At 43.0% G+C, this 288,358-nt stretch overlaps 3 protein-coding genes, 1 non-coding gene and 3 pseudogenes across 16 annotated transcripts; 4 read left to right on the plus strand and 3 right to left on the minus strand.

Moving 5' to 3' along the window:
* The first annotated feature begins 67,897 nt into the window (after positions 1–67,897).
* On the plus strand, positions 67,898–133,500 carry ERICH6B (glutamate rich 6B). The gene is made up of 10 exons (XM_059680858.1): positions 67,898–68,295; positions 74,070–74,254; positions 100,535–100,653; positions 102,538–102,674; positions 104,844–104,905; positions 107,254–107,408; positions 122,585–122,667; positions 122,823–122,975; positions 130,754–130,979; positions 133,297–133,500. The coding sequence occupies exons 1-10, from the start codon at positions 67,898–67,900 to the stop codon at positions 133,498–133,500; spliced, it is 1,722 nt and encodes a 573-aa protein (XP_059536841.1).
* Positions 133,501–141,225: 7,725 nt separating this feature from the next.
* Positions 141,226–227,940, minus strand: COG3 (component of oligomeric golgi complex 3). Of its 7 annotated transcripts, XM_059684636.1 has the most exons (23): positions 227,555–227,932; positions 210,722–210,868; positions 206,335–206,396; positions 204,794–204,959; positions 204,061–204,135; positions 196,682–196,774; positions 195,718–195,843; positions 193,519–193,599; positions 191,775–191,818; positions 190,261–190,387; positions 189,567–189,658; positions 187,890–188,029; positions 186,006–186,166; positions 175,852–175,957; positions 172,381–172,505; positions 168,665–168,754; positions 160,418–160,538; positions 157,924–158,012; positions 157,686–157,820; positions 152,886–152,961; positions 145,261–145,388; positions 144,380–144,478; positions 141,226–142,219 (listed from the first exon to the last, which is right to left on the minus strand). In XM_059684636.1, the coding sequence occupies exons 1-23, from the start codon at positions 227,726–227,728 to the stop codon at positions 142,190–142,192; spliced, it is 2,487 nt and encodes an 828-aa protein (XP_059540619.1). In that variant the 5' UTR covers positions 227,729–227,932; the 3' UTR covers positions 141,226–142,189. The 7 variants fall into 7 exon arrangements, with proteins under 7 accessions (XP_059540619.1, XP_059540620.1, XP_059540622.1 ...); XM_059684637.1 differs by lacking the exon at positions 168,665–168,754 and having other exon boundaries at positions 227,555–227,936; XM_059684639.1 differs by lacking the exon at positions 157,686–157,820 and having other exon boundaries at positions 227,555–227,936.
* Positions 207,940–208,520, plus strand: LOC132228366 (large ribosomal subunit protein uL22-like; annotated as a pseudogene).
* LOC132225902 (60 kDa heat shock protein, mitochondrial-like) lies at positions 224,160–226,324 on the plus strand (annotated as a pseudogene).
* A 15,112-nt stretch (positions 227,941–243,052) lies between the features above and the next one.
* Positions 243,053–248,486, minus strand: LOC132228367 (large ribosomal subunit protein eL42-like; annotated as a pseudogene).
* Positions 248,487–250,796: 2,310 nt separating this feature from the next.
* On the minus strand, positions 250,797–272,990 carry SLC25A30 (solute carrier family 25 member 30). 7 transcript variants are annotated; one of them, XM_059684660.1, is made up of 10 exons: positions 272,891–272,990; positions 266,251–266,371; positions 264,280–264,427; positions 260,414–260,508; positions 259,500–259,585; positions 257,776–257,871; positions 256,803–256,927; positions 253,985–254,123; positions 252,928–253,008; positions 250,797–251,763 (listed from the first exon to the last, which is right to left on the minus strand). In XM_059684660.1, exons 2-10 carry the CDS (start codon positions 266,312–266,314, stop codon positions 251,722–251,724), a joined length of 876 nt encoding a protein of 291 aa, XP_059540643.1. In that variant the 5' UTR covers positions 266,315–266,371; positions 272,891–272,990; the 3' UTR covers positions 250,797–251,721. The 7 variants fall into 7 exon arrangements, with proteins under 7 accessions (XP_059540643.1, XP_059540642.1, XP_059540644.1 ...); XM_059684659.1 differs by lacking the exon at positions 272,891–272,990 and adding an exon at positions 272,419–272,554; XM_059684661.1 differs by lacking the exon at positions 272,891–272,990 and adding an exon at positions 272,384–272,405.
* LOC132228965 (U7 small nuclear RNA) lies at positions 265,375–265,439 on the plus strand. The gene has a single exon (XR_009451555.1). It is a non-coding gene; the product is annotated as a U7 small nuclear RNA (small nuclear RNA).
* Positions 272,991–288,358: the final 15,368 nt, after the last annotated feature.

Genomic DNA, 288,358 nt, shown 5'->3' on the forward strand with positions numbered 1-288,358 from the left:
TTTTTTAGTTATGGTGATTTTTTTTCTTTAAAAGCAAACACTAAAACAAAACAAATAACAACAAAAGATAGATAAATCTCAGGGAGATTAGTGTTCCATGTCCGTAAAAATGCGATTGGGTTCAATAGCTCTAACTCCCTCTGTGTGTTTTTCTTCCTGAGTCTTACCTTCAGTTCACAGAGGGCAGAAGAGGGGAGATGGTGCCCTCCCTCCCACCACTGTGGCTGCCACGCTGGCATTTGCAAAACCAGCACCTTTGTTGTACCTGGACAGCCTGGAGCCTGGGCAAATGTGTCTTCTCTGTCCTTTTTTGCCATGCCACTAAGAAATCTATAGGAATCAGAGATGAGCTTAACTTCTTCAAAATGTATTACTATATCAACATGATGACATCATTATTCTATACAATTATTTTTACATATAAACTGAAACTAAACCAAAGTTTGACTTAAGTACTTATCAATAAGTCTATATGCTTATTTGAATGAGATAATAGATATCAAACTGCTTTGAAAAAGCTAAAACATTTTGCAGGATAAGTATAAGTTGTTCATGCGTGTGTTATGAGATATACATGTGACACCTCGGCATACATATGTGTGTGTATATATGCCTACATGTAACATATGTTTAGGTGAAGTAGTTCTATTAGAATCGGTCAGTCTTTTAAATCCCCCTTTTAGGAGGGAAAAGGGAAGATATCTGTAATACTTTCAATAATAAAATGTTTATTTAAAATAAATAAATCCCCCATTTAAAACAAAACAAAACACCTCCAGCCTTGGCCAGTGTGGTCGGTTGGTTGGGCATCATCTCAGACACCAAAAGGTTGCTGGTTCGATTCCCGGTAGGGGGGCGTGCAGGAAACAACCAATTATGTTTCGCTCTCACATCAATGTTTGTCTCTCTCCCTCTCCCTCTCCCTTTTTCGCTCTCTAAAAATCAATTGGAAAAAAACAACTCCTCCAACCAGTAGTATTGATCATGCTTTCCATATATGTTCAAATCCTCAGTCGTCTGGGCTGAGAGCAGCTTCTTTCAAATTGGCTCCATTGGCTTATTTGTGAAGGACTGGCTGGGCGTGAAAGGGCCAGAGGACTCACCAGAACATTCCACTTGGGCTCATCCCACATTCACTGCCCACACTCACTGACAGGCAGGGAATTGCTGGCAGAGACTGTTGAGTACTTTTTCTTAATTGCTATGCTATTCAGTGATCCTTCTTGTAAATGATTTCCTTTTCGCAGTAACTGGAATGATCAATCAAGAGAGGTTTTTCTGCAGAGAAAAGAAGAAATTTCACATTCCATTGGGGAGCGTTTCTCACAAATTGTAGCAGAGGCTCCCGCAGCTCATGGATGATGATGGCAAGAGCCCCTCCAGAGGCGTGGCTGTTGCAGTGGGTGTTCCTGGTAATGCCCTTAAAACAGCCTCGGCCAAGAGCACAGCTCAGCCCGAAGAGGTTTAGTCAGAGGAATCTGAGCTGACAGCCTCTGTAAATTCTGAGATGTTCAGACCATGACTTTCAGGCCTCTGTTCTGCCTTCAGAAAATCCAAGACTGGAAAAATGACTCCAACAGAAAACTCACCCATCTTCCTCCACATGCACATTCCTCTTTCGTCCAAGGACCATCTCACTCCTGACACCTGGCAAATGCCTAGCGCCCTCTAGTGATGAATGAGGATGGAGCCAATATTACTAACTTTATGTGGTCTTCAGCCATACTGAACAGAAATTCCAAGGTATTTAATTTTTTTAGTATTTAATTATTTTCAAAGTTCAAAAATCACATGCTCATTGTAATACAAGAAATAGCATAAAACAGTATGGACAAATAGTTATTCATCTCCGCCTGTCTCTCCTGCACCACACCTACATCCCATAATCTACTTCTCAGGAACTCAGAGTCAAAAAGACTGGCTTGCATTCTCCCCACCTCTCTCCTCATTCATGCACACGTAGCCAGGCAGACATGTACAATAGGTTTGGGGGTTTTTATTGGAGTTTTTGCCAAAAAAAATTTTTAAATCAGTCTGCATTATTTTGCAACCTGACTTTTTCACTTGAAAATATCAAGTGAAATCCCTCAGTACCAGTTAGCGATTGCCACACCCATTCATTTCCATTGTATGTGGTTGCTCTTACCCCACCACACAAGAGGTGAGTGGTTTTAATACAGATGACACAGGCCACAAGCCTAAAATATGTACTACCCGACCCTTTAAGAAAAATTTAGCCAACTCCTACCTTAAAACAGCAACCATTTATTTCCTCATAATTCTCTCAGGGTTCAGGCTGACAACTGTCAGTTGGTATTGGCTATCAGCTGGGCAACATGTGTCCAGCAGATTTGTTCACATGGGGGCAACAAGCCCAATGCACTGATAAAGTCTCTGCTTGCTTCATATTTGTCCCATTGGCCAGAGCCAGTTACATGACCAAGCCCAGGGTCAAGGTGAGAGGGTCTATACAAGGCCATGGATATAGGGAGGCCTGACTCCTCAATTGGAAGCCACTGCTATAGCAATCTATTCCATCCTCCAAGTCAGTAGATATAGATATAATCATGAGATGTAGATTTAATACTAGTTTTTATTCTAATTTCTTCAGTCATAGTCACATATATGCACATCCTATCTAATAATAGACAAACATGGTAATTGACCTTACCTTCACTATGCTTCCCATTGGCTAATCAGGGCGATATGAAAATTAACTGCCAACAAAGATGGCGGCTAATTTGCATACATAGGCGCAATGCTGGGAGGGGAGAGGGGAAGGACGGAAGAAGCCGCCTGCCACTGAGGGTGATCAGAAACCCAGGCAGCAGGCAAGAGCCAGGTGGCAGGGCAAAGGCGGCCTTTTCCCACCCCCCAGCTGGTGATCAGAGAAGCTGGGCGGGGCAGGGAAGAGGCGGCCGCCAGCAGCCACCTCTTCCCTGCCCCCGCCGGCCAGTGTTCAGAGAAGTACCTGTATTTTTTTTTCCAAAGTACCTGTATTTTTAATAATTTCTTGACATGGTAAAAGAATTTTACATTACGATCCAAGGGTGGTGGGGTGAGGAGAAGGAGCAGCAGAACAATCCAACAAACAAAAAGGGAAACAGAAATGCATGGTGGAAGGGATTTGAAGGGTAGGTAGGGGCATTGCCCAACTAAAATGCAATTGGTTTGTTACTGAGTACTATTCATGGGAAGACAGCATCCTGACTCCTTCTCTATACAGCATATTGGGAGTAAAAATGATGCATCCAGGTGGAAATATGATTAGGGGTTGGAAGACAGACAGGGAAAGAAGTCAGAAATAGACACTGAGAGAGTCACTGGCTGGCTGGCTGCAAATACTGACTCTCCAGTAGTGATAAAATAAAAAAGTGGGGGATATCTCTGGAAGATTCAAGAGATAGGGGCAACTCTTCTATGGTTTTGACTTGCCCAGAAGATTTCCACATACACACGTGTACACGCCTATGTTTGCATGCACACACATATACACATAACTGACTGCCCTCCCTGGAAGCACAGAAGAAGAAGAAGCTGCCAAAAGAAGAAGCCGCCCACCTTTGGTCCAGGCGCCAGCGCCTGTGGCTGGCTGCAGCCCAGGAGACCAACAAGCCACCCTCCCGAGGTCCCAGGCTATAGCCACCCGGAGAAGCTGCCAGCCCTGTGGTCCAGGATGCCAGTGCCTGTGGGCAGGGAAATAGGTTCCCTCTTCTCCTACTGCAGTCATTACTTCAATATTCCCCTTCTGAATTTCTCTCCTGTGCTGCAACCCAACTCCACTTTTCATCGGAAGGATACGGAACAGAGAGAGCAGTGTTAAAAGCTTCCATTTTTAAGCCTGTAAGGTTGGTACTTAAACATATAAATGGAAAACTAGAGTCCTTAAGGTAACAAAGGCTACAAAGGACAGAGACAGCGCATGACCTATTATATCCAGCATTCCATATGGGGACTGAAAACTTTGCAATGATGACAATTACTGAAGATATGACTCAAATAAAATAGTTGACAGGGACAATTCTTCCATCTTTGAAAATATCTACATCAAATGTGTTTAAATAGGTTTTCATCTGCATAATATAACACATTCTGACAAGACCACCACCACCACCAATGTGGTCAGTGTTGTGCCAATAAATGTTTAATAACTGAGGGACCCCCGCCCCGAGTGCACAAACTTTTGTGCACCGGGCTACTAGTCTATAATAATAAAAGTGTAATATGCTAATTAGACCAAACGACCTTCCGGACGACCTTCCAGACAATCATCCGGGACCATGCTATGACACCCACTGGTGTCAGGCTAGCCAAGGCAGGTGCAATGCGATTGGTCATGGGCCGGGCCATCGCCCCATGATCGCCCCACAGAGGGAGGCCCAGACCACCAACCAGTGGGCTATGGCAGGTGGGCAAGGCCTCCCTCTGCAAGGGAAACCCATGTCCCAGGTACCAGGGGGAAGACGATGCTGGCAGCCAGAGGAAGGAAGGCCTACTCTTGCATGAATTTCATGCATTGGGCCTCTAGTAAATATATAATTTTACATGAATGGGATCTTATATGTGCTTGAGTTTTTAAGAGTATTTTCTCTCTCTTTGCTTGCCTCCTCCATCTTCCTCTCCTCTCCTCACATCTCCCCCAACACACATAATTAGCAAGTTTTAACAACCTACTGTATATCTCCCCATACTTTTCTTCCTCTTCATAAAATCATCTACACGCTATTTTACATAAGTTGATCATGTGATACATGCTGAGTTTTTTTTAATAATACAGTAAGACTTTTTTCTTCTTTATCTTTCTCTCTCTCTTTTTCTTCTCTTTTTTCTTCTCTTCTGCTCCTCATCTTCATCATCTTATACACACAGACACACACATACACACACCCCTTAGGAAGGGGTGGGATTTCACACACACTTCTTTGCATCTTATTTTTCTTAATACTCAAAATATCTCTCAGAAATAATTCCCAACCAAACAGTGTAGTTTTAATTCATTCCACCCTCTTTCTAGTAAGAGAAACTGAGAAGCAAAAATTATATTTCCCAGACTTTCCTTATGCCAGGATTCTTGAGACAAAAGGATGCTACCAATTAGATGGCATCACATAAAGTTACGAAGGTAGAGGTAAGATGAAGAACTCTCTGCTACTTCTGTTAGATTTTGTTTTCCACAGTGGCTGCACCAGTCTGCATTCCCATCAGCAGTGCATGAGAGTTCCTTTTTCTCTGCATATAAATGTTGGTACTCATCTCAGAGGGCACCACTTTCCATTCTCCAGCCTCCTGGATGTCAGGAAGTATCTGTGGGGTAACAGCAGGGGTCACTTTGTGGGTAACAACTGTTAGTGGTCTCTAGCTTCTTGGTGTCCAAAAGGGCACTGCAATGACAACAGTGGAGGATTCTTGACAACCGCAGCATAGCCTCAGGGGAGGCTGCAAGGGCTTGTAGCTCTCTTTATGGGTCATTTCTGTGATTTTCTAAAAGTCGCAGCTCTTCCAATGATTGTGTAAGCCCCTAATTCCTTGTATGAAATCTCTTTCTTCTTAAAATAGAGAGTAGTTTCTATATCCGGCATTAATTCTGAATGATATACTGATACAATTTAACCATTCCTTTATTGATGGACATTCATTTTGTTTCCAGTTTTTTACACTATAAGCAATGCATAGATAAATATCCTTAACTTAAACCTTTTATTTCTACTGAGTACATTCCCATGAGATTACATTCAGATGAGGGCAGGTAAGAAGGGTACATGCATTTTTATTGTAATAAATATTTTCAGAACATTTTCCAAAAATGCAATAACAATTCTGTTCCTAAAAGCAATTCATATTTCTCTGCATACCTGCCAGTAATAACTGTTATCATAGTTTTTAATTTTTGTCCGTCTAAAGAAGTATTAAAGTAGGATCTAAAATAATCTCATATAGTAGCAATTTATTTTCCTATAAGTGAATTTGAGCAATTTTAAAAATTCTTTATTGTTTAAAGTATTACATATAGTATTACATATGTCTTCTTTTTTCCCCATTGACCTCTCCCCGGCCACCCCTACCCCTCAGCACATGCCCTGACCCTCCTAGTGTCTGTGTCCATTGGTTATGCGTATATGCATGCATACAAGTCCTTTGGTTGATCTCTTAACCCCCACTCCCAACCTTCCCTGCCTTCCCTCTGAAGTTTGATGGTCTGTTCGATGCTTCTCTGTCATCTGGCTCTATCTTTCTTTATGTTGTTCATTAAATTCCACAAATGAGTGAGATCATGTGATATTTATCTTTCTCTGACTGGCTTATTTTGCTTAGCATAATGCTCTCCAGTTCCATCCATGCTGTTGCAAATGGTAAGAGTTCTTTCTTTTTTAAAGCAGTGTAGTATTCCATTGTGTAGATGTACCACCGTTGTTGTTGTTTTTATTTTTTTATCCCGCTCCCCCCCTCGTATATATTTTATTTTTTTTATTTTTTTATTGTCTAAAGTTTTACATAAGTCTCCTTTTTCTCCAATTGACACCCCCTAGCCATTCCCACCCCAGGCAAACCCCCACCACCCCAGTGTCTCTGTCCATTGGTTATGCTAATATGCATGCGTACAAGTCCTTTGGTGGCTCTCTAACACCTCCCCCTCCCCTGCCATTTGTCCCTGGATCTATTCTTGTTCATCAAATTATGTTGCTCATTATATCCTACATATGAGTGAGATCATGTGATACTTATCTTTCTCCGACTGGCTTATTTCGCTTAGCATAATGCTCTCCAATTCCATCCATGCTGTTGCAAATGGTAAAAGTTCCTTCTTTTTTACAGCAGCATAGTATTCCATTGTGTAGATGTACCACAGTTTTCTAATCCACTCATCTGCTGATGGGCACTTAGGCTGTTTCCAAATCTTAGCTATGGTAAATTGTGCCGCTATGAACATAAGGTTGCATATATCCTTTCTGATTGGTGTTTCTGGTTTCTTGGGATATATTCCTAGAAGTAGGATCACTGGGTCAAATGGGAGTTCCATTTTTAATTTTTTGAGGAAACTCCATACTGTTTTCCACAGTGGCTGCACCAGTCTGCATTCCCATCAGCAGTGCATGAGGGTTCCTTTTTCTCCGCATCCTCGCCGGCACTTGTCATTTGTTGATTTGTTGATGTTAGCCATTCTGACAGGTGTGAGATGGTATCTCATTGTTGCTTTGATTTGCATCTCTCAGATGATTAGTGACTTTGAACATGTTTTCATATGACTCTCGGCCTTCTGTTTGTCCCCTTTCAAAAAGTGTCTACTTAAGTCCTTTGCCCATTTTTTGATTATCTTCTTTTTGTTAAGAACTATGAGTTCCCTATAAATTTTGGAGATTAGGCCCTTATGGGATATAACATTGGCAAATATTTTCTCCCATGCAGTGGGCTGTCTTGTTGATTTGTTGATGGTTTCTTTTGCTGTGCAAAAGCTTTTTATTTTGATGTAGTCCCATTTGTTTATTTTCTCCTTAGTTTCCATTGCCCTAGGAGCTGTATCGGAAAAGATATTGCTACGAAATATGTCTGCTTTTTGCTGCCTATGGATTCTTTTAAATTTTTATGATTTCCCATCTTATGTTTGAGTCCTTTAACCATTTTGAGTTTATTTTTGTGTATGGTGGAAGTTGGTGGTCTAGTTTCATTTTTTTTTTTTTGCTTGTATCTGTCCATTTTTCCCAACACCATTTATTGAAAAGACTGTCTTGACTCCATTGTATGCTCTTGCCTCCTTTGTCAAATATTAATTGAGCATAATGGCTTGGGTCAATTTCTGGGTTCTCTGTTCTGTTTCATTGATCTATATGTCTGTTCTTGTGCCAATACCAGGAAGTTTTAAGAACAGTGGCTTTGTAATGTAGCTTGATATCTGGTATTGTGATCCCTCCAACTTTGTTCTTCTTTCTCAGGATTGCTGCAGTTATCCAGGGTCTTTTTTTATTCCAGATGAATTTTTGGAGAGTTTGTTCTAGGTCTGTGAAATATGTCATTGGTATTTTAATGGGGATTGCATTAAATCTATTGATTGCTTTGGGTAGTATGAGCATTTTTTGTTTTCCTGGCCATTAGAATTTGCTATTTTCATAATGCCTACTCATATCATTGTATCCATTGCTCTTTCATTCAGAAACATCTGACTGGCAGATGGAGGAGACACAGTCCAGGCCTCAGAGTAGCTTATATCCCTTCTACTACATTCCATTGGCCAAAAGTAAGCATTTGACTACACCAAACTTCAGGGGAAGATAGGGAAATGTAGCTTTGCTATGACCACAGAAAGAAATGGAAATGGATTTTGGTCAACAGCTTCTAGTCATTAAGCGTCCATTTAATCCAGGGACACCACCTCTCTTCAGGAAACGCAACCCAAAGTCATTAAGCGATTGCATCCAGCTCAAATTCCAGAAACTCCCCAGAAGGTGCCAAAACAAGTTAACTTCCCCACCACACAGATCCTATCTGAAGTGAAAGAGCAGGTTCAGAATAACCCCAATAAAAATTCCTTTTTGGAAAAAGAGACCTGAGAGATACGTAGTGATCACTGGTCCACAGAGGTTGTGAAGGCCTGCTTCTCAGGGATGGTGAAGGCCCCGCCCAAGGTTTGAGACGTTCCTTTCCAAGGTCCTAATTCTGCTCTCTGGGGTGAACTCTGTTATTCTTCACAGCTCTTGGCCCCATGACTCTCAACTTCTCTGAAATAGTAGAAAGAAAAGGCACTTCTTTAATCTGATCTTTCGCATACGTCTAAATTTTAATGGGAATTAGTGGTTCAAGATAGCCTTTGGTGTATCTAGAAGTCTGGAAGCAGATAACTTTTCCAAACTTGCAGGCCTCAAATTTCTGGACTTTCTTCTCCATCTGCTGTTTGGACACCCTGGGCAATCTCAGGAGACATGAATTGAAGGCCACAGAGCCTCCACAGCCCAGGCCCTGAGTGGAGCAGAGTTTCCCACCTGCCGCTGCCACCACCACAGTGATGGGGCTTTATGAGAGCAAGAAAAGAGCCTCCATCATATGCCTCTGATGGTTTATAACAGGTGGTACTAGCCCCTTAACTACATAATGGAGTGTTCACTGCTACTTTTTTCTCTCCTCATTATTGTCTATCTTGCTATCCTGATTTTTCTTTTTTTGTTGTTTTGTTTTCTGTTGTTTTTTTAATTTAAATAGTCTTTTCAAATGTGGGTTGTGTATTCCCTCAATTATTGGATGCTTATAAATATCTTTCCATCTACATGCAATATGTACTGTATTTCCTGGGATGCCAGATTTCAGCTGTTGTAGGATGCATCATTATTTTATGTACTGCTAAGAAAGAAAGAAAGAAAGAAAGAAAGAAAGAAAGAAAGAAAGAAAGAAAGAAAGAAAGAAAGAAAGAAAGAAAAATGCTTCTATTTAAATTATAACATAACGCTTTCTTATAACTTAAATTTTTCTTTTACATTTGTAAAAGCTCTTTAAACCTTACTTAGGCATAAATTTTGTCATGTTTTACTCTTGTGCATTAATAAGAAGAAAAATATAAACACAATAAATTGGGTAGGCACTTCTAAAGCTTCTTCATATACAGAGTTCAGATATCCTAAACTACTCAGCAACTCAGAGTTGTCACCACACAATATTATCTTCTCTACCATCAAGAAAGTATTTTAATGAGCACTCCATTATTATCTCCAATACTTTCATCCAAGCTACTAACTCCCATTCTGCAAACTTTCATGCCAGCATTTTCTTAATCTTTTCAAAAGATGTCAACATATCTTTGAACACCAGTCCCAGGACTCATACTTCTTCCTGGTCATTTAATGGTTTGTTCTGAGATGCCACCCTATCTATAAGTGAGCTGTGAAAGCTCTGCCGGCCCCAGCAGAGCCTCACTCACACACAGCTGAAAACCTGTCTCATCAGAAAGGAAGGAAGAGACAGAGTTGGAAATGTAATGTAGGGGGAATGCAGTCAAGTCACCACCTTCCCAGGAAGTCCTCAGCTCTTTACTGTTATGGTGGCTCTAAAAGAGGAGGAATACCTGAGTGGAACATAAAGAAATGCTCAGCTACATGTACCATTTCATTTATTCCCATCACGGGAAGGCCTCCATGGAAACCATTATCACACGCCATTGGAGCCATTATCCTACACCACAAGAAGTAGTTCTGCATTTTAGCAATGTTCTGCCTATGAGAACCCATAGGAATTGATGGTATGAAACAAGGTTGGAAGCTAAAGCCTAGCAATGAATTTAGCACAGGCTCCACCTCACCAGAGCAGAAATGTACATAAGACCAGCAAAAAGACAATACCAGCTTCTCAGAAAATTCATTCATTCAGAATGAGGACTGGCCAGCCTGGTTTGGGTGGTAGCATCAGGTCAAATGTAATCACAACTTAGCCATGTGCAACCTTAGTTTCAGGTTTTCAACAGTCAAAATGAAGAAATATCACATACCTTAATTGTGCTGTGAAGATTAAATGAGATCACATAAAAGAAAACATCTCTTCCAGGGATAGGCACAAAAGTGATTCTCAAGTGTGTATTTCTTTCCTAATGTTCAACATAGTATTGTGCCAGCTGGGGTGCTGGGGCACGATGTGGCTAATGAAACAAGTTATTGGCCATGCCTGCATCATTTCACTCCCTAATGTGTAGCCTCAAAGGCTCCAGATTCCCTGTTGAATGCAAGGTTGGTGATCGCTTCTGCTCATCAAATTTTAGTGACAAACTGTCTAAAGTGTTTACCATAGTGCCATCCACCTAAAAGTACCCAGCAAACAGGAGCTATTATTCTTTCCATCCCTCCCTCTACCTCTCCATGCCCTTGCCTATTACTACTATGTAGGAAAGGAGGATAAAGTGCTCAAAAGAATCATGAAGCCAGTGAAGGAGAGCAAGGGGACAAGAAAAAGAAAGAGGTGGGGTGAGGGGTGGGCTATAAAGAAGAAATAGAGAAATTTCTCTGATGTGGAGGAGAAAAAAATCCCATATATTCCTAGAATACAATGTGGGCAACAACATGGAAGGTGTTACTTTGATTTAAAGGCTTTAGATCACACTGAACCTGCAAACCTTAACAGCAGACTCTGAAAATCATAGTCTACCGTGTTGCTGAATGGCATGCCCTGGTGCACATTACTCCACTCTGGGACACTTAAGTACAAAATCTCACATTTCATGAACACATGCACAGACTGGTGGGCGTTGCCCGCTCAGAGACCTACAAATAAAGGTTCTCTAAGGTGTGGCAGTACCTGATCCTACAAGCTTAGAGCAGAGAACAGTGCTGATAGGCCTCTGCCGTGGTTTCTCTCTAACGGGATATGAAGAACCAGCCTCTGCAGCTTCCAAATAAAGTCCCAGCTTCCCCAGGGCCCCAGCGCTCAGAGTGTGTATGTTTAGCATCAAATACAAAAGTGCAAAAATGACGACTTGGCTACTGGGGCTTCCTTGGGTGTGTCAGAAGCAGCTCCAGTCAAAGCTTCAGAGCCTCCGTCCACCTGCAGCAGGGGATGCGGGTTAGTAAATGCAGGAGGTCAGTTGTCTCAGGCTGCTATGCAGCTTCAAGTTTTCCTTCATTGGATTAGCTCGACTGGGCAAAAGCTGAGTTGTTCAGTTTTCTTTCTTACCCTGTAATGAAAAAGCAAACCAATTATATCCAAAATACTTAGAAGACAAAATCATCAGCCAGGAGTCTCAAAGTTAAATTTTGTATTGAAATAAAATATAGGATATTATTACTCTTAGGAAAAGTCAGCTTCCCAGCTGCATCCTTAAAAAGCTCCAATTTTATGGACAGATATATGCAAGAAAATGAAACTAGACCACCAACTTACACCATACACAAAAATAAACTCAAAATGGATAAAGGACTTAAATGTACGACAGGAAACCATAAAAATTCTAGAAGAATCCAAAGGCAAGAAAATCTCAGACATATGCCGAAGCAATTTCTTCACTGATACAGCTCCTAGGGCACTTGAAACTAAAGAAAAAATGGACAAATGGGACTACATCAAAATAAAAATCTTCTGCACAGCAAAAGAAACCATCAACAAAACAACAAGAAAACCCACTGTGTGGGAAAACATATTTGCCAATGTCATATCTGATAAGGGCCTAATCTCCAAAATTTATAGGGAACTCATACAACTTAACAAAAGGAAGATAAACAATCCAATCAAAAAATGGGCAAAGGACCTAAATAGACACCTTTCAAAAGAGGACATTCAGAAAGCCAAGAGACATATGAAAACATGCTCAAAGTCACTAATCACCTGAATGATGCAAATCAAAACAACAATGAGGTACCATCTCACACCTGTCAGACTGGCTATCATCAACAAATCAAAAAACGACAAGTGCTGGAGAGGATGTGGAGAAAAAGGAACACTCGTGCACTGCTGGTGGGAATGCAGACTGGTGCAGCCACTATGGAAGACAGTATGGAGTTTCCTTAAAAAACTGAAAATGGAACTCCCATTTGACCCTGTGATCCCACTTCTAGGAATATATCCCAAGAAACCGGAAACACCAATCAGAAAGGATATATGCACCCCTATGTTCATAGCAGCACAATTCACCATAGCTAAGATCTGGAAACGGCCTAAGTGCCCATCAGTAGATGAATGGCTTAGAAAACTGTGGTACATCTACACGATGGAGTACTATGCTGCTGTAAAAAGGAAGGAACTCTTACCATTTGCAACGTCATGGATGGAACTGGAGAGCATTATGCTAAGTGAAATAAGCCAGTCAATAAAGGAAAAATACCACATGATCTCACTCATTCATGGATAATAGAGACCATTATAAACTTTTGAACAATAATATATACAGAGGCAGAGCTGCCTCAAACAGATTGTCAAACTGCAGCAGGAAGGCTGGGGAGGGTTGGGGGGCAGGAGGTAGGGGGGTAAGAGATCAACTAAAGGACTTGTATGCATGCATATAAGCATAACCAATGGACATAAGACACCGGGGGATAGGGGAGGCTAGGGGACTGTCTAGGGCGGGGGGATAAAATGGACACATATGTAATACCCTTTGTAATACTTTAAGCAATAAAAAAATTTAAAAAAAAAGCTCCAATTCTAACGGTGCCATAAACATGTTTCATGCTGTACTCAGAGACAAGATCTCATGATTCCATTGTGAACTATAAAAGAAATCTATCATTGAGGCCTTGTGGGCAAGAACACAGATTTAGTCAAAACACCAAGCGTTTCCACTCATGACCTCACCACTTGAAGCTCTAATTAATTATGGGTATCCTAATTGTGAAAAATACTTTCCTAACTGAAGCGTGCCCTATCCCCATCCATAAGCAGACCATAAATCAGTCATAACTCCCCAAACACCATGAAGGAGCTGCTCAATTTGTATCTGTATTGAACTTCAAGTATTGCATAATTTATATCCAAAATCCACTCCCATACATCTACTAAAAGACCCACTCTGACCTTCGCTCCCAATCCCAACTGCATTAAAAGGAACTATAAATCACTGGAACACAGGCACCCAATCACAGCCCCGCTCTCTCAAAGCCAGACAACTTTCTTCCCTTGAGGAGTTCATCATCCCCTAGAACGGGTTATAAAAATTGTTCACGTTTTGGGACAATAATTCAAAGGCTCTTTATTTTGCACTGTGGCTCACTATTCACCCAGGTGAACCAAGTGTGCCTATAAACAAATGGAGCAGCCAGGTTTCACAGAGCCTTCCCTTTATTCCTGCCTCAAGAAGACAACCTCGGTCCATGCTCACTCCCAGCAATGGAACTGTCCTCAGCTTAACAGAGCTCTGCCCATCAGACCTGATATCCAAGGGTGGCGCAAGATACAAGGGTGTGATCCTTATGTCTCAGGATCCCTTGGCTGTGGATCAAAAATGAGAATACATTTTTACCGGAAGCCCACACCATCCTTTCATTACAGCAAAGTTTTGCCTTGAAATACAAGCATTCCTTGATTTCTAAAAGACAATATTTTGTTTCCACAGTTTTGCCAAGAAAGAAAATAGAAATTTCAAACTTTCTCTCGATCCCCGGATGCAGTTAAATCAGTTGTGCTGATGATGCAGGTGATGTGAAGTCCAGCCCTGCCCCAAATCACCACACACGCAGAGAACCAAAGCCCTGCAGCAAACAGGTGCAACAGAAAAAGGCTTCTTCCAGCAGTTTCCAGAGAGATTTCCGAAAAGACCCAGGAAGAAATGTGAGGAACATAGCTCATTTTCCTCCCATTTGTTAAGAAATTTGATGTTTCTCAGGCAGGCTATGACTCAACGGGAAGGAAAAAGTGCCAAATGGGCCACCATATACAGCAGCATTAGACCTGCTGTACAACACGTCCTAGCGAGAGATTCTTACATGGTGTTTGATTTCATTCTTTGTTTTTCCCTTTTTTTAAAAAAATCTATTCTTCGGCATTTACTTCTTTCTTGTGATGTCCTCAGCTGTGGTTAAGGACTCAGTACAGCCAAGTTAGCAATGTGCCAATTTGTTTCTTCTTCCTTATTCTGGGCCTGGAGAGCTGCCCTGACCTCTGTTCCCTGCGGTGCAATCACTGCCAGCTGGAATGCAGAAGAGGATGCATGAGCGAGCCAGTCAGCTCCACGATGCTCTGCATTCTTCAGTTAGAGAAGGAACAAGGGAAGCGTCACTCTGGGGGAAGAAAGCTCGTTGTGAAAAGGCAGGATTTTCAGAATGTCATTTCGCCCATCATCCTGTAGAAAATAAAAATCCAAATTTCAACTGTCAGAGCCAGTTACCCTTGGAATGAGAAGGTAGAAACCCAGAGGAGAATAAGAATCAAGAATTACTACTAGACAGGATGATGAACAGAACCAGTAACAAGTGAGACCCTGGTGAGGATTAAGCTAAGCCCTCAGTGCCTGGATTCTAACAGAGGGTAAAGGTGGTGCCCAGCTTTATAAGGAGAAATGGCACCCTTGGCAACAGCAGAGTGTTCCATGGCGCTGTAATAACTGGAGAGACAGTGAATGGATTCTCTGTGCATCCATTTGCAGTCTTGGAACAATATAAGGTACAGATGAGTCGCTGGCATGGTTTTGTGAAAAGCTAATTGCTATCAGCTAAACTTCTTTTGGCTCCAAGGTAAAGTCACGGGGTTGTAGAAAGCAATAGATATTATCTCCTAAAACTTCAGTTAGGCGCTGGGTTCTCATGGCCACCAGCAATCTAAGGAACTGGCCTTTGAATGAGTAATTTTGGGAGCCCTGGCTGGAGAGGACAGAAAGCCCATCTTTGAGAATAAAGAGGGGACAGAGGGCAGGAGCCTCTCCATTAGGTGGGAGAGAGATCAGGTTACCCCCATCTTGCCTCAGGGGTAGGCAAACAGCAGACCCTACTCTGAGAGCACCCAGGAATTCCCGTTTTAAAACTACTCTGCCAAAGTCAATGTTGAGAAGTAATAACAAAAGCCAACCTAATACTTACCTCTTGTGAATGAATAGGGATGCGTCTTCATTTGGTGCTGGCACCTCCAGTGGCCTTTGTTGATCCCACCAAAGGATTCAATGTTACTTGTGCTTACTTTACTGAACTTGACCTTAATTAAATATTTACTATTTAATAACTATTAACCATTGCTAAAGTGACCATTTGTCCTAGTTTGCCAACACTGTCCCAGTTTATGCCTCTTGTGCCAGCAAAATGACCCCCATCTCCCCTCTCACTCACATAGAGTCCCAGTCCGTGTGATAATCCTGTGCCCAGCCCGGCCATGGACACGCCCCATCCCATCCCCCAGCCTCTCCTCTCCTAATAGCCACTTGTTTCTCTCCAGCCCATTACTTCTCAGTCCTACTAAAGAGCATTAATAATTTATTATTCATATCCCACTTACTTCCAACAAGGATTAAAAATGGTATACAATGCATTCACTTGGCAAATATTTACTAAGCCTAAAGTTCCATGAATCGTACCTAAAAATATAGATATGCTCAAAGTTGTTCAAATAAAAGTTAAAAGTGAAGGCAATGCAAAACCATACAGAGGAAGGAGACTACTGAGAGGAGACGATGGTGAAAGGGCTAGCTAGCTAGCTTCATTAGGAAGGTCCAGGGAATAAAGAGGGCCCATGGGAGAGGAATGCGTGGACAGGGACTTGAAGAAGCCAACATGCTTACCTTATTTGTGCAAAAGTTAGAGAAATGCCACAGGAAAATGTTTCCAAATGCCCAGGCAGATGGAAACATTTCTGGCCTGAGCAATTAAAACAGCCATTACCCAAGGACAGAGGTATCTCTGGCTGAGCAGCTGGGAGATCAAAGGCAACTCCAACCAGCAAGGTAAGGGGGAGAGAAAAAGGGAAGCACCATGTGGGCTTTGACCTTTGAAACTGATACTATGTAACAAAATAACCAATAAGGAAAGCATGGGGGCTCTCAAATTAAGGAAAGGGACCAATGAGGAAGGGTCAGGTGCAGACAAAGAACTGAAGCATATATAACCCAGAAATAAAAGGATATGACACACAATTTTTTAGATTGATTTTCTCATTAGAGAGAGAGCAGGCTTTTCCCATTGGGGGCTCCTCCCCATGGGGTCCCCTTTGGGAATACCCCTGCCCAGATGGAGTTTGTATCTGCTTCCAAAAAACGTCTACATTTTTTATTTAAGAAGTCTTTTTGTCTGCAAGTTTATTCTTCAAACTTCGTGAGGACAAGAACCCATGGAAAGAAAAGTCTGCACCCCAAACCCCACATTTCAATGGCTCAAACAGTAATTGTAATTCCTTCTATCTTTGACTTTCAGCTTCCTGGTAGCAGAACCAAAAAGTACATTGCAATGAATAACATCATTATATTGCCTAAGGAAATACAACATTGACTCAAAAGCTACTTTTTCTCCTGATACTAATTCTAATAGAATTCCATGATTCATTGAATAAATATTTATGAGTACCTACTATGTCCCAGGCAATGTGCTAGGTGGTAGGATACAGAAGTGAACACAAGAAAACAAGCAGACAAAAATCTTTGCCCTTGCCCTAGCTGGTTTGGCTTAGTGGATAGAGTGTCAGCCTACAGCCTGAAAGGTCCCAGGTTCGATTCCGGTCAAGGGCACATGCCTGGGTTGCTGGCTCAGTCCCCAGTAGGGGGCATGCAGGAGGCAGCCGATCAATGATTCCCTCTCATCATTGATATTTCTATCTTTCTCTCACTCTCTGTTCCTCTCTGAAATAAATAAAAATATGTATATTTTTTAATATATTTTATTGATTTTTTTTTTTTACAGAGAGGAAGGGAGAGGGATAGAGAGTTAGAAACATCAATGAGAGAGAAACATCAATCAGCTGCCTCCTGCACACCTCCTACCGAGGATGTGCCCACAACAAAAGTACATGCCCTTGACCAGAATCGAACCTGGGACCTTTCAGTCCACAGGCTGACGCTCTATACCCACTGAGCCAAACCGGTTAGGGCTAAACATATATATGTATTTTTTTAAAAAAAACCCTGTCCTCATGGAATTCACATTCCAGTAGGGTGAGACAGACAAGAAATAAAATATACCATATATTGGGTCAGATAGTGATTAGTGCTATGGAGAAAAATGAAGCCAGAACAGAGAGCTCAGAGAGGGGCTTGCAAATTTAATAGGGTGGTTAGGAAACCCCTCACTTAGGTGACATTTTTAAGGAGACATATGAAGGGGAACAAGGAGTGGTCATGTGCAGATATAGGCAAGAGTATTCCCAACAAATGCCTTGAGATGGGGGCACATGAGACCAGTGTGGCTCTTATGATGTGAATCAGGAATAGATTATGAGGACATCAAGTCAGCAATGGAAAGAGAGAGACAGAAAGTGGATGTCTTGAGTTTTTTCCTTCCCATAAGACAGAAGGTCATGGGAAAATTTTGAACACAACACTGAGAAGTGTCATGACCTGACAAATTCTAAAGAACCCTCTGGATACTATGTCAAGTGTAAGTGTAGGGGAAAGCATAGAAGTAGAGAGATCAGTGAAAAAGCTTGTGAACTTACCAGACAAGAGAAGGTAGTGAGAAATGATCAGATTCTAAGAGACAGCAGGATTTGATGCCAGGTTACATGTAAGGTAAGACAGAGAGTGTTCAATATGGTTCTGAGATGTTTGGCTGAGCAATGACTTGCTGTTTACTGAGATGACAAAGACTGAGGAAGGTACAGATGGTGGAGGTGATCAGGAATTTGTTTTTGGCCATGTTAATGGGATATGCCTACTGGACACTCAAGTAGAAATAAGTGTCAAGTCAAGCAGGTAGTTAGATGAGTCTGGGTTCTCATGAATCCTTATATAAAAACATGGAATGGTGAAGTGAGCAAGGTCTTTAAGTTATTTTTACCAAAAATACAGAAACATTTGTTTTATAATCTTTTCTGAAAGAAAGAAAGAAAGAAAGAAAAAATGAAAGAAAGAAAGAACGAAAGAAAGAAAGAAAGAAACAACAGGTGAGTGATCCAGGTAATTGTGAATGAAGGGATGCCACAGGAGACCTTGGAAGTCTTTGAATTATAGTTCCCACCATTGCTCTTTTCTCTTCTTTTCTTTCTTTTGAAGTCCTCACCCAAGCACATGCTGAAAGAGAGGGAGAGAGAGAAACATCAATCTGAGAGAGAAGGATCAATTCATTGCCTTCTGTATGTGCCCCAACTGGGGAACTAACCTGAAACCCAGGTATGTGCCCTGACTGGGACTGAACCAGCAACCTTTCAGTGCACAGGATGACACTCAAACAACTGAGCCACTCCAGCCAGGCTGTTTTATGATCATTTTATATAAGTCTGCAATAAAAATCAAGGGCATGCTCTTTAATCATAGCTAAGTGCAGGCATTTCTGGAAGCATCCAAGTTAGTGTAGTAAATGTCCTAGAAGGTGCTGCCTTTGGGAATCTAGAACAAGGAAAGAGCTTACTGAAGCTGGAGGAATGGGTAGCTCACACAGACCTCTGCCTGTCTCTTTCAACTGTAATTTCAGGTTTATCTTTGGCAAGAGCGAGCCCCTTATTCTCTGGGGAAGATGGTCAGGTCTCAGAGTTGGGATTTTGTCATGAAAAGCAAAAGAGTTGGATAAATTCTCACTCAGAACAAGATCCATCTCACCTTTACTTGGAGGCAAGTCACTGGGATATCTGAAAGGCCGGCCAGAATTTTTCTTGAAAAGGAGCTATGTAGCCGAAACTGGTTTGGCTCAGTGGATAGAGCGTCGGCCTGCGGACTGAAAGGTCCCAGGTTCAATTCCGGTCAAGGGCATGTACCTGGGTTGCGGGCACATCCCCAGTAGGGAATGTGCAGGAGACAGCTGATCGATGTTTCTAACTCTCTATCTCTCTCCCTTCCTCTCTGTAAAAAATCAATTAAAAAAATATATTAAAAGGAGCTGTGGCCATGGCTGGTGTTGCTAAGTGGTTAGAGCATTGGCCCTTGCACCAAAGGGTCGTGGATTTGATTCCCAGTGAAGAACAACTACCTGAGTTGCAGCTAGTACCCATCTAGTTGGGGCTAGTGTGAGAGACAACCAATCAACATGTTTCTCTCACCTCTCTCTCTCTCTCTCTCTCTCTCTCTCTCTCTCTCTCTCTCTCCCCACCCCCTTCCCTTCCACTCTCTCTAAAAATCAATGAAAAAAATATCCTCAGGTAAGGATTAACAAAAAAACAAACATGAGCTGTGAATTTACTCAAATGGCAGAGAAATCCCAACCTGAGACCTCAGAATGATAAGCTGGTGCTCAGCAACAATTTGGAATTATCCAAGTTCAGATGTCATGTTTTCCTGGCCAAAGGGTGGATCTCAAACAGCGGCTTACACAGGCAGATACAAATTAATCCTTCCCCAGCCAAATAACAAAAATGTCTATAGTTCCTCCAGGCCATACCAGCCTGGAGGCTGGGGAAATGTGTAACCCTCAGAAACGTAGAACAACTATCAAAAGTATATGCCAGCAACATTAATAGGAAAACTTACATTCCAGTTGAATTTGCCTCTGAAAATGTAAAAAATCATAACCTTTTAAAATTCTTTGAAACCAGGGACTTTGTCTTGTTCAGCCTGTATCCTCAGCATCTCCCAGAACAGTACTAGCCCAGAGTAACATTCAATGAAATACTGACAAAGGAATAATCAATTGACTTTTTTAAAAAAATGAAAATACAACCCATAAGTACCATTTTGTGGAAAGCCTTACCATAATGCATGCAAGCTTCTAGTCACCAAGCTTGGGAAGGACACTGAAATTTCTATGTGGCAGGGCCATAGGACACATGGAGTCTTGGGAGTGGTGGTCTAGGAAACTTTGAAGCTGTGTTTGCAAAAAACCAAGTATGACTTAGATTCAGATGGAGATGATAGGGGACTACAGAATTCCCCCAAACCAGCCTTTGGCACTGAGGAAAGCTGAGAGGTGTGAATCTCAGAGTGGTCTTTGACCAGTCCCACCCAGCAAAAATGGTTGTAACAAACTAGCCTCAAAGTCTTCCTTTGTGCTTCAAGAGATCCTTGCGAACCGAAGGTCCAAAGAGCTCTTTTGGCACCTGGTAGCATTCTCTGTTTTTCTGTTTTTCCTCCCCAACTCAGGCGCCTGCTGTTGCCCTATAATACTGATATAAACTTGGCTTCATTTGTGCTTTTCTTCAACTTTCTTCATATTGAGGGAAGGAAGGGAGATAGGCAGAAATGGTGACCAGGTCACCTGCCACTTGCTTATGTCCTATGCAACTACCAAGCAAAGCTGGAAGCACCGAGAACCACATGCCTCTCCCAGTGGAGTTCCCTTTTCTGTCAACCACTCCCTTCCCAAGAGCCTGGCACAGGCTGCTGAGAGACAGTATGAAGAATCCCAGACCACACATTCCTGGTATGCATGGGACATGATTCTTCAAGTTTTGTGGATACCTGAGCATATACAATTTGGTGGATCCTCTTTAAAAAATAAAAAATAAAAATTATATATGAATTTAGGTGCAAAAGTGAATGTTTATTTAGAATGGTAAAAGAAATCTCAGAAAATTACTGGCACCTCAAAGATCCAGGTCCTTTACTTCTGTCTGTGACAGTTGACCAGAAATGCTTCCACAGATGGCAACCTAGCCTCCTGCATCACCTGGGCCACTCTGCAACTCCCGGCAAGTCCACTCGGAGCAGCCAGAGCTATGAACTTCACTGGCTTCCTCCAATCCTTGATCCCAGATCAAATCCCTCTACCTGGACTCTGTCCCCCGAGGTAGCTCCTTGCCACACCCCCACCCCAACAATAGTACTTAGAAAAAGCAAAGGAGCGGGTCTTCCAGGATTTAGGAAAGCTAACGCTGCATGATTTTGTAATCAGAAACACAAAGTTACCCATAAAAATTACAGACCATTAAATAAATAACAAAACTATCCAGGCTTTGCCTCTCCTACTCTGTCCAGGAGCCCAGCACGGGTTGGCTGTATGGCCTGGCTGGCGTCAGCCGTCTCCAAATACTGACGCTCTGTGGTCCACAGTCCCCATTCCAGGAACACCTGGCACAGGCGGTCATGAGGCAAATGGTGAGGAAACTATTTAAACCAGGATGGAGGCTGAGAAAGGGAAGCCCATGTGAGGTCCAGAGGCTTGGAACCTTAGATGGGTCCTGGGCAGGAGGACGCCGTTGCCATGGTAACCAGGAGCTGAAACAAACACTGGCGCCCAGCACAGCACCTTGTATCCGCGCGCCACGGTTGGGCTGGGGTAAGGCTTTGGTCATTAACCCCTGTATTCAAAGAGATGGACCTCCTCCTCCAGCCTCCGCCAGGCAGGAGGGAGTGGGAACCGCATCGAAGGTCTGAGGAACAAAGAAGCCTCAACAGCCAGACTTCTTTGTTTCTCTCTCCCTTTCTCTGTCCCTCCCAGTTGGCCTTCCTGCTCCCAGCTTTGTCTGTGCTTCTACTCTTCGTGAAGAGGATATTGGGTCATATACTTCTGCAAATAAGACTTGGTCCCTTTCACACCAGGGAGCCCTGAGTTTAAAGAAAAACTGTGGGTGTGGACAGCACTACTTTCTTTTCAGCCCCATAGACCAGTCAACTAAGCCGTGGGGGCGGGATCCGCACCTCCAAACCAGCCCATGTACCTCTGTTTTCCCCTCACCTCAAAGTGGGAGAGAAACAGAGGTCCTAACCTTCCCAGCAGACGGTGAGTAGCACCAATGGCTGATGCCCCCCAGCAGGTGTTCTGTGATCGCTCAAGGTCACCCTCCTTGGAAGTTCAAACCTGAATACATTTGAAATTCTATTGATAAAAAAGGCCTTAGGAAAGTGTGTTTTAATGAGTGCACAGAGGTATTTACACTGCTAAAAACTGCACAGATTGGCGAGGGAGATAACAGAACTTTTGACTTTGGTGTTTGCCCGTGGCATTTTGCCATGTGGATGGATCCCAGTCTGTGTGGGCATGGCACCATGGAACTCACCAAAGTAGGCCATCCACTTCCCCAGAGGGAAGGCAACCGCCTTCAGCCAAGAATCCTGCCAGCTAGAGAGGTTAGAAACAGCTACTGAGGACAACAGAAACAAGGCCTTGCATTTGCGGAGCACTACAGAACACCCCAGATCTTTACAGAAATAAAACTTCTCCCCTTGCTCCAGCTAGTGTTTCCAAACCAGGGCTGGCAGCACCCATTCTCTCCATTGGCTGCATCTTTCCTGTCTGAGCCCTCAAGTCTATGCTGGGCTGTCCCCCCATAGCAGAGAAAGTTAAGTGGATGGGGGCCTGCAAAGTCCAAACCAGAAACTTGATTTGCAATCAGTCTCCTGTGTGCCTTTCCTCCTATGGATCATCCATTCAGTCCTCAAGCTTCTGTTGAAATCCTGCTGTTATGCTAGACTACTGTCCTATGGGTAAGGCATGCATACAGCGGGTGAAGGAGTTGTAGGAAAAAGAGAACAGACTCTTTCCAGAGGAGCCTGCACAGAGGAGGTGACTTTGAAGAATAAACAGACTTGATTTAAAGTGAGAAGGAAATTCAAAGCAATGCTGGGCTCCAAAAAGAAATCCGCCCCCCCCCCCCTGGAATGTATACTACATTCTCCAGAAAATAAAGCAGGACTGCCAATTTGTTGGAGTAGAGGACCAAGAGGAGACGGGGAAACACGGGCCAGGAGGATGCTAGGCAGGAGGACTGCTCAGTAGATGGAGCTTTGGGTCCTAGCTCCAACCTGACAAGAGCTAATCCCGGACTAGCCCAAAGCCTAGCTTATTTCTAAGTTGATTTTTCATGTTAAGTAATGTACCGGGGTTGACAGGAAAGACCTGATTCCTACAGGCAAAGTTTTGGAAAAGCTGGCCTATTCTAGAACAAAATTTCTCTCCAGTCTCCTATTGGAAAGAACACATACAATTACCTACCAAATCTTGAGGCATCTCTTACAACATGAGACAATGGAGCCCTCCTGTCCCATCACTGCTGGTGTCATTGGAGCTGACCTATCTGTTAAGTAGGCCCCAGCAGCACACTCCTCCCGCCTCACATCCTCAGCTGATGATTGCATATACTGGTCCTCAACCCAGAACCTGCTAGTCACCTTCTGTATCTTAGGGGTTTACCTGGCCTCTTGGCTTTGGGTTTGTAGCTCAAAATCTCTTACACTAGAAATGTTCACCTATATTCTTCCTATCCTGCCAAAATAGGAGGTGCTAGTTTAATAACAAAGCCTATTCTCTTTTTTTTTTTTCAGGTTTTCTTTTTATTTCAAGAAAAACGATTTTAAATATACTAGTAATAATGTTACATGCAATAAATATTAATATCTTAAGAAAAACTATTTTAAATATGATGTTACATGCAATAAATACCAATTATTCAAGAAAAATGTAATAATATTACATGCAATAAACATTAATATTTCAAGAAAAAAGGGATTTTAAGTATAATAATATTACCAAAACTGTACTAACATAGTATGATATCACAAAAGTTGTATGAAATATTAAAATAACAGGATTATTTATATTATACTAGGGGCCCGGTGCACGAAATTCGTGCACTGGGTGTGTGTGGGGGGGAGTGTCCCTCAGCCCAGCCTGCCCCCTCTCACATACTGGGAGCCCTCAGGCATTGACCCCCATCACCCTCCGATCGCAGGATCGGCCCCTTGCCCAGGCCTGATGCCTCGGCCAGAGGCATAGACCCCCATCACCCTCCGACCGCCTTATCGGCCCCTTGCCCAGGCCTGACGCCTCTGACAGAGGTGTCAGGCTTGGACAGGGGACCCCCATCTCCCCCCGATCACTGGCTCTGGCCCCCGCCCAGGCCTGAGGCCTCTGGCCCAGGAATCATGCCTGGGCAGGGGACCCCCATCTCCCTCTGATCGCTTGCTCCACCCCCCGCCCAAGCCTGACGCCTCTGACCCAGGCTTCAGGCCTGGGCAAGGGGACCATCATATCCCCCCAATCCCCGGCTCCGCCCCCCACCCAGGCCTGATGCCTTGGCCAGAGGAGTTGACCCTCATCACCCTCCGATCACCAATCACCGGATCGGCCCCTTGACCAAGCCTGAGGCCTCTGGCCTAGGTGTCTGGCCCGGGCAGCGGGGACCCACAGCTACAGCGGCCCCGCGATCGTGGGCTCCACTTTAGGCCCAGGCAAGGGACCCCTAGCTCCCGGGACTGCCAGCTTTGACCGTGTCCAGCTCCCATCACTGGCTCCACCCCTACTTCCTGCTATCACTGGCCAGGGCGGAAAAGGCGCCTGATTCTCCGATCGTGACTGGGGGGCAGGGCAAAGGCGGCCCCAGGGCCGCCTTTGCCCTGCCCCCCAGCTCTTAGCTCCCCCCTGGGTTTCCGATCACTGTCAGTGGCAGGGGGCTTCTTCCTGCTTTCCCTTTCGCCTCCCTGCATTGTGCCTACATATGCAAATTAACCACCATCTTGTTGGCAGTTAACTGTCAATCATAGTTGGCAGTTAACTGCCAATCATAGTTGGCAGTTAATTTGCATATAGCCCTGATTAGCCAATGAAAAGGGTATCGTCGTACGCCAATTACCATTTTTCTCTTTTATTAGATAGGATTCTAGAATAATTTCCCACTCTGGCTCTACTTTTGTTCATTAGTTTATGTTGTTCATTATATTCCACAAATGACTGAGATCATGTGATATTTATCTTTCTCCAACTGGCTTATTTCAATTACCATGATGATCTACAGGTCCATCCATGCTGTTGCAAATGGTAAGAGTTCCTTCCTTTTTACAGCAGCATCGTATTTCATTGTGTAGATGTACCACAGTTTTCTAATCCACTCATCTGATGATGGGCACTTAGGCTGTTTCCAAATCTTAGCTATTGTAAATTGTGCTGCTAGGAACATAGGAGTGCATATATCCTTTCTGATTGGTGTTTCTGATTTCTTGGGATATATTCCTAGAAGTGGGATCACTGGGTCAAACGGGAGTTCCATTTTTAGTTTTTTGAGGAAACTCCATATTGTTTTCCACAGTGGTTACACCAGTCTGCAGTACCACAAGCAGTGCAAGAGGGTTCCTTTTTCTCCGCATCCTCAACAGCACTTGTCATTTGTTGATTTGTTGATGATAGCCATTCTGACAGGTGTGAGATGGTACCTCATTGTCATTTTGATTTGCATCTCTCAGATAATTAGTGACTTTGAGCATGCTTTCATATGTCTCTTGGCCTTCATTCTGTCTTCTTTTGAAAAGTGTCTATTTAGGTCCTTTGCCCATTTTTTGATTGGATTGTTTATCTTCCTTTTGTTAAGTAGTATGAGTTCCCTGTAAATTTTGGATATTAAACCCTTATCAGAGATAATGGTGGCAAATTTGTTTTCCCATGCAGTGGGCTTTCTTGTTGTTTTGTTGATGGTTTCTTTTTCTGTGAAGAAGCTTTTTATTTTGATGTAGTCCCATTTGTTTATTTTCTCCTTAGTTTCCATTGCCCTAAGAGCTATATCAGTAAAGATATTGCTATGACATATGTCTGCTGTTTTGTTGCCTATAGATTCTTCTAAGATTTTTATGATTTCCCATCTTACATTTAAGTCCTTTATCCATTTTGAGTTTATTTTCGTGTATGGTATAAGTTGGTGGTCTAGTTTCATTTTTTGCATTTATCTGTTCAATTTTCTCAGCACCATTTATTGAAAAGACTATCTTGACTCCATTGTATGCTCTTGCCTCCTTTGTCAAATATTAATTGAGCATAGTGGGTTGGGTCGATTTCTGGGTTGTCTGTTTTGTTTCATTGGTCTATATGTCTGTTCTTGTGCCAAAACCAGGAAGCTTTGAAAACAGTGAATATAGCTTGATATCTGGTATTGAGATTCCTTCTACTTTGTTCTTTTTTCTCAGGATTACTGCAGCTATTTGGGATCTTTTTTTATTCCAGATGAATTTTTGGAGAGTTGTACCCTGCTACATTGCTGAATTCATTTATTAAGTGTAATAATTTTTCAATGGAGTCTTTAGGGTTTTCTATATACAGTATCATGTCATCTGTGAATAATGACAATTTTACTTCTTTTCCAATTTGGATGCCTTTTATTTCTTCTTCTTGTCTGATTGCTATGGCTAGTACTTCCAGTACTATGTCGAACAGGAGTGGTGAGAGTGGGCATCCCTGTCTTGTTCCTGTTCTTAGGGGAAATGGTTTTAGTTTTTGCCCATTGAGTATGATGTTGGCTGTAGGTTTGTCATATGTGGCCTTTATCATGTTGAGATATGCTCCCTCTATTCCAATTTTGTTGAGAGTTTTTATAAAAAATGGGTGTTGGATTTTGTCAAATGCTTTTCCTGCATCTATTGATATGATCATGTGATTTTTGTCTTTCAATTTGTTTATTGATTTGTGAATATTGTACCAGCCTTGCATCCATGGAATAAATCCCACTTGATCATGATGTTTTATCTTTTTAATATATTGCTGGATGTGATTTGCTAAATATTTTGTTGAGGATTTTAGCATCTATGTTCATCAGGGATATTGGCCTATAATTCTCTTTCTTTGTGGTGTCTTTATCTGGTTTTGGATTTAGGATAATGCCGGCCTCATAAAAAAAAAAAAAAGTTTGGAAGTGTTCCTTCCTCTTGAATTTTCTGAAATAGTTTGAGGAGTATAGGTGTTAGTTCTTCTTTGAATGTTTAGAAAAACTCTCCTGTGAAGCCATCTGGACCTGAGCTTTTTATTGGTGGGAGTTTTTTGTTTACTGCTTCTATTTCATTTGTTGTTATCAGTCTACTCGGGTTTTTTTATTCTTTCTAATTCAGTTTGGGGAGATTGTATTTTTGTAGGAATTTGTCTATTTCATCCACATTGTCCAGCTCGTTAGCATATAGTTGTTCTTAGTATTTTCTTACAATCCTTTGTATTTTTGTGGTGTCCGTGATTACTTCTCCACTTTTATTTCTGATTTCATTTATTTTGGTCCTCTCTCTTTGTTTCTTGTTGACCTGGCTAATGGTTTATCAATTTTGTTTATCCTTTCAAAGAACCAGCTCTTGGTTTCATTGATTTTTTGTATTATTTTTTTAGTCTCTATGTTATTTATTTCTGCTCTAATCTTTATTATTTCCTTCCTTCTACTTATTCTGGGGTTTTCTTGTTGTTCTCTTTCTAATTCTTTAAGTTGTAGGATTAAATAGTTTATTACTGATTTTTCTTGATTTTTTTAAGGTATGCCTGTAGTGCTATGAACTTCCCTCTCAGGACTGCTTTTTCTGTGTTCCAGAGATTTTGGGTTGTTGTGTGTTCATTTTCATTTGTTTCCGAGAATTTTTTTATTTCATTTTTATCTCACTGGTAACTCATTCATTATTTAATAACATGCTATTTAGCCTCCAAGTATTTGAATGTTTTTAGGTGTTTTTACTGTAGTTGATTTCAAATTTCATTCCACTGTGCTCTGAGAAAATGCTTGATATGATTTCAATCTTCTTGAACTTGTAGAGACTTGCTTTGTGTCATAACATGTGGTCTATCTTTGTGAATGATCCATGGGCACTTGAGAAGAATGTACATTCTGCTGCGTTGGTTTGAAATGTTCTATAAATGTCTACTAAATCCATCTGGTCCAGTGTGTCCTTTCGAGTCTCTCTTTCCTTGTTAAGTTTTTGTCTGGAAAATCTGTCAAGGGAAATCAGAGGGATGTTAAAGTCCCCTACTATGACTGTATTGTTGTCAATCTCTCTGTTAAAGTCCTCTAGAAGATATATATATATATATATATATGATGCATAGATGTTTACCAGGGTTATATCCTCTTGTTGGATCGGTCCCTTTAGTATTATGTAGTGACCTTTGTTGTCTCTTGTGATGACCTTCATTTTAAAGTCTATTTTGTCAGATATGAGTATTGCTACCCTAGCTTTTTTTTCTTTCCCATTTACATGGAAATGTTTTTCCCATCCCTTCACTTTTATCCTGTGTGTGTCTTTTGTTTTGAGGTGGGTCTCTTGTAGGCAGCATATAGTTTGGTCATGTTTTTGCATCCATTCAGCTACCCTACACCTTTTGATTGGTGCATTTAATCCATCTACATTTAGGGTTATTATTGAGAGGTACCTATATATAGCCATTTTAATTCTATATGGCTAGGTTTCTCTCTCTGTTTCTTCTTCTCAGAAATCCCTTACAGCAATCCCTTTAGCATTTCTTGTAATGCTGGTTTGGTGGTGATGAACTCCTTTAGCCTTTTTTAGTCTGGGAAGCTTTTTATTTGACCGTCTATTTTGAATGATGGCCTTGCTGGTATAATAATCTTGGTCTCAGATCCTTACTTTCCATTACCTTGAGTACTTCATGCCATTCCCTTCTGGCCTATAAAGTTTCTGATGAGAAATTAGGTGTCAGCCTTATAGGAACTCCTCTATAGGAAACAGTTTTCTTTTCTCTTGCTGCCTTTAAGATTCTCTCTTTGTCTTTAATTTTTGGCATTTAATTATGATTATCTGAGCATGGGTCTGTTTGGGCTCTTCTTGTTTGGGGCTCTCTGTGCCTCCTGAACTGTTGTGACTTTTTCCTTTACCAGGTTAGGGAATTTTTCTACCATTATTTCTTCAAGCACCTTCTTTATTCCTTTCTCCCTTTCTGCCTCTTCTGGCATACCTTCTATTCTAATATTGTTACGTTTCTCATTTTCCCACAGCTACCTTAAGATGTCCTCCTGTTTTTAAAAGGTTTTTCCTTTTTGGTTCTCTAATTCAATTATATTTTCAGTCTTCTCATTCACCAATTTGATCCTCAGCTTCCCCTAATCTTCTGTGTATTCCTTCCAATGTGTTCTTTATTTCTGTTATGTCATTCTTTTTTAAAATTTCTTTATTGATTAAGGTATTACATATGTATCTTCATCCTCCCATTACCCTCCCAATCCTCCCCCACTCATGCCCTCACAACCCTGATGTCTGTGTCCATTGGTTATGCTTATATGCATGCCTACAAGTCCTTTGGTTGATCTCTCCCCCTTACCCCCACCCTCCCCTACCTTCCCTCTGAGGTTTGACAGTCTGATCAATGCTTCTCTGTCTCTGGATCTGTTTTTGTTTAGCAGTTTATGTTGTTCATTATATTCCATAAATAAGTGAAATCATGGGATATTTATCTTTCTCTGACTGGCTTATTTCACATAACATAATGCTCTCCAGTTCCATCCATGCTGTTGCAAATGGTAAGAATTCCTTCTTTTCTACAGCAGCATAGTATCCCATCGTGTAAATGTACCACCGTTTTTTAATCCACTCATCTGCTGATGGGCACTTAGGCTGTTTACAAATTTTAGCTATGGTGAATTGTGCTGCTGTGAACATAGGGGTGCATATATCCTTTCTGATTGGTGTTTCTGGCTTCTTGGGATATAGTCCTAGAAGTGGGATCACTGGGTCAAACGGGAGTTCCATTTTTAGTTTTTTGAGGCAACTCCATATTGTTTTCCAAAGTGGCTGCAGCAGTCTGCATTCCCACCAGCAGTGCAAGAGGGTTCCTTTTGCTCCGCATCCTCACCAACACTTCTCATTTGTTGATTTGTTGATGATAGCCATTCTGACATGTGTGAGATGTTACCTCATTGTCATTTTGATTTGCATCTCTCAGATAATTAGTGACTTTGAGCATGCTTTCATATGTCTCTTGGCCTTCATTCTGTCTTCTTTTGAAAAGTGTCTATTTAGGTCCTTTGCCCATTTTTTGATTGGATTGTTTATCTTCCTTTTGTTAAGTTGTATGAGTTCCCCATAAATTTTGGAGATTAAATGCTTATCAGTGATAACAATGGCAAATATGTTCTCCCATGCAGTGGGCTTTCTTGTTGTTTTGTTGATGGTTTCTCTAGCTGTGCAAAAGCTTTTTATTTTGTTGTAGTCCCATTTGTTTATTTCTCTTTAGTTTCCATTGCCCTTGGAGCAGTATCAGTGAACAAATTCCTTCAGCATATGTCTGAGATTTTGCTGCCTGTGGATTCCTCCAGTATTTGTATGGTTTCCCATCTTATGTTTAAGTCCTTTGTCCATTTTGAGTTTATTTTTGTGTATGGTGTGAGTTGATGGTCTAGTTTCATTTTTTGCTTATATCTGTCCAATTTTCCATACACCATTTAATGAAGAGACTGTCTTGACTCCTTTGTATGTTCATGCCTCCTTTGTCAAATATTAATTGAGCATAGTGCTTTGGGTCGATCTCTGGGTTCTCTATTCTATTCCATTGATCTATATGTCTGTTCTTGTGCCAGTACCAGGCAGTTTTGAGAACAGTGGCTTTGTAATACAGCTTGATATCTGGTATTGAGATCCCACCTACTTTGTTTTTCTTTCTCAGGATTGCTGCTGCTATTTGGGGTCTTTTTTATTACAGATGAATTTTTGTAAATTCGTTCTAGGTCTGTGAGATATGCTGTTGGTATTTTAATGGGGAGTGCATTGAATCTATAGATTGCTTTGAATAGTATGGACATTTTGATGATGTTGATTCTACCAATCCATGAAAATGGTATGTTCTTCCATCTGTTTATGTCTTCCTCTTCTCCTTTTTCAGTGTCGTGTAGTTTTTCACATATAGGTCTCTTATCGCCTTAGTTAAGTTTATTCCTAGGTATCTTAATTTTTTGGTGCGATGGTAAATGGGATTGCTTTTTTAGTCTCTCTTTCTGTAAGTTCACTATTGGTGTATAGAAATGCCATAGATTTCTTGGGGTAATTTTGTATCCTGCTACATTGCCAAATTCATTTATTAAGTCTAATAATTGTTTGATGAAGTCTTTACGGCTTTCTATGTACAGTATCATGTCATCTGCAAATAAGGACAGTTTTACTTCTTTTTTTCCAATTTGGATGCCTTTTATTTCTTCTTCTGTCTGGTCGCAATGGCTAGTACTTCCAGTACTATGCTGAACAGGAGTGGTGAGAGTGGGCATCCCTGCCTTGTTCATGTTCTTAGGGGAAATGGTTTTACTTTTTGTCCATTGAGTATGATGTTGGCTGTAGGTTTGTCATATATGGCTTTTATTATGTTGAGGTATGATACTTCTACTCCCACCTTGCTGAGAGTTTTTATCAAAAATGGATGTTGGATTTTGTCAAATGCTTTTCTGCATCTATTGATATGACTATGTGATTTTTATCTCTCAGTTTGTTTATATGATGTATCACTTTTATTGATTTGTGGATAATGTACCATCCTTGCATCTCTGGGATAAATCCTACTTGGGCATGGTGTATATTCTATCTGATGTGCTGCTCTATCGAATTTGCTAGAATTTTGTTCAGTATTTTTGCCTCTATGTTCATGAGGGATATTGGCCTATAATTCTCTTTCATTGTGTTGTCTTCATCTGGTTTTGGTATTAGGGTGATGCTGGCTTCATAGAATGAGCTTGGAAGTGTCCCTTCCTCTTGAATTTTTTTAATAGTCTGAGGGGGATAGGATTTAGTTCTTCCTTGAATGTTTGGTAAAACTCCCCTGTGAAGCCGTCTGGTACCCAGCTTTTGTTTGCTGGAAGCTTTTTGATGACTGCTTCAATTTCTTCCATAGTTATTGGCCTATTGAGATTTTTAGAATCTTCCTGATTGAGTTTTGGAAGCTTGTATTATTCTAGGAATATGTCCATTTCCTCCAGATTGTCTGGTTTGTTGGAATAGAGTTGTTCATAGTATTTTTTAAACAATCATTTGTATGTCTATGAAGTCTGTTGTTATTTCGCCTCTTTCATTTCTGATTTTGTTTATTTGGGTCCTCTCTCTTTGCTTCTTGGTGACCCTGGCTAGAGGTTCATCAATCTTGTTTATCCTTTCAAAGAACCAGCTCTTGGTTTCATTAATCTTTTGTATTGTTTTCTTGGTCTCTATGTCATTTATTTCTGTTTTGATCTTTATTATCTCCTTCCGTTCACTCTGAGCTTTTCTTGTTGCTCTCTTTCTAATTCTTTGAGTTGTAGAGTTAGATGATTTACTACCATTTTTTCTTGTTTTTTTGAGGTAGGCCTGTATAGCTAGAAACTTCCCTCTAAGGACTGCTTTCATTGTGTCCCAAAGATTTTGGATTGTTGTGTTTTTATTGTCATTAGTTTCCAGGATGTTTTTAGTTTCTTCTTTGATCTCATTTGCAACTCAATCATTGTTTAATAGCATACTATTCAGCTTCTAAGTGTTTGAGTTTTTTAGATTGTTTTTAGTGTAGTTTATTTCTAATATTATGCCATTGTGGTCTGAGAAGATGCTTGGTGTGATTTCAATCTTCATTTTTTGTTGTTGTTGTTGTTGTTGGTAGCACAATCTAAATGTTTGCTTTATTTCCTGAAAACATTTTCATTAATTAAAACTTTAAAGTCAAGTTCAGCATATATTTAATGATAATAGCTACAACTTCCTGAATATCAGTGGCATATCAAACTGAATTTTAGGTATTTCATATGCAAAGCTCAATTATATCTTACTATTATCAAGAGTTTATATATTTATGTTCATTTTCAGATAGGAAAACTTAAGTCCAAAAGTGTTTACTATCTTGTCACACTTTATATTCTGACACAAAATTCCATAATCTCACTCACCACGTACATTATATTTCTTCTAATCAATACATAATAGAACATGGAGAAGTATTATTATATAATAAAACCTATTACTAAATGCCTAACTATATTACAACATGGAATTATATATTTTTAAGGATGTGAAGCAAAATTTAGGAGTGAAAAACAGTTTGATACAATCAACTTTAAATAAAAACAGTAAGGATATATTTAAAATGAATTGCATATATTCTTTAGATATTATATCTGTCCTAGTTTAGCATTATTGACAGATAATATTGTAAATATTAAATTAATTAATATTTGTCAAAAATGGAGGACCAAAAAAACAATTTGATGAATCTAGAATTATCAGGGAAAAGCTGCATGGTCATTTTTTTTTTTAATTTATTTTTTATTTTTATTTTTTTATTGCTAAAAGTATTACAAAGGGTATTACATATGTGTCCATTTTATCCCCCCGCCGTAGGCAGTCCCCTAGCCTCCCCTATTCCCCAGTGTCTTATGTCCATTGGTTATGCTTATATGCATGCATACAAGTCCTTTAGTTGATCTCTTACCCCCCTACCTCCTGCCCCCCAACCCTCCCCAGCCTTCCCGCTGCAGTTTGACAATCTGTTTGAGGCAGCTCTGCCTCTGTATCTATTATTGTTCAAAAGTTTATAATGGTCTCTATTGTCCATGAATGAGTGAGATCATGTGGTATTTTTCCTTTATTGACTGGCTTATTTCACTTAGCATAATGCTCTCCAGTTCCATCCATGACGTTGCAAATGGTAAGAGTTCCTTCCTTTTTACAGCAGCATAGTATTCCATCGTGTAGATGTACCACAGTTTTCTAATCCATTCATCTACTGATGGGCACTTAGGCTGTTTCCAGATCTTAGCTATGGTGAATTGTGCTGCTATGAACATAGGGGTGCATATATCCTTTCTGATTGGTGTTTCTGGTTTCTTGGGATATATTCCTAGAAGTGGGATCACAGGGTCAAATGGGAGTTCCATTTTCAGTTTTTTGAGGAAACTCCATACTGTCTTCCATAGTGGCTGCACCAGTCTGCATTCCCACCAGCAGTGCACAAGTGTTCCTTTTTCTCCACATCCTCTCCAGCACTTGTCGTTTGTTGATTTGTTGATGATAGCCAGTCTGACAGGTGTGAGATGGTACCTCATTGTTGTTTTGATTTGCATCTCTCAGATGATTAGTTACTTTGAGCATGTTTTCATATGTCTCTTGGCTTTCTGAATGTCCTCTTTTGAGAGGTGTCTATTTAGGTCCTTTGCCCATTTTTTGATTGGATTGTTTATCTTCCTTTTGTTAAGTTGTATGAGCTCCCTATAAATTTTGGAGATTAGGCCCTTATCAGATATGACATTGGCAAATATGTTTTCCCACACAGTGGGTTTTCTCGTGGTTTTGTTGATGGTTTCTTTTGCTGTGCAGAAGCTTTTTATTTTGATGTAGTCCCATTTGTTCATTTTTTCTTTAGTTTCAAGTGCCCTAGAAGCTGTATCAGTGAAGAAATTGCTTCGGCATATGTCTGAGATTTTGTTGCCTTTGGATTCTTCTAGAATTTTTATGGTTTCCTGTCGTACATTTAAGTCCTTTATCCATTTTGAGTTTATTTTTGTGTATGGTGTAAGTTGGTGGTCTAGTTTCATTTTCTTGCATATATCTGTCCAATTTTCCCAACACCATTTATTGAAGAGACTATCTTGGCTCCATTGTATGTTCTTGCCTCCTTTGTCAAATATTAATTGAGCATATTGGTTCGGGCCGATTTCTGGGCTCTCTATTCTATTCCATTGATCTATATGCCTATTCTTGTGCCAGTACCAGGCAGTTTTGAGAACAGTGGCTTTGTAATAGAACTTGATATCTGGTATTGAGATCCCACCTACTTTGTTCTTTTTCAGGATTGCTGCAGCTATTCGGGGTCTTTTTTTATTTCAGATGAATTTTTGGAAAGTTCGTTCTAGATCTCTGAACTATGCTGTTGGTATTTTAATGGGAAGTGCGTTGAATTTATAGATTTCTTTTGGTAACATGGACATTTTTATGATGTTGATTCTACCAATCCATGAACACGGTATGTTCTTCCATCTGTTTATATCTCCCTCTATATCTTTTTTCAGCGTCCTGTAGTTTTCTGAGTAGAGGTCTTTTACCTCTTTAGTTAAGTTTATTCCTAGGTAGCTTAATTTTTTTGGTGCAATGGTAAATGGGATTGCTTTTTTAGTCTCTCTTTCTGAAAGTTTATTATTGGTGTATAGAAATGCCTCAGATTTCTTGGGGTAATTTTGTATCCTGCTACATTGCCAAATTCATTTATTAAGTCTAATAATTGTTTGAGGAAGTCTTTACGGCTTTCTATGTACATATCATGTCATCTGCAAGTAAGGATAGTTTTACTTCTTCTTTTCCAATTTGGATGCCTTTTATTTCTTCTTCTTGCCGAATTGCAATGGCTAATACTTCCAGTACTATGTTGAACAGGAGTGGTGAGAGTGGGCATCCCTGTCTTGCTCCTGTTCTTAGGGGAAATGGTGTTAGTTTTTGTCCATTGAGTATGATGTTGGCTGTGGGCCTGTCATATATGGCTTTTATTATGTTGAGGTATGATCCTTCTACTCCCACCTTGCTGAGAGTTTTTATCAAAAATGGGTGTTGAATTTTGTCAAATGCTTTTTCTGCATCAATTGATATGACCATGTGGTTTTTTTCTTTCAATTTGTTTATGTGATGTATCACGTTTATTGATTTGCGGATATTGTACCATCCTTGCATCCCTGGGATAAATCCTACTTGGTCATGGTGTATGATCTTTCTGATGTACTGCTGGATCCGATTTGCTAAGATTTTGTTGAGGATTTTGGCATCTATGTTCATGAGGGATATTGGCCTGTAATTCTCTTTCATTGTGTTGTCTTTACCAGGTTTTGGTATTAGGGTGATGCTGGCTTCATAGAATGAGCTTGGAAGTGTTCCTTCCTCTTGAATTTTTTGTAGTAGTCTGAGGAGGATAGGTTTTAGTTCTTCCTTGAATGTTTGGTAAAACTCCCCTGTGAAGCCGTCTGGTCCTGGGCTTTTGTTTGCTGGAAGCTTTTTGATGACTGCTTCAATTTCTTCCATGGTTATTGGCCTGTTGAGATCTTTAGATTCTTCCTGATTGAGTTTTGGAATGTTGTATTTTTCTAGGAATTTGTCCATTTCCTCCAGGTTGTCTAGTTTGTTGGAGTAGAGCTGTCCATAGTATTTTTTTAACAATCCTTTGTATTTCTGTGGGGTCTGTTGTTATTTCGCCTCTATCGTTTCTGATTTTATTTATTTGGGTCCTCTCTCTCTGCTTCTTGGTGAGTCTGGCTAGAGGTTTGTCAATCTTGTTTATCCTTTCAAAGAACCAGCTCTTGGTTTCATTGATTTTCTGTATTGTTTTTTTGGTCTCTATGTCATTTATTTCTGCTCTAATCTTTATTATCTCCTTCCTTCTGCTCACTCTGAGGTTTTCTTGTTGCTCTCTTTCTAATTCTTTGAGTTGTAGAGTTAGATGATTTACTACCATTTTTTCTTGTTTTTTGAGATAGGCCTGTAGCGCTATAAACTTCCCTCTCAGGACTGCTTTCAATGTGTCCCATAGGTTTTGGATTGTTGTGTTTTCATTGTCATTAGTTTCCAGGATGTTTTTAATTTCTTCTTTGATCTCATTGGTAACCCAATCAATTTTTAATAGCATGCTATTCAGCTTCCAGGTGTTTGAGTATTTTGGGTTGTTTTTAGTGTAGTTTATTTCTAATATTATGCCATCGTGGTCTGCGAAGACGCTTTTTATGATTTCAATCTTCTTGAAATTGGGGATACTTTGCTTGTGACCCAATATGTGGTCTATTTTTGAATATGTCCCATGAGCACCTGAGAAGAACGTATATTCTCTGGCTTTGGGGTGAAGTGTTCTGAAGATGTCTATTAAGTCCATCTGATCTAGTGAGTCATTTAGGATTGCTGTATCTTTGCTGATTGTTTGTCTATAGGACTTATCCAGTGCTGTCAATGGTGTATTAAAGTCCCCTACTATGATTGTATTGTTGTCGATCTCTCCTTTGATATTTTCCAGGAGTTTTTTTATGAATTTGGGTGCTCCTACATTGGGTGCATATATGTTTACCAGGGTTATATCTTCTTGTTGTATTGATCCCTTTAGTATTATGAAGTGGCCTTCCTTATCTCTTGTTAAGGCCTTCACTTTGAGGTTTATTTTGTCCGATATAAGTATTGCTACCCCAGCTTTCTTTTCCTTTCCATTTGCCTGAAAGATATTTTTCCATCCTTTCACTTTCAGTCTGTGTGAGTCCCTTCTAATGAGGTGGGTTTCTTGTAGACAGCAGATGTATGGGTCATGTTTTTTTATCCATTCAGCCACTCGATGTCTTTTGGTTGGAGCATTTAGTCCATTTATGTTTAAAGTTATTATTGAAAGGTACTTGTTTGTAGCCATTTCTTTTTGTGTGTGTGTGTGGCTGTTTTCTTTCTGAGCTTTTTATTTCTTCTTTTTATACCAGTCCCTTTAGCATTGCTGGCTTGGTGGTGATAAACTCCCTTAGCCTTTTTTTGTCTGTGAAGCTTCTTATTTCCCCTTCAAGTTTGAATGATAGCCTTGCTGGATAGAGTATTCTTGGATTCAGTCCTTTGCTTTGCATCACTTTGTAAATTTCAGTCCATTTTTTTCTGGCCTGATGTGTTTCTGTTGAGAAATCATTTGACAGTCTAATGGGAGATCCCTTGTATGTAACTTTCCGTCTCTCTCTTGTAGCCTGTAAGATTCTCTCTTTGTCCTGAACATTTGCCATGGTAATTATGATGTGTCTTGGTGTGGGTCTTTTCGGGTTCACCTTGTTTGGGACTCTCTGTGCTTGTGTGACTTTTTTCTTCCCCACCTCAGGGAAGTTTTCTGATATTATTTCTTCAAGTAGGTTTTCTAATCCTTGTTCATCCTTCTGTTGTTCTGGTACTCCTATTATGTTGTTTCGTTTCATGTTGTCCCAAAGCTCCCTTAGGCTCTCCTCCTGTCTTTTAATTTTTTTCTCCAATTGCCGTACATTTTGGGTGTGTTTTGCTTCCTTGTCTTCTAATTCACTAATTCGGTCCTCCGCTTCTCCTAGTTTACTGTTGATACTTTCAATGGAGTTTTTCATTGCAGCTATATCACTCTTCATTTCTCCTTGGGTCTTACTTAAGTTGTTGATTTTTTCATCTGTTTCTTCTAGCTTCTTCCATATGTTATCGATTTTTTCATCTGTTTCTTCTTGCTTCTTGCAGAGGTTGTCGATTTTTTCATCTGTTTCTTCTTGCTTCTTGCAGAGGTTGTCGATTTTTTCCTCCATCCGGTTTATGCACTCTAGGACCCTTATTCTGAATTCTTTTTCTGTCATGTTGCATGCCTCTGTATTACTTAGCTGCTTTTCTGGAGAGTCCTCCTTCTCTTTCCTTTGGGGGTTTCTTTGTCTACCCATGTTTGATCTCACTGACATATCTAGACGTTGAGTTGTTCAGTGGTTGCTCCCTTGGTGGCAGTGACTGCTTGGTCTGTGGTTGCTCTTCAGGCGGTTGCGGTAGCAGCTGCTCTTCAGTTGGCAGCAGCTCCTCTGGTGGGTGCTGTTCACAGCTGTGGTGGCTCTTCTGGCTGGTGGGGCGAGGTTTCACGTAAAGCTGCTGTTCCTCAGCAGAGGATGTGGTGCTCAGGAGGTTGCTGTTGCTTGGATCTGCTGCGTTGATTTAAAGGCACAAAATACAACACAACAAGGCACCACATACCAGGCACTATACACAAATATATTCACGATATTAATAACCCCCAATAAAGGTGACCACCCTAATTAAGAGAATTAGGGGATAAGGAAGAAGGAAGAGAAAAAGATAAAAGAGAAAAAAGAAAAGAAAAGTAGGGACCAAAAAAAGGAGTGCAAAAATAAAATTGGGAAAAAGGAGGGGGGAAAATAAAAGTGAGAAAAGAAAAGAAAAGAAAAAAAAATAGGGCGAAAAGAGAGAATGAAGTGGAAGAGGGGAAGAGACTTTTTATATGAGGAGAATACTCCTATAGAACAGCCATTGATCCCAACAAATTCCAGCAACAGTTCCCTGGAGATGAATGCAAACTAGAAACAACCAATAATATAACGATGAAAATAGAATGGAGAACACTAATCCCAAAATAAAATAAAGAGAAAATAAAATGGCACTTTAAAAAATGGTAAAATGGTAGCAGTAATAATACTGGTTAAAAATAAGAAGGTAGTAATTATAAGGGTAAAATCAGTTGATGGAAAAAGAAGAAAAAAAAAGAAAAGAAAAAAAAAGAAAAAAATTGGTTTCTTAGTTAAAAGGTGAAAAAAGAAAAAAAAAATTGCAGTAGTGAAAGTCCTTCGGTTCTTTTATTCTTCAGTGTGGCTCGCCTTAGACCTGCCAGGTATTCAGGAGAGTGTTGAGTTTCCCTGCGATATACTGTTCCTTTGTGTTGTAAACCACAGTCCTTATTGTAAAGCAGGCCACATTTATTTCCCAGACTGCCTTATTTTGTGTTTAGCAAAGAGTCAGTTTGTGGGTCAGCCTCTGGGTGGCAGTGTTCTGGGGTTGGCCTCTGAGGCTATAGGGCCTCTCTGTCCAGTGGAAGTTCACTGCCCAGAGCTGACTGCGTAATAGTTAGTTACCGGCGCTATGTTGTTGCTGGGATTGAAAATCCCTCTATAGGCCAGACCCTGTTAACTCCCAGGGACTGATCAGGGTATTTTAATCCTTGATCTCCTACAGGGTGGAATCTGGGTGTGGCTGTGCTCCTTGCCTGGGGCCCCGGGGGGAGGAGTCTCACTCTCTGGAGAGAATGGCTGCCCCAGTCCTGGGCTCAGGGGTGTCTCAGCACTCAATTCGCTGCTACCTCTCCCGGCTCCCCCTCTCTCCCCAGTCTCTCCCCAGATTCCACTCCTCCGCACACTCTCCCTCTCTTCAGCACAGGTGAGTGTCTGTATCCGAAATGTCCCATGAACAGGATTCAGTGAAAACAAACAAACAAACGCCGGCCACGGAAACGGGGAAGGCTTGGTTTCTGTAAGCTTCTTCTCTTACCGGGACTGCATGGTCAGGTCAGCTCTTCAGGCTGCCCCCTTTAGGCTCAGTCCTCCGTGATCACAGAACCCAGCTCTCAATTCCCCCGGTGGCGCCAGGAATCCCGCGGTTCTCCTTTCTGCCGTCAGGGGCTGTGCCTGTCCCAAGGGACGCGGCTGTCTGCCACGCGGTCTCCCTCCGACCCTCTGGGCTCAGAGGTCTGGCAAACTTTCCTGCCCAAATCCCTGGTTTTTTTACCTTTCCAGGGGAGTTCTGCTCTTCCCAGCTGCAAACCGTCTCACCAGCTGAGCAATTTCGCCAATTCGGTGTGGGTGTTACTAGTTTCAGCTGCTCATTCCATTTGCTCCCGGACACGACCTGGGACGCATCTGCCTATATCGCCGCCATCTCCCCCCAAATCTCTCAATCTTCTTAAATTTGGAAAGGCTTTGCTTGCGACCCATTTCTGGTCTATTTTTGAAAATGTCCCATGTGCACTTGAGAAGAACGTATATTCCGTGGCTTTGGGGTTAAGTGTTCTGAAGATGTCAATTAAGTCCATCTGATCTAGTGAGTCATTTAGTATTCCTATTTCTTTGCTGATTTTTCGTCTAAGGGATTTATCCAATGATGTCAGTGGGGTATTAAAGTCCCCTACTGTGATTGTATTGTTATCAATCTCTCCCTTGATATCTTCCAGGAGTTTGTTTTGTTGTTTTTTTTTTTATGAATTTGGATGCTCCTGAATTTGGTGCATATATGTTTATCAGGGTTTTATCCTCTTGTTGTATCGATCCCATTAGTATTATGAAGTGGCCTTTCTTATCTCTTGTTATGACCTTCACTTTGAGGTTTATTTTGTCCGATATAAGTATTGCTACCCCAGCTTTTTTTTCATTTCCATTTGCCTGAAAGATATTTTTCCATCCCTTCACTTTCAGTCTGTGTGAGTCCCTTGTTCTGAGGTGGGTCTCTTATAGACAGCATATATATGGGTCATGTTTTTTTATCCATTCAACTACTAGATGTCTTTTGATTGGAGCATTTAGTCTGTTTACATTTAAAGTTATTATTGAAAGGTACTTGTTTGTAGCCATTTCTATTTTTTGTGCCTGTGTTCCTGCTTACCTTTTATTTCTTCTTTTTAAAGCATTCCTTTAGCATTTCTTTTATTGCTAGCTTGGTAGTGATAAACTCCTTTAGCCTTTTTTTGTCTGCGAAGCTCCTGATTTCCCTTTCAATTTGATTGATAGTCTTTCTAGATAAAGTATTCTTGGATTCAGCAATGTAGCAGGATACAAAATTAACGCCAAAAAATCTATGGCATTTCTATACACCAATAGTGAACTTATAGAAAGAGAGACTAAAATAACAATCCCATTTACCATCGCACCAAAAAAATTAAGATACCTAGGAATAAACTTAACTAAAGAAGTAAAAGACCTCTACTCAGAAAACTACAGGACGTTGAAAAAAGAGATAGAGGAAGACATAAACAGATAGAAGAATATACCATGTTCTTGGATTGGTAGAATCAACATCATTAAAATGTCCATACTATTCAAAGCAATCTATAATGAACTCTCCAAAAATTCATCTGGAATTAAAAAAAGACCCTGAATAGCTGCAGCGATCCTGAGAAAGAACAAAGTAGGTGGGATCTCAATACCAGATATCAAGGTGTATTACAAAGCCACTGTTCTCAAAACTGCCTGGTACTGGCAGAAGAACAGACATATAGATCAATGGAATAGAATAGAGAGCCCAGAAATCGGCCCGAACCAATATGCTCAATTAATATTTGACAAAGGAGGCAAGAACATACAATGGAGTCAAGATAGTCTCTTCAATAAACAGTGTTGGGAAAATTGGACAGATATATGCAATACAATGAAACTAGACCACCAACTCACACCATACACAAAAATAAACTCAAAATGGATAAAGGACTTAAATATACAATGGGAAACCATGAAAATACTAGAAGAATCCAAAGGCAACAAAATCTCAGACATATGCCGAAGCAATTTCTTCACTGATACAGCTCCTAGGGCATTGGAAATTAAAGAGAAAATAAACAAATGGACTACATCAAAATAAAAAGCTTCTTCACAGCAAAAGAAACCATCAACAAAACAACAAGAAATCCCACTGCATGGGAGAACATATTTGCCAATGTTATCACCAATAAGGTTTTAGTCTCCAACATTTTAGGGAACTCATACAACTTAACAAAAGGAAGATAAACAATCCAATCAAAAAAATGGGCAAAAGACCAAAATAAACACCTTTAAAAGAGGACATTCAGAAAGCCAAGAGGCATATGAAAACATGCTCAAAGTCACTAATCATCGGAGTGATGCAAATCAAAACAACAATGAGGTACCATCTCACACCTGTCAGAATGACTATCATCAACAAATCAACAATCAACAAGTGCTGGAGAGGGTGTGGAGAAAAAGGAACACTTGTGGGAATGCAGACTGGTGCAGCCACTATGGAAGACAGTATGGAGTTTCCTCAAAAAACTAAAAATGGAACTCCCATTTGACCCTGTGATCCCACTTCTAGGAATATATCCCAAGAAACCAGAAACACCAATCAGAAAGGATATATGCACCCCTATGTTCACAGCAGCACAATTCACCATAGCTAAGATCTGGAATCAGCCAAAGTGCCCATCAGTAGATGAATGGATTAGAAAACTGTGGTACATCTACACGATGGAATACTATGCTGCTGTAAAAAAGAAGGAACTCTTACCATTTGCAACAGCATGGATGGAACTGGAGAGCATTATGCTAAGTGAAATAAGCCAGTCAATGAAGGAAAAATACCACATGATCTCACTCATTTATGGATAATAAAGACCATTATAAACTTATGAACAAAAATAGATACAGAGGCAGAGCTGCCTTGAACAAACTGTCAAACTACAACGGGAAGGCCTGGGAGGGCTGGGGGACATGAGGGGTGGTAAGAGATCAACTAAAGGACTTGTATGCATGCATATAAGCATAACCAATGGACATAAGACACTGGGGGGTAGGGGAGGCCAGGGGATTGTCAAGGGCGGGGGAAAAAGGAGACATATGTAATACTCAATACTTTAAGCAATAAAACAATAAAAAATAAATTTAAAAAAAGTATTCTTGGATTCAGTCCTCTGCTTTGCAGTCCTTTGTATACTTCCTTCCATTCCCTTCTAGCTTGATGTGTTTCTGTTGAGAAATCATTTGATAATCTGATGGGCGATCCTTTGTAGGTAACCCTCTGTCTCTCTCTTGCAGCCTTTAAGATTCTCTCTTTGTCGTTAACATTTGCCATTGTAATTATGACATTTCTTGGTGTGTGTCTTTTGGGATTAATCTTGCTTTGGACTCTGTACTTGTGTAACTTTTTTCTTCCCCATATCAGGGAAGTTTTCTGTCATTATTTCTTCAAATAGATTTTCTAAGCCTTGCTGCTTTTCTTGTCCTTCTGGCAACCCTATTATACGTATGCTACTTCATTTCATGTTGTCCCAAAGCTCCCTTAGGCTCTCCTCCTGCTTTTAAATTTTTTCTCCAGTTGCTGTTCAGATTGGGCTTGTTTCTGTACTTTATCTTCTAACTCACTAATTCGGTCCTCTGCTTCTTCTAGTCTACTGCTGAAACCTTCCATGGTGTTTCTGATTGTAGCTATATCACTTTTGATTTCTTCCTGGTTTTTGCATAGGTTGTCGATTTTTCTCATCCATCTGGTATGTGAACTATATGATCATTCCTCACATGCTTCTGTTTCATGCATGCTTCTGTTTCACTTATGTGGCATGCTTCTGTTTCACTTATTTCCTTTCTTGGTAATTCCTCTTTTTCTTTTCTCTGGGGATTGTTTTGTTGTCTCCCCATTCTGACTAACACCAGAAGGTTCAAATGTTGAGTTGCGGGGGCCTGGGCCATGCAGTGGGAGCTTCACACCCCTCGAGTGTCACTGAAGAGCTCTGACACCAAGATGTGTGGCTGCCGTGGTTTGGTGGGAGCCACGCTCGCCCAGGATCAGAGTCACAAGCGCTTAGTGTGGCTTCATGTGTGCTCCTAGAATCAGGGACCCTGCCTGCGCCATGCTGAAACAGAGACCCTGTTGGTGTGTGCCAAAAATCAGAGCCCCCTAGCACATGTCAGGAGTCAGAGATCCCCTGTGTCCACACCAAGAATCGAGTATCAGAGTCTCTGTTGCTTGGTGTGGTTTCGCGCTGAGAATCAGGGTCCCTGAGTGCACATGTGCCAAGAATTGGAGTCACTGGCTCTTAGTGTGAATGCACTGGGAATCGGGGATCCCAGGCACTCATGATGAGAAACAGAGTCGAGTCACTGGTCCTCAGTGCTGCCTCTTTCATGGAGACTCAGGGTCCCCAGTCTGTATGGAGGACTGGGTTGCACATTCGCACTGTGTCAGCTGGAGGCCCACTCCTGCCCTGCAGAAAACAGCCTTCCGTGTGCACTTGCCCTGAATCAAAGTTAGGTGGCACTGCCGCCTAGTGTGGGCATGGGGTCTGGTCACACAGGTGTGCACTGTGGGAAACAAACTCCCCGTGTCCGTGCACCCAGGCTCAAATTCAGCCTGCCCCTCTGTGTGGGCATGGGGTCTGGTCGCAGGCAACAAACTCCCTGAGTTCATGCCCCCAGGCTCAAGTTCAGCACAGCCTCTCTTACAGGAATTCAAAAATAAATCTTTCCCCAGCAGCTGAGAGAGTGGACGATGTTCCCAGCACCCCTCACACACCCTCCCACCTGAAACTCTCCTCGCAAACTTCTGTTATGTCATTCTTTATCTCAGACTGTTCTTTTTTCATAGTTAATGATATCTTTTGTCATACTGTTGAGATTTTTACCATCATTACTCTGAACTCTATTTCAGATAAATTTCTTTTTTTTTCAGATTTACATCTATATTTATTTCTATATCAATATATGCAAATCGTGATTTCAGACCAATACTTCCCATTCCAACCCAACACCACAGGGTCATTCTCACTCTCCCCTTTCCAGGTTGTACCTCCTTTCCAACAGTGAGAAACCTGGTTCCCATTGCCCTCAACATGTTTGCTTATGTTCTCGTTGTTCCCTCTACAACCACTTTCCCAACCCCTTCTCCCATGAGCCCCTGATACTCAGGGCACCTTACCCCATTCAAAACCCCTAACCCCAGGCCAACGACCTCATGTGCACCTGCCTGTGGCTTTTTGACCATAGAAGGAAGAATGGCAATAATTAATACTTAATAAAAGAAAAGAAGATGAGGTTATTTTATTCTTTTGTTTTTGTTTTGTTTATTTAAATTAAATCTTTATTGTTCAGATTATTACATTTGTTCCTCTTTTTTTTCCCCCCCCCATATCTCCCCTCCTCCCAGTTCCCGCCCCACCCTCCGCCCTCACTCCCCACCCACTGTCCTCATCCATAGGTGCACGATTTTTGTCCAGTCCTTCCCGCATCCCCCACACCCCTTTCCCCCCCAAGAATAGTCAGTCCATTCCCTTTCTATGTCCCTGATTCTATTATAATAACCAGTTCATTCTGTTCATCAGATTATTTATTCACTTGATTCTTAGATTCACTTGTTGATAGATGCATATTTGTTGTTCATAATTTGTATCTTTACCTTTTTCTTCCTCTTCCTCTTCTTAAAGGATACCTTTCAGCATTTCATATAATCCTGGTTTGGTGGTGATGAGCTCCTTTAGCTTTTCCTTATCTGTGAAGCTCTTTATCTGACCTTCAATTCTGAATGATAGCTTTGCTGGATAAAGTAATCTTGGTTGTAGGTTCTTGGTATTCATCACTTTGAATATTTCTTGCCACTCCCTTCTGGCCTGCAAAGTTTCTGTTGAGAAATCAGCTGACAGTCATATGGGTATTCCCTTGTAGGTAACTGAGTTTCTTTCTCTTGCTGTTTTTAAGATTCTCTCTTTATCTTTTGCTCTTGGCATTTTAATTATGATGTGTCTTGGTGTGGTCCTCTTTGGATTCCTTTTGTTTGGGGTTCTCCGCGCTTCTTGGACCTGTAAGTCTATTTCTTTCACCAGGTGGGGGAAGTTTTCTGTCATTATTTCTTCAAATAGGTTTTCAATATCTTGCTCTCTCTCTTCTTCTGGCACCCCTATAATTCTGATGTTGGTACGCTTGAAGCTGTCCCAGAGGCTCCTTACACTATCTTCGCATTTTTGGATTCTTTTTTCATTTTGCTTTTCCCGTTGGATGTTTTTTGCTTCCTCGCATTTCAAATCATTGACTTGATTCTTGCGCTCCTCTGGTCTGCTGTCGGGCGTCTGTATAATATTTGTTATTTCAGTCCGTGTATGCTTAATTTCTAGTTGGTTCCCCAATATAACATCGAGGGTCTCATTAGTTTTCTTGTAGATCTCATTAAGTTTATCGGCGGCTTCTAAACAGTTCTTGAGAGACCTTAAAAGTGTGGTTCTGAACTCTATATCTTCCATTGACAATTTTGTCCTGTTTCTTTGTCTCCGCATTTTGTTATGCTTCTTTGGTGCACCCCCTAGTGGTCTTTGTTCAAAATCTTATAGTTAAACCTTGATTGTTGTAGCTAATCCCAGGGAGGGTTTGACCTCCAGGCCAAGTGGCTATGAGAATCAGCTGTGTCAGCAGTGAGAGAACTTCTGTCCTCTAGGGAGGTGCTAATCTAGCCTTTGCCTGAGGCTATCCGACAAATACCTCTGTGCAGGGCTTGGGCAGGGCGGGTCGAACAGGATCAACAGGGTGGGCCGGAGAGAGCAGTTATGGCGGCTCTCAGTCCTGTCCCCAGGGGCTCTGCCTCTCTGAGTCCCAGCACCCACTGCAAAGCTGGGAGAGAAAGCTGCCCTCGCTCTGACTGAAGCCAGACAGTCCCGCTTCTCCCGTTTGAGTCTGGGTCCCTAAAGACTCGCCTGTATCTGGAGCTCAGAGTCTGCGACTCCCTCCCGATTGAAAACGCCAACCGGGCCCTCCGCCACCAGCCCGCTCTGCGCATTCTGCACCTCAGAATTTGACTTCAGCACTGCGCCTCCTCTGAGTGTCCGTATGCGTTTCTCTTTCCTCCTAGTTGTAGGACTTCCACTCAGCCAGCGTTCCTGTGGTTCTGCGTGATGTCCGTTCCGTCTTTTAGTTTCACTTTTGAAGTAGTTGTTCAAAGCAGCAAACTCCGGCGTTAACCTATGCCGCCATCTTGGTTCCTTCAGATAAATTTCTTATCTCTGCTTCATTTATCTCTTCTTCTGAAGACTTCTCTAGTTTTTTCATTTGGGGGTGGTGTCTTTGTTTCCTCATTTTAGTTGTCTGTTTGGGTTTGTGGCTATGTATTGGGTAGATCCTCTACACCTCTCAATCTCTAGTGCAGGACAGTGTTAAAGACTGTTTCTTACTAATTGGATCAGGCAAAGACTCAAAGCCTCCAGAGACCACTTCTGTCTATAGACTAATAGGATTCTGATTTGAATTGCCCCCAGGCAGTCATCCTCAGGTGTAGTGAGAATTTTTTTCAATAGGATGGGGTATTTGCTTCTGCCTGGAGGCTAATTATTACTTTTAATCTCTTAAGTGACCTCAGGGATAGGTGTTTTTCCAGTAGGGTGTGTCCACTATCTTCCCCCCAGGCAAGGTAAATGTCTATGTGGGAAAGATGTCCTCCACTGCGTGAGGGAATGACTCAGCCCAGGAAACTTGGGGTGTCTGCTTTCTGAGCTCTATCCTCTGAGTCCCCAATCCTGGGTTCTGCTCTCACAGCTCCAGTCCACTTCACTCTCCCTCTACAAGAGCACAAGGTGGGTGGCTTCACAGGGAATTTTTGTGTGTTGGCCCTTCAAGAGGATGCCAGGACATTCAGCTGCCACTCCCTGGCAGATAGCACCCCACTGCTTTTCACAGCTGGATGTTATATGCGTACCCTCCTCAGTTTGTTGCTCTCTGCTGGGAAGCCCAGCTTTTGGGGTTATATCCCAGAGTTCTCAGTGGCACCCCACCCCCACAGCTGAGATATCTCTCCAGGATTTAAGTTGCTGTCTGTGGGTGCCTGGCCAGCCCTTTAGTGCCTCCACCCCTCCTGTCAGTCTCTATGTGGTCTTGTCTCCACCTGGTCCTTGGGTATCAGGGTTCTTTCCTGTGAGCTTTCCATTGATTATTCAGGAAGACTTTCTGTATTTCAGCTCGTTCCTGGGAGCATGTTTGTGCAGCATCCACCTACTTTGCTACCATTTTTTAAAATAAATCTTTATTGTTCAGATTATTACAGTTGTTCCCCTTTTTACCCCCATAGCTCCCCTCCACCCAGTTCCCACCCCACCCTCTGCCCTTACCCCCCACACACACACCCACAGTCCTCATCCATAGGTGTACGCTTTTTGTTGCCGGGTCATACACATGGAAAATGTAGCTATTTCCATCCATGATGTGTCCCTGTGTTCGGCCACACAGGGACTGTCTCAGCCTCACTGGGACCTTCTCAGCCTCTCAGGGATCATCGCAGCCTCTCACGGACCGTCTCAGCCTCACAGGGACCGTCAGCCTCCCAGGGGCCGTCTCATCCTCACAGGGGCCATCTCAGCCTCACAGGGGTCGTCTCAGCCACACAGGGACCGTCTCAGCCACACAGGGACCATCTCAGCCTCACCGGGACCTTTTCAGCCTCTCAGGGATCATCGCAACCTGACAGAGACCATCTCAGCCTCACAGGGACCATCTCAGCCTCTCACAGGTTGTCGCAGCCTCACAGGGACCATCTCAGCCTCACAGGAACTGTCTCAGCCTCCCAGGGGCTGTCTCATCCTCACATGGGCTATCTCAGCCTCACAGGGGCCGTCTCAGCCTCACAGGGACCGTCTCAGCCTCACAGGGGCCATCTCAGCATCACAGGGGCTGTCTCAGCCTCACAGGGACCGTCTCAGCCTCTCACAGGTTGTCGCAGCCTCACAGGGACCGTCTCAGCCTCACAGGAACCGTCTCAGCCTCCCAGGGGCCATCTCATCCTCACATGGGCTATCTCAGCCTCACAGGGGCTGTCTCAGCCTCACAGGGGCCATCTCAGCATCACAGGGGCTGTCTCAGCCTCACAGGGGCCATCTCAGCCACACAGGGACTGTCTCAGCCTCACAGGGACCATCTCAGCCACACAAGGACTGTCTCAGCCTCACTGGGACCGTCTCAGCATCACAGGGGCCGTCTCAGCCTCACAGGGATCGTCTCAGCCTCACTGGGGCCTTCTCAGCCTCACAGGGACCGTCTCAGCCTCTCAGGGGCCGCTGAAGCCTCACAGGGGCCGTCTCAGCCACACAGGGACTGTCTCAGCCTCTCAGGGACCATCGCAGCCTCACAGGGACTGTCTCAGCCTCACAGGGACCGTCTCAGCCTCTCACGGGTTGTCACAGCCTCACAGGGACCGTCTCAGCCTCCCAGGGGCCGTCTCATCCTCACAGGGGCCATCTCAGCCTCACAGGGGCCGTCTCAGCCACACAGGGACCGTCTCAGCCTCACCGGGACCTTCTCAGCCTCCCAGGGGCCGTCTCAGCTTCGCAGGGGCCGTCTCAGCCTCATAGGTGCCATCGCAGCCTCACAGGGGGCGCCGCATCCCACGTTGGGGGTGAAGGTGCAATACAGAAGCTCCTCTCACTATCTCTCCTGCTGTTCCCTTGCATAGCACCGATGTTGGAAGTTTCTGAGAGCAGTCTGCAGGTGCTGGGAATCATACTTTAACTGGTCAACACGAAGTTTGGTATTTTGTCTTTTGTTGGGTGGCTCCTTGCTGGACAAAATCTCCAGGTGTTCTTTCTAGCTGAATATCTGGTATGGTTGCTTGAATTTCATTTTCTACTAAGTGCACAGACTGCTTGTCTGCCATCTCCCGACGTCCCATGTGAGACTGGATCTGGTGGACCTGTTTGTGTGTTTGCTGGTACAGTGGTTCCATGTTGCCAGCCCAGCCAGGTCTGGTTCCAGCTTTCTCCAAACCTGATTCTGCTTCTTGAGTGTGTCCCTTATGGGTGTGAGGAGTTGAAATCTGCAGTTTGTTGGGTTATGCTGCAAAAGTGCAGGTGGTTCCTTTTGTGCCTCTGGCACAGCTTGGGTGGGGATGTAAATTGAGTAGGGCGGGGTCTCAGGGAGTCACCAGGGCAGAGCAAACAGCAATGGGATCTCTGCGACTCCTCACCTCTCCGTGACTCCGCGTCTCCACATCCCTAAGTGCTGGTGAGCAACTCCACGAGAAAACCGCCCTCGCTTTCCGACCCACTGCAAGGCCATCCCGCCTCACCCCGTAGGGGTCTGGGACCTCAGAATCCCGCCCCAAACAAGCTCAGTGGATTCTAGAGTTTGTAACCCCTTTCGATTGAAAAAAAACCGCGCATCAAGTTGCAGCCCGCCTGGCACACAGACTCCATACCTCTGTTCTTGGCACCTCTGCATACCCTACTCAGTCTCAAGGCTCTTCTTTCTTTCCTTCCAGTTGTAGAACTTTCACTGGGCCAGCTTTCCCATGGTTCTGAATGATAGCTGTTTTGTCTTATAGTTGGTATTTTCAATGTTGTTGTGGGAGGCAGCATGCACAGGTCTGTACCTTACACCACCATCTTGGTTCTCTGTGCTACCATTTTTAATCTCATGATCAGAGTCTATTCTTTTTCATATTTAATCACTCCAAACTCCTAATGTAAACATCTGTGCCTTTTGAAATTGCTTCCTCAGTCTTTTAGAAGAAAGGGGTGCTTAGGCAGCACTCCCCAAGTCCTGAGCCTGCCTTTCAGCTTCAAATCATCAAAATTCACAAGCCCTGTTCTCACCAGTGGTTATGGTAAACTTTAGCTTTATGTTGGTTCACAGCTCAGAGCCATGCTTTGGGAGCTGAGTTGTGTGTGTAGTTCATACCCACCAATAGCCATGTGCTGCAGCCTTTTCACAGCAAGGGTTCAGGAATATGGAGAAGGGGCTGATGCATAAATGGATAGAGACTATACAAGAAATATAAATTTGGAAGGCATTGGGGGAGCCAGACAGAAACCCTTCTCTAGTGGAATGGGCTCCCTGAATGTCCGGACCCACAGCTTTTTATTCACACATTTTGCCCTTTAGGAAAGCAGATATACATATCAAAGGTAAGGTTTGGTAAACAGTAAAGGATTATCAGGTTAGGGGAATTGCCCTCAGCTGTTTGGCAGCAGGTAATAATATGTAGATCTTCAGCCCTGCTGAAGATGTCCATCAGCCTTCTAACTTCTCACATTTACTATGCTAACTCCTGTTCTTAGCATCCAGCAGCCATGTACTCAGGGACTGGGGAGCTACATCTACATGTGCACAGACACACTCTCTAAGGAAGGAAGCACTAGGAACACTTTCACTCAGGTCTTAATTTTCTAAACTCCTTAATTTTCTGGCAACAGGTGTGGCTCAGCCCCAACCAAATCAGTGTGTACAGTGAGCTTTCTACAGGGTTTCAGGGATTCTAGGAAGCACTGAGGAGACCTTCAGCGACAGCTCTCAGTGGGAACCTGACACTGGCCCAGAACCCACTAATTCCCTGGTCTCTGTAGCCTCTTCACGGCAGAGGTGTTTCTTTCCTTAGGAGGGGCTCACTGCTTCACTGGCACCCTTCTTTGAACAAGGACATGTGTCCAACATGGGATAGTGGCTCTACCAAGGTCACCTATTCTCTGTCCTACAAAATTCCAAAATTTACTGTTAACTATCCTCTAACCATCCTGGGCTCTGCAATGTGATCAAAGGAGCATTTCTGCCTCTACTACTGAGGACTCCAGTCTCCACACTGGGGACGGCCCCTAAATGACTGCGTAATCAGGCTTGGAAGAAGTCGCAACAGTCATAACAAAAAGTCCCTGTGCTCTTGATCTCATCAGCCTTCCCAGGCACTATCTGGGAAGCTTCAGGCCACAAGTAACCCCCTTCCTCAAATTCTGTCCCTGCCTGGTTTCTAATTTAGAATCTCAAATGCTTTCTGCTGATTCAGTCCACCATGTGAACCCTAGACCTAGTAACCCTTTCCATAAATAAGCTCTTCTCACCCTCATTCTCTACACTTAATTCTCTTTCTACTTCCTTATGGTATTTAAAGCCTTCTCCTCCCTGCCACACACCCTGTGGCATCCTCTGGCTAGCTTTTAATTAATTGGGGACTATTCATTTCCCTCACACTCCAAAGCCAGAGGTAACTATTTCCCCACTAGCTCTAATCCCCCCACCCATTACAGATAATTACTCTTACAACTCATATCAAAATTCTCCACCCTCTTTTTAATTCATGATACCATCACTCTGTACTGTATTTCAATTTATTTTTCTGTCTCCATGGAAACCCTGTGCTTGACAGTGTCTGTGAAAAATTGGCAAATGGGAAGTCCTCAATAAATGTTCACAGGAAAAAAAAAAAGAGCAAAAAGAGGAAGGAACAAAGGACAGGAAGAAGGCTTGGCAGCTTATCATTTTCAGTAACACATTTTATAAGGTCTGGTTAATACACTGAAAGATGGAGCCAGGTTAACAAATATTTGAGCAGCCTGGAAAGGTGATACAAAGCCAACGAGATGAAGTTTAATTCTAATCCATATAAATATCTACAGCTGGTTCAGAAAATAAACTACACACACACACACACACACACACACACACACACACACACACACACACACAAAAGAAAACTGCAGATAAAAAATAAAAAAAGCTACCCTGAAATATTTTCGGCTGGCTGTGGAGCAAGTCTGTTGTGGGTAGCTCCAGAGAGCAGATCTGGGAAGGCTGATTGAAAGCCCAAGGGAGCAAGATCTAGCAGCAGAAGTTGAATTTGTTCCATGCTAAATAGAAATGGTGGCTGTGATCTTTCTTATTGTTATCATTACCAGGATCATCGTCATTATTTATTATTTCTAAGAGCTGTCACATCATCGCCTCAGGAAACACTGAGCTCCCCTCCCTGAAAATCCAAAGTTATCTCTGAGTAACCCTGGCCTCCCTTCCTCCAGGATTCTGTGTGGATGAAAAGGGGCCACATGCTAACCTGACTAGCTCAAGGAAGGCCTGTGTGGCGGCCTTATATACTCAGTCACTGAAAGTAACCACAAAGGATGGTCTGAATTTAAAATTTTTAACTAAAAGCAGCTTATGGCAGATAGTCATGTCCTAGGGTTGGCATCTTTCCTGACAAAGGTCAATCTTTACCCTAACTGAGCCTATTGTCCTTTTGCATCTACAGTAACATCACTGGAATGTCAAAGTAATTTTCTTTTTTCCAGACACCTCAAAGCACAGGCACTGTTCCACAGAAACCACAAATCCCCTCACTGTTATTGAGTTTATTGTTGACTGTTAACTATCATGCACCCACCTATGTAAAAGGTGTATGTCTATCATTTTACTTTTCATCCAATCCCAGAAGTTTCCCCACTTTGCTTTCTCCCACCTCCCTAACCTATCACTAATGGATTTCATGTAACCCACTTGTATCTGTATTGTAGTGTATAAAATAATGTTCAAAACTGCCATTCTCTGGCGCATTATTTCAATCCGTCGAGATTTTTCTTCCTGGCAGTTGGCAACAGTTTGGTTCGAATAAACTCACAAAAATTCTCTATAGGTTTAAATGTTTATGACTCAAAGAACAATCATTTATATGTCCTGGGTAGCGAAAGTGACAGATACAACTCCTGGCTAAGCAAACTGTCTTTTATATAATGAAGCTCTTGTATTCCCTGTGTTTGTTGCAGTGTGCCTCCTTCAAGTAACCCCTCCAAAGCATCTCTTTGATGTTGAAAAATAAATTTGCTTTATGGGAAAGCTCCTTTAAATTTTCTACAGATACATATGGCTTGTATCTTTGGGAATTGCCAAACCAATCATAGTATTTCAGAATTAATCTTATGTGAAAGTTCTGTTTAATCCCTGCTGCTGTTTGCCAGAGACATTGAACAATTCCACACTGATTCCCATTGTTGCTGTCCTGTGCCAGGGGTGTCCTTCCTGGATTTAGTGTTGTCCAAGAAAATGCATCAGCAAGCTTAGGCTGGACAATGGCATTCGCAGCTGGTTTAATGCTGTAGTTCTAGAAATGTTTCTTTATATATCCTTATCTCAATTTCCTAAAGAAATAAACGGAAGGGGTAGGAGGAACTTGACTGTTATGAAGAATAGCAAATGAAATGATGAAGTTGCTTCATTAATTATCCAATTCAATAGAATTACTTACGATAAACCATCAGTATTGCTAAGAAAAATGGAGTTCATATAAGATAACTGAATGTCTCTATATTGTCTCTTCCCAGAGAATATGGAAACCCTTGATTGATTACCTAGTTTGTAAAATATATTTTGTATATAAATGTATTCTTTACATACATATATATTAGTATATATATCAAATGAAATTACTGACTTCCTCCCTCCCAACATACTTCTGTATCTTCTCCATTAGGAACCATCAGTAAACAATCCAAAATGCAACCATATGAAATAACCATTTATTTATTTCTTGTGACAAATATTAATTGACCTCTTACTATGTGCCAGGCATTATTCTAAGTAGCAGGACTACATTGGCAACAGAGAAAGCAAAGTTCCTTTTTCCCATACAGATCAATGAACATGGTACAAGTTTTATGAAGAAAATAAAACAACATGATAAAATATATTGGGAGTAAGGGTGAAGGCAATTTGCTGGGCAGGTGATATTTGAGCTCAAACTTGAGGAGGAAGAAGAGGAGGAGGAGGAGGAGGAGGAGGAGGAGGAGGAGGAGGAGGAGGCAGTATGAAGATCTGGATGAAGAACGTCCCAGACAATGGGGAGAACTACTGGAAGAGCCTTGTGGTGGGATCAGACTGTAGCATGGTGAGCAGAGAGAGAAGTGAGATTCCAGGAGGTCCATAAAGGAAGCAGCAGCCAACATGGACTAGTTGTGGAGGCCTTAGTGAAGTGGAAGTCATTGGAGAGTTTAATACAAGAGAGTGACATGATCTAATGTGTGTGTTTAAAAAATCACCTCTGGCCAACCAGCATGGCTCATAGGTTGAGCATCAACCTATGAACCAGGAAGTCATGGCTCCATTCCCTGTCAGATCATGTGCCTAGGTTGTGGGCTCAATCCCTGGTGGTAATGGTGAGAGTGGTTACTATCTCGCTCTCCCTTCCTTCCTCTCTGAAATCAATATAAATAAATAAATATCTATATAATAAAAGCCCAGGACCATTATGGTGGAATGACCAGAACGACCAGTCACTATGATGCACACTGACCACCAGGGGGCAGATGCTCAATGCAGGAGCTGCCCCGTGGTGGTAAGTGCACTCCCACAGCTGGAGTGCCACTCAGCCAAAAGCTGGGCTCACAGCTGGAGAGCGCAGTGGTGGTGGCAGGAGCCTCTCCCACCTCCATGGCAGCGCTAAGAAGCGGTGAGCCCAGCTTGCGAGAGGGATGTCCAACTACTGATTTAGGCCTGATAGGGCCTTAACCTGCAGTCAAACATCCCCTGAGAGGTCCCGGATTGCAAGAGGGCACCCCTTGTCACCCCCGGCACAAATTTCATGCATCGGCCCTCTGGGGTGTGTGTGTGTGTGTGTGTGTGTGTGTGTGTGTGTGTGTGTGTGTGTGTATTAAAAAATAAAAGTTCACCACTGCATATGTAATACTCTTTGTAACACTTTAAGCAATAAAATTAAAAAAAAGTTCACCACTGAAAAATGAATTATTAGAACTCAAGAACCAAAGCAAGGAGGTGTTGTAGAGATGGGGGGTTAGACAAAGGTAATCACAGTGGTGGTAGAGAAAAAAATGGATTCAGGACATTTTTGGAAGATAGTGCCAAGAGGACTTAACTGATTGTTTAGATTTGGGAGGATAAAAGAGAGAAGAATCAAGGATGATTCTAAGTTTCTATGTCTAAGCAACTGTGTAAATTACACCAGAGGTTCCCAAATTTTCTCAGTTCGTGGCACCCTTAGTGTCTGAATTTTTCACAGTGTTCCCCAAGGCCAAAGGAAATCTGTACATTTCACTTATTGGATACATTGAAGTAACTTAATAAATATTTGTGTCACACTCCTATGTCACAACCTAATACACAGAAATTGAAAAAAAATAATACTTTTATTTCATTCTTAAATAGCCATGATGACTTGCTAATGGGATGTGTGTCCATTGAGCATTTCACAGCTTCTCCAATCGGGGAACCATATTGCACATGGCCACCCTCATTTCCTATCCGCACTGTTTTCTGCATGGTACTTGCTTTCTTATCTCAACAACTGCCAAAAACGCAGTTTTGCAAAATGTGCTGTCATTGAAGGAATACAGTATTCTAAAGTTAGTAGTTCATACAATATCCAGCATATGTTGAATATTGTCGTTTTTCATAAAAAATTAAAATCTACTCCAGCATCCTTATGAGCTCTCTGCGGTGTTCAGGGAGGCGTGGTGCTCAGGTTGGTCAGACCATTTAGTGATGGGGGTGGGGATGGCAGGGGAAGCACTATAAGTGAGGGCTGCTGAGGTTTGATTTCCATGGTGCACAGTCAGCTTGACTGACTAAGGGAGGTTAAGAAAGACAGATGTATGTGTTACAAAAATAAATTCTATTAAATATTAGCATATGAAAAATATCCATTATTTAGTGTTCTTAGGGAATGAGGTGTTCTCTGGCTAATTTTCTGGGTAATCAAGAGCTAATCAGAAAACGTTTTTCTTTCAGCTGTTATTGTTGAAAAATCTGCTGGCTTGGACTCAGTTCACTCCTGAGATTGTAAGTACAGAGCCATGAGGATAACGGGGCATAACTGCGCTGCCTTCTTCCAGATCTGAAGGCTGCACAGTCATGATTGCAAATAATTCTATTGTCCTCCCTATCAGCCACACTGATCCCAGAAATACCAATGCCAAAATAAATCTCCACCAAGAGGATTTTATTCCGCTACAGTAACTGCATTTTAAATGCATTACATTCCCATCAAGAGAATGGCATTAGATAAATCCTAGATGTGACCACCCTAGGCTATTCAGAGGCATGTAGATGCAGCATTAAAATCCCTTACCCACAAATTCTCCAATCCAAAAAGTTCTGAAAACCAAGTCTTCATGGTAAGTTTGTGGCAAATTCATTTGGGCTCAAAACCTGACTTGCAAGAACTCAGTTGGAAGCAAAATCTAACCTAAACTAAAGCAGGGCTGAAGTTCCTCTTTATTGTGAGCATTCACATTTTGCTACAGAAATACTGATAAGATTAACTACCAAGTGCTGCCCCAGACCCCAGTAGGGTTGTTATATTCTATTAGAGATTCACCCTAAGGCCAGTCTGCACCAGAAAAAAAAACCTGAATTTCACAACACATTGGCCTCAAGTGTTTTTTAATAAGGGCCAGTTAGTCTTTATAAACTGGGCAGGAAGGACTTTACAGATCTTCTAAATCCATTAATATTATAAATGAAAAAAGAGCCTAGACACGTGTGGGAGGAACAGGGAACATGTTCAAAACCACATACTCAGTTTGGAGCTCAGCCAAGACAGCGCTGTTTCTCAGGCCACCTGCTTGCTCACAGCCTCACAAGATGGCCAATACATGTACTCATACATGTTGAGAACACATGTACTCAGCACACAGTGTCAACAGGGCACACCCAAAATATGCTTTGACTGAGCTCCTAAGTTGAGCTATCCAAAAATTAGTATGCCATCTGTTATAAGAATTATTAATAATCCCACTTTGTTTCCAATAATTTAGTATATTTGAGAGAGGTCAATTCAAAGGCTCTCCATATGATTCTTGAAAATTAGTCTGGTAAACATTTAACTGATGATGTCTTCTCCTCTAAATGAATTTCCTTTCAGCAAGTGGAAACTAAGGGGTTTTTTGGTCTTTTGAATAATTGCCATTCAGAATCTCTAAATAATTGAAGGAATTGCTAAGAACTTGAGTTGTAAAGATGGGAAACATGACATACCTGCTCATTTCCTCCATTGCAGTTTGGCTCAGACCTGGAATTGGGCAGACCTAGTGTGGAATTCCACATGTTATGTTCAGTAGCTAAAGCCTAAGGCTGGTTACCTATCCTCTGTGAGCCCTGGCTCTCCTAGCTGAAAAATAGGATACCAATACCTTAGCAGATTCTTGTGACTCTTTAAATTAAAATATATATTTAATATACTTTATTTACTCTAGGCACATAGTAAATGCTCAGTAAATGACAGAAAACCAAGTTCTCCCTTCTTCCCTCTTCTCACCCTCTTCACTTTGCCATGGAGAATGATTGTTTAACTGGCATGTCAGGGGGCAGAACTAAAGCTAGAGCCCAGGAAGTGCGCTCTCCAAAGAGCACCAGTTTCTCAGCCCACATAATAGTCAGTGTGGGGAAAGGATACTCCATGATGGCAGACTGGGTCCAGTTCCTAGTTCAGCTACTTATTGGTTGTCCGACCTTAACCAAGTCATTTGTTTTCTCTGACTCTTAGTGTTATCTGCAAAACTGAGATAAAAGCATTTGCTGCATAAGGCTGCCATGATGAATAAATTCAATAGGGCACATTTGTTTTACAACCCAAAATATTACCACAACCCTAACCGGTTTGGCTCAGTGGATAGAGCATCGGCCTGCGGACTCAAAGGTCCCAGGTTCGATTCCGGTCAAGTGCATGTACCTTGGTTGCAGACACATCCCCAGTAGGGAGTGTGCAGGAGGCAGCTGATCGATGTTTCTCTCGCATCGATGTTTCTAACTCTCTATCCCTCTCCCTTCCTCTCTGTAAAAAATCAATTAAAAACTATTTTTTTAAAAAAATAAAATAAAATAAAAAATATTACCCCAAGAATAGAAACGTAGAGAAGAATGAGAGTAGTACTCCAAATCTGGAAAAAGGAGAACGTTTTCCTGATTGAAATAAAGGGAGAAGAAAAGGCCGATGTGGCAAATTGTAACCCAGTGTGACTGATGTTGATGCTGGCAGAATTCTAGGATATTTGTTGTGCTGGTTTGGAGCATTTGGGAGAGGTGCCAGGCAGCATAGAGTCCCACAGAGTAAGTTGTATGGAACTGGAACCCTTTGCCCAACCCTTATTAAAGGGGGAAAACCTCCAGGGGGCTGGAGTCTCAGGGAGCTAGAGAGGAGGGGCCTCAGAAAGTTGAGGGAGTGAGGCTTTAGACAGTCAAGAAGGAGGGGCCTCATGAGTCAGGGGCAGGGCTCAGGGAGCCAAGGGGGAGGGCCTTCAAAGGCTTGGCCTGCCAGCTACCCAGAAAAAGAACTGCATTCCTCAAGGCCTTCTCATTTTTTTTTTCAGCAAAAAATGTTTGTAGTAGATCCTCTTTCTCCCCACTCTGGTTCATTTCTGATGCTCAGGAAAATGACATTTTTAAAAATATATATTTTATTGATTTTTTTACAGAGAGGAAGGGAGAGGAATAGAGAGTTAGAAACATCAATGAGAAACATCGATCAGCTGCCTCCTGCACACCCCCTACTGGGGATGTGCCCACAACCAAGGTACATGCCCTTGACCGGAATCGAACCTGGGACCCTTGAGTCAGCAGGCAACTGAGCCAAACCGGTTAGGGTGAAAATGACATTTTTTATCGCAAACTACTTTTTGTCACTGTGACCCTCCTAATAAACGTTATAAACCCTTCTGTTCCCCTTAAAAACTGAAACCCATTTCCTCATTTATACTGTGGGGTAATTATGCCTACATGGAGGTTGCTGAAGGCTAAGGGACCCAGCACAGTAGCTGACATAAAAATGCTAGTTCCCTTTCTGACTAATGGATGAAGATCAGCCAGATGGGGGTCTTAGCCTCTGTCCTGAGAGCTCTCTGGTTTGATGTTTGTACTGATGATTTGGATGAGGACAAAGGTGATAGGAAATGGTTGGAACTCCACTTTAAAAAAACTATCAGAACAAGCTGGAGAAAATGCTAAGTCCCAGTTGGTGAGAAAAGAAATTCACTCGCCCTTTGGAGTGGGTATCTGAACATATTAACAGCACTGACAGAATGAAGTGTTCTCAGACACACAACACGGTGTCCCGGAGATGGCTATGCCATCAGGCTGGGCCATGGGCTCTGGGTTCTGTTCTAGGCCATGCATGTTAGAGCTCTTGACCCACTACAGCCCATCCAGAGGGCAGCTAAACAGTGAAGAAGGACCTAGAAACCACACCATCTACTGAGTGGTCAAATTAAATGTGAACGGGAGGGATCATAATTCACACATTCATTCAATAAATATTTGTTATTAACTACTATATGCTGGGCACTGTTTTAGGCATTTAGGAAAATCAGTGAATACAAACAAAGATACCGGCCCTCAGGGAACTTACTCGTGAGAGGAGACAGACAATACACATAATGAATGACTGAAGCACTTACTATGTTAGAAGGTGATAAATGCTCTCGAGAAAATGGGGGGAAGTAGAGTAGGCTAAGGGAAATCAGAAGTGCCATGATTGGGCAGGTGGCCGTATATAAGATAGTAGGGGTTGGCCTCATTGACATGGTGGCAGGAAGGAGATGAGGGAGTGAGCCAGGCAGATACCTGAGGAACAGGTAGAGCAAGGCCTCAGGTGGGCCAGAGCCGGACATGTTGGGAGCAGCACTGATATCAGTGTTACAGGAACCAAGGGAGGAAGGGAGAGAGCAGTGAGAAGGAGGTTGAAGAGGTGATGGGGGCCAATCAAGAAGGACCTGCAGGCCCTGGAAGGGCTTTGGCTTTTAATATCTGAAATGGGGGCCTTTGCAGGGTTTTGCACAGGGAAGTGAGGTTATTTGACTTATGTTTTCAAAGCTGGCTATCGTGTGAAGAATAGATCTGCTAGGTGGTGACTGCAATAGTCCAGGCAAGATGTGATGGTGGCTGAGACCAGTGTGGGAACATGGAGGGGGTAAGCAGTGGTGAGATCCTCTGGAGGAGGAGCCACCCTGATTTGCTGGTAGAGTTGATGTAGGGTGAGGAAGAAAGAGAAGAGCTGATGATTACTCCAAGGGCTTTGCCATCAGCTGAGTGGGAAGAAGAGCAGGGCTCAGTGTGGGCACAGTGAGTTTGACATACCTGTCAGATGGTGGAGCGGAGACACTACGAAGGCAGCTGGAGGGCGGAGCCTGGAGTCAGGAGAAAGGTCAGGTTGCTATCTTCAACCCCGTAAAAGGTTGTCAAGTGGGAAAGGAGTGAGAACTCTTCCTTGAGGTTCCCCCAGGGATGGAAAGGGCTGGTGAAGGAGTGGAAGTGAAGGTGAGGAGGCTCGATCTGAAACATGAATGAGTAGCCTCAGGAGTGCTGTTATGTTCATACCTATCAACTTCCTGCAATCAGGACAGAGAGTCAGAAAACAGACTGACCCATTATGAGGGAGTTCTGTTCTGTCCCAGCAAACCAAACATCACTACACAATTCCTTTGGACCAGGCAGCCTTCCCAAGGGCAGGTTCTGGAAAATAAGCAAGCTCGCCTCTGGCACTACCTTTTTCCTGGCCATCATTTTCCCTGGGGTCCAATCACCAGGACCCACTGAAAGACAAATGGGCCCAAATCTCTAAATGCAGTCAGGACCAGGGAGCAGGTCATGGAAAGCAGTCTTTTTTTCCCTCTCCCCATGCCCTGGACTAATGAAGACTCAGAAAGATACACTCAGGCACATGCATACTCACACACAGATACACTGGTGCACATGCACACACCTTGAGTGCTGATTAAGAATGAGTGTGCAATAATAACATAGCTCGCTACTTATGTGAACACATATTGCCTCATTGAATCCTCATGGGAGGTTGTTACTATTGCTCTACCCATTTTACAGATGAGGAAATTAAGTCAACGGAGAATTAAGAAACTCATTCAAAATCATACAGCTCATAAATGGCCACTCTGGGATTTCACCCAGGAAACCTGGTCCCAGAATCTAACCACCCTGCCATTCTGCTCCTGCTCCTTTCACGTCATATTCCTGCTTCAACTCCCCCTTTCCTTTTGCACACAGGCCCCTCCCTCCTCTGCTGATTATCTGAAGTGGCTGCATCAAGTTATTGACAGGGGACTCGGCCAATCTGTAAAGCTGCGCCCCTGCTGGAGGGCGGGAAAGTTGGCAGGGCTGGGAAGGCCCATCACCTGTGTGTACAGGACGTTGGTGAGGCGAGCTGTACACTGTGGTGGGGAGCTGTACGCTGGAGCCAAGGCCCCTTAGGGACCCTGAATGGGGGCCAGAGGGCACTCAGGGTTCTTGGTTCAGGGCCCTGCCCTCCTTGTCAGGAAGAAGCCAGAGCTTGCCTTTCTTTTGAGAATGGAAAGGTGAGAATGGTGATGACAAAAGACACTGGGTCAAATGAGGTCCTTGGGAAAACACGCCAGTTCTGATGGTCCAGAGGGCAGGGGAGGGCAGGAGAAAGCATGAGGGATTGGATAGGTGTTTGGCCAGGCCGCCAATCATGTCTTTGTATTTCTTTCTGCCCAGGGCCAGCAACTGGGGCCACATGAGTTGTACAAAGCAAAGCTGGTTTCATGCCCCATGGACTTTGTTCCCACCCAAGTGGTAAGTCCCTTTGTGTGCATTGATTTGGTTTCCAAAGCACAAGCCGTTCAGCACGTGCCAAACGCCATGCTGGGTGCTGGTATTCAGTGCTGAACTGTGTAAACAGGGTACCTGGGGCCACCAAATAGCCTGGAGCAAAGGCCCCACCTCTCTGCGCCTGGAAAGATAAAGCCAAGGCCTGAGCAGGCAAAGTATGAGGAAGGTCAGACCTCCCCACGGTTCACAGAGACATGGCTCCATTTTTTTTTTTTTAATAGAGACAGAAAACTATGGCTCTGCTATAAGAAAAATAACCCAACATGTGATGATTGAGAACTGAGCAGGAGGTAGGGACAGAAGCAGAAATGGAAAGTGCGGTCCCTCTCAAAGAGGGCGGTATCACCGGTTCCACGTGGGAAAGCCAGCCAGCAGTTGCCCTAGACTCCTATTTCCAAGAGAAGCCAGAAGCCTTGATTTTTTTGTGTGAATTCTGCCAATCCTAAATATTCACTCTAATTTTTTTTTAATTATTTAAGCTGAATAAAATGTCTGCCGGCTGCTTTGATTGAAGCAGCCATTTTGTGAAGCTAGTCTAGAGGTTAATGTGATGCAATCAGCTGGTTATAATCAGCTCCTATGAAGTTGATGTTTCCCGTTGTGGCTGCCAAAATTAGTCTTCGATCTGTCAGGAATGAGGGTCAGAATGAGTCAAGATCTGAGTCACCAGTCAACACGAGGACATTGGCTCAGATACTGGGTATCCGGTTGCCATTACTACTTATTTCTGCTTAACGGCTTTTTAAAATAAATGTCTAGGATAATTAAAGGGAGGGTATCTACAGTACAGTTTCTTTTCTAATCTTTGACATGAGAATGCAACTGACTGGAGACTTTCTACAAGGCCTGATGAGAAAATAAAAAGAAAAGATTCTTAACCTTGAGTGACAGCATGCTGTTGACAAAGGCACGCTGGGCTGTCCAGGGGACCGGCTGATTTTTATTTTTTATCTGGGATCCCTGAAGGGTGAGCACCTGTCTGATGGGGTGGCTGGTGCCTGACTGTGCTCCTTCCCTGCTTCCAGACTCAGGCTGGACAGACGATTTCTCAACTGCTCTCTCCATCCCAGCCCCTTCCTCCTTGCTCTGCTTATAAGGACGACATTAGAAGCAAGTGGGATCAGAAGAGGACCGCTTTAGTTGTGTGTTTAGGTTTTAAGTCAAAATAAGGTTGGAGGGCTTCCTTACAACAGAAGAGGCTCCGGTAGACATATGTATGGGTGAAAGGGCGAGTCATCGCGGCGCCTACGTGGGCCGGCTGCCGGGCCCCATGAGGCACAGCCTGACCACACTGCTGGCGGCCTTGGGCACCGACTCCCCAGCCCACAGCGGGAGCCCGGCGCAGGCCACCCACCCGCCGCCCCCGGACCGGACCCATGCGGCAGCGGTAGCGGCGGCGGCGGGGAGGGGCGTGTGCCCTTGCCAGAGGAGATGGAGGAGGCGATCACCAGCGCCCCCAGGGACGAGATGGAGGATGTGGACTTCCTGTCTGGGCTGGGACTGGTCAATCTGCTGGACCCCCGGCAACCGGACTGGCCCCTGAGCCCGGGCTCAGCTCGCCCTTGGGGGGGCAAGGACTGTGCCCTCCATCTTGCCCTGGGTCCTCCATTTTTGGGCAGAGCCATGTGCTCAGCGGGGGCTTCTTCCTGGAGGCCCAGGCCCCTGCTGGCCACACCCAGGATTTCTCTGGACTAACCAATGACAATCAAGGGAAGTGCACGCCATCAATATGACCACATCCTGTGTAACAAGACCCGACTCGCACCTGGCCAATCGGCGGGGCCCACAGTCCCCTCCCCTGCCCTTACTATAAAACCCACAATCCCATCAGGCCTCGCTCTCTCTCGGCCACTGGGCTTACGGTTGCATCGGTGACTGTGGTTGGGGAGCCGAACAAGTTCGAAATGAAGGACTCTTTGCTTTTGCATCGGACTGACGGGCTCCCTGGGGGTCCTGGGAACCTTGAAATCTGGGCACAACATGGGCACCATATGTATGTTTTCTCAAAGCTCACCCTTTGCTGCAAAGACACTACCCTCCAACCTCATCTCATGTTCCTCACCTCCTCCAAAAACCATTTGAGGTAGCCTGCAGGCGAAGATGTGATGGACCACAGAGTGGTGAGGTGACTGAGAAGAGTGAGTCAACTGCAGACAGAGACCCCAGTCTCTGCTAGTTTCTAACTACTTGGTGAATGGCCCAAGGATCCTCTTGCTCCAGAGTTGCTTTAATCCTAATACTTTCCCAATCACCACCCAACACAAGATGCTTAATACTGGTTTCTTAAGTTCTCTGTCATGCCTCTGCCTTTACTTCTCTGCCTTGTCATCTCTTTGCCAGGTCTGACTACTCCTCACCCTCCCAACCTTTCAGCGGGGGTGGGGAACCTCTTTTCTGCCCAGGGCCATTTGGATATTTATAACATCATTTGAGAGCCATACAAAATTACTAACTTAAAAATTAGGCTGCTACTGCTATATTTGGTCAAACATTTAATTAACTCACCCTAATGCCTAGGCAGGGCCAGATCAAATGATTTTGTGGGCCTTATACAGCCCACGGGCCGGACACTCCCCACCCCTGGAAAGTATCAAACTATCCATGAGGCCTTTACCCTTCTCTTTCCCCAAACTTGCAATCAATTCTTTTCCAGATTTGCATTTCATGAAGCTGCCTGTCATAGGATGGGTTCTCTGAAAATAGACTCAAAAGTACAAACTATTGTGATGTAGCCTGTTGAGATGAGAAACGTTCATTCGGTACCAACACCTGAGAAAGGAAGGGCAAGTACACAAGCCTGAGAGGGAGACTGTGCTGTGGAAGAGTTAGCTAGCTCGGCTAGCCTGGTGCACATCTCTGGGGTGAACATCACCTCTGAGGTGTCCCACCTGGGGTTGGCTGGATTTGTTTGTTTGTTTTGTTAAGCCTCGCCTGAGGATATTTTTCCATTGATTTTTAGGGAGAGTGGAAGAGAGAGGAGAAGACAGAAAGAATGTGAGAAAAACACATTGATTGGTTGCCTCCCACGCGTACCCTGATCAGGGTCTGGGCCAGGGAGGAATCTGCAACCGAAGCACATGCCCTTGACCAGAATTGAACCCGGTACCCTTTATTCCACAGGCCGATACTCTATCCACTGAGCCAAAACGGCCAGGGCTCAGCTGGAGTTTTATACCCTCACCTTGCTTAGTCTTAGATACAGACTGCCCTGAGAAGGGCATGACTTCTGCGGCTGAAGCAGATCCTAGCAAAGCGGGTGGGTGTGGCCGTCTGTTGGCCACATTCCCTAGTCCTGCTTGGAAAAGAGTTCTGAGCAGCACACCCCTATGTTCACCACACTGCCCCAGGCTAATCCTATTAAAATCCAAGAGTCCAGGGGCTCTAGCAACCCTGTAGGTGGACAAAATAAGCAATTGGTCCATTATGAATGTCTTCACACATCACTTCTCTCATCTCGAGCATCATGTTGCATATATGCTAGAAAGTGATCCTAATTACTTTATCTGCCTGGGTCTCTAGAACAAAGTTCCCAATCAGAGATCCAGAAAAAGTTAGGCTAGGATTTCTTAAGTCCTCAGAGCAAACAGAAGGATTCTGGGAAGGTGGCCTCCACAATGAGCAGCCTCTTCAACTTATCCTATTGTGCAGAATAAGTATTATGATATTTAAAACTTTGGAGTGCAATGCTTTAGAATCATTCATCTTGGACTTTCATTCAGTCACTGATCATGTATTTATTGGATATCTATTCTGCATCGGACACTAAGCTAACCATTGGTGATAGAGTGGGAAATGGGTCACATAAGGTCACTGTCATTGACACTCAGGCTAGTGGAAAAGAAAGATTGAACAAGTACACACAGAAACATAATGAGAAACAGTAGGCCCTGGAAGGAGTGGCTTAAATGGTTGAGCAACATCCCATGCACCGAGAGGTCACCAGTTTGATTCTGGGTCAGGGCACACGCCAGGGTTGTGGGCTCCATCCACAGTAGTGAGAGGCGCACCCAATCAATGTTATGCTTTCACATCAATGTTTCCTTCTCTCTCTCCTTTCCCTTCCTCTCTTTCTAAAATCAATTTTTTAAAAAGAAATAGTGGTGTTATAGGAGACAATAACAGGGTAAGAGAATAGGGAAGGAATGGCAAGAAAAGCCAGGGAAACGCAGGCAGCAGATTTCGCCAGGTCCTGGAAGGTGTGGAATGGTGTTTACATTTTGTTCTAAGTGCACAGGAAAGCCACTGGAATATTTTTAAGCAATGCATATCATGATTTGATTTCTATTTTCACAAGGACACTAGCAGGGTGGCAGCAATGGTGGCAGGAAAGCCATTGAAGAGTGCACTGCAGCAATCCAGACTAGAAATGACATAGTTCACTGTGGATACTCACAGTGGAGATCAAGAAGAGTGAAAGGATTCAAAAAATATTTTTAAACAAGACTCAATCCTTTCTGCCCTCAAGAAGTTCACACTCTGTTGGGAAGACAGACATGCAAATAAATAATATAGCAAATAGTAACTTGGATGAAAATGAAAAATGGAACAGATGGAGCATAGCACGGAGCATGGAAGACTTCCTGGGGAGCCAAGGTGCTCACAGTTGCATTGAAGCTGGGGAGTCAAACATTAGTAAAGTGCTGGTGGTCCTTCCAGCAGAGGTGGCCGTGGGTGTGGCAGCCATGATTATGTGCTACACAGACCTCCACCTGCAGAGGCCTTCGCTGACCAAGGACCAAACAGGACATCTATACCATCCTGTCTGTACCTCTTCCATTGTGTTCATCACTTCTTATATAGAAATATGTTTGCATGACTCCCTGGATTTCAATCTCCTGGAAGACAGTTTCTGTATTGCTTACTATGGCAATAAATATTTTTTATAAGTAAAAGTTTTCTCTAATAATAGCACTACTGATCATGTCTTCATTTTCCAGCCCTTTTCATTTCCTTCACATTGTGCCATAATTTCGAAGGTGTTGCCTTCAGGTGTACTCTCTCCACTATGGTCTTGAGGGTAAATCTCCTGTTCCCTCCTTTTGTGCCTTTTCATGGGTCATGTATTGATCTACATACTCAAAGGGTCACCCAAGAATACTGACTGAAATGAGTATTTTAATCACATGCAGTAGTCAATTACTAGTGAACTTTTATTCCTTTGTTGGTTACCAGGATGAAGTGACTGTACCTGCTGCTGAAGGGTTTCATCTGCTTACTGCCTCCCAGCATGTCTACTAAAAGTAGTCAGTCATCAGGAGAGTCATCACCTCTCCTTCCCACCACTTTCCAACAACCCACACAGATCTTCTCTTCAGAGGAAGAGTATACCAAGGGGGAGGAGAAGAGTTCAAAGGAAGACTCTCCATTTCTTGAAGAAAATAAGTATCTGGAAGAGAATGAGTATCTGGAGAAGAATGAGTATCTGGAGAAGAATGAGTATCTGGAGAAGGAAAAGCATCCACAGGAAGATGACTATCTGGAGAAGGAAAAGCATCAGAAAGGAAAGAAGGATCTGAATGAACGGGAGTCTCAGAAGGGGAAAAAGCATCTACAGAAGGAAAAAAATTATTGGTATGAAGAAAGCTATCTAGAAAAGGGTGAGTATCTGGAGGAGGTTCTCCCAAAGTGCTAAGGAAAAAAAAGAAGAAATTTGAAATCTAGCCAAAGTTCAAATTATCAACCTACCCATGGAATGAACAGGTAAGAAGACTCATTACTAAGTTCTATTCACAGCTTCACTAGCCATGCCCCAAAGCACCATGTCAACAGAGCAGGCAGGGAGACTTGATGAATGTAAAGCACCTGTTCATAAAAAAAAAAAAAAAAAAAAAAAAAAGAACCCATGATTTTTACCTTATTTTTTCCTTATTGCTCAAGTAATACATGTTCATTGTGGATGTTTGAGAAATTATATATAAGCAAAAAATAGCAAAGATCTCTACCATCCAGAGATGATCACTTCTTTCACACTTTGGTTACATCCTCCCCAGACTTTATATAGTGTTTGTAACCTGCCTTTTAAGGTACATTTTTAATATACTTATAACTAGAGGCCCAGTGCACAAAAATATGTGCGCTCGCGGGGGGGGTGGGGGGGATGTCCCTCAGCCCCACTTGTGCCCTCTCACAGTCTGGGACCCCTCGGGAGATAACAACCTGCTGGCTTAGGCCTGCTCCCAGGTGGCAGAGGGCAGGCCCAATCCCTAGGTGCAGCCCCTGGTCGGGCTCAGAGCAGGGCTGATTGGGGAGTTGGGGCACCACCCCCTGTCATGCACAGAGCAGGGTGGATTGGGAGGTTGCAATGCCACCCCCAGTTACGCTCAGGGTAGAGCCAATTAGGGGGGTTGGGGCGCCGCCCCCTGTCACACTCAAGGCAGGGTTGATGGGGAGGTTGTGGCACCACCCCCTGTCACACACAGAGCAGGGCCGATCAGGGGGTTGGGGCGCCTTCCCCTGTCACAAACAGAGCAGGGCATATAGGGAGGTTGTGGCCCCTACCCCTATCACACACAGAGCCGCAGGGCGATCAGGGGGTTTGGGCGCTGCCCCCTGTCATGCTGCTCCAGGGGCCAGGAGGCCTCGTGGCTCCGCTGATCCCAGTGCTGGGAGGCCTCGCTACTCCGCTGATCCTGGTTCGGGAGGCCTCGTGGCTCTGCTGATCCCAGTGCTGGGAGGCATATTACCCTTTTACTATATAGGATAGAGGCCTGGTGCACAGGTGGGGGCCAGATGGTTTGCCCTGAAGGGTGTCCTGGATCAGGGTGGGGGTCCCACTTGGGTGCCTGGCCAGCCTGGATGAGGGGATGATGGCTGTTTGCAGCTGGTCACACCCCCTTCAGGGTGGGGGTCCCCAATGGGGTGCCTGGCCAGTCTGGATGAGGGGCTGAGGGCCGTTTTCAGGCTTGTGGGTGACTGAAGCTCCCAGCCTCTCCTTTTTTTCTTTTTTTTTTATTCTGGGATTTATTTACCTTCTATGGCTGTCACTGGAGCTGAGAGCCAGCTTTAGCACTGAGGCTCGGCTCCAGCTCTGAGACCTCGGCTGCTGAAAGCAGGTATCTGGTTTGTTTGGGTTCTATAATTGAAACACTGTTGCAACTCTGGCTCGGCCGGCTGGATGAAAGCATGGAATTTGTTTAGCTTCTATAATTGCAACATTGTTTCTTAGAGTGCAGCTCAGAGGCCGGCAGCGGCAGGTGGGGAACCTTGGCTTCCTCCATCACTGGAGCAAGCAAGCCTCCTGTTCGCTTCAGCTGCATGGCTGCCGGCCGCCATCTTGGTTGGCAGTTAATTTGCATATCGCCCTGATTAGCCAATGGGAAGCGTGTCGGAGGTACAGTTAATTACCATGTTTGTCTATTATTAGATAGGATTATAAATAAATATTACATACTTATATGAATATCATTTCATTTATTATCTAAAAATTGTTGTAATTGCCTCATTGCATTGTATTATATAATACAACTGTATAATATAAACCATACTTTTTAAAAAATCTTTTATTGATCTTTAGAGAGAGAAGAAGGGAGAGGGAGAGAAAGAGAAACATTAATATGAGAGTGAAACATCAATCTGTTTCCCCACATGTGCCCTGACTGGGGATTGAACCCACAACCTGGGTATGTGCTCTGGCCGGAATTGAACCTGTGATCTTTCGGGACAACGCTCCAACCAAATGAGCCACACCAATCAGGGAAAACCATAATATTTTTAATTTTCCCCTATTATTGATTATTCATTGCTTCTGACTTTTTGCTACTTTTTTAAACAGCACTTTGATAGCCTAATTTTATCAATGACCTCTAATTATTTCCTAGAATGCATTCCAAGGCAAACAGGTGGTTAAATGAAAAACAGGTTCTTCAAAGTCAAAAAATAATGTTTACAATATTTATATTCTCTGAACTTCAGTCACCTTTTCTGCACAGTTATCCTCCATCCCCTGACAGAGGGAGCCCCTGTGATAACCCAAAAGATTAACACAGCAAACCTGAATTTCCAAAACCATGGTTTCATGAAAATTACTTTATTGAGTTTTCTTTGATCATATAAAATTTCAACCCCAGAATTTCTAAAGGAAACCATTTAGAGAGACAGTAAAGATAAAATAGGAAAAGTAAAAATAAAATAAAACTTATAAATTGGGGCCCCTCCGCCCCAACCCCGGCGTCACACACTTAGCAACACATTTTTAAACAGAAAGAAAGATGGTTTCTTTTTTTCCAATAGTGTCTTTCTCTTCTTTTTCCCAATAGAACTCCAGGTGATTTATCCATCGCACACCCCGCCTAATCTTAATGAAAGGTAATAGTTTTCTTTTTGGGTAAATCAGGTGGAAATCCATGCTCAGGGGTGCTTCCGGAGCCCTTAGCTTTCAGGAGGGAGGGAGGAGAAGCGGGATGCAGGGAGCAGGTCCCCTGAGGAGGGAGGGGTTCAATCAGGGTGAGGGCTCTTGGAAATCACACACAAAGGACCTCCCAGTGCTGCTCCCCTCTGTCACTCAGTCACTCACAAGGCCCTGGCAGCCAGAACCACAGAGATGGAAGGGCAGGGGGCTGAGTCTGAGCTGGAGAGAGAGAGCAAAGGCCCACGGGCAGTGCCCATGGTGAGTAGATGAATGAATGCCCAAAAGGAAGTTGCAATCTTCCTTGCCCAGGCATACTTCCAAAGTCTAAATGGTCATTCAATGAGTAGTCATTAAACTGCCACACGGCTTGGCACACACTAGACCAGGGGTGGGCAAACTTTTTGACTCGAGGGCCACAATGGGTTCTTAAACTGGACTGGAGGGCAGGAACAAAAGCATGGGTGGAGTGTTTGTGTGAACTAATATAAATTCAAAGTAAACATCATTACATAAAAGGGTACGGTCTTTTTTTTCAATAGTTTTATTCATTTCAAACGGGCCGGAGTTTGCCCACGGCTGCACTAGACAGTCAATAACATACCTATGGGATCAATGATTAAAATGCCTTAAATGTGCTCAGCCCTGTGGAAACCTGTAGGGGGGGAGGTACATAAGACTTCTGATTCACAGTCTTGGTCCTTGAGTCTGGGCCTCTACAATCCCTTCCCAAAGCATGATTATTTATCTCCACTGGAAAATGGGTTGACACTAGATACAAAGAAAGCACAGGCCAGTTGGTTACGGTGAGAGGCAGGAGTAAAATCCCAGCGCTGCGGCATTGGGAAGCAACAGATAACAACTTGAGGGCCCAGGGCTCCACACAGGGGTACCCCTCGGCCTGACAAGGCTGGCCTCCCTTCCTGCTCTCACTGGCCCTTCCATTCCATGCTTCACAATTCCGGAGGCACAAACACATGGATCTGACAGGATCACCCCACCAGGGCAATGTGTAAGAGGGAGTGGCTTTTCAAAGGCCCCCCGTCGCCTCAGTTACTGACACTCACAGGCCATTAAGCAATGTGGCAGCGAAGGGCCCGACAGTGCAGTGACGGTGGGGAAGGCTCTGCTTGAGAACGGGAACTCCAGAGCCTGGGTTTGAATCGCAGCTCCTCCGCGCAGCCAGCTGTGGGCCGCAGGGCAGCCACTTAATATCCCTATGCCTAGGTTTTCTTATCTGAAATATGGCGACGGTGGGTTTAGGCCTCACGGGCTGTGGTGAGAATAGATGAGTGTGAACTCGTGGGGCCACTGAGAACAGCGGTCAGCGCGCAGGGCAGGCCAGTGAGTGCTGAGGCCCTTTGTTGTTCTCTGTTCTGCGCCCACGAGCCCACGTGGGAACTTAGCATGCCCAGGATGAGGATCGTGGTTCCTGGCCAGCTTTATGCCAAGCACACCCACCCGTCCTGTCCTTTCTCCATAGGCTAGCTGAGTGGGTTTTCTGTTCCCGGGGTCCTGCGGAACACGTGGCGATCAGAGAGGTCTGTCCGTGTGCTCTGCGGCTTGGGTCCACAGAGTCCAGGTCTGAACCTTGGGTGCTCAGACAGGCCCTGGATTTTCCTCACACGAGGTTGCTGAGAGGATGAACCCTCCACAAACCCCTTTAGGCAAGAGGCATTACACTCATGTTGGTTAAGGTAGGGAGTGTGAAAAGAGAGCAGATTCAAGTCAAGTGTTTCCTGGGTCCCTTATAAATAGGAAGGCTCCCTCTCCCACTCCACAACCACCCCCTAAAAGTCCCCAAGCACATGCCAGGCCCCTTCCCCTCTCTAAGACGGCCTGGAACCACCCATGCTCCCTGGGACCCAGGATCCAGTGGGTCCCCCTTTGTACTCTCCCCATTGCTGATGGGCCAGGGAGCAAGTGTTTGTCCCAGGTTGGTGGGTGCTGAGGCTACAGCGAGCCCTGGCAGGTGCCCCAGAAGGCCCTGCAATGTCCCAGACTGGGGCAGTCATGGCAGAGAGGGTGCTAAGCAAATGTACACAGAGATGGAGATGACCAGCGCAGTCCACCATTGCCTAAGTATAGTCCCTCTGTTGTTGGCAGCTGTGACTTCTCAAGGTCCTTTCAGGAGGGTTTGCATGATCTCCTTGCCTCTCAGTGGGCACCTGGGGAGTGAGGCAGGACAGACATTATCCCACTAGTACAGTGATGGGGAACCTATGACACGCGTGTCAGAGGTGACATGCAAACTCATTTTTTTGGTTGATTTTTCTTTGTTAAATGGCATTTAAATATATAAAATAAATATCAAAAATATAAGTCTTTGTTTTACTATGGTTGCAAAGATCAAAAAATTTCTATATGTGACATGACACTAGAGTTAAGTTAGGGTTTTTCAAAATGCTGAGCTCAAAAGGTTCGCCATCACTGCACTAGAAGGACAGAGCCCAGAAGAGACTCCTGACCTTGTCTTGAGGCCTGGAGCAGGGCAAGAGTTGACACTGTGTCCACTAATTCTTAAGCCCTGCGGTCACCTGGCTAGGACCCAAGCATCTTGCCAGGTGACCCGGAGGCCCCTTTCAATGGTACATCCTGGGAACAGCCGCTCTGCCCCAGCCCACTGGCCAGCACAGACCCAGCCCCACCCACGGAGTGGCACAAGACCTGCCTGGAACGCCCACAGATGCTGAAAGAGAACAGCTTTCTGGTGGTGTCTCCTGGATGGAAAGAGCCTCCTCCTCTCTCTCTCAGCCTCTTCACCAGCAGCCCCTTCCCTGCTGCTCCTGCCTCAGGAACCCTGACCCAGGCCTGTCTCAGGAAGGGCTGCTGAACTCTGTACTTCCCCTAAGAGAATGACAGCAGCCAGCATTGTCCCCACCCTCATTTGCCCTCACCTGGTCCCTTCTACCCTGTGAGTCCCCCATTAGGGATGGGCAGAAGTCTGTAAGCTGGAGAGCAGCCACCACCACCCCAACTTCCCAGCAGGCCGTGCATGGGTGCCTACCTGGCCCATGCTGGGGAGTTGACTGAACCCTGTGCTCCCCTCTGACAGAAGCCCAGCTGATGCCGTCTCTCAGGTGAACACCCTCCTCACCGTCATTCCTCCCACCTTTGAACATGCCAGGAAGTCTTCTCACTCTGCCAAGAAGACTTTTAAAGCCTTCAAGGAGAATGCTAGAGGATCTCTGCCCTGGCAAGACCAGGGCACGCAGACAGACGGCGCCTATGAGACTCAGGGTAAGGGAACTGGCACCTGCTGCCCAGCAGGGCTCTCTGGGGGCGGGGTGGGGGGAAGGAGGGTACGAGTGCATTCCATACCTATGAAACATCAGAGCTAAGGACTCTCTCATGCTGATGATATATACTGCTTCCTGCGCCACTTGAAGTTGTATTTTGGGTAAGAAGTCAAATTCTTCTGCTAGTCCTGTTACAACCTTCCTCCATGCCAGGCCTTCCTCAGAGAAAGAGCATCAGCAAAGTACCGAGGCAGTTTCCTTCTTCGGGCTTTCCCTGTCTCTTCGTTCATCTTCCCGTTCTTATTCTGCATGAACACAGAGCCTGTTTCCCTCAGGGACCATTTCCTTCCTGGATCACAGACCGGTCCCCAAGGTAATGGGGTCCCCCAGACTCCCTGTGCCATTGAGCAGAAAGAGCCAGCCCTGACTCAGGACCAGCCAAGCCAGCCCAGTGAACTCTTGTGGCCACAACTGGGAGATACTCAGAAGAAAGTTCGGCAAGGCTGCAGTGGGCAACAGAAAGGCCTCTCACTCTAGGATCCTTGGATGGGATGCTCAACAGCATTTGTCACCATTATTAATAATTACATCCAGCCTTGGTGAGATTGATCCATCACGGATTCACGGATCCATTTCACATCTGTAGTCATGGCAACAATAAGTTAAATTTCCCCATCACCTCAACTCCATGCCCCCCTCTGTGCCTGCTAAATTTTATAGCTCAAATGTGATTAGGTGCAATTAGGAGCCAGAAACTCCATAAGAAGTATGGAGAGATAAGGGACAGCCCACACAGCCGGAGGTCGGGTGTGCAGGCAGCACTTGATGAGGAGTGTTTTACAGGCCAAATTGGGTCGTGTCGGGCCTTTGTCAGCATGTGTGTTCCGATGGAGCCCCAAGAACTGGAACCATTTCAAAGTCAGTAAGCATGACAGCTGGGGAAAATCTGAGCATTTCTCTAAATATTCATAGGCAGGATTCTGAAAGTCATTTACTGGGTAATCACCTGTAAAGTGCCAATGCTAAGCTTGGAAGGATGTGGGAGAGGAGAAAGAAGATAGGACAAGGCTGGGGTGTGGAAAGGGGACACCAGGTCCTGTCCATACCTCTATGGACCCACCTCCAGAAAGAGGCCCTCTGGAAGTTATTGCTTTATTTAACCAGTTCATTCATGATCCTTGTGGTTTCTAAGCTTAATTTACAGAACTAGTCATGCCTATATCTAACTTAAGTTTGAAGCACTCTACATAATTTTGGTCTGTAGGGGCATGTTTTACAATTGTCTTTTCAGTACTGAGTTCCTTAATGCCAACATAAATTTTGTGTTTAGTGAAAGTCTAGCCACCACCATAAATGTTTACTGGTCAAATACTATGATGTGGGCGGCCTGAACCAAAGGAGTGGACTGTATTGGACCTCTAAATAGGATTGATGGCACACGCCAGGTTCCTGCAGCTATGTGAGGGGCTTTCTTTTTCCTTCTGCCTATGGTTTACAACATAACTTTCTTGAAAGCATTGGTAATAATTGGGGAAATTTTGCCAGTAATAGGTATACATGATTATATCTGGCCAATGAAATGGAGCAAAAATATAGCAAAAAGGCTTCTCTGAGAAATGACTAGTTACACAGAAAGTGATAGAAGTGTGAAGGCAGAAACCAGGAAATGTGGAGGTCCAGGAAGGTAGAAGAGATCAAAACCATCCGAGAGGAGGAAGGGAAAGTGACACAGGGCAAACGATCTGTGAGTAATGAAGGTGTGGCCCGTGCCAAGAAGGAAAGCCAACCCTCTTCAGCTGGAGTACAGAACACGAAGGATTCCCCAGTGTGGCAGATGCAAGAAAGACTCCACTGTCAGCCCATGGCAAAAGCCATCAGCCACCTGTCAGAGAAACATGGACAATCAAGACTAAAGCAATCCAGTGAGCTGCTAGTTTGAGGCCAAGGGCCAACAGAAGCATGCAGAGATGATAGCAGGTGTCGGCACTGCTGATCCACGATGTCCAAGACTGTGCGTCCCACTGCTGGGAGCTGGTACAGAGGCACGTTCCCAGCCTTTTTTATCAGGATCCCCTCCTGCATCCTTAACAAGATCCCCAGAGGATTCACAGGTACAGGGATGTTGGAGAGCCACGCACCTCAAGGGGTTAATATAATGGGTGCAAGGTTCCTACTTTTAAAACTTTTTTTATGAGATTGTTCAAACCCCGTGGGCCAGAAACAGCATTTTATGTGGCAAAGCCCTGTAAAAGTTAGGTTGTAAAGTTAGTCATGTCCTTCAATTGCTAGTTAATTCTAACTTCACTGTCAAGGAAACTGAAATTAGACTTTGAACAGAATGTGGAGGAAAAACAGGTAAATTCTTGAAACCTTACTACAGAGAGTGGAAGGAATGCTAAAGGTACCAGAAATGCCTTGCGACCCACGTGAGGAGTGTTCTGAAGGAGGACCGGAAAGGCTATTGATGGCCTTAGGTGTCCACCTATCCAGGCACACAGCAGGGTCAGAAACAAAGTACACCCAAAGCTCTGACACAGAGCAGTACCTCCTTGCTGGTAGCAATCCTCAAGACTTGGTGGCTGGCACAGAGTGAGCACCTATACTTCTTTGTAAAATACTTATGAAATTGTTGTTGACGCCTTATCTGATTCAGAGCAGATATGGTAATTACAGGGTATATCCTACTCCCAAAACACAGTATTGCTAGGAAGGGAGCTGGGTCTAAAAAACAATGTGTGGGGGGACAAACAGAAAGAAGGGAAGTGCCATCAGTGAAGTAATTTACTTCACACCACCTGGCCAGATGGAGAAGACAGTTGGAAAGCTCCCAAAAGTATAAACTAGCGTTTGCACACAGTTCCCCTCAGTGGACTCACATTTTGAAAAATCACAGGCAGAGATTTGAAAAAATAAGCATGTTACCTACAATAAATGCAGAAAAATGACTCCAACTTTAAGAAGAATGTCAGGAGATCTGATTGCCCAGGATAAATTTTTTATTACCAAAAAGTAGTAGTAGTAATAATAACAACAATACTGCAGGCTGCATCTAAAGAAGAGGCCCTTTTAAAACAGGATCTGGGCAAAAAGAAGATCAAGATAAGGCCACTGTTTAGTGCAATGTTGAGGAATGGTTCAAAGTTGTGTCCTTCAATTGTTATTTAATTTTGACTTCACTGTCAAGAAAACTGTTCTCCATATTGAAAAGGGTGCAACAAAATTAGGCAGGAAATAGCAGAAAGCAAAACTTGGTGAAAAGATCAGCAGACACTGCTGTGTCCTGACCTAGATAAAATGCACCCCAGAATATAGACAGAGAGAGAATAGCTTCATCATGTTTGTGGTTTTTAAGGAATTGTGAAAATTTGGGGAAATGAGTCTGTAACCAATCGGGGGCAAATATTAAGAGCAAAGTGACCACAAGAAGCCAGCATGGAATCAATAAGAACAAAGCAAGTAATACTGGCTTTTAGGTCACTTTTTTTTTCTTTTAAGTCCTCACTCAAGGACATTTTTCCATTGATTTTTAGAGAGAATGGAATAGAGAGGGAAAAACACAGGGAAATATCAATATAAAAGAAACACATTGATTGGTTGCCTCCTGCACGAGCCCCTACCAGGGCCTGGGCCAGGGAGGAGCCTGCAACCAAGGTACGTGCCCTTGACCAGAATCGAACCTTGGGACCCTTCGGTCCACAGACTGATGCTCTATCCACTGAGCCAAACTGGTTAGGGCTTAGGTCACTTTTTGACAGTAGCTCAGGGAATGATGGTAATCCAGTAGACCCAAATTATACAATGTGTTTCATTTTCAAAGCCTTCCTGATGTTCCTGTGGACAAGATAGAGAAATATCAGGTGGCTGCCAATGTAAGATGATGCAGTGATAACTGTTGAATAACCACTGGAGATACTATTTAAGGATCAGAGTCAACCTAGTTTCCAGCAGAGAGCCACACATATTTTATCATAGACTTGAGTAGAGATATAGGAGGAAAATTTGTGTTTGTAGATGATCTGAAGCTGCTGAGTGATGGGAATAATGTAATCAGATTCTAAAAGATCTTGACAAACAGGAACGTGGGACCAGAACTAGTTAGATAAAAGATAATGGTAATTTATATTAGACACTGCTCTTAGGTCCACAAAAACAACGGGGTGAAGTGCAAGGTAGGGAAGCCCTGTTTGTTGTAGATGTTAGTCAACTATAAGCGCAATAAGTCAATGACATGACTGATGTTAGTGCCAGAAAAGTTAATATAGCCAAATATAATTAAAAGATTCCATAAAGAGGGAGTAATCCTACTCTAGCCTGCACAGCTGTTCTCTCCAAGAGCTGTCACACTGTGTGAGGTCTAGAAGCAGACCGGTGGGACTTGGAGGAGAGGGTGGTGTTAGGCAGACCAGGAGACTATACCATACAAAGACCTGTTGAAGCAAAGGAGATGTTAAGTCTGGAAGGCACACATCTCTGGGACAGTGTAATTGTCTTACAAGTACCTGATGATCAGCCATACAAAACCGAGACCTGACTTCTCCATCTGCATTGAAGGCCTAGCGTAGGACTGGCTTTGGGAAATACATTAAGAAATTCTTCCTAACAGTGAGAGCCATGCCACAGGGGAATGAGTTGGAGAGTTCTTGGTCTTTAGAGGCAATGACTTGGTCTTTAGAGGCAAGTTCTGGGTCCATCTCAGGCTATGACTTGCACATGTGTAGAGGCGTCCAAGCACCACAGACCAGGTCAAAGCCTGAGACTCCTGCAAGCAGATGGTGCAGTTAGCCTTTCCTTTTTCTTCATGGGCCTGCTCCCCTCCACTATTAAGCATGGAACCTAGGCTGTGTGCATGCACATGGGTGCACACATATGTTTAGGAGTAGGAAGAGGGGGAGATGAGGATGGGGAGGCAAAAGGATTGAGAATTACAAAATTCCAGAAGACATAAAGTCAGCATCACCAAGAACTTACAAAAGTTCTCAAAAACCTACAGCAGCCTCCTGTGTTTCCCAGCCAGCCCCCATTGTGCACCCTTGGGGAGCAAGAAGACAAGAAACACCCACTTCCTTCCGTGACAGCCATACCCCGTTATTTATCTACATGGTCATGGAACCACTTGGCTCTATTGTTCCAAAGCTACAAGGTGCATGCTCAACCCGTCATGCTATCTATCCTGGAACCCTAAATGGCTCCCTGGCGACCAGAGGAGAAGGCCACAGAGGGGCTACTTTTCCTAACCATTGGTTCATTGCAGTCCTAGAAAAGTGGAGGAGGAGAGAGGGAAAATCCAGTATATACCAGCAGTCCCCTCCAACCCATTTCTCCCTTCTCTTGATCAGCCTTGGGTCAAGAAAGAACCTTAGACCCTAAATGTCCAATATGAACCCACTGGGAAGTGCGAAGTTAAAATTATTAATGACAACCCTTTTCTGTCTTTTTTTAAAAAATATATTGATTTCTATGAGAGGAAGGGAGAGAGAAAGAGCAATAGACACATCACTAATGAGGGAGAATCACTGATTGGCTGCCTCCTACACGTCCCCAACTAGGGATCGGACCTGCAACCCAGGCATATGCCCTGATGGGGAATTGAACCATGACCACTGAGCAACACCATCCCAGCCACCTTCTTCTGTCTTTTTTTTTATTTTATTGCTTAAAGCATTACAAAGGGTATTACATATGTGTCCTTTTATTTTCCCCGCCCTTGACAATCCCCTGGCCTCCCCTACCCCCCAGTGTCTTATGTCCATTGGTTATGCTTATATGCATGCATACAAGTCCTTCGGTTGATCTCTTACCCCTCTCCCTCCTGCCCCTTAACCCTCCCCGACCTTCCCGCTGCAGTTTGACAATCTGTTTGAGGCAGCTCTGCCTCTGTATCTATTATTGTTCAAAAGTTTATAATGGTCTCTATTATCCATGAATGAGTGAGATCATGTGGTATTTTTCCTTCATTGATTGGCTTATTTCACTTAGCATAATGCTCTCCAGTTCCATCCATGCTGTTGCAAATGGTAAGAGTTCCTTCTTTTTTACAGCAGCATAGTATTCCATCGTGTAGATGTACCACAGTTTTCTAAGCCATTCATCTACTGATGGGCACTTAGGCTGTTTCCAGATCTTAGCTATGGTGAATTGTGCTGCTATGAACATAGGGGTGCATATATCCTTTCTGATTGGTGTTTCTGGTTTCTTTGGATATATTCCTAGAAGAGGGATCACAGGGTCAAATGGGAGTTCCATTTTTAGTTTTTTGAGGAAACTCCATACTGTCTTCCATAGTGGCTGCACCAGTCTGCATTCCCACCAGCAGTGCACAAGTGTTCCTTTTTCTCCACATCCTCTCCAGCACTTGTCGTTTATTGATTTGTTGATGATAGCCAGACTGACAGGTGTGAGATGGTACCTCATTGTTTTGATTTGCATCTCTCAGATGATTAGTGACTTTGAGCATCTTTTCATATGTCTCTTGGCTTTCTGAATGTCCTCTTTTGAAAGGTGTCTATTAAGGTCCTTTGCCCATTTTTTGATTGGATTGTTTATCTTCCTTTTGTTAAGTTGTGTGAGTTCCCCATAAATTTTGGAGATTAGGCCTTATCAGATATGACATCGGCAAATATGTTTTCCCACGCAGTGGGTTTTCTTGTTTTGTTGATGGTTTCTTTTGCTGTGAAGAAGCTTTTTATTTTGATGTAGTCCCATTTGTTCATTTTCTCTTTAATTTCAAGTGCCCTAGGAGCTGTATCAGTGAAGAAATTGCTGCGGCATATGTCTGAGATTTTGTTGCCTTTGGATTCTTCTAGAATTTTTATGGTTTCCCGTCGTACATTTAAGTCCTTTATCCATTGTGAGTTTTTTGTTTTGTTTTGTTTTGTTTTATAATCCATCAAACCACTATATTTTTCAACTCTCAACTTAGATTGGTTTGCTTTGATGAAATTTATCCGATTGGCCTCCATTTTTTTTTCTTTTATTTGTTTTTTATAGCTTAAAGTATTACAAAGGGTATTACATATGTGTCCATTCCCCCCCCCCCCGCCCTAGACAGTCCCCTAGCCTCCCCTATCCCCCAGTGTCCTATGTCCATTGGTTATGCTTATATGCATGCATACAAGTCCTTTGGTTGATCTCTTACCCCCTACCTCCTGCCCCCCAACCCTCCCCGGCCTTCCCGCTGCAGTTTGACAATTCGTTTGAGGCAGCTCTGCCTCTGTATCTATTATTGTTCAAAAGTTTATAATAGTCTCTATTATCCACGAATGAGTGAGATCATGTGGTATTTTTCCTTCATTGACTGGCTTATTTCACTTAGCATAATGCTCTCCAGTTCCATCCATGCTGTTGCAAATGGTAAGAGTTCCTTTCTTTTTACAGCAGCATAGTATTCCATCGTGTAGATGTACCACAGTTTTCTAAGCCATTCATCTACTGATGGGCACTTAGGCTGTTTCCAGATCTTAGCTATGGTGAATTGTGCTGCTATGAACATAGGGGTGCATATATCCTTTCTGATTGGTGTTTCTGGTTTCTTCGGATATATTCCTAGAAGTGGGATCACAGGGTCAAATGGGAGTTCCATTTTCAGTTTTTTAAGGAAACTCCATACTGTCTTCCATAGTGGCTGCACCAGTCTGCATTCCCACCAGCAGTGCACAAGTGTTCCTTTTTCTCCACATCCTCTCCAGCACTTGTCGTTTGTTGATTTGTTTATGATAGCCAGGCTGACAGGTGTAAGATGGTACCTCATTGGTGTTTTGATTTGCATCTCTCTGATGATTAGTGACTTTGAGCATGTTTTCATATGTCTCTTGGCTTTCTGAATGTCCTCTTTTGAGAGGTGTCTATTTAGGTCCTTTGCCCATTTTTTGATTGGATTGTTTATCTTCCTTTTGTTAAGTTGTATGAGTTCCCTATAAATTTTGGAGATTAGGCCCTTATCAGATATGACATTGGCAAATATGTTTTCCCACACAGTGGGTTTTCTCATGGTTTTGTTGATGGTTTCTTTTGCTGTGCAGAAGCTTTTTATTTTGATGTAGTCCCATTTGTTCATTTTCTCTTTAGTTTCAAGTGCCCTAGGAGCTGTATCAGTGAAGAAATTGCTTCGGCATATGTCTGAGATTTTGTTGCCTTTGGATTCTTCTAGAATTTTTATGGTTTCCTGTCGTACATTTAAGTCCTTTATCCATTTTGAGTTTATTTTTGTGTATGGTGTAAGTTGGTGGTCTAGTTTCATTTTCTTGCATATATCTGTCCAATTTTCCCAACACCATTTATTGAAGAGACTATCTTGGCTCCATTGTATGTTCTTGCCTCCTTTGTCAAATATTAATTGAGCATATTGGTTCGGGCCGATTTCTGGGCTCTCTATTCTATTCCATTGATCTATATGTCTGTTCTTCTGCCAGTACCAGGCAGTTTTGAGAACAGTGGCTTTGTAATACAGCTTGATATCTGGTATTGAGATCCCATCTACTTTGTTCTTTCTCAGGATCACTGCAGCTATTCGTGGTCTTTTTTTATTCCAGATGAATTTTTGGAGAGTTCGTTCTAAATATCGAAGTATGCCGTTGGTATTTTAATGGGAAGTGTGTTGAATTTATAGATTGCTTTGGGTAGTATGGACATTTTAATGATGTTGATTCTACCAATCCATGAACACGGTATGTTCTTCCATCTGTTTATGTCTTCCTCTATATCTTTTTTCAACATCCTGTAGTTTTCTGAGTAGAGGTCTTTTACCTCTTTAGTTAAGTTTATTCCTAGGTAGCTTAATTTTTTTTGGTGCAATGGTAAATGGGATTGTTTTTATAACCTCTCTTTCTGTAAGTTCACTATTGGTGTATAGAAATTCCTCAGATTTCTTGGGGTTAATTTTTTATCCTGCTACATTGCCAAATTCATGTATTAAGTCTAGTAGCTTTTTGATGGAGTCTCTAGGATTTTGTATGTATAATATCATGTCATCTGCAAATAAGGACAGTTTTACTTCCTCTTTTCCAATTTGGATGCCTTTTATTTCTTCTTCTTGTCTAATTGCAATGGCTAATACTTCCAGTACTATGTTGAACAGGAGTGGTGAGAGTGGGCATCCCTGTCTTGCTCCTGTTCTTAGGGGAAATGGTGTTAGTTTTTGTCCATTGAGTATGATGTTGGCTGTGAGCCTGTCATATATGGCTTTTATTATGTTGAGGTATGATCTTTCTACTCCTACCTTGCTGAGAGTTTTTATCAAAAATTGGTGTTGGATTTTGTCAAATGCTTTTTCTGCATCAATTTTTATGACCATGTGGTTTTTTTCTTTCAATTTGTTTATGTGATATATCACGTTAATTGATTTGCGGATATTGTACTATCCTTGCATCCCTGGGATAAATCCTACTTGGTCGTGGTGTATGATCTTTCTGATGCACTGCTGGATCCGATTTGCTAAGATTTTGTTGAGGATTTCGGCATCTATGTTCATGAGGGATATTGGCCTGTAATTCTCTTTCATTGTGTTGTCTTTACCTGGTTTTGGTATTAGGGTGATGCTGGCTTCATAGAATGAGCTTGGAAGTGTTCCTTCCTCTTGAATTTTCTGGAATAGTCTGAGGAGGATAGGTTTTAGTTCTTCCTTGGATGTTTGGTAAAACTCCCCTGTGAAGCCGTCTGGTCCTGGGCTTTTGTTTGCTGGAAGCTTTTTGATGACTGCTTCAATTTCTTCCATAGTTATTGGCCTGTTGAGATTTTTAGATTCTTCCTGATTGAGATTTGGAATGTTGTATTTTTCTAGGAATTTGTCCATTTCCTCCAGGTTGTCTAGTTTATTGGAGTAGAGCTGTCCATAGTATTTTTTTTAACAATCCTTTGTATTTCTGTGGGGTCTGTTGTTATTTCACCTCTATCATTTCTGATTTTGTTTATTTGGGTCCTCTCTCTTTGCTTCTTGGTGAGCCTGGCTAGAGGTTTGTCAATCTTGTTTATCCTTTCAAAGAACCAGCTCTTGGTTTCATTGATTTTCTGTATTGTTTTTTTGGTCTCTATGTCATTTATTTCTGCTCTAATCTTTATTATCTCCTTCCTTCTGCTCACTCTGGGGTTTTCTTGTTGCTCTCTTTCTAATTCTTTGAGTTGTAGAGTTAGATGATTTACTACCATTTTTTCTTGTTTTTTGAGATAGGCCTGTAGAGCTATAAACTTCCCTCTCAGGACTGCTTTCATTGCATCCCATAGGTTTTGGATTGTTGTGTTTTCATTAGTTTCCAGGATGTTTTTAATTTCTTCTTTGATCTCATTGGTAACCCAATCAATATTTAATAACATGCTATTCAGCTTCCAGGTGTTTGAGTATTTGGGGTTGTTTTTATTGTAGTTTATTTCTAATATTATGCCATTGTGGTCTGAGAAGATGCTTGGTATGCTTTCAATCTTCTTGAATTTGGGGAGACTTTGTTTGTGATCCAATATGTGTTCTATTTTTGAATCTGTCCCATGAGCCCTTGAGTAGAATGTATATTCTATGGCTTTGGGGTGAAGTGTTCTGAAGATGTCAATTAAGTCCATCTGATCTAGTGAGTCATTTAGGATTGCTGTTTCTTTGCTAATTGTTTGTCTAGAGCAGGGGTCAGCAAACTTTTTGACTCGAGGGCCACAATGGGTTCTTAAACTGGACCGGAGGGCCGGAACAAAAGCATGGATGGAGTGTTTCTGTGAAGTAATATAAATTCAAATTAACATCATTACATAAAAGGGTACGGTCTTTTTGTTCAATAGTTTTACCATTTCAAACGGGCCGAATCCGGCCGGCGGGCCATAGTTTGCCCACGGCTGGTCTAGAGGATTTATCCTGTGATGTCAGTGGTGTATTCAAGTCCCCTACTATGATTGTATTGTTGTCAATCTCTCCTTTGATATCTTCCAGGAGTTTTGTTATGTATTTCGGTGCTCCTGCATTGGGTGCATATATGTTTACCAGGGTTATATCTTCTTGCTGTATTGATCCCTTTAGTATTATGAAGTGGCCTTCCTTATCTCTTGTTATGGCCTTCACTTTGAGGTCTATTTTGTCTGATATAAGTATTGCTACCCCATCTTTCTTTTCCTTTCCATTTGCCTGAAAGATATTTTTCCATCCCTTCACTTTCAGTATGTGTGAGTCCCTTCTAATGAGGTGGGTCTCTTGTAGACAGCAGATGTATGGGTCATGTTTTTGTATCCATTCAGCCACTCAATGTCTTTTGGTTGGAGCATTTAGTCCATTTACGTTTAAAGTTATTATTGAAAGGTACTTGTTTGTAGCCATTTCTTTTTTTTGTGTGGCTGTTTTCTTTCTGAGCTTTTTATTTCTTCTTTTTACACTAGTCCCTTTAGCATTTCTTGCATTGCTGGCTTGGTGGTGATAAACTCCCTTAGCCTTTTTTTGTCTGTGAAGCTTCTTATTTCCCCTTCAAGTTTGAATGATAGCCTTGCTGGATAGAGTATTCTTGGATTCAGTCCTTTGCTTTGCATCACTTTGTAAATTTCAGTCCATTCTTTTCTGGCCTGATGTGTTTCTGTTGAGAAATCATTTGACAGTCTAATGGGAGATCCCTTGTATGTAACTTTCCGTCTCTCTCTTGCAGCCTGTAAGATTCTCTCTTTGTCCTGAACATTTGCCATGGTGATTATGATGTGTCTTGGTGTGGGTCTTTTCGGGTTCACCTTGTTTGGGACTCTCTGGGCTTGTGTGACTTTTTTCTTCCCCACCTCAGGAAAGTTTTCTGATATTATTTCTTCAAGTAGGTTTTCTAATCCTTGTTCATCCTTCTGTTGTTCTGGTACTCCTATTATTCGTATGTTGTTTCGTTTCATGTTGTCCCAAAGCTCCCTTAGGCTCTCCTCCTGTCTTTTCATTTTTTTCTCCAATTGCAGTACATTTTGGGTGTGTTTTGCTTCCTTGTCTTCTAATTCACTAATTCAGCCCTCCGCTTCTCCTAGTCTACTGTTGATACTTTCAATGGAGTTTTTCATTGCAGCTATATCATTCTTCATTTCTTCTTGGGTCTTACTTAAGTTGTTGATTTTTTCATCTGTTTCTTCTAGCTTCTTCCATATGTTATCGATTTTTTCATCTGTTTCTTCTAGCTTCTTCCATATGTTATCGATTTTTTCATCTGTTTCTTCTTGCTTCTTGAAGAGGTTGTCGATTTTTTCCTCCATCTGGTTTATGCACTCTAGGACCCTTATTCTGAATTCTTTTTCTGTCATGTCGCATGCCTCTGTATCACTTAGCTGCTTTTCTGGCGAGTCCTCCCTTTCTTTCCTTTGGGGGTTTCTTTGTCTACCCATGTTTGATCTCACTGACATATCTAGACGTTGAATCGTTCAGTGGCTGCTCCCTGGGTGGCAGTGGCTCCTTGGGCTGTGTTTGCTCTTCGGGCGGTTACGGTAGCAGCTGCTCCTCAGTTGGTAGCAGCTCCTCTGGTGGGTGCTGTTCACAGCAGTGGTGGCTCTTCTGGCTGGTGGGGGGAGGCTTCACGTACAGCTGCTGTTCCTCAGACAGAGGTTGTGGTGCTCACGAGGCTGCTGTTGCTTGGATCTGCTTTCCAGGGGCGTTTGGCCCTTCCCGGCTGCAAACTGTCTCACCAGCTGAGTAATTTTGCCAATTTGGTGTGGGTGTTATTAGTTTCAGCTGCTTACTCCATTTGCTCTGTGACATGACCTGGAACGCGTCTGCCTATATCGCTGCCATCTTGTCTTCACCAACTTCCGTATTTCTCTTCTGTCTTTTAACAGAACCTTCAACATCAAAAGTAAAAACAGAGCAAGAAGCCTCAACAATAGCACACACCTCAAAGTTGGATTCAGAAGGTATCATTTTAATTTTATAATTTGATGATTTTAAATAACTTGCAGAAGTTACAAATCCATCCACAAGAACGTAAGAAGCACAGAATTATCAGGCCCCCAACCAGAAAATCATCTTTTGACCTTTTTAGACTAGGACTAGGTCACTGGCTAGTTAAAGTCAGTGACCAAGGCATTATTTCTAGGGCTTGGTGTCAAGGCTCATGGGTCATGTAAGAAACTGAGCCAAAGGGTAAAGTGCTTTTAAATTTGAGTTAAAATTGAATTTTGAAAGGGGAGGAAACAATATTTTCCAGTGGGGTTAGGAAGCAGCAAAATTGGGTATTCATACTCAGTTCATTCCATGACATTTACTGTATGCCTACTGGCACTTATTATACACCTACTGTACATTGGGCAGGATATAAAGATGAATAACTCCATTATACCATCTCAGAACTTAAATTTTAGTGGGTAAAATAAAATATAAATAATGGGAAAGGAATCAATATTTATTGAGCATAAGCTACAGTCCTCAAACTGCTAAAGATCATGTAAGCTTCTTATCCCAAAATATGTGATCTCCATCTTGGTCTTCCCAGCCATTTAGGAGGTGATTTTAAATCGATTCCTTCAAGGTCTGGACTAATTCACCATACCACATTCTATTAATAATTTTTCCTATTCTTTTTTAGCACATGAAGTGCCACAACAGGAAGGAAATGGTGAGAGTCCACGTGATATACCCAAAGCTCCCTGCTCCCCACAGAGTCCCAGGCTGGGGATGGTGCCCCAGGTGGTGGGTATCCTGTGGGTCCAGGCTGGACCAATTCTTAGAGAGGACCTAGGGACATGCTGGGTACACAGCCTGGAACCTGGATGTACTGCTTCCCTATCCCTTCCTGAAGAAGGGAGATAGATAGGGAAACAGAGAGAGAGTCTCTGGAGCAACACAGAATGACCTGGCATAGAACCAAAAGTCCATCTCTCTACTCAACCTTTGGTATAGGGACTCTCACATTTAAAGAGTGTCTAGTTGGTGGCTGGGTTCCCTAATCTCTGGGAAGCAGGACTTAGCCAGAATGCAAGAGATCACTAATGACACCTGGGTAAGGAATAAGTTAGCCCCTACACCTGGAGCCCTTAAAGACATTGCATTTTTATTAAGGAGGGATTCGTTGAATCTTATGAGGGGAAAGGACAAGGGAGAATCCTTATGGTAGTAGAATCCCAACTTGCATACATCACTTCACAAAACAAAAGCCCTGCAATTAACCAGGCCATCCTATTAGATAATAATCTAGGCACTGTGTTCTGTTATCTCACAGTATGGTGAGCGTGAGGGGAGGCGGGGTAGATCAGAGCTTTGATCCTGATACACAAGTGGCTTACCAAACAAACTCTTTCAGACTCACTCTGCATTCCAGCCACCCCACCACCACCCCCAGAAGGGTACAGATTAATTGAATTTATTTTACTCCATTTCCGGTAAGGCAGTGGTTCTCAACCTTGTGGCCCTTTAAATACAGTTCCTCATGTTGTGACCCAACCATAAAATTATTTTCATTGCTACTTCATAACTGTAATGTTGCTACTGTTATGAATCATAATGTAAATATCTGATATGCAGGATGGTGAAAGGGTCGTTCGACCGCCAAAGGGGTCGCGACCCACAGGATGAGAACCGCAGAGGAAAGGGCAAGTGTTAGGAGCTGTACTGCTCGGACTTTAATGTGTAGAGAAAGAACCAGGGATCTTGTTAAAATGCAGATTCTGACTCAGTAGGTCTGAGATCCTGCATTTCTCACAAACACCAGCAGCAGCTATTGCTGCTGCTCCATGGACCACACCAGGTTTTAGAACAGCTTATGGATTTGTGCCTTTGGGAATCACCAGCCCAGCCCAGCCCAACCCAGCTGTCTAAGGTAGAAAGGAATCCACTAGGAGGTGAAAAGAGCACTGAGTTGCAGAGCTGGGCTGCTCACTTCTTGGAGTGGGCACCCGGCTGGTTATTCACTGCCATTCCCCACCCGCATCTCATCTCTAACAGGGGATCTGTCCTGCAAGGCAAACACGCATGGCTCCAACAGCTCTCCCAGGCTCAGGGACTGCAGTTCTGTCAAGAAAAACATTACAGGACAAGAATTGATTGGATGGGGGGATATTAAGATTTGTTCTTTTCTTTCTTTCTTTCTTTATTGATTAAGGTATTACATATGTGTCCTTATCCTCCCCTATTGTCCCTCCACCCACCCCCCACTCATGACCTCAACCCCCTGGTGTCTGTGTCCATTGGATAGGCTTATATGCATGCATACAAGTCCTTTGATTGATTTCTCCCCCTTACCCCCACCCTCCCCTACCTTCCCTCTGAGGTTTGATGGTCTGACTGATGCTTCTCTGTCTCTGGATTTGTTTTTGTTCAGCAGTTTATGTTGTTCATTATATTCCATAAATGAGTGAGAGCATGGGATATTTATCTTTCTCTGACTGACATTTTGCTTAGCATAATGCTCTCCAGATCCATCCATGCTGTTGCAAAAGGTAGGAGTTCTTTCCTTTTTACAGCAGAGTAGTATCCCATTGCATAGATGTACCACAGTTTTTTAATCCACTCATCTGCTGATGGGCACTTAGGCTGTTTCCAAATCTTAGCTATGGTAAATTGTGCTGCTATGAACATAGGGGTGCATATATCCTTTCTGATTGGTGTTTCTGATTTCTTGGGATATATTCCTAGAAGTGGGATCACTGGGTCAAATGGGAGTTCTATTTTTAGTTTTTTGAAGAAATTCCATACTGTTCACAGTGGCTGCACCAGTCTGCGTTCCCACCAGCAGTGCAAGAGGGTTCCTTTTTCTCTGCATCTTCACCAGCACTTGTCATTTGTTGATTTGTTGATGATAGCCATTCTGACAGGTGTGAGATGGTAATTCATTGTCATTTTGATTTGCATCTCTAAGATGATTAGTGACTTTGAGCATCTATACTAATAAAAGGGTAATACGCTAATTAGACCAGACGTCTTCCGGATGTCCTTCCAGACAAAGCCGCAGTGGTGGAGGCCTAGGCAGAGATGGTTAGAGGTGATCAGGCTGGCAGGGGAGGGCAGTTAGGGGCGATCAGTCTGGCAGGGGAGGGAAGTTAGGGGTAATCAGGTTGGCAGGGAGAGGCACTTAGGGGCAACCAGGCAGGCGAGCATTTTGGAGCCAGCAGTCCCAGATTGCAAGAGGAATGTCCAACTGCCAGTTTAGGCCCGATCCCAAAGGGGTCCCAGATTAGAGAGGGTGCAGGCTGGGCTGAGGAACCCCTCCTCGTGCATGAATTCCGTGCACTGGGCCTCTAGTGTTTACATATGTCTCTTGGCCCTCCTTATGTCCTCTTTTGAAAAGTATCTATTAGGTCCGTTGCCCATTTTTTGATTGGGTCATTTATCTTTTGTTAAGTTGTATGAGTTCCCTATAAATGTTGGAGATTAAACCCTTATCAGTGATAACGATGGCAAATATATTCTCCCATGCAGTGGGCTTTCTTGTTGTTTTGTTTATGGTTTCTTTAGCTGTGCGAAAGATTTTTATTTTGATGTAGTCCCATTTGTTTCTTTTCTCTTTAGTTTCCATTGCCCTAGGACAGTGATGGTGAACCTTTTGAGCTCGGCGTGTCAACATTTTGAAAAACCCTAACTTAACTCTGGTGCCATGTCACATATAGAAATTTTTTGATATTTGCAACCATAGTAAAACAAAGACTTATATTTTTGATATTTATTTTATATATTTAAATGCCATTTAACAAAGAAAAATCAACCAAAAAAATGAGTTCGCATGTCACCTCTGACACGCCTGTCATAGGTTCGCCATCACCGCCCCAGGAGCTGTATCAGTGAAGATATTGCTTCAGCATATGTCAGAGATTTTGCTGCCTGTGGATTCCTCTAAGATTTTTATGGTTTCCCATCTTATGTTTAAGTCCTTTATCCATTTTGAGTTTATTTTTGTGTATGGTGTAACTTGGTGGTCTAGTATCATTTTTTTGCATGTATCTGTCCAATTTTCCCAACACCATTTATTGAAGAGACTGTCTTGACTCCATTGTATGTTCTTGCCTCTTTTGTCAAATATTAATTGGGCATAGTGGTTTGGGTCAATTTCTGGGTTCTCTATTCTATCCCATTAGTCTGTATGTCTGTTCTTTTGCCACTACCAGGAAGTTTTGAGAACAGTGGCTTTGTAATACAGCTTGATATCTGGTATTGAGATCCCTCCTACTTTGTTCTTCTTTCTCAGGATCGCTGCACCTATTCGGGGTCTTTTTTTATTCCAGATGAATTTTTGGAGAGTTTGTTCGAGGTCTGTGAAATTTGCCATTAGCATTTTAATGGGGAGTTCATTGAATCTATAGATTGCTTGGGGTAGTATGGACATTTTAATGATGTTGATTCTACCAATCCATGAACACGGTATATTTCTTCCATCTGTTTATGTCTTCTTCTATCTCTTTTCTCAGTGTCCTGTAGTTTTCCGAGTACAGTTCTTTTACCTCCTTAGTTAAGTTTATTCCAAGGTATCTTAATTTTTTTTGCTGCAATGGTAAATGGGATTGTTTTTTTAGTCTCTCTTTCTGTAAGTTCACTATTGGTGTATAAAAATGCCATAGATTTCTTGGCGTTAATTTTGTATCCTGCTACATTGCTGAATTAATTTATTAAGTCTAATAATTTTTTGATGGAGTCTTTAGGTTTTTCTATGTACAGTGTCATGTCACCTGCGAATAATGACAGTTTTATATCTTCTTTTCCAATTTGGATGCCTTTTACTTCTTCCTCTTGTCTAATTGCTATGGCTAGCACTTCCAGAACTCTGTTGAAGAGGAGTGGTGAACGTGGGCATCCCTGTCTCATTCCTGTTCTTATGTGAAATGGTTTTAGTTTTTGCCCATTGAGTATGATGGTGGCTGTAGGTTTGTCATATAAGGCTTTTATTATGTTGAGGTATGATCCTTCTACTCCCACCTTGCTGAGGGTTTTTATCAAGAAAGGGTGTTGGATTTTGTCAAATAATTTTTCTGCATCAATCGATATGACTATGTGATTTTTATCTCTCAATTTGTTTATGTGATGTATCACGTTTATTGATTTGTGGATATTACACCATCCCTGCATCCCCAGGATAAATCCTACTTGATCCTGGTGTATGATCTTTCTGATGTAATGCTGGATCCTATTTGCTAGAATTTTTTTGAGTATTTTGGCATCTATGTTCATGAGGGATTTTGGCCTATAATTCTCTTTCATTGTGTTGTCTTTATCTGGTTTTGGTATTAGGGTGATGCTAGCTTCATAGAATGAGCTTGGAAGTGTTCCTTCCTCTTGAATTTTTTGGAATAGTCTGAGGAGGATAGGTTTTAGTTCTTCCTTGAATCTTTGTTAAAACTCCCCTGTGAAGCAGTCTGGCCCCGGGCTTTTGTTTGCTGGAAACTTTTTGATTACTGCTTCAATTTCTTCCATAGTTATTGTCCTATTGAGATTTTTAGATTCTTCCTTATTGAGTGTGCCACGCCAGCACGACCAAGGGTGATCCCGAGTGAGGGGGTAAAAGGATTAAGGAAAGAAAGACAAGAGAATAATAGCTGGGTCTCGGTGGGACACTGCCTCCCTGATGAGGAAACAATGACCCCGCCCACAAGCCATGTCTTTATTTTATAGCAGATGCCGCGAGACAAAGTAGGGGCGTGATCACGTTGTTTACAGCATGCTCATGAGTGTCAGCCTCACTCAACTACATGCACCCGAACTCTATCACAAGGCACGTGGGGCTACGTGTTTGGACCATAGGTTCAAGCTTACAACCACAGCCATTGGCTATAATTGTGTTGGGAGGGCCCTGCTTTCCAGCTGGGACTTGCACGTGGCAATGAGAGGACCCTGTCTTTTCATTAGTCTGAGGCTTGAACCTGGCCAAAACACCATAACTGTGCTCCACAATTGAGTTTTGAAAGGTTGTATTTTTCTAGGAAAATGTCCATTTCCTCCAGGTTGTCTAGTTTGTTGAAATAGAGGTATTCATAGTATTTTTTAACAAACCTTTGTATTTCTGTGGGGTCTGTTGTTATTTCTCCTCTTTCATTTATGATTTTGTTTATTTGGGTCCTCTCTCTTTGCTTCTTGGTGAGCCTGGCTTGAGGTTCATCAATCTTGTTTATCCTTTCAAATAACCAGTTCTTGGTTTCATTGATCTTTTGTATTGGTTTTTGTTTGTTTGTTTGCTTGCTTGTTTTTGGTCTCTATGTCATTTATTTCTATTCTGATCTTTATTATCTCCTTCCTTCTGCTTATTCTGGGCTTTTCTTGTTGCTCTCTTTCTAATTCTTTAAGTTATAGAGTTAGATGATTTATTACCATTTTTTCTTGTTTTTTGAGGTAGGCCTGTAGAGCTATAAACTTCCCTCTCAGGACTGCTTTCATTGTGTCCCATAGATTTTGGATTGTTGTTTTTTCATTGTCATTTGTTTCCAGGATGTTTTTAATTTCTTCTTTGATCTCTTTGGTAACCCACTCATTGTTTAATAGCATGCTATTCAGCTTCCAAGTGTTTGGATTTTTGTTGTTGTTTTTAGTGTAGTTTATTTCTAATATTATGCCATTGTGGTCTGAGAAGATGCTTGATATAATTTCAGTATTCTTGAATTTGGAGAGAGTTTGCCTGTGACCCAATATGTGGTCTATCTTTGAAAATGACCCATGTGCACTTGAGAAGAATGTATATTCCATGCCTTTCAGGTGAAATGTCCTGAAGATGTCAATTAAGTTCATCTTATCTAGTGAAACATTTAGGATTGCTGTTTCTTTGTTGATTTTTTTGTCTAGAGAGTTTATCCAGTAATGTCAGTGGAGTATCATAGTCCCCTACTCTGACTGTATTGTTGTTAATCTCCCTCTTAATATCTTTCAGGAGTTTTTTTATGTAGTTGACTGTATTGGGTGCATATATGTTTATGCACCAGGGTTATATCCTCTTGTTGTAATGATCCCTTTAGTATTATGAAGTAGCCTTCCTTATCTCTTGTTATGGTCTTCACTTTGAGGTCTAATTTGTCAGATATAAGTACTGTTACTCCAGCATTTTTTCCATTTCCATTTGCCTGGAAGATATTTTTCCATCCCTTCACTTTTAGTCTGTGTGAGTTCCTTGTTCTCAGGTGGGTCTCGTAAATAGCATATATATGGGTCATGTTTTCTTATCCATTCAGCAACTAGATGTCTTTTGATTGGAACATTTAGTCCGTTTAAACTTATTATTGATAAGTACTTGTTTGTAGCCATTTTTATTTTTTGTGCCTGTGTTCCTTCTTCCCTTTTTATTTCTTCTTTTTGCACCAGTCCCTTTAGTGTTTCTTGCCTTGCTGGCTTGGTGGTGATGACTCTCTTAGCCTTTTTTTGTCTGTGAAGCTCATTTCCCCTTCAATTTTGAATGATACCCTTGCTGGGTATAGTATTCTTTGATTCAGTCTCTTGCTTTGCATCACTTTGTGAACTTCCTTCCATTACTTTCTGGTCTGATGTGTTTCTGTTGAAAAATCATTTGATAATCTCATTGGATATCCTTTGTACATAACTTTTTGTCTCTCTCTTGCAGCCTTTAAGATTCTCTCTTTGTCCTGAACATTTGCCATTGTAATTACAACGTGTCTTGGTGTGAGTCTTTTCAGATTCATCTTGTTTGGGACACTCTGTGCTTGTGTGACTCTTTTCTTCCCCGCATCAGGGAAGTTTTCTGACATTATTTCTTCAAATAAGTTTTCTAACCCTTGTTCCTCTTCCTGTCGTTCTAGTACCCCTATTATTCATATGTTGCTTTGTTTCATGTTGTCCCAAAGCTTCGTTAGGCTTTCCTCTTGTCTTTTAATATTTTTCTCCAATTGCAGTTCAGTTTGGGTGTGTTTTGCTTCCCTGTCTTCTAATTTGCTAATTCAGTTCTCTGCTTTTCCTAGTCTACTGTTGAAACTTTCCATAGTGTTTCTTATTGCAGCTATATTACTCTTTATTTCTTCTTGAGTCTTACATAAGTTGTTAGTTTTTTCATCTATCCGGTTTATGAACTGTATGGCCCTTATTCTGAATTCTTTTTCTGACATATTGCATGCCTCAATTTCACTTAGCGCCTTTTGTGGCAATTCCTCCTTTTCTTTCCTTTGGGGGTGTCTTTGTCTCCCTATTTTTGCTCTCACCAAAGGAACTAGGTGTCAAGTCATGTGGGGGCTGCTCCTCGGGTGGCCGTGGCAGTGGCTGCTCCTCAGTTGGCCACAGCTCCTCTGGTTCATGTTGCTTGCATGGCTGCTTGCAGCAGTGGTGGCTGCTCTGGCTGGGGGGAGGGGAGGTGTGCTGCTTGTGCGGCTGCTGCTCCTCAGATAGGGACAGGCTGCATGAGGCTCCTGCTCCTTAGACAGAGGTGGGCTGCTCAAGCAGCTGCTGCTTGTAGGGTCATGGCACCCTAGGCTAAAGCATTGGGCCAGCCAGAGGGTAGCGTGCTTCTGAACTCACAGGAGCCTGTGGCCAGGGTGGCTGAGTCTCAGTGACCGTGGGACTACAGCCAAGGCAGCAGGTCCCTGGCAGAGGTGGCTGTAGAGTCCTGGGTGGTGTCTGAGAGCATCCTGGGTGGAGGTGAGGCTGCTCTCTCAGTCACAGCAGCTCTCCCCTTCAAGAAGGCATGGCCTCTGCAGTAGAGCCTGCCACCCCAGGATTGTTTGTAATGGTAGCAGAGGCTGCCTGGTTAGGCGAGCCTAGTCTTGCCTGCCCCTAAAAGTCCTGCAGGATCTAACTGTCCCTCACTCGTGTGCACACGCACACACCCCACACCTCCACACACTCCCCTTTCACTCCCTCATTCACTCATGCTCTCTCTCTCTCACTGCAGCCATTTTCCTGCCTCTGTAGTTGTGTCTGGAGTGTTACTGACCCATTTGTGGGTGGAGTCTCCTCTCCGGGTGTCTGGTTATGTCCATATTGGCCACAAAGGTACCCAGCAAACTGCCCAACCTGGGCCCCTCAAAGGACTCAGCCAGGGCTGGCCCAGTACACAGGTCAGGGGAGCTAGTGGGCTGCGTTGACCTCGCATGGGCACACGCCACCAGTTACCCCAAGATTTGTTTTTAATCATATGTGGGGCAGACACACTCCACTTTAGGGAATTCTATATGCCAGGCACCTACCTACATTGGCACTGCTCCTCTGAGCCACCCTGAAGAGGAGGCTTCTTGTCCCCATCACATAGGTGAGGGGGGTAGAGGGAAAGGGCTGCATGCCATGTGGAAGTGACCAGGTCTTGTGTGACAGGCTGACACTCCCCTCCCCCACCTCACCAAGCCTCCCATAAAGCAATTTCAGGAGAAAATAATGATCTCACTCCAACAAAGACAGGGGTTGATGGAAATCCTCAAAGGGAAAGTTGATGAAGAATAAGCTTTTCCTTCTCATTCAGGCCCAGATATGCCTGTTATTGTGTATTTACTGTGCTTGTCTTGACAGGTCAACAGTGCCATTGATGTTAGTAAGGTTAATTATGTCAAGTCAGACACTTGTGAATACTGCTGTTCAGTATTCAGGACTGCCAAGTCACCTTCTTCCCCTGATAAACACCTTCTTTCCCCCTCAACTTAACTGTGTATTATTTCATAAAGCCTGTTCAAATAGGGCAACCGCAAACGATGGGGATTGGCTACACTCTCAGGCCAGCGCCAGACTCTTATTCTCAGTCTAGGGCAGCAATGCTCAAAGTCTTCCCTGGAGGCACTGCCACTCTGGCCCTGCTGCTCCGCACGTCTCCTCTCCCGTGACAACCCAAAGGAGCTCCCTGACTTGCATTCCCTTGGGTTCTTGCTGGGTTTTCCTGGATGGCTTTTTCAAACTTCTCTTAGCTGTGTCCAGTTCGGGGACATCCAGTGTTTTGGGGACCGAGCTGAAAGAGGCCCTAGCTTTTGCCAGTTTGTCAGTACCACAGTGAGATGATATGTTCCTGTGGGAACTCCAGAAAAGAACTGTCGCGGCGGAGGAGGGGTGTGGCAGCGGGGCGGGGGGGCGGGGGGGAGCGGCGCTGTCTAGCCCAGGATCCACCACAGATGGGCAGGTTTCTGCCAGGAAAAAACCAAAGCTGGTGCAGGAGGTTTGTAGGCAGAAAGGGCCCTGAGCCTGGTGTGCGTACAGGCAGTCCCAACTGGGTGGAATTCTCCATCCACCAGGAACCCGACAGAGTCAGAGCTTTTATTCTGAACCAAAATTGGGAAGAAGTACAAAAATAACATGTGTGGAGATCACAAAGGACATCCCTTCTCCATCCCCAAAGGCACAATAGGGACACAAAATCAGACAACATGAGTCATCCCTGTGCCAGCCGGGAGGGTGCTCAGGCCTCTCTGGATGGCCCAGCTCGAAGGGGTGGGTGCCACTCTGAAGCTCAGCTACAGGCCCAGTAAACTCCCCGGAGGCCCAATTATCAGAGAGAGCCCTTCCTGCCAGTTCTGCCTCAGGGTGCACACCTTCCCAGGAGCAGGAAAGCAAGACCTAAGCTGTAATTATCAATTCCTTGATTCAGTTTGCACCCCTTCGACACTGGAAACTTGAAGCCTCTTTCCTGGCCAGAGAGTCACCAAGCTGTGGCTGACCTTGAGAACAAAGGCATTCGTTATCTCCAATAGACCTTTTTTACAGTTCACTGGCTTGGGGATTCACCTCATGCTTTAATTTGCAATTATGAACCATATGCAATTCCAGAAATTGGCAATTTTTAATAAAACTGGCAGGAGGTAGGAATATTTTTCAGGATTTCCAAGAGAAAATCACACTCAGAAGATAACTCTCTCAGAATGAAATCTAAAGTGCTTCCCTCAGCCTACTGGGTGAGCTGGCCCTGCCCCCTCTCTCCCCTCCAGCCACCCTCCTTCACGCTCACTCCTCTCCAGGCATACTGTGTCTCTTGCAGGTTTGTGAAATAGGCCAACCACGCTCCCACTCACTCTCACCTCAGGGCCTTTGCACCTGCTGGCCTCCTGGCAGAAATGCTCTTCCCCAGCTTTCTGCCTGCTTCATTCAGGACTCACTCAATTGTCCTTTGGTCAGATAAACCTCCACCAGACACCAGAAGCACACACTCACTTTCCTAAGTCAGCCACTGAAGCTTATCCTTTTGTTCCTATTGTATTAATATCTTCAAGTTGAATGTTAGGAAATTTGACAAATTCATATAAAGCCTTTTTGATGGTGTGTGCATTTTTATTTAAAGGGGCAAGAGTAAATGCTGTAAATCTGTTTTATTTTGGTTTTGGTTTTCGTTCCTCTTCCAAATGTCTTTCCTTTGCTTTGCCTTCCAATTGAAAGCCAGGAAGTCGGTCCCTCGAAGTAGCTTCTATGAGGCTATATTAAAAGAGCGCCCTGACATACTGGATGGCGTGGACCTCGATGACAGTGTAAGTTGGATAAAAACTTGAGACCACCTTGCTTCCAGGTCAGCTGGCACTGCCTCATGAGCCCTGATATTCTTCGCTTTACTCTGTTGTTAGCACAGCCCAAATGAGCTTTCCTTATAACAGACCTACATGTCAATGACCACATTCAACCAAAGAGGATCGTAGAATGCCTGAGGTGTTGCTCCAGGGCCTGAGTTTCAGAGGGCCCTGCTGGTGACCTAAACAAATATCCTCAAGATTGCTTTGAGTCCTGGCCAGGTGGCTCAGTTTATTGGAGCATCGTCCCATACACCAAAAGGTTGTGGGTTTCATTCCCAGTCAGGGCACATATCTGGGTAACAGAGGCAACCGATTGATGTTTCTCTCTCATCTCTCTAACTACCTACCTACCTATCTACCTATCTCCCCCACCCCCTTCTTCACTCTCTGAAATCAGTAAAAATATATATTTGGGTGAGAATTTTAAAAAAAGATTGCTTTTGAAATCAGGAAAGTTCAAACAAAACATAAATCATCTAGATCTCAAGGCAAATCGTTCTGTGTAGAAACCCTTTGTAAAAATGAAGTTAGATTCTGGGAAGAATACGTAGATGTACTTTTCCCACTAAGTACAGCATAAAACCCTAGACATTACATATAAGAGAAGCATAAGAAACTTCTGAAAGGCAGAGAGAAGGCCGACTGGCTAGGGACCTGGGGACTTCATGAATGACATGGCAGCGAGTTTCCTGAGTTTTCTTTTTACTTCACGTGTCCCAGGCTGGGTGCCAGCAAAGACAGCAACCAACAACCAAACAAGCACAGACAGCAAAACGCCTAACGAAAGCCTGGTGTTTCTAACCAGAGGGTAGGAGTGGGGCAGCCTAGCAAGCTAAACCTTAAACGGCCCCCTCTGCAAGCAAACACCACAACCAACAGTAGTGAACCACCTAAGGGGTCTGCAGTGCTGCTAACACAGCCTTCGGCGGGGCACAGAACCAGCCCTGGAGGGTCAGCAGGCTTCCTTTCCCCAAGGGTGCCCAGTAACCAAGATGAGATGGACGCCATGACAGCATGAGCAAGCCTTACCTCTGTAGTACGTGGTGGTGTCTTTATTGCATCAATTTCTTCCCTGCTGGCACAGCCTAGTGGCTCTAATTCCGTGTCAGACCTCCAAGACTGACCACACATGTGGACTCAGGTGGAAGCGTTATGATGCATCCTCTCCACTATGGCTAAGAAACCTCTCAGGACTGTAGGTACTAGCTACAATCACAAGACTGAAATCGTGTATCCCTGGAAATCAGGACATCAATATTAAGCAGATGTATTTTTCTAAACTTACAAAAGAAAAGGCAATAAAAGAGAAACAACTAAGTTGTTTGTTTTAATTGGGAAATGTTCTGGTCTCAATTCATATTTAGCCTTAAATTTCATACTTGCCTCTATATATATTACAGGGTAGGGCAAAAGTAGGTTTATAGTTGTTCATATGAAAAATAATACAATAATTAATAGTCATACAGGAATAAAGTCTGTGTTTTGCATACTCACAACTGTAAATCTACTTTTACCCACCCTGTGTATTAATAAGAATTGCTTTTCAAGTACTGAAATACCACACCCAAGGGAGAAAAAAGATTGCACAAGAGCTTAGATTCACGGCATAGCATTTACTAAGACAGGAAAGTAACTCTGGCATTTTAGAAACATTTTTCAGCAAGAGTGAAAATCTAAAGAAATTGTTTGATTTAGGAACTGGAATCATTCAGAAACCGTCAGCATGCCTGCCCATTGAGGATTTGCTGTATGGGCGGAGCTGCGGTCACAGGCAGAGGGGAGTCTCCTTGGTCACTGTGCGAGCTCCTGCATGAGCATGGCACTTTGGGAGGGTTCCGTGTGACAGGTGAGCTGTGCAGGCTAGCTCCAATCACAAGCACCTCGCCTCGTCATCTCAGGGGCTTTGCCCTGGTGACAAAGTATGGCATAGAGTTGGGAGATACATCCCCCCTGCTGTCTATACCACTCTGTCCCCAAGGATCAGAAGCTTACGAGGATGCTGAGACAACAGATACTGACACTCTCGTGATAGGCAGCTATACAGCGAGGCTAAGCAGTATGTCTCCAAGCCCTTTCGTCAGCAGCAGATGGGAACAGGTAGGACCAGAGCAGGACAGGAAGGATGGAATGAATATCACAGGAGACCTACAGCTGAAAGACTTTTGAGGCCCCTATGGGGGGATACCAGAAGCCACTGGGGTACAAACTAGGGAGGAGTTGAAGTCCTCTCATTTGGATCGGGGTTATCAATCAATATTTTGGTTATTCTGACAGTTCAATTACTTTGCTATTCTTGATTCACTTTGTTTGTTTTATTTCTATGACATGTCCATGAATCACAAACCCTGCTATGCAAACTCTTTTGGTTGCAAGAACCAGAGATTCACCCAGGAGTTATCTCTGGGCATGAGAGAACTCATCACTGGAGTGCCCAACACACCTACCGTGATGATGAGGATAGTTCTACTAGGCTGGGGAAGCAAATGGGTCAACCTCACAAGGTGTCCGTGCTGGCTAAATCGAATGGGGTGGCACAGCCTAGGTGGGATGAGAACTTCAACTAGGCCCACCCAGTGGGTCTGTTGTGTAGTGGATACAGTGAGCACTGTATTTTCTGGTGAATAAAACATAGAATCCAAAAAAGATGCTGAGAGATCACCGGCCTAATAGGAAATTGCTCCACCCAAGAGCAAGATTGTCAATAATGAGGAATTTAGAGGCAAGACACCACGGGCCTTAACCTCAACCTGGCCTGAAACACCGATTCCAGTGTTAAAAGGTAAACTGAGGTATATTTAAACATGTTAAGAGTTTATTTGAGCATACATCAACTGGAATTGTCATCATCAAACCAGAAGTGGTTGCAAATGCTTCACTGATAGGAGCTGGGAAGAGGTTTTTAGAGAGAAAAGCAGAAACAAGCAAGGAAATTATTGATTGGCCATAGCTTAAATCTAGCTAGTTGCTTGTGTTTGGTTGTCCTTGGGTTTTGATTTTGTAACCTTGGGGCATTGACAGGCTTAGATTCTGGTTGTTTATGTAGGACACCACAGCCTTAGCTAATGACCTCCTTGTTTAATTAATTTAATACCAGCAATGGACAAAGGCTGGGAATCAGGCAAGCTAGATCTGAGGCATCTGGCCAAACACAGTTTTATCTTAAATCTGTCCCAGATCACATGCAGCTCTAAGTCCATTGGTCTTCCGCTTATTATTAAAAACCAATAAGTTAATGGCATGCTATACATTATCAGATGTTGAACAACAATAATGACAACTTCAGTTGCTAGGTGTGCAGGGCAACATGACAGATCCATGGATTTCTTCAACAGCAAGCCAACTTCCATCTTCTGGCAAAAGGGACCCAAAAAAGGAAACGCTTGTGAAGACCCACCTATGGGTCAGTCCTAGTTAACAGCATGGACTTGGGAGAGAACAATCAAGTTTACAAAATAAAAAGGCAGCTTGCAATGTCATTACTTCGGGAGAATCTTTAAACACAGGATTGTCCACTGTAGTAACATGCCAGGTACCACACTGCTTTCTGAAGACAGTCATTGTTCACATTGAATAAATAACCAACCGCTGGGAAGTTGGTCATTCCTAGAACTCAGAAAGCCTGTTAAGCTCTTAAAGCATGAAAGCATTCTTACTTTCTATAGCCATCTCCACATTTGGAAAAAGAGCAAAATTTTGCCCTTGGCCAGGTAGCTCAGTTGGTTAGAGCATCACCCAGTATGCTAAAGTTGCAGTTTTGGCAAATCGGATGTTTCTCTACCTACCTACCTACCTACCTATCTCTCCTTTTCTCTTTCTAAAAATCAATAATTTTTTAAAATGAGCATAGTTTTCTTCTCTCAAAAGATTGCTAGAAAAAATCTTGAGGGAGTTGGGAAGTGAGTAGAGGGTATGATAATAATGGAAATATTCTTTAAAACAAATCTTGCTAGCCAGATATCTTATTCTCTGATCCTTTTGTAGCTTTTTAAGAGCTCCTATCACACAGTATTTAAGACTGTGCTCAAAGATCAGGCTGCTCACAGTGAACTGGAAGAGGATACTGACATTCCCCTGACTGGCCAACTGGAAAGTGAAACCAGAAGGAAACTGAGAATTCTGTAAGTGGCTGGAGAGATGAGGTATTGGTCAGTGGGTTTAGGTAGGTTAAAGGTAGCAGTAGGGCAATGTAAATTGGGCCACCAGAGGAAAGAGCAAGGCCAGTGCCAGAAGGCCCCCTGAGTCAAAAAGCAGGCACAAGACAGGCACAAGGGCAAGGAAATTGACAAGCATGGGAGATACAGGATAGGATCAAAGATAGGCAATGACAAAGGTTGGAAATCCAGGGCAAGAAAGTCTTGAAGAGACTATGAACTTGTACAACAGTCTGGGGAGCAAGGCTCAGGACTCTGGGCCTTTTAAGAGAGGGGAGTCAGGGAATTGAGATCCCAGGCATCTGCCCAAGAAATTCCCTGGCCTTATCCTGGGCTAAGCCAATGCTCTTTTCTGCTTCCTGGAGAGGGAAAGCCATGAGGTTCACTGACCTGGGAGCAATGGCCAGACCCTCTATTCAGAGTGGAGAATGACGAAGATGTGGCTGGCACCAAGCCTTTCTAGTTGGCATGACCCCAGGCACAAAATGTTCCAGATCCCCACTTGCACATCCACCCGGTGCTGCATTTCCACTCATCCAGCTGTCAAACACCTTGGTGAGCAAGTTGTTCTTAGGCCTCCCGTGAGTCTATCACAAACGCTCTGGCAGTGGCGCCAAGGAGCAGGCTGTGAGGGATGGGGTGTCCTGTATAATCTCCCTCGTTAGTCAAAGCTTTTACAAAAGTCAGGAAGAGAGATTGCCAGCAACTTCAGCTTTGGACTCATAGTGTCTTGGGGCCAGAGACCTCTGAGGTTTCTCTAGGAAAGGGGAAAGCAAACATCCAAGCTTTCAGAACCTTATACAACTGTACAAACAAATGCCAGAAAACATCCCAAAAGTTATTCTACCTCATGAATGACATTCTACCCCCATTCCTTCCCATTTAAGCTTATTACCGGTGCTCATTCTAATCTGATTGCACTCAACAAATATTTCCTGAGCACCTACTCTGTGCTGATCTGTGTTGATCTTTACAGTAGTGTGTGCCCGAGAGCCGCTGCCATTGAGGAGCTGCCTAGTAAGATTCCACTAGCTTGCAAACGTGGACAAAGAAGGGCATTGGGTGCCTCTATCTGGACCCTTCACTGGCGTTTTAACTCTTGCATATACTAGTATTTGGCATCCTCTCTTGGCCTGTGGAATAGGCCTCACCCCACCCACTCCTCGGTCCTCACCCTCTCACAGGTAATAGTAGGCTAGATAACTGCTTCCATCCATTCAAAGTGCTAGCAAATAAAATGAAAACATTTCGTATACAAGGCCCACGAAGAACTCATTCTCGAGTTCCGTTATTGCTTTTAAAGCACAAGTAGTAAACCTTAGCTCTCTGCCAAGTGAATTCATTCAGCCCTTCCCAGCAATTTGTTTCCTGGGTTGAATTATCATGCACTCTTTCAGGAATCTTAACTGAAAACTTAAAATCTGTCATGTTAAAGGCCTTCCTCCAGATCTAATTAAGCTGGGATGCTCACTCCTGACACATTCCCTTTCAAAAATATTCTGATCTGAGAACCAGGAAACACAGCTACCCCTGGAGGTCCCTTTAGTTGGGAGGACAACAGCCCAAGCCATTGACATGCCAGGATGACTTGCTTTGTGTATTGACATGAGAGGGCCTTAGGGCTTGAGTATTTTGAAAAGCTGTGCCTTGGTGTGGCTTTCATGGTGAGTTATTCTGAATGGGATTACTGAAAATCTTCCTGCTAAATGCAAAGGGGTTTCCAATGGCACAAACAATGCTGTTTTTTCACGTTGTTTCCAAATGTCACCTTCACTGGGATACGCACAAGGCATAGAAAAATCAAGCTTAACTCATAGACCCAGCCTGGCATTTCTGCCTTGTTCCTGCCCTCAAGCTGGTCCTCACTAAATTTATTTTAAAAGTTTGGGGGTCAGCCCAGGTGCCCAGGTTGAAGGCCAATTAGAGGCAAGGAAAGAAGCACCAAGCCCATGCCATGTGCTGTTCCTTTACTCCTCAGCTCTGATTGGAAGAATAGCTGGGTCTGAAAGAGCTGTCAGCCCAACATTCCACCTATGAAAAGGACTTGGAAGGTTCTAGCACTGGCTACACTGTGTAGTGTGACATATAAACAGGAATTTAGTCTCAGTTTTTAAAGATAACTCACATTCCTTTCAGGTTGAAGACAAACATTGAAAAGTACAAGGAAGTAATTCACTGGATTATGGAGAAACGTGGAAGTAAGGACTTCTCTACCATTTTCCATCCGTGACTGGCTCTCCTGTGTGCATTTCACTGCCTCTCACCTTCTGCCATGTCCGCAAAGGAGGCAGAAGTGCTCATTCCCTCATTTGAGCCCCTACTGGTCTATTTAGGTCCTAGCTGCCAGGGATAAAATATGGAGAAAGATGGACGCAGTCTGGGATCTCAACGGGATTACGCTTTGGTGGTGGGGTGCAGGTTGGTGGGGGTGGTGAAAATAGACAAGCAAGCAGGAAATTCACATATAATATGGTTAAGGGATACGGTGGGAAGGGGATGCTATGAGACCACACAGAAATAGATAATTCCTATATCTGGGGAGGTCCAATAAGTCATTATTAACATAAACTTTGGGAAAGAAAGAGCCCTTTTTACCACATACTGAAAGCATTTGTGGTCCAGCTTTTAAGACTTGCCAATCATGGAGCTTGCCAGTTTCTGGAGTCTAATCATGGAAAGCTTGAACCAAGAGCTTAAGCTTCAAGGCTACCTAATTTAGAAACTCAAAACCACCATATGGAATATCTTTCAAATTACCAGATCCAACTAACATAGAAATGGCAATGATAACAATGGCAAACATAAGGAATCAAGCATAGTATTTTTCTCACTGAGCCAGGACACAGCTCACATTCTCTCTCACGGAAGTGCTTCCGTTCCCAAATACCAATTTAGCCCCTGTCCTAACTCGTACAAAATAATCGCTATGGGCTAGGTACTTTCACATATGTTATCTGTTCAAATTAATTTTCATAACCATGTGAAGTAGCATAAAGAAAGTAACACTCAGAGAGTCATTGGGTGAACATGAGCCACACTCATGTCCAAAAGCTCTTAGGCCATATCCAAGGCTCATCCTTTTGGCATGTTCAATGTGTCTAGAGAAGAAAAGTGGGGGCCTTCTAAGTCTAGGTTTCATGTTCTCAGTGGAGTTACCGAACCCTGGCATGGGAAATCTGGGGCAGGGAGAAGAAGGAATTGCCACCTTCAGTCTCTATAGTGGAAGGGCCCTGTCTCCCACCAAACTTACACAATGGGTTAGCCCCAAGCAGGGCAGGTTTAATATGCAAGTCTTGTATTAGTCGGTAGTAAGACAATTCGATCTCCATATCCAAAGATTGAATTGTGTAAAGAGGCCTTACCTGTGTCACTCACGTATTCAGCCCAAATGGTCTCACAACACATTATTCTCTCAAGGCTGGATCCTTGAGATGCAGCTCCAGCTGTGGGAACGGTGGGCAGAGATCTCATTCTAAGGACAGGAGATGGGGGTGAGAAGCCTCTGGTGGTCCAGGTCCAGCTCCCAGGTCAATCAGCAGTAACAGCCTCCCAATGACCTCCTCCAACACTGTGCTGATGACAAGGGATAACTACGCTCTCTTAACCAACCACTCCTAACCTAGTTGTGGAGGGTACCAAGGTGCCCCTTCCAGTGAAGAGCTTCCCCGCTGATAGGGTGCTAGAAGCTCCTCCCCTCTGCTCTGGCCACTGTTGTGCCCACGGGTTGTCAGACATCCACCCAGAGTCACTTGGAGCAGGGATTGTTTTTCAACTGTCCTTACTAGTTTAGTTCCATTTTTTCAGTTGGGAAAAAAATTGGACAAAAATGAAAATAAAAAGAAACTTCTTGTTGCTAAGAAAACTAATGCTTTAAGAATTTAAATTGTGCTTTGAATGCTTTAAGAGGACCCAATAAAAAAATAGCTTTTTTTAAAAAAAGTGCTTGGAACTATATATGCACCATATCTAAAAGATTGGAGAATATATAGAAATGTTTTTAAAACTTTATAATTCTATGCTCAGACTATTTAGAATTTTCCGAAATTGAAAATTAGATATAATAAATCATGAGTGTGGTTTGAGCAAAAATGATCACAGAATCCATCATCAGACCCACACACCAAGAAAAGACCTTGCCCTACATTAGAGTGTTAATATAGATTTATGTTTTAAGTTCAAATAATATGTTTAAGGTATGTTTCCTTTTGTAATGACTCCCCACTTTAGCCTATTTTTTAATTAATTGAGTTAGCAGCCACGCTTGTTATTGTCTTGGGGCTAGTGTGTCACCCCTCACATCCCAAGTCTGGACTAGGTGGTCTTCACATGGTACCCGGCATCTAGCACTGGGCTGGCATATTGCAGGCCTTTAATAAGCAGGTGTTAAATGAATAAGTAAATAAATAAGAGTTTGAAATTCAACCCAGCTCTCTCTTCTTGCTCTTTCCTGGCAGCTTTCCTTACTTGGGAGAATATGGCCCATGTCCCAAACCCCCAAATTCTCTTGAGAAATAGATCTATGTTTTCTTTCTCTTTTCTACCAAAGCCATATTCAGAGATTCAGATATGGTTACTCGCACATTTAATTTATTGAGCCAAACTCAGAAGCCCACGACAGAAGGAAAAAAACCTCATAGTACTCGTCGTAAAAAGAAATTAGATACAGAAATAGATACAGAGTGGATGAAGAGCAGCATTGAGGTAAGTGTGGCAGTGGTATTTTTTATTTTGTGCAGGTTTTCAGGCTCAGGTGGGATGCTCAGACCATCCAGGAGCTGTCAAAGCCAATACACAATGTTAATACAAGAAAATGTGTTCAATAATGGAGGCACATCGTGGGTTATCACAAATTGACTAGGACTTTTACTAGGACTCACTGAGACTCTTCTCCCTAGAGGGCCTATATTTGGCGGTTAGGTGAGGTTGGGGGAGGGGTAAAGAAAATATATGTTATAATATATAGGTCCTTCTCCTAATAAATGTTAAACCCATGTTAAAAAAGTAATTACATAGTGAGTGGATAAATAAACTGTGGTACATCCAAACAATGGAATATTATTCAGTGATAAAAGAAATGAACTATCAAGCCATAGAAAGACATGGAGGAGCCCTAAATTCATATTACCGTGTTAAGGAAGCCAATCTGAAAACGCTACATACTGTATAATTTCAACTACATACCGTATAATTTTATCTTTGAACATGGTGGGGATTAGGGGCACCAATGTGCTGTGCATTTGAAAATCAAGTATAACTTAAGTCAGCCCTCCGCATACATGATTCCCAACTGAAAATCAAAAATACAGCTGACCATTGAACAACCTGAGTTTGTACTGCACGGGTCTACTTATATATAGATCAGTGGGCCTGCACAGTTCAAAGCCATGTTGTTCAAGGGTCAACTGTATGACATCTGGAAAAGGCACAACTATGGGGACAATGAAAAGGTCAGTGGTTGCCAGGGGCTAGGGAGGAGGCAGGAATGAACAGGTGCAGCACAGAAGAACTTCAGGGCGTGAAAATACTCTGTATGATACTATAAGTGAATGCATGTCATTAGACATTTGTCAAAATCCATAGAAGGTACAACACCAAGAGTAAACCCCAATGTAAACTATAGACTTTGCATGATAATGATGTATCGATGTAGGTTCATTGACTATATGAATATACACTAAGGTGCAGGATGGTAACAGTGGTGGAGTGTGTGTGTGTGTGTGTGTGTGTGTGTGTGTGTGTGTGTGTGTGATAGGGCGGGAGATATAGGGAATCTCTGTACTTTCTGCTCAATTTTGCTGTGATCTGCTCTAAAAATAAAGCTTTTTTTAAAAAAATCAATCACATACTAATATTTATGAAGATGGATACTATGAAGTTATAAGTAAAAACTAGTCTCAAAATATTGGTCATTTAGAGTGAGTTAATAATCAGGTCTGAAGCTCAAGAAGGAGACATTGATGTGGGAATTAGAAAGATGTGATAGACTTATGTCTTCTGTAAATATCTATTGAGAATCTACTATGTCAGGCCCTCTTCTGGGTGCTGAGATACAGGGGTAAACATCACAATGCTCTTGTGTCCATAGAACTTCTGTTTCAGTTGAGGAGACAGCCAATATAAAAAATAATAATAATACTATTCAGTGCTATGCCAGGTGTTGGTAGGTGCCATGGGGGGGCAGCATAAGGAGCTCTTGAGTTGTTGAGCGAGAGAGGAGTTGCTCTAAAACCTGCAGGGCAATCTCAGAAATGCCCTTTGAGCCTAGGCATGCATGAAATGAGGGAGTGAGTATGCAAATACCGGGTGGAAGGGCATGCTAACCAGAGCAAGCAAGGACAGCTGCGAGAGGAATAGGCAATGAGCCTCAGTGCCCTGATCAGGTAGAGCCATGTGGGCACAGCAAGACTCTGGATTTTATCCTGGAATGAGGTGAAACATTGGAAAGTCCAGAGCAGGAGACAAACATCACCTGGCTTAGTCCCTAGAAGAGTCTTTCTGGCTGTTGTGTGGAAAATACATTTAAGGGACAAGAATAAAGGCAGGAAGTCCAGTTGGGAGGCACGGCGTAAACTCAGGTGAGAGGTGATGGGCGTCTCTACTAAGTGGTGGCAGGAAAGATGGTGAAAGGAGTCTGATTTGGGATATTTTTTGAAGGGAGAACCAGGAATTGGTTTCCTGTTGAATTGGAAGTGGGGTGTGAGAGAGAAAGAAGACCAAGAGTGAATCTAAGAATTCTGGCATGGGCAACTCAGCAAATGTTATTTTATCATTTACTAAATTGGAGAACACAAGGAAACTAACAGAAACTAACATTTATGTAACACCCATGCAGGCTACAAAGCACTTCCACATATAATGTAAGTGTAGCTTTTCCCAACAATTCCTGTGTGATGTGTGCTATTATTATCCTCACTTTACAGTTGAAGAAAGGGAGGCCCAGAAGAACATACATGACTATCTCAGGACACTGAGCCTGTGTTGGCCAAGGCAATGCTCATTCGCTGCTGAAACATATAAGTCCCAAAGCTAAGTGGCTTAACAACCAGATGCAAGGTTCTTGCTCATGTCACATCTCATCTGAGTCCCACAGCTCTCTGAGCATCCCTCCTAGAGGCTAGCTCTGAGGAATCTGGGTCCTTTTACCATGGGTCTCCACCATACTGGAGTTCTTTGTGTCCAGCATGCACAAGAAGTGAGCCAAGATCCAGGCTTAAATTTCATTAACCACAATGAGTCACATGACCTCACCTAGATGCAAGAAGGCTGGGAAAAGTACTCCTGCTGTGTGTCCAGCAGAAAATGAAAACACTTTTCACTAAGAGGCAAAACAATCAAACATCTTCGAGTAATGAGGGTAAAAATGTAAGAGCTAGAAACGGATACTGTCAGCCCAGGTGTGGACACTCTTGGCCTCCCTTCATCTCTTGGGCCTGCATGTAGAAAGGAAGTCAGTGGGACCAGTCAGAACCTCTACAGACAGAAATTAAGGGAGAGCGGGGGTCTCTTCAGGTTGGAAGCCCCAAGAGAAGCCTTCAGTTTTCACATCTCCCTGGCCTCACCTCCAATCCATAATGAAACCTTCCTTGGTGTCTTGCTCCAACCAGCTAGTGAACTCCTGCCCTGTCCTGCCTCGGACCTTTCGGTCCTGTAGTGTCTGTCCCTCAAGTAAACTTAACTGTGTTCCCTGTAGCCAAGAGGAAGGTTCCCACCAAGATCTCTAAGCAGAGGATCCTTCCTAATTTATCATTCACATCAGACTGCCCGAAAAGGCTGTGAGTACTGGGACATTTGGTTGTTTTTGTTTTTACAAATGGCAGTAAGTTTGGAGTCAGGCAGAGCACTGCTTGTGTGTGCACCCGGCCAGCCCGGAGCCAGTGGCTCCACAGCGGTCAGGGAGAGTTCACGGACAGAGAGCAGCAGAGCAAGCTCACGGACAGCAGCTGCCTCACAGCGCAGGGCCTGCCTGTGAGGCACCGCTTTTTCTCTCGAAGAATTAAAGGAAGGTCCAGAGATATAGTACCTTACCTTTCAGCTCTTAGCCTCATACTCTGTTCCCAAGAAAACAGTGATGGGAGTCAGGCTTTTAGATATGCCACTTATTATGCAGTCATGTGCTGTACAACAATGCAACATGTCTGTGGTGATGCTGAGGTAAACAAACAGCCAGTCATATAAAAGCACAGCGCATTCAGTTATGGTAGTAGACTACACCATCTATGGCTGTGTGTGTGCACTCTGAGATGTTTCCACAATGATGCAATTGCCAAGAGATGCTATTTCTCAGAACGTGTGCCTGTCGTTCAGTGGCACATGATGATGATCTCCTAGTGAGAGAAAAATGGAAGGACTTTCTTTACCTCTGTGTCAGAGATTTTGCTTTTCCCATGGGGTCATTATATGACAAGTGAGTTTGACAAGGAAAAAGCATCTTGAGAAATCTGGCTTTCAGGTGGCTTTTGAAAATAAGGCCTACAATACAAATATCCTCTTCCATGAGCAAGATCTAGAAGCTTTTTACAGGCCATCAGCAGCAAACCAACCACAGATATTCTTACAAGGCACTTTTTTAGGTTAAAAAAAAAAGAAGAAGAGGAGCATTAATTTGTAAACTAAATATGAGCGGTGGCTGAGAGCTTAAAGGTCAGAGGCAGCCTGTTTGCACTAGCGAGCCTGCAGGTTAACGGGAGGGGCTCTCCTCTCGCTGGTAACTTTGTGTAAGTCCTTAGCCTCTCTTAAATGGGGACAGTGATAGTGCCAGTCTTGTGGGGTCACTGTGTTGTGGAAGTAAAGTGTTACCACAGTGCCAGGTGTGGGGATAGAGTCTGTTACAGGACCTTCCCTCCCATAGTGGTTTTCACCCAGATGCCCAGGTTCCTGAGCACTTACAGGCTGTGCCATAGAGAGAACACCCACAGTGACTCCCCAGATAGCTGCCTTTCTTTCTTCTATTGTATTAGATGTTGGCATTCTGCTGCAAGCTTTCTTTATTTTCCTTCTTTATTTTATTTTTATCACCATTTATCCCTCTTCCATCTCCACCCATCCCTCTCACCCCCACAATCGCCACACTGTTGTCCTTGTCTAGGGGTTCTTTCTCTATTTTTTTTCTTTTTTGCCTCAATCCCTCTACCACCAGCCCCAACACCACCCCCACCGGTGCTGTCTGCCTGCTCTCTATCTATGAGTCTGTCTCTATTTTGTTTGGTAGTTCAGTTTGTTCATTAAATTTCACATTATGAGTGAAACCATATGATACTTGTCCTTCTCTGATTGGCTTATTTCACTTAGCATGATGTTCTCCAGGTCCATCAATGCTGTCGCAAAGAGTAAAATTTTCTTCCTTTATATGCCCAAGTAGTGTTCCATTGTGTGCGGTAAATGTACTATAGCTGTTTTACCCAGTCATCTACTGTTGGACACTTGGGCTGCATCCAAATCTTGGCTATTATAAATAGCACTGCAATGAACATAGAGGTACATCTATTCTTTCAAATTAGTGTTTCAGGTTTCTTTGGATAAATTCCCAGAAGTGGAATTTCTGATTCATAAGGCAGTTCCATTTTTAATTTTTTGAGGTATCTCTATACTGCTTTCCACAGTTCTTCTTTGAAGGTTTACAAAACTCCCCAGTGAAACCATCCAGACTATAGCTTTTTGTTGTTGTTGGGATTTTTTTATTGCTGCTTCAATTTCATCAGTTATTATTGGCCTGTTTTCTGATTCTTCCCTGTTCCATTTTGGAAGATTATATTTTTCTAGGAATATTTCCATTTCATCCACATTGTGGGCATATAATTGTTCATAGTATTTTCTTACAATCCTTTGTATTTCTGTGGTGTCAGTTATTACTTCACCTCTTTCATTTCTGATTTTGTTTATTTGGGTCCTCTCTCTTTGTTTCTTGATGAATCTGGCTAGGGGTTCATCAATCTTGTTTATCTTTTCAAAGAATCAGCTCTTGGTTTCATTGATCTTTTGTATTGTTTTTTAGTCTCTATGTCATTTATTTCTGCTCTAATTCTTATTATTTCCTTCCTTCTACTTACTCTGGACTTATCTTATTGTGCTTTCTTTTTTAAAAAAAAAATACTTTATTGATTTTTTTACAGAGAGAAAGGGAGAGGGATAGAGAGTTAGAAACATCAATGAGAGAGAAACATCAATCAGTTGCCTCCTGCACACCCCCAACTGGGGATGTGCCTGCAACCAAGGTACATGCCCTTGACCATAATCGAACCTGGGACCTTCCAGTCCACAGGCCGGCGCTTTATCCACTGAGCCAAACCTGCCAGGGCTTATTGTTCTTTCTAAATCTTTAAGTTATAGGGTTAAATAGTTTATTAATAATTTTTCTTATTTTTTGAAATAGGCCCGTGGTGCTATGAACTTCCTTCTCAGGACTGCTTTTATTGTATCCCATAGATTTAGGGTTGTTGTATGTTCATTTTCATTTGTTTCCAGGAAGTTTTTTTTTATTTCTTTTTCAATCTCATTGGTAACCCATTCATTGTCTAGTAACATGCTATTTAACCTCCATGTATTTGAATGTTTCGAGTGTTTTTAATGTGGTTGATTTCTAGTTTCATGCCATTGTGATTCAAAAAGAGGCTTAATATGATTTCAATCCTCTTAAACTTGTAGAGACTTATTTTGTGTCTTAACATGTAGTCTATCTTTGAGAAGTTCCATGTGCACTTGAGAATAATGTGTATTCTGCAGCTTTAGGGTGAAATGTTCTGTAAATATCAGTTAAATCCATCTGATCTAGTATGTCTTTTAAGGTCTCTGTTTCATAGTTGATTTTTTGTCTGGAAGATCTATCCAGTGATGTCAGTGGTATGTTAAAGTTCCCTACTATGACTGTATTGCTGTTGATCTCTCCCTTAAAGCCCTCCAGAAGTTTTTTATATATATTTAGGTACTCCTATATTGGGTGCATATATGTTTACCAGGGTTATATCCTCTTGTTGGATCAATCTTTTTCTTGTCTCTTTTTATGGCCTTCATTTTAAAATCTATTTTGTCAGGCCCAAACTGGTTTGGCTCAGTGGATAGAGCATCGGCCTGTGGACTCAAGGGTCCCAGGTTCGATTCCAGTCAAGGGCATGTACCTTGGTTGCAGGCACATCTCCAGTAGGGGATGTGCAGGAGGCAGCTGATAGATGTTTCTAACTCTCTATCCCTCTCCCTTCCTCTCTGTAAAAAATCAATAAAATATATTTTTAAAAAATGAAATCTATTTTGTCAGATATGAATATTGCTACCCCAGCTTTTTTCTTTTCCATTTGCATAGAAAATTTTTTCCTAGCCCTTCACTTTCATCCTGTGTGAGTCTTTTGGTTTCTTGTAGATAGCATATATTTTGGTCATTTTTTTTATCCATTAAGTGACCCTATGTCTTTTCATTGGAGCATTTAAGCCATTTACATTTAAGGTTAATATTGATAGGTACTTATTTATTTCCACCTTAATTCTTTTTGCCTATATTTCTCTCTCTCTCTCTCTCTCTCTCTCTCTCTCTCTCTCTCTCTCTCTCTATATATATATATATATATATATATATATATAATCTTATTAGTAGTACAGCAGTCCCTTTAACATTTCTTATAATGCTGGTTTGGTAGTTATAAACTCTTTTAGCCTTATTTTACCTGGGAAGCTCTTTCTTTCACCATTTGTTTTGAATGATAGCCTTGCTAGATAAAGTAGCCTTGGGTTCAGAACCTTGCCGTCCGTTACCTTGAATACTTCATGCCCTTCCCTTCTGGCCTGTGGAATTTCTGATGAAAAGTCATCTGAGAGCTTTATGGGAGCCTGTTTTTCTTTTGCTGCCTTTAAGATTCTCTTTGTCTTTAATTTTTGGCACTTTAATTATGATGTGTGGAATGGGCCTCTTTGGTTTCTTCTTGCTTGGGACTCTCTGTGCCTCCTGAACTTATGTGACTTTTTCCTTCACCAGGTTAGGGACATTTTCTGCCATTATTTCTTCCAACAAATTCAGTTGATTATCCAGGATTTTTTTTTTTATATTTTAGTTGTAATTCCAGCTTGGTCCTGGGAGAGTGTCAGTGTAGCATCCACTTACTCCTTTGCTCACTTTCTTTATTTTCTGGCCTGCCGATGACATGGATATTATTACACTTTGTGTTGTCCCACAAGTCCCTTAAACTGTCCTCCTGTTTTTTTATTAGTTTTTTTTTTTTCATTTTAGTTCTCGGAGTGATTTTTTTCTACCCTGTCTTCTAATTCACTGATCTAATCCTTGGCTTCCAGTAATTTACTGTTTATTCCTTCCAATGTATTCTTTATTTCTGCTATGTCATTCTTCATTTCTGACTGGTCTTTTTTCATAATTGCTATATCTGATAAATTGCTTATCTCCATTTCATTTCTCTCTTCTTCTGGAGAATTCTCTTGTTCTTTCATTTGGGGCTTATTTTCTGGCTCCCATTTTGGCTGCCTGTTTGGGTTTGTTTCTATATGTTCGGTAGATCTGCCATGACTCCCAGTCTTTTGGGAGGGTCTCTGGTGGAGAATAAGATCAGACATTGTGACTGGCCCTGAGTTCTGTGTTTGGAGCTATCAGCAGCCTGCAGCTTGTGGCTCCCTCTGCTGGGGCTGGTTGTTTGGACAGGACCAGGATGCACACCATGGGGTTTTTCTCAGCCCTGTGACCAGAAGCAGATCAGGTAAAGACTCAAAGCACCCAGAGGTCCACCTCTGTCTGCAGCCTGATTGTTATTCCCAGTCTCTTAATAAGCCTCAGGTCCATGCCACAGTGAGGCATAAACTCCACAGGGTGGGGTAAGAGGTTTTCCAAACAGGGTGGGGCGATGCTTCCCCCACCCCCTAGACCAGTGATGGCGAACCTTTTGAGCTCGGCGTGTCAGCATTTTGAAAAACCCTAACTTAACTCTGGAGCCGTGTCACATATAGAAATTTTTTGATATTTGCAACCATAGTAAAACAAAGACTTATATTTTTGATATTTATTTTATATATTTAAATACCATTTAACAAAGAAAAATCAACCAAAAAAATGAGTCCGTGTGTCACCTCTGACACGCGTGTCATAGGTTCGCCATCACTGTCCTAGGCAAAAGCTGCCTGGGTGGTAATAGTCGGCCTGAGAAAGGTGTCCTGTGCAGTATCGGGGAAAAACTCAGCACAGTTTCTGCTCTCCAGGTCCTATCCCCAGAGCCCTCTACCCTAGATTCTCCTCACACAGCTCTAGTCCACTCTGCCCTCCCTCTGCTGGAGCCCAAAGTGAGTGGCTACACACGAAATTTTGTGCATTGGCCCTTTAAGAGGGTGTTTGCATTTCTAGCCATCTCTCTCTGCCAGACAGAAAACCTGCTGCTTTTCACAGCCAGATATTATGTGGGCACCTTTCTCTGTTCTGGTGTTCTGGACTTGGGAACCTAGTTTGGGGTTTGGCCCGAGTTTTTAGTGGGGAACCACCCTCCCACCCACACACACAGCTGAGATATCCCTCCAGAAATTCAACTGCTGTCTGTGGGAGCCTGGCCAGCCCTCTCGCACGTCCACACTTCCTCCCAGTCTCTATGTGGTCTCCACTTTACATCCTTGGTTATCAGGCAGCCGATCAATGATTGACCTATGAACTATGAGGTCATGGTTCATTCCCAGGCAGGTCATATGCGTGAGTTGATTCCCCTGTAAGGGGCGTGCAGGAGGCAGCCAATCAATGATTCTCTCTCATCATTGATGTTTCTATCTCTCTCTCCCTCTCCCTTCCTCTCTGAAATCAATAAAAATATATCTTTTTTCTTTAAATTTGCTTTACATATTTAGGTGCTCCTATGTTGGGTGCATAAGAGATTAGAAGGGTTATGTCCTCTTGTTGGGTTGCTCTCTTTATCATTATGTATTATTTAAAAAATAATATATGATTATTGATAGGTGTGTTTTTAATGTTATTTTCTTATTTTAGATATATTCCTATTTTTTTCTTTTTCTCCTCCTCCTTTTCTTCCTCCTCTTACTTCTTCTTCTTAGAGTAAGCCCTTTAACATTTCTTGTTATTCTATACTGGTTTAGTGGTTACAAACTCCTTTAGCTTTTCCTTGTCTGTAAAGCTATTTCTCCTTCAATTGTAAATGACAGCTTTTCTGGGTAAAATAGTCTTGGTTGTAGGTCCTTGAATATTTCATGTCAATCCCTTCTGGCCTGAAAGTTTCTGTTGAGAAATCAGCTGACAGTCTTAGGGGAGCTCCTTTGTAGGTAACAAATCACTATTTCTTCAATACATCCTCGATTTTTTGCTCTCTCTTCTTCTTCTGGAACCCCTATGACATGGATTTTATTATGCACCATATTGTCTTAAAAGTTCCTTAAACTATCCTCATTTTTTTTAAATTCTTTTTTTTTTCTGCTCTGATTGGGTGTTTATTTCTAGCTTGTCTAAATTGCTGATTCAATTCTCTGCTTCATTGAGCCTACTGTTTATTCCTTTCAGTGTATTCTTTATTTCACATATGGCATTCTTCATTTCTGACTGGTCTTTTTTATGCTTTCTATGTCCTTTTCCATGCTGTTGAGCATCCTTATGATCATTACTCTGAACTCTATATCTGACATATTGCTTACCTCCACTCATTTAGCTCTTCTGGAGAATTCTCTTGTTCTTTCACTTCGGGCCTGTTTGTTTTTTTTTTACTACCTCTTTGTAGTTTTTTTCCTATGTATTAGGTAGATTTTCCACAACTCCCAGTCTTGATAGGGTGACCTTATATAGTAGGTGACCTGTGGGACCCAATGGCACAGTCTCCCTGATCACCTGAGCTGAGTGCTCAAAGAAAGTTCCTTATGCACATATGTGGGCCTTCCTGTTGTCATTGGGTCTTGATTGCTATTGGCTCATTTGTGCAAGGACTTGACCCTCAGGTTGGCTGACAATGAGGCTCAACCCCCAACACAGCATGCAAGTTTCTGTGCAGGTGCTTTTCACACAAAGCAGAATTTGCCTCAGCAGGTTTTGGTGCCTCCTGAGATCTCCCTGTGGATATGCTGCTTATGAAGCTTATTGGATCCTACTCTGTTATTCTCTGAAACTGGCCACTGGGTGTACTGGTTCTGAGCCTCTTTGGAGGGACTCTGGTGCAGGCTAATGTCAGACATTGTCTGTGACTGGCCCTAGACAACCTGTTAGAGCTATCAGTAATCCTGCTGCAAGCTTTCCTGAATAAAGGATTTTTCAACTCTTTTAAACAATAGTTTGAAGATCACTGATTTGGCTTCTAGTTAAAGTAATGTGGAAGGCTAGATGACCTAAAAAGCTGGCTCTAAACACCTGGGAAATTTAGAGAAAATGTAAAAAGCGTTCCTTTAAACACAGAGTAGCGTGTGTAAGAAAGTAAGAGAAATAATACCAGAAATAGAGAAAACCCAAAAAAGCAGAAGAGTGAGAGTGTGAACGAGTGTGGTTGAGGTGGGGGTGTATGATGGGAAAGGGAGGGGAAAGATCAGGTGACCAATGTGTTCTGATAATCCAGGAGCATGAAACAATTGGAGGGCATGCATCTTTTTCAAGCAGACATGAAATAGCTACAATGATTGATCACACACTAAGCCACAAAGCAAACCCCAGCAAACACTAAACACTTGATATATAGCCTATGCCTCTTACCCGAATGCATTTCAATTAGTGATAATAATAACATAACCAAAAGCAACTGGTATGTTGTAAATTTTAAAACACATTTGTAAATAACATTTTTTAAATGTGTTTTTATTGATTTTAGAGAGGGAGGAAGAGATAGGGAGAGAGAGATAGAAATATCAATGAGAGAGAAACATTGATCAATTGCCTCCCCTGGATGCCTCCTTCTTGAGATCAAGACCACAACATGCAAGTTGTGCTTTGACTAGGAGTCAAACCGGTGCAATAACCTCTTGGTTCAAGGGTCAACACTCAACCACTGATCCACACCCGCTGGGCAATAACTTTTGTGTTAAGGAAGAAATCATATTGGTAATTTGAAAATATCTAGAATGGAATTGGAGGTAAGTATCTATACTCGTGTGAAACAGCTAAAACTGTATTTTGAGAGAAACATTATAGCTTTAAATGTTTATATTAAAGAAAGAGGAGGAAGAAGAAGACAGAGAAGAAGAAAAATGAAAACCAATGAGTTCAACATTCAATTCAAGGAATTAGAAAAATTAAATAAAGTAATATAGAAAACCCACAGAAAGTAGATGCATACAAATAATCATGATAAGAGCATAAATTGATACCACAGAAACCAAAGAATTAATAAAATACACAAACTAAAAGCTGATTCTCTGAACAGACTAGTAAAATGGGCAAATGTTAGGTCAAGGTTGGTCTGAAAAAAAAGAGAGAGAGAGAAGATATTAATAATATAAAGAAGGAAGACAAGGACATAACTACAGAGGCAGTAGAAGTTTTTTAAAACAGTATAACAGTATATGAAAAATTTTTATAATAATACATTTGAGAAATCAAAATGGCGGCATAGGTAAACAACGGAAATTGCTGCCTCGCACAACTACTTCAAAAATACAACTAAAAGACAAAATGGGCATCATCCAGAACCGCAGGAAGGCTGGCTGAGTGGAAATTCTACAACTAGAAGGAAAGAGAAAAGCACACTGAGACTCAGAGGAGGTACAGAAGGAAAGTGCAGAGGTACAGAGGCACATGTAGAAAGGGCTGGCAACTGAGGACAAAGCTGTCTTTTTGAATCTGGAGGGAATCATGAGCCCCCGACTGCTCAGAACTCCAGTTCTGGGTGAGTCTCTGGGGACCCAGACTCATACAGGAGAAACTGGACTGTCTGGCATCGGTTGGAACTGGAAGGCAGCTTTCTCTCAGAGGTGCTTGCAGCGATTACCGGGACACTCTTAGGGTAGGACTGAGGAGCAGCCATAGCTGCTTGCTCCACCCTGTTGATCCCCTGAGACCCTGCCCCACCCAAGCTGTGAGCAGAGGCTTTTGCATATGAAAGGCCTGGCCCTTTGCAATCTGAAAATTACTGAACAAACTGCAGCTGGGTCAGAGAGACCCAGAACTTCCAAAAGAAGGCCCAAGGCCTCACAGCAGCTTGCATTGCTTCACAGCAGGGCCTCATCTGGGCACCTTCAGACCCCAAAGAAGAGGAATCTGCAGATCTCTCCATAGCTCCTGCTGGGTAGCCTCAGGCAGAGGCTAGATTAGCACCTCCTTAGATCCAAGAGCCAGTGTACCCAGTGATCAGAGTGGGACCATCCAGATTACAACTCCTCAGATCCATAAGGGACACATTCAGGGGGGCAGACTCAGTGAGCACCAAAGCCCCATTGAAGCAAGTCTTGCCCCAGAAGGGTGTCTCCAGCACAGAAGTTCTCCCACTGCAGACACAGCTGATTCTCACAGTCAATTGGCCTGGAGGTCAATTCCTCCCAGTGATACCTACAACAATCAAGGCTTAACTACAACAAGACTGTGCACAAAGCCCACAAAGGGGTGCACCAAGAGTGTCCACCACAAATAATTGGGGAGGCTGAGCCACTGGGCCCTATAGGACACCTAGCACAGAAAGCCACTCTATCAACACAGGGAAGTAGCCAAAATGCGGAGACAAAGAAACAGGTCACAAATGACAGAAATGGAGGAAAGCAAACTACAGGATATAGAGTTCAAAACCACACTTTTAAGGTTTTTCAAGAATTTTCTAGAAACCGCCAATAAATTGAGTGAGACCCTCAAGAAATCTAGTGAGACCCTCAAGGATATGAAAAAGGACCAACTAGAAATTAAGCACACACTGACTGAAATAAAGAATATTATACAGACTCCCAACAGCAGACTAGAGGATCACAAGAATCAAGTCAAAGATTTGAAACACGAAGAAGCAAAAAACAGAATCCAAAAATATGAAGATAGTGTAAGGAGCCTCTGGGACAGCTTTGAGCATACCAACATCCGAATTGTGGGGGTGCCAGAAGAAGAGAGAGAGCAAGATATTGAAAACCTATTTGAAGAAATAATGACAGAAAACTTCCCCTACCTGGTGAAAGAAAGAGACTTACAAGTCCAGGAAGCTCAGAGAACCCCAAACAAAAGGAATCCAAAGAGGACCACACCAAGACACATCATAATTAAAATGCCAAGAGCAAAAGACAAAGAGAGAATCTTAAAAGCAGCAAGAGAAAAAAAGTTAGTTACCTATAAGGGAGTACCCATACGACTATCAGCTGATGTCTCAACAGAAACTATGCAGACCAGAAGGGAGTGGCAAGAAATATTCAAAGTGATGAATAGCAAGAACCTACAACCAAGATTACTTTACCCAGCAAAGCTATCATTCAGAATTGAAGGTCAGATAAAGAGCTTCACAGATAAGAAAAAGCTAAAGGAGTTTACCACCACCAAACCACTATTATATGAAATGCTGAAAGGTATCCTTAATAAGAGGAATAAGAAAAAGGTAAAGATACAAATTATGAACAACAAATACACATCTATCAACCAGTGAATCTGAAAATCAAGGGAATAAATAATCTGATGAACAGAATAAACTGGTGAATGTAATAGAATCAGGGGCGTAGAAAGGGAATGGACTGACTATTCTAAGGGGGGAAAGGGGTGGGGGGTGCGGGAAGAGACTGGACAAAAATCGTGCAGCTATGGATGAGGATAGTGGGGGGGGGAGTAAGGGCAGAGGGTGGGGTTCGAACCGGATGGAGGGGAGCTATGGGGGGGGGGGGGGAGAGGAACAACTGTATAATCTGAACAATAAAGATTTTTTTAAAAAGGGAAAAATCGGAAAAAAATAATACATTTAAAAATTTACATAAAATGAACAATTTCCCAGAAAAATATAATTCACTCAGATTCAAGAAAAAAATAAGCCCTGATCGGTTTGGCTCAGTGGATAGAGCGTCGTCCTGGGGACTGAAGGGTCCCGGGTTCGATTCCAGTCAAGGGCATGTACCTTGCTTGCGGGCACATCCCCAGTAGGGGGTATGCAGGAAGCAGCTAATCGATGTTTCTCTCTCATCGATGTTTCTGGCTCTCTATCCCTCTCCCTTCCTCTCTGTAAAAAATCAATAAAATATATATTTAAAAAAAAGAAAACCCTGAATATTCCCCCCAAAAAAGATACATTTAACCCCTAACTCCCAGTGCCTCAGAGTATGACCTTATTTGGAAAATTGGTCTTTGAGGATGTAATTACTTAAGATGAGGTCATATAGGAGTAGGGTGGGCCCCTACTCCAATATGACTGGTGTCCTTACAAGAAAACAGCCACGTGAAGACACAGAGACACAGGGGGAGAAGGCCACATGAAGGTGGAGGCAGAGATTTGAGCGATGCAGTACAAGTCAAGAAAAAAAGGAATCTCTCCATCACCAGAAGCCTGGAGTGCGGCATGGAACAAATTCTTCCTCAGAGCCGGCAGGAGGAACCAACCCTGCTGACACCTTGATTTCAGGCTTCTGATCTCCACAGCTGTGAGAGAATACATTTCTGTAGATTCAAACTGCCCAGATTATAGTTCTTTGTTATGGCAGCCCTAGGAAACAAACAACCAATAACTACTGCAGTGATTGAAATGATAGTTTAAAATCTGCATGTGCGGCTGAACTTCCCCCCACCCCCCACCCCCCACACGCACACATACACACACATGCACACAGAGTGATCCCTTTCAGCCTCCTCATCATATGGACAAGTAATCTGAGGCCCTGCGAGAGCTCCCGTACAGATTACCTCGCAGGTTGATGGCAATGATGGACCCAGTAGTGATGGGTCGGATAGGTCCCAAGCACTCTAGTGACAACCCTGTACTCTAAATTGGGACAATCAACCCCTGAACACTTTTCACAGGCTTGTTTTTTCTTTCCAGGTGTTTGAAGATGTAAAAGTAATTCTCTACCCCAATGAGAATATCTTCCGAATTCTCTTTTCTGATCAATCAGGCCAGATATAGTATCCACTGGAGCACAAGGACACCTATGTTGACATATATGGCACCTAAAAAGTCTAGGATTTGGGCTGGGACATGGTTTTACCAAGGCCTGCACTCTCTGCAGGGCTCTGCAAGGGGATCCCAAGGGACTGCTTGTGCCTTAACCATCTTCCAGTTACCCATCGGGAAACCTGGCTGTGCTCTCCTTCTGTACGCAAGAGAGCCAGTTCACATATATCATTTTGGAAGACAGTAAAGAAGGGTGTGTTCGAGCCCTTATCAACAACACTGGCCATGCCACCATCTATGATGAATACAGAGAAATCTGGTAAGCTTAGGTCATGAGTCCCAAACACTTATCCTCATGAAGAAGCAGTGTGGTTAAGGCTTGACTCACTCATTTCTCTCTGTCTCTGTCTCTCTCTGTCTCTCTCTCTCTGTCTCTTTCTCCCGCTCTCATTCTTACCCTCTCTCCCTCCCTCCCTCCCTCTTACTTTTGCTTGTGAATTCATTCATTGGACTCACACATGTTGGAATGGGGAGATGGGTACCATTATGGACCAGTAATACAGGTCCCTGACCTCAGACAAGGCATATTGTCCTTGTCCCACCAATGTTTTCCCCATGAGTGAAATAGCAGTCACAGACTTGGGGCAACCACTTCTATTGCTTCATCTCCTTTACTCCCCTTGAGAGTCAAACCTCATGAGAATTAACTTAGAAAGACCCAGGACCCCTCTATTCTGGGGGCCTCAGAGAGGAGGGTGCGGTGAGAGCTCTGGAAACCCATGTATTATATTCAAAAATATAACTTCTAAATATTTCATTGTAACTGAACTTAGTTCTTAAGTTCCCTTTCTGGTAATGGTGGAAAACTTCACCTTACCAATTCAAGGTGGTTTAGTCACTTCAAAATTTTTGCCCATCTCTTTGGGGTATGGACTATCTTTTCAGGTTTCCTGTTCCTGCTGTGTTCTAAGTGGACATGTAGTGGGAAGTGCATATTATCTTGGATCAGTGTTATATTTTCTTTCTTTATTTTTGTTGTTGTTGTTATTTTGTTAATCTTTGTCCAAAGAGATTTTTCCTTTTTTTTTTTTTTTTAGAAAGAGAGAGAAAATGGAAGGGAGAGGGAGAGACAGAAAGAAACATTATGTGAGAGAGAGACATTGATTGATTGCCTCCTGCATGCACCCAACCAGGGCTCAGGGACCTGCAACCAAGGTAGGTGCCCTTGACTGGAATTGAACCCAGCATCCTTCAGTCCACAACTTGATGCTCTATCTACTAAGCCAAACCAGCTAGGGCTTACACTTTCTTTCTTATTGATATTAACTTTTTTCTTATTAATTCTGCCCGCCCCCCTGCCGCCCCGCCCACAGCCAAAAAAAAAAAGACACAAGGATTTTCATATTCCAAGCCTTGGTTTTTAAGAATATTTTCTCTGTAAGGGTTTTTTCCACATTAGCTGTCTACTTTGTTCTCAGAGGTGTCTGCCCTCCCTGAAGGTCCCTTAGTATAAAAATGATATCTGAAAGGTGGAAGAAGGTACTAGATACAAGAAGCACCAAGTAGTGGGGGCAAGAAGCTTGGTTAAATTATCCCAAATGGCATCTGGCTGCATATAGGTGGGCCTCTTCTCTCTAATGACACTTATTTTTAGGGACAAAATAGACTTTGGGGGAGTCTACTTTCATTTTCTTGATGAGAAAACTGAGCTTCAGAGAAGCTAATAAGTCACTTGCCCTAAACCATACATAAAATTATAGGCAAGAAATTTTATGGCATTTTGACTCAGCCTGAAATTAAGCATTTTTTAAAATTATCAAATAAGGTTTGCAAGAGAACCTACATCTTTTTTTAAATTATTTTTATCTTTATTGTTGATATTATCACAGATATCCCTCTTTTTCCTCCCATTGCTTCCCTCCACCCAGTTCCCCCACTGCCCCAGGCCTTCACCACCCCATTGTCTGTGTCCATAGGTAATGCATATATTCATATAAGATCTTTGTTTAATCTCTTCCCACCTCCCTCACCCCCCTTTCCCTCTGAGAATCATCAGTTTGTTCCATTTCCATGCTTCTGATTCTATTTTATTCACCAGTTTATTCTGTTCACTAGATTTCTTATTCATTTATTTTGATTTTTAGATTCAGTTGTTGATAGGTATGTATTTATTGCCATTTTGTTGTTCATATTTTTTTATCTTTTTCTTCTTCCTCCTCTTCTTAAAGAATACCCTTCAATGCTTCATAGAATACTGGTTTGGTGGTGATGAACTCCTTTAGCTTTTTCTTATCTGTGAAGCTCTTTATCTGATCTTCAATTCTAAATTATTGCTTTGCTGGGTAATCTTGGTTGTAATCTTTGCTAGTCATCACTTTGAATATTTGAATATTTCTTGCCACTCCCTTCTGGTCTGCATAGTTTCTGTTGAGAAATCAGCTGACAGTCAGATGAGCATTCCATTGTAGGTAACTAACTGCTTTTAAGATTCTCTCTTTGTCTTTAGCCCTTGGCGTTTTAATTATGATGTATCTTGGTGTGGCCTCTTTGGGTTCCTCTTGTTTGGGACTCTCTGTACTTCCTGGACTTGTAAGTCTATTTCTTCCACCATATACGGGAAGTTTTCTGTCATTATTCCTTCAAATAAGTTTTTAATATCTTGCTCTCTCTCTCCTTCTGGCACCCCCATAATGCCAATGTTGGTATGCTTGAAGTTGTCCCAGAGGCTCCTTACACTATCTTCATATTTTTGGATTCTTTTTCCTTTTTGCTCTTCTGGTTGGGAGTTTTTTGCTTCCTCATATTTCAAATCATTGATTTGATTCTCAGAATCCTCTACTCTTCTGTTGAATCCCTGTATATTATTCTTTATTTCAGTCAGTGCATGCTTAATTTATGACTCATCCTTTTCCATTATTTTTTTTTTGGAGGTTTCTAGAAGATTCTTGAGTAACGTAACCTTATAACCATTGTTTTGAACTCTACACCTAGTACTTTGCTTTCTTTCATTTCTTTCATTTGTGACATGTTTCTTTGTCTCCAGATTTTAGCTGCTTCCCTGTGTTTTTTTCTATGTATTGGATAGGGGTGCTGTGTCTCCTTGCATTGGTAGAGTGGCCTTGTGTAGTAGGTGTTCTGTGGTTCAGCCTTCTCAGTCACCTGAGCTGGGAGCTTAGGTGCACCCTTTTGTGGGCTGTGAGCACAGTCTTGTTGCAGTTGAGACTTAATTGCAGTTGGTGTCACTCCAGGACAATTGGCTGTGAGGGACAGCTGCAACTACAGTGGAAGAACTGCTGTGCAGGAGACACCCTTATGGAGCAGGACTTGCTTCAGTGGGGCTTTGGTGTTCATTTAGTCTGCCCCTTGTGTGTGTTGTTTATGGATGTGTAGAGTTGTAATCTGGTATGGTCTGACACTGCCCACTGGGTGCACTGGCTCTTGAGTCTCCAGGGAAGTGCAAAGTCAGCCACTGCCTGGGGCCACCCAGGAGGAGCTACAGAGAGATCTGCAGATTCCTCCTCTTTGAATCAGGTTTGGAAGTACCCAGATGAGGCCCAACTATGAAGCAAGGCAGGCTGGTGCTGATGCCCAGTCTTGGGCTTTTTATTGATAGGTTTGGGGCTCCCTGACCCAGCTGCAGCTTGTTTGAGAGATTTTAGACTGAGCAAGGACATATGCAACAGCCGCTGCACCCAGCTTGGGAGGGGTTGTAAATTGGATGAGGCAGGGTCTTAGGGAATCACCAGGGCATAGCAAACAGAAATGGCTTCCAGTCAGCCCTGTGACTGGGGAGATCCCAGCATAGAAACAATGATCCCTGTGAGCACCTCTGTCTGGGAGAAAGCTGCCCCTGAATCCCTACCCTGATGCTGGACAATCAGTTCCTCCTCATATGTGATTGTGTTCCCCTGAGTCTCTCCCTGGTGCTGGAGCAGAAAAGAAAACAGGACCTTGCAAGCTTAGTTCATACTGCCAGCCTTTTAAGAGGAACAGATGGGTCTCCAGCAGCCTCTCTGTCACTGAGCCCCAATCCACACTGGTTTATACAGCCTGTAGTTCTTACTGCCCGTAAGAACTTCTTTTACCAGTTCTGGAAGGAACCCTGGGCTGGGGGTGTGCTCTGGGGCTGGGACCCATTGCCCCTCCAGGCGGCCTCTGCAGAGACAATCTCCCTCCCAATTAAAAAAGTGGCCCACATGGGTGCCGGACCAGCCTATTCCACACCTCCGCACCTCCTACTGGTCTCAGTGTGCTTTCCTCTTTACCTCTCTAGTTGTAGGACTTCCATTCAGCCAGCTTTCCAAAAGTTCTGGATGATGGTTGTTTTGTATTTTAGTTGTAATTTTGATGTGGTTTTGGGAGGCAGTGAGTACAGGCATTTACCTACACCACCATCTTCAAATCCAAGAAACTACATCTTATCCCTGAATCTCAGCCCATCAAAACCCAGGGGGAAGGATGGTGCTCGGATTCAGATTCTGTCAGTCTGGGTAGGGCTGGAGGCCTGCACTCTGTAAGAGATTCCCAGGAGGTTGTGCAGGTCTCCGGGGTGTGGGGACCAGGCCAGCATGCCTCCACTAGCCTTCAGAAATCAGCCAAGGCCCATAAGCTGGCAGCAGCTGCCTCATCTATCAGGCATGACGCCCCTCTAAAGACCGTAAGACAAAGACAGGAGACCCCGAAGGAAATACTTCCATCTCCTCATCAAAATCAACAACAGTGGATAGCCAAGCCATGGTGCTGACACAAGACCTTTGCTGGGACCCCAGGAAAAACTCAACCTCACAAGGGAATGATCCCAATGTCCCGTCTGCGGGACAGCAGTGACTAGTGGCTCAATTTCTCTCCCCCCGAGAAATTGCTTCCAGGCCTCAGGCACTAGCCTCGGAGCCATTTCCGGATTCAGGGACCCCGAACTTCCATCTCCCATCTCTCTCTGTGGGCCTTGCTGTCTTCTAGTCTTGAAGCTTTTTTCTGAAACTGCTAACCACTTCACCATTCATGGTTCTCAAGAGGGGAGATACACTGGCAGCTTCCACTTCTAATGCTGAGCTCCTTGTCACTGGAGAAAAGGGAGGCTGCCCCACGTTGAAAGCTGCTCGTTAGGTTCGGAGTGGGCCTCGTGAACCTCTGCAAAAGGCCTCCACTCTTACCCACCCTGGGCTGGCCCCTCTGTCCACCCAAAGGCAGCCCCTGCCTTTCCCTCCTTGCTCTCCAGCTGCCCCCACAGCCGAGCACACACCCCCATAGGATCACTGTCATTTTTCTTGTCCTTCCATTGTGGTGCTGAAGGAGCAGGCCAATAAGGAAAGGGAAGGGGTCCCCTCCGCAGGTCCTGGCCCCTCTGCACGCAGGCCTGGTGGGCCGCTTGTCTCCCCCCAGCAGCCCCTCCTCACTCAGCTGTCTGCAGTTGCCCAACATTTCTGTCCTGCCTCCCCTGAGGGCAAATGCATGTTATCTGAGTCGTGCTCTAGTTTGGCTTAAACCAAAGCGAAGCGGCAGCATTTCAGGCCTCAGAGACTTGGATGAGAGAGGAACTGTCTCTGTGTATCCTACACACACACTCAAACCCCAAAATGTCATTGCACAGGGCAGAATGGGCTCCCCGTCCCAAGCTGCTTCCCTCCCTAGGGGCAGCAGCACCAAAGGAAAATTCGATCCTGTGAGGAAAGGTCCCTGAGAGAATTCATCGTTAGAACTGCAGTCCCTTTGTCACAGGGAGATCGATTTTGTGGCAAAGACCCGCCGAGTCATTTGGGAACACAAAGCTGCTCGACCGGGGCCGTCCAAGCCTAATCATTACTAGAAATGTCCACAGCTGCTCCCCAGGTCCCAGCCCCACCCCCTCACCCTCAGTGTGTGCCGAGCTCCTCCATGGCACCCCAGGCGCTGGAAGGGATTTAGTGCTAAGCTGTTTAAGGACTGAATATTTCTTGGGTCGTTTTTCATTTCCGTCTCCTCAGGAAAGGTGATGGCATAGTTGTAGTTTGCCGGTGTTTGGAAACTAAACCCCAGCATCGCCCACAACCTCCAGGCCCTGGACTTGAGGAATCTCAGACCGGACCTCCTGCCAGGCTTCAGGGTCCCCCACAGCAAGGGGCCCGGGCCTGCCTGAACTCAGGGTTCCTGGTGGGTGGGTCTACACACTCCACAGCTTGGGGTCTTTACACCCCCTGAGGAGGAACCTCCAGATTTAGATATCTGGGGGTTCTAGACCCATTTTCCTGAGGAAGCCTCAGCCCAGAGCTGGGTGCCCAGGGCAGGGACAGACCTCTGACCCCTGGGAAGGCCTTGTGAGAGAACTGTGATAGGGGCCATCACAGGGTAGAGCTAGCAGGATCTGCTCCCCATGGGGTGGAAGAAAAGTCCCTCTCTACCCTTTTTTCCATCGATGGTAATAAGGATATTCTAATGATGACCGAGTTATTGCTATGTAGAGGCACTTAATCCTCCCAGCAACCCTCTGAGTGAAGTAGTAGTATCATCGGCAGTTGAAATTGAGGCATTGGGAGTAACTGGCCCTAATGGCAGATCTAGGCTTTGAACTTGGAGATTCTGACTCCAGAGCCCAGATTTTTAACTCCTCACGTGCAAACAGCCTCTTGTCTACGTAAAGAGAAATGAGGTAGGCCAGACCGGGCCCGAAGATGAGAGACTTAGGACTTTTGCACTTTGTTTGCTGGGTAATGGGAAGCAACAGGAGGATCTTAGATTGGGAGTGACAAGGAGTTCTCCTGTTGGAGGTGAACAAGGCTGCCCTTAGCCGGCCTCCTGCTCTGAGCTGACCTGTGAGGCCACCAGACAGCCCGGAGGAAACCTGGCAGGCGTCTGAGTGACCCTGGCTGCCCCACACGCACCTCCTCTGCTTCCCCGGCTCTCAGATCCTCTGCCCTCTGCATTCAGTCCTTAAGAGAAGTTGCTGCCCCAACAGCACAGATTCCAGGGACAGCCGTGGTGGGACTCCAAAAGCAGAAGCAGGGGAAGAGGGATACGGTTGGCTTCAAACGCCAAGAAAGGATGGCTCATCGACAAGAGGGCCTGGGCTGGTGAGGGAGAAGCGCATGCACCCTCACTCATCCAACACCTGTTTGCGTGGGTCCCAGGCACAGTGCTGGGGCAGGAACTCACTGGGGAACCAAACGGACGTGGACCTTGCCCTGCAGGACCACGTTTTACATTTACATTTTAGTAAAGAAAACACAGACGACAGGCAAGTGCAGGTGTTCTCATTATTCAGGATGGTTCTGTTCTATGAAGTCTCCGTGAACACTGAGCAGTGAGCACTGGACTCGGTGCTTGTGGGGGAGTGTGTGTGTGTGTTTCACGTAGACAGAATCACACACACGGGAAGAGCAGTGACACATCTGAGTCCTCTGATGCGCACGTTCCCCGCGGAGGCTGCGTGAGGTGCTGCCTCCCCGAGGACGGAGACAGGAGGCAGGGCTCGGTGGCTCAGAAGCCCCAGCTCTGGGGCAGGGTGGACTCCACCAGGATGGGTTGCTTTGAGGATTGAAGATTACCTTCACGAGAGATAGATACGCAGTTCTCCTGGAACAACGGGCTCAGTATTCACTAAGTGTTCAAGGCGACTTCACAGAACCTAACACACAAATAACAAGAACCAACTATACGTATTAGTAAATTATATGGAGGAAACCAGCAAGGAGCGAAGATGGAGAGTGACATAGGGAGCCAGAGGGGCTGGTCAGGAAGGGCCTCTGAGAAAATGGTGCTTACGCAGGAGCCAGCTGTGCCAAGCAGGGTGGGAGGGCGGTTCCAGGCAGAGGAAGCAGCATGGCAAGGCCCTGAGGAGGAAAAGAGCACACAGCCCCTGGGACTGAAAGGAGCGCGCGGGAGTGGGGGGCGCAGGCACAAAACAAGGCTAGAGTCTGCACGGGAGGCTGAAGGGCTGCACCTCGTCTTGGGCTTGCCTTCCTGGTTGGAACTTCTCCCACCTGCCAAGACCCATGGGGGCCTGTGGGCTGTTTGTGGGCAAAGGTTGAAGCAAGAAAGGGGGGAGAGAGGGAGGGAGCAGGCCTGCATCGCCCCTCGCCCATGGCCAAGTGCCCAGCTGCCTGATGGGACTTCTCAATCTAGGTTGAGCCTGAGCCAAAACCTGGGCTACTACTTTGACAAAGACAAACCCCAGAAGGCCTGGAACTGGTGGAACCTGAACCTGCACGTCCACGCGCCCCCTGTCCGGTCTATCTCCTTAAACATCAACCAGTATATCAAGGTACAAGTCAAGAGCCAAAATGAGATCATCTTCGGCTTCATCCACCAAACAAACCGCATTTCCTTAAACCTGGGCACCAAGTACAAGGTAAGGTCTCAGGTCCCCACACCTCTGCCCACCTGCACGCAGGCCTCGGCTGGCTCTTACTGGCCGTGCCATGGGCCCCGGGCCATGTTCTGCATGACTCCAACCCATAGGAAAACAAGGCCACGATATCAACATGCCTCATCTGGTCTGACACTCACTACAACCCTGTCATCTGGCAGGGCCAGAAACAAAGGGGAAATGGGTGTCCCCAGCCCTACTCTCCTTCTCACACATGCTCATTTCCAACGAAATGACTGCCTGGAAGTTCAAGGCCTCTGCCCAGTCCAGGCAGGAAGTCCCAAAGGAGAGTTAGTTTCCTCGGCTGCTATAACAAATGACCACAAGCTACGGGATTCAAATCAACAGAAATTAATTTTCTCACAGTTCTGGAGGCTAGAAGGTTAAAATCGAGGTGTCAGCTACCTCCAAAGGCTCTAAGGGAGAATCCTTCCTTGTCTCTCCCAGCTTCTTGCTTCCCAGCATTCCTTGGCCTGTGGCAGCCTCACTCCAATCTCTGCATCTGTCTTCACGTGGCTGCTCCTCCACGTCTCTCTGCACATCAACCTCCCTCTCCTTTCTCTTATAAGGACACCAGACATTGGAGTTAGGGCGCACCCCAAGTCCTCATCCACGGTCCTTAACTTGATTACATCGGCAAAGATCCTATTTCCAAATACGGTTACATTCACAGGTTACTGGCCATGTCTTTTGGGGGCCACTGCTGTGCCCACTACGAGGGGAGAGTCTGGACCCTCCTGACAGGGCAAGAGGCGGGCTATTGAGATCCTTCCTGACCACCAGAGTGAAGGCGGGGAACTGGGAAAACTCAGGGGCCTGGAGCTGCTGGGATCTGAACCTCTACGTCCGCACGGCCCCTGGCCAGTCTATCTCCTTAACTGCCCCCTGAGACACACACAAGATCCTGTTCCTGCTCCAGCTCCCCCGCCCCCGCCACCCACCCACTCCACAGAGGGCTCTGTTTACAGACCCACCAGAGAGGCATTCCAGGCCGCTGACAGCATGACTGCCTGGGGAGACAGATGGACATGTCTTGTGGGAAGTGGGCCAGGCGGAGAAGCAGGCTGATGAAAGGGAAGAAGCAGGCTCAAGCACAATTAAGCTGTGTAACTAATATTTGAAAGGAGAGGAGAGAATGTGGCAGGTTAGGGTGACCACCACCCCAGTTTGCCCAGGACGGAGGCGTTTGCCAGGACAGGAGACTTCGAGAGCTAAAGCTGGGACCGTTCATGCAGATCCAGACAGCTGGTCACCCTGCTCCCCTTGCCCAGGAAGGCTGCTGGTTTACAAGCTAAAGAATGAAGTCCCAACCTTCTCACCTACCTGGGCCCCCCAGAGCAGCCACCTCAGTAAAGAGATGAGGCATACTTACGGTCTCCCCGAGTTTTCCATTTGCCCCTGCACATGGAGATGAGCTAGGAAGGAGCAGCTAGAATGGAGAGGGCACGAGGACCTGGGGTTCCACTGAGGGAGGGTCAGCAAAGGAAGCCAATGCCCCAAAGGGCAGGTGAATGGCTGACACGGTCAGAGTCCTGTGCCAGTGGAAGGGGCAGGAGGCCAAAGGAAACGAGTCAGCACAGATGTCCTCCCAGGCCAGGCAGCAGGGCGTCCTGAGAACACGCCAGCCCCTCCGCTTCCCGTGGGGCACGGGCAGGCCTCCTGCTCCTTCTGAGACTGTTGTCGTTTATAAAGTGACAGTGACGTTGTACGGCTTCAACACGACGCTTTGTGTGAAAACATTTCATAAGTTGGATACGCCATAGAAATAGAACATCTTGGTTTTCTTCAGCATTCTTCTGGGAGGCCCTTTGCCCGGCCTTCTGTAGCTAAAACCAAGGCCGAATTGCAGTGGAGGTGGCCTCGCTGGGCAGTCCTCATCCCAGTGAAACCCAGACACACTCCGGCGAGCCCGCAGTGGGAGTGCGGCTCTCGGCAGACCCTTCGGACAGTCTCCCAACTGTGGCAGGGCCTCCGTGGCAGGGGATCCATGGGGAAAAGCGGATGTCCCCAGAGGGCACAGCCTTTGGATGGCAGCCCACACCAGGTCTCAGGAGCTGGCACCCTTTGGCTTGGGTTCAGGCTGGGGGGTGGCCAGGGGCACAGGCCCAGCACGTGTCCTCGGGAAGCAGCAGAAAGGTTGCTGGTGGCTGGGCTGGGAGCGGAGATTTGCCCTGGAGAGTGGCGTTTCCGGGGAAGACTCGGTCCTGGCCACAGGGGTCTGATCCTGGGGGCGGAAGGGTGGGGGGGGGGGGTCTGGGGCAGCATATATCCTCACCTAGCCTTCCGTGAATTCCCACAGTTCATCAACCCGGAGAGGCTGAAAGAAATGAAGGTGAAAGCAATCCTGGAGGTGGACTTTGGTTCAACAGCTCGGAAGATTCAGGTCCTTCTGGGCAAAATGAGTAGGCTCCTACATTTCCTGACCATGTGTGATTTGGAAAACTTCATAGAGAGCGCCATGGACTTGCTGCGGGACAGCAGTCGGAAAAGGAAGAAGTTTTAGGTCCAGACGAGCGCTGTCACCACACTGCCCCGGGCTTGCCAGCACCTGCTGGATGTCTCTGGAAGCTTATGGTCAGGAGCACCAAGGAAAACCCAAAGTCTCGTTTTTGTCTCTTGAGAGTTGTTTTGTAATGTGGGGCCTGTCACGGTAGCTTGGTTTGACAGGAAAAGCCTTAGGGGTTCTGACAGACTCCGTGGCGGGGGACAGAAAGGACCCAGGAGCCGGCCCTGGCCCGACAGCGTTACAGGCAGGCTGTCTCAGGGGCAGGACAGTCCACAGCTGTCCTGCTTGCTCCCGCTGGTCACTGCCACCTTCCTGCACCTGGTTGACTCAGGACATAGACCGTCTCGAAGGCTAGCTCTGCCAAGTGTTGGCTGTGTGGCAAGTAGCTTTACGCCTCAGTTTCCTCGTCTATGAAATGGGTCTAGAAATAGTAGCTCTCACTAACCCTGAACTCATCTCAAACACCTCCTCTCCCATTCCCACCAGGGCAGAGGGAAACCCAGACAGCAAACCACAGCCTCCTGCAGGGGGTCCCCCAAACCAGGAGCCAACTAAGCCCCAAAGGACCCACACTAACCCCACCCCTCCAGTAGCTGGGGCCCTTCTGGTCACTGGTAATAGCTACCAACTGGAGTAGGTAAAGCAAAACAGGAAGCGAATGATCTGGATGGGAGATGCAACAGCTCTCAGAAAGGACAGGAGCGTGGAAGGCCGCTAGAAGCCAGGACATTCATCCTCTTCTCTGCGACACTCATCTTGTTCTGAAGACATTTTCTATGCATCTCAGTTCACGTGACTTTGTTTCCTGATCTCTCGCAGAACACCCAGTGGTCTCGGATTGGCCGGCTCGTCTGGTGCAATCCAGGGTGATAAGGGAGGGCGGGTTATGTCTCGTAGACATGGTTCCTAGTTGACGCCTGAGCATGGGAAGGGGTGGGAGTTTCTAGAACAGGGGACTCGGGAGCTGGGCAGTGTGGCTTTTAAATCCCTGGGACACAGCAAATTCCCCAGGGTGATCTCAACTGCCGCCTAAACCAAGACGGGAAACCCCTTCCAGCAATTAGCCCCTCCCTGCCATGAGCCGGTGCCTGCCCTCCTGCTCTCACACTGCCCGCCTCCACCTCTAGCCATCACCCAGGCGTGAAGCTGTGCAGCTGGGCTGGGACTAGGGTGCTGAGGCCAGCGGAGCGTCACAGCCACCTCCACTGTTTGACTCAGACTTGTTGGTGAACAGTATCATCAGCTAAAACTACAGTTACTGCCATACCTGGCCTGGATGGTAGACGTGGAGCTTTGCAGGCCACCATGCCCGTGGGCTTGTTGGTTGGGCACCTCCACTCGGGAGGCGGAGAAGCCCCTTTCCTCACGGGCACTAGAGACAAAGCTCCCGAGTCGCACTTGGCAATGAGCAGGTCCTTCCAAGCTCCCAGACGTTTCTCCCGGGACTGAAGGCCTCGGACCTGAAGGCGGGTGCGCCCTGGAGTCAGACAGGCCTGGGTGGCCGTCTTGGCAGCACCGTTTGCCAGCTGTGGGGCCTGGGGCAGGGCAGTGATCCCCGCTAGACTCCGCTCCTCACCTGAAATAGGAAGAGTCACCGTGAAGACGAAAGGAGGTGGCGTCGGTAAGGCACTGGTGCTCAGTAGGTGCGGCTCTTACTGTTTTCAGCCACTTCCTCTCCTCGGTCTTCCTCCTTTCACCGAACCTGAACACAGGCTTCCGTTAGTGCAGAGGCTGTCCGCAGGGAGCCTTGCAGAGGCATTTTGTCTCGTCAGTCCCGTTTTAAACTATGTTGTTGCCAGCATTTAATAGATGGGAGGTTTCCAGCCGCTCCTGTGACGCCTGCTCTGCGCCAGTGTGTCAGAGCCTGGGCAGAATGCCGAACTCTGAGTTATTTCCATCAGGAAAAGCGAATCACCTCACAGGCTGGGCAGTAAATACTGACAGCAGCCAACCAGCTGGCCAGGCTGTAAAAGCCCGATGCCACCCGTCAGTCTGCTCAGGCTGCTGGAGCCAAGGGCCACACTGAGCAGCTGGAACCACAGAGCCTGATGGTCTCGGCTCTGGAAGCTGGAAGCCCACAGTGCAGGGCTTCCCTGAGCAGGTGCTGGGGAGGGTGTGTCGTCCGGGCCTTTCTCCAGCTTCGGGTAGCTCCTTGGCTTGTGGCAGCATCACCCCAGTCTTCACAGGGAGTTCTCCCCGTGTGTCTGGGTCAAATTTCCCCCTTTTATGTGGACACCACTCACAATGGCTCAGGGGCCACCCTACTGCAGTCCGGATCCCACCCCGGGTCAGTGTGCTCCCGTGCGCCTCACCTCACCAGTAATTACATCTGCAACAGCCGTTTCCAAATCAGGGCTGTGGTACTGGGCATCAGGACTTCAACACATGAATGTGGGGGACACAGTTCAACCCTAACACATGTCTGCCTCACACCCCAGCCCCGCTCAGGCCCTGCATTTCCTGAGGGGACGAGCCCTCTTGCTCATTATCATTTCATCTTCAGTGACTTGGCCAGAAATGGTGCTTCTCCAAAAACAAAAATGGACTCAGTTGGGCTGTTTATCAATACTAACTGTTCAGTGACACACAAAGGTTTCCTGATGGGTATCCTCATCAGCGAATGCCCCAAGGCGCATGGAGTCTCATCCAGTGCCTACAGAAATTACTAACAAATTCAGTAATAATTACACTATGTAATAGGTATGCACTGGGCGCCTACCCTGTGCCAAAGGTCCAAAGAGAACAGGTTGTCTGCCCTCAGGGATTAGAGTGGGGATCAGACACAAGCAACAGCAAAAGGATGAAAGTATTGCTTTGTGAAGGAGCACAGTGGAAGCAAAGGGGTCACCTGGGGAGGCAGGAGGGGTCGCAGGAAGCCTCTCTGAGCCAGGGCTGAGGAAGGACCAGGAGCGGGTGGGGCGCGCTGGGAGTCCCCAGGAGTGGCAAGCGTTCATGCAGAGACAGTGAGCATGTAGGGCAGACAAAAGGCACCGGATAGGGAGACTGTTGGAGAGTATCTTCTAGCTGCACAACCCCCCAGCCCCGTGGTCGGCAAACTGCAGCTCGCCAGCCACATGCGGCTCTTTGGCCCCTTGAGTGTGGCTCTTCCACAAACTACCACGTGCGGGCGCACACATACAGTGTGATTGAAACTTCGTGGCCCATGTGCAGAAGTCGGTTTTCGGCCTGGGCGAGTCTATTTTGAAGAAGTACTGTTGATATTTGGCTCTGTTGACTAATGAGTTTGCCGACCACTGCCCCAACCCCTTCCTTTATGGGGAAAACACTCGCCTGAGTATTTATTTGTGGGCAGCCATGCCCTGCTCGCCAGGAAGAAACTAAAAAGGTCGTATCAATCAGGGGCCAGTGAGGACCCAGTAATTCCAGCAGGGAAAATGTAACAAAGGCTAGCACGCTAATACTAAAAGGGACCTGAAAGAGAACTCTAGAAGCCCAAGAACAGCAAATGAAAGGCACAGTGTTCTCCCTCCCTCCCTCTCTCCCCGTCTCCTCTCTTTAGAATGCACCCAGGAAGGGAACTAAGAACTTACAGGGAGGATGTGACTGCAGCCCTGGCTGGTGGGGAGGGTCGGGGCCAGGGAGCTGAAGCTGGTGCACAGGGTGCGGCCCCAGGTTGCGGAAGCTGCTGCACAAAAAGCTTTCTGCCGGGTGCCAGGAAAGCTGGCGGGGGAGTGGGTGCGCCAGACCTCCCATGCAGTGCTGACAGCCCCAACAGAGGGAACAGACAGCCCCGCCCAGGCCTCGCGGGCACCTCCAGCACCAGCAAAGCCTAATACTGCACCAGCTGGCAGCGGAGGCATGTTCTCAGGGCCCGGCTCAGAGTCTCAAAGCTGGGCAAAAAGGGTGGATTTGGAGCTGATAGGAATAAACCAGTAACTAGCACAGAGGTCGTTTTCTCTATGCTCCAACACTGTATTGAAGTATGGACTAACACACACACACACACACACACACACACATGGGTGCCTCACGGGGAGTGATCTTGGCCAAGATGAAAGCAGTGGAGTGATGCCCACCCAATCCGGGACTCACACGGAAGTGGAGACCTGACCAGCTCTTTCTGCTTTGAAAAAAAAATGCATCTGTGATGCTCCCTGTTCTTATCCCTTTGCTCCTCCAGCACCAGTCTGTCCCCAAGCCCCCGCTTCCTTCCAGTAAAGCCATTCCTGCTCATTAGACTATGATGTCCTCTGTCGCTTGCACTCAAGAACCCTGACAGACACAGAGGACGAACAGTGAGGGCATGAGGCTGGGTAGATGGGCAGGGGCTGATTGAGACAGCCTCGTGTGCCGTAGGAGATAAAGTTTTACATTCTGGAGCAAGGGGAGGGAAGATGTTAATAAGACTGGGCTCTTGTAGTAAAGATATTTCAATATTCCCAACAAGGATATTGAAAACGAGGGCCTTGACGTGGGCAACAGCATTAGAAATACAGAGAAGGGGAGGAGATAAAGAGCTACATAAGATAGGAAATAGGCAGGACTAGGTAGCAATGGGAAGGGGAGGGGGGGCTACGTGATTTTGGCAACAGAGTGGATTCTTTCATTCATTCACCTACTGCAGGCACTGTCCTAGGGGCCAGGTATACAGCAATAAACAAAACCACGCTCCCTTCCATGCAGTTTACAATCTGGGTTGGGGAAGACAGGAAAAAACACACACAAATAAGCCAAATATCTCATGTGCCGTATTAAGACAAGTAAGCCAGGTGGGGGAAATAAAGTCTAGGGATTGGGGGTCCCCACAGTAAGTGTACAGCAGGGTTTGTACTGGCAAAGTCCTTGTTGTGAGAGGCTGTCCTGTGCATCGTAGGATATTTAGCAGTTCCAGTTGACTTCTACCAACTAGGAAACAGTAATATCCCCGGACACACACCAGTCATGACAACCAAAAACGTCTTCCATCATTGCCAAGTGTCCCAGGGCAGGGGCGAGGGAAGGTCACCCCTTGAGAAACACTGCTGTAGATGAGCTTGGGGTTTGTTTTATGGTGCAGCATATGTCTCTCTTGGCAAATGTTTCACGTACTTGAAAAGAATGTGTTCTGCTATGTTAGGTATTCTGAATTTCATGAGGAAACACAGGCACATCATTCTATAACTAGGCTACACTTTTTAAAAAATGCCATGAAAACAAGCAAAACCTACAGAGGCGTTGTATAAATTAAAAAGGACTAAAGAGACACAACCACCAAATAAAATCTAAGAGCATGGATAAAAAGCTATGACACATTTGGGGGGACAATTGAAACTAAAATATGGACTCTTACATATTACTGAATACTTTTTGGGAAAGTGCTGGTATTAAAGTTACGTAGGAGAATGTCTTTCGTGTTTGGAGATGCTGATGTATTTTAGGATAAAATGTCTTGTCTTCAACCTACTTTCAGATCATTTCCATGTGCATGTGTATACACTGATAACTAAAACCCACTGGGTTAAAATGTGTCAAAGAATTCAATCTTGTAAGAAAATTTTTTTAGAATATACAGACAAACCCAGATGCTATATGTCAAACATTTCATTGCAATTTGCCTCTCAGGGTTCATTTATTAAAGACTTTCACAGTTTATGTTAAAATTCAAACACTATAGAAGTGTCTAATACTGAACATTTTTAAAATCAGAAATACTTTTAAAAACTATTTCAAAAAAGAAAAAAATATTCATCAGGTCACTATTTAACGGGAGCCACTGTTTCAAGTTCCCAGCAGCTGCCGGGGCTGGCTGCTGAGGGCGAGCAGACAGATGAGCTGGTTAGTGGAAGAAGCGCCGAGAAGAGCGCCCAGGAAGGAGGCAATGAAGCTAGTGCCCGAGTAACGTCTCTCACCAGCATCCCAGCTGCCTTTAATGAACAGACTCTGTAACAAACTACGGTGACACTATTCTTTCTCACTTATAATGTAGTAAAAGAGGAGAACTTAAAGATATGGAGTTGTTAAACCAGGGGAAAATACAAATTTGTTTTTATTGCTATTTCAATAATGCTAAATTTCAACACAACCATTTGTGCTGACAGTATTCAGGAAATTGGCAGCTTTGTAAACAAACAAAAATTTAAAATCCTTCAACTAATGAAGCATTAAGATGCTTCAGAAATGTCTTTCCACAATATTCATCTTGCCAAAAGAATCCACACAATGCAAGTAAAACTGGGGAAGTCGGAGTAAGATTGGCGGAGCGCACTAATGTCAATATCCTACTTGTGATATAATGTGTTATAGTATTGCAAGATGTTACCATTGGGGTCTGTCTGTATTATTTCTTACAATTGCACATGAATCCACAAATTAGTGCAATAAAAACTTCAATTTAAAAAAATTTTAAAGAATCCACACACAACAGAAATGTTAGGAAGCAAAAGTCTTTATTTTTAAAAAAAATTTACATTTCTTAAAAACAGCAATTTCTAGCCAAATAATATAAAGCCTTTTAAATTAATTATTTGAAAGTATGTACACCCTTTGTATAAGTAAATACTTGAAACTGTACAGATTTAAACAAATATTCATTTAGCAAACCAGTTGGACCACTATTACCTACTCAGCACTTTATAAGGTGTTTGTCTCAGAATAAAAGATTCAACGCAAGAACAAGTGCTGTGAAATATTTTGATCCTTAAGAACACACACTGCTCTGTACATCAAATTACATCAATCAGAGTATAGTACATTAATCATGCCCTTATTTCTTTGGAAAGGCTTTTTAAAAATCAAATATACAACATAATACACAAAACTGGGTTTTTACAGTTTATTTCATTAAACATGTATTTTAAATAGTAAATGGAAGTAAATTCAACCTTCCTATTTCATTCATGTCAAAGAATGAATATGGATCTTCTTTACCTTCCCAAAATACAGCCCTATCAAGCAACATCCATCACTAACTTAAACTGAGTTGAAAAACAAGTGGCCTGTTTAAAATGACAGGCATGTAACCTACCTACACACTGTGGGCGCCTGCTTTAAGGGGATGAGAAAGTCTGCTAGTCACGCAGAATGAGGTCTGCAGGCCACATTCCAGAACACCCATCAGTGCTCCATCTCTAGGCTAGTGTGTGAATGCTCAAAATTCCTTCCAATCCAAAAAGCAGGCTGCATTGACTGTCAGAAGCAAAACCAACCCACTCAGGAAATAGGTATTCGTAGGAAAATTCATAGACGTGCATAATGTATTTGATGATCCCTGATATATAGTGTGGTAGATGCTAAGGGTGGGCCATCTTCATCCTCCTTGTCTTTGTTAGTAAAGTGTATTTGCTACCGGTACAACCACCGAATATAAAGAACTTCTAAACCTGAAGGCAGTGTACAGAAGGCTGGTAACCCTGACCTGCATGCATGAGATATGCTATTCATCAGGTTTCCTTCTCTCCTGTGTGTACAGAGTTCACACACCTGATGGTACTTCCCAGGCACAAACACTGGCTGTTGTGCCATGAAAATTCTCACTAGATACTGCACATGAGCAGGCTGCAACCCCTGCAGTTCAAGAATACAGACACTGGGACCTTCCCCGAGGTCCCTGACTCTTGAAACTAACACATCAAAAACACAGGAAAAAGGGTGGAAGGAGGTAGAAGAGGGCAAAGGGAGGGCAAAGGGTGGCAGAAAGAGACGTGATTTTGGGTGGTGAGCACGCGATGCAGTGTGCAGATGTAATAGAGTTGTACACTTGAAACCTGTATGATTTTGTTAATCAATGTCAACCCAATAAATTCAATAATAATAATAATAATGATATTTTACCTTCCCAAAATATAGCCCTACTGGTGTGGCTCAGTAGCAGAGCATCGGCCGCACACCAAAGGGTCATGCATTCAATTCCTGGTCAAAGGCATGTACCTGGGTTGCAGATTTGTTTCCCAGCCCCATTTCAGGAGCATGCAGGAGGCAAACCAATAATGTATCTTTCTCACACCAATGTCTGTCTGTCTTTCTCTCTCTCTCTCTCTTTCTCTCTTCCCCCCCTCCCTTCCACTCTCCCTAAAAAAAAAAAAAAAAAAAAAAAAAATTCAATGGAAAAAATATCCTCTGGTGAGGATTAACAAAACAACAATATATTTTTTTAGACACAGGAGATAACACCCTGAATTCCCAGAAAAGCAGCATGTGTTCTCAGGAGCATCCAACTGACTCCAAACTAAATTTCAAAGTGACCGGAGAAACATTATATAGAATGTAGAAACAACATTTCTAGAAGTAAAAAAATAATAATAATCACTGTGGAATGCTCAATGGTTAAAAGTGTTGCAGTGTTTCATGCTTTAAAAATCTTACTCTTAGAAGCTTCCTAATTAGCAGTATTTCCATAAAGTTCTTCTCTGCACTATCTATGCAACCTATTTTCATTGCACATCTTTTGCTAAGAACCATTTCACTGCGTGCCCACCATGGTTACCTCTTAAAAACTTACATTTCTTGAGACCATTTAAATGAGGCAGGTACTGCTGCTCATAGATTAATCTTTGGCATTTGATGTTTTTACAAGGGAACACCAATTTTTTAACCCTCTGCTTGTATTTCATCCTGCAGTCAGTGACAAGTAGCACGCTGTGTGGTTCTCGGAGACATTCCCACGTACAGTTCCTCAAGTGTCCTGCAGCCACATGACTCTCAGCCGCTCCTGGACAGACCATTTACAAGCACATCCGGACTCATCTGGTTATTTAGAAACTGATAGTAAGAGGTTCAGCTGAAAAGCAAAGTGAAAGGCAGCATTAGCTCTGCTGTGGAATACCACAGAAAAGTTGCTTAGAGCCTCAAAAACAGAACGAGAGGAAAAGTCTAAGATTTTTAAGAGACCAGAAGACATGGCTGTAAAGTATGAACTGGACCTGCGATGCTGGTCTGACTGCTGAAGCTGCCACTGGGCACTGAGTTTGTTGGAGGCCTGTGGGGAGTTACACAACGTCACCTAATCCAGACCCTCAACTCATTCAGAATCCAACGAGGACGACAGAAAAAACTACAGACCAACACTGACAAGGGACAGAAATACATCTAAATAACCAACTCCACCTTTTTCTATGCAGAGTATGCTTTCAGAGGAGTTGTATGTCAGATAAAGTCTTTAAATGACTCTTAAAAGCATAAGAACAGGCATGACAAGTGAATTTCAGCTCAAACTCTCATTCTTACTGAACCCAGGAGCGCCCTGACCACTCTGTACGGGAGGTTGTGACACAGCCTGCCAGAACGCCAAAGAAATCTGCGTGGCGACCAAGGGGAAATGACAACCTGCACACCGCAAGTTGTCACCCAGGCCCTAGCAAGATTTGCAGTTAAATGAACAGAGCAGTGAACCCTTCTATAAAGTATAAACTATTTTGATAATCAAAATAATCATGCATACCTGGCCAGTATGGCTCAATTGGTTGGAGTGTTGTCCTGTGCACTGAAGGTCACAGGTTGGATTCCTGGTCAGAACACATACCTAGGTTGCCGGTTTAATCCCCAGTCGGGTGCGTACAGGAGGCAACCAATCCATGTTTCTCTCACATTGATGTTTCTCTCTCTCCCTCTTCCTTCCTTTCTCTAAAATCAATATATTTTTTAAAAAAATAACCCCATAACCTCTTTATCAATTTGTACTTCCAATGCAAGGAACACAACATCACCTCTGTGTTTTTCCTGACCAACGTATAAAACCTGGATCTAATCATAAGAAAAAAGACAACTTCAAACGGAGGAACATTCTACAAAACAACTGGCCTATCAAGGCAAAGAAAGCCAAAAAGGCTGCAGAACTGCTCTCGGTTAAGAGAAACCAAAGAGCTGTGACAAGCAGCAGCACCTGGGCTGGACCCCTGACTGTGGACTTTGGATTAGATAATAGCATCAACGTTACATTTCCTGTTTTGAGCATTGTGGGAGGGCAGAGTAAGAGAATTCCTCATTCTTAGGAAATACACTGAAATAGTTCCAAATACAGAAGCACAGTGTCTCCCAACTTCCTCTCAAATGTCTTAAAAAGAGGGGCAAGGAGGAAGAGGGAAGGAGAAAGCAACAATGATAAAGCAAACGGGGCACACTAAACAGCTGAGTAAAGTTCCTTATTACCATTCTTGCATTTTTCTGTAGGTTTGAAATTATAAAATAAAGTTGCAAAAAATATTTGTACAGATGCTCCTCGACTTACAATGGGGTATGTCCTGATAAACCCACTGTAAGTTGAAAATATCATTAAGTTGAAAACGCATTTGATTAGCCTAATCTACCAAACATCATAGCTTAGCCTCGCCTAAATGCTCAGAACACTTCCATTAGCACCCCCCCCCCCCCCCGCCCATTAGAAGCTGCCCATTATCATGGGAAGATTAACAACTTCGTTGCAGAAACCAGAATCACCAGCCCTTTGAAGATCCCTTTGAAGATCCCAGATCTTTTTGCACACCTGCAGACCTTTGGAAATCTCCAGCCTAACTGCCCATTTGGCCCACCCTTTGGCTATTTCCCCATGTAACCCCAGCCCTTGCATATCACTAAACCCTTTGAAGAGCCCCAGTCCTTTTGCGTATCTGTAAGCTGCCCATTTACCCTTTTGCCTACTTTCCTTTATACTTCTACCAATATAAGCAGCTGGCTTATGGTGGGCTGCAGAGCTCATTTTTGTGGATGACCTGTTACTCTCCCATGCTGCCGGCAATACTGGAATAAACGCTATATATGACTCAACCCTGTCTCGGCTTAATTGGCTCGAGTAGTGACAGGCAGCACGGACCCATTGTTTGTCCAGTTACAAGACCATCATCAAAAATCTGACAAAGTTTGAACCTCTTGCTCATCAGAATAAAATATTGTACAGTATTTACTCAAACAACTAAATAACAAGAATCTTCGGACTATGGATTACCTGTTCCATAGTAGGACAAGCAATGATGTGGATATCTTCAGGACTGAACTCTTCCTTTAACAAAACATGGAGCTTCTGGAAGACTTGTTGAACATTATTCTTAGAAAGAGAAAAGGCAATCATATTAAGTGAGTCTCTAAAAACATCTACAGCCATTTAAACATGAAGCACCAAGAATATTAAATTGTAATTAATTGCCAAAATGAATGGAGGAAATGTATCTTTCATGGGATTACCAAAGACATAGTTTGCACTTAATATTTCACATGCTAGCACGACCCAAGTAAGACTTATCATAGAATGCTTCCTGGAAAAACCAAACCATAGCAAGTCCTGTCCCCCAGAGAACCTTCAGCAGCAATTTCTTAACAAAAGGCAATCAGGTTCCCAGACACAAACTGTACTTTAAAAACCAACCAACGCCTTGGGTAAGGATGTGAGCCCAAAGCAGAGCTGGAGTTATGAGTTCTAAATTTGCTGACATTTAATCCCTTAGTGGCTGCTACAGCCATTTATTTCCATTACTCACCAGTAACACAGGCATAATCCCTTAAAGGCTGCTCTTTCCAGTGTTGGGCCACACATCCAATGCGAAGTTCTAATTATTTATTTATGTATTTATTTACTAATTTCTACTTTCAGGGAGAAAGTACTTCAGTGACGAAGTGAGGATGGGGGAACGGGGAGAGGTATAATCAGAAAAATGCTGCTTGTAAACCTTCCAAGAATCACAGTGATTATTAGTTAACTTTACCAGAATAGTATGCTAACAGGAAGAGTTATACTATTTTTAAGTATCTACAGGAAGAGGAAAATGGTAGACAGGGCCAGAACACTTGAAGAGACTGGCCAACATTCAAATAAAGTATCATGATACTCACCCTAACAGGTTTAAACAAGATGAACTCGGTATCTTTATTGGATAGGTACAATGACATACTTCTCAAGGTCAGAGGCAGCTTTGCTTTTATGGTTTTGTAGACGCTTGCCACAAGGTCACTAACCTTTGCTGGAAAGAAATTAACCTCATTTGTGTCACAAAGAAAAAGAGAAGAAACATTTCCATTTTAATTCAAAGGGGAATAAAGGGAGAGAAAAATAACAAAATAAAAAAAGACTATTTCTCCAAAGAATTCTTTCCCTTTTCTTGTTTATTTATCAAATTTAATCACAAACTCCATAAACATTAATAATCTTCTAAATACAAAATCCTAATCCCCAGGGCTAAGGTAGCAAAAAGAATTTCTTGGCATGCTTCAGTACATTTACTGGGGCTGTAATGTGGTTGGTGCCTTTGGAACTTGGAGATTAAGTGCTAAGGAAAATGAGTTTATTCATTTGCAGAACTGACTCGCAGTAAGATATGCTCTCTGCCTTACAAGATCATTCAGAAAATATCCACATACATTGAATAGGAACTAAAAATTCATTTGTTACATTCTTATACTGTATTATCAAAAAGGGAATAGAATTCCAGAAAATTCTAACTGAAATAATTATGTAGCCAAAGTGTAGTGTCTGAAAAAAAGTTAAAATGGAAGAGTAGCAATCTGTACAAAAGTATTTAAAAGAGGAAATTAACCTAGAAAGCTACAAAGGAAAAGACTGATTAATAATTTCAAAGATGCTCAACTTCACTCATAACTAAAGAAATGCATATTAAGATATTTTCAGATTAGCAAAAATTAAGATTGTGAATATCCACATTTGACAGGGGTATGGGGAAACAGACACCCTCATCCACTGATGATGGGAGTACAAATTGGTTCGACCTCTTTGGAGGGATATTGAGCAATGTCTAGCAAAATAAACAATACACATACTCTCTCACTTAACCTTTCTACTGCTAGAAATTTACCTTGGAGGTACTCACAAAATAAAATATGTGTGTACAGGGACATTTCTTAAAGACTGTATGGAAAAACAAAAACACTAAAGATAACTTAAGTACCATTAATAAAAGTATTAAAAATAATTGTGCTACAGGGATATATTCTGTGCATCCATTAATCTGAATGGATGGAGCTGGATAGGTTGGTACAGAAAGGCCCCAAGCTACAGAGTAAGTTAAATATGCAAAGAATAAATATAATCTTATTTATGCAACATGTTTTAAGTCCATATAAGTTAGTATATACATAAATAATATGGGGAGGCCCAGCTGGCATGGCTCAGTGGTTGAGCATCAACCTATGAACCAGGCGGTCATGGTTCGATACCCGATCAGGGCACATGCCCAGGTTGCAGGCTCAATCCCCAGTATGAGGCCTGCAGGAGGCAGCCAATCAATGATTCTCTTATCATTGACTAGAGGCCCAGTGCACAAAATCAGTATACAGATAGGGTCCTTAGGCCTGGCAGCGATCAGGGCTGATCTGTGGGCAACCAGCGGGGCGATCGGGGCAACCTTGGCCGGCCTGGCGCTGCCTGCTTGCCAGCCCCACCCCCCACTGGCACCCATCTTGGCTGGCCTGGGCCTGCGGGCTGGGGGCAGATCCTGCATTGAGTGCCTGCCCCCTGGTGGTCAGTGCGTGTCAGAGCAACTGGTTGTTCCACTGGTTGTTCCGCCATTGAGTCAATTTGCATATTAGGCTTTTATTATATAAGATGTTTCTATCTCTCACTCTCCCTTCCTCTCTGAAATCAATAAATATATTTAAATAATAATAAAAATAATAATAATTGTAGGAAATCATTACTCATGGTTACCTGTGAGAGGATTAGTTTGGAGGTGGAGAACAGAATTATTTTTCATTTTATACTTTCTCACAATTCAAATTTTATATCATGCTAAAAAAAACTTTTTTTTAAATTGAGGACACGGTTGTGGTAGAGCAGGATAGGAAAGTGCCAATCCTCTCAAGGAGAACAAATAATCCAGAAAGTGGTTATTTTTCATAAAATACATGAAAGCTCCCTTAAGACCATTAATTCCACAGGCTCTGGTTCTGTCATTACTAACACACTTCAAGGTACATTAAGATAGTTTCAGAGCCCTTGATCACCAAAAGGTGTGTTTGGAGCCTAATAAATAAAGTACAGTAATCCTCCCTTATCTGAGGTTTTACTTTCCACATTTCAGTACTCTCAGTCCACCATGGTCCAAAAATATTAAATGAAAAATTCCAGAAATAAATAATTCATAAGTCTTAAATTGCACATCGTTTTGAGTAGGGTGATGAACTCTCGCCATCCTAGCCAGGACATGAATCATCCCTTTGTCCAATGTAAAGGGTGTCCCAAAATTCACGCAAGAAGTAATTTTGATAGAAAACACAGGTTTATAATTAAAAATTGTAAATTTTTTATTGATTCATAAAGTATACAGTATAGGGTTATGTATGGAATAGCATACATAAAAACTGGATTATCATGTCGCGATAGTGAGCACCATTAGCTGTTACTGCCTGAGCAGCCGCATTTTCGAAGAAGAACGGTCCGATGATGCCTCCAACCCAAAATCCGCACCAAACAGTGACACGTTGTGGATGCATTTGTTTCTCAACAATCACTCGTGGATTTTCTGAACCCCAAATGCGACAATTTTGTCGATTAACCAAGCCATCAAGATGAAAATGAGCCTCATCGAAATTCAGCCACATTTATGCAAAACGGTCATGGAAAATTTCAACAAAAGAGTGCGTATGTGCCAGCAAAGCCGTGGAGGCCATTTACCCGATATGCTATTCCATACATAACCTTATACTGTATACTTTATGAATCAATAAAAAATTCACAATTTTTAATTATAAACCTGTGTTTTCTATCAAAATTACTTCTTGCATGATTTTGAGACACCCTTTATCTACGCTGTATTTGCTTGTGAGTCACTTAGTAGCCGTCTCCATTATCAGACTGCCTTTTGCAGTATGGCAATGCTTGTGTTCAAGTAACCCTTATTCTACCTGCAGTGATGCTGCCAATTTGGATATGCCAAAAAGAAGCCATAAAGTGCATGTATGTGGAAGAAAAAGCATAGAATTTACAGGATTCTGTACTATCCTTGGTTTCAGGTATCTACTGGGGGGTCTTGGACTGTATCATCAGTGGATAAAGGAGACTACTGTATCCTCCAATTACAAAAAGATATATTTCCCAGAGTAAATTAACAAAATGACATCCTAATTTATAACTGAATCTCCTGTGAGTTTATCATGAAATGAACCCTGTAACCTGATCAAATCTGCATGAACCAGTAATGCTAGGTTTCTAGAGGCCTAAGACAACTCCCTCAATTGTTTTTGATGCTCCCATCTCAAAAGCTACAAAACCTGTCTTTGACATTTAAGTCTGGGCTTCTTGTATTACAGAGCAAGAAAAAGCAACTCCACAGCCAGCCCCAGTGGCTAGACCAGTGGTGGCGAACCTTTTGAGCTTAGCATGTCAGCATTTTGAAAAACCCTAACTTAACTCTGGTGCCATGTCACATAGAGAAATTTTTTGATATTTGCAACCACAGTAAAACAAATATTTATATTTTTGATATTTATTTTATATATTTAAATGCCATTTAACAAAGAAAAATCAACCAAAAAAATGAGTTCATGTTTCAGAGGTTCGCCATCACTGGGCTAGACAGAAAATACAAGTAGGTAAACTCAAGTCCTATCATTTTATTTGCCAAGATATCCTCACTTAGAAAAAAACAAAATGGGTTAAATAACAAAGCAGCAAGCCCTATTTTAATGTTTTTCTGTCAGCTCCCTTTCATCTTTACTAGTGACAACTCTAGTGATGCTTAAGAGCACAACACACCAACACTGGGGGTTCTATACAGATTCCACTTGAGGAAAGGACCTTTCCAAAGGACACTATGCATCAAGCCTCTGGGCGTGGCTGCACTAAATATAAATATGCCTGGGCCTATTTGTTGGTTTCTATCTGTCTGAAGAAAGATTACACCCAAGAGTTTCATTTACTTAAACACTCAAAATAAAATCAGCTCCTATTTCGAGATAAGCTCTGTAAGTGACTGAACCTTGAGACCAAGGCCCAATTAACCCAAAGATGATTAGAATTCTTTCTAGAATCATGCTGAATAATGCACTAATGAGTCTGCTCCCGACTGTGAGGGGTCAAACAGGTGGTCGCCACCAGGTCAACCATGGTTAGAATTTCCAGTATTGTCAGTAAGACAATCTGGCTTTGTGTCTTCTGACAGAATGCACTGTAGCCTTGAGTACACTCTGTCCTTCAGTAAGGTGGCAAAGACCCCAAGCTCATACAATGAATGGAAGGCCTTAGGCATGTCACGAAGTTCACTTGCAATAAAGCAAATCAATGCAAACTTATGTTGACATCAACAAAGTTCACATGGCAAATTTTTTAAATAATACCCTGTCTTCCTTTCAGTGCAATTGATAATTCTCTGCATTTACAAATCTTCCTAAGAGATACAGAGCTGCTCTTTCAACTTCTTAGTTCTAATTCAACTTTAAATTAACATGAGGCAGCGCAACTGGCATAGCTCAGTGGTTGAGCATAGACCTATGAACCAGAAGGTCATGGTTCGATTCCCAAATGGGACACATGCCCCAGGGTTATGGGCTAGATCCCCAGTGTGGGGGCATGCAGGAGGCAACTGATCAATGACTCTCGCTCTTCACTGATGTTTCTATCTCTCTCTCCCTCTTCCTTCCTGAAATTAATAAAAATATATTTTAACTAGTGGCCCAGTGCATGAAATTTGTGCGGGGGGGGGGGGGGTGGTCCCTCAACCCAGTCTGCACTCTCTCCAATCAGGGACCCCTTGGGGGATGTCTGGCTGCCGGCAGTCGGACATCCCTCTCACAATCTGGGACCATTGGCTCCTTACCACTCGCCTGCTTGCTTGATTGTCCCTAACTGCCTCTGCCTGACTGCCTGGTTGCCCCTAACTGCTCTCCCCTGCCGGCCTGATCTCACCCCCAACTGCCCTCCCCTGCCGGCCTGATCTCGCCCCCAATTGCCCTCCCCTGCTGGCCTGATCGCCCCTAACTGCCTCTGCCTGCCTGATCACCTCTAACTGCCCTCCCCTGCTGGCCTGATCTCGCCCCCAACTGCCCTCCCCTGCCGGCCTGATCTCGCCCCCAATTGCCCACCCCTGCCGGCCTGATTGCCCCTAACTGCCTCTGCCTTGGCCCCACCACCATGGCTTTGTCCGGAAGGAAGTCAGACATCCAGAATATGGCCAGTCAACTGGTCTAATTAGCATATTTCCCTTTTATTAGTATAGATAGATTATATAGGATAGGATTGCTTAAATGGGGGGGGGGGAGTCTTTTTCAGCAGGAGGAGATGCTCTTGGCAGACAAAAATACATAATCCCTATATCTGGACTGATAGCCAGCCATATGCACTACACTGCCAAACTGGTCATTAAAAAATTGAACCACTTTCTTACACCTTACACTAAACAGCTGTTGCCCTTAAAACTCCTCCTCAGTCCCCACCTTAGGTTCTGCCTTCACAGTTCACTCAGATTAGGTTCTGATTGGTCGATTTCTATGCCAGTCAGTCAATAGCTCCGCCTCCTAGGCAACCATTGGCTCCTCGCAGTTCACCCAGATTTGGTTCTGATTGGTCGGTTTCTATGCCAGTCAGCATCTCCAGACCTATCTCTGGGCCTGATCAGCAGCTGCCCCAGGCTGCTGACGAGCGGGCTGAACTGCTGACCTCTCAGAGAGAGAGAGAGAGGGAGGCATGGCTACTGGTGAGGCCCAGAGAGAGAGGCAAGGGCTGATCAACAGCTGCCACAGAGGCTGGGGATCAGACCCTGCTCTCTCTGGGCCTTGCCAGCAGCCGCGGCAGCTGCTGATTAGCCCCACCTCTCTCTCTCTCTCTCCCCGAGAGGTCAGCAGTTCAGCCCACTCGCCAGTGCCCGCCCACCTGAGCCTGCTGCGCACGCAGCCTGGCATTCAGTTGTCCCTTCAGTCATTTTGGACCTTACAGACCCTGGCTCTCTATATATAAATTAGTTAATTAACATGAGGCATCCATATATATAAAAGCCTAAGCAACCAAAAGACTAAACGACTGGTCAACCAGTCGCTATGACACACACTGACCACCAGGGAGCAGACGCTCAATGCAGGAGCTGCTCCCTGGTGGTCAGTGCACTCCCACAGTGGGAGCGCCGCTCAGCTGACCAACGCATGCCAGATGCCAGGCTCAGGACTGGCAAGCATAGCTGTGGCGGCGCAAGCCTCTCCCGCCTCTGCAGCAGCACTACCGAGTGGCACTGGTGGCAGGTGCAGCGGGGCCAGGATGAACGGGAGCGGTGTGGGGCCTGGCCTGGACTCAGGCTCCTCCCTGGACGCCTGCAGCTTCGCGCATTACTACATCTCTCGAAGGGTGTCGGACTGCCAGTTTCAGCCTGATCCCCACAGGCCAGGCCCTAGATCGGGCCAAAACCACCAGTCCAACATCCCCCAAGGGGTCCTGTATTGCGAGAGGGCACAGGCCAGGCTGAGGGACCACACTGGTGACAAATCCATGCACCAGGCCTCTAGTTAAATAATAATAACTAAAAATTTTAGAATGGCCTCAATTCTTTTTTCCCAAAAGAAAGACCTGACAGGCATAACATTCATTTATGTGGAAAACCAATAATACTAAAAACCTAATTCTAGATTATATGCTTATCAACAGTCAATTCTTTGTAGATGCTAAACCAGAATCATTCTTTGGATCTCCCTCACAATGAGCAAAAAGCTTCCCTACCAACTTGGACACAGATTATCCCAAATTTAAACACTGCTTTTTTCGCCATTTTGCCCTTTTTAGTTTCAGAGAATCACTATCACGGTAAGGGCCAGGAGAAGGACGGCCAAATATACCATCTAACAAAATTATTTATTCTGGTTTAATGGCAACTTAAAATATCACAAAATGTACCTAAAATAATGCACAAAGTTAGTCATGATTTTAAATGAGTAATGTCTAATGCTAAAGATAAACAACAACAACAACAAAAATAATCTTCTAAAAAATGTACATTTAAGAAAGAGTAAGATTGGGAACATTTCAAGCATATCTGCCCACTTCCAACTGACACTACAATTTTTATTATTTTTCTCAAACACTCTAAAACTCTGAACAGAGGGTGCAACTTGTATAAAATGATGAACAAAATAATGTACCACATTCCTTTATAATACTTGAAAATAGTAGCATTCATGCTATAATTTCATACTATCATCTATAGTATTTTCATCAAAGCTGTATAACACAATGAAAAATGGTTGTACAGAAACCAGCAGCCTCAGTGCCTCCATGTAAGTCACATTTTATTTTTAACTGTGTGTGTGTGTGTGTGTGTGTGTGTGTAACATTCTTCCTTCCTTGAAATGCAGGTAGTAGTGGCCAATAAAAAAGACCTGTCAGCTAAAAACTGCATCTTGTATTAAACTAAACCACAGTAAGAGTAGGAAACCTACTCCAAGCTGTCAGAGCAAGGACTATATAAATGGAAATTAATCAATATCCTAAAAAAAAAAAGAAATCCCAGATAGCAAAATGTGAATACCTGGTTGTGCCCATGGCTGCTGTGAGAGAGTGTACTTGGGTCCTCCCTGACTGGCCATTGTTTTTAATGCTGAAACCTAGTAAAAGAGACAAAAAAAAGTTTCATTTCATTGATGACAAATTAAACTAGTACTTCTCTCAAAAGATATTTACCACTACTTAAACCTACCTATATATAGTCTATATATATAAAAGCCTAAGAGACCATTATGACCGAACGACCAGAATGACCAGTCAACCAGCCGGTAGCTGTGACACACACTGACCCAGACCTTGCTGCTGGGGCCCTGACAGCCTCAAATCTGGTTCACCTACTCCCTGGATGCAGACAGGAGGAAGGAGGAAGCCCGATTCCTCATGGAATCAGCCGTTGGCTAGCTTGCTGCTGGGGCCCTGATAGCCCCAAATCCGGTTTACCGACAACCTGGACTCAGACAGGAGGGAGCGGGGAGCCCGATTCCTCACAGAATCAGCCGTTAGACAGCGTGCTGCTGGGGCCCTGACAGCCCTGAATCTGGTTCACCCGCACCCCAGACCCAGACAGGGCGAGATGGCCCCATTCAGCCCTGATCACTGGTCAGGCCTAGGAACTCCACCCGTGCATGAATTCGTGCACCGGGCCTCTAGTTAAAACGTAATGAGTCTGGCCGATGTTACTCATGGTTGAGTGTTGACCTATGAACCAGGAGGCCATAGTTTGATTCCAGGTCAGGGCACATGCTTAGGTGGCAGGCTTCATCCCCAGTGGAGGCAAATGCAGGAGGCAGTCAATCAATGATTCTCTCTCATCATTGATGTTTGTATCCCTCTCTCCCTCTCCCTTCCTCTCTAGAATCAATAAAAATATTTTTTAACAAATAAAAATTAAAAAATAAGTCTTCTAACAACCTAAGAATGTTCTCTACACACTCACACATTTTATTTTACTATGCAAGCCCATATCCTATGTAATAAAAGCCTAATATGCTAAGTGTCCGGTCGTCCAGTCATCAGTTCAACCAATCAAAGCGTAATATGCTAATGATATGCTAAGGCCACTCAACCACTAACTATGATGTGCACTGACCACCAGGGGGCAGATAGTCGCCCGGTTGACCAGTCGCTATGACATACACTGACCACCAGGGGGCAGACACTCCAACCGGTAGGTTAGCTTGCTGCTGGGGTCCAGCTAATCAGGACAGAGCAAGATAGGCCAGACACACCCTGGAGCCCTCCCGCAATCCCTCCTCAGCTGGCCAACCTCTCACATCTCTCCCCAGCCCTGATCATGCACCGGTGAGGTCCCTTGGCCTGGCCTGCACCCTCTCGCAATCCGGGACACCTTGGGGGATATCGGAGAGCCAGTTTCAACCTGATCCCGCAGGCCAGGCCGAGGGACCCCACTAGTGCATGAATTCATGCACCAGGCCTCTAGTATATTTGTAAAATCAGTCCAAGCTTAAAACAAGCTGAGGACATTTTGTTGATGAGACTTACATCCAAATGGTAAGTACTGACACCTAAAAGCATACATCCAAATGAAAGATCAAATACTGTTTCCTTTCTGTACCTATGGATGCTGTTTTTCTTACAATCATTTATCAAGGTGCAAGCAGTGGTTGCCTTATAAAATGCCAACTATAATAAAAGAGGCACAAAAAACTTCACTTACAGATTTGCTTTTAAAAAATCATTTTAGCCCGGCCAGCGTGGCTGGAGTGGTTGAGCATCGACCTACGAACCAGGAGGGCACGGTTCAATTCCCAGTCAGTGCACATGCCTGAGTTGTGGGCTCAATCTCCAATGTGGGTGTACAGGAAGAAGTCAATCAATGATTCTCTTTAATCACTGATATTTCTATCTCTCTCTCCCTCTCCCTTCCTCTCTGAAATCAATAAAAATATATTTATTATAAAAAATTAAAAATCATTTTGAAGTTTTTCAATACAATACTCACTAGGAAAAAGGGAAAATTTGCTCCACAAATTGTAAGAAGCCATGTCTTAAATGATCACATATATCTGTGAACTCTAGTGCTTACATTTCATGCTTGTGTGTGTGTGTGTATGCATGTTTGGGATATATATCATATGCACATATGTATATGGTATATATCTTTACCTCTGACTCACTCTATGCCAACAGGGCAGGGGAAGACCTAAATTTGGAGTAAGATAACATAAAAGGGATGCTCAGTCCTCTACTAAATATGCTGACTGGAAACTCAATGAGGAGCAGTGAAGGGCCAGAGTTGGAAAAGGAAAAATGAGGCACCATAGAATGAGAAGAGGGGATGGAATTGTCTTCTCAATGACGATTAGAGGAGGGTCTTTCCTTCACAAATCCCACAGTGAGGAGAGTATGAAAGAGATGCATGAAAAGAGAGAGAGAGAGAGAGAGAGAGATGCATGAGCCCTTACTGGTCTGGCTCAGTTGGTTGTGTGTCTGGTCAGGGCACATGCCAGGGTTTAGGACTTGATCCCCAACAGGGGGCGTGTAGGCAGTTGGTCGATGTTTCGCTCTCATATCAATGTTTCTCTCCCCCTGCTTCCTTCCTCTCTCTCTTAAAATCAATAAAAAATTTTTTTTAAAAAGATGCATGACTGCCCTACCCGGTTTGGCTCAGTGGATAGAGTCGGCCTGCGAACTGAAAGGTTCCAGGTTCGATTCCAGTCAAGGGCACATGCCTGGGTTGTGGGCTTGATCCCTAGTGGGGGACTTGCAGGAGGCAGCCTATCCATGATTCTCTCTCATTGTGGATGTTTCTATCTCTTTCTCTCCCTCTTCCTTCCTCTCTGAAATCAATAAAAATATATTTTTTTAAAAAAAGATGCATGACCAGCTTAGCTATATTTAGGTCCCCACTATAGACACGCAGTATGTTCATGGAGAACCATTATATAATTCAGACTTGGAATACATATTTCTACATAAGCCTCTAATTTTTAAAAAATGTTCATCATGTCCAGAGTCTTTTAAAATACACAACTGTATAGTACTACCAGATTTATCAAACTTATACTAATGTCAGCTTGGAGAATCACATCAGTCAATTTTCATTCTCTTGATTTCAAGGAAACTGTACTTTTCTAGAAAAACCCTTTAATCCTAGATTTCATCATAATCAACTTGTTTCTATGGGAAGTTTCACTCTGCTGATGTTATTACAAAATATTCATCTACAATATTTCCCACCAGTATTAATGCGGAATCTTCTCCCAAAAATACAGGGTGGGGCGAAAGTAGGTTTATAGCTCTGAGTACACAAAACAGGTTATTTTTATATTATTATTTGTTAATTATTGTATTATTTTCCATACAAACAACTATAAACCTACTTTCGCCCCACCTTGTACAAACTATAATCTACAAGCTGGTTGTACATTAGTAAAAACTATGATGACTTATGAATAAATTACAAAGTATCAATATCTGTTCCATTTTTTAAAAGTTGAAACCTAGGAGGAAAACATTCCACCATCTCTTTTTAAATTTACATGGTAGAGAACGATCTCTCTCTCTCTCTCTCTCTCTCTCTCTCTCTCTCTCTCTCTCTCTCTCTCTCTCTCCCCCCAAATACTTGATATGTGTAGACTTACAGCCACTAAACAGTAACATGCCCCAACAATAAATAAAGAGTAGTTTGACTGGTTTAACATTTCTATATTTGCTTTTGTGGTAATTATTGTTTTTTAAAACTAATCTATTCTGTTTTTATCTCAGGCTCAGGTATTAGTGTTGATGCCTGCAACAAGTCACTAATGAACAATTTGCTTAGCTATCTCCTGGTCATTTCATAGATACATCTTGTCTCCCAGTTAAGACTTAGTTAAGAAAATTTGAGAGAAAAGTCTGTGATACTTCTATTCTTTTTATGACGTTTTCTAATACAAGTCTGGACAAGCAGTAAAGGCTCAATAAAGTAAAGTTAATTTCAAGACTTTTTAAACATCTTTATGAGGAAAGTCCTTAGTAAAAACACTTAAATTTTTTTTAATGATTAGATTGTAACAGGAAAGTCAAAATAGTCATGATCTGAATTTTTCAGTGGCTGGCATTAGATAGTTAATGGATTTTAGCTAGGAGACAGAGAAAAACAGATGATTATAAACTCATATATCTGGTGATTAACAATGCAATGAGCCCTGACCAATGTTGCTAAATGGTTAGAGCATCTGCCTGTACACTGTAGGGTCTTTGGTTCGATTCTTGATCAAGGGCACATCCCTGGGTTGCAGATATGATCCCCAACCCTCAACCCCAGTCAGGACTCGCGAGGGAGGCAACCAATCAATGTGTCTCCTTCACACTGATCTTTCTCTCTTCCTCTCTCTCTCTCTCCCACTTCTCTTCCACTCTCTAAAAATCAATGGAAAAAATATCCTCCAGTGAGGATTAACAACAACAACAAAAAAACACAATGCAATGATACAAAATCAATTTTCAATTATCTGTGCAAAGGGAAGGGAGAAATAGCATGTAAAACAAAGAGGAAAATAGTTCACCCACTTAACAGGAAGCCCTGATAAGCAGGACTGCCATGCAGGTGCTAATCTAGGAAAAGTGAGAGTCCCATACCACATGCAGATACTCTCAATGTAACACAGGTAACCAGAGGTCTGCTATAAGCAGTTTTTATATAAAAATTCAAAACAAAAAGCTTCTATAAAAAGAAACAAGGTGATGTCCTAGACGAAATCATTAAGACTTAGGCTCACTATCTCTTTCTGCCAGAGTTTCACAAGAGAGTAATTAATTGAAAAAGAAATCTAGGGAAGAATTCAAAATTACTTTACCAAATATGCATCAAGGGCTATACCTTTGTCATGAACTCCTCCAGCTGCTCTACAAACTGCTTGGTCTGCTGTTGAATGAACTGTTCACAGGCCGATTTCAGATGACGGTCTACATCTTTTTTAGAGTCAAGATAATGTTCTCTTATCTCAGGAGTGCCCTAAAAAAGACAATTTCCTCCTGCTTTTGCGTGCTTAAAAATTACCAGATATGTAAAGAATGCCACTTATCTCCCACCACAAACGAAACAGATTCCTTCTTACCTCCAACAAGAACTCTATTAAGGCGTTGTTGCTATTCAGCCTAAAAAATCTTGGAACAGTCATAGGGTTCAAGATTTTAAATGCTGCATCTGTGAAACAAAATTACTCATCCAGTGAATATGTACAATTTCAAAAGAAAAACTGAGTTACTGTTTCAGAGTGTTAATAACATACACTAGTTCTCTATTATCACAAAGCAAGAACAGTTCGGTTTCACCAACTCATCTCCACAATGACATTGAGATTAGTGCCAAGATGGCTACGGTACCCACATATCGTTATTTTCTAGAAGTCAGAAATGCAAAATGACTATTAAACTTAACTATTCACTTATAGAAAAAAGGAAAAATGATAAATGATTACCTGACAATTTCACTGCTTTACTCTTATAATGCTTAATAGTTTGTTTTTTGAAATATTCACATACTTACCCAGCTTCTTTTGCTAAGATCCTGGCTGGCACAGAAATTTATTCATTTGAAGTAGAGTGAATAAACCAATGTGTCAGCCAGAAAGAAAACACCAAAAGGACATATTTACCCCTTAACCTCCAGACCAACTAGATCTATATGAAGTATTAATCGAGGTCTCATTGATGTTCAAATGCAATAAGATATAACATTAGTCATGAAAGGTTAGAGGCTTAAAAGTAAAGATAGCAGGTATTATTAAGGGATAATCAGAAAAGACCATTTTTTTTTGCTTTGCTTTGCTTTGCCAGAGAGACTGGAGAAAGCAAAGCATGCAATGCTTCCAACTGTAGTTTTACCACAATTGCACTTACTGCCCTGAACCTGATCTTACTGAAAAAGAACTTGCTATCAGATCCAGTGTTCAGAGTAAGGCTTTAGTAAATGCCTCTTTGTGTCTGCTCTCTTTCCTACAAGATAACTGACAAAGTGTCTGCAATAAACAGAATCAAATCAGCATATGGCAGAATTACATATACTTTCGAGAAAACATACTTTAAACCAATACTTGCCAAAATTTTAGGATATTTCATTTTCTCACACCTCAGTGGATCTATACTAGAACCCAACAGCAACAAATTATGAACTTTAAAAAGTGAAAGGAAGTAGATCAGGCCACCAATACAATAAAGTAAGGACTCTCAGTGCCTGGCATTCTTCAAGGTAAAGAGCACTATTCCCACATCTCACATTGAAAAGAAAGAAGAAAATCCACTAGAATGGTTGAGAGACAGAAGCTTCTGATGAGAATAAGCTCTAGAAAAACTATGCATTCTCTGAGGATAAAAGCCAGAAAATTGGGCTGCTGTTTAAAAAAAAAAAAAAAATCACCAAGAATATGAATAACACACAAGTTTACTATCCAAATTCCAACAGAACCAAAGAGCATTCTTTGTGGTGGAAAGACAAGAGCATTAAGGAAAAAAAAGAACGAACTGTTTTAATATGACTCATGATGAGACCACGTTGGTTCTCAGGTGAGTTAAATAAAGTCTACTAATTTATAGACACAGTCATTAGGGAACGACCTACTACTACCCTTGGAAATCCTATATTTGGAGTTCCACTGAACCACAGAATACAGAAAATAATTTGAGTGACTGAATTTTCTCAATTCCCCCAAGACATAAGAGAGAAGTTCATTCATCACATAAATGAATGGCTTAAGTTATTAGAGCTGAATTCTCTTGAAAATGATTAAGAAAAGATAACGTTTAGGTAATTTTGTAAGTAATTAAGAAAAATGAAGGATATGTGTGGTATACTCTTCACTGCTTAAAGTCAACATCTTAAAAAATAACTACTTTGATCTTTTAGAAATCATCGCTTATTAATTCAGAGACAAATGATTAGGATAGATGAGGCATCTTTCCCAAAATGATCCTATATTACCAACTCAAGATCCTATCTACATTACTTAACAACCAACTGATTTAATAATAACACCACTTATATTAAACACCTTAAGTTTACATATATTTTCATTCTTAATGATCTTAATTGATTTGATAACCTGGTAAAGGTATCATGATATGTTGATTCTGCTCATTTTACCTGGCATAGGAAAGCTAAGACACCTATTCAAGATCACGCAAGAGCCAGGAAATATTGAGCCAGAAACAGAACCCGACTTTTTCAGACTCAGATAAATATTCTTCCCTTTACCCAGGGAATGTTAATGGACTGACAAACTCAATGTTTAAAGCCATCCCAATTAGCTGACACTGTAGGTAGCTGTTATACTGATCTTTCATTTTTTAACTGGTTATGGTAGTACATGGCAGAGTCTAAGAGAGGTAATGATATATTACAAACTGAAATGCTCAGATATAGTTCCCTTCATAAAGGAAATACAGCAAGTTAGATGTAATTAGGATGCTCAGTTTAGTATAAACAAGTGACATGCTTAGCAAGCACAGCATGCAAAAAAATTGCAGATGAACATAAAATAAACCTATACCCTGTGCTGATACATTTGGACAGGTCGAACACACCCAACTGTGCCAGCCAGGACAATAAAGTACCTCTAGTTTTCTTGAGGTCCAGGGAAATTTCCTTAATGGTGAATTCAGTGTGAAATGGAGCAATTTGTTCACGAAGAATCAACAGATGCTTTATTAAAAAAAGTTGTCCATCAATCTGAGTCTAAATAAGACAGAAAATGTATGTTATCAGATTAAATAAAAATATGAACATATAAAAAACATATGTTATTAATCAATATTAACCTAAGTTTATGAGCCCTAACCTAACTTTTTTACCCTTAGCATAACTTTATGGCACCAACACTCCTTTGTTGTGCAACGAATTCTCCCCATATTATACAGATTAGAATTATCTGGAAAAATCTTGCTGCAAACTGTTACTAACACTGTTACCAGCTCTACTTAGCATATTCTAGAAAGTAAATCTGACAGAAGGTTGTAAAGCAACACAGAAAGAGAAGTCAAACGTATTTTAACTTGGTGCAAAAGCAGAAGAGAACACCAGCACAGAGCAGGAAGTAAAATAAAAGTTTAAAGTGTGAGCACAATTCTGTCCTCCCATGCCTTTCTAGCTTCTCTTCAGTAATGCAGCGTTCACTATTTGATCAAAGTGGTTTCAAAATCCAGAACATCAGAAATACTCATATTTATACAAAAGTACAAAAGGAGCCTCCAAATGTACAATGATTTGGGCTTGCCATTTTGGATTATCCTGCCACCAACAGAGCACTGGCTACCTATACCCTGAAAGTCTCTGCATCTCCTTTTGTCCTCTCAGGACCCATCCACAAGAGTCTGTGTTTCAGCCTTAGTTCTCAAAGCCCTGACCCAAAGAGTGAATAATCATAGCTCTCACTTCAGAAAAGAGCCTCTACAAAACAAGAGCAAGGCTGGTTGCTCCTCCTCAAAATAGAATCCTACCTTGAAAATATTTCAATGAAATTATACTACACTAGAGGCCTGGTGCACAAAATTCACGCACTTGGGGCGGGGGGGAATCCCTCAGCCTGGCCTGCACCCTCTCACAGTCTGGAGCCCTCAGGGATGTCCAACACGTGGCATAGGCCCACTCCCCCCAACCTCTGCAGGAAGCAGGCCTAAGCCATCAGTCAGACATCCTTAGCGAGGTCATGGAGACAGGAGAGGCTCCAACCACCACTGCTGCACTCGCCAGCCATAAGCACAGATTCTGGCTGAGCGGCGCTCCCCCTATGGGAGCGCACTGACCACCAGGGGGCAGCTCCTGGGTTGAGCGTCTGCCCCCTGGTGGTCAGTGCACATCATAGCAACCAGTCGTTCTGCCGTTTGGTCAATTTGCATATTAGCCTTTTATTATATAGGACATTATATATTATACAGGGAAAGAATAAAGGGGCTGTGAAACAAAGTGACTCCTTTATGGTCTCTCCCCACCTTCTAAGTACACACATAAGTATGACTGATGGAAACTACCTTTGCATTTGGAACAGAGCATTAGCTAAGTGGGGAATGCTGCACATTTTGAATATTTGCTCTCCTTTCAAAAGAACTAGCAACTCCAGCCCTGGCCAGGTGGCTCAGTTGGTTGGAGCGTCGTCCTGTACACCAAAAAAAGGTTGCAGGTTCAATTCCAGTCAGGTCTCATACCTAGGTTGTGGGTTCAATCCCCAGTGGGAGTGAGTTCGGGAAGGCAAGCAATTGATATTTCTCTCTCAAATTGAAGTTGCTCTCTCTCTCTCCCTCCCTCCCTCCTTCTGAAATCAATAAATATATCCTTGGGTGAAATTTAAAAAAGAATAATAAAAATAAAATAAAAAAGAACTAACAACTACAATGGACAAAATAATACAGTATAGATTCAATTTACTTTACTGATCCAGAACAGTATCATTTTAATTTAATGATATAGTAGATGCTCAATTTAAGTATACAAGAACAATTTCTTGTCTTAAAAAACTCTCTTAGACATTAAGTGATTATTTCCACTGATGACTTTTTAAAAAGTTGAGGAGGAGTTGGGATCTGGTTCTCCAGCATATTTGTCAGTTCGGTTCAAATGAACTCTTATAAAAATTCTCTACAGATTTAGATGTTTTCTTTTCATCAACATTTACTTGACATAGTCAGCAGGATTCCAAAGAAGCCCACCCAGGAGCACCCTGCAGATTTGGAATTGGTGCAAAGCAAGGTACAAGCAAGGACCCATTGTGCCCCACCAGCTCTCCACTTGGCATCGGATGAACTTGGGTGAGTTTCTCTCAGAATTCTGGGCCTCCTTGCTTCAAGTAGCAGGCCATGACTTTATTTGAACTGCTCTTAGAAAACCCTCAATGTGGTAAGGGTTGAGATAACTAAAGCAAAAGGGGAAAATGGGGTGCTGCTTTTACTCTCAGCTTTTTAGGTGGATTGCTTACTGAGGATGTGAACAAAATCTTCCCTGGTTAAATGAGAGACTGAACTCTCTTTCGCTCCAACAGAGAAAGGACACTTGCTTCCCCAACCCAAACAGCCATTGGGGTGATGATAGTTGTTCAGACCCTGAAACCAGAGTAGCGGAGATGGGCGCCGGGAGTCGCCCAGTGCAGTAGTGTAGTTGACCCCAGAGAAGCCTGGGAAGAAGGGCAGGGTGTCAGTAATTTCACCTCGAGAAAAGGGATAGAGAAGGGCCTGTGCCTTGGAAAGCATCTGTTAACCTCTCTCTGGCTCTTGCTTGGGTATTCTTAGGCGACTAGTAAACTTTGTGGGGTTGCCTGAGAAAAATTTCCTCTAGGGTGTAAAGTAGTCCCTATAGGGATATTCCCTGCATCTGACTCATGCACATAAGGGCTAGTTTTTCCTAGAAGATTGTTCAGACTTTACAGATCTCAAAATTAACAGGGGAGCCCTGGCTGGGTGGGTCAGTTGGTTGGAGCATCATCCTGTACACCAAAAGGTTACAGGTTCGATTCCCAGTCAGGGCACATACCTGGGTTGCAGGTTCGATCCCCAGTAAGAACGTATACAGGATGCAACTGATTGGTGTTTCTCTCTCACATTGATGTTTTTCTCTCTCTCTCTCTCTCTCTCTCTCTCTCTCCCCCCCCCCCTTACTACCTCCATCCCTTCTTATAGTTCTAAAAATTAATAAAAACATATCCTCGGGTGAAGATAAAAAAAAAAAATTTTAAATCCCAGTTGGTGTGGCTCAGTGGTTGAGGGTCAACCCATGAACCAAGAGGTCACTGGTTCAATTCCCACTCAGGGCATATGCCTGGGTTGCAGGCTCGATCCCCAGTAGGAAGCATGCAGGATGCAGCCAACTGATGTTTCTCTCCCATCAATGTTTCTATCTCTAGCCTTTGCCCTTCCTCTCTCTCTAAAAATCAATAAAAACATATTGTTGAAAAAAGAAAAAAACAAAACAGCCCTGGGGTGTTTCTAAGTGGTTAGAGCATCGGCCCACATGTCATCGGTTCCATTCCCAGTCAAGCTGGGTTACAGGCTCAATCTGTTTAGGAGGCAACCAATCCATGTGGCAATACATGAATGTCTCTCTCTCCCCATCTCCCTCCCTCCCTCTCTAAGAATCAATGGAAAAATATCCTCGGGTGAGGATTAACAAAAACAAAACAAACAAACCACAAAACACAACAAAAAATTAACAGGGGAAATCATGCCTCTGAGACCAACAAGTCCTACAACAGTCAGCCTCCTGTTAATACTAAGATAGCCAAGATGAGGATCCTTTGATACTTCTAATCTTTTGCACTCACAATTAGAAAAAGCGGGCTATAAAATTAGGCAGAAAGAATAGAAAGCATACTTAATTGGTCTCTCAAAGCTTCAAAAAGAGGATTTACATAAATGGATCAACCTATGATGTCATTTAGGTGTCCACCCATTCCTTTGAGGTATTAAAATGCCTGTCCTATTTTAAAAGGGGAGCCAGCCAGTGTAGCTCAGTGATTGAGCATCGACCCATGAACCAAGAGGTCCCTGGTTCAATTTCCTATCAGGCCACATACCAGTTGCAGGCTCAATCCCCATGGGGGCCATGCAGGAGGCAGCTAATAGATGTTGATATTTCTTTCTCATCAATGTTTCTATCTCTCTCTCCCTCTCCCTTTCTCTCTAAGTCAATAAAAACATATTTTTTAAAAGGGGGGAAAGGTCATTTGGAACTTGACTTGTCAAGGACAGATAGAAATTATAAGTTTCTCCAAAACAAAACTTGGATCCAACTGTTCTCTGTCTGTGTCCGTCTATGTATGTCTATATATGTAGTAAATGTGAAATAATTTTCTACCTCTGGATGGTATTGTTAAAATTGACTTAAAAGCAAGTGCTTGTAGGGATTGGGTATTCTAAAATTCTCAGACATACAGAAAATAACTCAAATGCTTTTCATGTTCACATATCTAAAATTAATCCTTAGTAAATAAAAGCTAGTTTAAGTTTGTTGGTTTAAGTAAAACAGACATGTCTTTATTTTACCTGGGCTTTACAAAACTATGAAATATGTTTCTAGAGGTTATAAAATGTCCTCATAAATCTGCTAAGCTAAAGAATGCAAATTGTTTACTTCTTAATTTTCATTCAAAATTGAGGTTTTAAGGGTTAAAATCTCAATATACATAGGAATAACTTTGCAGTGTACCAGAACGGCCCCTGGAACACCTCAAAGGATTTGTTTTTTATGTTAAATTGCATGAGAAACATTGTAAAATAATTGATGAAAAACTTCTAGGGTATAATATATGGGTAAACAATGATCATAAATTATATACTAGCAGTCGAGGCTACAGGAAACCCACAACGGCTGGTTGATTCTTTTCCTAGCTCCCTGGCAAACCCCATTTTTTGTTTTTTATAATCCTTTATGCATCATTGTGCATTTAAGCTGAACTCAGATGAAGGAACCTATGAGCTGACATTATTGAGAGACATCTTACGCTATTGCCAAGGTTTGATAGAGTCACTTAAAGAAAATACCAAGTTGATAACGGCTTCCTTTCACAGTGAGCTCCCAGGAGACAAAGATTTAGATATTGTTTTTTAGAAAGAACATCAAATAAAGACGCTCCCCAATCTCGCTGGAAGAGAATTAGAATTTATCAGGAACATAACCACAAATGGACAGCTACCGACCTCTGACACTCGCCTCCACCTACAATGGACATCAAAGACTCCTCAAGGATGAGAAGCTGCTAACATCAGAGATAGACAGCTATTGCAAAACATCAACAAGACTGATTGATGTTGAACTCAGGATCCATTTTGCTTGATTGTCTCTACTTGTATGCTAATGATATTAGGCATAATAATAATTACTGGTATATTTGCCCTAGCCGGTTTGGCTCAGTGGATAGAGTGTCGGCCTGTGGACCAAAGGATCCCGGGTTTGATTCCAGTCAAGGGCACGTACCTCAGTTGCAGGTTCCTCCTCAGCCTGGGACCCTGGTCAGGGCTTGTGCAGGAGGCAACCAATCGATGAGCTTCTCTCACCTCAATACTTCTCTCTATCTTTCCCTCTCTCTTCTACTCTCTCTAAAATTCAATGGAAAAATATCCTTGGGTGAGAACTTTAAAAAGTAATAATAATAATAATTATACTTGTTCTTTATGTTTTTGTATATAGTTCAACTGTTATGATGACTAAACATGTATAAGAACACTGTTAAGCCCAGCCAGTATGGCTCAGTGGTTGAGCATCAACCTATGAACCAGGAGGTCACAGTTCAATTCCCAGTCAGGGCATATGCCTGGGTTGCAGGCTCAATCTCCAGTAAAGGGCGTGTAGGAGGTAGCCGATTGATGATTCTCTCTTATCATTAATGCTTCTATCTCTCTCTCCCTCTCCCTTCCTCTCTCTGAAATCAACTAAAAATATATAGAGATATTAAAGTACTTTTTAAAAAATCACTGTTATACTCTTTTCATGGCTTATGTAAATGTTATACTAGATGCCAAATATAGAAAAATAGACAGAACTTGGCAATTAGGCAAAACTCAAACATGAGAGTTCACAGAATAGAAATGATCCAGTGTTTTATTCACAATGAAGCCCATATGACCTAACTACCTTCCATTTAACTGTTCTTTCCTTTTTTGCGAAAAATTCAGCCTCAACTCAGATCCCATGATTATGGTATTGCCTCATCCCCAATAGTCAATAAGAGAACATCGACACTGAGCTTTCTTAGGAATGAGCCTTCTTGCGCTGTGAGACTACACTGTCCAACCAAAAGGTTGGTCATCAATGCATCCTTTGGATTAATTTATAACCAAAAGGGGGAACTGTGGACAAAAAAAAAGGGGTTCAATGAAAAGTAACCTCAGGATCCTCTGATCATAAAATCCTAACCAGGAAGGTCATAATGGGTAGTTATGCCCCAGGAATACAACTTCTTTACTAAAAGGCTTATTTTTGTCTTAAAGTCCTGTCCCTTGTTTCTGTGAATCTAGATGAACATACTTTAAAATGCCTCTTTCTAGACTCCTCTTTCTAAGATGTAACCACCCTCAAGAGAGCAAATAATCTTCTGTCCAATAATCCAATCCTCATCTTGCTTTCTCCCACCTCCATGTAATCTTCCCTTACATACCTTTCTTAATTTCGAATGCATAAAAGAAACTGCAAAACTGTTCTTTTTCAGAGCATCTGAGAACTTACTCCCTGACACATGTCATCAGTTTGGCTCAAATAAACTCTTTTTTTTTTTTTTTTTAAAGCTGAAAGGCAAAAGTATACAAACTCAGCCATGAAAATAAATTTGCTAACGAAACTGAGGGCTCCCTCATACATACTTACACCCCTTATAATATGTAGAAAACAGAATGAGATAAAAGAGGCAATGAGGGCAAAGACTGACTAATCAAAAGGCTCTTAGCTCCTCCCTTAAAAAAAGAGGTACAAGAGGACATAAGCATATGAACTTTTTTCCTTCTGATCCAATAAATGCATGCTCATTGTAGAAAATTTGAAAAGTTAAATAAAAGTGTAGGGGAAAGGAGGAAAAATCCAGTCACTCAAAAACTTTCAATGCTATATTTTTCTAATGTATGTTTTCATTACATATTTATGTATATTTCACCTATTATAAAAAATATGGCCCTGGCCAGTGCTGCTAAGTGTTTAGAGCGTTGGCCAGCATACCAAAGGGTTGCAGGTTCAATTCCCGGTCAAGGGCACATCCCTGGGTTGCAGGTTTAATCCCTGACTGTGGTTGGGATATGTGCAGGAGGCAACCAATCAATGTGTCTCTCTCACATCAATGTTCCTCTCTTTCTATCTCTCTCTCTCCCCCTCTCCCCCTGTCCCTTCCACTCTCTCTAAAATCAATGGAAAAAATATCCTCTGGGGAGGATTATCAAAATCAGACTTGGAAATACTTTTAAAAACTTAAACCTGCCTGTCTATAACTTAACTTTCCATCCTCTTGTAGTACCCGTACCGTATCAACATGTCATTTCCTTCCCCATTCCATAAATGGGAGAATAGTGGTCACAAACAAAGGGAGAACTTTCCTAGCAACTGAGTCCCAATCTCTTTTGTGAGAAGATTTTTTTTAAATTTGTCTAAAGCCTTGAAGTTAGAAATCAAGTTTATAAATCTGGAAGACCAGAAAGGTTAACAAGGTTTGAATACTCCAAGCAGCAAAGAAATCTTAGCTGGAAACAGCCTCACAGCTCCCTCCCTGTAGACAGCGATATTTTAAGTGAAGAGTTAGCACAGCAACACTTTCAACCATGCTGTACTTCTGGGAAAAATCTCAGGGGCCGTGGAAGAAGCACATGGCAGCTGTTTTCAGCCCTGGATCCCTTACTAATTAAAAACTGTAAGTCACAAAGTCATGGCAACGAATTCTATCATATAGCCCATGAGCCACAATTGCCTGTCTTCCAAACTAACTGGCTTATTTCCTCCAAGTGAGGCCATTTAAACTATTTAAAACACCAATGTAAAATAAAACATCATTGTAGGTATGATTATAATTTGCTATGTTTCCTTGAAAACCCTGTTTTGGTATTCTAAGGAAAACAGCAATCTAGCACCTCTCCACTTGCTAAGGCTATAACAAGAAACTTTTATCCTATAGAATTTATAACCTAATTATTATTTTTGGTGCTTTAGCAAACTTAGAGTTCTCTTACACAGTATCATCTTTACTTAGCACTACAATGAAATTCTAGCTTCTCTCAAAATTAAGTCATTAATCAAAGAAATCCTCCTGCCAAAATGCCTTTATATGTATGTGCCTATACATAAATGCTGTATTCCCCAATGTTATTATAGGTAACAAGGTTTCACCTAACACTTCATCAAACCTTGTTTTTGCTGATAGATTCTGATGCTCCAAGTAACGACTGAATGCAGGCAGACAAGGCTTCCTGTGATAATCCTTGGAACACTGCCCTCTGGTGAAATAAAAGAGAAACATCACCCTGTAGCACTTGACAAACAAAAAAAGATCGTAAGTTGAGTACAGGGAGGGATTGGAATCATTTATATTACTGGCAACATTCCTCCTGCAATTTCCTATTCTAGATAAACCTTTCTAGACCAACACAAAGTTTCGTAATTTGCATTTCTCGAAACACTCATGCGGCCCTTTACTGATATTTCCAGAGCACCTATTTCATGCCAAACTTTGTGCAGGTGCTAGAAACACAACCAGTGGTGGGGAGACAAGGCTGACGTAGTTCTGACCTTATAGAGCTCTCACTCCAATATGATCTCATGTTGCAGGTTGTTTTTTAAAAATTATAAAGCCAAGCCAGCCAGAGTGGTTCAGTGGTTGAGCATCAACCTGTGAACCAGGAGGTTACGGTTCGATTTCCGAACAGGGCACATGCCTGGGTTGCAAGCTTGATCCCCAGTGAGGGGCATGCAGGAGGCAGCCAATCAATGATTCTCTCTCATCATTGATGTTTCTAATCTCTCTCTCTCCATCTCCCTTCCTCTCTGAAATCAATAAAATAAAAATTTAAAAAAAATACATATATATAAAGCCAATTTTAAAACAAACCCTCAATAAATCTACTTCTAAAAATTTATCCCAAGTAATTAATGGGTAGTGTATTGTAAGAGTCATGTATGTAGCTCTTCATCACAGTATTATTTAAAAGAACAAAAAACTGAAATAACTTAAATGTTCAATAATGAAGGGGCTGACAAATAAAATACTAGTAAATCTAAATTATAGAACACTGTGCATGAAATCAAAAAAAATGCTAAAGGAGGTCATATAATCTTATAAAATACAATTAAGTTTTAAAAATCAGGTTACAAAATAGAATGTTAAACATGATTCCTTTTTTTAATCTTTATTGTTGAAAGTATTACATGTCCCCTTCTTTCCCTCATTGACCCCCTCCAGCCTGCCCTCCCCCCACCCCAGGCCCTCACTGCCCTGTTGTCTGTGTCCTTGGGCCATGCATATATGCACCCACCCATCACCATTAATTTATGATTCTTAAATTAATTCTGTCATTTCTCTATCTTCCCAGAGGTGTGACATGCTGGTCTGGGCAGGGACTCCTATCAGTCCCTTCGCTTCCCTCCCAGTATTCATTCCACCCAAGATGGGCTTGAGATAGGTGAGTATGAGAAAAATATTTATTAGGCCACAGTCCTGGGCCCTGGTCTCATTCTTTATGCTATGGTCTTTCTGGTCCCTCTCTTCTGTATCCATGTTGCTGTAGTAAGAAGAGATGAGGGCTCCCTTTGCTAGGTCACTGACCCTACTTTAAGGAAGACTGAAGACCCTCTCTTTCCCCTGCTCAGCCTTCATGGGGTTTTCACTGGATTTTTCTTTCCTCGCCTTTGATGGGTAAGATAGAGAGGGATAAGATTGAATGTAGCCAGGTGAAAAAACAATAGGCAGGCCTAGGGCATAAAGTAAATGCAGGCAAGGTGGCGTCCTCGGGCCTACCTGCTGTTTGACTAAAATCCCTGTTAAGGACTTAGGAGGCTTCACTAGGGCCTGTGATGACAATGGGCTCTATGTGGAATATACCCCCTGCACATTTCCCTTGGGAGCCTGGCTCCACTGTAGAAAGTTTCAGAAGCCCAGCATAACACCATCATTCAATACGCCTACTGGGGAACCTGGGGAAAAGTCATGCCAGTGTCCAAACCTCCCTCTGGAAGAGACCTCATCAGCTGGGCAAAAAGGCTGAGACATCTAACTCTGTACTCTGCAGAGGAGGCCTGGCCTCACCTCTAAAAGTCCCGAAACTGGGCAAAAGGCACTTCATGGTTGAATTTCAAAATCTCCAAGCAAAAAATCCAGTAACTGAGCAGTTACAATAGATATTGAGTAGCGTGCACTACACTGAGCCAATGAAACAGCTGTGCACTTTGTCAGGCCTACGCTGAGATGGAGCATCTTCATAGTGAGGGGAAGGCACATATCCCTTTACCCATACGCTTAAGAAACAGAGACATCTGGACAACAATTACATGACTTGTATTTAGTAACTTCTCTATATATATGCTATTTGGGTTATAACAATCAAATTAATTTTTTTTTTAATGAATTAAAACCACTGAATTTTGACCTAGTTGGTATGGCTCAGTTGGTCCTATCCACCAAAAGGTGGTGGGTTCAATTCCCGGTCAGGGCACATACCCAGATTGCGGGTTCAATCCCTAATCTGGATACGTGTGGGAGGCAACCAATGTTTTTCTCTCACATCTCTCTCTCTCTCTCTCTCTCTCTCTCTCTCTCTCTCTCTCTCTCTCTCTTCCCCCCACCCCTCCCTGGCCTTCTCCCACTCTCTAAAATCAATAAAAATTAAAAACACTGAATTTTACAAACTATTTTGGTTCAGCAACAAACACTAGCCATAAATAACTGTAGACAAATCTGATCTTTCAGGGACTGATAATCAGAAACTGAAATGCTTAAAATAACTGTTACCTGAAATGAATGCACAGTATAAGTTGGTGCTGAAAAAAAAAAATTGGGGGGAGAGGGTACTGCTAATTTCAGCAAATAACTAAAATCAGTCCATGATTAGAAAAAATATGTAGTCTTAATACTACTTGTTAAGGAAAGTGATTTAAACTGAGTGCAAAACTAAATTAAAGTAGTTTCATTTAATACTTAATCTAAATACTAAATGTATATTATACCTATGTAACATTGGACATATCACTTAACTTTCTACATCTCTTTTTCTTCATCTACAAACTAAGACAAATGAATTAAGTTGTAGTTCTGAATTTGTGATTATAGACTCCTATGAGAATCAATACAAGCTATAGCCCTTCTCCTCAGAAAGACACAAATACAAGCATACATACACAATTTTACCCACAACATCAAGGTGTTCACAGACTGCCCAGAGCCCAATAGTGGAGTCTAAGGGTCTACAGAATGCTCAGGTTAAGAATTCTTAAATTAGATTGATCTTAAATTTTACCTAAAAAAAACCCATATGATTCTAATACCAAACAAAATACTGTATCAAGATCTTAAAATAAACTTTAAAAATATTTCTAATGAGCCCAGCTGGCATAGCTCAGTGGTTGAGTGATGACCTATAAACCACAAGGTTCAATTCCCGGTCAGGGCACATGCCTGCATCCTCAGTGTGGGGTGTGTGGGAGGCAGCTGATCCATGATTCTCTCTCATCATTGATGTTTCTGTCTCTATCTCCCTCTCCCTTCCTGCCTGAAATCAATAAAAATAGATTTTTAAAAAATATTTCTAGCCCTAGCCAGTTTGGCTCAGTGGATAGAGTATTAGCCTGCGGAGCAAAGTGTCCCAGATTTGATTCCAGTCAAGGGCACGTACCTTGGTTGCAGGCTCCTCCCTGGCCTGGGCTCTGGTAAGGGCTTGTGCAGGAGGCAACCAATCGATGTGTTTCTCTCACATCGATGTTTTTTTCTGTCTTTCCCTCTCTCTTCCACTCTCCCTAAAAATCAATGAAAAAATATCCTCGGGTGAGGATTAACCAAAAAATAATAATATATACATATATATATGTGAAAGCAATTTATAGTACAGATAAGGATAAAGCAATTTACACGTACATCTATGCATCTGTACAATTTAGAGAGACAGACAAGAGTTCGTCGAACTGTAGGATACCACATTCCATGAAGATCTGCTGGAGAAATTGTGGTCTGTGGTCTAGGAGTGAGAGATTCTGTTGAACCTAAAAACCCAAATGGAAAAGAAATTGCATTACACTCACATGTAGATTTGTCTTATTTACACAGCAACTATAAACTGTTCTCATTAGCTACCATTAGCTGGAGGCATCCACTTTCTCTAACCTCATCTTCCATCAAGAATGCCATAAGAAACCTAAAACAGTGACAGATAAGATTTAACACAGTATGTACATACTAGAGGACTGGTACATGGATTTGTGCACCAGTGAGGTCCCTCAGCCTGGCCAAAACCAGCCGGGTGCACAGATTCGTCCAGGGTGTGTCTGGCCCATCTCGCCCAGTCCTGATTGGGGCCAATCAGGGCCAGGGAGGGACCACAGGAGGGCTCCAGGCTTATCTAGCCTGTCTCACCCAGTCCCGATTGGCTGGACCCCAGCAGCAAGCTAACCTACCAGTCAGAGCATCTGCCCCCTGGTGGTCAGTGCGCATCATAGCAACTGGTCGAACAGTTGAACGAATGGTCGGACACTTAGCATATTAGGCTTTTATTATATAGGATGTATGTATTCATGTGTACTCTCACATACTCAACCTAATTGCTTTTCCCAAACTATGATCAATAATCTTTATGGAGTAGGTGAACAGTATACACATTACAGAATACAGTGCAGTCATTAAAAAGGAGGCAGATCTATATATAGTCACATGGGAGCAAGTGGGAATTCATGGAGGTCAGGGAGTGACAAACAAACAAAGCAATGTTAAACAGGAATATTAGTCAAAGCTAGTCTGTCTGACCGCTTGCCTTCCATGCTTTAAGCGGTATCATTTATAGACCTTCCCAACTCCAAAGATCTTCACTTCCATCCCTCATGACCTACCGCGCAGATTTTCTTGACTTTGTTTCAAAATTACTTTCTACAGACTTTCTTATTATATTCCAAACTACCTCACCTCTTAATTGTTAAATCTTAGAATCCTACTCTCTGACCACAACATCTTCGTGATTTTTCTATTTTTCACCTGTTTACTCAAAATACACTGTCAACTCCTCCTCCTTTGGCTTCAATCACACCCTAGACCAGTGATGGCGAACCTATGACACACGGGTCAGAGCTGACACGCGAACTCATTTTTTTGGTTGATTTTTCTTTGTTAAATGGCATTTAAATATATAAAATAAATATCAAAAATATAAGTCTTTGTTTTACTATGGTTGCAAATATCAAAAAATTTCTATATGTGACACAGCACCAGAGTTAAGTTAGGGTTTTTCAAAATGCTGACACACTGAGCTCAAAAGGTTCGCCATCACTGCCCTAGACCTTTGCCTGCTTCTGACCGCTCTGGCTACTCTTTCTCAGTGAGCCCATAACATTCCTCTACCTCCATTTGCTCCTTAATGTCAGCATCTGCTGAGACACCCTCCCCAGACCTGCTATTATTACTCTACTCTCTGTCCCGGGGTGATCAACTACCTCAATCTTTATCTCTAAACCAGTCACCCTCTTTATAGCTCTAGAGTAGCCTTTCCAACAGAAATATAATGTGAGCCATAAATGTGGCATTAAAATGCTAGGGGGAAAAAAGGAAAAAGAAACAAGAGCAATTAATTTTAATACATTTTACTTAATCCAATATATCTAAAATATAATCACTGTAACATGTAATCATTGTAGAAATTACTAATAAGATATTTTCCATTCTTCATTTTATATTAAGTCTTTGAAATCTGGTGTGTATTTTATGCACTTGTCCGCATTCAGACTAGCCATATTTCACATATTCCATGCCAGGTGGCTACCATACTGGACAACACAGTCCTAGATCCACATAGCACAGATGCTCTGTGTTGTTCCATATGGCCCTTACTCAATCTTCCTCAGCCCCACACCTAGAGTGTCGTCAAATTCTATTGGTTCAAACCTCAACCATATCTTTTATCTATACACTTCTCTTCATCCCCCTGTCACACCCTGGTTCAAACCACCTTTCTTTCAAAAGAAACAACCTCCTAACCAGTCTCTACAGTTCTGCCAACAATACCTTATTATAAAGCCAGGTATCAGTTAAAGAATAGGCTTTTGGGGGGAAGGGAAAACGTACAAGGCCAGTGTTGGTAAGACAAAATGTATTCTAGTCTCTCCAATAACTCTTGAGATTTACTAGGATTAAGGTGTACACTAGGACTAAGATATACACTAGCACCAAGATAGATACTGGCACCAAGAGGTACACCAGGACGTGGCATAGATTCTATTTCAGAGGACAAAATTCCAACCCCCTGTGGGTCTCTCCTCCTAGCAAGCATAATAAAATAGTTTGGGGACCACCTCGCCGGTGGTCTGTGAGGTCCGAAAGGTTGGCGACCGCTGGTTTGGGGAATACCCAAGCTGCTCAGCAATCTGGATTTGGGGTGCCAACTGTTTATAGAGTTGACTCAGAATACTTAACACATTGCAAGCCAGTAGTTTTATTGCTAGCTTTACCCAGTGGCCAGATAAGTTTCTATTGAACGAGTACAAAAAAACATTTTACATAAATGTTAAAGGCACGCTTTAAAATTAAATACCCATTGCATTTTGAAGTTATTTATTACATGTTCTTACAAGCTAATATCTTTTTAAAGTATGATACTTTGTAAAACACTGTGTAATATGAAGCAAGAATTCTCATGATCCATCCAAAATGTGTTCATAATGCCCTAAACCTGGGGATTTGGGAGCAGCTGGGGGTCTTTAAAGTCCATGAAGTTTCAGTGTCCCCCACTCACAGCCAGTATTATGGAGAGCTGAGCTTTAGTGTTACCTTTACATCTAGGGGTGGGGAGAAAGGATGTCTTACTTCCTGTCTAGCTTGTTGTCTAGGTAACTCATGAGTACCCAGGACTATTGGACAAGTTTGCTCCTTGCATAACCCAAGTCCGAGTTATCCCCTACATTTCCGTTACTTTTTTCTAACCCAGTCCTAGGCACTGACTTTCCAGAGCAGCTACAGTCTTCCAATCCCACATGCCACCCTCCATCCCATTCTATCTTAACCTTACTTCACCTGGCTTTCTCACACTCATCTTTATAAACACTACAGCTTTTAGACACCACACCTCTCACTGAACCAACCTTCCTGCACTCAAATTTCATCTCCCCTCATAATTTTTTCCCCTTCATAATTTTGATGGTCCTCTTCCATGGTCCAAGAGGAGTGCCCTGTGCATACCTTTAGCCTGTCACCACTGAATTACTAGTATGTCTGTGGGTTGTCCATATCTCCCCACTAAAGAGTGGCTCCACAAAAGCACAAGCTGTTTTTCATGCCTGGGATGTGACAAGTCCTCAAAGTTTTTCAAATGAATACATAAAAGTTGGAAGTTAAAATATTATAACATACCAGATTTTTTCAGATTATTAGACTCTGTTTCTTCTAACCGAACATCTGAAAATGAAGCTTCTGAAGGTACCTTCTTCTGTTCATCTTTTAAACTCTGTGCAATTTCCTACATAGAGAAATCGGAAGAAACATTAAAGTGTAGTTTTCAGCTGCTTGGCAATATGAACATAACTATTTCTATAAAGTAAGAAATACTAACAAATAAATGGACTAGTTAAGAGAACTATACCAAAACAAAACATGGAAAAAATTAAATTAGTATATAGAGTGTCTCTGTTCTCAAAAGCACATACATAGCCTTTTCTGAACCACTAATTTCAGAACTCTACAAGATACCCAGTAAGAGCTCAAAGATTCATATAAGAAACATAATTTTCAACTTTAAGTTCAGAAACAAAGTATTCAAATTTAAAATATCATAAAGAAAACAAGGGAGGGAGGAATGGGAGAGAGCACAGATCAGGCTGAGAAACATGCATAGTCCTCACCATATCCACTTTGTGGCCTTAAGAATCAAGGTAACTCCTGCAAACGGACTATCCATCTGCTCCCTGGAGTTACTATTAGCAATCCCCAGACACCAAAAGATAATTTCTACTACAAGCCTGCAGAATAATAAAAGCTGGAAAAAAACAAACAATCCCAATACCATATGCCCTAACCTACCATATACCTGACCCCTATAGGGCTGATTTTACATACTATTTTTTAAAGTAGTGTATAAATAATTAATATAACTACCCAAAATATTATAAATTTAAATAGAAGTCAGGAGAAAGAAAGTTTAGGAAACCATTATTAAACAATAAGTAACTGCATTAAACTAAATAGGCTGGCATGTTTCAAGCCTATTAGCTTTAAGACAAACATACCTATCACCACACACTTGTCAGGCTAAGCACTAAAACAGTTTAAGTTAAAATGCTGGTGAAAATTTGGAGCAACAAGAATGGGCTGGTATATACATACATATATTTCTTTGCTATGTCAGCTGAGAAATCCCAGAACCACCAACACCCTATAGCACAGTGATGGCGAACCTTTTGAGCTCGGCGTGTCAGCATTTTGAAAAACCCAAACTTAGCTCTGGTGCCGTGTCACATATAGAAATTTTTTGATATTTGCAACCATAATAAAACAAAGACTTATATTTTTGATATTTATTTTATATATTTAAATGCCATTTAACAAAGAAAAATCAACCAAAAAAATGAGTTCGCGTGTCACCTCTGACCCGTGTGTCATAGGTTCGCCATCACTGCTATAGCAACTACTACACTAAGCACCCAGATCATAGTTTCCAATACCATTCTCCAATAAAGGAAGTCGGGACTTTTTGAAGAAATGGCTGATTCTAGGGCTGAAGCAGGAAACAGTAAAGATGATCCTGGAGCACCTTGTAAAGGGTGTCCCAAAACTCAACGCAATAAGTAATTTTGATAGAAAACACAGGTTTATAATTAAAAATTGTAAATTTTTTATTGATTCATAAAGTATACAGTATAGGGTTATGTATGGAATAGCAAACTGGATTATCATGTCGCGATAGCGAGCACCATTAACTGTTATTGCCTGAGCAGTCGCATTGAAGCAGTTCGTGAGAGTGTTGCTGAGAGTCCAGGTACATCAATTTGGCACTGTGGTCAAGAATTGGACATTTCGCCCTGACCAGTTTGGCTCAGTGGATAGAGCATCAGCCTGCAGACTGAAGGTTCCCGGGTTCGATTCCAGTCAAGGGCATGTACCTTGGTTGCAGGCACATCCCCAGTAGGGGGTGTGCAGGAGGCAGCTGATCGAGGTTTCTCTCTCATCGATGTTTCTAACTCTCTATCCCTCTCCCTTCCTCTCTGTAAAAAAATCAATAAAATATATTTTTTTTAAAAAAAGAATTGGACATTTCAAGAAGCTCTCTACAGCGCATTCTAACGAAAGATTTGCATCTTCATGCTTACAAAGTTCAACTGACTCAAGAACTGAAGCCTACTGACCGCACAGCGAACAGAGTTCGTTGAATGGATTATGGAACAACAACAAGTGGATGCTGATTTTTCGAACAAAATCATCTTCAGCAATGAGGCTCATTTCCATCTTGATGGCTTGGTTAATCGACAAAATTATCGCATTTGGGGTTCAGAAAATCCACGAGTGATTGTTGAGAAACAAATGCATCCACAGCGTGTCACTGTTTGGTGCGGATTTGGGGCTGGAGGCATCATCGGACCATTCTTCTTCGAAAATGCGGCTGCTCAGGCAGTAACAGCTAATGGTGCTTGCTATCGCGTCATGATAATCCAGTTTGCTATTTCATACATAACCCTATACTGTATACTTTATGAATCAATAAAAAAAATTACAATTTTTAATTATAAACCTGTGTTTTCTATCAAAATTACTTATTGTGTGAATTTTGGGACACCCTTTAGTACCAGGAAATAAGAAAGTGCTCAAAAAAAAAAGAAAAAGAAAAAAGAAACACTATATTGAAGGGATATGTCAACGCAACACAGGAACCAACTAAAAGGGCTCCCGCTATAGCGATCAGACAAGACAACGAAATAAAAGGCATCCAAATTGAAAAAGAAGTAAAACTGTCCTTATTCACAGATGACATGATACTATACATACAAAACCCCAAAGACTCCATCAAAAAACTACTAGACCTAATGAATTCGGCAATGTAGCAGGATACAAAATTAACACCCAGAAAACTATGGCCTTTTTGTACACCAATAATGAACTAACAGAAAGAGAAACGAAAAAAACAATCCCATTTACCACTGCACCAAAAAAATTAAGATACCATGGAATAAACTTAACTGAGGAGGTAAAAGACCTGTACTCAAAAAACTACAGAACATTAAAAAAAAGATATAGAGGAAGACATAAACAAATGGAAGAACATACCATGTTCATATATTGGTAGAATCAACATCATTAAAATGTCCATACTACCCAAAGCAATCTACAGATTCAATGCAATCCCCAATAAAATACCAATGGCATATTTCAAAGATCTAGAACAAACTCTCCAAAAATTCATCTGGAATAATAAAAAAAAAAAGGCCCCAAATAGCCACAGCAATCCTGAGAAAGAAGAACAAAGTTGGAGGGATCACAATACCAGATATCAAGTAATATTACCAAGCCACGGTTCTCAAAACTGTCTGGTACTGGCACAAGAACAGACATATAGACCAATGGAACAGAACAGAGAACCCAGAAATTGACCCAAGCCATTATGCTCAATTAATATTTGACAAAGGAGGCAAGAGCATACAATGGAGTCAAGATAGTCTTTTCAATAAATGGTGCTGGGAAATTTGGTCAGATACATGCAAAAAATGAAACTAGATCACCAACTTACACCATACACAAAAACAAACTCAAAATGGCTAAAGGACTTAAACGTAAGACAGGAAACCATAAAAATCCTACAAGATTCCATAGGCAGCAAAATAGAAGACATATGTCATAGCAATATCTTTAAAGACACAGTTCCTAGGCCCCGGTCGTGGTCGGCAAACTACGGCTCGCGAGCCACATGCGGCTCTTTGGCCCCTTGAGTGTGGCTCTTCCTAAGCCTTAGGAGTACCCTAATTAAGTTAATAACAATGTACCTACCTATATAGTTTAAGTTTAAAAAATTGGGCTCTCAAAAGACATTTCAATCATTGTACTGTTGATATTTGGCTCTGTTGACTAATGAGTTTGCCGACCACTGTTAGGGTAATGGAGACTAAGGTGAAAATAAACAAATGGGACTACATAAAAATAGAAAGCTTCTGCACAGCAAAAGAAACCATCAACAAAACAACAAGAAAGCCCATTGCATGGGAGAACATATTTGCCAATGATATTTCCCCATAAGGGTTTACTCTCCAAAATTTACAGAGAACTCATACAACTTAACAAAAGGAAGATAAATGATCCAATCAAAAATGGGCAAAGGATCTAAATAGACACTTTTCAAAAGAGGACATACAGAAGGTCAGGAGACATATGAAAACATGCTCAAAGTCACTAATCATCTGAGAGATGCAAATCAAAATGACAATGAGATACCATCTCACACCTGTCAGAATGGCTATCATCAACAAATCAACAAGCAATAAGTGCTGGTGAGGATGTGGAGAAAAAGGAACCCTCCTGCACTGCTGGTGGGAATGCAGACTGATGCAGCCACTGTGGAAGACAGTATGGAGTTTCCTCAAAAAGTTAAAAATGGAACTCCCATTTGACCCAGTGATCCCATTTCTAGGACTATATCACAAGAAAACAAACAACAATCAGAAAGGATATATGCACCCCTTGTTCATAACAGCACAATTTACCATAGCTAAGATTTGGAAACAGCCTAAGTGCCCATCAGCAGATGAGTGGATTAAAAAACTGTGGTACATCTACACAATGGAATACTATGCCGCTATAAAAAAAAGGAACTTCTACCATTTGCAACATCATAGATGGAACTGGAGAGCATTATGCTAAGAGAAATAAACAAGTTGGAGAAAGATAAATATCACATGATCTCACTCATATGTGGGATATAATGATCAACATAATTTGATGAACAAGAATAGATCCAGAGACAAAGAGCGGGGGCGGGGGGGGGGGGGGTAAAGGGGAGGGGGAGGGGTTAGAAAGCAACCAAAGGACTTGTATGCATGCATATTAGCATAACCAATGGACACAGACACTGGGGTGGTCAATTGGGGAAAAAGGAGACTTATGTAAAACTTTAGTCAATAAAAAAAAGAGGGAGGGGGGCTCCCAATGACCCAAAATGGAACTATTTGAGCAACAAAATAAAGTAGCAGTGGACTATAATATAAAAATAAAATGCATACCCATGAGTCCATACTGATATCAAGTGATTGAATAAATAAATACATATCCCTTGCAGAAAAATTCCAAATAATTTTTATATAGATACTTTGCCCTCCAGAGTATAACGTCCCACTCCTTAAGTAGGCCTGCACATAAAGCTCCCTTCCAAAGAGCAGCGGTCGCCAAACTTTCAGACAGACTACTGGCTGGCGACCATTGCCAAAGAGAACAGTATGACAAAGGAGGAAAAAGAGTAATTTTCCAGTGGAACCTGACAACACTATCTCAGCCAGGTGGTCATGGTCAATGTCTACAGTTGATAAGTCATGTTGATAGTATTTACCCTTGATAGGATGTGTTGAAAATGGAACTTCACCTCTATGATTTTCCTCTGAAAAACCTGTAACACCAGTCTAATCATGAGGAAAACATCAGACAAATTCCAATAGAGGAGCACCTACAAAATACTCAAGTTCTCCCCAAAACTGTGAAAAAATCATCAAAAACAAAGGAAGTCTGAGAAATTGTCGCAGTCAAGAGTAGCCTACGAAGATATGAAAAATAAATGTAACACGGTATTATAACTGGGATACTGGAACAGAAAAAGACATTAGATAAAAACTAAGGAAACCTGAATAACTATGGATTTTAGTTAATGCCAATGTATTATTTATTACTGGTTCATTAACTGTCGAATGTACCACACTAATGTAAAATGTTAATTAACAGAGGAAAATGGGTGTAGGTATACTGAAACTCTATGTAGTATCTTCTCAATTTTTATATAAATCCAAAACTGTTCTAGCCCTAGATGGTTTGGCTCAGTATAGAGCGTCAGCCTGAGGACTGAAGGGTCCTGGGTTCAATTCTGGTCAAGGGCACATGTACGGGTTGCACACTCGATCCCCAGAAGAGGGTGTGCAGGAGACAGCCAATCAATGAGTCTCTCTCATCATTGCTGTTTCTATCTCTCCCTCTCCTTTCCTCTCTAAAATCAATAAAAATAAAATTTTAAAAAGATAAAATTGTTAAAAAAAATAAAACTGGTCTAAAAAAATAAAATATATTTTAAAAAAGAAGAGAAAATCAGGATGTGTGACATCCAGGAGAAGCCGTCTAAAGAGAAAAAGGATAATAACATTTGACAACATAACAGAGGCTACTACCACTTGGTAACAAAAGGTATGCTGATAAATATGGGATACACTTAGGAAGAAATAGACTTTAATGTACTTCTCATAGACAAATCGATTTCAGGCTATCAACACTCCTGATATAAACCAATGATAATTAAGAAAGGGTAGTTTATAAATGTAGCAAACTTAGATTACATTTTTTAAAATATGTTAAAAACATGTGATGACTTAGCAAAATTATTTCAAGGGACATTTTCAAACTCACTAGCACCAAAATTTCCTTTGGAAGCTTCTAACCTTTATTCTACTGCTTTTTAAAATGTATTTTACTTTAAATATTTTTTCAAACAAACTAGATCAAATAACTTGTTTTAATAAGTTATGAAATAGTTACCTTCTTATAGGTTAAGGGAACCTGTGAGGACAACTCCCTTCAAATAAATTTTAATCCCAAAAAGCAGACAATCAAATATCATCTTTACCAAAAAGCCAAATGTCTTTTATTTCTTTATTTTTAAAAATTTATCTTTCTTGTTGAGAGTATTACAGATGTCCCTTTTTATTCCCCACAAACCCCCTTCCACCCCAGCCTCACCCCTCGCCAGGCCTTCACTGCACTATTGTCTGTGTCCATGGGTTATGTATATAAATTATTTGGCTAATCTCTCCCTACCCACCCACCCACCCCCACCTACACTCTGAGATCTGTCAGTCTGTTCCATGTTTCTATGTCTCTGGATCTATTTTGCTCATCAGTTTATTTTGTTCATTAGATTCCACGTAAATAACTCAAACTCATAGAAACAGAGAATAGATAGGCTGCCAGGGGTGGGGGGGGGCAGGTGATGGGAAAAATGAGGGAAGATAATCAAAGGGTAAAAAATTCCAGTGGTAAGATAAGTAAGTCCTGGGGATCTAATGTACAGCATGGTAGCTATTAATCAATTATACTGTATTTTATATCTAGAAGTTGCTAAGATAAATCTTAAAAGTTCTCTCCACACACACACAAAAAATATTTGTTACTATGTGAGGTGATGGATGTGTTAACTAACCTTATTGTGGTAAACAGCTCACACTGCATACATATATCAAATAATTATGTTGTACACTTTAAATTTATAATGTTTTTGTCAATTATCCTATCTAATAATAGACAAACATGGTAATTAACCGTACCTCTGACACGCTCCCCATTGGCTAATCAGCGAGATATGCAAATTAACTGCCAACCAAGATGGCGGCCAGCAGCCAGGCAGCTGAAGCGAACAGGAGGCTTGCTTGCTCCAGTGATGGAGGAAGCCAAGGTTCCCCGCCTGCCTGCCGGCCTCTGAGCTTGCACTCTAAGAAACAATGTTGCAATTATAGAAGCTGAACAAACCCCATGCTTTCAGCCAGTCGGCCGAGCTGGAGTTGCAACAGTGTTTCAATTATAAAAGCCAAACAAACCAGATACCTGCTTTCAGCAGCTGAGGTCTCAGAGTTGGAGCAGAGCCTCAGACTAAAGCCAGCTCTCAGCTCCAGTGACAGCCATAAAAGGTAAATAAATCCCAAAATAAAAAAAATAAAAATAAAAAAAGGAGAGGCTGGGAGCTTGTCACCCACCAGCCTGAAAACGGCCCGCAGCCCCTGACCCAGACTGGCCAGGGACCCCAGTGGGGACCCCCACCCTGAAGGGGTGTGACCAGCTGCAAACAGCCATCATCCCCTCATCCAGGCTGGCCAGGCACCCAAGCGGGACCCCCACCCTGATCCGGGACACCCTTCAGGGAAAACCAGCCGGCCCCTACCCGTGCACCAGGCCTCTATCCTATATAGTAAAAGGGTAATATGCCTCCCAGCACTGGGATCAGCAGAGCCGCGAGGCCTCCCGAACCCGGGATCAGCGGAGCCGCGAGGCCTCCCCGCACTGGGATCAGCGGAGCCACGAGGCCTCCTGGCACCGGGATCAGCGAAGCAGCAAGGCCTCACTGCCGCTGTGTCAAGCGGGGCCGTGAGGTCTCCCAGCACCGGGATCAGCAAAGCAGTGAGGCCTCACTGCCCCGGTGTCAAGCAGAGCCGCGAGGCCTCCCAGCACTGGGATCAGCGGAGCCGCGAGGCCTGCTGGCCCCTGGAGCAGCGTGACAGGGGGCAGTGCCCCAACCCCCCCATGAGTCCTGCACTGTGTGTGACGGGGTGGAGCCGCAACCTCCCTATCAGCCCTGCCCTGAGTGTGACACCCTGATCAGCCCTGTTCTGTGGGTGACAGGGGGTGGCGCCCCAACTCCCTGATCCGCCCTGCTGTGTGTGTGACAGGGGGCGGTGCCCCAACTCCCCTATCGGCCCTACTCTGTACGTGACAGGGGGGAGATCCCCAACCCCCTGATCGACCCTGCTCTGTGTGACAGGGTACGGAGCCCAAACCCCCCTGATGGATCCTGCTCTGTGCGTGACAGGGGGTGGCGCCGCAACCTCCCCATTGACCCTGCCTTGACTGTGACAGGAGGTGGCCCCCCAACCCTCCAATCGGCCCTACCCTGAGCGTGACTGGGGGTGGCATCGCAACCTCCCAATCCGCCCTGCTCTGTGCATGATGGGGCGACGCCCCAACTCCCCAATCGGCCCTGCTCTGAGCCCAACCAGGGGCTGCACCTAGGGATTGGGCCTGCCCTCTGCCACCTGGGAGCAGGCCTAAGCCAGCAGGTTGTTATCTCCCAAGGGGTCCCAGACTGTGAGAGGGCACAAGTGGGGCTGAGGGACACACACACACCCCCAGTGCACAAATTTTTGTGCACCAGGCCCCTAGTCCTATATAAAAGACTAATATGCAAATTGTCCCCTCGGGTGGTCATCTGACAGGGAGTTCGACCACTCACTATGATGTGCGCTGACCACCAGGAGGGCAGCGCGGAACATGGCGGGCATCAGCGACGTGGTGCTGGCAGCAGGTGACAGTGGAGGCACTGCTGGCCCCAATGGGCCCTGACGAGAGCAGGACCACAGCGGGATGGTGGAGCAGGCGAGTGGGTGGCACAAGGTCAAGGCAGGTGTAAGCATGGGGCCTAATGGCCCCACCGATCACCTGGCAGACAGCGACCAGTGGCAGGGGGCAGGCAAGAGGGGCAGGGCCACTGCCTGGCTCCCAGGCACTTAGGGAGCCAGGTGGGCAGGGAGACCCTGGCCCCAACTGATCGTCCCACAGGCGGGATGGTGGAGTAGGTGAGGGGGCGGTGCCAGGCCAAGGCGGGGTACCAGGTGGGCTACAAGGCTGCGAGGCTGGGGGCACGAGGTGGGGCCCAATCTCCGCAGGCCACCCTGAGGGACCCCACTTGTGCATTAATTCGTGCACCGGGCCTCTAGTATCTCAATAAAGCTGGAAAACATTAAAATTTAACTTTAACTGATGAGTTGAATACTTTACTCATGGACTTTCAATCAAATGTTGTTTTTAAATATTTCAAAGGTTAAACAATAACAGCCATTGTCTACTATATGACTACTAAGTTAAGGGCTTTCTAGACATTATCTCTACTCTCACAACCCTCCATGGTCAGTACTATTATGCCTATTTTACAAATAATGAAACATATACATTGAAGCTAAGTAACAGATACTGATAGAGCTAGAATTTGAACCTAGATCTCCCTGAGTCTACAGTTCCGCCATGCCAGGCAAATGGCAACATTAATGGGCAAAATCTCTAGTCTAAGGAGATTAGCTCATAAGTAAAATCTTCAAATCTATAGCTAACAGTATCTGATTGTATAGGGTGGGGCAAAAGTAGGTTTACAGTTAGTTATTCATTTGGCCAATAAGTAATAATACAATAAATAAGAATATAAGAATAAACCCTATTTCGCATACTCACAACTGTAAACCTACTTTTGCCCCATCCTGCATATCTTAGTAGGATATATTTTAAGGACAAAAAGAAGTACAAAAATCTTGAATTCAGTAAGTTTGTTGTTAGTTATGGTATTGGTGGTATAATACTGAAACTGTTTTTGTGTATGTTGTAACTGCCCTGCCCTGCTGGCCATCTTGTGGCAGCCATCTTGTGATGATGTCACGCGAGGGCATTGCGCCACCTAGGCTTTTATTATATAGGATGATTTTGTGGCAGGTTTATCTAGATTTTACATTTTGAGAACTTAAAAGAAAAATCCTGAAAATAGTGAAGGGGTAGGGATGAGATCAGTAAGGAGAACCCACCTCCATCATTACTAACTTATCAGGATATGCCAGATCTCCAGGAGCCGGCTTGTAGCCAATGATGTCTGTCTGAATGTAGATGTGGGTTCTGTAGACGAGCCGCTCTTGTACATCTTCCAACATCTGCTTTACTCCAGCTGCAAATGCCCCTAGTTGTTCAGCTGATTTAAAAAAAAGTACAATCACCCATTCTTTCAGATTTAGAAAAATACTTTCTTTAAATAAGTAAATATATTACTAAATTGTCTAGTAACAGTATGAACCACTTTTGCTTCATGGCCTAAGGTTATATATATCTACTCTATTTCGGTGTGACTCAATGACCTTAAAAATTTAATAAATGTCTTTCAATTTCCTTAAATTTACAATTGGGAAATAACTTTGCCCTTGCATCTTCTTCCTGGGACTCTGTGAAATTATTTCTATTATTAATATGTATGAATAATAAAATCTGACTTTTAAAGTGTTTTGTACTTTTTAAGTTATCTCATACAGCTTCAGACCAATCCTAAGAGATAGCTAAGCCAACTTATTAATTGGGTTATCATCCCCATTTTACAAATAAATTGGGTCCCACCGATATTAAATGACTTGTTAATATTTTCACAAAGAAAAATGATTTAAAAATAAAATTAGATATGATTTTATATAGAATTTCTTCATTTCTAAGATGCCATCAATGTTAAGACACACCAGTAATTCAGTAACAGCTTCCCAATGCTGGGGAGTTGAAGACACTGCACAATCACATAAATATTCACATTAATTTTAAAAATCATCTTTAATTCAGAAGCATTAAAATGTAAGAAAATGCCCTCCTTAATTTCAAATGCATAAAAGAAACTGCAAAACTGTTATTCTTTGGAGCATTTGATCTTGCTTGCCAGCATATGTTATGTTTGGCTCAAATAAACTAATAAAAAAAGTTGAAAAAAATGAGAACATGTATGTCTTTGAATGAAGTAAATGCAATAGAATAAGAAACTTTGGAAGAGTAACAAACCTCCAGTGTCTCCTAAGGAAAGTCAAATAATTTCTGCCAGTAAAATGATTACTTGAAGGGTATTTTTTTAAAGGTACCTATGTATCATTAGGAAAATCGTTTGACAAATCAAATATTGAGGAGTGTATCACATGTATAAAACAAATCTCTTTTAGAGACTAGCTTTTTATATATATATATAATTTCAAAAAGATGAATCATTATTATGTATGTATGCTGAAATAATTCCTGTTTTTTAATCAAGAATATACAATATAGCCCTGACCGTTGCTGCACAGTGGTTAGAGCATCAGCCCTCGCACCAAAAGGTCAAGGGTTTGATTCCCAGTCAGGGGCACATTCCTGGGTGAGTGCAAAAGGCAGCAAATCAATGTCTCTCTCTCACATCTCTCTTTCTCACCTCTCTCTCTCTCTCTCTCTCTCTCTCTCTCTCTCTCTCTCTCTCCCTTTCTCTCTCCTCCTCCTCCTCTCTCTCCTTTCCCCCCTCCCTCCCACTCTCTCTAGAAAATCGATGATGGGGGGGGAGGACAGTATACAATATAGTCAATTTATGTATTCTGGTAACTGTGTACTAAAAATGCATAAACCAAAGCTGAGGTCTGTTCTCTCTGGATTTCAGTTGCCAGAAAGTAAAGTAACTATAATTATTTTATGACTAATTTTGTTCAGATTTTAAAATGCTCTCCCCATTCAATTTGTACATTTAGTCACAGAATAAGGTATATCTTAATTCAGAAAGAGATAAGGCATCAGCCCAGGCTTCAAAAATATTAAGTTTATACAGGTGGAAAGGTACAGGGAGAAAGAACTAATCTTTCTCAAATTCACTGAGCCACAGATATAAAAGGCCTTTGAAATTATCACTCTTACTTATCATTTACCATTGTTCTGTACATGATCTTCCAGCACCTCATTTTTAAGAATCCCACAAAGTTCTGAAAGCGTCTCTAAGTGAATAACATGAATGATCAATGGCCTGAAGACATCATACAATGACACACACAGTTTCTCCAAAAGTTCACTAAAATAAAGAAAGAAAACATGGTTTAGTAGCAATCTTTCCAGTTTAAAAGACATTTTTTATTATTTCCATCCAATAAACCTAGTAAAAAATCTACTAGGAAATAATATGGGGAACATTATATAATGAAGATGAAAGGCTTAAAATAATTCTGTAAAGTGCTATTTTAAAAGCCAAGAATCAGCCCTAACCGGTTTGGCTCAGTGGCTAAAGCGTCAGCCTGAGGACTGAAGGGTCCCAGGTTCGATTCCGGTCAAGGGCATGTGCCTTGGTTGCGGGCACATGCCCAGTAGGGACTGTGCAGGAGGCAGCTGATCGATGTTTCTCTCTTATCGATGTTTCTAACGACCCCTCTCCCTTCCTCTCTGTAAAAAATCAATAAAACATATTTTAAAAATAAAAAATAAATAAAAGCCAAGAATCAATAAACAATGAGCAATCAATTCAAATTAGCTGCCTCCAGCCAAATGTCAATTTATTACAACTTTTACTTATTTCAGTAATAACTTTGTATATGTCCCTTCAAACACAATAAAAAGTAATCAGTAGACTTAATTATCCTTTTATATTCTACATCACTGTGAATCAAATGATAACATTTTCCCCAGGAAAGATACATTCAGAATTCTTGAATACTTGCAGATTCAGATTAACAAAACTCAAAGTACTCTGGACATATAAGTATTGTGACAAAAACATTTGAAAAGAAAAAACTATGTTGTCTACATTATTCATATTGTCAACAGTATTCTTCTACATGCAGTATTTCATCAAAAGTGATCAACCCAGACTAACTGTTTTGGCTCAATGGATAGAGCGCCGGCCTGCAGACTGAAGGGTCCCAGGTTCGAGTCCAGTCAAGGGCATATACCTTGGTTGCGGACAGATCCCCAGTAGGGAGTGTGCAGGAGGCAGCTAAATTGATGTTTCTCTCTTATCAATGTTTCTAACTCTCTATGCCCCTCTCCCTTTTTCTCTGTTAAAAAAAAAAAAAAAAAAGTGATCAACCCAATCAAAACGGTACAATACACTTGTCTCTTCACCATTATAAGGATCACAGTCTTGGACTCTTTATAGCAGTCCAAACTGCCAATAAGAAGAAACCAAAAGTTAATAACAGTTGATCGGAAAGACACTTTGGGAAAACTTTTTAAAAAGGATATTAAGTAGTGTCTGTATTTTTAAGTGTCTTTCATTAGTTAGAAACACAGAATTTTTTAACTGGAAGGATTTATTTACTTGGTGGAGATAAAGGGATCCCAAGACTTAGTTCTCTATATAGGATTCTTACTATCATAACATACTATCCATACTATCTCCATAATTATAACAATATGAAAGCATGTTAGCCTTTAAATTACATATTCATCTTAAAATAAATAAACACTGTCCCACTCGACAGTATTCTGTTCACACACCCACAAAAGTTAAAACACTCTGCAGTTAATTTAAGAATACTCCCATGTAATAATAAGCCATTATGATCACTAGCAAATTAAATCTTAAAAACAAGAGTTAAACTCTGTGTACTACCTACTCTAATTTTGATGTTGGTTTTGTGAAAAATTCATTGTAAAGTTGGTGCTCGTCCTGGCACACATGGACCATAAAGGCACAGCCACTGCGAATCTGTAGGAAACAAATACACACCACCTACAGTTAAAGACACATAACAATTCTAGCATTCATCAAGTAAAGCAAGTATTTTATTGAAAAAGAGATTATGCATATATATTCATATAACAAGTTACTTAAGCACAGAAAATTAATGGTTTTCAATAGCTGACTGCATAATGTAAATAGGGATGATTTTTATTTTCTTCATTATGCATTTTCTAAACTTTTGACAATGAAAATAAATTACTTTTCTAGTTGAATAGGGGGTACTTAAAAAGAATCTTTATGTACTTTTTTAATAGTATAAATTAAAATCACACTAAACAGAAAAGCACTTGTGCAGCAAAAGCTAAGATAAATTCACAAACTTGAAACTTCATCTTTCTAGGAACAATACTTGTTTGTGAATCTTCATAGGTCAAAAAATAGATCAAAATGAGAATATTTTGCCAAGTTGAATGCTAATTACAACCTAGATTTGTCATAACTGAAAGAAAAATTCTCTAAGTTTGTATCTATGGAAAACAAAACTTATTTAGCCAAATATAGCTTCTAGGGTATCAAAATATTTCAGAGGAAGGGTTAATATTAAACCAAAACAAGCAGAAACTTACCAAGGCACAATGATCTCTGTTATTCTGGCTGGTTAACTCTGTTACAGTACAAGTAATACTAGGCCCCAAAAGGAGCTCCCGCTGATCAAGGTAACACTGGTGGATGTCATTTAGCAATTGTTGGTATCTGACGAAAAACAAATGAGATGGGTATAAATTTTTTATTTCAGATATATTAATTAAATCTGATCTTAAGTCCCAGATTAGGTTGCCAAACCTCTAATGCTATAAGATCACCTCTCATTTGCCCACATTAAATACTAGAAATATTTATCTATACTAATAATCTATACTAATAAAAGGGTAATACGCTAATTAGACCGGACATCTTCTGGACATCCTTCCGGACAAAGTCACGGTGGCAAGGGCCAAGGCAGAGGTGGTTAGAGGTGATCAGGCCAGCAAGGGGGAGCAGTTAGGGGGCGATCAGGCCGGCAGGGGGGAGCAGTTAGGGGGCAATCAGGCCGGCAGGGGAGTGCAGTTAGGGGGCAATCAGGCCGGCAGGGGAGGGCAGTTAGGGGGCAATCAGGCCAGCATGGGAACAGTTAGGGGTAATCAGGCAGCAAAGGAGCGGTTAAGAGGAGATCAGGCTGGCAGGGGAGGGCAGTTAAGGGGCAATCAGACTGGCAGGCAGAGGTGGTGAGGGGCCATCAGGCAGGCAGGCCGGCAAGTGGTTAGGAACCAGCGTTCCCAGATGGTGAGAGAGATGTCTGACTGTGGGATCAGGCCTAAACCAGCAGTCAGACATCCCCAAGGGGTCCCAGATTGAAGAGGGTGCAGGCCGGGCTGAGGGACACCACCACCACCCACCCCACCCCACCCCATTGTGCATGAATTTCGTGCACCGGACCTCTGGTGTGTGTATATATATAAAAAGATACACAAAATAAACTGTGGTGTCATGACCTTTATCATTTTGTTTTTTAAACAAAACATGAGTGTGTATTCAATTTGTAAATTAAATTCTCTAACCTTGGAGTTTAAACCTTTATTTTTTAATGAAAGATTTATCTTCCAAGAGGAAACATCTTAAATCTACCCAAATGAAAAGAAAATCCTACTATGGGGAAAAAGAGATGGCCTTGATGAAATGTACAGCATAGCAATTATAGTTAATGATATTACACTGCATATTTAAAAGTTGCTAAGAGAGTAAATCTTAAAAGTTTTCATCAAGAGAAAAACATTAATTTTGTAACTATGCATGGTAATGGATGTTATCTAGATTTACAGTGATGACATACTGAATCATTACGTTGTATTAGTATACCTGAAGCTAGTAAGTTGTATATCATTATTCCTCAATAAAAATAAGTAAATAAATAAATAAATAAACAGAGAGTGTGCCTTGAACACTCACTATATCACGCCTCCAACCCTGCTCCCCACAATAAGGGATGTGCTACAAGAAGAAGCTTGTGTAGGACGCAAGGTAATTGTTCAGAAAATTACATAATAGACTGGGGGAAATAGAAGAAGGTAATTTGGAAACTGAAGAACATCTAGGTACTCACTCAGGTATTTTTTCAGATCGCTGTTCTATTTGTTCAATAAGAGTCTGCAGAATTAAAAAAAAAACACATTAAAAATCTATCTGTTTTAGTTATGGACTACTAACTACTTTCTGATTATAACACATGCTATTAGAAAATCTGTAAATTCAAAAAAGTTGAAACATAAATATCACCTGCAATACCACAAAATAATCAGTTAATATTTTAGAATATTCTTTCCGTTTTTTTGTATACACATACTATAGTTACTATATTTTTCTTTTTTTTAATCCTCACTGAGGATATTTTTCCCATTGATTTTTAGACAGTAGAAGAGAGGGAGCAGGTAAAGGGGCAGGGAGAGAAACATCATTTGGTTGCCTCCTGCACGGGATCAAACCTACAACCCAGGACCCAGGTACATGCCTTTGACAGGGAATCAAACCTGGGACCCTTTGGTTGACACTCCAACCACTGACCCACAATGGCCACGACTATATTTTTCTTTTTAAACAAAACTGGAATTATACTACATATCCAGCTTTATACACTGCTTTTAAAAAATTAACTGTATTTCAAAACATTTTCCTATTATTAAATAATTTTCATTATCAGATGAAAACGTAAAAAGAAAGCCTTCGCATAATGCCTAGGTATCTAGCAAACACTCAGTGAATCATCATTATAAATATTATTTAAAACATTTGTTTAGCCCTAGCCGGTTTGGCTCAGTCAGTGAATAGAGTGTCGGACTGCGGACTGAAGGGTCCTGGGTTCAATGCCAGTCAAGGGCACTTATCTGGGTTACGGGTTCGATCCCCAGGTTACGGGGCGTGCAGGAGGCAGCTGATCAATGACTCTCTCTCATCATTGATATTGATATTTCTCTCTCTCTCTCCCTCTCCCTTCCTCTCTGAAATCAATAAAAAAATATTTTAATGAAAAACAAAAACAAAAATTTGTTTAATGACTACATAATATCCCCTTGGGTAGATGTAATGGATGTTATCTAGACTTATAGTGATGACATACTGAATGGTTGACATAAATCAACCATTCTTCTACTGTCAGACATCTTGGCCAGTGGTTAAGAGCTCTGGGTCTAGAGAAAAACTAAAGGGTCTGAGTGCCACCTCCGCAGTTGCTGTTTTGAGCCCAGGAGAGCTGGTTCACTTCTCTGAGATTCCACTTTCTACCACATAAAGCTGATATACTAATAGTTACCTACTATGCAGTGGGGAACCCCCAACACTGGGTCATAAGAGATAAATATTTTTTATAGGCCCAAAATATTTTTGAGAAATTGCTTTACATCCCTATTAGCAGTATTGCCTATCTCATTAAATCCTCAAAATCACTATTATACCTTAACCTCCCAGTTTCTAACAGACAAAAAAAAAAATGCCACCTAACCTTAAATTGGATGTATTCGCCACTGAAGCTAAACACGAGCTCATATTTATTAACCATTTGTATTTTCTCTAAGTAATCAATCCCCTCCAATCCACTATAAATCTGAGTAGTTTAAGCTCAAATATCTCCTTCATCTAGAAACATTCCCTAAGCATCTCAGGAGGTGTTTCCTGCTCTGTGGTCTAAAGGCACTCTAAGATAATGCAATGTAATGTGGAAAGACAATACCTACCTTTCTTTCATTTATGTTCATTTTCCTGGTATAAGCAAAGGGCCTAACATACAGTAGTACTTCAAAAGGGCTGGCTAAATAAATTTCCTACCACTATCCTATTTATAACAACAGACTTACTCTGACTTTGGGAGCAGCAGTTCGAAATTTCACATAAAATAGTGTGAAAGCATTGTCTGCATTAGGTACAGATGAAGGATCCTACAGAAACATGGGGAAGGATAGAGAAGGAAGATAATTAACAAACAAATAAGTATTCAGAAAATGTGATGCACATCATTTCAAATAGCTACTTCTTGGTCTATACACCAACTGAAAGTTTAGAGTGAAAAATCTCAGAGAGAGATTAGTAGTATTATTACTACAAATGAGAAATAATTATGAGGAACCATCATCTCTCTTTTATAAAACTTACCCATGTTACATGAATTTTTGGCAGTAAAGAGACCTGAATTCAGCTTCATACTCAGTTATTTACTGAGGTAGAACATTAGCCAAATTACTTAACCTCTCTGAGATTCAAAGCATCCATTAAATGGTAATAACCTATACTCATAAAGTCATAATGCAGCTCAATAGTAAGCACTATGCATAGCAGGTAATAATACTTATTAGGTATTAGTTTCCAAAACTTATTGAAAATTTTACAAAATAGGACAACATAAATTGATGAACAAAATTAGATCCAAAGACATGGAAGCATGAACAGACTGTCAAACCTCAGAGGGAAGGCAAGGGAGGGTGGGCATGGGTAGGAAGAGCTCAACCAATGAACTTGTATGCATATATGCATAACCCAGGAACACAAACAGGCAATAGGATGGTGAAGGCCTGGGGTTGGGGGTGGGGTGGGCTGGTGGAGGTCACTGGGGGAAAAGGGAAACATATGTAATACTTTCAACAATAAAGATTTTAAAATTTGTAATTTAATTAAAATTTTAAAAAATTAAAAAATAAATTTACAAAATAGAAAAATTATATAGTCTGGCTGTTATCTTAGCTAAGGTCAATATGAAGAATAAAAATGCAACCCAAAAATCAGTGGCTTTAAACTCAAAGGTCAGAAGATATTCAATGTTCTTTAAAAAAAACTTAAAAAATAAAATGCATAATCTTTCAGGTTTTCTTTTCTTAGTAAACAAATGACCATCCTAGCTAGCTCCACTCTTATTTTCTAACTCAACACTCTAATTTCCCACCTAGCATCTACTACAATCTGCAAATGAATTAATTTGTTTGTTTCCTTCTTTATTGATTATATCTCCTGAAATAAGCTCCATAAGTGCAAGGACCTTGTTAGCTCCTTTTTCACTACTGTATAATTCCTAGAACAATGCAAAGCATTTAGGACAGTGGTTCTCAACCTGTGGGTCGCAACCCCTTTGGGGGTCAAACGACCCTTTCACAAGGGTCGCCTAAGACCATCGGAAAACACATATATAATTACATATTGTTTTTGTGATTAATCACTATGCTTTAATTATGTTCAATTTGTAACAATGAAATTGGGGGTCACCACAACATGAGGAACTGTATTAAAGGGTCACGGCATTAGGAAGGTTGAGAACCACTGATTTAGGAGGTACTCAATAAAAATACATTTGCTAAACATAGAAAATTTAATTATATACCACATGTAAAGAAAAAAATTTCAAATTATCCATCATATGTAATCCCACCACTCAAATAGAACCACTTTTATTATTTTGGCATATTTCCTTCCAATATTTTCATAAAAAGATAAGAAAATATTTTAAGTGACAAATAGTTTGAACCCTTATTATTTATCATTAGTACTGAATAGCTCCCACGCTGTTATATATTCTTTGAAAATAAGACTCTGCAGGACAGATACAATACAACCACTTTTCCCATTATAAATAAAACTGCAATGCTGCCCTAGCTGGTTGGCTCAGTGGGTAGGCCTGTGGACTGAAGGGTCCCAGGTTCGATTCTGGTCAAGAACACATGCCCAACACAAATGTAATACCTTAATAAACAAAGAAAGAAAAAGAAAGAAAAATTAAAAAAATTTTAAAAAGAACACATGCCCAGGTTGCAGGCTCGATCCCCAGTAGAGGGCATACAGGAGGCAGGCGGATCAATCATCAGTGATGTTTCTCTCTCTCTTTCCCTCTCCTTTCCTCTCTGGAATCAGTGAAAATATGTATTTTAAAAAAAAACAAACAAACTTCAATGCATATTCTTATTTAACAAACAGTAAACAATGTTTTGGATTTACTAAGTACTACTCTCAGACTAAGATTATAGAAGATAAATGAATCAAAAACAAACCAAAAACCTCACCAGTTAACTCACCCTTTTTAATAACTGACTTGTGAGGTTCTGTAGTGTGTTCACAGTGTATGTCTTCATGAGGTGCAAAGCTTTAGAAAGACATTGCCTAAACTTCAGTAAATATACAGGATAATCTTTAAAATTTGGCTGTAAATAAAAAGAAAAGATTTACAAAGAGGAAACAAATGTTGACAAAGCAAACTTTCAATGAAAACCAAAACGTCCTTTATGTAAAGCTATATATGAAACTCTAAAAAAGGACTTATGCAAATTAAAAGTTTCATGAAGACAAATACTGTGACTGTCTTGGTCACAGCCAAGTCCCCTGTGCCTGGCACAAATAGGGGCTCAATAAGTATTAGTAGTTTTTAGCAAAATATATTTTCAGTACTCCATAGACTTCAAGACTAATATGTCAAACTAAAGTAGAAAAAGAATATGAGTTGGGAGAAATAAATACAGCTATAAATAAATCCTTGGGTAATAATATCTAGCACAACAGAAATTCATGAGCCTGAAAATTGCTCATTCTTTCAGATGGGATAAAGCTGTGTCAGTCAGAACCTCATTCTATCCAGTGATGGCAAACCTATGACACGCGAACTCATCTTTTTGGTTGATTTTTCTTTGTTAAATGGCATTTAAATATATAAAATAAATATCAAAAATATAAATCTTTGTTTTACTATGGTTGCAAATATCAAAAAATTTCTATGTGTGACATGGCACCAGAGTTAAGTAAGGGTTTTTCAAAATGCTGACACGCCGAGCTCAAAAGGTTCGCCATCACTCCAAGGGCTGCCTCAGCAGCTGAATGTACTTCTTACATCACTCTCAATAATGACTAAGAATTTACCACAGTTTTTCTTCAAGAACATTAGAGATATTTTTTCCCTTCAGAAGAAATAATTACTTTATAGCCTAAGAAGCAAATTAATAGGGTTGCTAAGGTTTCTTAAAAAAACACAGAAATAGCATAACTTACATGACATGAGATATATGTTATACAGTCATCTAACTTGGCCAGCATAGGTATAAATCCTTCACTATTCACAGACAATGTAGGAGAATTCAATTTCTTTAAGGAAAAAGAAAAGACCTTAATTAATAAAAATATATGTAGGCAAAAATTAATTTAAAAATTATGTATTAGAATTAGCATATCTCCCTTTAGTATATAACACAGTTATACTAATGTCTTTACTTTTTTTTTTTTTTTAGTATAATTTTATTGACTTAAGAGAGGAAGGGAGAGGGAGGGAGGGAGGGAGGGAGAGAAAGAGAGAGAGAGAGAGAGAAACATCAATGATGACAGAGAATCATTGATCAGCTCCCTCCTGTATGCCCACACCAGGGATCAAGCCTGAAACCTGGGCATGTGCCCTAACCAGGAATCAAACCATGACCTTCTGATTCACAGATCAACATTCAACCACTGAGCCATACCAGCCGGGCACAATGTCTTTACATTTTGAGTGACCAAAATATCCCCAAATGTAGCCCACGAGTAACAAGAAAGAACATCTAAAAAAGAATATTGCCCTGACCACTGTGCTCAGTGGTTAGAGTCAGCCCTCGCACCAAAGGGTCATGAGTTCAAATCCCAGTCAAGGGCACATACTTGGGTTGCAGGTTCAATTTCGGGGCCCTGGTTGTGCTCATGGGTGTGGCAGGCAACCAATCAATGTGTCTTTCTCATATTGATGTTTCCCTCCCTTTCTCCTTAGCTCCCACTTCAGGTGAAAATTAACAAAACAATAACAAAAAGAACATTGATTTAATTCAGTTTATTCTTAGTGAGTTTTAATGGGGCTCTTGATGAATTGGCAAATAGTTTCTATTATGTCACTGTACAATGTTATATTAAAACTAGAGGCCTGGTGCATGAATTCATGCACAAGTGGGTTCCAGCCGGCCCAGCCCCGACTGATAGAGCTGAGCCAGCAGAGGGAGGGGCCGCCAGGGAGAGGGGCCACGGGCAGTTGGCCAGCCGGCCCTGCCCCCTGGTTGAGCTCCCAGTCAAGGGGACAATTCTCATATTAGCCTTTTATTATATAGGATAACAAATCAAGTACCATTTACTAGTACTTTACAAAAAGTAAAAAACATACATAAATTTCCTAAGTTGAAACACTGGCTATTTTCCCAAGGTTAAAGGATTAAGTAGCAGTCAGTCATACTATCTTTAGTAGTCATACTATGAAAGTAAAATATAATACATATAACTAAAATATAAGTAAGCATATAATAATATTAACAATATAAGTGTAAGTATAGGTAATATATATGTGTGAAATTTAACACTTAACATAATATATAAGATTATATATTAAAACATAAAGCAATCCTACCTAATAATAATAGACAAACATGGTAATTGTACCTTTGCTATGCCTCCCATTGGCTAATCAGTGCAATATGCAAATTAGCCACCAACAAAGATGGCGGCTAATTTGCATACTGCGGGCAGGGCAGGGCAGCGCAGCGCAAGCCACCAGCATGCCGCCATCCAGGGCAGGCCCGCCCCCAGGAGCCATCCCGGCTTGCTGCCAGGGACCCCATCGGCGGTTCCCGGGAGGCAAGGCAGCCCCACCCCAGAAGCCCCCAGGAGCTGGCCCCACCTTGCCGCCGGGGACCCAATCATCGGCGGGTCCTGAGCGGCAAGGCAGCCCTGCCCCAGAAGCCACCTGATATGGTAGTAACTCTATCAGTAAGCACTCTAAAAGTCAGTGGCATAAATGCACCAATTAAAAGACAGATTATGAGGGTGACTCAAAAACAAAACCCACTTTAAATATAAAGACACATATAGATTAAAAGTAAATGAATTAAGCTGCAGCCTGTTTTGCTCAGTGGATAGAGCATTAGCCCGTGGACTGAAGGGTCCCAGGTTCAATTCCAGTCAAGGGCATGTACCTCAGTTGCTGGCTTGATCCCCAGTCCCTTTTAGAGCATGTGCAGAAGACAACCAATCAATGTGTCTCTCCCTTTCCCTTCACTCTCTCTAAAATTCAATGGAAAAATATCCTTGGGTGAAGATTAACAAAAACAAAGTAAATGGATTAAGTCACATTAAAGAGATTATAAGAAAAATATATTCCAAATTTTGTTAGTTGTATAATGGTTATGTTTAAATTACTAACACCTAAGAAATTGGGTGAAGGGTACATATAATATGCTGTAGTATTTTATAGTTTTTTTTTACATGTATGAGATTATTTCAAATTAAAATATTAAAAAATTAAAAGTTAATAAAATATTAATTGAAATGTGTATGCATTACATGAAAAATCTCCTAATTGCTTCTAGCATAATTTATTAAATTGTGCTAAAATTTACAAGGGTTCAATTAAAAAATACCTTAATTCTAAATGATATAATAGAAAATATATAATAGTGCAGTTATAAGCACTTATCTGAAAATAAAAATTTAAAGAAGTGAATTTAAAGAAGGGATTAGCCAAAGAAAATATATGCACAACCCATGGACACAGACAACAGTATGGTGATGGCCAGAGAGAAGTGGGGGCAAGAGCTGGGTAGAAGGGGCAAAAGGGAGGAAATAGGGACATCCTATCCTATACTAATAAAAGAGAAAAATGGTAATTGGCGTACAACCGATACCTTTTTCATTGGCTAATCAGTGAGATATGCAAATTAACTGTCAGCCAAGATGGCGCTGGCAGCCAGGCAGCTGAGAATAGGAGGCTTGGTTGCCCCAGCGATGGAGAAAGTCAAGGATCCCCGCAGCTGCAGGGCTCTGAGCTCCTGAAGCAACAACTCCCAAAGATACAATGTTTCAATTATAGAAGCTAAAAGATGGCGGTTAATTTGCATACTCAGGCTCCAAGCAGAGCGAAGCCAAACAGCCCTGAAGCAGCAGGGCAGAGAGGCCTCAGGGCCTGGGATCAGCAGAGTCAAGAGGCCTCCTGGCCCCACGATCAGCGAAGCCGAGAGGCCTCCCGGCCCGAGATCAGCGGAGGCCAGAGTCGGCCCAGCCCCGCAATCAGGGAGGCGAGAGTCGGCCCAGCCCCGCGATCAGCAGAGCCTAGAGGCCCCCCCAGCCCCGGTTATCATCCGAGCCGAGAGGCCTCCCGGCCCCGCGATCAGCGGAGTCGGAGGCCCCGTGATCAGTGGATCCGAGAGGCCTCCCGGCCCCAGTGATCAGCGGATCCAAGAGGCCTCCCAGCCCAGCTGATCAGCGGAGTCGAGAGGCCTCCCATCCCCGGTGATCAGCGGAGCCGAGAGGCCTCCCAGCCCAGGTGATCAGCAGAGCCGAGAGGCCTCACGGCCCGCGATCAGCGGAGTCGGAGGCCCCGCGATCAGTGGATCCGAGAGGCCTCCCGGCCCCAGTGATCAGCGGATCCGAGAGGCCTCCCAGCCCAGGTGATCAGCGGATCCGAGAGGCCTCCCAGCCCCGGTGATCAGCGGAGGCGAGAGGCCTCCCAGCCCAGGTGATCAGCGGAGTCCAGGTGATCAGCGGAGCCGAGAGGCCTCCCAGCCCCGGTGATCAGCGGAGTCGAGAGGCCTCCCAGCCCAGGTGATCAGCGGAGCCAAGAGGCCTCCCAGCCCCGGTGATCAGCGGATCCGAGAGGCCTCCCAGCCCGGTGATCAGCCGAGAGGCCTCCCTGCCCGCTCCTGGCCCCGTGATCAGCGGAGCCAAGAGGCCTCCCAGCCCCGGTGATCAGCGGAGTGGAGAGGCCTCCCAGCCCAGGTGATCAGCGGAGCCAAGAGGCCTCCCAGCCCCGGTGATCAGCGGAGTCCAGAGGCCTCCCGGCCCCAGTGATCAGCCAAGAGGCCTCCCGGCCCGCTCCAGGCCCGTGATCAGCGGAGTCGGAGGCCCCGCGATCAGCGGAGCCGAGAGGCCTCCCAGCCCCGGTGATCAGCGGAGCCCAGAGGCCTCCCGGACCCATGATCAGCAGAGCCGAGAGGCCTCCCAGCCAAGTTATCAGCAGCCAAGAGTCCTCCTGGCTAGAGATCAGCGGAGCCGAGAGGCCTCCAGGCCCCAGTTATCAGCGGAGCCGAGAGGCCTCCAGGCCAGGGATCAGGGGAGCCGAGAGGCGTCCTGGCCCTGGGATCAGCAGAGCAGCGAGGCCTCCCAGCACCGGGATCAGTGTGACAGGGTGCAGAGCCCCAACCCCCCTGATGGGCCCTGCTCTGTGCATGACAGGAGTGGCGCTGCAACCTCCCTATGGACCCTGCCTTGAGTGTGACAGGGGGCGGTGCCCCAACTCCCCAATTGGCCCTGCTCTGAGCCCGACCAGGGGCTGCACCTAGGGATTGGGCCTGCCCTCTGCCACCCGGGAGCAGGCCTAAGCCAGCAGGTCATTATCTCCTGATGGGTCCCAGACTGTGAGAGGGCACAGGCCAGGCTGAGGGACCTCCTCTCCCAACCCCGAGTGCACAAATTTTTGTGCACCGGGCCTCTAGTATAATAATAATAAAAGGCTAATATGCATTGACTGAACGGCAGAATGACCGGTTGCTATGATGTGCACTGGCCACCAGAGGGCAGACACTCAATGCAGGAGCTGCCCCCTGGTGGTCAGTGCACTTCCATATGGGGAGTGCCACTCAGCCAGAAGCTGGCTCATGGCTGGCCAGCACAGTGGTGGTGGCAGGAGCCTCTCCCACCTCCATGGCAGCACTAAGAATGTCCAACGAACGGTTTAGACCTGATCCCTTGGGGGCCTAAGCCTTTACTCAGACATCCTCCGAGGGCTCCCTGGCTGCCAGAAGGATGTCTGACTGCAAGCTTAGGCCTGATCCCCCGGGGAGTGGGCCTAAGTCGACAGGTGGACATCCCCCGAGGGGTCCTGTCCTAGACTGTGAATGGGTGCAGGCCGTGCTGAGGGACACTCCCCGAGTGCACAAATTTTTGTGCACCAGGCCTCTAGTATATATATAATATACAATATGTAATAATATAAATATATAATCTATACCAGCCGTGGGCAAACTACGGCCCGCGGGCCGGATCCGGCCCGTTTGAAATGAATAAAACTAAAAAAAAAAAAAAAGACCGTACCCTTTTATGTAATGATGTTTACTTTGAATTTATATTAGTTCACACAAACACTCCATCCATGCTTTTGTTCCGGCCCTCCGGTCCAGTTTAAGAACCCATTGCGGCCCTCGAGTCAAAAAGTTTGCCCACCCCTGATCTATACAATAAAAACCTAAGCGACCATTATGACAGAACGACCAGTCACTATGATGTGCACTGACCAGGGGGCAGATGCTCAACACAGGAGCTGCCCCTTGGTGGTCAGTGCACTCCCACAGGAGAGTGCCGCTCAGCCAGAAACCGGGCTCACAGCTGGCGAGTACAGCGGTGGTGGCGGGAGCCTCTCCCACCTCCACGGCAGCACTAAGGAGCAGGGAGCTCAGTGGTAAGGAGCAGCGAGCAGGCGGGTGGTAAGGAGCAAGGTGTCCCAGACTGTGAGAGGGATGTCTGCTTGCGAGAGGGTGTAGGCCAGGCTGAGGGAACACCCCAGCCCCGCCATGAGTGCACAAATTTCATGCACCAGGCCTCTAGTATAAATATACTAGTGGCGCAGTGCACAAAATTCATGCACATCAAAAGGGAATTAGAGGAAATATTTTAATATTGCTATTTGCCCTTTTTCTATAATAGAAGTGTCAGAGATGAAAGAAAATTACTAAAATGTATATGAAAATCTCCCTCCTGTCAGAGTCTGGGGTGCACCACAGGACCCAGAGTCAAGTCCCCACCCACCCGTATGTGCCTTGAAATCACGTGAGACCCAGACCTGGCCAGCCCCATTCCAGTCAAGCCCTATAGGGGGGAAGCATAGCCTCAGGTCCTCTGGCACTGGGCAGAGGGCGGAGCCTCAGGTCCCCTGTCAAGCCCCGCCGGGCAGGGGGGTGGGGAGGGGGCACAGACTCAGGTCCCCTGTCAAGCCCTGCCAGGCAGGGGGTGGAATGCAGCCTCAGGTCCCCCGGCCCGGCCTCAGGTACCCTGGCCCCAACCATTTGCATATTAGCTCTTTATTATATAGGTTATAAAATGTAAGTAAAACCAGCCAATTATTTCTTATCTCGATATACAAATAGCTTGGCAATGAACCATTTCCCATTCTATTCCATTGTTAACTGACTACTAGTTTTACTTCTATCTTTTAGTAAATTATCATTATGATTAACTTAATATTTAAATAACATACTGTGATTATAGTTATGATTATTTTTATGAACCAGAAATATCATTTACACAGCAGTCTTTATTGAGACTATTACTTTGCGATAAAAAAAAAATACATTATGAGGACTATACTTTTCCTTACACTACATATGAGATTAGTTTAAAACATGTTTTTATTATTATTACTAGTGCCCCGGTACACAGATTCGTGCACATTGAAAGGAAATTAATTAGAAGGTAGCCAGCGGGACAGGACTGGGCAAGACAGGCCAGATACGCCCTGGAACCAACCTCCCACGGTCCCTTCCCAGCAGGCTGCACCAGAGGTGGCGCTGCAACTCAAAGGGTGTCTGCAGAGTGAGCGGGGTTCCTCCAGCAGGTGGGGTCCCTTGGCCTGGCCTGCGGGGATCGGCCGAAACCGGCTCTCCAACATCCCCTGAGAGGTGCCGGATTGCGAGAGGGCAGTTCTCAGGTGATGCATCCCAGAATCAGGCTCCCTCCTCTCTGGTTCCAGGATACATCACCCAAGAACCACCGCTGCCAAGTTACCGCAGCTCGGCAGCTCCTGCATTGAGCGTCTGACCCCTGGTGGTCAGTGCACATCATCGCTACCGGTCAGATGGTCAGAAGGTCACTTAGCCTTTTATATATATAGATAGTAGTCCGACCACAACGAGATTTAAAATTTAATATTTCTTCTTATAATCTTTCTCACAGCTTATAAATAAGATACTATAAGAGGTAACCAACAAAGTTTTTAAAATATTTTCTTAAGTATATGTTTATTGATTTCAGAGAGGGAGAGAGAGATAGAAACAATGAGAGAATCATTAATTGGCTGCCTCCTGCACATGCCCTGGGATCAAGCACACAACCCAGGCATGTGCCCTGACCAGGAATAGAACCATGACCTCCTGGTTCATAGGTCGACACTCAACCACTGAGTCACACTGGTCAGACAACAAAAAGATTTTTTGTAACAGTAATACAATTCAAACAGAACTATTACTTAAATCATATTTGAAAAAAATCTGAAGTGGTAATGGTATGTCCATCAGCCACAAAGAGGAATACTTTCATCAAGCAAACTATTAAGTTAAAATATCACTCAAGCCAATTTACAGGTTTCAAGATTATTTTCAGAAAGGGAAATATAAAATAAAGTCACTAACTTTACAAAAAGTAAAAAACATGCTTACTGTGTTAATAGTTTCCAATTCATTGAAATAGGAAAGCTTTTGTTGAATGTTTTCAGCCAGATCAACAAGTTCCGACTTGCATTTTTTAAAAGAGAAAAATCAGTTATTATGAGAACATAAAAATCAACACTCCAGTCTCAAAAACTATCTGAATTGATATACATAAAACATAAGATTTCAGAATAATGCTCAAAGATTTTTGCAATCATGGACTAAAATCAGCAATGATTATCACAGTAAATTATATTATTTTGTAACCTTACAAAATAATAAATTATGAATTGCCTTTTAAGAAACAGAACACACATAAAGAAAACTCTGAGATAAACAAAGTAATGAAAATAGTCTATCTTTAAGTCACAATTTAAACACTACCTACATCACTTCATCTTTTCTTAAACCCCATCATTACCCATAAACACTATGCCTGTTTCAAAAGTATCAATGATAAAGAGCAGACAGAGCAAATTAATATATATTCTTCACTCTGAAAGTGTACTGAGACCTAATAGCTCAAAACATAGGAAAGCTTATCCTTGCCCCTGTTCACATAAGCTTACTTAGAATGAAAAGAAGGCTGTCAATGTAATATTTTGCACTCTTATTAGCACAGGGCCTTATATAGAGCAGTGTTCAATATCTAAGTTGAGGAAATTAGAATTAAAAAGTATTCATCTATTTTAAAATAAAATAGTAAGCATAATCACTGACCCTCTCTCCTACTCCAAATTACCTGTTCTTTTAGGAGTTGTTCACAGGCTTCGTGTAGGGTTCCTGTCTTATTGGACACAAAAAGATACTGTTTCTGCAATGATTCCAGATGCTGAAGAGCACTGTTTACATCATTCAATATAGCATCACACTGCTCCTGAAACCCAGACAAGTAATCCCTCATCTGTCTAGAAAACAGAACCAAAAGGGGATTGGCAATAATATTTTCCCCCAATAAACATAGAAAATAAACAACAAAGTCTCATTTTTCCCCCCAAACACTTGAATTTCAGGAGGAAAAGTCAGGCCTATTCACTACAGTTCATTATATACAGAAATCTACCAAAAGCTATGTTACAGACTGTTTCAATACTTAAGAAGGAAAATTACCGAAACTAAAAGGAGCAACAATAACAACAACAATTAAAAAAAAAAAAAAGCCCAGCCAGTGTTGCTCAGTGGTTGAGTGTCGAGCTAAGAACCAGGAGGTCATGGTTTGATTCCCAGTCAGGACACATGCCTGGATTGCAGGTTCCATCCTCAGTGTGGGGCATACAGGAGGCAGACGATCAATGATTCTCTCTCATCACTGATGTTTCTATCAGTCTCTATCAGTCTCTCTCCCTTTTCCTTCCTCTCAGAAATAATAAATACATATATATTTTTTTAATTTTTTTTTAAAAATTTTTAGAAGGAGCAACAAAAGGAATCAGCCTTGAAGCTATAGACTGGCTTTTCACATGTAAGGCAATAAATCACCAGCTCAACTTTTAAAGTCTGAGACACAAGGGCCATCCATCCCAAGGCATCAAGGTCAATCCTTCAGGTCACTTCCACCTTTGAGAGATAGTGTGATGTCATGGGAAGAATTCTGGACTCAAAATTAGAAGACCTAAGTCTAAATCCCAGCTCTGCCCAAGTCTCCATGACATTAGGCAAGCTACTTTAATATCTCCAAGCCTCAGTTTGCTCATTTGTAAAATGGGAATAATATTACCTTTTCTCACAGAGCTGCTATAAAGATTAATTGGAATCATACATCACAGGGCCTAACACAATGCTTAGCAATTACAGTCACTTAATAAATGTTCACTGAATGCAAGCCATAGTCCCCAAATCTGCCAGAAACAGTATACCACCATTTCTCCCTTGCTATCAATATACACAAACAGAACAACATGGTTACACCCGGGAAGCTAGGTGGCCATCCATAAAGTCTCTTGGGTCTCCCCTTTTAAAGAAAGGCAACAAACACCTCTTAGAGTTCCTGTACAATTACCACTTGAACCCAAACTTTCTAGAGTTATCTAAAAACCAATGTCTGCCACCCCCTCCATCCCCCCCAACCCTTGCTAACTTATTAATTACAATGTAATTTTCTTTTCAATTACACAGCTTCTAATACCAGTTAACCCAAATCCTCTCCCTGGCTACTTTTAAAGAAAATATTGCTGTTGGAGTTTTCTTTGTATGTTAATTTTATTTAGAGACACAGGATACAAAATGTTTTAGATGACTGTGATCTAAAAATTAGGATAGCCAACAAATGCAAGAGCCACATACCTATATTTAGTTTCTTCATCCTGATCCATCTGAGTTTGTAGCTTTGCAAACCATGAGAAAAACTGGAAAAATAAAGAATATTATATTGTCAACAAAACTAAAACAGACAAAATGAAAAGTGGTTACATGCTAAACAGCAAGTCAAAAGAGTAACACTAATTCTTATTGTTTGGGGATCAGATATTAATAATTGGTTTTAAACCCAGAGACAATTTAATTGTATAGTCAATATCTACATGCAAGGAAAAGCAAAGGATATTAAAAACAATGGCCCACGGACAACAATGTGGTGATTGATGGGGAGAGGAAGGAGTGGAGAAAGTGGAGGAGGGTATGGCGGGGGGGATAAATGGTGAGGGACAGAGACTTCACTGGGGGTGGTGAACACAGAGTATAGTGTACAGATAATGTGTTGTGGAATTGTGCACCTGAAGCCTATATAATTTTGTTAACCAGTATCACCCCAGTAAATTCAATAAAAAAGAAAAAAAAATGGGTCATTTTCTGAGTTACTTAAAAAAGAGTATCCTATCTAATAAAAGAGAAAAATGGTAATTGGCGTACGACGATACCCTTTTCATTGGCTAATCAGGGCTATATGCAAATTAACTGCTAACTAAGATTGGCAGTTAACTGCCAACAAGATGGCGGTTAATTTGCATATGTAGGCACAATGCAGGGAGGCGAAAGGGAAAGCAGGAAGAAGCCCCCTGCCACTGACAGTGATCGGAAACCCAGGGGGGACCTAAGAGCTGGGGGGCAGGGCAAAGGCGGCCCTGGGGCCGCCTTTGCCCTGCCCCCCAGCCATGATCAGAGAATCAGGCGCCTTTGCCGCCCTGGCCAGTGATAGCAGGAAGTAGGGGTGGAGCCACCGATGGGAGCTGGGCACGGTCGAAGCTGGCAGTCCCAGGAGCTAGGGGTCCCTTGCCTGGGCCTAAAGCGGAGCCCACGATCGCGGGGCCGCTGCAGCTGCAGGTCCCCGCTGCCCGAGCCGGACGCCTCAGCCAGAGGTGTTAGGCCTGAGCAGGGGCGGAGCCTGCAACCACGGGGAGCTGGGGGGCCCCTGCCCAGGCCTGACACCTCTGCCGGAGGCCTCAGGCCTGGTCAAGGGGCCGATCCGGTGATTGGTGATTGGAGGGTGATGAGGGTCAACTCCTCTGGCCGAGGCATCAGGCCTGGTGGGGGGTGGAGCCGGGGGTTGGGGGGATATGATGGTCCCCTTGCCCAGGCCTGAAGCCTGGGTCAGAGGCGTCAGGCTTGGGCGGGGGGTGGAGCAAGCGATCAGAGGGAGATGGGGGTCCCCTGCCCAGGCATGATTCCTGGGCCAGAGGCCTCAGGCCTGGGCGGGGGCCAGAGCCAGTGATCGGGGGGAGATGGGGGTCCCCTGTCCAAGCCTGACACCTCTGGCGGAGGCGTCAGGCCTGGGCAAGGGGCCGATCCTGCGATTGGAGGGTGATGGGGGTCAACGCCTGAGGGCTCCCAGTATGTGAGAGGGGGCAGGCTGGGCTGAGGGACACTCCCCCCCACACACACACCCAGTGCACGAATTTCGTGCACCGGGCCCCTAGTTAAAAATATAATACATAAGAAATATTTCTGCTCTTCCCCAAAGTGGCCAGAGGTGACCTTTGAAAATGATTCACTATTCACTTGACCCAGAAAACCCTACAAAATCATGCAAATCAAGAAGCTCAAATCTTCGTGTTCACTTTAAGAACACTCATGAAACTGCCCAGACCACCAAGGTATGCGTATTCGAAAAGCCACCAAGTATCTGAAGGATGTCACTTTACAGAAGCAATGTGTGCCATTCCGTCGTTACAATGGTGGAGTTGGTAGATATGCCCAGGCAAAACAGTAGGGCTGGACACAGGGTCATTGGCCCAAAAAGAGTGCTGAATTTTTGCTGCATGTGTTTAAAAATGCAGAGAGCACTGCTGAACTTAAACTTTATATGTAGGTTCTCTGGTCACTGAGCACATCCAGGTGAACAAAGCTCCCAAGATGCAGCATAGAACCTACAGAGCCCAAGAGTGGATTACCCCACACATGAGTTCTCCCTGCTACAGTGAAAGGACTCTTACTGAAAAGAGCAGATTGTTTCTAAACCAGAAGAGGAGTTTGCACAGAAGAAAAAGATGTCCTAGAAGAAACTGAAGAAACAAAAACTTATGGCCTGGGAGTAAATTCAGCATAAAATAAATACTAATAAAAGAAAGGCAAAAAAATAATTATTTCTTCTTGAGAGGCTAAAGCCTATTTGCTAGTTTGCCAATTCTGGGTATGTAACATTGGGCTTTGAGTAAATATTAATATTATCTAGTAGGAATTGTGAGAATATAAACTCAAAAATAATATAACAGACTGATTTAAGAACATGGACTTTTGTATTAGCTAATCCTGGGTCTGAATTCTGGCCCTATATTATGAAAATATCTATTATTAAAAAGAGATGGGAGAGGTTGACCGTGACCATGACAAGCATGAGGGAACTTTTGGACCAATGAAAATGTTTTATATCTTGTCTATATCTTACACAGGTATAGATACTTGTCAAAACTCGCCAAGGTGTACACTTAGAATGATTACATTTTACTGTACATAAATTATAACTCAATATATTAGATTTTTCTAAATTTAAAAAGAGATATACAAGTGCAAATTTAATCCAGAAGAGTATTTTAATAGTCCAAGTAAGTTATTATTTAATAGTCCAAGTAAGTTCACAGACTGGTGCAAGTGGGATTTGAAGTCAAAGTATGCTTTATTCTCTCAAGAGACTAAGCTTGACAAGTACCTTGGCTATCACTTACTGAACCCTGATTGTGTGCCTGCCACATACTGCATTTACATGCATTATCTTATTTAATTCTCGCAAAAATCCTATGATGTAGGTATATAATTATTGTTTACTCATAAGGAAACTAAAGACTAAAAATAAAAAGAAATGTTCCTAAGCTCACAAGGATGGTAAGCGACACAGGTGACTTTCAGATCCAGGACCTGACTCGAGAGCTAGAGCTTTTTTTATTTAAATATATTTTATTGATTTTTTTTACAGAGAGGAAGGGAGAAGGATAGAGAGTTAGAAACATCGATGAGAGAGGAACATCGATCAGCTGCCTCCTACACAACCCCCACCAGGGATGTGGCCGCAACCAAGGTACATGCCCTTGACAAGAATCGAACCCAGGACCCTTCAGTCGGAAGGCCGACGGTCTATCCACTGAGCCAAACAGGTCAGGGCGAGAGCTAGAGTTCTTAATCACTTTACTGCACGTCTTCCCTCAACTTACTATACATGCAGGTCAGCATATTTGTTTTATGTTTTACTCAGTAAATGCCTCAGCTTTGATTCTTCACAGAACAGAAAGAGAAGCAGAGGAAGTGGCAGAAGAAACTACTGAACATTTAGATTTTTAATCAGGAATAAGCAAAAAACAAGAGAAGATTACACAGGCTACATTACTAAAAGTAGCTATAAGCATTCATCTAAAAAGATTATTTAGTTGTTGTTTTTAAATTACCTAGCCATAACCCATGGACACAGACAATAGTGTATGAAGGCCTGGGGAGCCGGCAGGAGTAGGGTAGAGGGGTCAATGGAAGGGGGGAGAGTGCGGGGGGGACATCTGTAATACTTTCAACAATAAAGATAAATTATAAAATAAATTTACCTAAAAACAGAATGGTATGTGTATGTGTCTGTGTGTGTATGTACACGCACACTGCATGCTGGAGGGGACATAACATAGACATACACTGGGGGAAGTCAAAAGTACATAAAATACTAAAACCTTAATAAATATAATCAATCAACATCTAAACTTGAAATATATTTTTCTCTCTACTGCAAATATGATTGGGCAAAAAGTTCATTTAAAATACTTAACAGTCACAACTAACACAAAATAAAGAATGTTCTAAAAAAATTTTGTTAACTTCAGAGTGGGGCAAAAGTAGGTTTACAAATGTGAGTACACAAAACAGTTTATTCTTGTATTATTATTAATTATTTTCCATACAAACAACTCTAAACCTACTTTTGTACCACCCTGTATAGTTTCAAAAGTTCAGAACTTTTAATTAGGATCTTTTTTATTAGCCCTGTATCAAGACATTTAATTTAAAATGATCAAACAGCCGTAACCGGTTTGGCTCAGTGGACAGAGGGTCGACCTGCAGACTGAAAGGTCCAAGGTTCGATTCCAGTCAAGGGCATGTACCTTGGTTGAGGGCACATCCCCAGTAGGAGGTGTGCAGGAGGCAACTGATGGATGTTTCTCTCTCATCGATGTTTCTAACTCTCTATCCCTCTCCCTTCCTCTCTGTAAAAAATAAATAAATAAAATGATCAAACATCCTTAGAAAAAATATTGCCACTTACCTGCTGTGCCGTTTCTATTTTTTCTTCTTCCATTTCTAATGAAATGAAACCATTCAAGAGAATGTCTTCTGTAGATTCAGGTACTATTGAAGTCTGTGCAATGGGCAGCGACTGGGACGTTAAATTGCATAAGTCTTCAATTGGGAGCTTGAAAAAGAAAATAACCTTAAATTTTACTTAACTCAAGATTGGTATTACAACTCAGTTGTTTTGAAAGATAAATGAAAGTTTTCTATTAAATCATTTAAAGTTAATGCCATGTAATGCTAACATTTATAACTAGGCTCTCTCTATATTAATTCTAGTCTCAAAATGTCAACATGACACTGATACCCCACCATTAGTAAAATATGGTTTTTTAGTTACCTTTCTAATACAGTGGGGCCTTGACTTACGAGTTTAATTCCTTCTGAGACCGAGCTCGTTAAGGAGCATGTTAAGGAGCTCGTTAACTCAAATTACTCTATCAACTCAATGGAAAAAATCAGCCGAGAGACAGCTGGTATCTCAAAAAACTCGTCGGGACACTCGTAAGTCAAGGCCCCACTGTACTGGTGGTGAATCTATGCAAATGCACACACATTTTCTTACTTGAACAGCTTGTCAACTAGCACCAAAGGCAAAACCTGTGTGCTATGGAAAGTAGTTTGCCTTCCCCATCATCTATAGCAGTGGTTCTCAACCTTGGCTGCACATTAGAATCACCTGGGAATCTTTTTAAAATCCTGATTTCTGGGCCTCGTCCTCCGGAAATTCTGTTTCTTTGTTATGGGGTGGGGCCACAACATTAGTAACAAAGAAACAGAATTTCCGAAGGATGAGGCCCAGAAATCAGGATTTTAAAAAGATTCCCAGGTGATCCTAATGTGCAGGCAAGGTTGAGAACTACTGCTCTAAAGCCTGACCTCATTAACATCAACCAACAGAAAACAAATCCCACCCAAGAATTAAGTACCAATAAACATTAACTCCTACCATTTCTACCGCTGGCACACTTTACCCACACCTTCTTGCTGACAAATTTTGAAATTACAACTACATAGAATTTCAGTTTCCCAACTGTTTCAGGAGAGCCCCACATACAAGGCCTCATTTTGATGCCATCAGACCTATAATACTTTCTAGTTCTCCACTACTGCTGAAGGTAGTCCAGTGCTAACTTACCTGTAGTGGTACAGACACACTATTTTTAGACCTAAAAGAAAGGGAGTGTAGATGCTGGGGAAGTTGTATAAGGGCCTAACTGTTTTGTTTCAATTCCAGTTTTTAGCTCTTAGGGCATGACATTTAAGGTCCAGCAATATAAAATTTTGATCCATAATCTTAAAAAACTGCCCTCCTGTCTATTCTTCTAGATATAAAAGTTTCATCTGAAGACAGTATTTTCTCTTTAAAACTGAAATAAACTAGATGCAAAATACACCATCACTAATTTAAAAATACAATCCTTTAGCCCTAGCTGGTAAGGCTCAGTTGGTTGGAGCATTGTCCCATACACAGAAAGGCAGTGAGTTTGATTCCCGGTCAGGACGCATATCCTGGTTGTGGGTTCAATTCACAGTCGGGCACATTCAGGAGGAAACCAATTGCTGTTTCGCTTTCACACTGATGTTTCTCTCTTCTCTCTCTTCCCTCTTCTCTCTCTCTCTCTCTCTCTCTCTCTCTCTCTCTCTCTCTCTCCCCATTCTCTCTCTCTCAAAAAATCATAAAAGCATGTCCTTGGGTGAGAATAACAAAAAATACAACTCTTTAAATACAGGGGGTATTGCACCTGGGTCCAAGGGGGGTTATACCTTCTTGCACAGTAAATAACATTATAGTGCAGCCGGTTTGAGCCTTGCTCCTGCTCATTTATAAGCTACGTGATAATGGGCAAATTACTTTCTGCTTCTAATGCTCAAATTCTTCACTGTAAAATAGGATCTACATTATCTGTATCAAAAAGCCATTGTGAAAAGAAGTAAACAGAGGTGTGGAAAAGCAGGCTCCTAAGACTGCTGGGAAGCTGCAGACCAAAATAAAGGGGGGGGGGGGGGGGGGGGCGCGGTGCCAGGGAAGGTTCTGGTTCTGCTTTCTGACTCAAGAGCCAAGAGATCAGCAGTCTCCAACCAGTGGTGCGCAGAACACTGGTGGGCTGTGAGGTCCGAAAGGTTGGCAACCACTGGTTTAAAGAAACATTTGGAGCAGCGGTCACCAACTGGTGGTCCATGGACCACTGAAGGTCTGTGAGGTCCAAAAGGTTGGCGACCGCTGGGTTAGATGTATGTCAGATTAAGGGCATCACTTGTTCATATAAATTCTTCCTGAATGATGACATAACCTTTCAGTATAAAAGGACTATGGCACAGTAAGAATTAAGTTTCTCAAATCCAGTGAGACTCTATCTTGAGTTTAAAGCAGGGGTGGGCAAACTTTTTGACTCCAGGGCCACAATGGGTTCTTAAACTGGACTCAGAAGAAGGAGCTGCGGCCGTGTTTCCCGACGTTGCCATGTTAACACTGCTGCTGGTGAAGGAGCGGAGGGGAGAGCAAGAGAACCCTCCGCTCTTTCAGCTCCGCGGGCGGATAGAACAGCCGAACGGGCCGGATCCGGCCCGCGGGCCGTAGTTTGCCCACAGCTAGTTTAAAGTGTCACTAGCAAGAGTTTTGAAGGACCAATGAAGCTGAGTTGAGATGAGTCGCACCTGCTCATACTCTGTACAATCACCCCAATTACCAACAACAAGCTGCCTCCTTGGAGTGGGGGAGGTAAACACATCAGAGACAATGCTACATGTACTTAACATAATGCCTGTCACATAGTGAACACAATAAATTTGAGCTACTGCTATTTATCATATTACTAGAGGCCCAGTGCACAAAAATTTGTGCACTCGGGGGGGAAGGGGGGTCCCTCAGCCCGGCCTGTGCCCTCTCGCAGTCTGGGACCCCTCAGGGGATGACCACCTGCTGGCTTAGGCCCGCTCCCCAGGGGATTGGGCCTAAGATGGCAATCAAACATCCCTCTGGCAGCTGGGCAGCCCTCGCGGGATGTCCACTTGCCAGCAGGGAGCAGGCCTAAACTGCAGTCGGACACCCTTAACGCTGCTGAGGAAGCAGGAGAGGCTCCCACCACCACCGCTGTACTGGCAGCCATCAGCCTGGCTTGTGGCTGAGCAGAGCTCCTCCCTGTGAGAGCGCCCTGACCACCAGAGGGCAGCTCCTGCATTGAGTGTCTGCCCCCTGGTGGTCAGTGTGTATCATAGTGGCCAGTCATTCCCAGTCCTGCTGTTAGGGTCAGTTTGCATATTACTCTTTTACTATATAGGATAGAGGCCTGGTGCACAGATAGGGGTCGGCTGGTTTGCACTGAAGGGTGTCCCGGATCAGGGTGGGGGTCCCGCATGGGTGCCTGGCCAGCCTGGATGAGGGGGTGATGGCTGTTTGCAGCTGGTCACACCCCTGCAGGGTGGGGGTCCCCACTGGGGTGCCTGGCCAGTCTGGGTGAGAGGCTGAGGGCCGTTTTCAGGCTGGCGGGTGACTGAAGCTCCCAACCTCTCCTTTATTTCTTTTTTCCTTTTTATTCTGGGATTTATTTACCTTCTATGGCTGTCACTGGAACTGAGAGCTGGCTTTAGCTCTGAGGCTCAGCTCCAGCTCTGAGACTGCTGCTGAAAGCAGGTATCTGGGTTTGTTTGGCTTCTATAATTGAAACACTGTTGCAACTCCAGCTCTGAGGTCCGGCTGGCTGAAAGCAGGTTTCTGGTTTGTTTAGCTTCTATAATTGCAACATTGTTTCTTAGAGTGCAGCTCAGAGGCCGGCAGCGGCAGGCGGGGAACCTTGGCTTCCTCCATCACTGGAGCAAGCAAGCCTCCTGTTCGCTTCAGCTGCATGGCTGCCAGCCACAATCTTGGTTGGCAGTTAATTTGCATATCGCCCTGATTAGCCAATGGGAAGCGTGTCAGAGCTACGGTTAATTACTATGTTTGTCTATTATTAGATAGGATTAGTATTCCTATTTATTAGCAGCAACAGAGTAATTTTATAAAACAGAATTTATACTGCTTTTTGAGCGTAGAATAGTCCATAAGCTACCTTTACAAAATTATTTTTTGCTAATTGTAAAATTTATCTCTGAACAGATCGTGACAAAATTCTATCAGCACTGTTTACACAATACTATGGGGCAACAATGAAGAGACATTGATTAGGCTCAGATTTGAAAAACATACCAGAAAGCACATGGAGACTAACCTAAGATCAAGAAAGCTGGACAGAGTGTTGCTTGTACCCTAATAAGAAAAAGACAAATAATATACAAAAGCATAACTATTCTTGAATCCATCAGAGGGCTGAGATTACAGAGTATCCAAGGAGCTTAAAATCCATGTGAGATGGGCACCTCCAGAGAGAGACAGAATGTGAGCACTGGCTCACCTGTGGCAGATCATGGAAAAAGAAATACAAGCAGCATATAAGTAGGTAAGAATTCAGCTAAAATTTCTTACAAATTGTAAAAGGCTAGGGTGTAAGTACAAAATGCCTGAAAGTCACAAACACAAAAGGATTTAGCACCCACACACATGGTTTTCTTCACAGACCTCCATGCTCCCAAGAAAGAATGAGAACAGGTGGTGCAGGCCTCAAAAAGGAGATGGCTGTGGGAAAGCAGAGCACAATCATCCTATATAATCCTATATAATAAATGGCTAATATGCAAATTGTCCCTTCGACCAGGAGTTCAACTGGGAGTTCGACAAGGGGCGGGCTGGCCAGCCAACGGCCCACGACCCCTCCCCTGGGCTGGCCTCACCTCCGATCATGCTCCCACCCCCATCAGGGGCGGGGCCGGCCAGCCAGCCTCCAGCAGCCCTTCCCCCAGCTGGCCCAGCCTGATTGGCCCCAATCGGGGCAGGCTGGCTAGACCCCACCCATGCACAAATTTGTGCACCAGGCGTCTAGTATTCTATCATAGTTCATGAGACCTTACAGCACATAATTCTGGTATTACCTCATAATATATAACAAAGTCCAGCCCTAGCCAGTTTGGCTTAGTGGATAGAGCATCAGCCTGTGGACTGAAAGGTCCCGGGGTCAATTCCAGTCAAGGACATGTACCTCAGTAGCAGGCTCCTCCCTGGCCCAGATCAGGGTGCATGCAGGAGGCAACCAATCGATGTGTTTCTCTCACATTGATATTTCTCTCTGTCTTTCCCTCTCTCTAAAAAAAAAGAAAAAAAAAATCAATGGAAAAATATTCTCAGGTGAGGATTAAAAAATAAAATAAAATAAAATAATAAAATAAAATAAAATATAAAATAAAATAAAATTAAATTAAATTAAAAAAATAAAATAAAATAAAAAAGTAAAATAAATGGAGATTTAACCTCTCTTAAAAGTAAATAATAATAATATATAACAAATTCCAGATAAAGTTTCTCATTTCAAATTAATTTTTAATATACAGAGCAGTCATTTTAAAATTATTTCTTTAGCCCAGCCTGTGTGGCTCAGTGGTTGAGCCTCAACCTATGAACTAAAGAGGTCCCCAGTTCAATTTCTGGTCAGGGCACATGCCCAGGTTGAGGGCTTGATCCCTGGTAGGGGACATGCAGTTGATTAATGTTTCTCATTGATGTTTCTAACTTTCTCTCCCTCTCCCTCTCTAAAAAAATCAATAAAAACATATTTTTTAAAAAACATATTTATTTAAATAGGTAATAAATTCACATGGCAAAAAATTCAAAGGTTATTCAGTGAAAAGTCTCCTTTGGGTTGATCCTATTTCCTAACCATGCAGTTTCCTCCTCAGAGGCTATCAATGTTACTAGTTTCTCACGAATCTTTCCTAAGATAGTCTATGCATATATAAAGGGAGTATATCTTTTTATAAACCAAATAACAGTACACTATACACACCTTACCTTTTGTATTTAATATGTAGCATTTTCCATTGTCTTTCAACAAGGTATAAGGGAAAGTGGAATTTACTTACTTTAAATTCATAACTCTTTGTCATCTATATATATAAAAGCCTAAGCGACCATTATGACCAAACGACCAGAACAACGCAGGAGCTGCCCCCTGGTGGTCAGTGTGCTCCCACAGGGGGAGCGCCACTCAGCCAGAAGCTGGGCTCACGGCTCCGCAGCAGCGCTACCGAGCAGAAGCAGCTGGCACAGCAGGCTGGGATGAGCACCAGTGGCACAGCACTCACCTTGGTTCGGGCTCCTCCCTAGGCACCTGCCACTTGGCACACTGCTACATCCCTCAGGGGATGTCTGACTGCCAATGTCCTGTGGGGATTGGGCCTAAACCGGCAGTCTGACATCCCCTGAGGGGTCCCGGATTGCGAGAGGGTGCAGGCAGTCTGAGGGACACCCCCCTCATGCACGAATCCGTGCACCGGGTCTCTAGTTAAACTATAATAGGCCCATTATTTTAAAAGCCCAGGAAAACAAAATAATTAAGTAAAAAAGCAAATCTCCCTTCTTACCCATTTTCTCTGTCCTTCCAATTCTTCTCTGAGGCAATGCCAATGTTTACAACTTAAGAAATATTTCTAAGGAATTTGGGGGTAGAATGAAGAACTTTAAAAGTAGAATGAAGCAAAGAGATAACTTGCAATTGTTATCAATCTTCTTTTATAGAAATTTCCAAAACACAAAAGCATAGTATTTTTTATTCTAAATCATCAGAAAAGCTCACATGAAAAGTAAAATCCTTCCCCGCCCTCCCGACTTTTAATCAATTTAACTATTAATGTTTTTTATACCATCTTTGTTTTTGGTGTGCCACAGATTTATTTACTATCATGTCAAAAGGATCCAGGGGTGTCATACACATGTGCTCAGTCTGTCATTTGAACCAAAAAATATTTATCCTTTAATTTACTTTAAAAATAAGATGACATGAAAACTCTGGACACTTGAGAAGGTACTATACAAGTTCCTAATATAATCTGTAACCTAGATGCTGTAAGTATATATAATAAATGTATGAAAGAGCATTCTATTTTATTACTTGATGCACAAATACTAACCACTATTCAATCATAAGGACTTTTAAATACCAGAAGCAGAAGAAAGCTTCCTGTCCAGTTCCCTTGTTCTCACTAACACGAAACATTTTCTCTCAGATCAAGCACGAGAGAATCCACAATGCAACCACTTCTAACAAATAATTTTTTAAAGTAACAAAACAAGTTGTTTTTAAGGGCATACGAAAAACTAGCACCCATTTATGATTTTAAAAAAACTCTCAACAAGTAGAAACAAAGGAAACATACCTCAACATAATAAAGGCCAGGTATGATAAAATCACAGCCAACATCATACTCAATAGGCAAAAATCCCTTAAGATTAGGAACAAAACAGGATGACCACTCTTAGTCAACATAGTACTGGAAGTCCCAGCCAATCAGACAAAAAGAAGAAATAAAAGGCATCAAATTGGAAAGGAAGAAATAAATCTGTTATTATTTGCAGATGACATGATATTGTATATAGGGAGAACTCTAAAGATTCCACCAAAACGCTACTAGATCTGATAAATGAATTTAGTAAAGCAGCAGGATACAAAATAAATATCCAGAAATCAGTGTAGTTTTATTCACTAGTAAAGAACTTTTGGAAAGGAAAACTAAAAAAAAAACAATCCAAATCACAATTGCTTCAAAAAGAATAAAATACTTAGAAATAAATTTAATCTAGGATGTAAAAGACCTGTACTTGAAAATTATAAGACACTGAAGAAGACACAAATATGTGCAAGAATATACCATGTTCATGGATAGGAAAACTTAACATCATTAAAATGTCTATACCCCCCCCCCCCCAACAATCTATACTCCAAAAATTTATACGGAACCTCAAAAGACCCCAAATAGCCACAGAAATCTTTAGAAAGAACAACAAAGTGGAAGGAATCATGCTATCTGATATCAAACTATGCTACAGGCCATAGTAATAAAAACAACATGGTGCTGGCATAAAAACCGACATATAGATCAATGGAACAGAATAGGGAATCCAGAAATAAACTCACACCTTTATAGTCAAATATTTGAAAAAATAGGCAAAAACATACAATGAGGTGAAGACAGTCTAGTCCAGTGGTCGGCAAACTGCGGCTCAGCAAACTGCGGCTCATGAGCCACATGCAGCTCTTTGGCCCCTTGAGTGTGGCTCTTCCACAAAATACCGACTACTGCGCATGGGCCACAAAGTTTCAATCGCACTGTATGTGCACGCCCGCACGTGGTATTTTGTGGAAGAGCCACACTCAAGGGGCCAAAGAGCCGCATGTGGCTCGTGAGCCACAGTTTGCCAATCACGGGTCTCGTCTATAAATGGTGTTGGGGAAAATGCAAAAAAACAAATGAAACTAGACCACCTTCTTACACCATACACAAGAATAAACTCAGAATGGATTGAAGACCGCCCTAGCTGTTTTGGCTCAGTGGACAGAGCCTGGGAACTGAAGGGTCCCGGGTTCGATTCTGGTCAAGGGCACATGCCCAGGTTGCAGGCTCAAATCCCCCGTGGGGGGTGTGCAGGAGACAGCCAATCAATGATTCTCTCTCATCATTGATGATTCTATCTCTCACCCTCTCTCTTCCTCTCTAAAATCAATGAAAAATATTTTTTTTAAAAGACTTCTTTGTGAAAGAAAAATGGATTGAAGACTTAAATGTTAGACTTGAAACCATAAATATCTTGAAGAAAACATAGGCAGTAAAATCTCAGACATTTCTCATAGCAATATTTTTCCTGGCATACCTCCTCAAGCAAGGGAAACAAAAGAAAAAATAAATGAGATTACTTCAAACTAAAAATTTCTTGCACAGTGAAAGAAAGCATCAACAAAATGAAAAGACAAACCACTGAATGGAAGAACATATTCACCAGCGATACATCTGATAAGGAGTTAATATGCAAAATTTATAAAGAATTTATAAAACTCAACACCAAAAGAGAAAACAATACAATTAAGAAGTGGGCAAAGAACCTGAAGAGACACTTCTCCAAAGAGGACATTCAGATGGCCAATATACATATGAAAAGAGGCTCAATGTGACTAATCATCAGAGAAATGCAAATTAAACCACACTGAGATATCACCTCACACCTGTAAGAATGGCTCATTAATAAATCAACAAACAACAAGTGTTGGCAAGAATGTGGAGAAAAGGGAACACCTTGTGCACTATTGGTGGAATGCAGACTGGTGCAGCCACTGTGGAAAGCAGTATGGGGTTACATCAAAAAATTTAAATTTGGGGGGGGTGTCAATGGGAGGGGAAGGAGACATATGTAAAACTTTAGACAATAAATAAAATAAAAAGTAACAAGTTTAAATTGGAACTGCCTTTTAACCTGCAATTCCACTTATAGGAATAAAACCCAAAGAAACCCCAAACACTAATTCCAAAGAACATATGTACCCCCTATGTTCGTTGCAGCATTATTTATAATAGCCAAGATTTGGAAGCAGCCCAAGTGTCCATCAGTAGATGAGCGAATAAAAAAGCTGTGGTAGGTTTACACAATGGAGTATTACTAGGTCATAAAAAGAAGGAAATCTTACCCTTTGTGACAGCATGGATTGACCTGGAGAGCATTACGCTAAGTGAAATGAGCCATCAGAGAAAGACAAGTACCATATGATTTCACTCATATTTGGACTCTCATATTTGGAATCTAATGAACAAACTGAACTACCAAGCAAAATAGAGACAGACTCATAGATAGAGAGCAGGCTGACAGCTGTTGGGGGGTGAGGGGTGGAGGTTGGAGATTTGAGCAATAAAGAAAAAAGAAAAAACTCATGTATACAAACAACAGTGTGGTGACTGCTGGGGTAAGGGGAGTGTGGGGGGAAGCGGAGGAGAGTATAGGGCGGATTAATGGTGATGGAAGGAGACTTGTCTTGGGGTGGTGAACACACAATACAGTGTACAGATGATGTGTTGTGGAATTGTGTACCTGAAAACTGCATAATTTTTTTAACCAGTGTCACTCCAATAAATTCAATAAAAAGGGGAAAATAGCATATGAGAAAGTCTCCTATTAGGCACTTTTACCAAACTATCTTCTTTTCTCAAAGCACCTGGAACAGAATGGCAAATCAGGAAGTAGGGTGGTGGTGTCACAAACTTTCCTGTCTGACCTCTCACTCACTCCTGAAGTGGAGATGACTGAATGTCACTGACTCACCTGCCCTGGCTTCCAGAAGGAGCAGACATTTACCACCAGAGAGAGAAGAGCACAGATCTAGCTTCCTGATGGGCAGTCATAGAATATTATTGTCTAGTTTATGCAAATAGAGACACTAACATATTAAATATTAATTACAATAAACCATCAAGCCTTGCCGGACCAACTGAACAGGTCTAGGAAAGAGCAAGCAAATACACCTTACCCTCCCAAACTTAACTTCTTGCACAGTTCTGAGTTAAAGAATATCACTTTTATAAACACTCTAATCAATTTATTCCCTAAATGAAACCTGATGTTACTGTCTTTGTTCACAACAAATCATTGAAAAGATAAAGATTGAGTCTTAGAGCCTTCTTTGAGGTACTAATCTCTTCTTTCCTTACCTTTGGTCTGAGTGGCACTTGTACCAGTTCAGGATCATAAGATTCTAATCTATTTTTTTAGGTATTAAACATTTGGAGGGGAAAAGCACATGAAAAATATTAGCAGGTAGCTTGCCATGTACACTTTACTTACATGATTTCATTTCCTTCTTACAACTTACAAGAGCTATCATAAAGAATAAAACAGCCCGGCCGGCATGGCTCAGTGGCTGAGCGTTGACCTATGAACCAGGAGGTAACAGTTTGATTCCGTCAGGGCACATACCCGGGTTATGGGCTCGATCCCCAGTGTGGGGTGTGCAGGAGGCAGCCAATCGGTGATTCTCGCTATTGATGTTTCTATCTCTCTCCCTCTCCCTTCTTCTCTGAAATCAATTTAAAAATATATATTTTTTAAAAGGGCTCAGAAAAGTTAAACATCATGTCTAAGGTTCCACAGGCTTTAGGAAAACAACTGTAACAGTAAATTAGAAGTAAATTTCAGGGCAAATTATTTTAGTCTTTTATCAAGAATTACTAAGTCTGGTCTGGCCAGTATGGCTCAGTGGCTGAGCTTCAACTCATGAACAAGAGGTCACAGTTCCATTCCCTGTCAGGACACAGGCCTGGGTTGCGGGCCCAATCCCCAGTGTACGGTGTGCAGGAGGCAACCAATCAATGATTCTCTCTTATCATTGATGTTTGTATCTCTCTCTCCCTCTCCCTTCTTCTCTCTGAAATCAATAAAAATATACTTTAAAAAAGAAAAAGAATTACTAAGTCCAGCAGAAAAGAAAATGGCCCTCCCTACTGAAAGAAAAAAAATGCCCTGGCTACCAGAAACCAGTCCACCTACTGTAATATTCTCCTGAAAATTTTCCACCACAAATTCCCTTATCTAACAATAAATAAAAAGGTATAACTCCTTTCCAAGATAAGACTAGTTCTCCTTCATAAAAGAGAAAGCTATTTTCTAAAGAAGTTAATGGCTTTATGATATTTGCTAAGAGTTAGCTGGACTCTTGCTATTCAACTAACTTGCCTAGTTCCAGCTGTTCAGGATGTAATTTATCTCATGAAAATTGTGAAACACTACGGAAAATCCTTTAGAGATATACTGTTTGGACAGAATAAAAATTGAGGCATTCTTTTTCAGCACCACTGTTAAAAGAGTAGTAATGGCGTAAAAGGGAGAAAAAACTCAACTCCAAGTCTTCCCACCAGACATTTAAACACTTTAGTAAAGGGAAATGAGGCTATGGAGGGCTGAAGAGCAATAAGAACTTCCCCCTTAAAGATTCCAGGTTGGGTAAATAACAGGTTATTTCATTCTGCACATACCAGAAGACCCTCACTGAATGCTGGAACTTGTCAAGCTCATCCCCTACCCATGACTGCATTACTTTTTCCTCCAGCTTAAATATTACATTTAATACTTATCTTTGCAAGACTAGCTTCTTGTTTTCAATCATGAGTTCTCATCTTAGACTGTTACTCTCTTAGAAAGGCCTTCCTTCCTTGCCTAAGGCACACCTCATCCCTAGTGTCATACCAGCCTGGTTTTTTCCTTATGTCATAGATCATCATCTGAAATTACCCTTCTTGTTCTTTTATAAATGCGCATGATTATCACAATTATGTCAGCAACATGAAGCTAGCTAGGGATCTTGACTTACCTTTCTATCCTCAATTCTTAGCCCAGAGTATATATGTTCAATGACTACATAAGGCTAATGATAGGTATTATATTACATAAATGTGAAAGAATGGGGTGAAAATGAAGATTCCATTTACTTCGCTCAAAACCCTTTCCTTTAACACATTGTATGCGGGAAACATATTTATACCTTTTACGTTGACTGGTAGTAGAGCGCGAAACACGTATTAATACGTTTTTTATAGACTAGCGGTAGAATGCGGGTAATGTATAAATACGTTTATTTTTATACTTTTTTATTATTGCTCTAAAAGGATGCTAACATGCAGATATACGAATTCCAAAGGACAAAATTTGGGTCTCTAACACATAAAATGGTGAATTATGTATGTACTTCCAGGTATAACGGTAATCAATCTATTTAACTGCAAAAATGGCCCACGCCACCTGTTAGCGCGCGATAAAAACTACCCTCAAACAATGTGTTAAGTTCAATGAGAATAAGAAATAAAAGTTTATGACCCATGACAATAAAAACAAATTGGGTTATATTTCTTATGAAATACCCCCACTCCTGCTGTGATGTCCATCTTGCTTCAGTATCAGGCCAAATCAGACCAACTAGAATATTTACAGAGCATAAAAGACTTTGATCATCAAACCAAAGAAACTTCCACCTACTTCCTCATTTATTTCAAATCCACTTCCAGCATAGCATCCTAGAGGTGGACAGAGAAACCCAAGAAAGAACACCTCTATTTTATGGCAAAGCATGAAATAATAAAAGTGAAGCAACGTTCAAATCAGAGTTCTTAACCTCTAAAGTTTGAGGGCAGAAAAAAAAGTTTAAGTCTCTAGAGATTTAATCTGCCTTTGGACACAATTCCAAATCATCTACACTAATAAAAGAGAAAGATGCAAATTGACGATACCTTCATGCCACCCACCAGCCAATCAGGAGTGGATATGCAAACTAATAAAACAAAGATGGCGGATTAATTTGCATAAACAGGCTCCAAGCAGCAGGGGGCAGGGCGGGACACCCCGCTCTGGGCCTCTGGGCAGTGTGGGAAGGCGGAAAGGCGGATCTGGCCAGAGTGAAGGCCCATTCTTGCACAAATCTTGCTGCATCGGGCCTCTAGTATAAAAATAATGCTTTCATCCTCACTTGCCACAGCCTGCCTCACTGCTCACATGCCCTGTTGCTAACCCCACAGAAATGCTTCAATTACATGAAGTCCTTTGTCAGATTAGGGCACTGGCTCCTTATCGCACTTGGGCTTATGCCAAAGATATAAATTTTGATACAGATACTTTAGCCTTAATGCTTTAAGGCAGGGGTGGGGAATGTCCGGTCCCTGGCCTGAAATCATTAGGTCTGGCCCTGCCAAGGCATTAGGGGTGAGTTAATCAAGTGTTTAACCAAATATAGCATGTTAATTTTTAAACTGATAATTTTGTATGGCCCTCAAGTGATGTTATAAGTATACAAATGGTCCTTTGCAGAAAAAAGGTTCCCCACCCCTGCTGTAAGGTGTAGACCTTTTAACTGATGCTGTAGCTGTTACTATGGGACCAAAGGGAAGAACAGTGATTACTGACTGGACAGAGTTAGGGAAGTCCCAAAGTAACAAAAGATGGTGTGATCATTGCAAAGTCCATTGACTTAAAAGATAAATACAAAAATATTGGCACTAAATTTGTTCAAGATGTTGCCAATAATAAAAATGAAGAGGCACCAATACTGCTACTGTATTGGCACACTCTGCTGCCAAGGGAAGCTTTGAGAAAATTAGCAAAGGTGCTAATCCAGTGGGAATCAGGTGTGATGTTAGCTGTTGATGCTGTAATTGCTGAACTTAGGAAACAGTCTAAACCTGTGACAACCCTTGAAGAAATTGCTCAGGTTGCTATGATTTCTGCAAATGGAAACAAAGAAATTGGCAACATCATTTCTGATGCAATGAAAAAGGTTGAAAGAAACAGCATCATCACAGTAAAGGATGGAAAAACACTGAATGATGAATTAGAAATTACTGAAGGCATGGAAATTTGATCAAGGTTATATTTCTCCTATTTCTCCATACTTCATTAATACATCAAAAGGTCAGTAATGTGAATTCCGCCAGAACCGGTTTGGCTCAGTGGATAGAGCGTCGGCCTGCGGACTCAAGGGTCCTGGGTTCGATTCCGGTCAAGGGCATGTACCTTGGTTGCGGGCATATCCCCAGTGGGGGGCGTGCAGGAGGCAGCTGATCGATGTTTCTCTCTCATCGATGTTTCTGGCTCTCTATCCCTCTCCCTTCCTCTCTGTAAAAAATCAATAAAATATATTAAAAAAAAAAAAAAGAAATGAATTCCAAGATGCCTATGTTCAATTGAGTGGAAAGAAAATTTGCAGAGTTCAGTCCATTGTACCTGCTCTTGAAACTGCCAATGCTCACCGTAAGCCCTGGTCATAATTGCCGAAGATGTTGATGGAGAAGCTCTAAGTACGCTCATTTTGACTAGGCTAAAAGTTCGTCTTCTGGTTGTAGCAGTCAAAGATCCAGGTTTTGGTGACAATAAAAAGAACCAGCTTAAAGACATGGCTATTGCTACTGGTGGTGCAGTGTTTGGAGAAGAAGAATTAATCGTAAATTTTGAAAATGTTCAGCCTCATGTTAGGAAAGATTGGAGAGGTCACTGTGACCAAAGATGATGCCATGCTCTTGAAAGGAAAAGGTGACATGGCTCAAATTTTAAAACATATTCAAGAAATCATCCAACAGTTAGATATCCGAAAAGGAATATGAAAAGGAAAAACTAAATGAATATCTGGCAAAACTCACAGATGGAGTAGCTGTGCTGGTCTGCTGGCACAAGTGATGTGGAAATGAATGAAAAGAAAGAGAGTAACATGCCCTCAATGCTGCACAAGCTGCTGTTGAAGAAGACATCGCTCTGGGAAGGGGTTGTGCCCTGCTTCAGTGCATTCCAGCCTTGGGCTCATTAAATCCATGAAAATTAAAAAATTGGTATAGAAATTATTTTTTAAAAAAGCATTCAAAATTCCTGCAATAAACATTGCTAAGAATGCAGGTGTTGAGGGATTATGGATAGTTGAAAAAGATTATGCAAAGTTCCTCAGAAGGTGGTTATGACACTATGCTTGGAGATTCTGCGAATATGGTATAAAAAGGAAGCATTGATCAAACGAAGATTGTAAGAACTGCTTTATTGGATGGTACCAGAATGGCCTCTCTGTTAACCACAGCAGAAGTTGTGGTCACAGAAATTCCTAAAGAAGAGAAAGACGCCGCAGTGGGTGAAATGGGTGGAATAGGAGGCGTGTGGGAGGTGGCGTGTTCTAAGCCTAGAACAGTGCTTCACCATTATCAGTGAGAACTGTGAGAGGAAGCTCAAGGCAGTGCTTCGGAGAAGTCCCTTGAAGAAGATGACTGAAGAAAAGGATGGCTAATGTTTAAGAACATCACTATAACCATCAGTTACTGGTTTTAGTTGACAACATATATAAAGATTTACTGCTGTCATTCATTATCCATGCCTACACATATAAAATATCTTTTATAAAAAGATATTTGTACTTTCCAGATAACCAAGTGTTAAGAGCCAAGTACCAATATACATCTTTCAACTTAAATCAGAGGCATTTTTACTACTATTCTGTTAAAATGAGGATTTTCATGCTTGCCACCATCCAGTGAAAAGTTAAGCAGCCTTACACATATGTAATAACTTAATCAATAAAAAATTTTTTAAAAAGTTAAGCAGCCTTTCTGTGGTGAGTAATAATTGTGTACAAAGCAGAGAAATATCCAATTATGTGACAACCTTTGTGTAACAACAATTTTCTTAAAATGAAAAAGAATGCTTCCAACGTCAAAAGTAACTATCATCCCTAATAAAATAACCCTCCTAAACCTGGCCTCACAACTAGAGAGGGTTGTCAAACATCTGACAATTCATAAAACGCCATTATAACTAACTGAACTGAATCACCCTATCAGTCAGAAGCATACTATCCCAAAGGTAATTAGGATTAAAAACGTTGACACCGAAACCAAACTCCAGCCTTATGGAATAATGTACCGGCCCAGCTTTGCAAGAAAACTGGTTTCCACTGCTTTCCACTAGGTACAATACATGGACCTCCCCTACCCTGCGCTCCTCACTGCGCGAAGGCACTGTCGCCCAGGGCCGAGTTTGGGTCGGCCCCGCGGGAAAGGACGCGGCGCTCCTCACCAAGGCGGTAAACGAGTACCAACAGGAGGCTGTTGTGAAGCAAAGCATTTCGAGTTCGGTGCCCCCTCCTCCTGCGGGATGGTGGGCAGCAGAATGATGCCTCGCTGCCATCAGGGACGCCGGGGCAGTAAGCCCAGGGCAAGGCTCCTGGCCAACCGCCCCATGCCGCAAGGGGCCCTGGCAGCCGGCCCCGCGCGGGAAGGGAGAGAGTGAGGCCCGACAGTCCGGGGCTGTGAGGGGCCTCGCCCACCCGAGCCGCCACCGAGACCAGGGAGGAGCGAAGAGAGACCCTGGGCAGGGGTCTGCAAAGCCAAGGGCCACCCGCGCGCCGGAGGAACCCCTCAGCCCAGTCCCCGCCCGGCACCTCACCTCGGCCGGCACGGGCAGGTTCTCCGCCGCCGCCTTCAGCTCCAGCACCGAGTCCGTCTGCCTGTCGGTCAGCGGCGCCGTGGTGTCGGGTCTCCGATCCCAGAGAGCCAGCCTCTCCCGAGCGTCCGATTCAGCCGCTGCCTCTGGCAGCAGCAGCAGCGCCGCCTCCGCCATCGCCGCCGCCCCCGGGGCCCTCAACAGCAGCGGGGCAATGGGGACCCCGAAGGACTGGCCCAGGCCACTTCCGGGAAAGACGGGCTTCCAACTAAGCACCGGCAGCAGAGCTGGGCATACCGAGAGGAACAACCTGAACCCGGAAGCACTTCCACAGTGTGTGGGCGGGACTGAGGTCAGGACATACGTGGCTTTAAACCGGTACAAATATTTCCGGTTGCGATGTAGACGTGGAGGGAGAAGGCTGAAAAGACCCTGACGGAAATAGAAATGCCCCTACCGGAAGTCTTTTCCTCAACATCTATAACTTTATTGTTACGTATTACTCACGACAGTTGTAGTAAGTTACTCTGCCGGCAGGGGCTTTCTGTGAGCTCCTGAATGTACTACTGCCTCCGCTCACAGCTGGGTAGTCTGGGTGGAGTGTGTGTACTGTGATTGCCTTGTTGACCTGTTGATAGTTTCGGCTACCTGGAACAAAACCACGAATACAAACATTTCCAACATCCAATAACTCAGCTGTTAGAAAACTAATTTATGAAAACATAAACATTCAAAGATTTGTGTGCATCGGATATCGTTACTACTACTATCAAATAATCGGAAACAATCAAAATGTCCAACATTGAAGAATTCGATCAATAATTCATGGCACAGACATGTCATTGGAATATTATCCTGCCATTTAAATCATGTTGTAGAAGGCTTGGGGCAAGAGGGACAGGGGGTAGGCTGGAGAGGGTCAGTGAGGAAAAAGGGACACATGCAATATTTTCAGGAATAAAAATTATTTTTTTTAAATCATGTTGTAGACTTGAACAACAAAAATACACTAGTACTGGATCATAATTTATAATAATATAAATACTCGTGAGTCCATACTAATATAAATGATTGCATTAGTAAATTGGGGAGAAGAGACGATCTACCTTAGAAAAATTCCAAAACAATACATATGGAAAGAATGGGGAAAATAGCAACAATTGTAGCAGGCAATATGTAAGAATGGATGCTAAAACTAGTGGGTGAAAGTGTGAGGAGAAACAGAAATTTGCATTGGACAAATGATCTCCCCAAGATATGTATTAATAGCAAGGGGAGCTATTAGCTTTACAGTGGAAACATCTGGCAGACATCACCTTAACCAAGTAATCAAAGTATACAGCATCATCATAAAACTCCTAACATGACAGATCGAGGACACGATATCGCTTCGGTGATATTCTTGCCAAAAATGCAAAACCACATTCTAAATATGAGAAAACATCAGGTAAATTCAAATTGAGGGATGTCCTACAAAATTCACCAGTATTCTTCAAAAGTGTCAAGGTCATAAAAAATTAGGAAAGATTGAGGAACTATTATATACTGGAGATGAAATATGACAATTAGATGCAATGTCGGAACCTGGATTGGATCCTCGAATAGAAAAAGGGAAAACTATAGAATAAAATACAGATATTCCAACAAGGTCTGTAGCTAGGTAATAGTATTATGCCAATGTTAATTTCCAGTTTTGATTATTGCACACAGTTATCTAAGCACACCTGGACTCTGTACTACTTTTGCAACTTTTCTGAAGTCAAAAATTACCTCTCAAAGTCAAGAGTTAAAACTCTAATGTTGTAGAAAATATTTATGTTTGGAAAAATTATTGTGATATAATTAAGAAGAATGATAGTGTATGATCCTATTGCCCAAAAAAACCACTCCCAAAACATTGACAGATGGTTGGGATTATTAATAGGTAATTTTCTTCTTTTCCTCTTCCTCTGTCTCCTCCTCCTCCTTATTTTGCAATGAATTCTGCACTAAAGAGTAAGGTTTTTGTTTTAATTATGCAACCCAGCTTCAGAGTATTGTTGCTACATCACATCAATCCACCACTATTTGCTAAAGAAAGTCATCTGTAGATATGTACAGATATGTACATCTATCTGTTTAAGTACCTAAAACATACTTTCTCTTCTTCAGATCAGACTGACCTCTAGTTCCCAAAATCTCAGAAATGAAGTTAATCCTCCTGAGTTTTGTGATGACAAACATCATCCTTCAACAGCCAAATATAAACACACTCTCTCCCAAATGCATTTCCATTGCAGATTTTTCCAAATCCATGATCAATCTACTCTCTTCTAAAATTGTCTAATTCCTTAAAATATTTTTTACCAACTGGTGATTCATGATGCTATAAGTTTGCAATGCAGGTCCTGGTATCCCTGGAAAAGATTTGTGCCAGCGCTGAATGTTTAATCAGCTACTGGTACTGTGAGGTGAAATTGTTACCGGGGAACCCCCAGGGTGGGGGGCTTGGGCTGCCTGTCGAAGTGTCCAATAATGAAGGCAGGGTTGAATCATATAACGCGATTATTGAGAAGGCCAGCCAACCAAGAAGACAGGGAGCTTACAAGCATCCAAAACCTGTCTTATAGCAAGGTGCAGGGGACGGGATTATATTGGGGAAATGGACTTGGGTGAGGTTGGGAAAGGAATGCAATTGCATTGGTCCTGGGGGCCAGCAGAATTCAACTATTGCTCTTGGTTTTTAAGTGATGAGATGATGTCTTGGCTCCTGGTAGGGTCAGCCTGACCATGCTTAACGGCTCTGCTTGCTTGCTGGGTAGAATGTACATTGTCCACAGCTGAACCACATCCTCAATCACTTTGCTTGGGATCAAAGGGAGTATGCAGGTGCACCAGCCTAAGAAATGAAACTCGGAAAAACTTAACCCTCTATTCCCATAAGTATATGTACTCTAGAATTTCAAATTGATATGATTATCTTTCAGATTAATTGAGGCGCTCTATATATCAGCTTATAAAAAACCCCGCCCCTATCAAATGAGAGAAGAGGAAGGTAGATAATGCAACACAATAGTGCCTGGATTATTCTTGAAGGATTGAGGGAGCTAAGGAAGAACAGCTGTGCCTAGTCACTGGCTGGCTCTGTAGAGGTGGGGACGCGACAGGAGTAATGAAACAGAGTAATAGCAGTTTTCATGGGGTGTTTTAATTTTGCAGAATACTAGCATAGAAGTTATATACCTTTAATATATATCTATTTTAATTGATTTCAGAGAGGAAGGGAGTGGGAGAGAAAGATGGAAACATCAATGATGAGAGAGAATTATTGATCAGCTACCTCCTGCACACCCCACACTGGGGATCGAGCCCATAACTGGGAATCGAACTGTGACCTCCTGGTTCATTGGTCAATGCTCAATCACTGAGCCACTCAGGCTGGGCATAAGTTATATACATTTAAACAATGTAGTGGTTGCTCAAAATATAGTAGAAACTGAATTTTCTGCTTCAGACTCTAGTGCTCTTTTCTGTATGGACAAATATTATCTATATTAACAAATATTAACCCCCCCACCAAAGAAGTACAAATTTCCTACAATGGACCCATGTTTATACTCTGTATTACAAGTCAAATCTCTTCCTGTTACCAGCTGGTAATTAGCTTATTCCCAGAAGCACTAGAGGACATGACAAATACAGTTGCAGTTTTAATTTTCTGCTATAATTCTTTTTTTAATAAATCTTTATTGTTCAGATTATTATAGATGTTCCTCTTTCCCCCGTCCCCCATAGCTCCCCTCCACCAGGTTCCCACCCCACCCTATGCCTTTACCCTCCCCATTGTCCTCATCCATAAGTGTAAGATTTTTGTCCAATCTCTTCCCACACCCCCCACACTCCCTTCCCCCCGCCCCGAGAATTGTCAGTCCACTCCCTTTCTATGCCCCTGATTCTATTATATTCACCAGTTTATTCTGTTTTTCAGATTTTTTATTCACTTGATTTTTAGATTCACTTGTTCATATGTATTTGTTGTCACTTTGTTGCTCATAATTTTTATCGTTACCTTTTTCTTCCTCTTCTTAGAGAATACCCTTCAGCATCCTATCTAATAATAGACAAACATGGTAATTAACTGTACCTCCGACACACTTCCCATTGGCTAATCAGAGCGATATGCAAATTAACTGCCAACCAAGATGGCGGCTAATTTGCATACTACTGGCAGGGCAGGACAGTGCCATCCTGCCTGCCCTGCTGCCATCTGGGCCTACTGTCTGCGACCCGGGCGGCAGGCAGCCCGTATGGGACCTGACCCAGGGCTGGCGGGCGTGACCACAGCAATCCGCCACCGGACATGCCCAGAAATGGCCTTCCCACGGGGATCCCTGGCTGGCGGGTGCTAATGCACCGATCAGCCACCGGCTGCGACCACAAATGGCCTTCCCGTGGGGATCCCGGGTTGGCGGGTGCTATAATGCACCAATCAGCCACCTGCTGCACCCGCAAACGGCCCGCCCGCAGGGATCCCAGGTTGGCGGGTGCTAATGCACCGATTAGTCACCGGCCACGCCCACAAATGGCCTTCCCGTGGGGATCCCGGGTTGGCAGCTCCGATCCGCCACTGGCTGCGCCCACAAACGGCCCACCCGCAGGGATCCTGGGTTGGCGGTTGCTAATGCACTGATCCCCCACTCGCCACGCCCACAAACGGCCCTCCAGTGGGAATCCCGGGTTGGCAGGTGCTAATGCACCGATCAGCCCCAGCTGTGCCCACAAACGGCCCTCCACAGGGATCCGTGACTGGCAGGTGCTAATGCACCGATCAGCCACCGGCTGCGCCCACAAACTCCCTTCCTGCAGGAATCCCGGGTTGGCGAGTGCTAATGCACTGATCAGCCTCCGGCTGTGCCCACAAATGGCTCTCCCGTGGGGATCTGTGGCTGGCAGGTGCTAATGCATGGATCTGCCAACAGGCACACCTGGGCCGCCTTTGCCCTGCGCAAACTATGCAGCTGGGAGAGTGGAGTGGGGCCCCTGGGAGCAGGGCGGGAACTGCCTGGGGTTTGCGTCAGGCAGCCCAGAGCGGAGTGCCAACTATCCCAACCGGTTGCTCATTCACTTGCTCATTCATTCACTCATTCACTCACTCAGCAAACCCTCTCAGGTCCCTGACACCAGGCCAGGCACTGAAGTTGAAGCAGGATAAGACAGAGCTATGTTCTCAAGTTGTTAGTAATTCAGTATGCAGCCAGGAGAGGGGCGCCAGGCACTGGGAGAAGGGTGGGAACTTTCCTGTGTGGGCTTCAGGCAGCCAGGATTGGGGCCGGAACTTCTGCCCCTTAGCTGCTTGCTCATTCACTTACTCGCTCATTCATTCACTCATTCACTCACTCATTATTCACTCACTCAGCAGACCTCTCAGGTCCCTGGCACCAGGCCAGGCACTGAAGTTGAAGCAGGATAAGACAGAGCTATGTCCTCAAGATGTTAGTAATTCAGTAGGGCGAAGCAGGCACATGAACGAGGCAGTTGTATGCACAGATGCACTGTACTGGGTTCAGTGAGGGCTGTAACTAACGCTGACTTTGTTCTCTTGATAAAATGGGGCCTCGGGAGCCAGGCTGCCCAAGCCTGTAGGCCTGTGCCTAGGCCAGGAGTGGCTGGGGTCCCGGAACATGACAGAGGGTGCAGGTCGGGCTGAGGGGTCTGGCCCCACCCCTCACCCTCACCCCCAAGTGCACAAATTTTTGTGCACCAGGCTACTAGTTTCATATAATACTGGTTTGGTGATGATGAACTCCTTTAGTTTTTTCTTTATCTGACTTTCAATTCTGAATGATAGCTTTGCTGGGTAGAGTAATCTTGGTTGTAGATTCTTGCAATTCATCATTTTGAATATTTCTTGACATTCCCTTCTGGCCTGCATAGTTTCTGTTGAGAAATCAGCGGACAGTCCTATGGGTACTCCCTTGTAGGTAACTGATTGTTTTTCTCTTGCTGCTTTTAAAATTCTCTCTTTGTCTTTTGCCCTTGGCATTTTAATTATGATGTGTCTTGTTGTGGTCTGCTTTGGATTCCTCTTGTTTGGGGTTCTCTGCACTTCCTGGACTTGTAAGTCTATTCCTTTTACCAGGTATTTCTGTCATTATTTCTTCAAATAGGTTTCAATATCTTGCTCTCTCTCTTCTTCTGTCACCCCCATAATTCGGATGTTGATACACTTGAAGTTGTCCCAGAGGCTCCTTACACTATCTTGATATTTTTGGATTCTTTTTCCTTTTTGTTTTTCCGGTTGGGTATTTTTTGCTTCTTCGTATTTCAAATCTTTGACTTGATTCTTGCGATCCTCTAGTCTGCTGTTGGATCTCTATATATTATTATTTATTTCAGTCAGTGTATGCATAATTTCTGATTGGCCCTTTTCCATATCCTTGAGGATCTCACTAAATTTCTCAGAGGTTTCTCGAAGATTCTTGAGTAGCCTTATAACCACGGTTTTGAACTCTATATCCAGTATTTTTATCCATTTCTTTCATTTGTGACATGTTTCTTTGTTTCCACATTTTGGCTGCTTCCCTGTGTTTGTTTCTATGTACAGTGGGGCCTTGACTTACAAGTTTAATTTGTTCCGAGACCGAGCTTGTTAACGAGCTCATTAAGGAGCTCGTTAACTCAAATTACTCTATCAACTCAATGCAAAAAATCAGCCGAGAGACAGCTGGTATCTCAAAAAACTCGTTAGTCAGGACACTCGTAAGTCAAGGCACCACTGTACTGGGTAGCTGCTAAGTCTCCTTGAGTTGATAGAATGGCCTTGTGTGGTTGGTGTCCTATAGGACCCAGTGTCTCAGCCTCTCTAGTCATGCAGGTGGACGCTCTTGGTGCATCCCTTTGTGGGCTGTGTGCATAGTCTTGTTGTAGTTAAGCCTTGATTGCTGTTGGTATCACTGGGAGGAATTGACCTCCAGGCCAATTGGCTGTGATGACCAGCTGTGTCTACACTGGAAGATCTGTTGCGAAGGAGACACCCCTATGGGGCAGGACTTGCTTCAGTAGGGCTTTGGTGCTCACTGAGTCTGCTGCTTGAGTGTGTCTCTTATGGATGTGAAGAGTTGTAATCCAGCCCTAGCCGGTTTGGCTCAGTGGATAGAGCGCCGGCCTGTGGACTGATGGGTCCCTGGTTCGATTCTGGCCAAGCACAGGTGTCTGGGTTTCGGGCTTGATCCCCAGTAGGGGCGTGCAGGAGGCAGCCATCAATGATTCTCTCTTGTTGATGTTTCTCTCTCTCTCTCATTCTCCCTTCCTCTCTGAAATCAATAAATATATATATTTTTAAAAGAGTTGTAATCCATTATGGTCTCACTCTGATCACTCACTGGGTACACCGGCTCTTGGATCTCCAAGGAGGTGCAAGGTCAGCCACTGTCTGGGGCCGCCCAGCAGGAGCTACAGAGAGATCTGAAGATTACTCCTCTTGGTATGGGGTTTGGAAGTGCCCAGACGTGTCCCAGATGCGAAGCAAGGCCGCTGCTGCCAGGTAGTGGGCCTTCTTTTGGAGTCTCTGGGGCTCTCTGACCCAGCTGCAATTTGTTTTAGGCGAAAGGACAGGCCATTCATATGCAAAAGCTGATGCGCACAGCTTGGATGGGGTTGTAAATTGGGTGGAGTGGGGAGCAAACAGCAATGGCTGCCTTGAACCAGAAAAGTCCCTGGTTCTCCACGTCCCGTGCACTTGTGCAGGAACAATGGTCGCTACAACCACCTCTAAGAGTAAGTCACCCTCGCATTCCTGTCCCGATGCCAGACAGTCTACTTTCTCCCCATATGTGTCTGGGTCCCCCAGAGTCTTGCCGGGACCTGGAGTTCAGAGCAAGCAGGAGCTTGTATCTCCCTCCCAGTTTAAAGAACAGCACATCAAGGTGCCAGCACCTTCCGCACCTCCACACCTCTTACCGGTCTCAATGAGCTTTCTTCACCTCTCTAGTTGTGGAATTTCCACTCAGCCAGCTTTCCCGTGGTTCTGGGTGGTAGTTGTTCTGCCGTTTAGTTGTAATTTTGATGTGGTTGTGAGAGGCAGCATGTATAGGTGATTACCTACGCCGCCATCTTGGTTTCTCTGCTATAATTCTTACAATATATTTATTTAATTCAAGTTTTGGTAATTTTTCCCATAAATTAATTCAAATTGGTACACTAAATACTCATATTGCATCTATCTTTGTATATGTACATATAAGACATAATACATATTCATATTGTGTGTATGCAAGTGGGGGTGGGAGGACAATGAGAAGACACAGGCTATCTTGTAAAAAGGACAAAGATGAGGTCAAAGTTGTTTCATCCATAAATAATCAAGATCCCCATATTACAGTAGATAACATTTTGTTTGTAAGGTGTTATCTGATTTCACTTTTAATCACTAAATCGCAGCCCTGTAGGTAGGGTAGAAGTTGTTCTCTTTCATTTAGACATAAGTGAACAAAACACAGAAGATGAAGTGAGTCATCAAAGATATTTGGGAGAATGAAGGAAAAAGGTCACCTTTATATGCTCTTTGAAGAGGGAAATTTGCCAACACTTATCAAAACAGAGGATGGAGAAACAAAGAGAAAATATTGCCCTATTATCCAACAGTTATGTCTCTGAGAATTTATCCTAGAGAAATTCTTGAATATTCAAAAAGTACATGTAAAATATAGTTCATAAAGAAGAAAAAATGGACACAACCTAAATATTTTTCAATAGGGGAATAGTTTGGTTCCTGTTATCTATTGCTACCTAACAAACTGACCCAAAAATTGTGCCCTAAAAGAACCACCATTTTGTTGTTATCTTTCATAATTCTGTGGGTCAGGAATTTCTTCAGGGCACATAAGAAAAGAATCGTCACCCTAGCTGGTTTGGCTCAGTGGATAGACTGTCAGCCTGTGGACTAAAGGGTTCCGGCTTCCATTCTGGTCAAGAACACATGCCCAGGTTGCAGGCTCAATCCTCAGTGTGGGGTATGCAGGAGGCAGCTGATCAGTGATTCTCTCTCATCATTGATGTTTCTCTCTCTCTCACCCTTGCTCTTCCTCTCTGAAATCAATTAAAAATATATATTTTAAAAAAGGAACTTTAACAACAACAAAAAAGAATCGTCTCTGTTCGTCATATCTGATTCATAGCTGGGGTGACATGAATGCCCATAGGCTGGACAGCTGGAGACTGACTGCACATCTCTATGTCCTCATGTAGTCTCATGCTTCTCCATTGGTCATTCCACATGGTCTTTCAGGGGCTTATGGCTTAGAGATAGTTCCCAAAGGCTAACGTAGAACTAGCCTCAGAAGTCACAAGAGGTCACTTCTGTTGCATTCTCTGCAAAGCAAGTCACTATGGGCAGGCCAGACACAAAGGGAAAGAAATTGATTCCAATTCTTAGTGGAAGGAGGGGCAAAGAACAAAATTATGAATTAGCAAACATAATTCAGCAGCATATTAAAAGGATTATACATTATGACCAACTTGGATTTATTTCTGGAATGCAAGGATGGTTCAACAAATGAAAATTAATCAATGTAATACACCACATCAACAGAAGGAAGAAAAATAGCCCACAATGAACATCATACTCAATGGTGAAATATTGAAAGCCTTTCCTCTAAGATCAGGGACAAAGCAAGGATGTCCACTTTTGCCACTTCTATTTTACATAGTATTGGAAGTTCTAAATGGAGTAATTAGGCAAGAAAAAGAAATAAAAAGCATCCAAATTGGAAAAAAGGTAAAAGTAGTATCTCTGCTTGCAGATGATATGATCTTGCATGTAGACACCCTAAATCAGTGATGGCGAACCTATGACACGCGTGTCAGAGGTGACACGAGAACTCATTTTTTTTGGTTGATTTTTCTTTGTTAAATGGCATTTAAATATATAAAATAAATATCAAAAATATAAATCTTTGTTTTACTATGGTTGCAAACATCAAAAAATTTCTATATGTGACACGGCACCAGAGTTAAGTTAGGGTTTTTCAAAATGCTGACACGCCGCGCTCAAAAGGTTCGCCATCACTGCCCTAAATATTCCACCAAAAATACTATTAGAACTAATAATTCAGCAAAGTAGCAGGATACTAAGTCAACACACAAAAATAGGTTGGATTCCTCTGCATGAACAACCAACAATCTGAAAAGGAAATTACAAAACCAAATTCTATTTACAATAGCATCAAAAAGCATAGAATACTTAGGAATTAACTTAGCCAAGGAAGTGAAACACATGTACAATGAAAACTATAAAACATTGCTAAAAGAAATTGAGACATAAGTAAATGGAAACACATCTCATGTTCATGAATTGAAAAATGTAATATTGTTAAAATATCAATGCTATCCAAAGCAATCTACAGATTCAGTGTAATTCCTATCCAAATCCCAATGACAGTTTGTGAAGAAATAGAAAAACCCATCTTAAAATTCATATGGAATCTCAAGGGACCCCAAATAGCCAAAATAATCTTTTAAAAAAAGAACAAAATTGGAGGATTCACATTTCACAATTTCAAATTCATTATTAGTGAGATTGTAAAATGGTACAATCACTGTGGAGCAGTATGCAGTTCTTCAAAAATTTAAAAATAAAATTATCATATGATCCAGCAATTCTTTCTGGGAATATACACAAAAGAGTAAAAGCAGGGTCTCAAAGAGATATTTGTACACCCATGTTCATAACAGCATTATTCACAGTAGCTAAAATGTACAAGTAACCAAGTATCCATCAACAATGGATTGATAAGCAAAATGTGGTCTATACATATAATGGAATATTATTCAGCCTTAAAAAGTCAGGAAACTCTGTAATATATTACAATATGGATGAATCTTGAGGGCATTATGCCAAGTCAAATAAGCTAGTAACAAAAGGACAAATACTGAATGAGTCTGCATATATGAGGTACCTAAATTAGTCAAAAATCATAAAAACAGAAAGTGTAATGGTAGTTGCCAGGAGCTATTGGGAGGAGAGAATGAAGAGTTGTTTACTGGATATGGAGTGTCAGTTCTACAAGATGAAGTTATACGGATGGATGGTGGTGATAGTTGCACAACAACGTAAATGTATTTAAGACCACTAAACTGTGCACTTAAAAATGGTTAAGACAGTAAATTTTGTTATGTGTATTACACTACAAAAAAAAACACACACAAAAAAAAACAGTATCCAGTTGTAAGTTCTGGGATCTTATCTTCTAGCTTGGGCCTATAATGGGGCCATAAACATAAACACTGCTAATGAATTAAAGGACCAAGATCCACTCAAAACAATTTATCTCAAAAGTTCTGGAGATAGATGGTAGTGGTAGTTGTACTACAGTGTAAATGTATTTAATGTCACAGAACTGTACACTTAAATATGGCTTAAATGGTAAATTTATTTTATGTATATTTTACCACAATTTTTAAAAATCTTAGCCTGAACTGAACACAGGCTGACAGAGTTTTTGATTTCTCTGCAACTTGGTTAATAAAGCAATCAGTAGGAAATGCTACCTCTAGCACTCTCATCCCAATTCTCACTGACTCCTTGTGATCTTGAGATAACACAGCACATTAAAAATCCCAGAAGAGCAAATCTTAGTAGGTTGCTTCCATTTAATGCAAGAAGTATTTATTGCACTATTTACTATGTGCAAATTATTATTTTTTTTAAAAAGCACAAAATAGAGTAGTGATGCAATTCAAGATGAAGTCTGCCAGTGGCCTTAAGCAGTTCTTGGATGTTTGTAAACCTGGCCCTAAGATATGGATTCCTTTTAAGTCTAGAATCATCAAAACTCTCACACATACATTCAGTGAAAATCTGTAATAGCTTATATCTAGTCAGCTTCTCTTTTCATAAAGTACTATGGAGTGTTTCTGAAATATATTTGCAAAATTACAATTAACGAAGTAAAACCTCATAAGAGAAAATGTAGCTCTTGCCACCACATAATGCAATGAAACAGTACAATTTGAAAATAGTATGGTCAGAAGGAGACTAAGAATTATGTAAAACACCCCCAGGAGTTTACAGAATAGGTACATAGTCCACATGATGCACTCTATCTGGAGATTTCCCCCTACTGTCAAAAAAAATAGTTAAAAAAATTTAAATTATCGCCCAGCCAGTGTTGCTCAGTGGTTGAGCGTCAATCTCTGAACCAGAAGGTCACAGTTTAATTCCCGGTTGGTGTGCATGCCCAGGTTGCAGGCTCAATCCCCAGCGGGAGGTGTGCATAAGGCAGCCGATAAATGATTCTCTCTCATCATTTACGTTGCTCTCTCTCTCTCCCTCTCTCTTCCTCTCTGATATCAATAAAAATATATTAAAATTTTTTTGAATAAAATATTAAGTTCATTGAATAAAAAGAAAATACTTAAAACTGAAAAAGCAAACGTTTCCCATTTATTCTTTCAGCTCAATTTTAAGTTTGACAGATATTTAATATAATTTTAGAAATATTATATCATTAAACTACAAATAGTATATTTACTGCAGCTCCAATTTCCCACCACTTACCGTAACTTGCACATCTTAATTCCAAGCCAGTCCATTTTGCTCTAAAAATTTTGTTTTAAATTATAAAACATAAACTTTTAGAACCAATATAATACAATTCTGCATAAAGAAAATATTAGTAATTGCTTCCACCCTGTGATGGTTAAATTCTGTGTCAAGTTGGACAGGCTTTGGTGCCCAGTTGTACAGCAAATACTAGATGTTACTATGAAGGTATTCTATAGATGTTGAATAACATCTGCAATCAGTTGACTTTAAGATTATACTCCAACCCGGCCAGCATGGCTCAGTGATTGAGCATCGACCTATGAACCAGGAGGTCATGGTTCGATTCCCGGTCAGGGCATGAGCCCAGATTGAGGACTTGATCTCTGGTAGGGAGCATGCAGGAGGCAGTCAATCAATTATTCTCTCTTATCATTGATGTTTCTATCTCTCTCTCCCCCTCCCTTCCTCTCTGAAATCAAGATATATATATTTTTAAGATTATACTCCATTACACAAGTGGGCCTCATTCAATCAGTTAAAGAACTTAAGGGGAAATAAAAACAAGGTTTCCAAGAGAAGGACTTCTGACTCAAGACTGTAACATAGAAATCCTGTCTGAGTTTCCAGTCTGCTAACCTGATAACGTACAGGTTTCATACTTACCAGTCCTCCACAATCACATGAGCCTAATCCTTAAAATATCTCTCCTCTCTCTCTCTCTCTTTCTCTCTCTCTCTCACACACCCTTTAAATACATTCCCTACTTACATAAGTTTTATGCTTTCTTCCTAAGAAATGAGATCATGATATACATAGGAGTCTGCATCTCAACTTTTTCCTACTTAATAACATATCATGAACATCTTTCCAAGTGAGCAGGCTGAGATCTAACTCCATCTCATGTGCCACACAGTAAGCCATTACATGGGTGGACCAGTTTATTTAACCTGGTCCATCCATATCAATATAGAGATTGTTTCCAGTATTTTGCTCTTGGTGCTTTTGGTTCCATTATTTGCATCAAGCTTTCAAGAAACAGATTTATATACTACCCTTGTCTTATACTCCCATGCCTTGCTTCCAAATGATTTACTTATCATCTACTGATAATTTACCCTGTAGATTTTTCCAGCTAACACTTTAACAACAAAGAGCCTGGATTTAAAGCCAATTGTGTCTAACAGATGCAGTGGTCAAAGTGGAAGTTCTACTGTTCAGGCATTTGGGACACGCCAGCTGCCAGCTGTTCTCACTGACCCTCATACAAAGTCAATTGTGTATGGGTATGTCATTTAATCTCTTCTGTAGGAAAACCGAAACAAAACATCTCCCTCTTTTTTCCAATTCTGTTTTTTCAATAAACTACTGTTTGATTTAAATGTTAAGAAAACAGGCACCTAGAAAATACTTTTAAGTAAAAAAATTAATGAACCATGTTTGCATTTCACCCCACTGGCTATTTTATGCCAACCAGAGCCAGCATCAACTACTAGGAGGACAGAGGGAAGTTGAAAGTTCAGGGCACTGATATAATCATATTGGTGTCCTTTATTTCTTCTTTTAATTTTTTTTTTTAATCCTCACCAGAGGATTTTTTCCCCCATCTTTTTAAAAAATATATTTTATTGATTTCAGAGAGGAAGGGAGAGGGAGAGATAGAAACATCAATGATGAGAGAGAATCAATTATCGGCTGCCTCCTGCATGCCCCACACTGGGGATTGAGCCCACAACCTGGACATGTGCCCTGACCAGAAATGGAACCATGATCTACTGGCTCATAGGTCCACACTAAAATAACTGAGCCACACCGGCTGGGCCCCACTGATCTTTAAAGAGAGAATGGAAGGGAAGGGGGGAGGGACGGAGGGAGGGAGGGACGGAGGGAGGGAAACATTGATGTGAGAGTGACACATTAATTGGTTGCTTCTTTTTTATATATATATATTTTATTGATTTTTTACACAGAGAAAGGGAGAGAGATAGAGAGTTAGAAACATTGATGAGAGAGAAACATCGATCAGCTGCCTCCTGCACATCTCCCACTGGGGATATGCCCGCAACCCAGGTACATGTCCTTGACCGGAATCGAACCTGGGACCTTTCAGTCTGCAGGCTGACGCTCTATCCACTGAGCCAAACCGGTTTTGGCAATTGGTTGCTTCTTGAAAGCGCTCTGACCAGGGCTGGGGATCAAACCTGCAACCAAGGTATGTGCCCTTGACCTGGAATTGAACCTGAGACCTTTCTGTCCACAGGCCAATGCTCTAACCACTGAACAACTGGCTAGGGCACATTGATGTTCTTAATCTCCACAATACCTTGCCAACCCAACCCATGCAGCAAATTCACTGGCCTCTACTGAGCTGCAGACTATCTCAGATAATGGGTATCCAGGCAATAAGACGATCCCAATACCTTCTCTGGGCAGAGAGAAATGTCTGCAACCACTTTCCCAAATGCTATTTCTACGCCAGCCTGCTGGACTCTTTGGAGCATGTCTTAGTTCAAATGTTTCTATTTATGTGAAATAATTATAAATCACTTTTATAATTATATATTACTCCAGTTTATTAAATAATGAAACAAGGTTTATGCCACATAATCCAACAATGTTTAAATAAAGAGCTTGAATTACAAAGGCTTATGAAACTTCATAGTCTTTATATGATATATACTATTCCTAGCCCAAGAATAAATATGGAAAACAGGAGGCATTTTTTATATCACAGATCAGCAACATTTAGCTTCAATGATTACACAAACCCACGAGCAAACAAAAAAATCCTTTGTTTTCTTTTAGGTTATAAAAGCTAAAAACCTTTTTGCCATATATAAGCAATAGCCACGGGGGCGGAAGACGTCAGCCAATCCCTGTAAACAAGGGGAGTTTAGTGTCCCAGGGTCTCAGGTTCTCTCTTGGTTAGAAGCGTAAGTACATTAACTCTCTCAGAAAGCAGACACACAAACAGGTTAAGATCTTGTTCTACAAAGTGTTTAATAAACCTACACTGAAGAAATACTGTGTTTTTCTCTTTAAAACGTAAGTTTTACAGTGAGGTTCGAATTTCTTTTCAATCTGATAGGAACATGTACGTAATTTTAATAAATTGATATAATGAATATTGCATGACATTTACTTAGATATGATATGTATACTTAAAATAATAAAGTGTTTTCTACATTTAAAAAAGAGTGTTTCATAAGAAGTAATTCTTTTTTTTTTTTCTTGAACATATCAAGATTTTATTGTCATATAATAAAACAAAGTATGAAGCTTAGACTGGACCACTTGACCCTTTCTCTTCTTATCTCTTCCCAGTTCAAAATGCTTGCATCTCTTCATAACCAGCATTCTCTTAGATCTGCAGTCAGGCTCAACGCATTCAAGACTCAGCACAATTTTCTTTGTAGTTTTAGCCTTTGTTCAGAAAATCAGCTTAGTCTGCCCACCATAGCCACTCTGCTTCCTGTCATAACGCCGCTTTCCCTGCGCATACAGCGAATCCTTATCCTTCTTGTATTGTGTTACTTTGTGGGGTTGTTGCTTGCCACACTTCTTACAGAAAGTTTGGCAGGTTTTAGGAACGTTTGCCATGTTTGCAAGCACTATCGGCAGGGAAAGGAAGATCAAGAAGTAATTCTTTTATTTCTTTTTTTTTTTTTTAAGGTTTACAGAGAGGGAGAGGGATAGAGATTTAGAAACATCAATGAGAAACATCTATCAGCTGCCTCCTGCACACCTCCTACTGGGGATGTGACCACAACCAAGGTACATGCCCTTGACCGGAATCAAACCTGGGACCCTTCAGTCCACAGGCTGATGCTCTATCCACTGAGCCAAACCACTTAGGGCAAGAAGTAATTCTTTAAACTCAAGGAACTCAAAACTGAAAGCCTTTCTATAGAAAGCCATTACCACATCATGGAATGTTTGGTATGGAGAAAAAAATGACCTCATTATGAAGATATTAGAGGCACGGTGCACAAAATTTGTGTGTGGGGGCAGGGGGGCCCTCAGCCAAGCCTGCGCCCTTTCACAGTCCGGGAGCACTCAGGGGATGTCCAAGTACATTTTTTAAAAAATCACCCTGTACTTAATTTTCTTACTAACTTCTCCTTTTAAACTCCCCTCACTCTTATATTCTGTTTCTTCTTTTTATTTAACTACTAGGGGCCCGGAGCACGAAATTCGTGCACGGGGAAGGGGGGTCCCCTCAGCCCGATGTGCACCCTCTGTCACCTTCTTGGACCCCGGTCGCTCCAGGCCTAGGTGCGGGCCTACAGGCTCGGGGTGACCTGGCTCCCGAGGCCACCTGTCCCGGGGACACAGGCCTTTTGGCGCCGGCATGCGTGCAAGTGGCCATGGAACAAGAACCTCCACCGGTGTTCGCGCATGAACTCCAGTGGGGTGCAGCCATGGCGACGTGAGGGAAACTCCAAGCCCCGCCTCCAGCTTCCACACACGCCGCCCTGACCTCGCTCTCCCGCATCTGTGCACGCCGCCCCGACCCAAGCTCCCCAGCATCTGCACACGCCGCCCTGACCCCAGCTCCCTGGCACCTGCGCGCGCACGCCAGCCAGGCGGGAGCTTCCCTGGCGTCTGCGCACGCCGCCCTGACACCGGCTCCCCGGTGCCCGCACACGCGCAAGTGGCCACGGGGCGGGAACTTCCACGGGGGAAGTTTCTGCCCAGCCACTGGTGTCTGCACGGGCTGCCCTGACCCTGGCATCTGCGTGCAAGCGCCAGCTGGGCGGAAGCTTCCCTGGTGTCTGCACGCGCCACCCCGACCCCGGCTCCCCAGCGCCCGCGTGCACCGCCCCACCCCCAGCTACCATGTGCACTCAAGCTTCTGCCCCGACCCTGTCTCCCCGGGACCTGCACGCACATGCCAGCCAGGTGGGAGTTTCCTCTGTGTCGACATGGCGACAGGGGGGAAGCTCCTGCCCCGCCCCTGGCTCCCCAGTGTCCACATGCACCGCCCCACCCCCAGCTCCTCGGTGCCTGTGTATGCAAATTAACCCGCCATCTTTGTCGGGTTAATTTGCATAGTCACTCCTCATTGGCTTGTGGGCATCAAGGAGGGACAGTTAATTTGCATGTTTCTCTTTTATATAGACAACAGGCCCAGTGCATGAAATTCGTGCATGGGGGCGGGTCCCTCAGCCCAGCCTGCACCCTCTCCAATCTGGGATCCCTCTTGCAATCTCCTAAACTGCTCGTCTGCCTGCCGGCCTGATCCCCCTAACTGCCCTCCCCTGCCAGCCTGATCCCCCTAACTGCTCTCCCCTGCGGGCCAGATCCCACTAACTGCTCTCCCCTGCCAGCCTGATCCCACTAACTGCTCTCCCCTGCCAGCCTGATCACCCCTAACCACCTCTGCCTCAGCCCCGCCACCATGGCTTTGTCTGGAAGGACGTCCGGTCTCATTAGCAGATTACCTTTTTATTAGTATAGAGGCCTGGTGCACAGGTGGGGGCCAGCTGGTTTGCCCTGAAGGGGGTCCCAGATTGGGGTGGGGGTCTCCTTGGGGGTAGGGCCAGCCTGGACAAGGGGCCTGGGATGGTTTGCAGGCCGGCCACGCCCCCGATCAGGGTGGGGGTCCCCGCTGGGGGATGGTGCAGCCTGGGTGAGGGGCCTGGGGCAGTTTACAAGCCAGCTGCCCCAATCGGGGTCGGGGTCCCCACTGGGGGACAGGGCCAGCTTAGACAAGGGGCCTCTCAAGGTTAGCAGGCCGGCCACAGCTCCATTGGGGTGGGGGTCCCTGCTGGGGGCGGTGCCAGCATGGGCGAGGGGCCTGGGGCAGTTTACAGGTTGGCCACGCCCCCATCAGGGTGGGGGTCTCCACTAGGGGGCGCGGCCGGGCTGGGTGAGGGGCTGAGGGCCGCTTGCAGGCCACCCACGCCCCTGATCAGGGTGAGGGTCCCGGCTGGAGAGTGTGGCCTGCCTGGGTGAGGGGCTGAGGGCTGTTTGCAGGCTGGCCATGCCCCCATCAGGGTCGGGGGGGTCTCTGCTGGTGGCAGGGCCTGGCTGGGCGAGGGGCCTGGGGGTGATTTGCACAGGTTGGCCAAGCCTCTAGCTTTGTCAGGAAGGACGTCTGGAAGACATCCAGTCGAATTAGCATATTACCCTTTTATTAGTATAGAGGCGCGGTGCATGAAAATTCATGCACTAGAAGGGGGGTCCCTCAGCCCAGCCTGCCCCCTCTCACAGTCTGGGAGCCCTCAGGGGTGAGAGGTGACCTGGCAATCAGGGGAAGGCAATGCCCCCATCACATCTCTGCTGCTGCCATTGCCAGCAGTGCAAGCCTCAGCTGGCCCTGGTTACCTGAGCCTTGGGCGGCCCTAGCGGCTGGGCAGTCACCAGCCGAGGCTTGCCTGTGCCTTGGGCCCACCCTGGGCGGCTGGGCAGCTGACATCTGAGGCTTGCCTGCACCTCAGGCCGGCCCCAGGAAGCTGGGCAGCAGACATCCAAGTTTTGCCTGTGCCTCGGGCCGGCCCTGGGCGGCTGGGGGGCTGAAGGTGGGTCCAGCCGCACTGCCCCCAGATGGGGAAAGGACTGAGGGACTCCAGTGGGGCTGAGGGGACTGGGCGCCTCCATCTTTGTGACTGTCAATTTGTATATTCCCTCTTTACTAGATAGGATTTTCCTGGCCTCACCCCATTTTAGCATCCTTCTCTTTCCTGCTTTCTTTCCCTCCCTCCCTTTGAACTCCCATGGCCCCTCTCCCTCCCTCCTTCCTCCCTTCTCTCCCTTCATTCCCCGTGCCTGTCTCCTTCTTACTCCTCCCACCCTGCCCCCCCCATTCTCCTTTCCCTTGTGAGCCTGAACCCTGCCTCCCTCCCTCTTAACACCCCCCCCCCCCCCATCCCCTGCCATGTTCACTGGTTTCTCTTTTAAACCTTCCCCTTTCCTCTCTTGGACCTACTTTCAGCCCCGCCTAAGCACACTTTGATATTAAAGCTTCTGTTCAGGTGGCGTTAACCCCTGGCCCAGGGCCCAGCCCTGGCCACGCCCTTACCGCCCCCCCTTCCTCAGCCTCCTCCTCCCATTCCCTGCCCGGGACGCCCCAACTTCTAGTCAAAGTACACTTAATGCTCCACAAACCTAACCCTGGCCAGTGTCTTTGGGGTCCAGCCCTCAGGGATGAAAGGGGTACCCACCTTAGTGTCTGACTCTGCCCCAGCTAAGCTGCACCTCCCCTCCCAGCGCGAGGCGCCCAGCCCAGCAAGGGTGGCCGAGGCCCATGTGGCCCAGGCGCTGCTGCCATGAAGCAGGAGCGCCTCCGCCCAGAAGGCCTCGGACCATCCACCCCTCCATCCCAGGACCCACGGGCACCTCCCTGCCAACAGCCCATGCTGGGGGCCACTGCCCTCCTCCCACGTCTGGGCGGGGTTCCGCACCACCCCCTCCCACATGCAGCCCTGCGTTTCCTTCCCTTTTCCATTCCTGAGTCTTTTTCTTATTCCCTTTCTGTATTTCTGTTTCTCCTCTCAGCCTGTCTGCATGCAGGCCTGCCTTCCTCTCCTTCTCCTTTCTTATCCCCTCCTATCATATCCTATCCTACCTACCCCGGGCCTCACAGCTGCCTGAGCAGGGAGCGGGGATGCAGCCTGCTGACTGGTCGTTACATGATGGCGTCCTGACCAATTTGCATATTATCCTATTATTAGATAGACTAGAGGCCCGTTGCAGGAAGATTCCTGCAAGAATAGGGCTTCCTGAGACCGGAGCGAAGCAGAGAAGGGAGGGAAGCCCACCGAGGCAGGCTGCGCTCCCTTCTTCGCTGCCTCGCTCCCTCCCTTCGCCGCTTCGCCCTTGGCTCCCTCCCTTCTCTGCCACCTGGGCTCTCTCCCTTCTCCGCTGCTTTGCTCCCTCGCCAGGTCACGGATCCAAGACCCGGATCCCCGGGCAGCATCGGGCGCTGCCGGCCCCGCCTCGCCGGGTCAGGGATCCAGGGCCCAGGTCCCGCGGGCAGTGTCGCATGCTGCCGGCCCCGCCTGCAGTATGCAAATTTAACGGCCATCTTTGTTGGGTTAATTTGCAAACTTTTCTGACTGGCTAATGGGTGTAGCGAAGGTATGGTCAATTAGCATCTTTGTCTTTTATTAGTATAGACTAGAGGCCCGGTGCACAAAAATTTGTGCACTCGGGGGGGGAGGGGGTCCCTCAGCCCGGCCTGTGCCCTCTCACAGTCTGGGACCCCTCAGGAGATAACGACCTTTGAGTGCACAACTTGATCCCTAATTATATTGTCCAATCCGTGAGTGCAGGCGGATGCCACAGCCGCCCCGCCGGGCCGGCCCGTGTCCGGGTCTGCCGGCGGGATCGGGTCCCGGGCGACCGCCGGCACTCACGCCTCCAACCCGCTCTCGCGGATTGGGGGCGTGACTGCGGGCAGACGCCGCAGCCGCCCTGCGTCCGAGTCTGCTGGCGGGATCGGGACCGGGTTGGGGGCGTGAGTGGGGGCAGACGCTGCAGCCGCCCCGCATCCAGGTCTGCCGACGGGATCGGGTCCCGGGCGACTGCTGCAGCCGCCCTGCCGGCCCGCGTCCGGGTCTGCCGGCGGGATCGGGTCCCGGTTGGGGGCGTGAGTGCAGGCGGACGCCACAGCTGCCCCACCGGCCCGCGTCCGGGTCTGCCGGCGGGATCGGGTCCCGGGCGACCGCTGGCACTCACGCTCCGCCGGCCTGCGTCCAGGTCTGCCGGCGGGATCGGGTCCCGGGAGACCGCTGGCACTCACGCTCCGCCGGCCTGCGTCTGGGTTTGCCAGCGGGATCGGGTCCCGGGCGACCGCCGCAGCTGCCCCGCGTCCGGGTCTGCCGGCGGGATCGGGTCCCGGTTGGGGGCGTGAGTGCCGGCGGACACCGCAGCTGCCCCACCAGCCTGCGTCTGGGTCTGCAGGCGGGATCAGGTCCGGGTTGGGGGCGTGAGTACAGGCGGACGCCGCAGCCGCCCCACCGGCCCGCGTCTGGGTCTGCCGGCGGGATCGGGTCCCGGGCGACCGCTGGCACTCACGCTCCGCCGGCCTGCGTCCGGGTCTGCCAGCGGGATCGGGTCCCGGGCGACCGCCGGCACTCACGCCTCCAACCCGCTCTCGCGGATTGGGGGCGTGAGTGCGGGCGGACGCCGCAGCCACCCCGCCAGCCCGCGTCCGGGTCTGCCGGCGGGATCGGGTCCCGGTTGGGGGCGTGAGTATGGGCGGACGCCGCAGCCGCCCCACCGGCCCGCGTCCGGGTCTGCCGGCGGGATCGGTCCCGGGCGACCGCCAGCAATCAAGCCCCCAACCCGCTCTCTGATGGCGCTGTACCATCCTGCCTGCAGTATGCAAATTAGCCGCCATCTTTGTTGGCGGTTAACTGCCTTCTTAGTTCCAGTTAATTTGCATATCGCCGTGATTAGCCAATGGGAAGGGTAGCGGTCGTACGCCAATGACCATGTTTCTCTTTTATTAGTGTAGATAGTTCAGTACCAGGAGTGAGGCCTGAATGAGTTTAGCTCTCCAGTCACCTCTAGAAGGTGCCAGGGAGATTCGGACTTTCACCTTAGTCCTTTTTTTTTTTAAGTTCAATACCTCTTTTATTTCTTTTTTTAAATTGTATTTTTTTTCTTTATTAATTAAGGTATTACCCACATGATCTCACTCATTCATGGACAATAGAGACCATTATAAACTTTTGAACAATAATAGATACAGAGGCAGAGCTGCCTCAAACAGATTGTCAAACTGCAGCGGGAAGGCCGGGGAGGGTTGGGGGGCAGGAGGTAGGGGGGTAAGAGATCAACTAAAGGACTTGTATGCATGCATATAAGCATAACCAATGGACATAAGACACTGGGTGATAGGGGAGGCTAGGGGACTGTCTAGGGCGGGGGGATAAAATGGATACATATGTAATACCCTTGTAATACTTTAAGCAATAAAAAAATAAAAATAAAAATTAAGGTATTACATATGTGTACTTGCTACTCCACCACCCCTCTTTCTTCTCTTTTTAATGACTGTGTCTTAGCTCTTACTTTTGGAAATAAACTTCTGTTTCACAAAATCTTTTTTAAAGTCAACATTAATAAAGAAGGCAAGATGAAAGTGACTGGGAGGAAAACTACCCAATCCACAAGAAAAAGCTGTTCCATCTACTGTGCTTCAAGGGAGGAAGCAGCTAGGGGCCAGACAACTGGGACGGGGTAGACACTGCAGAAGTGTCTCCCTGGAGGCCCCAGTTAGTATATGTATTTAATGTCCTCAAAGGGTGGAACCCAAGGTACCCAAGTAGATATATATTCCCTTCCCTGGGGCTGTCTTCCATTAGTGTCAAGTTCTTGGGGCTATCAGAGTCACTTTTTACTTTGAACAGAATAAGATGAAGGCAAGAAAGAAGAGGAAGAATGATTTATCTTATCTTTAGAAGAAGAGAAGATATATATCTCTTATCAGAAACTAGGTAAGCAGGTGCAATACTAAAGAAATCGTTTCTAAAATTTCAAGCATTATTTGCCATCCAAACTAATTAGGAAGTCCAAGATAGAAAATATTTCAACAAACATGACCTAAACTAAAGTAAAAACTGGGAAATCTGGAAAAATCAATTCTTAATTCACTTTCAACACTTTGCAATGAAAACATAATAAAACCTTAACTTATACAGTGTTCTTTCTTTCACAAGGCCTTTAACAATGGGCTTCCCTTGGAATTATGATGAGTAGCCCATGGAAAATGACTTTTCCATACACACAGACTGTTTATTCTCAGATTATAGCTGTATGACAGCATAATGTACACATCCTTATCAAATGAGTCAAGTAGTAGTAACTAATATTTTCTTTACTTGACCCTCAATTTCCATAGATGTCATTACCCCCATTTCCAGAATGGGACATAAACTTTGCTAAAAATCATAGAACAAATTACTAACATGATCTAAGACAGAGCCCAAGCTGCTTGAAACACCTCCATCAGCACAGACCTTGCCACCTTCATAGCCAACACATCACACCACCATGAGTTTAGATATTAATACTTTGTAACAATTCCTCACAAAGGTCAAGTCTTCAAAGGCTTAAAATCACTTATTATAAGTGAAAGATCCTGCCAAAATAGTAAATTATAAAGCAGTGCAATATTCCAGCGCTCTATTTCCTGCACTGTTGATACCTACAGTTGAAAAGTCCAGGTCTCCACCTGTGAGATTTCTTCAGCTGACAAGAAGCAAAAGCCCCCAAGTTCAGGAACAATAATGCCCCCGTGGAGACTCCATTGCACGTTCTGGTGAGCTTCTTCAGAGCAGTCTGATACTCTCAGCCATGAGCTGCGATGAGCTGTTTCTCCCCTAAAGAAACAGCACACAGTTCCTGATCTTCTTGCAAGTTTCTTTCACAAAAACCATGCATTTCATGTTATATTTGATGTCAAAGGGCACTTTGATGGTAAGGACTAGTGTCTGAATGTTACAGTTTATGCCAGTAAATGTTCAATGCAGAGTGCCTGATGCCATGACACAGCAGTCGGAACTAACCCAGTCTTCATCTGTTGCTCACACCTCAGAATCTGTGATGAGCCAAGCAGTGAGAAGCAGTGGGAAACAGGAAGCTGTACTGTTTTGGAAGTTAGCATTTTCAGAGGGATGTCTCATGCAGCCTTGACTTGTCATAAATCCAATTTCTTCAGCTGTTCATATGTCACAAAGAACTACAATTATCAGTTAAGGCTGACAAAGAAAATGCCATCTGAACTCCAACACATAAAAATAGATCTTCAAGTAGCAAACCTACCAACAAATATATCTGGGCAGACCACATGCTATAAACATGGTTAAATACAAGGGCTCCATCCTAACTATTATGAAAGATCTACCCATTAGCCTTCCCAAGGTCAGCTTGGAACAGGAAGATCACAGCTGACATACACACATAAATCCCTTAGCATCAGCTCTGAGAGTTTCTTCTAAGATTATACCCACACTGCCTAGCTTTTGTGACTTTACTGAGGTGGGAAGACTTTACAGTAAATTCTGTGTGAAAGAGAAACACGGCAATCCCTGGGAAGCTCTCCCCAAGAGTTTCTGCTAGGCAGGCTTCCATAAGGGGAGAGGCACAGGTAAGAGAAATAAGGGGATGGTGACACCAATATTCCCTACCTTATAATTCTGCCCTTTCATGTCTAATGAACTGCCACTTCTTTCTTAACCCCCACTTTGGCATACAGGAAACAGTGCTGATAGGCCGAATAATTCTAGAGCTAATTATTATTTATCCTTTGGTACTCTCTAAAATAAACATTCTAGAACACTGCAACCAAACCACTTCCTTCCCAAGGGTGGCTGGGATATAAAATCAACCCGGCCTCTCTCTGAAATCTTAAATACTCTAAGCTTTTAGAATAGTCTAAGTAAAAAATTTTATTGATATCATTACCTTTCAATAACACTATCATAAAACCAAGATTCATAGTGCCTAGCACAGAGATTTTATACCTCCTGAAAAAGAAACTGAACAGCCCAGCTGGTGTTGCTCAGTGGTTGAGAGTCAACCTATGAATCAGGAGGTCATGCAAGGTTCACTTCTTGGTCAGGGCACATGCCCAGGTTGCAGGCTTGGTCCCCAGTAGGGGTTATGCAGGAGGCAGCCGATCAATAATCCTCTCTCATCATTGATGTTTCTATCCCTCTTTCCTTCTCCCTTCTTCTCTCTGAAATCAATAAAAACATATTTTTAAAAGAACTGAACAGTTACTTCTTGAATAAGAGGAACATAAAAGACTAAAAATCAACTTCTAAATTATAACAACTTGATAGTTTACACAAACAATATTTTAGCTATCTTTTTTCACATCTACTACAACAGAAAAGGATACAATAATATTCCAAGGACCAAGTCTCAACCAATTTGGCCAAAACCCTTTATATAGAGCAAAAAATCCTTCTTTCTTCCATGTCTGTTATAAAAAGGGGGGAGAGGGGGAGTTAATTTGCAACTTTCCAATTATGTCAAATACATTAATAATAGTATCCCGACTGAACCAAAGCATTTTTCTTAAAAATAAAATCCTGCTTCAAAGGACTAAGAAACCATTGTCCTCTGCCTCTTTTTGGTCCTTAAAGGCTTCTGCATAGGTGACAACTAAGGCTCCATGCCAAACCATCCCACACCCAAAGCAGGCAAACAACAGTTGAATGAGTAAGAAATGATATTTAATAATTCCAACCAGAGTCTTTTGCCTCTTTTCCATTTGGGCCCACAAACAACTCAGACATAAGGAAACAAAGCAATGGTGGTAAAGATGTAATTCAGAGCACCACTATTTCATGTTGTTGGATGAATTATAAATAAGTATCTTTGCTTCATTAAGGCAATACTTAAAGTCTAGCATCATGCCAGAAAATGGAAACCACAAAAGTGCCCCCTAAACTTTGGTTGCTGGCAATCCAGTAGGGGAGACACTGGCAAACTTTTGTCCACTCGTGAGCAATAGGCCCGATTATTTAAACTAAGTATTACAGTAAGATTGATGTGTTCCTTTGTGAGATGTCTGAATGAAGGGGACTCATTCCAGTTTGACTCAATAGGTAGGATAAATTTGCTCATTTCACAATACTATCCCTTATTGTTATTAATTATACTAATAAGACTTACCAAATTATTTCTGGCACTATGCTGTTTTATGTAGGCATTATTTTTACAATAACCCTATGATACACGTGCTATTATTGTCCCATTTCACTTATGAGGAAACTGAAGTATAGAGTCTTTATCTTGACCAAAGTCACACAATTACAAGTGACAGATTCACAGGTCTATCTTACTATTAACCCTGTGTTTTAAAATGATAAGAAACTTGTAATAAGTGGGCCAGATGGAAGCTAATGAGCTAAGAGAGGAATTCACTACTCTACAAAGATGGACATTCTTACCTGTAATAAGCAATCCAGGGTACCTGTGTACCCAGAGCATCTGCCATCACGAAGGACTCTCTGATTCATCATACGTGTCCTCACAACATCCACAGGGTTGGAGGCCAGAGCCCCAGCCAGACCACAGGTGAAGCTTGAGCTAGGAAAGATACCATTAGAAAAACAAAAAGGTCACCACCACCATCAAAGACAGGAAACAGCCTCCTCCCAAACTATGTTAAAGTAACATGTAACAAGGTGAAATGTATCAAAAATAAGGACCATATCTAGAGAGCTGTACAAACTTCTTTTTTAAAATATATTTCATTGATTTTTTACAGAGAGGAAGAGGGAGAGGGATAGAGAGTTAGAAACATCAATCAGCTACTGCCTGCACACCCCCCACTGGGGATGTACCCACAACCAAGGTACATGCCCTTGACCGGAATCGAACCCAGGACCCTTCAGTCCACAGGCTGACGCTCCATCCACTGAGCCAAACTGGTCAGGGCTGTACAAACTTCTTAAACACCAGCACTGATTATACTGGCTTATAAATTCCAACCTCGGCTAAGAATATCTCGGAGGTTCTAGAACAGGGGTGGGCAAACTTTTTGACTCGAGGGCCACAATGGGTTCTTAAACTGGACCGGAGGGCCGGAACAAAAGCATGGATGGAGTGTTTGTGTGAACTAATATAAATTCAAAGTAAACATCATTACATAAAAGGGTACGGTCTTTTTTTTTTTAGTTTTATTCATTTCAAACAGGCCGTATCCGGCCCGCGGGCCGTAGTTTGCCCACGGCTGTTCTAGAATGTCAAAGAATCATAGAAACATGAAGGGACATTCTCCAAGGATGATCTATTACAGTGATTTTAAACTTTATTCATCTCATGGCAAACATAAACTAATTACTAAAATTCTGTGGCACACCAAAAACTATTTAATTTTATTTATTTATTTTTTTTTTTGCTGATTTGACAAAAATGGGTATAATTTTGATTCATTCACACTGACGGCTAATGTTGTGCTGGCTGTTGTCATTTTTTTGACAATCTAATGGAAAAGAAGTCAGTACCCCTGACCGAATAGTCAGGTATTGCATGTTTTAAAAATTCTGTGGCACACCCATTGAAAATTGCTGATCTATTGCATCTATTCACCTATAAGTAGAAATCAGAGTAACTTTAGTCATCTCATGACCATATGTTTCTTCAAGATCAGAGAAAAAGATTTCCTCAATGGAATGCCCACTAGGGGCTCAGCTTCTACTAAACTTTCAGTCTCACAAGACTGCCATAGACCACACTTAGTATCAATTAACTCAGAGCAGCATTTCTCAACTTCAGCACTAAGATTTTAAACCAATAATTCTTTGTCATTCTTTGTTCTGTTGTAAGATGTTTAGCAGCTCCTTGGCCTCTACCCAGTAGATGCCAATAGTACTTCCCTACTCATAACTATAGGAACAGTCTCCAGAAATTGCCAAATGTCCCAAATGGGCTAAATTGCTCCACAGTTGATTAAACTATGATGTATCCAATACTAATCTGCAGCTATTAAAAATAAATGAAGTCTGTTTGTACTGCTATGGAAAGATATTTGGAATAGGTTATTAAATTTTAAAAATCAAATAAGAAAGCCCTGGCCAGGTGGCTCAGTCGGTTGGAACATTGTCTCACACACCAAAAGGTTGTAGGCTCAATTCCCAGGCAGGGCACATACCTAGATTTCAGGTTAGATCTCGGGTTGTGGTGAGTATAAGAGGCAACCAATCGATTGTTTCACATCTATGTTTCTCTTGGGGTGAAAAAAATACACACACACACACACACACACACACACACATCCTTGGGTGAGGATTAAAAAGCAAGTAAGAGAGGCAAATATTGCATAGTATCATTTATACATGAAATCTAAAAACAAACAAAACTACTCCAACTCACCCGGCTGGCATGGCTCAGTGGTTGAGCATTGACCTATGAACCAGGGGATCATGGTTCAATTCCGGGTCAGGGCACATGCCTGGGTTGCAGGCTTGGTCCCCAGTAGGGGGCATGCAGGAGGCAGCCGATCAATGATTCTCTCTCATCAATGATGTTTCTATCTCTCTCCCACTCCCTTCCTCTCTGAAAACAATCAAAATATATTTTTAAAAAAACAAAGAACTACTATAACTCATAGAAACAAAGAGTAGAAAAGTAGTTGCCAGTGGCTAGGGGATGGGGAAAATAGGGAGACAGTAAAAGGGTACAAATTTTCAGTTATAAGATGAATAAGCTCTAAGGAGCTAACGTATAACACGGTGACTATAGTTGATAACACTGCATTTTATAATTGAAATCTGCTAAGAGAATAGAACTTAAATGTTTTCACACGCACACAAAAGGATAAACATGTGAGGTGACAGATATATTAATTAAGTTGATGGGAAAAATCCTTTAACAATGTATACATATTAAATCATCATGTTGTACACTTTAAATATCTTTCAATTTTACTTGTCAATTGTACCTTAATAAAGATGAAAAAGAATAATTAAAAAAGGGGGATACAAAGCATATTTGTGTAATGAAGCACATGTAATATACTTTTGTAGACATATTTGCATACGCATAGAAAACACCTGGAAGGTACTTACCAAACTGTTAACAATTCCTACCTATGTAAAGGGATAAGACTGTTAATTTTTCCTGGTTCACTTCTGTATTGTAATTTTTCAAATATGAGGATATAATATTTTTATAATAGCTTTAAAATTTCTATAAATTTGTAGCAAATTTTCACCCTAAACTCATGCAAACCTAAAATATTAATTTAAAAATCCATAAACATACAGGAAGTGAGTATACACAGTGTCTCCCATCAGGCCCGAGAGAATCAGATGCTTCTTGGTGAGGTCGTAAACTGGTAGCTCCACACCAACAACGATAGCAGCCCTCTGAGCAGTAAGAGACACGCCCTGGGTGAAAACATCAATAATAGGGATTCAGACATCTCTCCTGTTGGCAGGTAGAAATATACATACAGAGTAGAAAAGACCAGAGTGTAAAAAGTCAGGAGCTCCAACATTAAATTCTGATTTTGTCACTAACTTTATGACCTTGGACAGACCTTGGCCAGGACAGTAACCTCTCAGAGCCTCCAGTTTCCTTGTACATACAGAGAGGATAGTACTGGGTGACCTTTAGGGTCTAGTCTATGAATATTTAAAAAAGCACTAGTGCCCTGGCTGGTTTGGCTCAGCGGATTGAGCGTCAGCCTGCAGACTGAAGGGTCCCAGGTTCAATTCCAATCGGGGGCATGCAGGAGGCAGCCAATCAATGGTTCCCTCTCATCATTGATGTTTCTATTTCTCTCTCTCTTTCGCTTCCTCTCTGAAATCTATCTATCTATCTATCTATCTATCTATCTATCTATATATATACATATATATTTATTTATTTTTTTTTTTTTAAGCACTAGTTAACAATATTCACTTAAAAGTCATGAAACCACGCAAGGCAAAAAATTCAACATATCTGGGACCCAGAAACCGCTTCTCTATAAGAACTTTAAAAAGCAAACAAAAAGGTGCTCAATCTTCACAGAATTTCTTACTTATGAATTATTCAAAAGGTACTTTTCAAATCATGACATATTCCTTATATTTCCATTTTACAGATAAAATACCTTCAGGGGCAGATGTCACTCTTCTTCCCTTACTCCATTATTCCATTTGGATTAAATAAAATGATGGACACAGGAAAAATAAAATCAAAAAGGGAAAAAATGAAGAACTAAATTAGCTGGATCCATTTTCAAGCTTACCTTCCATAGTCCTCTCGTTCCCTCTTGCTGGTAAATGTTAATGAAGTTGCCTATCATTCCTCCTTGAATGGTGTTGTTTTGTGCTTGCATCCGTATCTAGAAATTATTTTAAAGACTAACATGAGAAAGAAGCTAGCACATTTGTCCCCAAATATAGATCCCTGAAAAATCATTCAGTCTGTTGTTTAGCAACCATTACAAGAAAAAAAACTATAATTATAACTATTACTATAATGCTGGCTTAAATATTCTCAGTAAACTAAAATATATACAGATTGGTTCTTAGGCACTTTGGATTCAACAAAAAGCATCTAACAGAGTCTAGAACGTCTTGCATATAATAGCTCACTAAGTGTCAAAAAGAAATTAAATTTTTTAAATAGTCTTTGAAAAGCAAAGAAAATGGCATTTTTCCCTATAGGTTCTAAATAGGAAAGAAAGAATAGGATGGCAATTCTAAAAATTTAACATTATTAGTAAGAGTATCCAGTAATACCTGGCAACACTAAGCATGAACGAGCATATTTCTTAAGTCACTCCAACTCCCTGCTATTTATTTCCAACCAGCTGAATCACAAGGTAAGCCGGCGAGTTAGCCCCGGGACAGCCACATGATGCCCGTCACACATGGTTACACCTGAACTTACAAATTAACTTTACAAGGGCCATAGTACTCACATGACCAATATTCCAACATAGCATGCTGGATGTAGCTCTCTGCATTTTTAAGAATTAAAAGATATTTCTCACTAAAAAAATGTGTACCTTATTTTGGTTTAGGGAGCAAATACATTACCTCTAACTTCTTAAAAGGAACTGTTATTGCCATGCTAACATGTGAAAATAAACCAAAATACAGGAACTGCCTTTTTGTAACCCTGATATATGGCTTAGAGATTAAAGGAAGTACGGATATTTTTCTCCAGCAGTCTTGCACCAACACTGGGTAAAATTATGGTAAGAGTGCCTGCACACATTGTACCTTCACTGTGCATAACTGTAGTGTTCTCAACATGCTGCTGCGTGAAGTTTTGATGCTTGTCAGAATCTCCTATTAGACTGAAGGCTCTCTCAGGGCAGGGATTTTGTCTTACTAATTTTTGGATTCTAAACACTAAAAGTACTCCAACTGGTCCAAGGTAGAAGCATAGTGAATTCTGGTTAAATAATTTGGGCAAAAAGGAAAGGGAGGGAGAAAGAGGAATATATGAGAGGGTTCAAAAAGTAACTCACAACGAATTTTTATTTTCTTTAATGAGTTTATTCCCTTGCCTTATTCCAAACAGGATTTAAGAAGGTTGTAATCCCTAGGATTGTCAACAAGGTCATCTCTTATGTCTAACTGTAGTTAAGTATTTCCAGAAATTGAATTAACCTAAAAATGCATTTAGAAATAGTCATTAATAAGCAGACTCCTGTAAAATTTGAAGCCCATCTACTTTTTAATGAACCAATAAAACAAGGGAGATTTTCAATGAAAAATTCAAATGGATCCAAACCTAAATTTTTTTTCTGCTTAATCGTCAAAATACTCATCTCTAAAATGAGCTCTACTTTCGTATCAATGGGAAACCTACCTAGTGGATATTTATAAGTTAGTCTTCACAACACTTAAATTATAAATAGAGTCAGTGTATGTTATATTCGCAGATTTTCATTATCTGAATCTTGTTCTTGGTAAGAAAATGTAGATTGTATCTAAAGATATAAAAAGCACTGCTTACTTTCAAAACATCAGTTGGATTGGCAATGGCTGAGGACATGACTCCAGAGAGAATTCCACAGACCACATTTATCAGAAGGGTTTCATCTGCAAACAAAGACATTATCTGACTTTTCGTATATATGTGAATACCTCAAATGCAGGTGTAATTCATTTACATACCATTTGTTCTTAAGAGAATAAAGAAATTTAGACCTTATGAATCAAGTAATTTCAAAAGGATTAGGAATTTTGCTGGCTAAAGGGATTTTACTTAGCAAAGTTTCTTGCAATCTGAAAAAGAATGTGAATTATCTCACAAAGTAAATAACCATCTACCAATTCACTTTTGTGTGTAAATGCAGAACATAATAGTAATTAAGACGAGGTATGTCTGGTAGGAGAATAAAAGAGGAATACTCCTATGAGATAACATGGTGACAAAGTTTTAAAGCACATCTTATATATTTAATGTAAATTACAATGAAGCACTTTCAAGGCATCTTAGCTCCTGTTCACCACTCCCATGTAACAGCTAGCTGGAGCTTGCCCCTTTGTAAAAACGAATAAGGTTCTATGGATTAAAGCCATCACAGAGTCAACCAGCAATGGAGTATTAGAACTCAGTTCTTAATACTAAGAAATGTAGTCACTGCTTTTATGAAATACAGGTGATAATTCCTATGACTTTAGGAAATTCTGTGTTGCCTAGAACGATAACATATGCTCTAGTCTAAGCATTTTGCTTTTTAACTTTTACTCCCCTAAATTCAGCTGATAACTGACTTGCTGTAAGCACAATTCATTTAGACTTCACACCTAGAGCTCTCCTCAGAGCAGTAAAGTCACAAGTAAGTCAAAGAAAATCTGATACAAAATCACTTGAATAAAAAGACAACCTCCTGCCTACAAGTGGAAAAAAGATTCCCCACTGACCTTCTGGGCGTTCCACAAATAATCGCTTCAAGCTCTGGTAAGTGCCTATCTTGATGGTGCCATAGGAAGCCTGGCGTAACATCGCAGGGGCAATCCTGTCAAACCAAATACAAAGGGACAAGAAAATTCTAAAAATCATTTACAATCTTCTAGAAGAACCACAGGCAGAGATACAATCACCCATTTGCCTTCTACAAACTACACAAAACAGATATCTTAAAATTAAAAATCCAACAAAAACTTGGGTTTTTAAAATTGTTTTTTATTGATTTCAGAGAGAAAAAGGAAGAGGGAAAGATAGAAATATCAATGATGAGAGAGAATCATTGATTGGCTGCCTCCTGCATGCCCCCATTCTGGGATCAAGCCCCCAACCCAAGCACGTGCCCTGACCAGGAATCGAACTGTGACCTCCTGGTTTCACGGGTCAACGTTCAACCACTGAACCACACCAGCTGGGCAACATAGTTTTAAAAAATATATAGGTATAATCCAAAAAAGTTATAAATACCTGAGCAAATTATTATCTCACTAAGTGAAAACTCAGCCCCTCATATTTATTATCAATGAAACCATAAGTGAACACGTGGTTCTATTTGCCCATTCATGTTAAAATGAAAAAAGGCTTTGCTTTCTCCGTGCAGTGCACCTAATGAAATCTGGCCTCTGGAAGCATCTATCGTTCTTGTGTTGATGCTCTGGAGCCCACCTCCTACCTCCTTGGGGGGGCCGTGTTTCAGCTTTTTCCTCTCCCTCCCTGACCCCAGAACCACCTGTGACATTTGTACTCCAAGCTCTCAGCACTTCCCACTTTCTTCTTGAATTGCAATCTGGCTTCCTTCCACCTTCTCCACCAAAACAGGTGGCCAACCGACATCTGTGTTGCTAAATTAAATGATGCTTTTCAATTAGCATCTTACATAACATCTTGCAGTATTTGTTACTCCGCCCTTTGTCTTACTTGCAGCTGTTTCCTCCCTGAGTTGCCACAACATCGCCCTCTCCCATTTCTTTTCTTTCCTGTACACTGTAGAGTATACAGCATCCTATCGCTGTCCTCTGGGGTTTCCCCGAATCTGTCCTATGCTTTCATTTCCCCTTGCTCCACACACTGCCTGGGTGAGCTCAGCTATTGCCATGGTTTTAACTGACCACTCCTAAATTCATGTTTCCAACATGGATCAAGATACATTTCCAGGATGTGAGGGCAATCTGGCTGCGACATCTGTCACCCCATTGATCGCCAGGGTTGATTCGGCTGATCTGGCTGGCTAGGCGGGTGTCCCCCTCCTCCCTCACCGATCCATGTGCGTCCTTCCCGAAGAGGACGACCTTCTCCCTCCCCCCCCCCCCCCCCCAGGAGAGGACCGGTCTTCGGTCAAGGGTATACGAGTAGCTGCGCTCCCCTGCTAGAACCTCCAAACAAGCTCTCAAGATACATTTCCAACTTCTTCCTAATTTGTCAATTCACACGTACTATACCTACCTCCAATCAGGTAACCCACACTGCATTAATTATCTTCCCTGTCTAAACAATCACCTCTCCTCTTCTGTATCCTAGACAATGGCCAAAACCAGAAATTAAGATACTAGCTTTGATTCCTACTCCTCCACAAACCCCCTCATATATTAGGTCAAACAATATGTCAATCCTATGCCCTAACTAGCTTTCTGAACTGTCTTCTTTTTCTCCATCCCCAAAACAAACACCCCAGGCAGATCCTTTCTGTTTCCTATGTGACTGCCTGCTTCCAGTGTTACTAGTCTCTAATTCTTTCTCTGCCCGGCAGGCAGGCATTTTTTTTTTAACAATGAAACTTAATCATTGTAGTTCTTCTACTTGAAACCCTTCAGTGGCTCCTCTCGGCCACAAGTGTAGAAAATTCAAGTACTGCCCTAGCTGCTTTGGCTCAGTGGATAGAGCGTCAGCCTGTGGACCAAAGGGTCCCAGGTTAGATTCCAGTCAAGGGCACATGCCCGGATTGTGGGCTCTAACCCCAGCAGGGCACGTGCAGGAGACAGCCGATCAATGATTCCCATGATTGATGTTTCTATCTCTCTCCCTCTGCCTTCCTCTCTGAAATCAATAAAAATATTTTTTTTAAAAAAATTCAAGTATTTGCAGGCACTTAGAAGCTGTACTGATAAAAGTGGGCTGGATCTAACTGCACACACACACACTATGTGAGTGGCAGAGGTTTTGGAAAATCAGAGAAAGCACTGTCAAATGCAGTTACTATTATCATAAGTGAATGAATGTGGGCCCAATGTTGATTTCTCTTGAGAAAATGGAATCTCAGATTTTTATGTGCAGTTTCTCATATTTAAAGTATTGGCTCAGTTGAAAAGCAAAATCCTTCAGAGACTGGTGGGTGGGAGGGCTCTGAGGCAGCAGTTTGGGATTGGTGGTATACGGGACAATATAAAGGTGCTTAGCATGGCCTGAGGTTGTCCATGTCTTAACCCCTTATTAGCTCTCCTTCTGCACCTTTTGCTATTCACCAACTCCTACGCAAAATCCATGCTGAACTATTTGCATTTCTAGGTGTATTATGCTCTCTTGCACTTATTACTGGTTCTGTAGTAGCATAGTTTCTCTCTAACCACCTAGCTAACTCTTCTTGATCCTTTAAGACAGGGGTCCTCAAACTACGGCCCGCGGGCCACATGCAAATACAAATACTGTATTTGTTCCCGTTTTATTTTTTTACTTCAAAATAAGATATGTGCAGTGTGCATAGGAATTTGTTCATAGTTTTTTTTAAAACTATAGTCCAGCCCTCCAACGGTCTGAGGGACAGTGAACTGGCCCCCTGTTTAAAAAGTTTGAGGACCCCTGCTTTAAGGTAAGAGCTGGTGCCTTCTGAATTGAGCAGCTTTCCTGAAAACGTGCCTCATCCTTATCCCCACAGCCTGGGGCTGATACCTCTACCAGACTCTAGTACTTACCAGACTCCACTGTAATCCCCTGTGTGTCATCTGCAGCCCAGTAAATGACAGTTCCTTCAGGACAATGTGCCACTTCTGATCCCTATTTGTCCTCCAAGATCCATTCTTATCCTTCTCTGTTCTGCTCTGTGCCCAGACAGGATCACCTAGTCCCCTCTGCTAGCTGACTTTCAGGTGGATTCGGCCACAAAAGGTGGGAGGGAGGGAGGAGAAAGAAGCAGAGGTACTTCTTCTTCAATCTGGGCACCACCAAAACATCCCTTGACAACTGTTTATTCCTTTAAGGCTCCAGCCATGGTAGTCTCTGCCAAACTATTCCCATCCTAGGGTTGGTAACGATTTCCCCCTTTGCTAGTTTTTAGGTATCTCAATATCCTTCACTTGCTCTCTTAACCCTTAAATGGTCCCTTCATTAAACTCTCTTCATTTAAACCACCCAAATGAATTCTGTTTCTTGCAGGGACTCTGACATAGGCAGGACCCTGCTCTGTCTTACTCATTTTCTTATCTAGTCCCTACTGCACACTGTTAATTAAATATTAGATTAAAGAAAAGTAGTTCACTAACAACTCTTTCCCATGGAAATACGATACCATTTTCATTATGGCAAAAATCTTGGTAATTCATAATAGCCATGGGAAAGAGCTATTTTCAGAGTAAAAAACTAAATTACAGGATTTTTTTATAACAAATGTAATTTTAGATTATCTATATTTTAGTATAATAAAAACATAGTTTCACCACAACTTTCTCTCTATAAAATACAATAAAGTTGACATTAGAATTGAAAAACCTACCATGTTACTTGCTTTTTAAAAATACACCTCAAACTTTTACTTTTCTCTATGAGGTCTTAGTCTGAAAAAGTTTCATTTGAAAGGTCAGCAGTAGCATATAAACATACAAAGGTTCCTTACCCAGAATACAAAGCTTTCAGGCCTTCCTCTCTGCCTATCCTCACTAGTGCATGCAACATTCCTCGATACCGAATTTCTTTAAAGTTTGCATCATTCGTCTGGCCTTGAATCTGGAGCCGTGTCTTGGTTAAATCAATTGGAAATGTACCTTAAAATTTTAAAGAAAGAAATATTTTCACTTAATTAAAAGAAAGTCCACTAAGTAAAGGATACATAGTGACATATTACTAAAGAGACATTTAGACTATGATGTAAACTAAAACAGAAACAGCCCTGACGGGTTTGGCTCAGTGGATAGAGTGTCGGCCTGCGGACTCAAGGGTCCCAGGTTCGATTCCAGTCAAGGGCATGTACCTTGGTTGCGGGCACATCCCCAGTGAGGAGTGTGCAGGAGGCAGATGATCGATGTTTCTCTCTCATTGATGTTTCTAACTCTCTATCCCTCTCTCTTCCTCTCTGTAAAAAACCAATAAAATATATTTTTTAAAAAACACAAACAGATACTTTGCAATCTTTTTCCTATTAAAAAATGGGAACCAAAAGATTTTTTTTAAAGACATATATTTTCCTTTTTTAACATTTTTATATGTTCTTATTCTACACAGGATTTGAGGAAACTACATTGCTAAAAAGTAGATAGATGGAATGCTTTAGATAACCAAGAAATCCATTTTTAAATATAAGTTATTTTGGCGTCTGGGTGGCTCAGTTGGTTGAGCATCATTCTGTACACCAAAAAAGTTGCAGGTGTGATTCCCAGTCAGGGCACATACCTAGATTTCAGGTTCCTCGCTCTATGTTCTATAGTCTAAAAGTAAATCTGTTAGAGTAAAAAGTTTAATATAATGCCTAACAGTTCACTCAAACATGTGAAACTCATACTCAGTAAATGTGATGTATTATGTCAACGGGAGAGCCCACCGGCATGAGCAGCATGGGTAGGGGTTAATGCACCTCAAGCCCTGGGCACTGGTCCTCACTGGCCCCTCAGGGCAGCCTTCATCCCAGGACAGCAGTGACTGAGCCCGGGAAGCAAATGAAGTGTCCAGCCCAGCACCTGGCACTCAGCAGCTGTTCAATCAATATTTGTGGATTGAGTGCTTACAGCTCTTTTAGAATTTGTCCAGCAGGTCTTCCAGCTTTTACCAGAAGGCACCGCACCCCCCCCGCACCCCCCCCCCGCCCAAATAAAAAAAAATTGTTGATTGAATGATTCCAGGGAATAAACACAGGAATAAACAGGCCCTGCTGTGGAACTCAACTAATGTGAAGTCACAAATAGGATCTGGATCATGTGCATATTCAGAAAGTGACGGCATGATGACAGGAAATCGAATCTGGCTCGGGAAGGCCTTGGAGCTCCTCAAACACCTTTTTTTTTTTTTTTTTAATATGTCTATTGATTTCAGAGAGGAAGGGAGAAAGGGGGGAGGGAGGGAGAAAAGGAGAGAGAGAGAGACATCAATGATGAGAGAGAATCATCAATTGGCTGCCTCCAAAAGGCCCCACACAGGGGACGAAGCCCGCAACCTGGGCATGTGCCTTGACCAGGAATTGAACTATGATCTCCTGGTTCATAGGTCGACGCTCAACCACCAAACCACACCAGCCAGGCGCTCCTCAAATTTCTTTACAGCCAAATGTGTTAAGGGTGGGGGCAAAGTAAGGAACATACAAGGAAAATAGGGACTGATGTAATTCAAAAATGATTCATAAAACTTATTTGTTCAACAGTTTAACTTTCTCCCCACTAAACTTTGAACTCTAACCTGCCAGTAAGTTGCCAAATGACTATTTGTCTAAAAAAGCATACCCGAAGTAGGACATTTTGAATTCTGAGACTAATAGTCATAACCCCATATTCTATGCTTGAACTATATTCAGATCAAACACCAATTGCGACCTTAGGTTTTAAAATCACTGTCACACACAGCGGGTGAATTGACTGCCTCCAGCCCCTGGGCTCCTTACCGCATTCAGCTGTGATGGAGGCCAGCCCTCCATACACAAAGGGCTTCCAGTTGAGGGCCGACATGCTCACACCTGTCCCTTCTCCTTTGATTCACAGAAACAGCCTCCAACAGGATCTTTCCTGGGAAAAATGGAAGCCGTTTCAAAGTTGGAATTTCTCACACAGTTTCTTCTCTAAACTTGTGTTTGAGTTGGAGAGCACTGTCAGATGTGACCTCTGAAGCTCTCCTGCAACAATTCCCAAGTCTGTGATAGGAACCTTGCCTCAATAAAGCAAAGCACCCCTAGCCACTAAACTCCGAATCAGCAACTACTGTTCTCACTTTATCAGTTGCCTAATTCTCATTCAGGCCTTAAGTAACCCAATGTACTGATATCTTGATATGTGTATATGTATTCAGTGTAGTACAACGGAGGCTATTTTCTGGGTAGCCTATTTTCTGTTCTTCAGTATTTGCCATTTGTCACTGTCTTTGTGAGTCCCTCCTGGGAGCCACTGAAGTCCCTCAGGGGCACTGGAGGAGAAAAAAAGTATTGCAGTTCAGTGTCACAAGGTAAAATGACAATTACTTAAAATTACCAAAATATACTTCTAGTTTACACTGTCAGCTCTCTTCTCTTACCCATCTATATATATAAACAGTAATATGCAAATTAGCCAGGCGACAGGACCAGCTCAGGAGGAGCTGCGCATGCAGATGGGCGGGAGGAGACTGCGTGCCGCCCCCACCCCAGCAGACACACACCAGGGGTGGAGGCGTGCTCTGAGCGGTCTCGGTCTCAGCGAGGCTTGGAGCACGCCCCCCGTGGGTGGTGGCAGTGGCCCGGAGCAAAGCAGCCCAGGTCCCAGGTGCCTGGTGGCAGCTGGAGCAAAGCAGCCCAGGTCCCAGGTGCCTGGTGGCAGCTGGAGCAAAGCAGCCCAGGTCCCAGGTGCCTGACAGTGGCAGGAGCAGAGCAGCCCAGGTCCCAGGTGCCAGATGGCAGCTGGAGCAAAGCAGCCCAGGTCCCAGGTGCCTGGTGGCAGCTGGAGCAAAGCAGCCCAGGTCCCAGGTGCCTGACAGTGGCAGGAGCAGAGCAGCCTGGGTCCCGGTGGGTGGCAGCAGCAGCCGAAGCAAAGCAGCCCAGGTCCTGGGTTCCGGAGGGAAACCGGTGTTGGCAGCCAGGGGAAGGAAGGCCTATTCTTGCACGAATCTTCGTGCATCGGGCCTCTAGTAGTATATAATAGCTGGGAGACAGCTTGGTGTGAAGGAAAAAGGCAGACTCTGGGGTCAGAGCCTCACCACTTCCTTTCAAGGGAAGTTCCTGTTAACCTCTATGTTTTTTCTTCATTAACAGCAACATCATCATCATCATCATCATCACAGCAGCCAACAAAACCTATTAGGGGTAATGCCCATACTTTTATTCACTTAGCTAAGTAAAATATCTAGCTTTCAGACCTATTGTGGGGATTAAATTAAAAAAAAAAAACTAGCACAAAAGACACTAAATAAACACTGACTTTCATCCTCCTTTCCTGTAATAGATCCTGGTCCACTGAGACATACATTCACATGCCTGTCACATTCATTATATGTTCTGTAGTTTTATACAGTGAAGTTGGTAAATATGGCCTCATGTCCATTAACCAGAAATACATGCAAGTTAACACACTTTTGTGTATATACTATCAAAAATCATTATTGCTGGTTTAAAATAAAACTTCTACTTACTAGAGTCATTACTGGCCAGCAATATGCCCAATGTTTCTACTTTGAATGTTTTAGGAATTTCCCAAGTCCACATTTCCCAGGAGAAGCCTACCATTAGTCACTATTGATAAGATTGTCAGTTCTCAACAAAGTGGCTTCCTTAAACTAAGAGAAAACACAAGGAACCCAAAGGGGTCTCTAAATAGATCTACCAGTAGCTATTCCTCATTTATGGACATTAAGCAAATTCGGAATAGTTACAAATGAATTAGGCAGATGGCCTCCTAAGCATGGAACTAGAAAAGCATCATATGCTTTATGTATTGCAGTACTAAGAACAAGCCACGTCTTTGAAAATTCATCTCCCTGCTATCCTTGAAAACATTTAATAATATCTGTACTTAGCCTTAATAAATTTATAACTAATATAATGATTAACACTGTAAGTTACAGACTGTCCAATAATTCATTTACTGCTCAGTAGTACCTTCCTTAACCCATTGTTGGATTTTGCTGATTCCAAGTTAAAAAACAAAATGATAACTACAGGCGCTGGCCAGGTAGCTCAGTTGATTACAGGTTGTCCTGAATTCCAAAGTTGTGGGTTCAATCCCCTATCAGGACACATACAAGAAACAACCAATGAATGCATAAATAAGTGGGATAACCAATTGATGTCTCTCTCTCCTTCTGTCTCTCTCTCTCTCTCTCTCAAAAATCAATTAAAAATGATAACTACATAACAATGACATATGGAAGTTCAGCATAAATTTCAGTGGATTCCCCCAACAAATTTGGGATAGAAGGACCAAAAAGTGACCAGGAAGGCAAGTCTCAGCTGATGGGGACAGAGCTGGGCTTCCAACTCCAAGAGTTTTGCTTCCAAGTGCAGGATTCTTCCTGCTGCCACCTGAGGCTGTACACGAAAGGAGGAGTGATGGCATTTTAATTAATGAGGAAATATTACTAGGTTTCAAAAGGTACTACTGATAAGATGCATCTTATAAACACAAATGTGCTTAATTTAAGAGAAAATAATAGTCAGAAGGTAGTCAATCTAAACAGGGATAATTTATTTTCTAACACAACAACAAAGATAGTGTTCATATGATTCTTTTTTCAGGGTACTTTTACTGAGGTGAAAGCCACATACTATAAAATAAACCATCTTAGCAAACACTTCAGTGGCACTTACTTTATTCAAAATGTTGTGCAACCACTACCTTTATCCAGTTCCAAAAAATGTCATCACTCCACAGGATAACGATTAAGCAGTTGCTCCCCATTACCCCCTTCCCTAACCTCCATAGGATTATTTTCTTAGTGTGATGCTGCACACACAGATCGAGCATCTGTGTGGAATATAGAGGATTCCGTATCAGTAGTTCCTAACCTGGTTGTGAAGCTTCTTAAAAATGCAGACACCAGGGCCCCATCAACAGAACGAGGATCTCAGGAACATCCCAAGCATCTATGTTGTTACTGAAAGTCAGTGGGTCAAATATATTATGGCCAATTCAGATGTTGGAATACTTATCACTTAAATTCCTGTTTTAAGTATTTAATCCTCAAAGATAACAATATAGTTCATTCTCTTTTTACATATATTTTTTTTTATTGATTTCAGAGAAGGGAGAGGAGGGGGTGAGAGAGAGAGAGAGAGAGAGAGAGAGAGAGAGAGAGAGAGAGAGAGAGAAACATCAATGATGAGAGGGAATCATTGACAGGCCCCTACTGGGGATTGAGTCCCCAACTCAGGCATGTGCCCTTGACCAGAAGCGAACCCGGGACCCTTCAGTCTGCAGGCTGTCTGACACTGAGCCAAATCGGCTAGGGTTAGTTCATTATTTTTATTCATCTTATTAAGTAACAATTTTTTCTACAATGAATATAGTATGTGTGTCTATGCCATTTATATGGACATAAACATGCATACGTATATACACAAAAGATATCCTCTAAAACAGGGGTCCTCAAACTGCGGCCCGCCGAAAACATTTATCCGGCCCGCCGGGTGTTTTTGCCGCCGCTGCCTGTCCTGCTTAGCAGCCGCCTCGACCCAGGCCCGCAGGGCGCATGTGTGGAATATCTGAGGGACAGTGAACTGGCCCCCTGTTTAAAAAGTTTGAGGACCTCTGTTCTAAAATGTCAGCAAAAAATTATGGGAAATTGGATTATACTAACTTCTAACTTAAAAACAAAACATTTATTAAAGGCGACATTGTCATATGACCTCATGCCATCTAACTAACTTCCTGGTTTCCTGCCACTACTTTTTGTTTTGCTAGTTTAGTTTTAATGAGATTTGGCTTCTGTTGGTTTTTATATTAACTTTTAGTTAGATCACAACCCAGAGTTTCTGAGTTATTCTCATTTGTAAATACTCAACTAGAGCTCAAATTATTGTGGAGTTGCCTCCCCATGGTTTTAAATCATGTGGGATGGTGCACCTATCCATTAGTTCCTATTCAGATGTACCACCACAATAAACATGTCTTCCACAAATGATGTCAACTCCTGCATCCCGAATTAAACTGTAAGAAAATACTTCCTGTTCAATTACAATTTTTAAAAATTAGCTAGGAAGCGAGGGGAAAACAACTTTTGAGTTCTTTCCTTTCTGAATGCTAAGACTAGATCCCTGAGCAGTTAAAATTACTGTGCCTTCCCACGTTAATGTTTGTTAAGAAGAATTTGGCTTAAATAACAACCAGAGAACATCAGTAGTTGGTCAAACATCCAAACAAGAAAAGGTTCTAGCAAAGACTGGAATATTCAGTAAGCCACACTGACCACTGCCTGCTGCAACAGGGCTTATCTTAGGCTGAAATCTCTGTTGAGTAAACAAAACCAATTCTTTGTCTTTTGAGTTCCCTTTGGAGGGGTTCTTCTCACACCCATTCCTGAACTTCCTAGTATAATTGTTGGGGAAAATCACAATCCTAATGAAGTGCCATGACTGACAGGCCAACACAATCAGAGAGACTCGTGTCCTTAGCAATCACTATTGTTTGGAAGGGATTATAACTTGGTAAAAATTCCAGTGTCAGGTACAGACAGCAGTGGCTAGCGGTCAGTGCCCCCTTTGCATTTCTCTTAGGTATACCCTCTAGCCTGAGTTAACAGCCAGAGACCACAGAAGGCAGTAAAGGTCTCTTTACTGTCTTCTGAACACAATACTAATAATGGTAGATGCCATATTGACTATTTGATATGTCAGGCATTGCTGTACCTTTTCCACTTAAAGGATCTTATTTAATTATCACAACTCCATGAAATAGGTATCATTAGCCTCATTTCACAATTGAAACAGTCTCAGAGAGGAAACGTGACTTTCTCTAGTCACACAGCTACAAAGTCCTCAAACTAAGGTCTCAAAAGAATGCATAAGCAGGGTAGGGAATTCTGAATATTCATAATAAATGTAATATTTTCTTGCAGGAGAAATACAAAACTTTTTTTTTTTTTTTTAAAGTGTTTCCTGGCTCTAGCCAAGCTGCTCAGTGGATAGAGCTTCAGCCTGTGGACTGAAGGGCCCCTGGTTCGATTCCTGCCAAGGGCACACGCCCGGGTTTCGGGTTCGATCCCCAGTAGGGGACTTGCAGGAGGCAGACGATCAATGATTCTCTCTCATCATTGATGTTTCTAGTTCTATCTCCCTCTCCCTTCCTCTCCAAAATAAAGAATATAAAATTCTTTTAAAAAATGTTTCCTGAGTGCAAATGTCTATACAAATTGTGAATTTCAAAGGATTCTCCCCACACTAAAGAAATATGCTAAGTTACATAACCTCTGAATTATATTTTTTTCTTACTTAGCACTTACTTTTCTCCTCACCATATTTGTACAGCTGCAAAGAGAGGTAATTAAATACAGTAATTGCTACTGGAACTTCTGAAAGCTTCCCAAGTTTCTCTAAAATTCTTAATTCTGGATAAGTTTTTCCTATTTTATTTGTGTTCCCTTTTCATTCTGCAATCCTAAGTTGTAATCACAGTCTTGAAAGTTCAGTGCGTTTATAAACCTTTATTCCCCGCCTTGCATGAACTTTTCCTATTTCCTATTCTTTTTAAGGGTATAGGATGAAAAATAAGCTCATCACAGACTTATAAATGTGAGATTTGAAAGGAATGTTAGAAACTATCTCATATGACTTGGGGTGGTGGGCACACAGTGGAATTGTAACATAGAAACCCACACCTGAAACCTATGTGTTTCAGGTCACCCCAATAAATAAAAAGAAAACTACGTATCATTTCACATGAATTACCCGATCCCATGGCCACAAGACTTGGCAGCCACAAAGCAAAGACCACTTTTCTTTCCAGTTTTCTCACTACTTGGTGAGGATGAATCTAGAATGTGCAGGGAGTCGCAACACTGTTTTGCTATTCTTGCGCAGGAACAAGGCTGATCATCGCAACTGCTTTCCATTAAACTACACCCAGAAAGACGCTAACAGCCAGAGCTCCGTTACCTTCCCAAGCACATTAATTCGACCGGTCCTTGCGAACATAAGCCAACCCGGCGTGTCGCGGGGCAGTCCAAAATGCAGCGAGCCCTTTCCCGGAGCAGAAGCCGCGGTGCCCTGAATGAAGCACGAGTGGGAGGGACGCGGAGGAGGCGAAGCGCACTGCGGGGCCGGCGATGCCGGGCGGACCGCACACCTGGATCTCAGCGACGCGGGCGCTGGAGTCACCCCACACCGCCGAGCGATGAGGGGAGCCGGCGCTCCGCACTCCGAGGAACCCTCCCGACCGCCAGCGAACCGGACCTGCACGCGCACCGCAGGGCGGAGGCAGCGCCGGCTCTCCGGAACCGCAGCCCCAACCACAGTCCCAGTCCCAGTCCCAGCCCCAGCCCCAGCGCTGGCGGGTGCCCGGCGCCGCGGGAAAGGGGCCGGGCCGGAGGAGGGGAGACCGAAGCACGCGCTGCGGCCAGGAACTTACCAGCCGCGCCGGTCCCGCGCACCAGCTGCCTAGGGCCTCACCGGGTGGCAGACGCCAGCGGCTGCCCGGAAGCTGAAGGAAAAGCGGCTGAGCACAGGGGGCGGCCCAGAAGCCCGCGCGCAGCCTCCGCGGCCCCGCCCGCGGCCTTGGCTCCCATTGGTCGCTCTAGACGCTGCCCCGCCTATTCCCAGCCTGCCCCGCCCACCGGAGCCAGCCCCAAGCTGCAGCGGGCGCCGCGCTGGCAGGAGTGAGAACTGCGTGCGGCCGGGCTGGGGGCGCCTGCTGAGGCCTCTGAGCTCCACTTGGTTGAAAGAGGAACTTAGGGAATGAAGGGAGAGACACGAAAAGGAGCCTTCTCAGGGTGCTGATCCTTTGTCCACTGAACCTCCCAATCAGAAAGGAATAAACTTGCACTATTTTGTTTTTCGATCTGGTTTCTCTTCAGATCGCATAAATCTTTAGCCTTTTTTTTTTAATAGTTGACATTTAATATTATATTAGTTTCAGGTGGTTAGACTTGTATATAACTTATGAAATGATCCCCCATAAGTCTAGTACCCACCTGACAGTGCAGTTATTACAATATTATTCACTGTAGTCCTTATGCTGTACTTTACATTCTCGTGACTACTTTGTAAGTACCAATCTGTACTTTATTTTTATTGTTGCAAATATTCCACAAGTCCCCGATCCTTCCCCCCATTGGCCCCCTCCACCTGGTTCCCACCCCACACCAGGCATTCACCACCCTACTGTCTGTGTCCATAGGTAATGTTAATCTCTTCCTGCGCCCCCCTCCACCCTTCCCGCCGAGATTCCTCAGTCAGTTCCATGTTTCCATACTTCGGATTCCATTTTATTTATCCGTTTATTTTGTTCATTAGATTTCTTGTTCTTTATTTTTATTTTTAGATTCAATTGTTGACAGATACATATTTACTGCCATTTTATTGTTCATATTTTCTCCTTCCTCTTCTTGAAGAATATCCTTCAGCATTTCATGAAATACTGGTTTGGTGGTGATAAATGCCATTAGCTTTTTCTTGTCAGTGAAGCTTTTTATCTGACCTTCAATTCTAAATGATAGCTTTGGAAGAAGCAACCCTGTAGGTGGTTGGGTGTAAAAAGAAAAACAAAGATTCTTTTTAGTTGAAATTCTCTAAATATGGCCTGTAAAGCTATTCTAAAAGTAAATAATAAATGATAGCTTTGTTGGGTAGAGTAATCTTGGTTGTAGGTCCTTGTCATTCATCACTTTGAATATTTCTTGCCACTCCCTTTGGCCTGCAAAGTTTCTGTTGAGAAATCAGCTGACAGTCCTATCCACGCTCCCTTGTACATATGCAACTAGCTGCTTTTCTCTTGCTGCTTTGAAGATTCTCTCTTTGTCTTTAACCTTTGGCATTTTAATTATGATGTGTCTTGGTGTGGGTCTCTTTGAGTTTCTCTTGTTTGGGACTCTCTGCACTTCTTGGACTCATAAGTCTATTTCTTTTGCCAGGTAGGGAAAGTTTTCTGTCGTTATTTCTTCAAATAGATTTTCAATATCTTGCTCTCTCTCTTCTCCTCTGGCACCCCCATAATGTGAATGTTGGTAGGCTTGAAGTTGTCCCAGAGGCTCCTTATACCAAGCATGTCACACTCAAAGGCTAACACAGGTCAAATAAAGTTTAAGTTTATGTGGGCCGCAAAAAACAAAAGCTTCAATTTTCATAGAAACATGGGCTTATTTCAATAGAGACATGCTAAATACAAAAGGCTGAAATAAATGAATAACATTAACATAAAATAATAGAACATTTTAATAAAAATTAATATTTTTTCTTAAACATTAACTTACCAGACACTGAATAACCGCACAGATTAATAAGCGTAACGCAAATAAACCTATTTTTCTTGTTCTCCAAAACCGAAATATTTCCTGTTGTGCACACTAAAGTCAGTACAAGACTAATGACATGACAATCAGCTGCTAAACTATTCACTGCTAGTATCAGTGGAGAGAAATGGTGCGTCTGTGCGTAAGGCGAGTAAGGGAAATGAATGCAACATGATTCTAGTAATCAGTCATTAGCAAATGTTGTAGTTCGTTATTAATAATTATGTGTAACATGCCGAAACCGGTTTGGCTCAGTGGATAGAGCGTCGGCCTGCGGACTGAGAGGTCCCAGGTTCGATTCCAGTCAAGGGCATGTACCTTGGTTGCGGGCACATCCCCAGTAGGAGGTGTGCAGGAGGCAGCTGATCGATGTTTCTCTCTCATCGATGTTTCTAACTCTCTATCCCTCTCCCTTCCTCTCTGTAAAAAATTAATAAAATATATTTAAAAAATAATTATGTATAACAGGATATTGTAAAAATTAAGTTACAAAATTTTTATTAAGACGTTTTTTACATACCGTTATATTGGCTGGGCCACATAAATATTCGTTGTGGGCCGTATGCGGCCAATGGGCCGTGAGTTTGACATGCTTGCCTTACACTATCTTCATATTTTTGGATTCTTTTTGCTCTCCTGATTGGGTATTTTTTGCTTCCTCGTATTCCAAGTTGTTGATTTGATTCTTGGAATCCTCTACTCTACTATTGAAGCACTGTAAATTATTCTTTATTTCAGGTAGTGCATGCTTAATTTCTAACTGGTTTGTTTTCATGTCTTTGACATTCTCATTAAGATTCTTAAACGTCTCACTAAGTCCCTTGAAGCTTTCATTCAGATCCTTGAGTAACCTTATAACCATTATTTTGAACTCTATATCCAGTTGTAGTTTTCTTGCTTCCAGTTCTTTCATTTGTGACATTTCTTTGTCACCACATTTTAGTTGCTTCCCTGTGTTTGTTTCTATGTATTAGGTAGGGCTGCTATGTGTACTGGAATTGGTAAAGTGGCCTTGGGCACTGTAGGTGTGCCCCTGTGTGGACTGTGTACACAGTCTTATTGTAGTTGAGCCTTGATTGCTGTTGGCATCACTGGGAAGAGTTGACCTCCAGCCAATTGGCTGTGAGGACCAGCTGCAACTACAGTGGAAGAGCTGCTGAGCAGGAAACGCCCCTATGGAGCAGGACTTGCTTCATGGGGCTTTGGTGCTCACTGAGTCTGCCCCTGAGTGTGTCACTTGTGGATGTGTAGAGTTGTAATCTGGTATGGTCTGAAGCTGTCCACCGGGTGCACTGGCTCTGGGGCCTCCCAGGAGGTACAAAGTCAGCCACTGCCTAGGACAGTGGTTCTCAACCTTCTGGCCCTTTAAATACAGTTCCTTATGTTGTGACTCAACCATAAAATTATTTTTGTTGCTACTTCATAACTGTAATGTTGCTACTGTTATGAATCGTAATGTAAATATCTGGTATGCAGGATGGTCTTAGGCAACCCCTGTGAAAGGGTCGTTGGACCGCCAAAGGGGTCGCGACCTACAGGTTGAGAACCGCTGGCCTTGGACCACCTGGCAGGAGCTACAGAGAGATCTGCAGATGGCTGCTACCTGTATTGGGCTAGGAAGTTCCCATGCAAGGCCCAGATGTGAAGCAAGGCAGGTCTTAGGCCTTTTATTAATAGGTTTGGGGCACGATGATGCCAGCTACTGCTTGTTTGAGAGATTTAAGCAATGTCTGAGGCCTGAGCCAGGACACGTCATTCACATGGAAAAGCTGCTGCAAACAGCTTGAGTAGGGCTGTAAATTGGATGGGGTGTGGTCTCAGGGAATCACCAGGATGGAGCGAACAGTGTGGGCCAGGTGGATGGAGACTCAGATATGGCTGCCAGTCAGCTCTGTGATGGGGGAGGTCCCAGCACAGGAACAATAACCCCTGTGAGCACACCCCCCCCCCCCCCAATCTGGGAGAAAGCTGATCTTGAGTTCTTACACCAATGCCAAACTATCCAGTTCCTCCCCATATGTCCTGGATCCCCCAGAGCCCCCACTGGGCACTAGAGCTCTGAGGAAGCAGGACCGTGTAAGTTTGTGTGCCAGCCCTTTAAGAGGAACTGCCTGGATCTCCAGCAGCCTCTGTGTCACTCAGCCACAATCCCCACAGGTTTTTAAAGCCTGAAATTACAAGGACTTCTCTTCCCAGCTCTGGGACCCTGGGCTGAGGGTCTGATGTGGGGCTTGGGACCCCTGCTTCTTACAAGCAGCCTTGGAGATATCCCTCCCAATTAAAAAACCACCAGAGGTGGGTGTCAGACCAGCCCGTTCTGAGCCTCCACCCCCTCCTACCAGTCTCCATGTACTTTCTTCTTTACTTCTCCTGTTGTAGGACCTCCATTCAGCCAGGTTCTGAATGATGGTTGTTCTGTATTTTACTTGTAATTTTGGTGTGGTTGTGAGAGGCTGTGAGTTCCGGCATTTACCCACACCACCATCTTGGTTCTCCCCAATCTGTATTCAATCCCTTCATCTACTTCACCATCCTCTCTAATCCCCTCCCATCTAGCAACCATCAGTTCCCTGTAGCTATGAGTTTGTTTCTGTTTGTTTGTTCCTTTCTTTTGTTTTTTAGATTCCACATGTGTGGGGAAGCACAGGACTTGGTTGGAATGTCTGTAAGGAGGATTCTCTGAAAGGTCGGGGGCCTCTGGGGGTAACTTGCCAAAGGTGGCAGCCCCTAGCTTGACTTCTCCAAATAAGTCTGATCCTCCAGGTGTTTTGCTAGAATCTCTATGTTTAGTCTTTACGTCCCGGCCTTGCAGAAACATATGCTTTCTCAAGGATAATTACCCTGTTGATTATATCTAAAGGTTAATTTTAGTTCAAGCTGTTGTTACAATAAAAAGCTAAGAAGGCAAGCAATCGGGGCTGTTTTTGGTTTCTACAGCCAAACAAACCCCTTCACCTTCTCTTTCACAGAAACATGTCAGAATAATCTATTCATCCATTGTTCAGGGTCTGCTGGTCAGCCCCAGCACACATGTAAGTGAAATCATATGATATTTGTCTTTCTCTTTCTGACTTATTTCACTTAGCATAATACCATCCAAGTTCATCCATGTTGTCACAAATTGTAAACTTTCATTTATTTTTATGGTCCAGTAACATTCCATTGTATATATACACCATTTCTTTTTTATCCATTCGATATTGATGGGCACTTAGGTTGTCTCCATATCTTGGCTGTTGTAAATAATGCTGAAAAGAACATAGATAAATACCCAGAAGTGGGATTGCTGGGTCATATAGTGGCTCTATTTTTAAATTTTTTGAGGACCCTTCATACTGTTTTCCATAGTGGCTACACCAATTTTGCACTTCTGTTTTTAACCCAGCTTTTTAGTTTCAAAATTTATAAACCAACTGAAGAGTTGAAAGCACAGTCCTATGAACAATATATCCTTCACTAAATGCTAGCATGTCACAAATTTGTGTTCTCTCTCACTATATATGTTCCATTCTCCTGAACCATTGGAAAGTTGTGAACAAAACTGCTTTACCCCTAAACACCTTACCATTATTACAAGAAACTTGATACCATTTCAGTCATATCATTCAGTATATCATCCACATTGAAATTTCCTTTGTTGTTCTAAAATGTCATAAACACACACTTTTTTTCAATTCAGGATCTACCCAAGTCACTTGTTACATTTGATTTCATGCCTCTCTATGTAAACTCCTTTAGTCTACTACCCTAGTGCTACTACTCTCATTTAAAAAAAAAATCTTTCCTAACTTTGACATATTTGAAAAGTCCAGAACAATTGTCTTGTAAATTGTGTCAGTTTGGATTTATCAAATTGGTTCCTCATTATTAGATTCAGGTTAAACTTTTTTTTTTAATCCTCATCTGAGGATATTTTTCCGTTGATTTTTAGAGAGAGTGGAAGAGAGAGGGAAAGACAGAGAGAAATATCAATGTGAGAGAAACATATCAATTGGTTTCCTCCTGCATGAGCCCCGACCAGGGTCTGGGTTGGGGAGGAGCCTGCAACCTAGGCATATGCCCTTGACCAGAATCGAACCCAGGACCCTTCACTCCGCAGGCCAATGCTCTAGCCACTGAGCCAAACTGGCTAGGATCAGGTTAAACTTTTTAATAATAAAAGTTAAAGGTGATGTTTTACTTTATAAGGAAGCATAGCATTGTTTTGTCCCATTATCCGTGATGCCAAGTTTGATCACTTGGTCAAGGTCTAGTCTGGCAGATCTCTCCACGAAGATACCTCTCTCTCCCTGCAACAGATAGTATCTGAAGTGATAGGCTGAAACCAGGTGGGGTAACCGCACATTGATGAACACATGGCACTGGTTATAATTTTCTAATTTTATTATTTCTTCTATGTTGATTAGCAGTCTTTCCTGTCTAAAGAAGTGTTCCCTCCCCCTTTTTCTCCTTTCCTCTTTTTCCCCCTTCTCTCCTTCACAACTCCCTCCCCCTGTTTCTTCTCTTTGAATAACAGTATGGACTTCTAGATTCTTTTTAATTCAGTTATCATAACCAAATACCGTTATTATTTTGGGTGTTCAAATTGCCCATGTTTGGCCAGTGGAGTACTTCCTTGTTTTCTTACACAGATCTACTGGCTCTCGTGGCATTTTCTCTGCCCTAGGGAGAGACACCCTAGCCTAGTTCTTCATATATATTCATATAGATATAGATATAAAACAGTAAACAGTACACCCTTCACCTGAATATAATTTTAAATCATGAGTTCGTACTGATATCTCCAGTTTAAAATCCGATACCATAAGGTTCTGGACAAAAAAGGGGCCACATACTGATAACCGGAACAGTGAGCTGAGGTTTTTTCCCCTGGTAGTGTTTTGCGATGCCGAAGAATGAGCTCCAAGGGCCAGAAGATTTAAGCAAAAGTGTGGAAAATTTATTACAACAGATTCAGACTCCCTGCATGGGGGGGTGGGGGAGACCAATAATGGGCTGCCCCCCTAAAGTCTTGTAGTCCAGGGACATATATTTGCTGTAAGCCTGCTTCTAGATCTATCTGTGTTGTCATCTGATTGATTCTCTCAGTTGTTCTTCCCCAGAAACGGACCTAAACTTTCCCTGTTTCTGTGTTCTTTCTCTGTTCCTGTGCTGAACTTTCTCTGTTTCATACACCTTGTGACTGCTGGCCCTCCCTTGTTTTCCCATGCCTCCCGCTTTGAGTCCAAAAACATTTTATTATTTCTGCTTGGTTGGTTCCTGTGATTAAGCTGCTCAAACTGCTGTGTCTGGGTGTCTGCCCCTGCCTATGCTCCACCTGCCTTTGTTTCCCGGCTGGACCTGCCCTATCTGCCTGTTTCAAGTTAACCCTTTCAATACTAAACTTAAGGAGCTCAGAGAAGGCCTGCACGGAGATGGGTTCAGGGGCTTAGCAAGAGACGAGCTGCCACTGCCCAATGCTCCCCTCATTGCAAAATTGGTGGGGTCCCTTAGAGTTTAGGAGATGTGTGCCTGTCGGGGAGGGAGAAGGGGAAGGTAAAACAGGGGAAGGTAACGCTCCCGTTTGTCTCAAGGGTTGTTTTCATTTTTTGTTTGTTTTTTAGCCTCACCTGAGGATATGTTTTTCATTGGTTTTGAGAGATCAGTTGCTTCCCATACGTGCTCAGACCAGGGATCAAACCTGCAACCACAGTATGTGCCCTGACCCAGAATAAAACCCACCACCTTTTGGTGTACGGAATGACGCTTCAATCAACTGAGCCAAACCAGTCAGAGTTGTCTCAAGGGTTTTCTCTCTCTCTTGTGGGAGGTATTCTTAGGGGAGGGCTTAGAGGAGGGTTTCGGCAAAATATTCATCAGTTTTCCAGGTGTGCTTTTTCAGGGTCCTGATCTCTACTGATTGGTCAGTGCCAGGGCAGGGGGTGGTTAGTTAATGCAGCTGGTCCTGGCATCACCCACCTGGTTTTGCTGCTTTTCTGGGCCTGAAGCTGAAATATAACTGAGGCCCAAATGTTGTCTCTAGGGAGGTGACCTGTATCTTCCGTAGATTGCTCTGCAGTTTGTTCAGCTATCTGTCTCAGTTTCCACTTGTCCTGGCTTACTGGCCTGTCTCACCCTCATGGCTATCTTGTTGCCCAAATACCATCTTCATGTGCTGTAAATGTTGATTGTTTTCTATCCTATACCCATCGATGTAAAATGAGTATTTGTCTCTCCATTTTACTTTTTTCCAATCTCAGATTCCCCCCCCACTTTCCTTTCTCCTGCTTTCCTAATCCATGATGAATGAATTTCATATAACTCCCTGTTATGCCCAGAATTCAAGATCCCCAAGATACCACGCCAGGGAGCCAGTCCGATGCAAAAGCAGAAGGTCCTTTATTGAGTTAGCTAACCCGACCCGGGACTCCAGTCGACGCAGCGACCGGAAAACCGAGTGATATCCATGAGAAAATCAGGGCTTTAATAGTGAGGGGAGGGGGCTAGCTGTGGGCCCTTCGGATTGGCCAGGCACCAAGTCGGGTCTTGTTGCTCAGGATGTGGTCATCTCTATGGCGCGAACATCCCTTGCTTGTCATTAGAAATCCCGGGCGTGGCCAGCAGGGGCCTGGGCTTCCGGGAAGAAGGCACTCTTCTGAGCACATGGCCTCTGCCCCAACATGGAGGATCCAGGGTAGGATGGAGGGCATAGCCCTCGCCCTTTCATTCCCCCCTTGTCTTGGAACTTCCGTCTCAATCATGAGACGGACTGCACTTTTATTTCACCGTTGCTAGGGGCCCATAGTGAGCACACAGAACTATCAACTGAACTATTTTATACACTTAACAAATGGTCCGGTGGAAGGGAAAGAAACCATTTTAGCTTTAACGACTTCTATTGAAATAGGATTTTTCTTCTTAAAATTCCTCCATGGCTATTAAAAAGCCAAATCAAGATAAATTTATTTACTGTCCTGATGTTTGCATAAACACAACAAGAATGGTAACTGACTATCTTTGCTGGAATTTCATGGTTGAACCTTAATGTGCCCCGTAGGGCCAGGAAGCCAAGCCATCCAGCTGCCATCAGGCCTGCCTGCAGTATCTGCTGAGTTAGGTGAATCCCTCACCTGTAGCAACTCCACCTGAGCCCACGCTCCAGGCTTTAAGGCCCATCTCAGTAGCCCTCCTACTCGTTGCGGCCCAGAGTGTGTGGGGGTTCTGCAGGGATGCAGAGGCATCTTTACTGCTCCCCTTCTACTCTTACCAACCGCCAGTGATGGTAGGGCATGGGCCTGACGCTCCAGCGCCAGCCATCTTCAGGGCTCCCAGGCAGGACACCAGGCTTTCTTCGTGGCATTCTTAGTGGCTTCAAGTCTTTAGAGCTCAGATAGGGCTCTTCAAAACATGATACTCCAGTCAAAGTTTTCCGTTAATAAAACCACTATTAGGAACCAGTCTTACTGAATCTATGCAAAGAAACGTACTTACTTAGCATTGCCAGATTTCGGAGGAATTACATAAGGAGAAAAACATATTGATCTACTCTAAGATTTTCTGACTTTCCTTGCTAATTCCTTTTCATGGATTTAAAACAAAACAGTAATTGTTGGTATAAAACCTTCTTTCTATGCATAACCATGCCTCAGACTTTCTAGTCTAAACAGGCTTTTTCCAGCTTTACTACCCCTGACATGGGCATGGTCACGCAGGCCTGCAAGACAGTATTACAGGCTGTCAACTGTTAGCTGTCTCTCAATAGAGACCAAAATCTGATGGGCACCCTTCCCTGCCCAGTTGGGCACCTGCCCCCTTGGCAGCTAGGCACCCTTTACTTTTGGGGGTCACCCCACACAGCTCCCTTCCAGGACAGCCAACATACATTCAAACCTGCAAAGGAATCAAAGGTTAATATAACATATCAATACAATGAAACATAATATTGGCATCATGGCCGCTTCAGGTAGCCAAATATTCTACTAAACATGTGATTCTATAAATGGTCCTTGTCTTTTTGGAGCCATGTCCATGAAGATGCAGGCATTATCTAAGTGTATTACACAGTATTGTGGGGGCTCCTGGTGACAGGAGCGATCGCGAGTCATGTTACCGGAATCAGGCAGGTCAAGCACTCCGTAGCTTGAGCTTGAGCAGGTTGGGTTGATCTCTATCGATCGATGCTCCATTTGGTGATGAAGTCTTTCCGGATGGACCCAGGTTGTGATGCCGTCTACCTTGAGAGCGGTGGGGGTCGTCAGCCCCATAATGTAGGGATCCTTCCAACGTGCCTCTAGGGTCTCCCGGCGGTGCCTTCTGATGTAGACCCAATCTCCTGGTCTGTGCTGATGAGGAGTTGGGGTTGGGCTGGTCTCATAGATGGTGCGGAGGCGTGGCCAAATGTCCTCGTGCGCCCTCTGGAGCCCTCTCAAGGAAAGAGATAGTTAAAGAAAAGCGACCCAGTCCTCGCCAGTCTCTGAGTCAGATTCATCCTCTCTTGGAGAACTTCAAAGTCCTGATGGCTTCTAGGTAACCCTGTTTATCAGTTACAGCGCTCTGCTTTCTTGCCTTTCTACCAGTTCCCTTTGTGGCAGAGCAGCAACCAGGCCTCTTTGAAGGGAGTGCGCTAGAAGGGGTACCAGCCCCTCCTTTGCTAGCAGCAACAGGTACCAAACCCTTTCAGTACATTTGACCAGCTTCATTCCTGCCCACCTTTACAGATTCTAAGGCCCATTGTTTTCCTTTAACCAGCAAGCTAAATGACACTGACCTGTATTATTTAATTCAGCACAGGCAGGGGGAAGGGCCCATGGAATCTCTGCCCTGAGGAACTGTGAGCCTCACCTTTAAATGTCCCAATCAGACTAGAAAAGCCGTAAATACCTTTTAAATCTACCCTAGAATTCCAAAATTCCAACCTAGCGCAGAATATACTTCCACACTTACATGAACAAATAATTATACCCAAGTAGACATATAAACACCAAATAAACATCCATACTTACATCCTTTCAGTGAACAAATACTTTTACAGTCTTGGGATCTTGAGCAGACAGGAACAGATGTGGAGGCCTCCCTTTCTCACATCCTAGGACAGGACTTTTGACCTATGTCTCATCCAGATAGAAACGGTCCACATTTATATCACAAAATACCAACAAATCAGTTTCAGTTGTGTAGCCAGTCTGAGTTTTGACTTCTCTCTGGAAGTCTCAGCGATGGTGAATACCATCTAGAAGCTATTAATCCATTCACACAGTCCCCCAAAAGTTAAAGAGGAAGGAAAGAATCATTCAATGTCACTCAAGAGGATTTCGGCGAAACAACAAAATTGACAGATTAAACACATTGGAAAACCAAGGCCAGAAGTACCCTCTGACGTTTCAGGGGTACCAAGGAAGGAGAAGTTAGGCCACAACCAGCCCTTCTCACAATCCACCATTAGTGACCAGTCCCAGCTCACTGGTCTACCATCCATTTAACATTTGTTTTTTCCTCCTATCACACCAAGGCCATGCTTTCCAGGTAGCTAGAACTTTTAGCCTTAATTTTTAGGTGATTAGCACTAGTTAAACAATTTTAAACAACAAAGATACATATTTAAGTAAACATATTATCTAGAACCTAGGTTAAACTTAGGCATATCCTGGGTCTCCCAAATACTGAGTTGGCAAGGTAACTGGAGCCCTTTAAGATCAGTATGAAACCACAGTTTTTACCTGAAAGACTTTGACATAACCTTTAATTGTCCTTAGTTTAAGGAAAGCAGTGTTTTCTAGATTTCATTTTTCAATACTTAACCAACAGATTTAATTCTGTCTTCTAGATTTTTTATGAGGCAAATTACTTTTTACTTTCAAGCGGCTCTGGAGAACCACATGCGAGCCTTGCAAGACAGGTTTTTGGCCTCCCTGGTCTTTTCAGATGTAAATTGACCACATTCTTTAAGATTTTGCTGCAGGCAGGAGGCGACTATCTCCTCCCTCAATTAAGAAAAGCTTTCTTAATTAACAAAGGACCAGTTTTTTGTTTTTTTGTTTTTTCCTTTGGAAAAACTGTTCTTTATTATGGATTAGTCTTGGGATTTATCCTGCACTTTTGAAAGGAGACGCTAGCTTAAAACCCTATCCAAAATCGGACGGTGCGCACATTAGTTTTAAGCCAGCTTTTCTCCCTACACGTGCACAGAAATCCCAGACGCATTTACCTGGGGAGGGGGTGACCTGTTTCCACAGACCCTCACTCAGGCAGCCGCCGACTGCCACACAAAGGAGGGGTGAGAGCAGTCCCCCCTCCCTCCACATTCATACACTTTCATTAGACATTCATTCAGAGTTTAAACAATCCATTCAACTCCTAACAACTTCCCCATTCCTGAGGGAGCTCTAAAGCCTCCCCCAATCTCCTTGAAATTATTAATCCAGCAAGTCCACAAAATAAAACGGAAACACAAACAACTAAAGGGCCCAAAGAAATACAGCCTTCCAACTCCATGGAAGCAAAAAACAAAGACAAAAAACAAAACAAACCCAAAGCCAGACGTTGGCTGCGCGCCAACCAGCAGGAGCGACCCGCCTTTTCTCAGGTTGAGGGGTTCCTACAGAACTTCCAACTCCACGGAAGCAAAATTTCCCCTCTTCAGATGGAGGATCGGGGCGCCCCCCGACTCCTCCTGCCTGTCTCAGATTAAGGGGCTTCCTACAGACCTTCCGACTCCGCGGAAGCAAAGCTATACCCCTTCAGACGGAGGATCAAGGCGTCCCTCGGTTCCTCCCACCTGTTGATCCACTCAGATCATTATTACAGGCATTTACAGGCATTTACAGATTTCAGAAGTGAGCTCACACCAAAACACACGACACAAACAAAACACGACCTACCTACCGCGGTCAGTCAGGCCCTCCGGACTGGGAGTCCCATCGATGGTGTTGGGGATCCCGGCGAGCCCCCAAAATGTTATGCCCAGAATTCAAGATCCCCAAGATACCACGCCAGGGAGCCAGTCCGATGCAAAAGCAGAAGGTCCTTTATTGAGTTAGCTAACCCGACCCGGGACTCCAGTCGACGCAGCGACCGGAAAACCGAGTGATATCCATGAGAAAATCAGGGCTTTAATAGTGAGGGGAGGGGGCTAGCTGTGGGCCCTTCGGATTGGCCAGGCACCAAGTCGGGTCTTGTTGCTCAGGATGTGGTCATCTCTATGGCGCGAACATCCCTTGCTTGTCATTAGAAATCCCGGGCGTGGCCAGCAGGGGCCTGGGCTTCCGGGAAGAAGGCACTCTTCTGAGCACATGGCCTCTGCCCCAACATGGAGGATCCAGGGTAGGATGGAGGGCATAGCCCTCGCCCTTTCACTCCCCTTATATCTCCTTCTGTTGTAGGCAGTGGGAATGGCACCAGGTGTTAGACCAGTGGGTTCAGACCGGACCTGGGTTCAGCAACTTCGGTACTTGAGTTCTGGCTAGGAAAGAATTCAGAGACAAGGCCCAAACTATAAGAGAACACTTATTTGGAAAACCACAGAGCGGTGGAAGTAATTCATAGAAGAAACAGGCTGAGGAAACAAGTTATAGAGGCAAAGGAGGGACTCTTGGAGCTTGGGAGTGAGGCAGCTGATCAATGCTGGCCTCTCACATTGATGTTTCTCTCTCTTCCTCTCTCTCTAAAACTCAATAAACTATTCCTTAAAAACAACAACAGTTCAGTAATTAGAAGTTTGCCCTGCCCTATAGATAGGTCAAAAAATGTTTTCTGATAATCTCCTTTATGAGCAAGGCCCCTGACTCAAGTTCTTGGTAGCTAAGGGTGAGTGGGAGGCAAAAGTTACTCTTGAGCCAACAAGGTTTTGGTTGACTTTATCTCAAAACAGTCTGCATACCACAGAGGCACATCTTGAGGGGACTTGTTCTGAACCCCTAGGTGCATCCTTCTAAATGATATGAAATTAGAGTACTGTGTTCAAAAGTTACTTAAATTGCATTTTAATATGGTTATATTATTAATTTGATACATTGTTGGGTTTATTTTTATTTGCATTCATTTTAGAGTTTGCTTTTTTCATTCTTTTTTATTCAATTCCATATTTAATGTAGCACTCCCTTTCTATTCTTTGTACTCTGTTCCTACTCACCTCTCTCTGCTCAGTAGCCATTATCATTAGTTCCTACTTTATTCTTCCATCCTCCCCAAATTAAGGATATCTATGTGTTCATTATCTATTGCTGTATAACTAAGCTTAGCAGTTTAGGACAACAAACATTTATTATCTCATAGTTTCTGTAGGTCAGAAATCCAGAGGACCTTAGGTCAATATCTTTGGCTCCAGGTCTGTCACCAGAATGCAATCGAGGTGGCACTTGGGGTTACAGTCATCTCAAGGTTTGACTGGGGGAGGATCAGCTTCCAAGCTCACTCAACCTGGCTCTTGGCAAGCCTCAGAAGATCCTCTTTCAAGCTCACTCATGTGGCTGTTGGCTGACCTCAAATCCTTACTGGCTGTCAGCCAGTGCCTTAGTTTCCTGGTAATTTGCTACAACAAATTACCACAAACTGGCTGGCTTTAGGAAATAGGAATTTATTCTCTCACAATTCTGAAGCCTAGAAGTCTGAAATCAATGTCTGGAGGGCCATGTTCCTTCCGAAGGCCCTAAAGGAGAATCCTTCCTTGTCGCCCTCCTAGCTTTGAGCAGTTGCCAGCTCTCCTTGGCATTCTTGGCTTGCAACAGCACATCTCCAAATTCTGCATCTGCCTTCACATGGCAGTCTTCCCTCTGTGTCTGTGTCTCTCTGTCTCCAAATTTCCTTCTTCTAAAGATACCAGTCATTAGACTAGGGCTCACTCCAATCCAGTCGGACTTCATCTTAACTTGATAGCATCTGCAATGACGCCATTTCCAAATAAGGTCACATTCACAGGTACAGGGTGGGTTTGAACTTCAACCTATCTCTTTGGGCATCACAGTTCAACCCACAGCAGCTGGAGATATCGGTTTCTTGCATTGTGACCTTTTCATAAAGTTATTCATAATATGGCAGCTTGTTTTGCCCTCAAGTAAGAAGAAAGAAAGAGAGAGAAAGCAAGATTCCAAGATAAAAGCCACAGTCTTTCTGGAACCCTATTCACCAGTGACATCTCACTACTTCAGCTATATTCTATTTGCTAGAAACAAGTCCAGCCCTACTGAAGGGGAAACATTACATTAGGGCATAAAAACAAGAAGCAAGGTTCAAGGCCATTTAGAGGCTGCCTACCACAATATAGACTTCTTTTTTCTTACCTCTCCTTCTTTCTTACATAGAAGGCAGCGCATTTTTTCCACCTTGCTTTTTCCACATAACAACATATAACATATCCTGGAAATCACTCGAGGGCAGTTCGCCCAGGCCTTTCTCACCCTTTATTACTGCAGCATAGTTCACTACGTGGATGGACTCAGGAGATTCGTTCAGCTTCCTATGTGATAGCAGAATCCTAAGATAGCCCCCGAGATTCTTGGCCCCTGGTGTACACACACCTTCTCCCAGTTATTCAGTCAAACACTAATCTAGGTATAGCTGTGAAAGAATTTTGCATATGTTGACCCTATGACAGGGAGATTGTCCAGGGGGCCTGG

The sequence above is a fragment of the Myotis daubentonii genome, chromosome 2 (assembly GCF_963259705.1).
Source record: "Myotis daubentonii chromosome 2, mMyoDau2.1, whole genome shotgun sequence".
Lineage (NCBI taxonomy): Eukaryota > Metazoa > Chordata > Mammalia > Chiroptera > Vespertilionidae > Myotis > Myotis daubentonii.

Coding starts and splice junctions, on each gene's coding strand:
- COG3 (XM_059684636.1), bottom strand. CDS start 227,728: ATGGCGGAGGCGGCGCTGCTGCTGCTGCCAGAGGCAGCGGCTGAATCG. Junction 204,960..206,334: donor GATGAAGAAACTAAATATAG/GTATGTGGCTCT, acceptor TCTGTTTTCTAG/ACAGATGAGGGATTACTTGT. Junction 158,013..160,417: donor GGACCTCAAGAAAACTAGAG/GTACTTTATTGT, acceptor TTTGTTTCACAG/ATGCAGCATTTAAAATCTTG.
- ERICH6B (XM_059680858.1), top strand. CDS start 67,898: ATGTCTACTAAAAGTAGTCAGTCATCAGGAGAGTCATCACCTCTCCTT. Junction 74,255..100,534: donor CGGCGCCTATGAGACTCAGG/GTAAGGGAACTG, acceptor TCTGTCCCCAAG/GATCAGAAGCTTACGAGGAT. Junction 104,906..107,253: donor GATTATGGAGAAACGTGGAA/GTAAGGACTTCT, acceptor TTTCTACCAAAG/CCATATTCAGAGATTCAGAT.
- SLC25A30 (XM_059684660.1), bottom strand. CDS start 266,314: ATGTCGGCCCTCAACTGGAAGCCCTTTGTGTATGGAGGGCTGGCCTCC. Junction 259,586..260,413: donor ATTTGTGGAACGCCCAGAAG/GTCAGTGGGGAA, acceptor CTTTGTTTGCAG/ATGAAACCCTTCTGATAAAT. Junction 257,872..259,499: donor ATCCAACTGATGTTTTGAAA/GTAAGCAGTGCT, acceptor AATAATTTCTAG/ATACGGATGCAAGCACAAAA.